The following is a 288358-nucleotide window of genomic DNA, read 5'->3' as shown; positions in this document are numbered from 1 at the left end:
TCCTCTGGCTACTGATCGCGGTGCTTACTCTCTCATTAGAAGTTGTTAGTTCCTCGTGTGCATTTTCGTGCAGCAAGATGTGGGTAGTACCTCAATGTATCAGCTACCGAAAAATATTCATGTCGGTATTTCTCCGATCTATTTCCTAGTGACACACAGATGCATCCGTCAAAGCCGATACTACTACTACTAACGATATGCAAGTGTGATTGGACGTACATACGTTTCCAGGGTAAAAAGACTTATAAAGTCCATTAATTTCCTAAGGGAAAGAACCACAGTCTCAGGACTTCATTCTAGTTGGCTTGTAAGTTCGAGTGGAGGAAGTACACTGATAATGCCATCTTAAGGCACCAGAATAGCATAGAAGAAGTAGTTTTATCATTTTAAAGTTTGTCACCATAGTGATTGGGGAAGAAACCTTGTGGGGTGGTTGTATTTCTGATGTTGGACAAATATATCCTATCGTGCATTAGGGTATTGAGAGTGCTGCCTTCTGCACGACTAATACTGACATTGACATACTGTGACATTAACAATGTAGCATTTTTAGTTTCCTGGTCCTGACTCCAGACAGTGGAATAATGCTTCAATAATGCTAGCACGTTTGATTTACGTGAAATATTTCAAAATCCATCTCTCTGGAACTCCAACATTTATAAACCACGCTTTCTTCTTAACTCTATGCTACATCAGTGCAGCACTCTCATGTCTACTATACACTGATAAGTGCTACCCTCCTCGACATGCCTCCAACTGGAGAGATCTTGTGTTTTGGATGAGTGTCGTAGGTAAGATGGTGTTGCAAGGAGGATTGGTCAAGGATGAGTGGGAGGGATTTGTCAATCTCCGACTTTATCCTACGGATGCGAAAATACTTTGTCACGCTCATCCACACAGGGAAAGACGGCCAGCCGTAATCGTAAATTCTGCACTACAATCAGTGCTCTCAAAATATATAGATAACCTAATTGCATCGATATAGGACGGTTTCTGATATTCTTCGGTGTATATGATTGAATGGATGCACTGCACAGACATCTACCTAATTCGAAATGTAGTATATGGTAATATGCTCGATGTCAGCACATAGATGGTACTGTTTTTTTCGAAGTATTAGAATAGAGAGACCCTGTAAAATCTTACAAGAGGTTCTATTAAAGGGGTGGCAGAACTGATTAAAGTTTGGATGCAGACAGTGCTCTCAAAACTACATTGATTTTGTTCTTAGAACTCATAGAAATGGAATGTATCTATTCTCATGGAATGATAACTGTTTTTAATATTATAGTCACAACTGCTTGTATAAAAAACAGATGTTACCGCAGGTCCTGCGTTATTTCATACTTTGTAACCTCTAATTATAAAGTTGACACCACTTCAATTATACCTCATTGTGGAACCTAGAAATGATAGTGTTACTTTTTCCCATCGTGTGAGTAGATCGTGTGAGACAAGTTGTGGTGACCAAATTGCTTACAAAACTAGAACGTGAGAGTCTGCTGTATGATTAGAAACTTTACAGAACTGTCGGAGAGTGGAGTTATGGAGCAAGAATTTCAAATGTAAGCATGCAAATGGTAATTGGTGTCGATGTATCTGAAGGGAAAGAGGTGTAGTAAAATATTATAGAAGGTTTGGTTACAAGACGGGCTCTCGTGATTTGTTTCATAAACACACGTGTGATACAGCTTCACATTGGTATAACGGGACTTGCCATAGTGTACAAAACAGTAATGTGTTCGTGAATTGTAGCTTGTTGTTTTACGCAGATTGGACATGTATAGGGAGAATTGTGTCCTACAGTCGAAAATAAAAATTATACCGATTTGGCTTATAAAACTAAAAGGAAATGGATTGTCAGGTTACCTTCCATTCAGAAGGCTGTTGCACTCAGCGACTGTTATATTGACTTGTAAATAATAGATTGCAGCTATCAGTCGTCCTTTTTAACTTTTTATTGGCAGATCTAGATTTCAGCTAGAAACTAGCGATTCTCAGTGCATTTTAAGTTTTAATCAATGCATGTAATGCCTGTTGTTCGGACTTCATCCACAGTTCATTGAATCAAAAGATAAAAAATGATAGTGCATTGATAATGGCTAGTTTTTAGCTGAAATCTAGCTCTGCCAATAAAAAAGTTAAAAAGGACGACTGATAGCTGAAATCTGTTATTTACAAAATGGATTGTGTCTGTTTTCGTGGAAAGAGGACATACATAATCGTCGCGATTTTGTTCTCCTTTTCAATAAATGCTCGATTATATGAGATGCATTGACGTTGAATACAACAGTACTCTATCGCAGAACGGCGGTGTGGGGGACGGTCCAGGGTGTGTGGTCTCCCACCACAGATGCGGGGGCAGGGCAGTGCCACTAAATTTCTTTTTTGTCGAACTGCCGTCTCCTCAAGGCAGACTGGGTTCGGCCAACTTCTGCAGGGGTATGGCGGAGGATCGTTTGCGGCCAGCGCCTGTGATGGGTAGCTGTTGGCCACAGAAAAACGGCGAGGCTCTCGACAGTAGCTGACCACTGAAAAAGCCTGTGTCACCCCCATAAGTGGATGGTGGCAGAGAGGCAGGGATGGAGGGAGGGAAGGAATGAGGGGAGGTAAGAGGACCTCGAATTTCGGCAGATTGTGATTGTAAATCGAGGAGAATGTACGTTCAACTACTGCTCCCAGTGGAATCTTTTATCACGACGATTTTCACCAGTAGATGTGCTGCATTATGACCCTTTCATTACGAGTGCTAGTTTTTCACGACAATTACGATTCGTAATTATAACAATGATGCATTTTCCATCTGCTGCAGTAGAGTGTTTTGTCTTCGATTACCTGGGCTGCCAAGGCGATTGTCGAGCAAGCGTCTGTAACGGACTCTGACTTCAAACAGTGGTAAATACAGTCCTCAGCTGTATGCTTACAGGTAATACACTTATTAAATTCATCTCTGTCCAACACTAGCATCTTGTCAGTTGAATATATTTCCCATCCAAAAGAAAAAAAAGGTAGTACTTTAGACCCCAGGCTTTTTCCTTCCAGCTTGTAGGTGTAGGGTAGAGTTTGAGTGCGTATTGTGAAATTTTCTCCCAGCAGCATAATACTAGTTGTATGGTGTCGTCAATTTATGAGCTGTATTGCGATTTTGGGCAGTCCTTGTTTAGCGCTATCCGTATAGTTGTGGTTTTAGGTCCAATCTTTATGACTAATTACATAATTAGTACCGATGCTTACTTCAATTTTGCATCCAAAATAAATAAAGGACATTAACCTCAGAAAGGGTACAACCATTTTTAATTTCCCGCCAATTCCTGGGTGAAGTCATTACCAAGAAATTCCCACAAAATTCGAAATCCCGCCTAAATTCGAAATTCCCGCGAAATTTCGATATTTCCACCAAAATTCGAAATTCCCGCCAGAAGGGTAGGTGGGTGGGGTGTAGAGGGAAGGCTGGGGACAAGGGAGGGGTCTAGGACCTGCATGCAGGCTGAGAAAAGCACGATGTCATCCGGGGGGTGGAGGGTAGGGGGGGGGGGTGGATGTGGTAGGGGTGTATGGTAATTAATTAACTTAATTAATTTGCATATCAATTTGATGTCAACATTGTGCCAACCCCCTCATCTCCCTACTACTGTCGTTGTTGTGTTTTAAGCTGACAATTAAGTGATTTTTAAACCAGGAATCCTAAGCCAATACCTAACCTCAAATATGACGATAGTTGCCACTGTTTTATGTTATTTTGATCTAAAAGTTTAATAAACATTTAAAATTGTCGTTCCTATCTTTCTGAATATCTGTATCAGTGTTTAATTTAATTTCATATTATTTGCTGCAAATGGAGCATGGACAACTCTGTAAAAAGGGTTGCCATGAAACTTCGTTACTTATGTGTCATTTTTTCTGCCATACATAATAGTTGATCGGTACGACGTCTAAACAATTTGTGTGTTGTCAACACTCAACACTGAGCAAGATGGTGAGATTACTGCTCTCGTAGTGTTTCTTACCCTGCGGCAGCCGCCTCCCCCTCCCCCATCTCACCCCACCTCATGGCTCGCTAAAAAGTGAACAAGCGATAGTGGTACACCCAAATTTCTAAAAATGTCAAATGGTACGCAGTGACAAAAAGCCTTGGAACCCTGTTTTGGAGGAATGCGTAAGTGAAAACAAAAATGACAATGATTTTGATGATGACAGTGATAAATTTGTAAACAATTCAACGGAAACGATAATGGAAACAGTCCACGTTGAAGAGATTTGAAAATATCACACAATGAATTGTTTTCTATTATAATGCTTATATAAATATTTCTGAACGGAAGCGCACTTTTTATTTTAATGTATATCCTAATTGTTGGTCAATGGCCTCATTATTTCCAAACTAGAGACTCCCACCAATCTCTGTGGCAAGCACGGGGACGCCCTGTGTCTTCAGTACGGAGTGAAAAGTGTTAGATAAATTTTTAAACCGAACTGACAGTATTTCTGTGAATATACATTGTAATTGGAAAGAAAGTATTGTTACTAAAGTTTCATCAGCTGATAATGCTCACTACTCGTATTTCTATACAAGAAAGAACTAGTGGCTAACGAAACCGTTCCGCTAGTGGTAACAGCTTTGATAGTGTTACTGTGGAAGAAACTGGAATAGGAAGAAAACGTCCTTCAAGTTGTCTATGATGCTATCGATCTCGAAACCTGTCCGGATGTTATAAACAATAATTTTAGGATAATTCTTAGGATTTTTAGTATTTTTTGGATTTTAGGATAGACGATAATTTTAGGATACGAGCAATTTTAGGATAATAGCAATACATTATCGAAAATAATGTAATATTTTCTATGGTTAGCGAGACAAGGCGATTTACTGTTATTCATTGCCTCCGTTACCTTTTAAATGGAGAAGATGTTACGTGAACGTGGCTTGCATATTCTCGCGCAAAAGATCATGCGTATTCCTCTTGTTCCAGATTGTTCAGTTCGAGTGCTGGCTCTCTCACAAGAAATGTTTTAAGAGACTAGCAAAGTCTGATAAAAGTTCTCTCTAACCACGAACTGCTCCGCAACCATATTATTGAAATGTGCAAGTAGCAAAAGCTTTCGCAAAAACTTAAAAAAATCATAATTTATGGATCGGGAAACTCAACATGAAAACTATCAGGACAAAAAAAGAGGCGGAGATCGGTTTTGTGGAGGCTATTTTCCATAGTATGTTTCCTTGCCTAGTATGTTTCCTTCCATTAAGAGTTGACTTTGAATGATTGGAAATACAAGAAATACAAGAAACCTCTTAGGGCAAGCTGCATTAATGGTAAAGTTCGATCCTGTATTAAATGATCATTTTAATTGTGTGGCTAAAGTAAGGGGATACAAAATACAATCATTACCATAACTTCTGATGAGGTCTTTCATGAGTAATACCATACTAAAAAACAAATATTATTAGGTAATACTGGACTGCACAACATATTTAAATCACAAGGGCCAATTATTGGTGTTTTAAGAGTGGTAGATGTGTTTTCCAAACCAGTTGTAATCGACGAACACTTTTTTGGATTTCTTGAAATGAGTAACACTGCTGGGAAAGGTCTCACGAAACTGTTGCTTCAGATACTGCGTAACCTTGGCGTACAGCTAGCGTATCGTCGGGAACAATCTTACGACGACGGTAGCAACATGAAGGGCAAGAGCAGTGGTATTCAAGCTCATATCATCGAAGAGAATCTAAGATCTCATTACATCCCTCGTTGTGTTATTACCCTGAACTTGGTTGTTAGCGATGCAATTGAATCGCCTGTAATTGCCCTACATTTTCTTGGTGTTTTTCAGAGATTGTATACATTTGTTTTCTGTTTCTGCGAAGCGCTGGGAAGCATTCCAGAACCACGTAAACGTGACTCTGAAACCGTGTTCAGGATGTGAGATCTGATGTTAATGACATATGATTTACGTAAGCAGAGTTAAGAATGCTTACGCAAATGATCCAATGTATTTCAGTGAAGTATCTAGTGTCTTTAAAGAAGTCATAAAATTTAAGTTTTTTTGTGTACTTGGTATTGCATAATATCTGTTGCCGTGTGAACAGAGCCAGTTAAGCTGTTCAGCTAGAAGGCGTGGAATTAGACATTACAATTACAATTAAATACTCCTCTGTGATACAGACATGAGGGAGATTGAGTCGCTAATTAAATCACTGAAGACTAAGGATTCTCATGATTATGATGGAGTGTCAAGCAGAATATTAAAGTACTGTGCTGTACATGTTAGCCCTGTATTTAGCAATATTTGTAATTTTTCCTTTAGGAATGGCCAGTTTCCTGAACGATTAAAGTACTCAGTAGTAAAGTCGCCTTATAAAAAGGAAGAAAGGGATGATGTACATAATTTTAGACCTATTTCTATGGCTTCAGTGTTTGCAAAAGTTATTGAAAAGGCTGTGTATGCAAGGATAATTGATCATTTCAGATCACACGATTTTCTATCAAATGTACAGTTCGGCTATAAAATGCTATATTCTCTTTTCTCTTTGGGGTACTGGATGGGCTAAACAATAGGTTTCGAACGCTTGGCATATTTTTTTTATTTAACTAAGGCATTTGATTGTGTTGAGCACAAAATATTGCTCCAGAAGTTGGATCATTACGGAATACGGGGAGTAGCTCACAATTGGTTCAGCTCTCACTTTAGCAACAGGCAGCAAAAGGTCATTATTCAAAATGTTGATAACGTCTGTGATATGGGGTCTGAGTGGGGTACTGGCAAGTGGAGTGTGCCCCAGGGATCAGTGTTGGGGCCACTCCTGTTCCTTATTTACATAAATGATATGCCCTCTAGTATTACGGGTAACTCTAAAATATTTCTGTTTGCTGATGACACTAGCTTGGTAGTAAAAGATGTTGTGTGCAACATTGGCTCGGTTTCAAATAGTGCAGTACATGACCTAAGTACATAGCTTGTAGAAAATAAACTAACGATAAATCACAGTAAGACTCAGTTTTTACAGTTTCTAACACACAATTCAACAAAACCTGAAGTTTTAACTTCACAGAACGGGCATATCATTAGTGAAACTGATCAGTTAAAATTTCTGGGTGTTCAGGTGGCTAGTAACCTGTCGTGGAAAGCCCACGTTTAGGATCTTGTTCAAAGACTTAATACCGCCATTTTTATTATTCAACGGTATCAAAAGTGAGTGATGGTTCGACACGAAAATCAGTCTACTTTGCTTATTTTCATTCGCTTATGTCGTATGGCGTTATATTTTGGAGTAACTCTTCCCATTCTAAAAGGATAATTTTGGCTCAGAAGCGGGCGGTTCGGGCAATAAGTGGTGTAAGTTCACAAACCTCTTGTCGTTCCCTGTTCACGAGTCTGCGTATTTTGACATTGGCCCCTCAATATATATATATATATTCCTTATTGTCATTTCTTGTTAACAATATTAGCTTATTCCCAAGAATAAACAGCTTTCATTCGGTTAATACTCGGCAGAAATCAAACTTGCATTTGGATCGGACTTACTTAATTCTTCTGCAAAAAGGTATGCAGTATACTGCTACATCCATCTTCAATAAGCTACCACTTGAAATCAAAAATCTTAGCAGTAATCCACGTGCTTTCAAATCGAAACTGAAGAGTTTCCTCATGGGTCACTCCTTCTATTCCGTCAAGGAGTTCCTTGAAAAATTAAGCTGATTTTTATTGTATTGTTGATTGACTTTTTTGGGATTCATAAACATTTATTTTTATCTGTTATTATTTTTATGTTGTAATTTAATACACTGAAACGTTCCGTGACCTTGGAGTTTTGCTCCTCAATTTGGTCCTACGCAACTTGACGTGTAAATAAAAATAAAAATAAATAACGAAATCAACACTTAGTGTTAGTGAAAAATATCTAGCCAACGGTTTTGAAAAAGCCAAGAAAGAGGTAGAGAGGTTCGTTGGAGCTTTTTGAAATGTTTCTGAGTTGATAGAATCCAGATCTGCAACTGTTAAAAGCGAGTTGTCTTACAGAAGTAAGGATGAACCTGTTCCAGGGGAAGAGAAACGCTTAAGGGTAAACTACTTCTAACTTGTGGTTGACACACTGTTATGTCTTTAAAGAAAAGGTTTTAGCAGCTATGTAACTGCTGTGCCGCGTTCAATGTTACTTGTGACATTACGAACTGGGCAAAACAGCAATACAAAACCGACAGACGATGCAGAAATCTTGCGGACGCTTCTCAGAGACCCCAAAACGCAGTAAGAGGTCATAAAATCGCAGGATCTTCTAATGAATTGTAACTATTGTCCCCTATGCTTCCACAAACTGCCAACACAAGTTTAGAAGTACTTCAGTGAATCTTCGAAAAGAACTTGAATTTTTTTCCCCAAATATAAGTGCCATCAAAAATATTTTTGTGCATGCCAGTGCCTGTAGCTTCTGTAGAATGTAGGTTTTCCAAGTTAAAGATCTTCAATGAGCAGCGAGCGGCGAAGAGGTTTTACATTATATCAATGGAAAGACAGATTGTGGGTTCGTTCACCATGTCGAAATTGGTGAAGGTCTTCACTACTCAAAAACCAATAGAAGTGAAGATTTAAGTGAGTAATTTTTAAAAATGTTTGTACAATTTAACAGGCTTTTCCCTGTTTCATTTATAGTTAGACAGACAATATTGAACTATGTGCCTAGTTTTGCATGGTTGTAATGGTGCATGTGAAAGTCCTTGCCATGTGGTCAGCCGAGCTTCACTTGGACCATTGTGAAGTTTTACTAACGCATGTTCAACTGGGATAAAGAATCATGAAAACAAAATTTAATACTGTACATAAATCGAATTTATTTCTACGACAGCTCACACTGGCTATTTGTCTTGGTTGTCAAATCAAGTCAACGTATCCTATAATCAGGAAGCCTAGCGCTGGACCAACCACTTCTTGCGTCTTAAAAAGTAAAAATTGTAATGAAACGCTCAATTGTAAGTACATTTTTTAATACATCACGAAATCGGCATATGTGCGCTTGCTGTTGAAATTGCGACTTAAAGAAAAACATTACACCAGGCATTATGATTCCGGGCATACTTCTCGAGGATTATTTTTGGAAGAGACATTGCAACAATGGATTCATAACATAATGTGACACAGAGGGGACATTTCCGAACGTGAGAACTTTTTTGGCAGATCCAAGGAAGACCTTCGTGAAAGATTTAGAAAAATATTTAGTAACTTACTACGAGAGAAACAACTAATATCAGTTCAGAATTGGTTTGGTATTACTATAACGTTAGAAACGTGTAATAAATTGTTAGAATCTTCTTTTTCCAGTTCAGTGGGATTTTGACCACTTGACGCAGGTGGAAGCCGGAGAAGATTTCACTAATTGAAATCACTGCGAGACAATGCATTGGTATCCACATATATAGAGCGTGGTGAGAAACAATCTGAAAACCTGGTAAGGGTGTTACAGGGTAGGCTGAACTGAGAAATAACTGTTAAGAAAAAAATTCGATACGTTCTGCCGTTTCGGAGCTAGTTAGCACTGAAGTTAGCCAATTAGACTGTTGCACGCTCAAATTCAAGTGGTCCAGCAGAGATGGTGTTACGAAGCGTGTTCTCCGTTTGGTTTCCTAAAACTGAACAAGAGAACGATTCAAAAATTGAGCATGGGACGGTAGTAAGGATTGAACCCAAGCCAAAGGCTGAGCAGACTCTTGTGCTATCTTCTTCACTACGACATCTGACACTAATTGTATCTGGCGCACCTCTTAATTGTGCGCGCTACGTCGTGATTGGCTAACTTCGATGCTGATTAAGCGGAAACGGCGCAGCATGTAAAATTAGTTTTTCTTAAGAGTTATTTCTCAGCACAACCTACCCTTCATCACCCTTACAAGATTGCAGACTATTTCTGGCCACCCTTCAACATTATTCTGTAGCACCACATCTCAAATACTGCAATTCTCTTCTGTTCCGGTTTTCCCACAATCCACTGATCACCAACATAGAATGTGCACCGCGCCAGAAGTGCAGCTTATGAGCGTCCACGTAACTAACACTGTTAAAACGTTCAGGTATCATGCCATCCCAGTGCACGAGAAAACCTAGTACAAATAAAATTAAATAAAACTGATAATTACTCGTGGAGAGGTGCAATAGAATTGCATCCAAGACTGTACGAGCAACGCTGTGACCAATAAGTAATCGTATGCTTGATCGAGTTGATAATTCTACCTCCGAGCAGGATAGCACATCTTCAGTTAAATAGACCTTATTTAGTTTAAGTTTATTCACAAACAAACAACATACAATGGAGCGGGTGCGCAAGCGAACCCACTACTAATGAAGCGTCTCCTTGACTGCAAAACTAGTCAATGATATTTGAAAATACTTCGAATTACTCTTCTATTGTAAATAACGTAGTAATAGATGTAAAGTTGTATCACTGAAATTATTCAGTCTCTCGAGTATCTATTTATTTTTTCATGAAGAGTTCGGTCATTATAAGTATAGTATGGATACGTCAGTTAGCACGTAGCAGTATTCCACTAAATAAGAGCATTATCTTTTCTCGCATTAAAATGTATCATGATAGTGAAGACTGTAACATTTACATACCATCAGTTACTTACAAATCCCTGCAGTATTGAAAAGTTTCACAATCAAATTATTTTCGTAATAGATTCTCAGATCCAATTCCAAAGACACATTTTTTCACTAAGGCAACGTAAACAAAGATGGACGTAAGGAAAAGAGAAGATTGCGCTATAGACTTGCGCTGAACATTGTTTTGAAGCCAGAGTGGGCGAGGCCGGCCGCCATCTTAAATAGCCCAAAATAATACTATTTACGATTGCTTCTTGTTTATTATTTCTGTGACGTGTGCTCGCTGCAGCAGTTTTAAATACTAAAAATTAAGGTGCTTATAACGAATAGCATAGTCTCAGGAAGGCAATTTCTGAAGTTTTTCTGTTCTTGAATGCGTATTTGCTCTAGTAAAACGACACTTTTGGCATCGCTAATATAGCTTGTTTTTTTGTTGTTGACATATTTCGAATAATCAAGAAAAGGAGGATGTGCTGCAATTAGGATGTTTTCGTAAGCCATTTAACTTGACATTTGCTGTATTTTTGTCGATAGCAAATGAATTCTGGAACTTCGGAGCCAATGCTTGTTTGCTTATTGGTAGGTCTCTACTGCTTCGTGTTCGTTGCATTTTCAGCTTTCAACTTGCATGCATTTTTAATGTTCACGTGTGCAAAAACCTTAACTACGTGTTGTTTGATAGCCCATAAACGTGAGCAGTGAGAAAAGAAGCAAGACACGCTATCGTATCTTGCGCATTCAGCAAACTGAACAATTCTTAAAATGTGAAAGAAATATAACGTCATAGATGTATAGGCCTATCTCCCCTCAGAACACAGTTTTTGTTTTGTTGTTAGGTTGTCAGTGCATTAGTTTCACTGTAGTTTACACATCTTCTCTTTGAAATCTTACCTGTGATGCGGCATTCACTGTGTGGCCAATAATGGCAACTTAGGGGGTAAAAAAAATGATAAATTTTTTTAAACATCTTTCAGGATTGTAGAATGCTGTAAATGTGGTTAAGGGAACGATCTCAAACTTTTAGACCAGTAAAATGGATATATTGCTTTAACATGTATGTAAGTCATGTTTTTAGTAATGACAGCCTAACCTATGTAATATACAGGTCTATCTTTCCAACAGTAACCTACCGAATTCTTTTTCCGGAATATTTCTTGTCAGTAACTCCGTCAGATTTTGAGGAACAGCCAGACATATCACAACTGTAATGTACGTCTACTTTGATGATCTGATTTATTTTACATTTGAATTCAGTTTTGAGGTTTTTCAAAGTATATAAGCCTATACGATGCTTTGTAATACAGCTGTAGTTAGTTTCATGTTCCATGTGGCATTTGCACTTTAACTCGTAGTGATGTGGAACAAGTCATTTTATATTAACAACAATTTTTTTTAAATATGTCTCCATGTTGATCATTTATTAGTATTTTTTAATTAAAGATAAACAGATGTTAGTCAGTAAATCCATCCCGCCACCATTTACAAATTACAGTAACAGTCTTCTGCAGAATAGGAGGAGTTGTCATACATAACGTTTTCAGTTTATGTAAGTCTGCAGAAGAAACATTACGCGGCCTAATAACCCAGAAGATTTTAACTTCAGTTTTCAGTTTAGTTTCAAATTTTACTTTGCTATCTGTCATTCATTTTATGTCCTTGTGTAAGTGGTCAAAACTTTTGCTTGCAGCATTAGGAACCCTTGTTTATGATACAGATAACCTTGATGTGGCGTAAGGAATGTAATTTTTTTCTTCTGGTATTGTATATAATATACATGGTCCGCCCCCGGTAGCTGAGTGGTCAGCGTGACAGAATGTCAATCCTAAGGGCCAGGGTTCGATTCCCGACTGGGTCGGAGATTTTATCCGCTCGGGGACTGGGTGTTGTGTTGTTCTAATCAACATCATTTCATCCCCATCGACGCGCGAGTCGCCGAAGTGGCGTCAAATCGAAAGACTTGCACCCGGCGAACGGGCTACCCGATGGGAGACCCTAGTCACACACGGCGAAAAAAGTCTTCACGTAAGTTTTCTGCCAAAGCCGACTTCAAAAAGAAAGCGAAGCAGACACATTCGCACAGTCGTAGACACAAAACTGACACACACATGACCTCTGTCTCCGGCTGTTCTAGCCAAAATATTTTTTTAAAAATGGAGGGAATGTGAACAATGAATGATTATGAGAGGGAGGAATTTAGGACATGAGATGCTGCACCAACAACCGGCGCTGCCACGTAGCCGTGTGTTGTGTGGGGACGAGACGGTTAATACAGATGTCGGAGCTTTTGTGTTTTGGAAGGCAATGACAAACACAAAAAAGGAATAAAAATAAACAGTGCAACCATAATTCATGTATACAAAAGAAAGTGATGCTTGAATAGCTGCACTTACGAATGAAATGTGATTCTTTTAAACTTTAGATTACGGCGCTATTTCGGATACGACCACAAAAGTCGACAGATATCCCCAACGGTCGAAACTAGGTACGGACACGTCAGGGCGACATCACGTGAATCGCCGTGTTGGGAGCTATAAATGCGGTGAACCTAAGGTTTTGGGCTCTGTAATATGGTGGACGTCGGCCTCAAGTTTGTGACGTAATGACAAAGCCCGTCTTTTCTTTTTTTACTTCCATGTAGATAAATTTCTTTAGATACCACCTCTGATTATTTGTTCTGATCCCAATAAATACTCGTATTCAGTATAATCTTTAAGTATGTATCAGCTCATTCCTTTGCTAAGCGTTTTAGAAATATTCTCATCCACTCCAGTACTTAATTAATCGTAATAGGTCACCGCCAGCCTCTTAGGAAATTTCTTTAATGTCTTAAGCCACTAGGCGCTAGACTTTTAAAATGACCCTCTTTGGTTTATTCTCAGTTCAATTGCCATTTCACTTTTCTTTTAAATTCTTTCCTTTTCAGAATCAGTGAAAGATCCTTCGACCCGAGTTTCTTGTTCTTGAGTCGATAAGCCGTTACTCCACATACTCAACAACGTTACTATATCATAGTATGGCTCTTTACTAAAAACAAAATAAAAAGACGCTCACGGCTGACAACCGACTAGATTAGTGTGTGACTTCATAAACCTCACCTAAACATTTCCAACATCCAGATCCAATGACGTGTGCGCAAACTACTATCAGGGACAACACTGACCACTTCAGGCAAAATTACTGGAGTCAAAACGTTATATAGTCCTGCTTTAACGACTCGCGTATTCTAATATCAACTACTGACACAGCATACAAGCTACTCTCCACTAAGCCCGAACTTGCTTAAAATCGCTTGACCTTTCGTCAAATGCCACAAAAAATACAAGGAGCCCGACTCTGAGAAAATACGAATAGTTGTTTTGTTGCCACTTCCCACGATGATTTTATAAATTCCGATGGAATGTGATCTATCCCTTCTGCCTTATTTGATCTTAAGACGTCCAAAACTCTTTCAGATTCTGATTCTAATACTGGTTCCCCTATATCTTCCCTGTTGACTCCTGTTTCTTCTTCTATCATGTCTTCAGTTCCCCCCCCCCCCCCCCCATAACAGATATTCTTCAGTGTACTGTTAGCGTCCATCTGCACTCTCCTCTGCATTTGACAGTGGAACACACATTGCTCTCTTAAGGCCGTTACCGCTCGTGCTTTTAATTTCACGGAATATTGTTTTAACTTTTCTGTATACTGAGTCAGTTCTTCCGAAATCATTTCTTTTTCGATTTCTTCTCGTTTTCAATGCAGCCATTTCACCTTAGCTTCCCTGCACTTCTTATTTATTTCACTCCAAAGTCACATGTATTTCTATATTCCTGAATTTGCCTGAACATTTTTGTACTTTCTTCTTGCGTCGAACAGCAGAAATATTTCTTCTCTTGTCCTGATTTCATCGTACTTACTTTCCTTGTACCGATGTTTTTCTATCCAACTTCTGTGACTGCCCTTTCTAGATACGTCCATCCCCCTTCAGCTGAACAACCTATTGAGCTATTCATTATCTCAGTACCTATAACCTCAGAGAACTTTAAGAGTGTCTCTTCATTCATTAGTACTTACGTATTCCACTTTTTTCCGCACTGATTCTTCCTGACTAGTCTATTAAACTTTAACCTGCTCTTCATCTTTACTAAATTGTGATCTGAGTCTATATCTGCTCTTGAATACTCCTTAGAATCCAATGTATTCGGAATCTCTGCCTGACTGTCATGTAATCTAATTGGAATCTTACCATATGTCCTGGCCTTTTCCAAATATACGTACTCTTCTTGTGTTTCTTGATCAGAGAATTCGCTGTTACTAGCTGAAATTGATTGCAGAACGCGATTGGTGTTCCTCCTCTCTCATTCCCACTACCAAGCCGACATTCTCCCGTAACCCTTTATTCTGCTGCTTCCCGCACAATAGCATTTCTATCCAGCGTGAGTATTAGATTTTCATCTCCCTTTACGAACTGAATTACCCATTCAGTATGCTCATATAGTTTCTCTATCTCTCCATCTTCTGCTTGCGACTTCAGGATGTATACCTGTACTATTATTGTCATTGTCGGTTTGCTGACGATTCTGATGAGAAAACCTATTCCTGTTATACCATTTTCTGCTGCTGTTGACTAGAAATTCTTGTCTTCTTTCCATTTCACTTCACTGACACCTACTATATCTATATTGAGCAGTAGCATTTCCTTTTTGAGATTTTCTAGCTTACCTCCGACGTTCAAATTTCTGACAATCCTCAATCTGACTGGTAATACCCTATATTTAGTTTTTCTGTATTTTTCTCGGTGTCACTTCCCCCAGAGATCCAAATCGGGCACTAGTCAGGAACCTTTTGCCAGTGGAGATACCGTCATGACACTTTTTCATATACAGGACACATGTCCTGTGGATACACAGTACGTGTCTTTAATATACTGGTTTCCTTTGCCTTCTGCATCCTCATACAGTTGATCATTGCTGATTCTTCTGCCTTTTAGGGGCAGTTTCCCATCACAAGGACAAGGGAGTGCCCTGTACCTCTGTCTGCTCCTCCGCCCTCTTTCAGATGTTCAAATGTGTGTGAATTCCTAAGGGACCAATCTGCTTAGGTCATCGGTTCCTAGACTTACACACTACTTAAACTAATTTAAACTAATTTATGCTAAGAATAGCACACACACACACACACCCATGCCCGAGGGAGGACTCGAACCTCGGCGGGACCGCCCTCTTTGATAAGGCCAATGGCAGGACGAGAGTGACCCCTTACGCCAGTCTTCGGCCATCATTAATGATGATTTTTATTCAGATTTTAAGCACTGGCGAGGTTCGAACCTGGAAGGTTTTGATAGTAGCCAAACGCGCTATCCCTAGACCACGGTTTCAGTCCTTCACTTAGCGACGCATTGGTTTATATGGGCGCGACGCTTTAACGTTGGGAAACGTAGTTTGCCCGAATACTGTAAGTGTGTTAAGTTATAAAGAGAATTAAGACTCTCAGTGTTGTGGGTTTGTAGCTAGCATCGAAGCAGTGAATTCCTTTGGCAGAGCTGCCCTGGAAACTACGCCATGAGTTGAGGAAGGCACTTATTTAGCCAATATTTCAGTCGGCAGTCAAGTCTTGGATCTCGTTTTAAAAGGAAACTGGGCCGCGATTTTGAAGTACACTGAAGAGCCAAAGAAAATAGTACACCTACCTACTATCGTGTAGGAACCCCGCGAGCACGCAGTCGTGCCGCAACACGACATGGCATGGACTCGACTGATGTCTGAAGTAGTGCTGGAGCGAACTGACATCATGAATCCTGCAGGACTGCCCATACATCCAGAAGAGTACGAGGGGGTCGAGATCTCTTCTGAACATTACGTTGCAAGGCATTCCAGATATGCTCAACAATGTTCATGTCTCGAGAGTTTGTGGCCAGCGGAAGTGTTTAAACTCAGAAGAGCATTCCTGGGGGCACTGTGTAGCAATTCTGGACGTGTGGGGTGTCGCATTGTTATGCTGGAATTGCCCAAGTCCTTCGGTATGCACAATGGACACGAATGGATGTAGGTGATCCGGCAGGATGCATACGTACGTGTCACATGTCGGAGTCGTATTTTGACGTATCAGGGGTCCCGTATCAGTCCAATTGCACAAGCCTCACACCATTACAGAGCCTCCATCAGCTTGAACAGTCCCCTGCTCACATGCAGAGTCCATGGATTCATGAGGTTGTCTCCATAACCGTACACATCCACTCACTCGATATAATTTGAAATGAGAGTCGTCCGACCGGGTAATACGTTTCCAGTCGTCAACAGTCCAGTGTCGGTGTTATTGACGGGCATAGGCGAGGCGTAAGGCTTTGCGTGGTGCAGTCACCAGGGGTACACGAGTTGGCCTTTGCAAACTGACACTTGTTGATGGCCCAGCACTGAAATCAGCAGCAATTTGCAGAAAGGTTGCACTTTTGTTACGTTGAACGATTCTCTTCAGTCGTCATTGGTCCCGTTCTTGCAGGATCTGTTTCCGGCCGCAACGATTTCGGAGATTTGATGTTCTACCGGATTCCTGATATTCACGGTACACTCATGAAATTGTCGTACGGGAAAATCCCCTCTTCATCGGTACCTTTGAGATGCTGTGTCCCATCGCTCGTGCGCCGACTATAACACTCAATTCAAACTCACTTAAATCTTGACAACCTGCCATTTTAGCAACAGTAAGAGACCTATCAACTGCTCCAGACACTTTTTGTCTTATATAGGCGTTGCCGAAAGCAGCCGTATTTGTGCCTGTTTATATATCTCTGTATTTGAATACGCATGCCTATACGGGTTCTTTTGACGCTTCATTGTCTATGAAGGAGAGGTTCTTTCATATACAGCAAAACGATGTTTGTTGGCCACTACGGTGCCAAAATTAGTTCTAGAAGCTTTGTATAGGCACTTGTAAAGGTCTCGTTATACTCAATAAGTAAATGAACCGATGTGTATCAGGCATAATCACAATAGAGCCGTACTCCAACCATCAGGGCTGCTCTCCTGTTGCGGCTACTTAGGGAACATAGAATATTTATTGCGCTCTCGTAGCTTTCAGTGATGCTTTTTATGTGCAGGTTATTGCAACTGCAAATGCTGTTGACAATGAGAAGACGGAGATACTTGAGTAATGCCCGGACATAAAGCTAGTATGGCGCGCGAAGCTCTGGTAGTTAATGTCTGGTAAATATTTGTACTGAAAATTTACTATCAGAGATAGTCAGTTTCTTCGAAGTATGAGAATAAGTTATACACAGATTGGTCAGACTGAAACCCTGTGAAACGCTGTGCGCTTAAATATGTTTGCACGAAAACCGCTGATAACAAGAGCGAATGCGTAGAGTAAAGAAAGGAAGTAATATCGCAGTTATTCCGACTTTTGCGAACGTAATAAAATCTTATGTAGACAAGAAACGTTTCCCTTTCATTTATAGCAGCTTCAGTTGTCCCAGCAGTATACGTGAATTTCCTTACAAATCAGTTTAGTGAAATCAGAAATAGTTCCCATGGACAAAATGAATTACCCACATGTTTTTGGTCCTTACGTTATTCCTGTGCGTTCTTTAACATACAGCTTTCGATTTTTAGCGCACCACATTGAACTGCGCTTTAAATATCATGGTGCACATAATTTAAGGATGTGCCATTGGCAAGTAATATAGCTCGATGGAACTTGGACTGTACATAGGAAGAACTGTTGCAGGGTAATACAGATGTTAACTGAAAGACATAAACAATGAGACGAAGAGAAATGACATTTTTATTCGTAGACATGAGTTGCGTTTAAGTCTCCGCGATTCATGACGGCCCCCTGCACATTATAAAATGCGGAACATGGTTCTAAGTAGGACGGAGACACATGTTCTGCAATGTATTCCAATGTTGGCCACACGTTTGTTAAGAATTCTTGCGATAGAGCATTCCATCGCTCCACCTGACTGTGGTTCATCACTGCTGGATGGTCGTTTTGTTGATGTGGACGTACTGTAATACGTTTACGGAAAGCATCCTACACGGGCACGATGGAAGTGAAGTCCATTAGCCGAATATCCTCTTGTACCAAGAGCTCCTCTTCCTGCCCCATTCGCTGTGGTCGTGCTTTATCAACCATAAAAATGAAGTCAGGGTCGAAAGCATCCCCGAAACAGCGCACATGGTGAGGAATGCAGTGTATTGATAACGTGGAACGGTAAGTGTATGGTATTCAAAGATTTGTAGGTCGGTATGCACATGCAAGATTTTGCCACCCGACACCATTGCATGTGGGTTTACAATTACGTTCGACGACGCTGGACGTAGTCTCATATGGTGAGAGACGGGAACACGAAATGCAACCAGGAACATTGTCGAACTACATAGAGTGTGAGTCATATGGTATGGACCTGGCAGATTGTATCCACGTCAGAGTGGGCCGTGCGGTTAAAGGCGCTGCAGTCTGGAACCGCAAGACCGCTACGGTCGCAGGTTCGAATCCTGCCTCGGGCATGGATGTTTGTGATGTCCTTAGGTTAGTTAGGTTTAACTAGTTCTAAGTTCTAGGGGACTAATGACCTCAGCAGTTGAGTCCCATAGTGCTCAGAGCCAAAACCCAAACCCACATCAGAGTGGTGACGTCACAAGGTAGTTCACAGCAGGTACTGGGCAGCTCTGACGCCGTTTTGTGTTCTCCTATTTTAGACTCGAAAATAATGGAGCTGTCACCTGAGCTCATAGACTGAAACTCGTGTAAACTACACTCATGCTCATAAATTAAGGATAATGCTGATACATGGTGAAACAACGCTCTGGTGGGCGGTTTGCGGGTTTAAATCACCTCGGGGTATGACCATGCGGTGCATTTGACCTGCGGTCGTCGCACGGCGGTGCTGGCAGCAGTCCACGTACGCAGAAGTGTGTTGGTGCATTTCAGAGTACGGTGCAGCGAGTAAGTGTGAAGACGTTTTCAGACGTGCTAAAGGTGACTGTGTTGAAAATGGCTCAAAGAACACATATTGATGACGTTATGAGAGGTAGAATACTAGGCTCCCCCTGCGGGTTCGGGGGTTAGAATAGGCCCGCGGTATTCCTGCCTGTCGTAAGAGGCGACTAAAAGGAGTCTCAAACGTTTCGGCCTTATGTGATGGTCCCCTGTCGGGTTTGACCTCCATATCTCCAAATTTTTCCGAAGAGCGAGCCGATTGGGGAAGGGCGCCTTACTTGGTGCATTGTGTCCGTGTTCGGTTGAGAACTTTCACCATCTTATTCGTCGTTGCATTGCAGTCTTGCCCGCTCTCCATCGCTTGGGCATGGGTGCGCTCCTGCGTGCTCTTTCTGCCAAGCACTGTGCAGGGCCATTTTCTGCACTGACGACGCCCATGGACCACATGTCACCTAACATCCAGCACGGTAGCTAGTCCGTTGTGGTGGGGCCGCCATGTACCCTCTTGGTTGTAGCCCCCTGACAACACAGGGATCGCTCTACTGATGCCTGCGCCGTTCACTCCCCACGTATGCCAAGGGGTAGATGCCCATCTCCCTGGGGCATCAGGACTCCCGGCAATGGCCATCCTGCCAGGTGGCTATTGCTGTGGCTGGGTGGCGCCCGTGGGGAGGGCCCTTGGTCGGAGTAGGTGGCATCAGGGCGGATGACCCGCAATGAAGCCTGGTACATCATCTATCGCTGGTGGGCCTCCACCAGCAGTCTCTAAGCGATCGAGGTCTAACCTCAACGGGAAGAAATTGGATCAGAGATCGTTTCCCTCCCTAGCTACTCCATGGGAGGAACGTCTTGCTAAAGAAGGCAGTGGAGACTATTCACCCCGGTACCTCGTGTGCACGCGGGTTGATGGAGAATCGTTCATGTCGACCAAGCCCCAATTTTTTGTGGAGCATTTAGAGGACAAGTTCGGGGAGGTGGAGAGCTTGTCCAAGATGCGCTCTGGTTCTGTGCTCATCAAAACGGCATCCTCTGCCCAGTCACGGAGGTTGCTCAATTGTGACAAGTTGGGGGATGTTTCCGTTAGCATCACGCCGCATAAGAGTCTGAACATGGTCCAGGGTATTATATTCCACCAGGATCTTCTTCTGCAGTCCGACGATGAATTACGCGCCAACCTCGAACGACGAGGTGTTCACTTCGTCCGGCGCGTCCATCGGGGTTCGAGGGATAATCAGGTCGCCACCGGTGCCTTCATCTTGGCCTTTGAGGGTGATGTCTTACCCGAAAAGGTTAAGGTGATGGTTTACCGTTGTGATGTGAAACCATATATCCCTCCTCCGATGCGGTGTTTTAAATGCTGGAAGTTCGGGCACATGTCATCTCGCTGTACTTCCAGCATCACGTGTCGGGATTGCGGACGTCCTTCGCATCCTGATACTCCATGTGCTCCGCCTCCCATCTGTGTTAACTGTGGAGAGCACCATTCCCCCTGCTCACCGGACTGTCGGATCTTCCAGAAGGAAAGGAAGATAATGGAATATAAGACCCTGGACCACCTAACCTACACCGAGGCCAGGTGGAAATATGAGCGGCTGCATCCCGTGCCCATGACGTCTACCTATGCCGCTGCTGCAACACGAGTTCGCTCTCAGCTCTGCCAGAATTCACCGGCCCCCTTGGTTGCGGGGGGCACTTCACTCCCTGTTGCTCCTGCTCCATCTCTTTCAGGAGCAACACCACCCCAACCACCGGGGACATCTGTTCCCCCTTCACAGCCGGAGAAGCGTGAGCCTTCTTCGGCTCCTCTCGCCCGGAAGGGGTCCCTTGGGGCCCTCCCATCCCAGGCTTTGCCCAGTGCCAAAGCGGACGCCCGCAAGTTTGTCAAACAACCACCAGTCGCTGGTCGTAGGGCGTCACGGTCGTCTTCAGTCCCTGAGACTGACCCAATGAGGCCCTCCCAGCCAGACCCACCTAAGGCACAGCGCGCAAAACAGTCGAAGAAAAAGGCTCCCAAGCATCCTGAAATTGCGGTGGCACCTGTCCCTCCGCAACCTTCTCCCTCTGCATCCGAAGATGAGGTGGAGATTCTGGCGTCCGCTGAGGACATGGATCTCGCCAGTCCCTCGGATGCAATGGATGGCTGTTGTCCAGGTGGTGACTCAGTAGCAGCAGGGGCCCCAGAGGCGTAATCTGCCTCCCCAGTCCCTTCACGCCTTTCCCATCCATGGCTAATACTATCCTCCAGTGGAACTGCAGCGGTTTCTTCCACCATCTAGCTGAGCTCCGCCAACTTATCAGCCGTCATCCTTTCCTTTGCATTGCTCTGCAGGAAACTTGGTTTCCAGCAATGCGAACCCCCGCCCTCCGTGGCTATTGGGGTTATTTTAAGAACCGGGCAGCTTATGAAAGGGTGTCTGGTGGCGTCTGCATATATGTCCTTAACTCTCTTCACAGCGAGTTTGTACCTCTACAAACAGCTTTAGAGGCTGTCGCTGTTCGGGTGTGGACGCCACAGGCTATCACCGTCTGCAGTATTTACCTTCCACCTGATGGTGCTGTCGCACAGCATGTCCTGGCTGCTCTGATAGCCGAACTGCCGCCACCTTTTTTGCTGCTGGGCGATTTCAATGCCCACAACCCTCTATGGGGTGGGACTGTCTCCGATGTTCGCGGTCGGGCCGTGGAGCATGTGTTGGCTCAGCTCGACCTTAGCCTCTTGAACACCGGTGCTCCCACGCATTTCAGTGTGGCCCATGGCTCGTTCTCGGCCATCGATCTCTCTATTTGCAGCCCTGGCCTTGTCCCATCCCTCCACTGGAGAGTGCACCCTGACCTGTGTGGTAGTGACCATTTTCCCATCTATTTGTCACTGCCCCAGTGTCATTCTTCTGGGCGCTTGCCCCGCTGGGCTCTCCACAGGGCTGACTGGCCAGCTTTTACTTCCGCTGCAACCATTGAGTCTCCCCCACAGGGTGACATTGACGAGGTGGTTCGTGTTTTAACCACGTCCATCATTTCAGCGGCCGAGGCTTCCATCCCCCGTTCTTCTGGCCTCCCTCGGAGGAAGGCTGTCCCCTGGTGGTCGCCGGAGATTGCTGAGGCTATTCGCGACCGTAGGCGGGCTCTCCAGCGTCATAGGCGGCACCCGTCTCTGGAGACCCTCATCGCCTTTAAGAGGCTCCGTGCCTTCGCCCGTCGTCTTATTGCACGGCGTAAGCAGGAGTGCTGGGAGCGGTATGTTTCCTCCTTGGGCTCCCGTGTTTCCCCCACGCTCGTGTGGTCCCGGATACGGCGGATTTATGGACACCAGACCCCTACGGGTGTCCCTGGGATCTCTTTGGACGGCGCTGTGTGCACGGACGCTGCCGCCATTGCTGAACACCTTGCTGCGCACTTCGCTACGAGCTCTGCGACTGCAACTTATCCCCCCGCCTTGCGCTCTCTCAAGGAGCGGGCCGAGCAGACGCCATTATCGTTCCACACGCGTCGTTCTGAAACTTACAATGCTCCTTTCAGCGAGAGGGAATTCCTCGCTGCCCTCGCCGATTGCCCTGATACAGCACCAGGACCGGACTGCATCCATGCACAGATGCTGAAGCATCTCTCCAGGGACTGCCAGAGACACATTCTCGCGATATTTAATCGCATTTGGAGCGAAGGCGTGTTCCCGTCGCAATGGCGAGAGGGTGTTATTGTCCCCATCTTGAAGCCCGGTGCGGACCCACTGGCGGTGGACAGCTATCGTCCCATTACCCTCACCAACGTTTTGTGCAAATTGCTCGAACGTATGGTGGGGCGGCGTTTGTGTTGGATCCTTGAGTCGCGCGGTCTCCTCGCTCCATCCCAGGGTGGCTTCCGTCGGGGCCGGTCTGCAGTGGACAATTTGGTGCGGCTGGAATCTGCTGTCCGTACGGCCTTTGCCCGACGTCAGCATCTCGTTGCTGTGTTTTTCGATCTGCGGAAGGCGTATGACACCACATGGAGGCATCACATCCTCGCCACATTGCATGAGTGGGGTCTTCGTGGTCGGCTCCCGGCTTTTCTTCAAAGCTTTTTATTGCGCCGCTCTTTCCGGGTGCAAGTCAGTGCCACCTCTAGTTCCTCTTACGTACAGGAAAATGGGGTCCCGCAGGGCTCGGTGTTGAGTGTCTCCTTATTTTTAGTGGCCATTAATGGTCTGGCTGCAGCAGTGGGGTCGTTGGTGTCTCCTTCTTTGTATGCCGACGACTTCTGCATCTCATTTAGCTCCACGACTACGGGAGTCGCCGAACGCAGGCTGCAAGTCGCCGTTTGCAAAGCAGCATCATGGGCTCTGACTCACGGTTTTCAGTTCTCTGCACCCAAGACTCGAGTTATGCACTTCTGCAGGCGTCGGACGGTCCACCCTCATCCTGAACTTTACCTCGACGGCCACCTGCTTGAAGTGGTGGACACTTGCCGCTTCTTGGGACTCGTGTTTGATGCCCGACTCACATGGGTTCCTCATGTTACTCAGCTGAAGCAAAAATGCTGGCGGCACCTCAACGCCCTCCGCTGCCTTAGCCACACGTCTTGGGGTGCAGATCGCTGCACGCTGCTGCGGTTGTACAGGGCCCTTGTGCAGTCCCGGCTTGATTATTGGAGCCTGGCCTATGGGTCTGCGTCCCCCTCAGTGTTGAAGTTGTTAGACCCCATACACCACTGTGGGGTTCGGCTTGCAACTGGCGCTTTTCGCACCAGCCCCGTGGATAGTCTACTGGTGGAGGCCGGGGTTCCCCCACTGCAGATTTGCCGCCATCGTCTGCTCGCCGACTATGCTGTCCACGTACATTGCTCGCCAGGCCATCCCAATCGTCGCCTGCTTTTCCCTGCCATGGTCCTCCATCTGCCCGAACGGCGACCTAGGTCTGGGCTTTCCGTCGCTGTCCGTGTCCAGTCCCTGCTGTCCGAACTGGGGTCATTCCCTCTTCTGCCTCCCTTCCGGGTCCGTACACCTACGCCTCCCTGGTGTTTGTCCCGGCCGTCCGTCCGTCTGGATTTGGCACAGGGACCTAAGGACTCGGTTCCGCCTGTGGCCCTCCGTCGCCGTTTTCTTGCGCTCCTCGAATCATTTCCGGGCTGTGAGCCTGTCTACACTGATGGTTCCCTGGTTGATGGTCGCACTGCCTACGCTTTTGCTCACGCTGCCCATGTTGAGCAACGCTCCTTGCCGGTTGGCTGCAGTATTTTTACTGCAGAGCTGGTGGCCATCTTGCGCGCTCTTGAGCATATGCGTTTCTGCTCAGGTGCGTCCGTCGTCATCTGCAGTGACTCCCTGAGCAGCCTCCAGGCCATCGACCGCTGCTATCCCTCTTCTCCTCTGGTGTCCTCTATTCGGGAGTCTGTTTCCACCATTACCCACTCTGGTCGTTCGGTGGTTTTTGTTTGGACGCCAGGTCACGTTGGCATCCCGGGGAACGAACGTGTTGACAGGCTGGCCAAAGGGGCGATAGACGCCCCAGCTTTGGAGATCGGCCTTACGGCTCGCGACCAGCAGCTGGTGTTGCGCCGTAAGGTGCTTGGGATGTGGGCTGCTGAGTGGCGTGGCATGACAGCCCCGAATAAACTGCGGGCTGTCAAGAAGACGACCGCTGTGTGGCGTTCCTCCCTGCGGGCTTCTCGCAGGGACTCGGTGGTCCTGTGTCGGCTGCGCATCGGCCATACGTACCTGACGCATGGCCATCTCTTGCGTCAGGGGGATCCCCCCCTGTGTCAGTGTGGGTCCCGGCTGACGGTCGGCCACATTTTGCTGGAGTGTCCTCGACTGCGCACACTCCGGCAATCTTTTAATCTCCCGGGCACTTTGGCTTTGGTTTTATCCGACGATGCCTCCATGGCTGATGACGTTTTAAATTTTATCCGTGGTAGTCCGTTTTATGGTTCGATTTAGGGAGGTCCTGCACCTTTCCCTTTCTGTGTCTTTTGTCCTTGTGTCTGTTGCTGTTCTGGTGTGCCGTGAGATGGTTGACTCTTTCCCTTTTTTTTTGTTCTCGTGGTCAGTCAACCAGTCTCCGGCCGTCTTCCTTTCTTCTGTTTCTTTCTGTCTGGTGTTCCTCTGCCCTGTTCTTGTCTGTAATGTTTGTTGCTCCATTTGTGTTCTTTTAGCGCCTGGGGGGACGTCTCCTCCCCCTTTGGTTTTTACCTGCTCCGTAGATTTTCGGCTCGCCTGATTTTGGAATGGGGGACTGATGACCTTCGCTGTTTAGTCCCCCTTAAACATCCCAACAACCACCACCACTAGGGAGACTGGAGGTTGGTCAAACACAGCAGGTGGTAGCACGGGCCCTCCGTGTGCCACAAAGCGTGATCTCAAGATTAAGGCAACGATTCCAGCAGACAGGAAATGTCTCCAGGCGCTACAGTACGGGACGTCCACAGTATGGGGACAAGGGGGGTGTCACCCCACACTCCATTGTTGCCAAATTTATTCAAGATGGCGGCGAAGATGTCATCCAAGCTGGCGGCATGTAGACTTGGCAACAGCGCATGACGTCATCCAAGATGGCGCATTGTGGCGGGAAAATAGGCCTATTGTGCTACATCCACTAACCTAAACTCAAGAAAAAATGGCGGGAAGTGTGGATTTTCGCGGGAAAATAGGCCAATTGTGCTACGTCCACTAACCCAAGCCTCCATAAGAAAAAATGGCGGGACGTTTGAATTCCAACACGATAATGCATGCAAAAACCGTACTTGTCTTTATTATTATTGATTATCATTTACTAACATTCATTATCATTTATTATTATTTATATCATGCACGTGTGTATGCAATCCAACTGTGTTAGTTCATACCCTTGCCACCAGAGAGCACCACTGTGACGTCATTAAAGATGATTAATTTTGGCGAGAAAATAGCCCAATTGGGCTAAGTCCACTAACCTAAGCTTCCAGAAGAAAAAATGGCCAGACGTTTGAATTCCAACACGATAATGCAAGCAAAAACCGCTCTTTTCTTTATTATTATTGATTATCATTTATTAACATTCATTATTATTTATTATTATTTATTATCATTTATTATTATTTATTATCATTTATTATTATTTATTATTATTGATATGCCTCCACTAGAAAATTCCCTCCAAATTCAAATTCCAACACGATAATGGCTGCAAAACCTTACTTTTGTTTATCATTATTCATTATTATTCATTATCATTTATTAACATTCATTATCATTCATTGTCATGTATTATCATTCATTATCATTTATTATCATTCATTATCATTTATTAGTATTTATTATTATAGGCCTACCTCCACTAGAAAATTGCCTCAAATTCAAATTCCAGCACGATAATGTCTCGAAAACTGTACTTCTATTTATTATTTATTCAAGATGTCCGATTTTCTCGGCGAGAAAGCCATTTTCCTTACACCCATAACAAAAATCTATTGCAAGTTCAAATCCCAACACCATAATTGATCACACGTACGAACTTTCTCTGTCACTTAGCTTTTTTCACTGGTAGGCTATCATAATTGCGTCAAATAATAGACTGCACTTATAGTAACGTAAGTCACGTCCTTTGATTTTGCAGGAGGGAAGGGAGTGAAGACTTTATTTCAAGCAGTACGGTCATCACTTGTACTCCAACACAGGCAGCACACACATCTTTGATATCGCAGTGCAGTCGCCGCTACGTCCGCACTCCAACTGAATTAGTTCAAATCCTCGCCACCCCCTGGCCAGCGCGCGGAGACACTGCCGACGCCTGTCACGTGAGGCAGCCGGCCACTCGCGCTGGACTGGCGGTACGCTGGGAGCGAGCCCAACGATCGCCCCCATGTCGTAAACACGTTTTCGCTGGACACGCTGGAACTTGCCGAGTTTGACGTCACAGCGGTCCCTTGTCCGCTCACCACGTGTATTCGTCACCTCCACACGTTTCCCGCCAAAATTGTTCGCTTCGGAGCTGAATCACACAACGGTCGGCCGTTCCCTGCCACACTTTTGGCGCCAAAGTTGTTTTCCTGGGCACTTTCAAACCTGTCGATGCCGACAGCTCACCGTCCACCACGTGTCCTTGTGCAAGCGAGAAAGCAGTGCTACACTTTTGGTGGCAAAGTTTGCTGGACAGTGGAATCCGCCATGACTATATAACAGCACGTTTGGTCCGCACTAGAATGCTCGCTAATTGACTCTCTCTCGCGCGCGCGTAATAACCGTACAATCGCTGCGCCGCCGCCCCGCTTACGTCACACACCCTCCATACACGCGACGGATATAGTCTTCTGTAAATACCTAAGTACTTAATTCCATTTCGATTTTAATCATATTAAATAATTCAATTTACATTTTCATATACGTATGCAAAGGTGTTCAACTACCTAATTTCAACTACTTTTCGAGGACCAGACAGCCACCTCTCCCTAGGAACCAGCGCCAAGTTTGAAATATGCCAGTAAACAAAGTTCACTTGCGCTTCCGCCACCAACCTAAGAAAATTGTTGCAAACGAAGCTCATCACCGCTAAACTAAGACACCAGCACTCAACCTCTTCCTACACATTTCGGGTAAAAGGACTTGCCCTGCACTAGGCCCATGGATGGAGGAACCAATTTACTTTATTTAGGAATGGAGTATATGTATCATACAGACCTGCAAAACACTCCTACATAACTCATTTATAATGCTCTAGACACACGCTTGCTAATTGTAAACAGTTAAAAATAACGAATAGCACAGCCTACAGACATGCGAACCGCTCATAAATAATGCAAAACATTTATATCCAAATAGCCAAACAACTCCTAATTTTCGCAAATAATTTCAGTGCATAGGCTGATGGAAGGAGTAACGAGTGTACTTTATTTATTTGGACAAATCTTGTTGAAACTTTTGCTTCTCATAGGTATCGATATGTAAGGCTGACCTAAGGCATGTTCTGAACTCCAGTAGTGCACTACACTTCGCAACACAACCACACCCATCAAGATATTCATTCCACTCTAGACCTGTGACTCCTCTACAGATAAATTTGTCCAGTTATTTGTCGACTCACTCACAGTCTGACCATATTGCAATTTTTTGCGCAAAAACCACTCAGACTGCGCTGTGCTGCTCGGGGAAGTAAGGAAGGACTGCACTCTATTTATTTGCATCCCTTTTATTTAGTCGTGGAGTATATTTGTCACAAAACACCGGCACTGATCTGGCTGTGGTCATCTGACACAGGCCACAAACACGTAAAGAACTCCAAATTTCACCACACAATAGCAAACAGCTCTTAAATAATGCAGTACACAATATCAGCAGACGAGCTCTGTACTCTTAAACTCTCCAAATAAAGCACCGCACAGTGCACATACATGCTCGCAAAATAGTGCAATTCGGATTGCATTTCCTTAGGATTCTTCCAATGAATCTCAGTCCGGCATCTGCTTGGTCAATGCTGAGGTGAGGATGGTCTTTTAACATAAGATTACTAGATAGCTCTGTGACCGCCATACGCAGAGAGATTGATCGAGTACTATGCGCGAGGTCTTAGAAATATGTATAGCATTGTCTGGTATAATTTGATCGTCTTAATGTGTTCGAGAATTAATTGTGAATGGACGTGCTGAGCAGTCATCTATGAATGTTCGCAATGATACTTGCAAAGTAGAGGATGTATGGTTTAGCTATGATAATAAAATTAAGAAAACAAGCTGTCACATGATAGGCCGGTGTTGGACTTACTGTAAAAGTTTTCGCGATATCAGCTGTGATGGATAATATTACAGTAGATCGGTGGTGTCTTATCCATCGCATCTGTGCATTGGGTACAACATAATGATTGACTGACAATGTTTGCTTGAGTTGTGGGACAAATTTTGGTTGATGGACTGCAACTTCCAGGGTTGCTAGCACCGAAAACTGTGATCCTGTACTTGTCTGCAAAAATGACCAATCACTACAGATGGAACGCAGAGCTATAAACTATTCGGTCACTGCGACATATGAGTTTAAATGTAGAGGTGGTCAATCACTTTCGAGAGAAGTCGCTACAGCGTCACCAGGCTCTTCTAGTTTCCTTGTCTTGAGGCTGTCCTTTATTTAAAATCATTCAATGTTATGCTATCGACTGTAAGAATATGATTTACAAGGTGCAAGGTATAGTTTCCTGTGAGAGGCCGTGCATCAGTCCGTGTTAATGCTGATGCACGATGGACTTAGCCCAATTGTGCTATTTTCCCGCCAAAATTAATCATCTTTAATGATGTAACAGTGGCGCTCTCTGGTGGCAGGGGTATGAACTAACACAGTTGGATTGCATACGCACGTACATGATATAAATAATAATGAATAATAATAAATGATAATGAATGTTAATAAGTGATAATCAATAATAATAAAGACAAGTACGGTTTTTGCATGCATTATCGTGTTGGAATTCAAACGTCCCGCCATTTTTTCTTCTGGAGGCTTGGGTTAGTGGATGTAGCACAATTGGCCTATTTTCCCGCCAAAATCCAAACTTCCCGCCATTTTTTCTTGAGGTTAGGTTAGTGAATGTAGCACAGTAGGCCTATTTTCCCGACAAAATGCGCCATCTTGGATGACGTCATGCGCTGTTGCCAAGTCTACATGCCACCAGCTTGGATGACATCTTCGGCGCCATCTTGAATAAATTTGGCAACAATGGAGAGTGGGGTGACACCCCCCTTGTCAACCTACTGTCGACAGTGTACAACACTGCAAGAAGACCGATATCTCACCATCAGTGCCCTCAAAGGCCGCGGAGTACTGCAGGTAGCCTTATTCGGGACCTTACCACAGCCACTGTAACAGTTGTCTCCAGACACTCAGTCTAAAGACGACTGAAAAAAACATGGTTTATTCGCTTGGAGACCTGCAAGATGCATTCCAATGACCTCTGGTCGCAGGAGAGCCCGTAAATCCTTGTGTCGAGAATACAGTACATGGTCATTGGAACAGTGGTCCCAGGTTATGTTCACGGACAAGTCCAGGTAGAGTCTGAACAGTGGTTCTCGCCGGGTTTTCATCTGGCATGAACCAGGAACCAGATACGAACCCCTTAATGTCCTTGAAAGGGACCTGTATGGAGGTCGTGGTGTGATGGTGTGAGGTGGGATTAAGACTGATGCACGTACACCAATGCATGTCTTTGACAGAGGAACTGTAACAGGTCAGGTGTATTGGGGCGTCATTTTGCACCAGTATGTCCGCCTTTTTAGGGGTGCAGTGAGTCCCACCTTCCCCCTGATGGATGATAACGCATGGCCCCACCGAGCTGCCACTGTGGAGCAGTACCTTGGAACAGAAGATATCAGGCGAATTGAGTAGCCTGCCTGTTCTCCAGACCTAAACACCATCAAGCACGTCTGGGATGCTCTCGGTCGATGTATCGCTGCACGTCTTCAAACACCTACGGCACTTCAGGAGCTCCGACAGGCACTGGCGCAAGAATGGGAGGCTAAACCCAGCAGCTGCTCGACCACCTGATCCAGAGTATGTCAACCTGTTGTGTGGCCTGTGTAAGTGTGCATGGCGATCGTATCCCATACTGATGTCGGGGTACATGCGCAGGAAACAGTGGCGTTTTGTAGCACATGTGTTAAGGGACGGTTTTCTCAACTTATCACCAATACCGTGGACTTACAGATCTGTGTCGTGGGTGTTCCCTATGTGCCTATGCTATTAGTGCCAGTTTTGTAGTGTCACGTTGTGTGGCACCACATTCTGCAATTATCCATAATTTATGAGCATGAGTGTAGTACAAGCCCTGTTACATGTGCAACAGCAGTGCACTCCACGTTACATGAGTACAAAAGACTACACCAGCTGGCTGTTTGGGAATCTGGTGAATAGACGTGCAGGTTGGGAGGAAGGGCCGAAGAAAACCATAAGACCGCCTGCATTTGCATTGTGTAGAGATGGAGTGCAGTAATCAGAAGTATCAGAAGTAGCGTAGTACTTCTTCTGGTATAGATGAACACGGATTGAAGGTAGGTAAGGATTGTGGAAACATACAAGGATAAGGGGTCACTATCTGTAAAACGGTGGAAGCTGTGTTGGCCATGATGGACAGACTGCAGCCTGCTGCATACCATATGACTCACACCTGTGTAGAACCACAAACTCTATATAGTTCGAGAATGTTCCTGGTTGCATTTCATGTTGCCACCTCTCGCCATATGAGACTACGTCCAGACTTGTCGAGCGTAATCGTTTTGTAGACCCACATGCTGTGGTGTCGGGTGGCAAAATCTTGCTTATGCGTACTGACCTACAGATCTTTGAATAACATGCACTTACCGGTCAGCGTTATTGCAACACTACACTCCTTCCCATGGAATAACAACCTTTAGTGGCGATTCGTTTGCAAAAGTTATAAACTTCATACCGAAATTCCACAGGAATGTTCAGCAGAAGAACTGGCAGCCTACAGCCAGGAAGGCGTGGAGTGTTATAACAACAGAGTTAAACAGGAAATACGAGGAAAAATTAAAATCCCCAAACGCTCTCATCTAGAAGAACTGCGAGAAGGAACAGAACTAATTGTTAAAGCCATGAAAGAAGTAGTTTACAGTAAAAAAATTAGATAGATACTGGGATTCGAGAACATACCTCCCGTGTATTTGTCAAATTACTGGCTTGAGAAAAAAATAGATGATTCGAATGTGGATTTAACCTATAAGTTAAAAATTAAATTGCACATTATTAAAGCTAAACCTAGCAAAAATTTGGAAACAGTTATTTTCTGTATGTAGCTGTATACAGAAATGTTAATAAAGATTGGGTTGTACAATGTTTGATTGTCTTATATGCTAACCTATCAAAAATTCTAACATATTTCCTATAAACCTTGAAACGTAGTTGAAACTAGGTAGCCGAAAAAATTGTTACCCCATTTTCTTGCCTATATGAAAATGCTGGTAGCAATAGCTTCAGTGTTTGCAATATAATGGGAGGTAAGAAATAAACATACATGGTTATATAAATTTTCATTCACTACTCATACATGGGGTGCGCTACATCAACAGGTTCTTTATTTATCTTAACACCAGTACGGAATATATACACATGAAATAAAGTTTTGCATCACCCCGGATCCCAGAACTCCTGAAGATAGACGTTGACTGTGGATATAGTATCACAGACACAGTCCCTTTGACTGTTCAGAGATGTTACTAAACCCGCCCAAAGGTGTAAAGAACCATGCATGAGCAACGCCTATTAGACGGAGGAGGTCAGACAGCCGATCAGTTCCCGTCATTTCACCAGGAAGGAGGTATACGGCTCGTGTTGTCTGTAGTTGAAGCATGCCTAGACGGCCAATACCGTGGTTCGATCGCGTCAGCATTGTTACTTTGTGCCAGGAAGGGGTCTTAACAAGGGAAGAGTCCAGGCGTCTCGGAGTGAACCAAATCGATGTTGTTCGGTCACGGAGGAGATACAGAGAGGCAGGAACTGTCGATGACATGCCTAGCTCAGGCCGCCCAAGGGCTACTACTGGAGTGGATGACCGCTACCTACGGATTATGGCTCGGAGGAACCGTAACAGCAACTCCACCATCTTGAATAATGCTTTTCGTGCAGCCACAGGACGTAGTGTTACGACTCAAACAGTGCGTAATAGGCTGAATGATGCGCAACTTCGCTCCCACCATCCATGGCGAGGTCCATCTTTGCAACCACGACACAAAGCAGCACGCCCAACAACATGCCGAATGGACCGCTCAGGATTGGCATCACGTTCTTTTCACCGATGAGTGTCGCATATGCCTTCAACCACGCAATCATCGAGGACGTGTTTGGTGGCAACCCCATCAGGCTGAACGCCTTAGACACACTGTCCAGCGAGTGCAGCAAGGCGAGGATTCTCTTATGTTTTGAGGTAGCATTATGTGGGGCCGACGTTCGCCGCTGTTGGTCATGGATGGAGCCGTAACGGCTGTACGATACGTGAATACCATCCTCCAACCGATAGTGCAACCATATCGGCAGCATATTGAAACGTCCCCTTTGAACAATTTATACACGACTGACCTTAACCTGACATACAATATTTTTAGCGCAACGCAATCTGACTTTCAAAATTCCCTACAAAAGAATGGCCCTGACTAACATTAAACTATACCTTTCACAAATCACTTACCTCACAAAAATCTTCGCTGCTCAAGCTACTGCAGTACAGCGAGCGCCACTACTGCCAGCTAAATAAAAGATTCAAACTATGGAAGGCACTAACTACTGATAGGGATGGTTAGCAAATGAAAGATATTAATAGAGAACGAACAATGTATTTACCTTGATATCATCACAAGTCATAATATATATATCAGTTCATGACAAATTACAAACCTCCGCCATCTCTCTCCCCACATCCACCACTGCTGGCGGCTCACCTCCAACTGCGCAACGCTACGCGCTGTTCACAGCCAGCTGCCGCTGCCCAACACTACAATGGCAGACAACAATGCAAACTAGCCACAGACTGCACACAGCACAGCCAGTGATTTTCATATTGAGCGCTACGTAACGTTGCCAATAAGAAAACATAAACAGCCTACTTACATAGAGAAAACATAAACAGCCTACTTACATAGCCCCCATGCTCCCCACAAAAATTTTTACAAATTGGTTTGGGCAGTGCCCAATACAGATTTGAAAAAAATTTTTCATAATTACAATAACAAAGATATCAAATGCACACACTTATTGATACAAAAGCTAAAATTTTGTCACAGTCCATAAAGACAGTCCTGATTCATCACAGTAAAATAGCAGTGTTTTTCTCAAAGTCTAAGCAGTAAAAGAAAATGCACACAGAAGTAGTGGATTTCCATGCAATCTTGAAGAAGTAGTGTTGTCCTTCCAACGGAAAGACAGTGCTGGCTCTTGACATGCTGACAGGTAATGGGCCACAATGGAGCAAACCCACAGCAGAGTCATTCGAAGTTTTGAAGAGTATTGGTAGGTAAGTCATCACAGAGCAGACACACTGGAGTCCTGGTAGAGATTGTGGTATTGGTGGGCCACCAGAGGTGCAGACCCACTGCAGTCCTTGTAGAAATAATGGCGTTGGTAGGTCATCATAGATGCAGACCCACTGTAGTCCTTGTAGAGATAATGGTATTGGTGGGCCACCAGAGGTGCAGACCCACTGTAGTCCTGGTAGAGACGGCCAGCAGCCATCCGTTGCGACTGTGCAGGTGCACAATCACCATCGAAGATTCTTGCAGAGAATATAGCAAGTCCATAAACCACCACTTGTGCACTCAGAAAGTTTTTCTTTTAATTGTCCTTAGAACCAGCAATGCTGTTATCCAGTCCCTTGCTGAATTACCAACACACGTGCAAACACTATCAGTCCCTACTTCTCACATATTGTCCACATACTATGACCAACAGAAACGTGTGCAGTGAAATGTAACTAACAAGTTAATAATGTCATGAACTGGTGACAATTACAATTTTATAACATAAGAATACAATTACAAAGGTACAAAATACATCATTAAAAACATAATAATACAGATAACATTTGTAGTACAGGCTTTACAAAAGAATAGAAATAAACATATACATGAGTGTTACAAAAATAGTGACATAAGTACATACATAAAATAATGAGAATAGTTTTCGAAACATTAATTTCACACATGAACATTGAAACAGAACAGAATTGTAAACAACTTTACAAAGAAAATAACATATTATTAATGCAACTTATATTTGAGGATAACAGTATTCCTCCTCATAGTGAATATAGCTTAGTATTAGAAGAGAAAAAAATTCTATGAAACAGTACACAGAGACAGGAAGAAAACAAATACTCAAGGGTACACAAACACATAGTGGGATAACACCAATAGGAAAGGACAGGGTTCGTTTTCAGTGTAACATTTGGTACTGCAGTCCAACCCAAAACTTCATATATCTTTCCTCTTATTTCATCCTTTGTTTCCACCAAAAAAAATTCTATCTAAGCATGCTTTCTGTATTTATATGTTCACACATTTCTTACCTCAACATTTATTTCCAAGAAAATCCTACCTAAACCTGTTTTCTCAATGCATTTCTTCCAATTCATCGCAACTCATTCTCTTAGAGGCTACCCCCTCTTAAGCTAACTTAAATCTACTGAGCTCAGATGCTAAACTAAGGGACGAGGCAATGCAGCATCACATAACAATTAATATGAACAGCAATTACCAAAAAATTGGAAAATTGCAAAGCAAGCTACCGTAAATCTAAATTAACAGATAAAATGCAAAATTACAACTAATATGAGCCAATGTGCAGCAACATGAAAAATCAATGAGTAGTAAAATTGGCTTAGCAGAGTAACACAAATTAAAGTTCCGTAGCACTATGCCTGGCAAACAGCAGCTTATATCTAAACATGACATAGCTCAAGAAGAAAAAATATTACAGTAAAAACAACAATGCAGATAAGGGAAATGTATATTCACATCTTAATGTCTATGTAATTAAAGTGGTGCACCACAAGAAGTTATTCTACCAAAAAGTTACCAATTACTTGAAAAGAAAATTATGAATGCAGTTACTAGTTCCTTCTTATTCTTCTTTCCTTTCCAAGTGCTCCTTTTTTAAAGAATGTGGATCATAAAATAATTATTTAATAGATCTGTTGACAGAAAGTGTTCACATTAGCAAATGCATTTCATTTTATAAAAGCAATGCTGCAACACAGCTGGAAACCAGATGTCAAATGAAATAAGCAACTACGAAAAGCAAAGTATAAAAATATCATTCAGTAGTCATGTGACATTTCATAAGTTAGTAGAAATTCTCTCAACTCTCATAGAAAGACGCTTGTCATAATCAGGTGTGCAGATGTAAAAATATTTCTTGTCAGTTTATTAGGCATTTCAGTAAATATCGTAAATTAAGAGCTAGTGTAATCATATGTTTTCAAGTTCGACCGTGTCGTTTTTGCGATGCTTTCTCTAAAGGAATGACAATGGCCAGGATAATGGCCTTCCCTTTCTTTTTTTTTTTCTTCCTGTGCTCTGAAAGGCACGCGCTAATGACTTTTTCTCCAGGCGTCTGACACAGCTGGGTGCCCGCGACGCATTACGTGCAGGTGGTCACTTAACTTTCGTACGGAAATATTTACGACAGCAATTTTCGCTAAAGTGACAGTCTCACATAAAAATACTTCACAGGTCAAGAATTAGCGTTGCAAATCTGTAGAAACAAAATCCTATGAATATAACTGTCCAAAAAATGTTCAGTGGCATTGTGATACATTCACACATGATTCACACATGTCATAACTCTTAAAGTACGATTCTTGGTTTCCAAGATCCTTTTTCACAAGTCAAGAGTCCCTACCCACTATTCATTACTCCTTACCTTATTACACATATACGTATCCATCGACACTCGTCAATATTTCGTCATTATAAATATGAAGCATAATCAAATAACTCATATAGTAGCCTCAGCCTATTAATCGTAAACATACCTCAGCAGCATAATACACATCGTCGTCGTAAAAATAACATCATAACACCTCAGTCAAATCTCAAAATCGTCGTAGCTTCCTCCAATAATTAAAAAAAATTCTCTGCTCATGTCAAAAGTGTCATCTGCCTCAAACGTACTTTAAAAATCATGAATCCATACCAAATACATCATTCAAAGCTCTCATAGTATCACAATGGTTCCGAAAAAATATGAAGAGTTCACACAGTACAGACAAAATACAATTTCGTAAGTGTGAAGTTATCCAACGGTGTAATTACGTAAACATGTGTCACTGACGTAGTAAAAAACATGTTTATCTCTCAGTTAAATGATCAGATAGCTGTGTAATTATGTGTTGGAGAAATATGGTACCGATGTGTAAAGTTGTATAAGCAAATACCATATTAGCTAGGGTTCCTTGTGGTTGCCACACACATGGTACACAAAGTAAGCGTGTACCCCCCTGAGGATAAATGTAATTATACCCTCAGGTGTTACAAATTACAGCAATGGAATGAAATGTATCACGGAAAACTTTCTTTGTAATTAAAAAATCTTTGAAAATAAGTGTTTTAAGTATAAGATTAATCACTCAAATGCGTGTCCTGTAGCGCTAAATGCGCGTCTTGCTGTAAGATAATTCTGTGGAACTGTCGTAGTTATCGTCCTCTGTAAGCAAAGTTCTGCTAAAGTCAATGTACTTACCTCATGATACACAAAAGTGAAATGCTTTACGTATAGATATCTTAGTTATTACGCTTATTGCCGTGATGAGGAAAGTACTGTACAGTAACGTATTGTTATGCCACGAAAAAGGCTGTCTCATTGTTGCTATACCACAAAAGTTACTACTAAAACATGTTTTTCTTCCTAGAAGAATTCAGAAAACTGTGCAGATATAAAACAGATACACTGCAAAAGCAACATTGTAAATTGTCACTCATTAGTAGCGTCGTGATAAAATCGTGTAGCTGTCACATTAACTAACCTCTGTGTCATCTGGTATCTCTCAGAAAGTACTTTAAATCCGGAATGTATTTTCAAGTAAACCAAAATGTTGCATTAAAATCTCATTAGCAGTACTGGTAAATGTTCTAATCGTACAACTAACAAGCAAGAATGTACACACACAATTACACTGTGTCGTCAGTTCGCAATAACAATGCATTCGTAATTTCTGTTTAAATAATTTCTCTTGGTTCTTGGCTGGATATTGAACTTCAAACATTGTTGCATGGTAACAGTTTCTAAAGCATACTAGTAACGTGAAGTGAAACGTTTTATGGCAAAGACAAAGTTAAAAGGCAGATTATCTGTCAATAAATGGTTTTACATGAGAAATGTGGTGTAAACCTTTACTCTTCCTAGTACGCAGAGTTTCAACTTCAACGCAATTATCATGCGGTATTCGCCCGTAAAGAATACTGGAATCTTGCTCAAGGTTAGCGTCAATGTTATTTTTCTCTGAGCCAGCCGGCGCACGCGGCTGCCTGCGGTGTGAGTCATTGTCTGTTTCTTTGTTGGCGCGCGTCGTTATTGGGATTAGGAGACCTAACTTCTACAAATTCGCCTTGCCGAGAGGGCCCTGCTCTGTTTGAATCCCGCCAGTTCTGATGCAATTGACGTCTGTCGTTATGATCATATCGTCTGTCGTCATTTCGGTAGAATCCGTAGTTTCTTCCTTGTCGGTCACGTGGTGGAGAATTTCTCCCTGAATCGTAACTCCGCGCTGAACTGTTGCGTCTGAAGTTATTCTGTCTCCCCTGGTAATAATTGTTTTGGTTCCCATATTGTCTGTTTCTGTGGTTATCTCTGTTGTGTCGGTAGCTGGGCCGACACCGTGAAGTTGATATGGCTGAAAAGGCAAGCTAGACTAACGCAGACGGGCGTGAAGTACTGGAACAGGATACGTAATTAATGTTAGGAAGAAAAGTACGGAGCAGGTTTAATACTTAACTTTACTCATTCCTTGTGGTACATCGGTCTTGACGATACACAGAAGACTTTAAGTACAATCACTGTATGGCTAATGGCGCCTTGCTAGTTCGTAGCCATTAACTTAGCTGAAGGCTATTCTGTCTCTCGGCTAATGAGAGAAAGGCTTCGTACATCTGGTCGGTAGCTAGGTTCTCGTACAACTGGGGCGAGTGCTAGGTTCTCGTACAACTGGGCGGTAGCTAGGTTCTCGTACAACTGGGGCGAGTGCTCTCTCGTATCACGAGACCTGCCTTGGTGGTGGCGCTAGGTCTGCGAATACTCAGTGGCGACACGCGGGTCCGACATGTACTAAATGGACCGCGGCCGATTTAAGCTACCACCTAGCAAGTGTGGTGTCTGACGGTGACACCACATTCCTCCCCCGCAAATCGGCGAACGGTCGTGTGATAAGGCTTCCGCCCGCCGTGGGGAGGACCACATGTTGACGTATGCGATGAGGTGGGGAGCCTAACAACAGGCGAGGCTGTGCCACCCGCACCCGGCCATCCGGTCCGAGGGGAGCTAGGAAACGCCTGAAAAACTAGTCCAGGGTGCACGTCAACATGCGGTGTATGCGCCCGTAAAGAGACAGGAGGGACCGAAGGATCAACCTCCATTGCGTCGGGGTAGCCGACGCGCGATGACGTCATGTGGTCCGGAGCGGGCGGGAGTTCCATGGCGGAGGACAGCTGGTCACGGGAAGCGATCGGCGGCGCGTGACCCTTGGAGGCGCTTGGCGGCTGCAGCGAAGCGTCTAATGCGGGCGGCGCCGGCGGGAGAACAAGCGGCGGCGGCGGCGGCTGCTGCTGCTGCGGCGGCGCGTCGCCATGGGGCAAAATGGAAGGCATCGTCGGTAACACCTGGGGATGAGGCGAGCCAGTAGATGGGTCCCCAGGGCGCTGACCGGACGGCACCGTCGCTGAAAGCAGACGGGGAGCGGCAGAACCCGTGCGACGACAGAGGCGCAGCTGATTGAGATGCCGACGCACCTCACCAGAGGCCCCCAAAACCAAATACATCGCGCGGCCGAGGCAGCGAAGAATGCGCCCTGCGAGCCAACGCCGTGAACCGCGATAGTTGCGATAAAATACAACGTCGCCTAGAGCAAAAGCAGGAGTCTGCCGCTGCACAGGAACCTGATGCGGCGGATGCAGCAAAGACATCAAGGTGCGATGAGGACGACCGTGGAGCAACTCAGCCGGCGAGCGACCATCTCGGGGCTGAGAGCGATACGAAGACAAAAAGAGCAACAATGCGTCCTCCCGAGAATGCGACTCTTTCAATTTCAACATCTGTGACTTGAAAGTCCGGACCAATCGTTCAGCGGCACCGTTGGACTGAGGCGAAAACGGCGCGGATGTCAGATGTTGAATACCATTGGCCTGGCAGAATGACTGAAATTCTGCGGACATGAATTGTGGGCCATTGTCGGAAACAATAGTCTGCGGAAGACCTTCAATGCAAAAGATAGCAGACAACGCTTGGATGGTGGCGGAGGACGTCGTGGAAGACATCCGGACAACAAAAGGAAAATTACTGAAGGCGTCGACCAGAACCAACCATCGAGCATTCCAGAATGGACCAGCAAAATCAATGTGCAATCGTTGCCAAGGGGAAGTGGCTTTCGGCCATGCAAAGACTTTCCGCGGCGGTGCGGATTGTTGTTCGGCACACGCCGGGCACGAAGAACACATATTCGTAATCGCAGCATCGATTCCGAACCAAGTGCAGTGCTGACGAGCAAGTTGTTTCGTTCGCACTATACCCCAATGTCCTTGGTGAAGAAGCCGTAAAACAGAGGACTGTAACGAACGTGGGACCACGACTCTGGACTGATCATTATCAGAACGCAACAACAAAACACCACGTCGAACAAAAAGTCTCTCCTTGTGAGCAAAAAATCGGCGAACCAACGGATCCTCGATCCGAGACTTTGACAAAGGCCATTGCGTAGCAACAAAACGTAAAACAGTAGCAAGGACAGGGTCAGCAGCTGTGGCTGTAGCGACACGACGAAAATCAATCGGAAACGATTCGACCACTTCATCGGTTTCCGAATCAGTGAACATGCAAGCAAGTTCGGAAGAATCGAATGCTTTATCCTCAGCAACAGGCAAACGGGACAACGCATCGGCGTTTCCGTGCTTAGCAGTGGACCGATACAAGATATCGTAGCGGTACTGCGAGAGGAAAATAGACCAGCGAATGAATTTCTGCGCTGTACGTGGAGGTACAGGCTTGGTCGGATGAAAAAGCGATGTCAAAGGTTTGTGGTCTGTGATGATGGTAAAGTGACGACCATACAAGAAATCATGGAACTTAGTAACACCAAACACGAGAGCCAAAGCTTCTTTCTCTATCTGTGAATAATTTCTTTGCGCAGACGAGAGCAATTTGGACGCAAAGGCAATAGGGCGATCATGGGAGCCAACTTTGTGCGCAAGCACAGCACCGATCCCGAAATCCGATGCATCGACCATCAACAAAAGGGGTTTCTGGGGATCGAATGGCGTAAGGCAAGTATTAGAAAGCAACGCCGATTTCAACTGGCGAAAGGCGCGTTCACATTCCGTCGTCCAGACGAACGGAACACCTTTACGGCGTAAGCGATGAAGCGGAGCTGAAATGGAAGAGGCATTGCGCTCATATTTATTGTAATAATTAATTTTACCCAACACACTCTGTAGCTGTTTCACATTTTGAGGGGAAGGCAATTCTTGTATGGCACGGAGGTGCTCTGGACTCGGATGTATGCCTTGGGCATTAATGACATGTCCCAGGTATGGTAAGTCACGAGCAAAAAACACACATTTGTCCTTCCTCAAGCGAAGACCATTTTGCCGCAAGACCTGAAATAAGGTTCGTAAGTTCGCAAGATGATCTTCTTCTGTCTGTCCGGAGATCACTATATCGTCCAGATAGTTTGCTGCAGTAGGGACCGACGCACAAATAGTTTGTAAATATTGCTTAAACAAGGCAGGGGCGGATGCACACCCGAATGGCAGTCTTTTGAAGCGGTACAATCCAAGATGCGTGTTAACCACCAATACGCGCTGGGATTCGTCGTCCACCGGTATTTGCAAGTACGCATCGGCTAGGTCCAACGTTGAAAAATATTTTCCCGGGCACAGTTTAGCAAAAAGATCTTCCGGGCGGGGCAAAGGAAAAGTAGCAGTCACTAGCTGTGGATTCACTGTGGCCTTGAAGTCCACGCAAAGTCTCAATTTTCCGGAAGGTTTTGGCAAAATTACTAAGGGTGAGGCCCAGAGAGAAGCTTGCACACGTTCAATGACACCCTGTGATTCGAGATCGTGTAACGTTCTTGCGACCTCATCACGCAATGCGTGGGGAACATTGCGCGCCCTGAAAAATTTCGGTTGCGCGTTTACCTTCAGTTCTAAATGTGCTTCATAGTTTTTAGCGCAACCTAAGCCCGGTGCAAAAATGTCTGCAAATTCGTCACACAGCCGAGAAACACTGTCTGTAGGCACAGTCTGATTCACTGATAGGACCTGATTTACAATAGACATGTTAAACAACTGAAATAAATCTAGACCAAACAAGTTCACTGCAGAAGAAGAACGAAGAACGTAAAATGACACAAGTTTTGTTTGTCCCTTGTATGTTGCAAGAAGGCTGCACTGTCCTAACACAGGAATTTTCTGTCCGGAATATGTAGTTAGCTTAACATTTGCGGAACGCAACGGAGGTTTGCCCAGTTGTTTGTACGTGTCGTGATTGAGCAATGAAACTGCAGCTCCGGTATCGAGCTGGAATGGTATCACTTTGCCTTCAAAGTCTAAGTCCACAAAAAGTTTATTGTTCTGCTGACGACAAGAGCGACTGTTTTGTGCAAGTGGAACAGACACTGGTACAGAATCACTGGCTAATTGACGTGATTTCCGGCGACGTCGACGCACAGTTTTTGTGGGACGATCACAGTCACTGTTAGAGAAAGTGTCACTGGACGAAGCGGAATTAACGACATGAATGTCCATAGGCGAAGGTCCACGAGCCTGAGTGTCCTTGGTTCGATTCCGGCGCGAAGCAAAGGGCCTGGAATGATTGTGATTGTCTGATCTGAGCTTTTTCTGGCAAACACTTTGAACATGTCCTTTCTTATTGCAGAAAAAGCAAATAGCTTGGCGTGACGGGCAATGTTCACGCGAATGTCTAGTAGCACACCGCGGGCACGATTTCACTGCATTTGTGTGCTGGCGCGGCACACCTGGCTTAGCACGCGGCGGCCGCTGTGCGGACGTGCGCGAGGCCCGGTTACCGGGCCGCGCAGCGCGTCCAGCGGGCCGGTTAATGTTACACACGGCTGGCGAAGTTTCAAAAGATTCCTGAGCACAGTCAAGTGTGTCCTGTCTATCCAATATGTCTATCACTTGTTGAAGGGAGGGATTAACTAGTTTCAAAATTTGCTCCCGTATGCGAACATCAGAAACGTTCTGTGCAATTGCATCACGCACCATTGTATCTGAATAAGAAAGACCACAGTCACATTCAAAGGCACAGTCCCTAGTAAGTCCTTGCAATGTTGCTACCCACTCCCTATTAGTTTGACCGGCCGTACGTTTTGTACGAAAGAACGTATACCGTTTTGCAACCACATTAACTGTTTCTTTGAAATAGGCATCTAATGCAGACAAAATTTCCTCGTAGGACAGAGTTGCTACGTCGCGTCTGGGAAACAATTTCACTATCACACGGTATGTGGACACACCGACACAAGAAAGCAAAAACGGCTGCCGCTCTTTACCTTGAATTCTGTAGGCTGCTAGATGAAAGTTGAACTGGCGAGACCACTCGTGCCAGGTCTCATCGGCTGCCACGTTTGGTCGAAAGGGAGGTGCAACAGCGTTTAGTGGCAGCGGTAGCGAAGAAGCGGTGGCGGCCGCATCGGTGTGCAGCGCACGTTGACCCTGGACGAGCTGTCCAAGGGCATCCAGTAACGCCTGCGTCTGCTGATTCTGCAAGCGATAAAATTCGGACAGTACATCTGGGGAATGTGGCGAAGCCATGACAATTAAATGTAAGCAATCAGAAAGAACACTTTAAATCGTCGCCAATGTTGTGTCGGTAGCTGGGCCGACACCGTGAAGTTGATATGGCTGAAAAGGCAAGCTAGACTAACGCAGACGGGCGTGAAGTACTGGAACAGGATACGTAATTAATGTTAGGAAGAAAAGTACGGAGCAGGTTTAATACTTAACTTTACTCATTCCTTGTGGTACATCGGTCTTGACGATACACAGAAGACTTTAAGTACAATCACTGTATGGCTAATGGCGCCTTGCTAGTTCGTAGCCATTAACTTAGCTGAAGGCTATTCTGTCTCTCGGCTAATGAGAGAAAGGCTTCGTACATCTGGTCGGTAGCTAGGTTCTCGTACAACTGGGGCGAGTGCTAGGTTCTCGTACAACTGGGCGGTAGCTAGGTTCTCGTACAACTGGGGCGAGTGCTCTCTCGTATCACGAGACCTGCCTTGGTGGTGGCGCTAGGTCTGCGAATACTCAGTGGCGACACGCGGGTCCGACATGTACTAAATGGACCGCGGCCGATTTAAGCTACCACCTAGCAAGTGTGGTGTCTGGCGGTGACACCACAATCTCTGTCATAGTCATTGCTGCGGAGAGGTGATCTTTCCCTGTAATTATTACTACTCTGCCAACGGTTGTCATACGGGTGGTGTCTATTTTGGTCACGATTTGTGTGGTGAGAATAGCCTTGTCGCGTCCAGTTATCGTTTCTGTCGTCACGGAATTGTGACGGATGTGACCTGTAGTGATTGTTTTCCTGTTTTCGCATCCCGCGACTGTCTGTGTCAATTTCTAATTCTTGTAACAGTCCCTGAAAAGCTTCAATGTCGTCTTTGCAACGTCCTGCTAAAATAATATGTCGTAAATGTTCAGGTAATTTGATTAAGCAAATGCGGATGAGTTCTGAGGGGCTGTATGGGTTTGTCAGGTACTGATTCTTGTGCAACATGTCTTCAAAATATTTCATAAGACTGGAAAATTCAGATTGTTCGAAACGTTTCATCATTATGATGCTATGTTTTACACGGTCTTGTGTGGCTTGAGACCAATATGCTGAGAGGAAGGCATGGTAAAACTCTCCTTCACTGTGGCAATCGTGAATTACCGATCGCATTCTTACAGCTGGTTCATTCTCCAAGTAGCCACACATAAATTCTAATCTGTGTTCTAACGACCAGTTGGGAGGAAAACAATGAGAGAATTGATGGAGCCATGCTTGTGGATGAATGTCGTTGGCAGAATTCTTAAACGTTTTGAATTTACGTGTAGTAATGAACAGCTTATAATCAAAATCATCGTGTCGGCGAGTAGCATCTCGGTCATAGTTACGTCGTTTCGGCGGTTCCATCTCAAAATTCGGCGTACCTTGCCAACTTCTTTCACAATTTCCGAAGTGCCCTGTGTTGTTATTTTGTGTCTGTTCCGTATTTGTATGTCCCTCTTCCCGTATTGGGGCGCGAGTGTCCTCTGAAATACGTAATTCTTGTACTACTTGTGCCAACTGATCTTGCACTTCCCGGATTTCTCTTTTGTACTGTGTATTGATTTGATTTTGATTTTGTTTGAATTTTCTAATTTGTTCATACTCTTCTGTGTCAGTGAAGGCTACAGGTGTTGTGTCATTCAGATCATCATCTACCTTTGTAGATAAGTTAGTGAACTGATCTGAAAGTTCGGCTACTTTATCCGATAGTGAAATCATTTCCTCTGTATGTTTTTCTGAACCAAGTTTCAGAGTGTCCATTTGTGTTGCAATCGTCTCTACTGTGACCTTTAAGTTTTCCTGAGTTTTTGCAAGTTGCGTAACCGAATCGGTAGATGCAACTGAGTCAATTTTAGCTTGCAAGGTGTTGTGATTTTCATGAAAAATAGTTTGCAGTTCTTTTATGGCTGCTTCATGATTCTGTAATGCATTTTCATGCCGCGAAAAAATAGGTTGGAAATGCTCACAAATTTGTGATTTTACGTCATTACAGACTTTTTGACATTTCGATTCAATGTTATGTAACTCACTAGTTAAATCTTCACGTGTTTGTTCAAGTGTGGTGTCTAACTTTTGAAGATTTTGTTCCATTGTGTCTAACTTTTTGAGATTTTGTTCCACTGTGTCTAACTGTTGCTGTGTTTGTCTCTGATTTTGTTCCATTTGTTGCATTAATTGCAATAATAATGTATTAGTGTCTGGAATCTGTTTCTCTACGCTTTTCGGCAGTGCATTTGCACCGACAACATTCACATTTTGACAAGCAGAAAATGTGTCTTGACTTATTTGAGAAAACGGTGATGACCCAAAACCTGAATCTACAGTATTTGCGAAATTGTGTCCTGTCATTTCGGATTCCTGAGGCGAGCTGTTGCCGACCGATCGATCGATAATGCTTCCCTCTTCACTAATTGTTTCACTGTCCACACCATTGTTTGCCGCCCGCTCCATTTCCCTAAGCACAATTACCAAATTACTACTTTGAACATCAGTTAATTCATAACTCGGTGGCGCTAACACACTGCTCTCATTTTCACTGTCATTTCTCAGTTTACTTTGGAGCCTAGTATTACGTTTTTCACACGCCATTATTGTCACAGTATTTCACACGACAACACAGAAAAACACAATTTGAAGAGCAAAAATAAGAGAACACATTAACATAACACTGAAAATAATATCTAGTTAATTACAGCTGCGAAATAGTTGGTGCAAATCTATATGCATGCCACAACTGTTTTACTGTACAACAATGAAAGGCTACAACTACAAAGGAGATTCTCTCTACAATTACGCGCTAGCAATAAACAAAAGCTACACTAAATACACAAACTACAAGAAAAATCAGAAGATTCCAGTGAGGTATCCTAGGCTAAGGGTCGACATATGAAACGTCCCCTTTGAACAATTTATACACGACTGACCTTAACCTGACATACAATATTTTTAGCGCAACGCAATCTGACTTTCAAAATTCCCTACAAAAGAATGGCCCTGACTAACATTAAACTATACCTTTCACAAATCACTTACCTCACAAAAATCTTCGCTGCTCAAGCTACTGCAATACAGCGAGCGCCACTACTGCCAGCTAAATAAAAGATTCAAACTATGGAAGGCACTAACTACTGATAGGGATGGTTAGCAAATGAAAGATATTAATAGAGAACGAACAATGTATTTACCTTGATATCATCACAAGTCATAATATATATATCAGTTCATGACAAATTACAAACCTCCGCCATCTCTCTCCCCACATCCACCACTGCTGGCGGCTCACCTCCAACTGCGCAACGCTACGCGCTGTTCACAGCCAGCTGCCGCTGCCCAACACTACAATGGCAGACAACAATGCAAACTAGCCACAGACTGCACACAGCACAGCCAGTGATTTTCATATTGAGCGCTACGTAACGTTGCCAATAAGAAAACATAAACAGCCTACTTACATAGAGAAAACATAAACAGCCTACTTACAATATTAGCTAGGCATTGGTCTTCATGGACGACAATTCGCGCCCGCATCGTGCACATCTTGGGAATGACTTCCTTCAAAATAACGACATCGCTCGAATAGAGTGGCCAGCATGTTCCTCAGACATGAACCCCATTGAACATGTCTGGGATGGATTGAAAAGGGCTGTTTATGGACGGCGTGACCTACCAACCACTCTGAGGAATCTACGCGGAATCGCCGTTGAGGAGTGGGACAATCAGGACCAACAGTGCCTTGATGAACTTGTGGATAGTATGCCACTACGAATACAGGAATGCATCAATGCTGGAGGACGTGCTGCTGGGTATTAGAGGTACCGGAGTGTACAGCAATCTTGACCACCACCTCTGAAGGTCTCGCTGTATGGTGGTACAACGTGTAACGTGTGGTTTTCATGAGCAATAAAAAGGGCGGAAATGATGTTTATGTTGATCCCTATTCCAATATTCTGTAGAGATTCTGGAACTCTTGGGACCGAGGTGATGCAAAACTTTTTTGATATATGTATTTGGCATAATGAATGGCAGCTTGTTATAAGAGTGGAAAAATGTACGTTAACGCAGAAAACCAATCTTCTTACGTTCGGATGTTCGATTTTATTGCACATACATAGAGTAAGAGGTGTATTAATATAGATTTACGTTACCGGTAGTAAGCAACAAGAGAGAAAATCTGAGAAATTGGCGTTACGCGGAACTTCTTGGCTACAATATTTCTTTCATGCAATAGCGAAAACAAAAGATACAAAGATATGATGATGGTTTGCGGGGGATAACACGAGAAACGGTGATCTGTGACATTTTCCCTCCAACTTCGCGATGATACAGTGATAGCAAGAGGCATATCTGTGGCAACGGGGAATCATAAATTAACTTTTTTTCTTCTAATATTCAAGATTTTCTTATTTTAAACACGGCGTGAATTTCGACAGGTCGCTAGTGATTGTGGTGCACATAATCTACTTCGAGTAGAAACCCTCAAAATTTACCTAACGTAGCTTCAGAAGAACTATATTGTGCTGCTTGAATAAATTTGAGAGACCATTTTGACGCGTGTGGGTAGCACACCGGTCTTGCATTCGGGAGGATGGCAGTTCGGATGTACGCCCGACCATTCTGATATTGGCTTACCGTGATACCCCTAAATCTCTCAGGGCAAATGCAGACATGTTTCCTTTGAATGGGTACAGCCGATTTCCTTTCCCATCCTTTAATTATTCTGAGCTTGTACTCTGTCTCTAATGACCACAATGCATTCAGGATGATAAACCCTTACGCTACTTACACCCTTCGATTAAATTTTGTAACTAATCATGTTATGTGGCCGTTGAAACGCACAATAACAAGACATTACGACTTGCAAAACGAAATCAAGAGAAGCGTCTGTAATTATCTGTGTAACTCTGGAGCACCACCGTCGTCGCACTATTGGAGAGTTGTCGGGTTGGCTAGGATCAGGCGGCATGTGATAAGTCTAACACGTCTCTCAGCCACGCCCAAGGCTCTCGCCCTCCTTCTTTGCGATCTAGAGACAGGGGATGGCTGCAGAGCTGTATGCCTCTGTCGGTGTAGTGCCCGTGCCCTGCTGATGTGGCGCTGGGCTCCCCAGGGCACAGCGGCAGTCTACCACGTAGCGGCTCGCTCTGCGTCTCACTGAAGATACTGCTACGTCTCCAGGTGGCAGCTCAGTGTCCTGCCGGCGATCACGAGTCCGGAGGCTCTGGGGGCGTCCACGGAGCAAAAGCAAACTTCTCGGAAAAATCATTAACGTGTACAGTCATAGAGTCATTAATAAAATTATGGTAACTGTCTGCGAACTGCTTTTTGGAGCCATGGGAGTGACACAAATTTAACTGTCGGATGATACTTCCACAACATGTATTTTACGTGAGGCGAGTCTGCAGCTCCGAGTCTGCAGAGGCTCCGAAAGAGAGGGGCAGATCCCCAGTGGACTGGTTACTATTTAGTTGTGTGGATGCTGTGCGGTTGGTAGGGGACACGATGTGAGGTCCCACCAGGCACAGCCTTGTAGAACTGTCAGCGGCTGGCAGTGCAGGTTGTGGCAGTATCCAGAGTGTGCTGACAGCCCGGATATACGTACATGCGTGTCCAACATTTTTCGTAATAAAGTCTTTATATAGTTTCTTTCCCAAAGTTTATACTTCTATTGCATAACTGTACCATAGAACGTTCGTTACACAGTGTAATTGTTAGTGTGACTGTGCTTATAAAACATTCTATTTAGCGTAATTACATCCACATACCACGACCAAAGTGTAAATGTGTATCACCTGACAGAGGCCAAAAACGTTCATTAAACAGTATAATTGTCAGGCACTTGCTTCCCCACAGTGAGTAAACCAACAAAATCACCGTGTCTGACCCACTACTTACTTCATGACATGTTCGAAGATCAGTTTGGACTCCGTAGAAATGTTGGATCACGTGAGGCAATATTGACCTTACGCCTTATCTTAGAAGAAAAATTAAGGAAAGGCAAACCTACGTTTCTAGCATTTGTAGACTTAGAGAAAGCTTTTGACAATGTTGACTGGAATACTCTCTTTCAAATTCTAAAGGTGTCGGGGATTAAGGCTATTTACAATTTGTACAGAAAGCAGATGGCAGTTATAAGAGTCGAGGGGCATGAAAGGGAAGCAGTGGTCGGGAAGGGAGTGAAACAGGGCTGTAGCCTCTCCCCGATGTTATTCAATCTGTATACTGAGCAAGCAGTAAAGGAAACGAAAGAAAAATTTGGACTAGGTATAAAAATCCATGGAGAACAAATAAAAACTTTGAGGTTCGCCGATGACATTGTAATTCTGTCAGAGACAGCAAGGGACTTGGAAGAGTAGTTGAACGGAATGAACAGTGTCTTGAAAGGAGGATATAAGGTGAACATCAACAAAAGCAAAACGAGGATAATGGAATGTAGTCGAATTAAGTCAGGTGATGCTGAGGGAATTAGATTAGGAAATGAGACACTTAAAGTAGTAAAGGAGTTTTGCTATTTAGGGAGCAAAATAACTGATGATGGTCGAAGTAGAGAGGATATAAAATGTAGACTGGCAATGGCAAGGAAAGCGTTTCTGAAGAAGACAAATTTGTTAACATCGAGTATAGATTTAAGTGTCAGGAAGTCGTTTCTGAAAGTATTTGTGTGGAGTGTAACCATGTATGGAAGTGAAACATGGACGATAAATAGTTTGGACAAGAAGAGAACAGAAGCTTTCGAAATGTGGTGCTACAGAAGAATGCTGAAGATTAGATGGGTAGATCACGTAACTAATGAGGAGGTATTCAATAGAATTGGGGAGAAGAGGAGCTTGTGGCACAACTTGACTAGAAGAAGGGATCGGTTGGTAGGACATGTTCTGAGGCATCAAGGGATCACCAATTTAGTACTGGAGGGCAATTTGGAGGGTAAAAATCGTAGAGGGAGACCAAGAGATGAATACACTAAGCAGATTCAGAAGGATGTAGGTTGCAGTAAGTACTAGGAGATGAAGCAGCTTGCACAGGATAGAGTAGCATGGAGAGCTGCATCAAACCAGTCTCAGGACTGAAGACCATAACAACAACATGTTCGATGGTGCAGCTGGTTTATACACATCCACAGCGCAATTTTGTGGCAGTTATCAAATGTGCAGTTAGTGTAATTAGTCAGTTGGGCTTATCCATAATTATTATCTGCAGAAATTTCCTGTGCACGTGGTCCCGGGTTCAATTCCCGGCGGGGTCAGGGCTTTTCTCTGCCTCGTGATGTCTGGGTGTTGTGTGTTCTTCATCATCATTTCATCATCATTGACTCGCAAGGCGCCGAAGTGGCGTCAACTAAAAAGGACTTGCAATATGGCGGCCGAACTTCCCCACATGGGGCCTCCCGGCCAACAATACCATACGATCATTTCATTTCATCGGCAGAAATTGAGTAATAATCACGTTTTTCTTGTTGTTTTGGCAGCCCCTTCCATTACACTGTACAAAGCACAGGTGATGGCTAGCGTGCCTGGGTGAGTAGCGACTGCACCTGTTCTGTCATTTTTAAGTCACCCAGTTGTCTGAAATTGGGGAGGAGCAAGTTGGAGGAAGTGGGAGGGGAGGAAATTTGTCAACCATGCAGGCTGTGCCAGCTTTTCCCAGCATTTATAAGCCACCTAGTTGTGCAGAAGAGTAGTTGGTGATCTTGAACTTTACCGTTTTGGAGATCTGACGACAGTGCAGATTGGGCCAGTAATGGTACACTTTCACTACTCTAGTTCTCCTAAAATTATCCCTGTACATGCATTGCGCTTGGTTTATACTGACTGTGTGATGAAATTAAAGCAGTATATCATAACATGGATAAAGCAATTTCTAATGCAAAAAGAGTTTTCAATAAGTCACTGAGAAGTATTCTCATATTTATGAGTGAAACTCCCAAGATATCACTGCTGCCCATCCCAGTAACGACACAGACGGGAACTTGGTTCGCTGCAGTCCAATACTTTGCAGAAAATTTTTGTTTGTTTTGTTTCAGTAGTTAATGTACTCAACAAAGATGATACAACTTCAATTGAAATCCTTTGGGGAGTATTAAGTGTCACGTAGTTAAAGAAAAAAAGACCTGGAACCTACATCTGTTAACTTGTGTTTCCATAGCAGGAGAATTGGCAAACTTGAGAAGGGAAGGATCTTTCTGTTAGCAACTGTTCAATATATTCATGACATCGGAAGAAAACTCAACAGTCTTAAGCAATCTGCAACACAAATGCTACAAAATAAATTCAGATGTGTGTCTGAAAACAATTGTGTGTTTCAAACTAATGTAAAAGTTTCCATGTGTTAGATTATCATCAATAAGAGGATATTTCTGTGAGTGTGAGCGATATACCCCCCTATACATTTATACATTTGCCAGACTGACTTCTCGTATCGTGTAGCGCCAATTTTCTACAGTATAAGGCAGTGTTTTGAGATAATCGTTAATCCTTTGCGATGGACAGCTCCAGGCTGAATCTCATTCTGTGTTGTAATTCTTCACTTACCAGTGAGGCATCACATACATCATGGAATTTGTGAGAACTGCATAATTTTCGTAGTCACATACATAAATCCAATTATAATGAAATATTTATGCTTTTTGTCGCACATTTCCAGTATTTTTAAAACGTGAAAAACTAATTTCCTGGTTATTAGCGCCTAGAAATCAGAGCCATAGTTACAATGGTTTGACATCTAGATAAGCCTATATCAGCATTATAAGGCCCTTGTCGACGAAGCTGGTGCCACTGTATTGTGGTCTGCAGAAACGCAGTTGAGATTCAGTTAGCATGTGGCTTTATAAACAGTTCCTGTGGTTTTTGTTTAAACCCTGAACAATTTGCTATTCTCTAACTGGTCAAACAACAGAAGGACAGAGAAAGTGTCATCTGCACTCCAGTTGGTAATTAAGATTCACAGTCTAGAACTTCTGACGTTAGTCATGTTTATATGTGTGATGGTACTAATGTTTACAGCGTGGATGTTGCTTTTCCTCGCATGCCCCGCATTTGGAGTTTTAAATCTCCTTGCAAAGCGCTCTCTCGCTGAATCTGTTTCCTAGAAATGACAGGATGTGCCCCCTGCCGAAGACATCACACAGCTGCATTCCTGTAAGTTGTTTGAAAATCGAACATACTTTTGATGAACCAGAGCGTAGGTTACGTCTGAGGTCAAACTGCCTGTGGAGACTCAAAGTCACTCGCTGTGATCCAGAAAATGTACGTTATTCATGTACTCACACTTTCAATAGCTTTCCATAATTATAAAAAGCTTAGCAACCAATAACTTACAATTTAACAGGAGCATAAAGATTTTGTTGGTGGCAACTTGTACTACCTCACTAATGAAAATCTTAACAGAACCAACTGATGAACTTATTCCCAGAATGACTATTTCACTCCGCAATGGATTGTGTGCTGTTTAGAAATTTCTTTTCAGGTTAAAACTGTGTGGAACTCAAAACTGGTTTCAGGTGTCAGTGCGGCATGCAATCTTAATGTACCATATAATTTTCATGTACTTATTATTTACTGTATCTCATCACATGAATGATATATGATGCCTGAGTTCAGTTCAGTAGTGTGTGATGCGTGTAAGTAAACTTCGAAAAGAGTTTTTCTGACGATTTTAGGCTACTTTAGTCATGGAATGAAGAAATTTAGTATATATACATTGAAATGTTTGTGTTAGGCTGTATAATAAATGCATAAACGAAAAAATAAGGAAAATAGATGACTTTTCTGCATTCGTTACTTAGGATATTTGAAGGGAATATTAATGTCAGATTAGATTAAATTCAGGTTTCGTTACATAGACTCGAAAAATGAGATGATTATTATGCATGGAACAGGTCAGAAAGTATAACATAAAAAACACAAAACATTTGAATATAATGCTTACTACCCTGAACATTTGTCAGGAATTTGTCAAAAGAGTTGAATACATTACATTAAACTGGAATGACTAAGATCTGCAGAATTAATACACTGTCAGACGAAAAATTGTTATGCACCATTAATAAATTTACCATACACAAAATAGCTAATCTTGACTGTTGTGACCAAGTGCTGTCAATAGCTAAGTCTAACAGACATTTTTACTTACACTTGTCTAACAGTCACTGTTAGGATATTCTTCTATAGAATAAAAGGAACTGCCTATCGAAAAGTCTTTCAGACTCTGTTTAAACCATGTTTTATCTGAAACCAAGTTTTTAATGGCTACTGGCAAATTATTGAAAATGTGTGTTCCTGAATACTGCTCCCCTTCTTGGACCAAGGTAAGTGATTCTAGATCTTTATGAAGATTGTTCTATTTTCTAGTACTGATACGATACATTGAGCTAATGGTTGGAAACAGAGATATATTACTTGCAACAAATTTCGTTAAGGAATAAATATACTGAGAAGCAGTGCTTAGAATACATACTTCCTTGAACAGGTTTCTACATGACGTTCTTGAATGTACACCACAAATGATTCTGATTACATTTTTTTGCACACGAAAAACTTTTGCTTGGTTTGATGAGTTACCATAGAATATGATCCCATGTGGCATAACAGAATAAAAGTAAGAAAAGTATACAAGTATTTTATATTTATATCTCCTACATCTAACATCGTTCTCCCTGCAAATACAAACTTGTTTAGGCGCTTCAGCAATTCCTTTGGTATGCCCTTTCCAACTGAACTTATTATTGAGTCGTAATACCAGAAATTTAACACTGTCAGCCTCTTCGATCTGCATGTCTTCATATATTACACACATGCTGGAAGGAAATCTCTTACAGGTTCTGAACTACATGTAACGGATCTTTTCAGAGATTAATGACTGTGAACTAGCTTTAAACCATTTATAAATGTCAGTGAAAATTTGAATAGCATCTATTTCTAAATTTGTACTTGACTTGCTACTTATTGCAATGTTTGTACCATCTGCAAGCAAAGCAAACTTAGCATCTGGCAATGTAACAGACGAGAGGTCATTAATGTACACAAGAAAAAGCAATGGAACAAAGATGAAGCCTTTAGGAACACCATGTGTGATTAATTCCCAGTCAGATGAAGACTTACTACTTACTGTACAGGTATTCCGCAATGACATCCTTAGTTTCCTGTTAGTTAGATTCAAACCATTTCGCAGCATTGCCAGTAACACCATGATTTTCTAATTTACTTAAGAGAATTTAGTGGTTCACACAGTCAAAGGCTTTTGACAGGTTACAGAAAATGCCAGAAGCCTCTAATTTGTTATCTAATGAATTAAAGCCGGCCGCTCTGGCCGAATGGTTCTAGACGCTTCAGTCCAGAACCGCGCTGGTGCTATGGTCGCAGGTTCGAATCCTGCCTCAGGTATGAATGTGTGTGATGTCCTTAGGTTAGTCAGGTTTAAGTAGTTCTAAGTCTAGCGGACTGATGACCTCAGATGTTAAATCCCATAGTGCTTACAGCCATTTGAATGAATTAAATAAATTAAGCTAAATAGCTTTGTCTACATCAGAAATCCTAAGAAACCCAAACTGTGGCTTGGACAATATATTATTTGCAGTCAGATCCTTAAGGAGACATTTGAATACAATCTTTTCAAATACTTTTGAAAAATCTGGCAAAAGTGAAATTGGTCGATAGTCTGATGATATCTCTTTATCTCCTCTTCTTGTAAAGAGGCTTAACTTCAGCATATTTTAGCCAACCTGGAAATGTTCCGCTGATAACAGATTGATTACACGAATAACTTAAGCTAGAACTCAACTTGCATGAGTACTCTTTGATTAACTGAAGTTATTTTTAAAGACTGGTCTCAGATACTCCATTGTATGATCAGCGAAGCTGATAGACCCAAGCTGTCAGTAACAGAAATGAAGTACTTGTTTAAGAGGCTTACAACACTACATGCTCTTGTTACCAATGTCTCATTTGTTTTTAGAGCTATCTATTCCTCTTACTTTTTGGCCCCACCTGTCTCTGTCTTCGCTATATCCCATACAGTTTTTATTTTGCTGCCCAATGTAATTATCTTTTTCTCATAATATAGCTGCTTCGATTTCTCGGTTACTTGTTTCAATACTTTGCAGCATTCTTTGTAATCCTTACCATGCTAACATCAGAGCTGTTCCTGGATAGTAATACAGTCTCCTTTTTATCACATGTAAAATCTTTATTCCTTGTTTCATCCATGGTTTAATTTTTGACTTCTGTGTGATTTGCGTTACCTTTAGGGGAAAACAATTTTCAAAAGTGGAAGTAACTTTATTAATGAATGCTTTGTATTTTCTATTTGAGTCAGAAGTATTGTAAACATCTACTCAATCCGTCTCTTTGAGCAAGTTCCTAAATTCCTCAATTTTTAACTGGTTTATTACATGCTGTACTCAGATTTAATGTATATTTTTTTTATTCTGACAAATTTCCAATTTAACACAAGATGCTGCATATCATGATCAGATAGTCGATTTACCGTTGGTTTTGTGATACGACTTTTTCCCTAGATTTGTCTTCAAAGATATTATCATTAGCAGTCTCAGAGCATTTACATGTCCTAGTTGCAAACTTCACAGTATGAACTGAACTGAATGATAGTGTTACAGATCGCACTAATTGTCCACTGACAGGGATCTTCAATAAATTCATATTAAAATCACCAACAACCACTACTTCCTTCTTTTTTGCTGTGAGATGGGACAACAGAACTTCTGGATTTTTTATAAAGAGGTTAAAATTTCCTGAAGGTGATGTGTATGTAGTTTCTGTTATAAAGGACTTATTATGAAATACTGCTTCTGTAGCACAAGCTTCCAAGTGCTCCTCTGAGCAAAACTGATTAATATCAGTATTCTTGAAATCAAAACAGTTTCTAACAAATGTGGTAACTCCTCCTTTCTCCATATTTTCTCTACAGAAGTAAGAGACTAACTTGAATCCTGTAACATTTAACATATCTACACCTGTGGTCACATGATGTTCAGAGAGGCAGAGTACATCAACTGGTTTGCTCAACTCTAATTCTTCAACACAAACAAGCAACTCATTAAGCTTGCGCCTTAATCCTCGGATCTTCTGATTCGAGGATAACTGACTTTGTGCGCTGACTGAATTACAATTGGATTAACCTAATTTTCCTGTCAAATTCTGTCTCTAATTTCAATAAGAGGTTGTCTGCATTAATTGTGTACATTAAAATGTCCTTTCTGGCTGCCTGTTATATCATTGTGAATGTCACTTTCAGCCTGTACCTGAACATCGTTTGTTTCTGCCGTCCCTACCCTATAAAAACTTCTGTTCCGTCACTTGTAACCACTGGTACTTTACCACTTGCAATAGTGCCCCCCTCCCTCTTAAGTTATTTGCTATTAGCCCAGGCAGTTTTGCCTTCCCTTTCCTGTGACAATGTTATAAAATGTATTTGTATTTTTGTTTTTCCGACATTTTCCACATCATCCAGTTAACCTCACTACCTCACAAGGTTTTAAATACTTTCCCAACGATTAAACACTGACGTAGCAGCAAAAATATGTGTTCCACGTCCTAGCTTCCTTGGAACAAGCAGCACTGGATTATCCGAATCTTTTGCTGACATGTTTACCGAAACTATCCTTTATGTTATTCACAGATCATAGGATTGTGTATGTAGATTAACATAAAATATTAGCTTTAGAAAGGCTATGAGAACTATATCACCGGATACATACATTACAACAACTACGTACAGCTACTGAAGAACCTGGTTGATGCTGTTTGTTATCTTAGTGAGCACACAAACATTACCAACTCTGTCTTCCAAGATGACATGTTTCCTCCAGCGGGCTAAGTCTGCGAAGTCACGTAATCAGGAACATTGTGAATCATTCTTAATATCTGTGTCTATTACGTTTCCTGGCTTCAGAAGTGACTTGTATGCTACGAAGCTACGTATGATTAGAACCGTTAGGTTTTAGTCACTTTTTAAAAATCTATAAAACTGTGAAAAAGTTTTGTCTCTTGAAATTACTTTGTTCATTTAAATACTTTTCGGAAACTTTCAATGTGTGCAAAAGTATTTCCAGTAGTTCTAACAGACATGGTTTCTACATGAAACACAGTGAGTCAATCCTTATCGTGATGTAGTATGTTTCTGTTCTGGTGCACACTGGCACGGTTACATAGTGTGGATTTTTAATCAGCATGCTCTTTGTAACGTATGTGGAAAACTCTTCTCGTTTTTGCTATGGAGCGAGCAGGGCTACCGTTCACTCACTGAGTGAAGTGTTCATCTCCTCAGCAATACGTTAGCGAAATAGCTTGCCAAGAGCACTAGAAAATTCTTCTCAGTAAAATCACTATGCGGATCGAAGTCTTCTGCTCAGTTACTCGTAGGCCAGTCTGGTGTGACAATAGAAGGTAGCAAAAGGAAAGAAGGAAGTTTTAAATCTCGCATTTAAAAATCATTCGCGCAGGAGGATCTACAGCCACACCATAGTTTGACCGTCGCATAAACTTCAGTTTGGAGGAAGTAGAAATGGGCACCATTGTTATGGAAAAGCAGCTGAAAGATGGGGAAACAAGTAAGTCGTCAGGATCGGTTGCAATTCCAGTTATGTTTCTTCCGCATTGATCCTTTACTTAACTTGTATTTATCGTATACCTCTCAGCCAGCGCAAAGCCTCAAGTGACTGGAAGAATGGTGACCACCGCTTATAAGAAGTGTAAAAGATTAGACCTGAAAAAGTATTGGCAAATGCGATATTCTTAATGTTGGTTTACAGCAGAATTTCTGATCATACTCTAAGTTCGAATATACTGAACTTCCTCGAGGGAGAAAGGCTTATATCCACAAATCGACACGGATTTAGAAAGAATAGCTCGTGCGAAACCAAATTCTTCCCTATGATTTCCTGTGAATCATGAATGAAGGGGCAGCAGGTAGATTCCATATTCCTAAATTTCCGGAAAGCCTTTGACACTGCAGACTGTTAACGAAGGTCCGGGCATGACACTGCAGACTGTTAACGAAGATCCGAGCATATGGAATACATTCTCAGATATATGATTGTCTCAGAGAAGACTTTTTAACCCTTAGATGAGTAAGAGGGGACTTTTGGAGCCGGCAACTTTCCAATTTATCAATAAACTGCCTTATTTTCTGTACGTTCTGTGTAATCCTTGGAAATACAACTGACTTTCTGTAGGAGAAATTTTATTTGGTGCAAGTAAAGTCAATTATTTTTCATTACTGATTTTGTAATCCTATACCCCCAAAGCATACCAGGGTTGTACTAGACCCCTTAGCGAACAAGCCATATTTCGAATGGTTTCTCTTCAATTTCAGTGACACACTTTCTTGTCTATATTACTGACAATAGTTACCAGCTTGGCACACCTCACTCATTGTTGAAACGTCAGGAGTACTGCAAAAGCTACAACATAGTATTGTTTTGGAGGGCAAGTGTCTTTATTTACACCAAAATAGTTTCAGGTGATCACGGAAACGAAATGAGCGTATGGCATTGTTGGCCGAGAAGCCCCATCCACGGAAGATCGGCCGCCAAGTGTAAGTCTTATTTCAGTCGACGCCACATTGGGCGACTTGCGTGCCAGTGATGAGGATGAAATGATCATGAGGACAACATAACACCCAGTCCACGAGCGGAGAAAGTCTCCAACCCAGCCAAGAATCGAACCCGGGCGCACTGCATGGAAGAAAGCACGTTACCACCTGCTAAGCAGGCGGACTCCAGTGATTATAAATTTAGTTCATTGAACATAATAGTTATGTAATCACTTCTATTCTTCGCTTACGGCATGAGTGCATATTATCTATTAGAAGCAAAAGAACATCGTCTGACGTCAGCAAAAGTGATCAGAATTTTGAATCAACAATTTCTGAACGGTTTGAAGATGATACTCCCAGTAAAATGACAGAGATGTAGACACTATGGTCCATTTTGTAAGGAAATTGCATCTTCGAGTAATACACTTGAAGACAGACTAAAGAAATTCTGATTTCTTAATTGATCATGATGAAACTCAGGGGAGTAAAATACTGCCACCGCTGCAGCAGAATTGATTTCACACCATGCAAATTCCACCTGAACCAGCAACAGGTAGTATAACTGTCACTCTAAGAATACCCTGGACTATTTTATCTCGCAAAGGAAAGGTGATCGAGCATTTAGAAGGTAAGCATATTGTTAGCACCAAGAAAAAAATTTCAGAATGAAATGAATGGATTTTTGGGGCCCTGATATGGCAAAACAAACCGATATTGGTCCTACTATAGTAAATGCACACTAGGAGAAAACTCAACAAATTTTAGAATGGAACATTTTTTCGGAAGTATTCCGGTATTTGAAGAAGAATTGGAGGAAAAAATTGCAGCAATGAGAAACTTGAACCAAAAGCTTAGTATATTCCGCCAGAAATGAAGCCTTGCAAGTTCATAGAAATTTTATCCTCATCATATGGTTATGAAAACAATTTGACAGCTGTAGGTTACATGGCCAAAAAGAGTAAAAGTGTCATACTGCTCAGTTATCTACGCCTTTGCCACAGTATAAGAAGGGCGTAAAAAGAAGCCAAAGATACTTTTATTACTCAATAAAATAAGCTGTCAATTCTCTTGACAACAAGGCACAAATGCAAGATACTTACGGACAGATATAATAGGTGTAGCTACAAAAACTCTGTGCTTATTTTCACAGCAACATGACAACTACCAGACCAAAAGATTTTGTAAAAGCAGAATTTTCCAAGGGAAATTGCGACAAGAATGGTACATTATAAGATGGAAAAGTATGCCAACAACCCATGCCTTAGTTTTCATACAAACCATGGCATGCTGTGGGGCTACTCACCTACAACTGAAGATTTTCTGTGTGCTGACATTGATTAGACAGAAAACTTTATCAAACATATTGCAAACGCAGAAAAAAATGCAAAAACATGGTGCAATTATTAGTAAAGTGAGCAATTTTCGTGAGCAGAACTTCTGGTGTAAGCCTAGTAAAACTGAAAATATGTTGTTCACTCATAGAAGAGCTTTAAAGTATTTTACTGTATTGTGCTTCAGGTACTTAAATGAAGGTCAAATTATCACAATTCATATTTTCTTATTCATACTGTGTCAACAAACTCCACATAATTTGATAATATTACATTAATAAATAGCTTTTTGTATTTTTTCATAGGTAGGGGTTTTACGGATCCCTCTCACGCAGTTTTGCAAGTAGCCAGTCATGCATCCAAGGATTAAGTAATAAAACCCAATGCGTTGTCCTGGACGGAGAGAGCTCATTTGAGACAATGGTTTCGTGAGGAGCGCCCCAGGGAAATGTAATAGGACCTCTCTGGTTTTCCATGTAGATCTACACAAACGATCTGACATATACGATGACCCGTAGTCTGTGAGTATTTGCTGCTGACGCTGCAGTGTATGGGAAAGTGTCCTTGTTAACTGACTTGACTATAGCAGGATGCAAGGTGACATGGATACAACGTTTATTTGGTGTTCTGATGACAGCTTGCTCTAAATGTGGAAGATGCAAGGTAATGAAGATGCGTAGGAAGAAAAATCCTACAGTGATCGAATATAGTATTAAAGGTGTGCTGATTTGCACATTCACGTCTATTAAATACCCTTGTGTAAAGTTGCAAAGCGACATGTAATTGAACAAGCATGTAATTTCGGTTGTAGGGAAGACGAATAATCGACTTCGGTTTATTGAGAAAATTCTAGGAAATTTCAGCTCATCTATAAAGGACATACAGAACACTTTGCGACCCACTTTTCAATACGTGTTGGTATAGAGCTGTAAAACTACCGTTGGCTACCGTAGACTGCCATTAAGTGTAGAATATGGTAGTTTTCCTTGAAGCTTTTGTCAGTTAAGGTCGTACCCGCGTTACCTGTATGTTGGGTGTGTTGCATACTGATCAGGTATTGCTTCATAACGATCGCTTTCTTTACGTATGGAGGAACTCATCCCTTTGGTCATGACGAACAACGTTCTAGTGAGTGTAAAAGTCCGCAGCTCGTGGTCGTGCGGTAGCGTTCTCGCTTCCCGCGCCCGGGTTCCCGGCTTCGATTCCCGGCGGGGTCAGGGTTTTCTCTGCCTCGTGATGACTGGGTGTTGTGTGCTGTCCTTAGGTTAGTTAGGTTGAAGTAGTTCTAAGTTCTAGGGGACTGATGACCATAGATGTCAAGTCCCATAGTGCTCAGAGCCATTTGAACCATTTGAGTATAAAATAACTGCAATTATATATGTTTTTCATGTATGTACACATAAACTTACTTGCATAAAAAAACGGTTTAGGTTACATAAATGCGCAAAGTTATGCAATCAACTAATTTTCATTAGTTTTAAAATGCAGTTTACATTCTTCGAGGATATAAAATACACAATGGACTAACACTGAATGATGATGGGTTCTAATTATGTGCAAAACAAACAACCATACAAACAAAACAAAGACAAGTCGTAGGCTCCCACTTCCTCTCTTACACATTCATTTATGTTTCTTTTCGTACCAGTTCTACCAATACAACTGCCATTTACTACGTAATTTAAGAAGTGTACGAAAACAACGGAACGGTAGTTATGGTAGGGCGCAACTCTATGGCCATAGGAGGCACTTACTGGGTCACGTAACTAGGTACTGGGTGTATCCAGTGCGCGTTGTTACGTCGCAGTGCGAACTTGGAAAGTGAGTGGCAAATGACTACGTGGGCAAGCTTCCAATTAACGTAATTAAATTTTATGACTATGAGAAGGAGAAGACATTCTGCGGAGAAAGCCATGTAAGGTGCAGCCAAATTGTTAAAATAGAGAAAGAACGGAAATAATTTGCAAATTACAGAAAGAGGGACACGAAACCGAGCAGAGTGGAATTCAAGTTTCTACGACAAATAACGAAATGAAAGGTGCTCATAATAAGTATTACATTGACCATAATATTAAAAATATTATCGGGCAGCAATTTTAATAGTATTGCATGGAATTTAACGAAATATCAACTACGCAGCTTTCGTCGCAAAGATCTGAATTTCAAAGCTAGCAAGCAAACTCTCAGAAACATTTTGTTCTCTATAGGCTTCAGTTTCAAAAGGAACCAAAATATACTTTATGCACGAACGAGGGGACTTGTTGGAAAGGTATACTACATTAGGCATCAGGTATTAGCATCAGATTGAAAGTGGCCAGTGGTTTACTTAGATGACACACCACACACATTACACCGTAAATAAATTTGATGGTATTACAGTGACAGTTTGTAGAAGTATTGTCGAACGAAAGAGGCGGCTAGCGTTAATTGTTGTGCATGCCGGCGGTGACATGGGTTTCATCAAGGATTCACTTCCCATATGTGCCTCAGAAACCAAATCGTCGCATTATTACCCAGAAATGGAACATTAAGTCTTTATTTATTTGAGGAGAATCACATTCTATCTTTCTTTGACCGAACAGGATACAAAAGAAGCACTCCGTCTCCAGGCCACAAGTGGCCCATCGGTACCATCCGACCGCCTTGCCAACCTCAGCTGACGATAGGAGGGGCGTGTGGTCAGCACACCGCTCTCCCGGTCGGTACGATGGTTTTCTTTGACAGGAGCCGCTGCTATTCGGTCGAGTAGACCCTCAACTGGCAGCACGAGGCTGAGTGCACCCCAAAAAATGGCAACAGCACAAGGCGGCACATACGGTCACCCACGCAAGTGCCGCCCACGCCCGACGGCTCTTAACTTCGGTGATCTGACGGAAACCGGTGTATCCACCGCGGCAAGGTCGTTGCCGAACAAGATACACAAATGCCGAAATATTTTCTGAATTAATACGACGAAACGAATTGATCATCGTTTTATCCTTTGTAGCAGGCTAAATTGTAAGCTTTTACCCCTGATTTTTCTTACTAACAAACGCTCTCGTCGGCAGTCATTTCCTGACGGCAAAATATTCGGTGACTCACAATTGGAGGCGTGGGATAAACATTTAGGAACCGTCTATAAGATGGTGGGCCAATAAAAAAGTTCATACGATAACTAAAATGACTTGACAAACGATTGAAATTAGAATAAACACGATTAATTGAATAAAACGAATGAATGAAGTAATTTTGATGAAGAATTAAAAGTTAAAATTTCAGGACATCTGTAAGGAGTCGAACCGCCAATTTCTGGCGTGTCACTAATCTATCTATACTCCTTACACTGCATCACCTTTTCTTGGGACGATATTAGCAATATTTTTTTAGTTTTAAACTTTGGTGACAGGGACCCAGCAACATTTTTTAATACTTCGTGAAGCGTTTATTGACGAATCTGTCAACAGTTGCAATACATATTTTTAGCGACTAGTTTCGAACCATCCGGGTTATTTTCAAGCCTGTGCTACTGAGGCTATAAAAAACAGAACATAGGTGTCAGTGGAGAGTTAACAGGAAAGTGGAATTACAATAAACAAACATAACAGAAATTGATTATTTGGATTCAAACTTATACCAGCAATGAAAGTGCCTGATGCAACTAATAAACATCAAAATCGCAACGCACGCTTCATAAAATGTTAGCAGAACGACCAACGCAATCCACACGTGCCTCTTAGCAATACCAAATCAAACTGGAGTTCTACGTAGCCAACAGTAGCAGGTGATTTTCGGTGGTGCGATCGTCACGCCTCACGTACAAGCGCACGCCCGCAGGCAGTGTGCGTGTGGCGCTTTGAATGTGGCTGCGTCAAAACGCCTTTATTAATCTTGACATCAATGTAGCAAATGACAACAGCAAAGGTACAAGTCTTACACAAATACAAACGCAAGTCGTGCGTACACTTTACGTATTTGAACATAAGAGAACTAACTCATGTTTATGTGCGCACCCACGCAAAAAAGGCGCATCGAATTAAATAAAGGGGATAGCAGCGCCTTTATTAACTAGTCACAATTACTGTTACGTACAATAAAAAGAAATAAAACTCACATTAGTTTCTCCATTACAAATTATGCGTCATACATACAGATGATGGTCTTCTAAAAAATTAGATATACATACAAAATCAAAAGTATCCGGACGCCCCCAAAAACGTACGTTTTTCATATTAGGTGATTGTGCTGCCACCTACTGCCAGGTACTCGATATCAGCGATCTCTGTAATTATTACATCATGAGAGAGCAGAATGGGGCGCTCTGCGGAACTCACGGACTTAGAATGTGGTCAGGTGAATGGCGGTCACTTGTGTCATGCGCCTGTACGTGAGATTTTCACTCTCCTAAACTTTCCTAGGTCCACTGTTTCCAATGTGATAGTGGAGTGGAAACGTGAAGGGACACGTATAGCACAAAAGCGCACAGGCCGACCTCGTCTGTTCACTGACAGAGATCGCCGACATACGAAGAGGATCGTAATGTGTAATAGGCAGATATCTATCCAGACCATCACATAGGAATTCCAAACTGCATCAGGATCCACTGCAAGTACTATGGCAGTTAGGCGGGATGTGAGAAAACTTGGATATCATAGTCAAGCGGCTGCTCATAAGCCACGCAAGACACCGGTAAATGTCAAACGACGCCTCGCTTGGTGTAGGGAGCGTAAATATTGGATGACTGAACAGTGCAAAAACGTTGTGTGTAGTGACGAATCACGGTACACAATGTGGCAAGCCGATGGCATGGTGTAGGTATGGCGAATGCCCGGTGAACGTTATCTGTCAGCGTCTGTAGTGCCAACAGTAAATTTCGGAGGCGGTAGTGTTCTGATGTGGTCGTGTTTTTCATGGAGGGGACTTCCACCCCTTGTTGTTTTGCGTGGCACTATCACAGCACAGGCCTATACTGATGTTTTAAGCACCTTCTTGCTTCCCACTGTTGAAGAGAAATTCGGGGATGGCAATTGCATCTTTGGACACGATCGAACACCTGTTCATAATGCACGGCCTGTGGCGGAGTGGTTACACGACAATAACATCCCTGTAATGGACTGGCCTGCACCGAGTCCTGACCTAAATCCTGTAGAACACATTTAGGATGTTTTGGAACGCCGACTTCGTGGTAGGCCTCATCGACCGACATCGATACCTCTCCTCAGTGCAGCACTCAGTGGAGAATGGGCTCCAATTTCCCAACACACTTTCCAGCGCCTGATGGAACGTTATGCCTGCGAGAGTGGAAGCTGTCATCAAGGCTAAGGGTGGGCCAACACCTTACTGAATTCTAACATTACTGATGGAGGGCGCCACGAACTTGTAAGTCATTTTCAATAAGGTGTCCGGATACTTTTGATGAAATAGTATATATATATATATATATATATATATATATATATATATATATTAAGCGTTTAAAGAGCGGTACATATTGTTTGTTTAACCAGTAAGTTTTGGAAAAAAAACCAGTTACATAGTCCTAGTGAATTAGCGTCTCGTGGCACAGTATCATTCAGACATTTCGTTAAACGCGTCCATGCCGTAACCTACTTGTGCAGTAATCATAGGACGTGTCAGTTCGTGCGACTCATATTGTTGCATTTATAGAGGAACGTTGAAATACGGATACTCAAGCAAACTGCATAATTTTAAACAATTTTGCGTTGCTGGTCAAACATGCCGCATGAACATCCTTTTTCGTATAGTTGCTATGAATTACGGCACCTGTCAGATACAATATAACGAACTGACACAATTTACTAATTAAATATGCTTATTCAAATTGCAAATACACTTAAGTGCATTCCTACGATACATTGTTTCAGATTCAAACATCATGATTTGACATATCAGTTTGCTTGACATGCATATCTAGTTACAGATTACATTCAACTGATATAATATCTTACTACAAAGCGTTCTCGTACGAAACATTGTGCTATGTGTCAGACAATGCGCAGTATTTCCTATTTATTCGCTATGAGATCATATTTTAGGTGTCTAATGCAACAATTAAAAAATGAAAAAAGCCTTATGTACACCCTAATGTGGAAACCTAAAATTAAAAAATTAAGGCATAAAATTTAAAAAGTCAGGCCATTGTGTCCGGCCTACGTTTCAGAGCCTTTCTACAAGTCATTTGCACACTTTATTTAAAAACTATTTGATTCTAGAGATCATGCTATTCGCACCCAATCCCTTGTTGATGTCCTGACATTGCCCATCTTGCAATTATCGGGAAACGGCACTGGCGTCCCAGAACGCATGATAAAGAGAATGGTTAGATTAAGCAGACGTTTAGTGAAATGTTCATGTGTAAATGAATGCGTGGGTAGGTGCAGAGTGCTTATTTACCGTGATATTGCCCATGTGCAAGGTATTAAGCAGCTGAAAGAAACACACACACACACACACACACACACACACACACACACACACACACAAAACAGAAGTGAATAAAAATGTTTTACGTGTGCACACTATATATGTATGCAGATTTTTGTAACACAATCTTCTGTATGTATGACGCAAAATTAATGATGGAGAAACAAATGCGATTATTTACTTTTTTGTTGTACTTACACTACTGGCCATTAAAATTGCTACACCAAGAAGAAATGCAGATGATAAAAGGGTATTCATTGGACAAATATATTATACTAGAACTGACATGTGATTACATTTTCACGCAATTTGGGTGCATAGATCCTGAGAAATCAGTAACCAGAACAACCACCTCTGGCCGTAATAACGGCCTTGATACGCCTGGGTATTGAGTCAAACAGAGCTTGGATGGCGTGTACAGGTACAGCTGCCCATGCGGCTTCAACACGGTACCACAGCTCATCAAGAGTAGTGACTGGCATATTGTGACGAGCCAGTTGCTCGGCCACCATTGACCAGACGTTTTCAATTGGTGAGAGATCTGGAGAATGTGCTGGCCAGGACAGCAGTCGAACATTTTCTGTATCCACAAAGGCCGTACAGGACCTGTAACATGCGGTCGTGCATTATCCTGCTGAAATGTAGGGTTTCGCAGGGATCGAATGAAGGGTAGAGCCACGGGTCGTAACACACCTGAAATGTAACGTCCACTGTTCAAAGTGCCGTCACTGCGAACAAGAGGTGACCGAGACGTGTAACCAATGGCACTCCATACCATCACGCCGGGTGATACGCCACCATGGCAATGACGAATACACGCTTCCAATGTGCGTTCACTTCGATGTCGCCAAACACGGATGCGACCATCGTGATGCTGTAAACAGAATCTGGATTCATCCGAAAGCTTTGTCATTCGTGAACCCAGGTTCGTCGTTGAGTACACCATTGCAGGCGCTCCTGTCTGTGATGCAGCGTCAAGGGTAACCGCAGCCACGGTCTTCGAGCTGATAGTCCATGCTGCTGCAAACGTTGTCGAATTGTTCGTGTAGATGTTTGTTGTCTTGCAAACGTCCCCATCTGTTGACTCAGGAATCGAGACGTGGCTGAACGATCCGTTACAGCCATGCGGATAAGATGCCTGTCATCTCGACTGCTAGTGATACGAGGCCGTTGGGATCCAGCACGGCGTTCCGTATTACCCTCCTGAATCCACCGATTCCATATTCTGCTAACAGTCATTGGATCTCGACCAACGCGAGCAGCAATGTCGCGATACGATAAAACGCAATCGCGATAAGCTACAATCCGACCTTTATCAAAGTCGGAAACGTGATGGTACGCGTTTCTCCTCCTTACACGAGGCATCACAACAGCGTTTCACCAGGCAACGCCGGTCAAGTGCTGTTTGTGTATGAGAAATCGGTTGGAAACTTTCCTCATGTCAGCACGTTGTAGGTGTCGCCACCGGTGCCAACCTTGTGTGAATGCTCTGAAAAGCTAATCATTTGCATACCACAGCATCTTCTTCCTGTCGGCTAAATTTCGCGTCTGTAGCACGTCATCTTCGTGGTGTAGCAATTGTAATGGCCAGTAATGTAACATTAATTGTGACTGATTAATAAACGCTCTAAAATGTCCCTTATTTAATTCGATGCACCTACTGGCCGTGGGGGCGCAGCTGAATATGAAACTCTTGTCTTACGTTGAAATATGTATTTAGCACCCACTACACTAGTTTTTATTTTTGTGTAATACTTGTTGATTTGTTATTGTCATTCACTGCACTGATGTCAAGATTAGTAAAAGTGCTTAGAAGTATCCACATTTAAAATGCAACAGGCACATTCGCTGCGCGCGTGCGCTTGTACGTGAGGCGTGACACCAGTGCCATCGAAACTTCCCTTGTGCTGTTGACTGTGTTGACTTCCTATTTGATTTTGGCTTCCTAAGAGGCACAGTATAGATTTAAGTGTCAGGAAGTCGTTTCTGAAAGTATTTGTATCGTGTGTAGTCATGTATGGAAGTGAAACATGGACGATAAATAGCTTAGACAAGAGGAGAATAGAAGCTTTCGAAATGTGGCGCTACAGAAGAATGCTGAAGATTAGATGAGTAGATCACATGAGGAGGTACTGAATAGAACTGGAGAGAAGAGGACTTTGTGGTACAACCTGACTAGAAGAAGGGGTCGGTTGGTAGGGCATGTTCTGAGGCATCAAGGGATCACAAATCAAGTATTGGAGGGCAGCGCGGAGGATAAAAATCGTAGGGGGAGGCCAAGAGATGAATACACCAAAGAGATTCAGAAGAATGTAGCTTGCAGTAGGTACTGGGAGATGAAGCAGCTTGCACAGGATAGAGTAGCATGGAGAGCTGCATCAAACCAGTCTCTGGACTGAAGACCACAACAACAACAACAACAAGAGGCACAGTCATTCTGCGAACGTCTGATAAAGCATGTACTGTCATTTTGATATTTATTACAAAAATCAGTTATTTTCAGTGCAGGTATGTTTGAATTCAGATAATTAAATTGTGTTACATTTGAACTTTTTATTGTAATTACACTTTTCTGTTCACTCTTCACTGTCAACTGTGTTCTGCTTTTTGTAGTCTGAGGAGTCCAGGCTGGAAAGTGAACCACTTGGTCCGAAACTAGCCCCCAAACATATGTACTGAATTGTTGACAGATTCGTTAATAAATGCTTCATGACAAAAAAAAAACTAACATTAATGATCTAGACCATCATGCGAAACACTTTTTGTTGATTATTCGAAATGTCTTTACGTATTCACGATTTTTCTTGCTATAGTAAGTGTTCAAAATCTTCACTTACAATAATGTTGACCCACTGATCACTTCGCAGTTATTATCACTAATGAACGTGATCTGGCGGGAGTAATAAAACAGTCTCGCAAGTATAAGATTTTTAAACATTTCTTAAACAACTTACTCTCTCTGTTAATAATAATTAAAAAATCTACGACGGAGCTGACAATCTCACTTCGCAGAGTTCACTAAATCGGAACACCAGATTTACGTAATGCACTCGTGTTATAAACGTGGCACTCAGAAACATATACTTGATAGGGTTAGCAAAATACTCGATTGGTGCATAAGTTAATAGAGTTTTTCCATAAGTTCCATAAGTTAAATAAACACAAGAGATGCGCATAATAGGAACTTCAGTCGTCAGTGACATATTCTCCTTCACTATTTACACGAGTCTGTCAACGCTGGGGTAACTATTCGATTCCGCGACTGTAGATGCCACATGGTTTAGAGGCGAAGTAATCGTCGAGCCACGTTAGGAGCGCGTTTTCACCCGGAAAGGGATATCCCCTAAGGTTATTCGACAGAGAGCGGGGAAGGTGGAAATACGTGGGCACAAGATCAGGTGAGTAAGGCGTGTGCGGATTGACTTCCCAGCCCAGCTGCTGTGTGTTTTTCGACAGTCTAGCAGAATGCGAGCGGGTGTTATCGTGAAGTAACATCACTTCACGCAGTCATCCTGGTCGTTGTTCTTTGACTGCGTCTGTAAGACGTCTAAATTGTGGACAACAAATGTCGGCAGCGATGGTTACATCTCGAGGAAGCAATTCGCAATACATCACGCTGTCGCTCCTGCACCAGATGTATAACATTATCTTTTATGGATGCTCACACATCTTTGTCCTGGGAGTGGCTGCTTTTTTTTGGGCTCAACCATTCTTTTCCGTACTTTACCCAAAAGACACCATTTCTCGTCACTAATGCCGTTAGAGGATGGAAATGGTCGATGTGAGCAAGCAGAGACGCACATATGACCGCCCGCTGGTTTTTGTGATTTTGGGTTAGAGCATGCAGTACCCATACACCTACTTTTTTAACCTCCCACACTGCATGCAAATGACGCACGATGGTGGAATGATCGCACTTTGTAAGTAGGCTGTTCAGGTTTTTATGTTGGTAACGCTACGTAGTGCTCTGTATGAAAATCGCTGACAGCGTTGTGTGCAGTCTGTGGCTGGTTGCACTCATTGTTGGAATATTCGTTAATGTAGTGTTGGGCTGTTGGATGTGAATAGCGCGTAGCGTTGTGCAGTTGGAAGTGAGCCGCCAGCAGTGGTGGATGTGGGGAGAGAGACGGCAGAATTTTGAGAGAGTACTATAAGCGGAGGATCTGGACGTGCGTCCGTCAGAAAAAAGGAAATTTGTAAGACTGGATATATATTATGACTTTTGAACACAAGTAAGGTAAATACAGTGTTTGTTCTCTATCAAAATATTTCATTTGCTAACTATGCCTATCAGTAGTTAGTGCCTTCATTAGCTAGAATCTTTTATTTAGATGGCAGTATTGGCCTCGCTGTATTGCAGTAGTTCGAGTAGCGAAGATTTTTGTGAGGTAAGTGATTCATGAAAGATATAGCTTACTATTAGTCAGGGTCATTCTTTTGTAGGGATTATTGGAAGTCAGATTGCGTTGCGGCTAAAAAATGTTGTGTGTCAGTTTAATGATGATCAGAGTAAGTAAAGAGAGAATTGTCTGAGTACGTTCAGTTTTGCTCAGCTGTTTGAAAATCAAATAACGTAGAAGTTTACCAGCACAGTCATTCTAAATTTTTGAAGGGGAAGTTTCAACTTCATCAAATTTACCAGTTCTCGAGTAAACTGACATGCATCATTGTGGATTAATACGTTTAAACGATCTTCATCAAAGCCCAAAGGTCTTTCTGAACCTAGACGGCCAACGATGTCAAAACGATCCTCCTTAAAACGAGAAATTCATTTCCTGGTTGTTCTCTGTCCAACGGCATTATCTCCATACACGGCGCAAACGTTTATGGCTGCCTCCGCTACTGGTACCCCGCTACTGAACAGAACAAGTCGGAAATGTCCCAATTTCTCCACTTAGCACTCGACTTTATAGCGACCACTGCTCCGCTCACTATCTCCAAATCACAAAATGTTATTATTGAAACTGAAACAGCAACAGTGAACTACAAATAAAAAACGACAGTCGATAAGTAACCCGTAGGAACCGGAATACCAACGTGCAGAACAAAACCGCTACAAACTTATGCACCAAGCTAATATATTCAGGCCTAACACGCAAAGCCGGTCGTGGTGGCCGTGCGGTTCTAGGCGCTTCAGTCTGGAACTGCGCGACTGCTATGGTCGCAGATTCGAATCCTGCCTCGCGCATGGATGTGGGTGATGTCCTTAGGTTACTTAGGTTTAAGTACTTCTAAGTTCTAGGGGACTGATGACCTCAGCAGTTAAGTCCCATAGTGCTCAGAGCCATTTGAACCATTTTGAACATAACGCGCAAACACAACAGCAAACATCGCATTCGGATTTCGAAATCAGTTTGTTGTCTTCCGCAAACCGTGTCGCTCGTAAACGTGATGCCGGACAGGTGGCATATAACAGCGCTCCACTTGCTAGAATACTGGCGTGCACTGTGTACTACTATACGCCTGCATTGTTCCCCGCTCCCTGTTTCTCCGGTGTAAACACGACGGTGCCGCGACCTTGGCGAGATCAACACTTCGCTTTGTCTAGTGTAAATGTAGGTTTTATTATATTGCTTTATATGGGTTTTTGTGTTTATTGGGATAGGTAACAGATAACCAAATTTTTGTTGAGAAAGGTAGAGTTGCATTAGCATTTCTAAATAAGATGGCAGTTTTTTGAGACTGTACGTAAGTACGGTGTTTTGGTGGTGGTGATATTTGTATAGTGTTTTTGTTAAAAATCATTTATTTCCCTCTGATGAACGACCAGTTAACTGATTCTGCTTGATACTAAATGAACATTTATTTCTTATGTGTGTGCCTTTTGTCATGTTGGAAATGTGCCATAATCCGACTGCAGCATATTTGCGGTTTTCGATGTGTTGTTTGTTATCGTGTCAGGGTGGCTTTATGTAGAAGACAATTTACAATATCCGAGGGAGTGTACGTTGACGTACTGTCAACTATCACCATCTCGCATCACCTATTTGAGCTGTAAATGATCATTGTCGCGTTTATATAGAAGATAATACCGATTAACTGGCAACGCTAAGCAGAATGAACTCAAAGGAGGGTTATTATTCCGTTAAGCGGAAATTGCGTCGCCGTCTTTACTTCCCTGCATACGATAAAAGGCACCCGCGCTTAGAAACAAAAGAAAATGATGCATAAATAATTGAAGAACGTTTGCCTACCGTACTGCGTTGCCCCACATGTAGGTTTTCAAGGCTAATTAACTGTCCACTCGTATATTCATTGGTTTTACCGTGAGAACATCGAGTTTCTAATTGTATCCGATTTTACCGCGCGCACTGTCGTGTCGCAATCGCTCGTAACGACCTGTCTTTCGAAGGCTGTGAAACCAAACAAGTAATTAGCAAATTAGGTCACTTCTATTTCGTTAATTTGTTGCTGATAGGGGAGAGGGGAGAAGACCCTATACGCCTCGTGACTTTGTACTACTGGGGAAGTAAACTGTGTTTTTACCGAGATCCCTACTCTGAAGATGACGAAAGCAGCAGCTGAATTTAAAGTACCGCAGTCAATAGGGCGTCAGCCCACTGACAAAGTTTTGAAACACGGAAGGACGTAGACCAATTTACCCCATGAGTTATCTGGAAACGACATGGAGCGGCGAGTTGCAGCCTGCTGTATTTTGTTTACAGAATTTCTCGTTGAAGCGTGTTCTGAAACATACATGATTAAATTACATTCAAAACAAAACTTACCTCTGAATAATTAGTAACCTCGAAATACTGGCTTGCATTTGAATGGTACCATTTCTGTCTCTTTATATTGTCTTTGGGAAACTTGAACACATGAGCCTTATTTCCTGCTTTGTAATTTCCATTAGTTTTGGTACGTCACGCTGAATAACCATAATGAAGATGAAACTGGATTAATATATGTATTATGTTGAGTAAAACTCGCACAAACACAACGTAGTGACACAGAACATGATTTCTCTGCAATTTCGTAGCGATACACAGCATCATGACTTTTTGTAGCCAACATATTGTTGATACAACACAAGACAACTGTGGACTTTCGTGGCTTCTCACTGTCGTCACAACTTCAAGTTTTCGGAGTTGTTCGGCCTTTCCATATAGGTGGTGTTGCCTATATGCATAGTGCACAAGCCACCGTACGGTGCGTAGCGGAGGGTACGTTGCACCACTACTACACAGTTCCCCTCCTATTGCACTCGCAAATAGAGCGAGAGGAAAACGACTATCTATACGCCTCCGTAAGAGTCCTGATGTCTCTTATCTCTTCTTCGTGGTCCTTGCGCGACATGTACGTTCCAGCGGCAGTTGGATCGTTCTGCAGTCAGCTTCAGATGCCACTCCTCTAAATTTTCTCGGTAGCGTTCCTCGCAAAGAACGTCGTCGTCTTTTTAGAGATTCCCATTTGATTTCTCGAAGTATCTCCGTAATACCTGCGTGTTGCTCGAACCTACCGGTAACAAATCTAGCAGCCAGCCTTTGAATTGCTGTAGTTGTGATGTACATGTACGGACAAACAGATGATTACAAGATTGCATGATTTACTTAACAGAAAATAGCTTCACAAATTAAGCAAGTCAATAACGCGTTGGTCCACCTCTTGCTTCTATGCAAGCAGTTTTTTGGCTTGGTAATGATTGACAGAGTTGCTGGTTGTCCTCCTGATTGATATCGTGCCAAATTCTGTCTAACTGGCGCGTTAGATCGTCTAAATCCCAAGCGGTGGGAGGGTCCTGTCCACAATGTTCCAAACGTTTTCAACGGGGGAGAGATACAGCGACTTTCGTCGTGGGTGGGCGGCCATTATCTTGCTGAAATAGAAACCCAGGTTGGTTCTACCTTGAAGGGCAAGAAAACGGCGTATACATTATCGTCGATGTATCTCTCCTCAACTTACTACGTTTGGCGCATTATGGGCGGGGGCCACCGACGATCTCGGGATTTTGACGACCTGCCCCGCCTACTGGACAGAATTATGCACGATGTCCCTCAGGAGGACATCCAATAATTCTGTCAATCAGCGCGAAGACGAGTAATTGCTTGCACAAGAACCGGAGGTGGAGCAACATGTTATTGACTTGCTGCATTTGTGAAGAATTTTTCTGTCGAATGAATCATCCAAATTTGATCTGAAATTGTGACTATTTGGTTGTCTGTGCATGTGCATCGCATTTGCCCATTTCCATCGCGTTCGGGTAATTCCTTCGTAGTGCGTCATATTTTTGCTTTCCCTTAGAGTGTAGTACGATTCAACATTCTCAATACAATGCATATACAATCCTAAACACGTTTGGTCCACACAACCACACTACAGTATCCACACTAATGTTATATATTGTGATTGCGAGGCTAACTCTATTACTTTTTTTAGGGCTACGACGCTTGAGCCCTGAGGAAGAACATAGGCTGGTTTAGAAAGTAAAAAGAGGATCGCTAATATGAACACATGAGTGGGATGAAGACGACGGTTGCGCTGAGACCGGTGATTCTTGATGTTTATTCCGTGACAATGGGAATCCAATGTTTACTCATAAACGCGGCTTCTGAAATTGTAAAGGAGCTGCTAAACATCCTGGTGAGCCTTGACTTTTTTACGGCGGAATATTGTGGAGGTACAATAATAACATCCGACAGTAAGACCGAGAACCGTATTTGAAACGATTACGGTAAGCCTAGAAAACGTGAGTCTGATTTATCGCGTAGCTCTAAGAGAACTCGAGCTGCAAAAGTTACTCGAACCCAACAAATGTCGGAGCGATCTCAGTCCTCCCGGAGTTTAGATGCAGAGTGTTAGGCGGCCTTAAGAGCTGCAGAGACGTTAGAACTGTCACAAGTACGTCACATTTTAGATGCTGAGCATCAGCGTCTGTTGTATGTAGCCTCTGAGACGCTTTGAGACTCACAGCGACGATATTTTTGAAGGATGTACGACAAACAGAGACAGGTCGCGCGTTTACAAGTGGAACGTGGGAGGCTTTTCGTTCGAATGCATTTCATTAGGATCCATTAACTGACTACGTTAATCATCCATTAATAGTCTTAAGGGAAACTGACCAAACTGTAGGCAATGCAGTGCTTTGAAATGGAAGGAAGAAATGGGTGGTACGTGATGCTCTGCTGGCAAAATCTCACTACCATTACCAGGTGAGCCAGGGAACCCTTAGGACTCGACATCTGTACGAATGTAATGAAACGAGACGCTTTATAAACATAATCAGAAAATATAATGCATGCTTTTAGATTCGACATACAGCAAAATAATACCAACACATTGATTATGTGCCTGTATAGCAGCGTACACATATTTAGGCCTGCACACATACACATCTGCACCAACATATACACAGATATTTACAAATTGCTAACTTGATTACCCACCATAACAAAACTACCGATATAGCGGAGACATGGCTTAGCCACAGCCTGGGGGATGTTTCCAGAATGAACTCCTTTCTTTCAGGAGTGCTAGTTCTGCAAGGTTCGCAGGAGAGCTTCTGTAAAGTTTGGAAGGTAGGAGGCGAGATACTGGCAGAAGTAAAGCTGTGAGTACCGGCTGTGAGCCGTGCTACGGTAGCTCAGTTGGTAGAGCACTTGCCCGTGAAAGGCAAAGGTCCCGAGTTCGAGTCTCGGTCGGGCACACAGTTTTAATCTGCCAGGAAGTTTCAAGAAACAAAATAGATTAGGAAAACATTTAACGCACTTTTGAATGAGTTTGAAAGCATGTATAGGACATAGTGACGACTGAGAACTACATGGAGACACAATAACGGGAATGTTTGAGATGAGTAGGGGCAGCCATGGGCAGGTGGCAGCACTGCGGGTTCGTGACAATTAGCGAGTAAATAGTCCGCCATTTCAGTAATCATGGATCAGTGGAACGGACAACAGCGTGTGTTAGCCATAAAAATGTTTTATAAAAACAATGAAAGTTTGGTATCGACGCAGTGGGAGTTTCAACGTTTTTATACACTCCTGGAAATGGAAAAAAGAACACATTGACACCGGTGTGTCAGACCCACCATACTTGCTCCGGACACTGCGAGAGGGCTGTACAAGCAATGATCACACGCACGGCACAGCGGACACACCAGGAACCGCGGTGTTGGCCGTCGAATGGCGCTAGCTGCGCAGCATTTGTGCACCGCCGCCGTCAGTGTCAGCCAGTTTGCCGTGGCGTACGGAGCTCCATCGCAGTCTTTAACACTGGTAGCATGCCGCGACAGCGTGGACGTGAACCGTATGTGCAGTTGACGGACTTTGAGCGAGGGCGTATAGTGGGCATGCGGGAGGCCGGGTGGACGCACCGCCGAATTGCTCAACACGTGGGGCGTGAGGTCTCCACAGTACATCGATGTTGTCGCCAGTGGTCGGCGGAAGGTGCACTTGCCCGTCGACCTGGGACCGGACCGCAGCGACGCACGGATGCACGCCAAGACCGTAGGATCCTACGCAGTGCCGTAGGGGACCGCACCGCCACTTCCCAGCAAATTAGGGACACTGTTGCTCCTGGGGTATCGGCGAGGACCATTCGCAACCGTCTCCATGAAGCTGGGCTACGGTCCCGCACACCGTTAGGCCGTCTTCCGCTCACGCCCCAACATCGCGCAGCCCGCCTCCAGTGGTGCCGCGACAGGCGTGAATGGAGGGACGAATGGAGACGTGTCGTCTTCAGCGATGAGAATCGCTTCTGCCTTGGTGCCAATGATGGTCGTATGCGTGTTTGGCGGCGTGCAGGTGAGCGCCACAATCAGGACTGCATACGACCGAGGCACACAGGGCCAACACCCGGCATCATGGTGTGGGGAGCGATCTCCTACACTGGCCGTACACCACTGGTGATCGTCGAGGGGACACTGAATAGTGCACGGTACATCCAAACCGTCATCGAACTCATCGTTCTACCATTCCTAGACCGGCAAGGGAACTTGCTGTTCCAACAGGACAATGCACGTCCGCATGTATCCCGTGCCACCCAACGTGCTCTAGAAGGTGTAAGTCAACTACCCTGGCCGGCAAGATCTCCGGATCTGTCCCCCATTGAGCATGTTTGGGACTGGATGAAGCGTCGTCTCATGCGGTCTGCACGTCCAGCACGAACGCTGGTCCAACTGAGGCGCCAGGTGGAAATGGCATGGCAAGCCGTTCCACAGGACTACATCCAGCATCTCTACGATCGTCTCCATGGGGGAATAGCAGCCTGCATTGCTGCGAAAGGTGGATATACACTGTACTAGTGCTGACATTGTGCATGCTCTGTTGCCTGTGTCTATGTGCCTGCGGTTCTGTCAGTGTGATCATGTGATGTATCTGACCCCAGGAATGTGTCAATAAAGTTTCCCCTTCCTGGGACAATGAATTCACGGTGTTCTTATTTCAATTTCCAGGAGTGTAATTTAGGACGTCATGATGCCGTTCAGTCGAAACATACGATAAAATGTTGGATTAATAACTGAGAAAAGACTGGGTCTACCTTCAAGAAGAAACCAACAGGACAACCAAGAAGTGTGCGTTCTCCAGTGAACATTGATGTTGTACGCGAGTCTGTCTTACGGAGCCCACAGTGTTCAATTCATAAGCAAGCAGCAGTAGTTGGAATGTCCCGGGAGAGTGTTCGCAGAATTCTTCATCTTGATTTAAAATTTCGTCCATACAAACTACAGATGGTGCAACAGTTGAAGAACAGTGATTACCAGCTACGATTATGATTGTCAACAAATGATAACAAAAATAAACAGTAACGATGAATTTCTAAAAAAGGTGTGGGTGTCAGATGAGGCACATTTTCGTCTCACAGGTTATATGAATAAACAGAACTACCGTTACTGGACAAACACAAATCCTAATGACGTTCGTGAGCGCCCTTTACACGCTAATAAAGTGACAGTATGGTGTGTGTTTCATCATATGGGATTATCGGACCGTATATACTCGCAAATGAACAGGGCAACACAATAACTGTCAGTGCAGATCGTTACGTGGAGATGTTACTAACTGTCGTTACACCTACATTGAGCAACTTTCCAAACGTCAAGAAGCCTGGTTTCAACAGGACGGAACGACGTTACACATTGCACGGCGATCAATGGCATATGCGCGAGAATTGTTTGGCAACCGTGTGATCTCACGATTCGGTAACATTACCTGGCCCCCTAGATAGCCAGATTTATCCGTTTGTGATTTCTTCTTGTGGGGATGTCGCAAGAGCAAAGTCTGCACGACTCCACCAGGAACCTTGGATGAGTAAAAACAGAGAATTCGGGCTGCAATTCACAGTATTCCAGCTGAGATGTTGCAGCGGTCAATGAGGAATGTCAACAGCAGATTTCACGAATGTATTCGTACAGGAGGACGCCATCTAAACGACGTAATTTTTAGGAAATGATAAATACCATTAATGTTTCGTAAATGGCAAAGTTTTAAGGTTTCAATTACTTCGAATGCATTTTATTTCCTTCATCACTTCTAGTGTTATTGGATTGTGGAAATGTTCCCGGTACGTGTAAAAAATTCACCAATGGACGGTTCTGTAAGCATCTTAACGTCAATGACAGATAAATCGCAAAACGACGGCTATGTTTTGAGTTGCATGTTAAACCATTCGTACCGTTCAATGGGCAAAACCGCTCAAATTCGGTAGTCAAGACCTGTGGCACTGTGGTTGAGGCACAGTTTCCCGCGCCGCCCGTCGCGCGTGCCTCGCTAACACCGTGGGAAATTTGAGGGGGGGAGCGGAAAAGTAGCCCGGCTATATGCTCACACCGGAACGGCGCATATGAGCAGCGGTAGTATTGCACGGGTAGTGTTTCGTTTTTCGTCATTTAAGCGCTCCAGATTTCTTCGTTAGTACTTTATACATTTCTGTTGTTTACATCTGTATAGTAAAATGCATATTTCAGTTACTGGTGAGCCATTGGCCGCTGGAATTGTATCATATGCATCCGCGATGTTTTCAGATCCCAAGAAGGGACAGAGGGTAGTGAATAAGAAAGCAAGGGTTGTTATAAAATCATGTGATTAAGAAGCAAGGCAGGAAAGTAAAACAAGGTTATCTTCTTGCAGCCTAGTGTGCTGGCGGATATTTACGATCTGTTACAAAAATTTAGAAACGGATAATCTCCACAGGTGTGATCCCCTTGTGCTCCTGCTAAAAAGCGTCCAAGATGTGAAGTATAGAAGTCTCACTGTGATTACTTGGATATGGATGTAATAAAGTAATACGACACACTGTACTATGCATGTGAACATCACATTTTCACTGCAAGCTAGAAACAGTTGAAAATCAGTAACAAATAACAATGTTTTAATTGGTTCGCCGTGATGAGAAAAAGCATTTCAATTGTTGGATGCACATTATCAGCGTTAATAAACTAATTATACAACAGGCTACACAAATTAAGAAACTGGTCGGTATTATTGCTTAAGTAGGAATATCCTAAAAGAGTGTCATGATTTGATATATTTAATTTGTTCAGATGTACTGCGGAAAAAGATCTACCTTCATGACAATGTTTTTCGAACTCCAGCTCACAAGGTACACATGGCTAGCTAGTGCATTCCTGCCGCGCTCATTATCCTCCGCTGCTGACAATACACTGACCATTGTGTTGTGCGGCAGACCAATTGTTTATTTTTCTCAGTAACAACTATTTTATTCGCGATCACACATTGTCAGTTTGGCAAGCCGTAGGTGAGTAACCAGTATCTGACTTGTGCCTGTCATTACGCCTGAAAGAACGCTCATCATTATTTTAATACTGCTCAGATCAAGAGAAGGAATAAAATCCTGTGGTAAGTTTCCATTCCAGTCGCTCAGTGTTAAAAATACGATAGGTTACGAGGATTCCACCAAAATTCCAAAAGAATTGTCAATCTGTTTTTGTGTGAGTTGTTAACATATTCTCATTCGAAGAAGCATCACAATTTTTGAGTCAAGGCCACATTTCTCTTGGCGACTGGTTTAATTGTAGTTCCTTTGTCACAATGTAATTTGCCAAACTCATCTCACAGCAGCTATTGAGACAGAATTCCGAAACGGAGGGCCTCATTAAACAAGTAATTGGCAATCACAGATCTCAATAGCTTACGAAAAACCACATAGTATCGGTTTGCAGTAACATAAAAGAAGAAATTTCATGTTTATTTTCATACTAGGAAGCTCTTGTTTCGCTAGCTGTCGATAGCTCTTAAAAAATTACAGTCACTAAAGTGAAATAAATAATGGTTCAAATGGCTCTGAGCACTATGGGACTTAACATCTGAGGTCATCAGTCCCCTAGAACTTAGAACTACTTAAACCTAACTAACCTAAGGACAGCACACACAGCCATGCCCAGGGCAGGATTCGAACCAGCGACGTAGCGGTCGCGTGGTTCCAGACTGAAGCGCCAAGAACCACTCGGCCATGAAATAAATAAAAAAGGAAGTATAAGTAGTGATATATCGCCATAGATAAGAAAGTTCCGTGTGTTTAATAATTGGCAAAACACTCTCCTCCTTGTGTGCTATCATTCGCCAAACTTTCGATGTCTCGATCGGTTTAGGAGATATGAGAGATGTTGCGAGTAATTCATACTCGCGGGTGTGAGATCGGAAGTGAGCGCTCTACATGGGATCCATTTTCTCGTGATCAGAGGCAGATTGAGATCTCCTCCCAAGTCTAAACAAAAATTCAGCATGTTAGCTAAATTTCATACGCAGCAACACATGATTTAATACGCACAAAACGCAAAATCACAGCGACCCCTAATTTATGTTGCAAACTTTTTGAGTTTTGCGGAGTGTCTTACTAAAATGTGTACATCAGAATAAGAATGGTCATTAGCGAGATGATGGGCACTTCGCCACGAAGTTGACATATAATGCTACAAGTAAGGTAAAAATCCTATATTTTCAGAGAATAGTTTCTGTAAAATCGTTTGAGGAAGATAACAGGTTGCACGAGCTTCGGTTCTGTCAGCGCAGAGCGTCGCCAGTCGGCGCGTGCGAAGTATGGTGTACGCGTCGCAATATGCGCTGCACCCGCGCGACTCGTGCGGCACGTGCTTGTCGCGCTGTAGTGTCGTGTCACGTCACACGTGCTATACGCGTCTCAATTTGCACCTAGCCTTATTAAGTTAGGTCAGCCCATCCACCACTTCAAGATCGTGCCACAACGGATGGGAAAAATTGTTGTAATTTTGTCTTGGGGCCAAAAAGTGCATGAAAAGCAAAGAAAAATCGATTTCTCATTGTCGTGAGACTGGCGCAAGACGTGTTCAATATGCTGTCCACCGTTTTCTGCCACAAGTTGAAATCGAGAAACAGTACGTTTCACAACAGATCGGGTGTGTCGGGAGCCACGTTCAGATACGTTGCGCATTGCGTGCCTTCAATTCAGTTACGTTCCTAATCGTAACACTGAACACATCTTTCAGACAACGCCACAGCAAAAGTCACACGGATTATGATCACGTTATGTGGGCGGCCAGGCTGTAGGGAAATGACGGCTGATAATTACAGCATTTCGTAAATGCCTCTGCAGCAGTCCCTTCAATGACTGTGCAATGTGCAGAGGAGCGCCATCGTGCATAGAATTGATCCTACCCACACATCCACGCTTTTGAGGGCTTGGAATGGCGTTGGTGTGCGAAAGACTCTTGTAGCGCTCACCAGTGACGGTACAGGTACTACAAGCATGTCCAGTGTTCGACCCCTCCTGCAATGCTGTGGTCACATCTTCAACAGACGTCAGATCAACTGCTTCCCTCCCTCTGCCACATTAAATTTTCGTTAAATTTATTTTGTTTCATGACGTTTCCTCCTGTGTCAAATATCGGGGATTCAATTGCAGTCCGTGTCTGGTCCCTTCTTACTGAGTTCGAGTCTTTTCCTCTACCACCTCTCCTCTGGGTCCACTGACGTACACCTCCATAGTGTATACCTCAACCACATATTCGTCTGGACCCATCACAAGTCCCAAAAGGCTCAGTTCATTATGCGACTCTTCGGTGTCTATTTCTCTCTAATCTTGACGCGTCTCAGTGTTGAGCAGCAGTTGACAAAGATTGCTCGATGGCTGATAGTCACGTTGGGTTCGCTTATGCTCACGCAGGACATACCGAATTGAGATTTATGCCAGATGGCTGTAGTGTTTTTACTGCAGAGATGGTAGACATCTCTCGCGCTATTGGGCATTTCTGTTCCCCGCCGGGGAGTCATTCCTCATTTGTAGTGACTCCTTGAGTGACTGACGAGCTCTCGAGCAGTGCTATCCTCACCATCCTTTGGTAATGGCCATCCAGGAGCCAGTTTACGTCCTCGAACAACGCGGACGGTCAGTGGTCTTCGTATGGACCTCGGGACACGTCGGAGTCCTGGGAAATGAACTTGTCGATAGGATAGCCAAAGAGGCTATCTGTAAACCGAGTCTGGAGATCGACTTACCGGAATCTGATCTTCGATCGGTATTACACTGCGAAGTCTTTGGGTCCTGGAATACAGAATGGCGGTCCATGGCTTCACCCATTAAGTTACGTATGGTAAAGGAGACGGGGAATGTGTGGAGGTCCTCCGTGTGAGCCTCTCGTAAGGATCGCATTTGTTGGCTCCTCCTCGGCCATACTTGGCTGCTTCACGGTCTCCTCCTACCTGGCGAGGACTCACCCCAGCCTCGCTGTGGTTCACGTTTGCAGTGGCCCACATCTTGCAGGACTGTGTAGATTTGGCCGTCCTCATGCGGACTTTTGATCTCCCAGACGCGCCACTTCGATTTTACGTAGCAATACCTCAACGGTTAACATAGTTATATTTTTTATCCGCAAAGGATGTTTTTATCGTTCTATTTAAGGGTGGGCGCCTTAGTCTCGTCTTCCAGGCCCTCACTCTACCTGCATTTTACTTTTTCCTTGCTCTATCTGCTGCTGTCTGTTCGATTGGGGTTTCTTCACCACAGATGTTTGTCTTGTCTTTTTAGGCAGGAGATTTTAGTGTGTTACAGAGTGGCTTCCTCATACTTTTTTATTCTTACGATCAGCCAGCCGAGGCAGTCTGCTACATTGTTTTAACAACTTCTACCGCTTTTTTCCCTTTTATTTAATGTTTTAAATTTTGGCTCGAAATTTTCGTTTTCTGCTTCAGTGTGGTTACACACACTGTTCTACGCATTTTGCTCCTTCGCAGGATTTGAGGCATTAGGATTATTTTGGAGTATGGTTTTATTCCGAGACCGAGCAAAAAGGGACTGATAACCTTATAGTTTACTTAATGTACAAACCAACCAGCCCCTGCGTCAATAATATGCTGTTCAAATTTGACGTCATTATGAGCAGTGGTTTCCCTTCAGCAGCGTTTGAAACTGGAACTTTAATTATTGACACCCTGTACAATGTTTATCTTATAGTTTCAAAGAGGATGGAGACTATTTGTCTGACGGATTCCATAGACCGTTCAGTCTGATTTCCATCATTTTTCATATGTATTCAGAAGTGTCTCTAGCATTTTTAATATTTCTTTTAGAAAAGTAATTTCAGAAAACATATCATTTTATTCTTCAAATTCTCTTTTCTGATGAATGTGCCATTTAATACATTGGCACATGAGGAATGTAGTTTTCTGGTCTAAAGAAACTCTCCATTATGTGCAAGGACTGGAAAGGAACTCATCTCATATTATAGTATGGTCCAGGATATCATCACGTTACCCATTGGGATAACATCTTTCCGAAGGGTACATGAACGGAAAATATTGTGTTCATATGTTGCACTCCTGGTTATAAACCTCGGCTCGAAGACGAGGGAATCACGGATCATGTGAGGTTACTGCAAGGAGGAGCTCCAGCATACTTTGCTGTTCAGGTGTGTGAATTCTTTGTGAACATCTTAGAGCCCCTAGATTAGCTGTGGTGCAAAAACATCAGCCTCCCAGATGAAACGTTCACCACGAAGACCAGCCGATAGCACGCCAGCAGCCTATCGATGGGAACAATCAGGTCCCATTGAAACGTCCCCTTAGAAATATTATACATGACTGTCCTTAAACTGCCACACAATATTTTTAGCGCAACGGAATCTTACATTCAATAATCCCTACAAAAGAATGGCCCTGACTAACATTAACCTATACCTTTCACAAATCACTTACCTCACAAAAATCTTCGTTACTCGAACTACTGCAATTCAGCGACCGCCACTACTGCCAGCTAAATGAAAGATTCAAACTACGGAAGGCACTAACTACTGATAGGCATAGTTAGCAAATGAAAGATTTTAATAGAGAACAAACAATGAATTTACCTTAATAGTCATAATATACACTCCTGGAAATGGAAAAAAGAACACATTGACACTGGTGTGTCAGACTCACCATACTTGCTCCGGACACTGCGAGAGGGCTGTACAAGCAATGATCACACGCACGGCACAGCGGACACACCAGGAACCGCGGTGTTGGCCGTCGAATGGCGCTAGCTGCGCAGCATTTGTGCACCGCCGCCGTCAGTGTCAGCCAGTTTGCCGTGGCATACGGAGCTCCATCGCAGTCTTTAACACTGGTAGCATGCCGCGACAGCGTGGACGTGAACCGTATGTGCAGTTGACGGACTTTGAGCGAGGGCGTATAGTGGGCATGCGGGAGGCCGGGTGGACGTACCGCCGAATTGCTCAACACGTGGGGCGTGAGGTCTCCACAGTACATCGATGTTGTCGCCAGTGGTCGGCGGAAGGTGCACGTGTCCGTCGACCTGGGACCGGACCGCAGCGACGCACGGATGCACGCCAAGACCGTAGGATCCTACGCAGTGCCGTAGGGGACCGCACCGCCACTTCCCAGCAAATTAGGGACACTGTTGCTCCTGGGGTATCGGCGAGGACCATTCGCAACCGTCTCCATGAAGCTGGGCTACGGTCCCGCACACCGTTAGGCCGTCTTCCGCTCACGCCCCAACATCGTGCAGCCCGCCTTCAGTGGTGTCGCGACAGGCGTGAATGGAGACGTGTCGTCTTCAGCGATGAGAGTCGCTTCTGCCTTGGTGCCAATGATGGTCGTATGCGTGTTTGGCGCCGTGCAGGTGAGCGCCACAATCAGGACTGCATACGACCGAGGCACACAGGGCCAACACCCGGCATCATGGTGTGGGGAGCGATCTCCTACACTGGCCGTACACCACTGGTGATCGTCGAGGGGACACTGAATAGTGCACGGTACATCCAAACCGTCATCGAACCCATCGTTCTACCATTCCTAGACCGGCAAGGGAACTTGCTGTTCCAACAGGACAATGCACGTCCGCATGTATCCCGTGCCACCCAACGTGCTCTAGAAGGTGTAAGTCAACTACCCTGGCCAGCAAGATCTCCGGATCTGTCCCCCATTGAGCATGTTTGGGACTGGATGAAGCGTCGTCTCACGCGGTCTGCACGTCCAGCACGAACGCTGGTCCAACTGAGGCGCCAGGTGGAAATGGCATGGCAAGCCGTTCCACAGGACTACATCCAGCATCTCTACGATCGTCTCCATGGGAGAATAGCAGTCTGCATTGCTGCGAAAGGTGGATATACACTGGACTAGTGCCGACATTGTGCATGCTCTGTTGCCTGTGTCTATGTGCCTGTGTTTCTGTCAGTGTGATCATGTGATGTATCTGACCCCAGGAATGTGTCAATAAAGTTTCCCCTTCCTGGGAAAATGAATTCACGGTGTTCTTATTTCAATTTCCAGGAGTGTATATAGCAGTTCATGACATCCAGTCTTACAAATTTCAAAACTCCGCCATTTCTCTCCCCACATCCACCACTGCTGGCGGCTCACCTCCAACTGCGCAACGCTACGCGCTGTTCACATCCAGCTGCCGCTGCCCAACACTACAATGGCAGACAACAATGCAAACTAGCCACAGACTGCACACAGCACAGCCAGGTATTTCATACAGAGCGCTACGTAACGTTGCCAATAACAAAACATAAACAGCCTACGTACATAGCCCCCATGCACCCCACAAAAAATTTTACAAATTGTTTTGGGCAGTGGCTAATATTGATAATATTGATTTGATAAAATTTTTCATAATTACAATAACAAAGATATCAAATACACACACTTATTGATACAATGTTGGTCAAAAGCTAAAATTTTCTCACAGTCCATCAAAAAGACAGTCCTGATCATTCATCACAGTAAAATTGCAGTGTTTTTCTCAAAGTCTGAGCAGTAAAAGAAAATCCACACGGAAGTAGTGGATTTCCATGCAGTCTTGAAGAAGTAGTGTTGTCCTTCCAACGGAAAGACAGTGCTGACTTTCGATATGGAGACAAGTAATGGGTCACAACAGAGCAAACCCACAGCAGAGTCATTCGAAGTTTTGAAGAACATTGCTAGGCAGGTCATCACAGAGTAGTCCCACTGTAGTCCTGCTAGAGATTACGGTATTGGTGGGCCACCATACGTGCAGACCCACTGTAGTCCTGGTAGAGATTGTGGTATTGGTGGGCCACCAGAGGTGCAGACCCACTGCAGTCCTTGTGGAAATAATGGTATTGGTGGGTCATCAAAGATTCAGACCCTCTGTAGTCCTTGTAGAGATGGCCAGCACCCATCTGTTGTGACTGTGCAGGTGCACAATCACCATTGAAGAGTCTTGCGGATAATATAGCAAGTCCATAACCACCACTTGTGCACTCACAAAGTTTTTGGAATTGTCCTTAGAACCAGCAATGCTGTTATCCAGTCCCTTGCTGAATTATTAACACACGTGCAAACACTAACAGTCCCTACTTCTCACATATTGTCCATATACTATGACCAACAGAAATGTGTGCACTGTAATGAATGCTTACAAGTTACTTAATTTGCTGAACTGGTGTCAATTACAATTTTATAACATAATAATACAAATACAAAGGTACAAAATACATAATTAAAAAACATAACAATACAGATAACATTTTTAGTAAAACAGGCTTTACAAAAGAATAGAAATAAACATGTACATCAGTGTTACAAGAATTATGACATAAGTAAATACATAAAAGATCAGAATAACTTTCCAAACATCAACTTCACACATGAGCATTAAAACAAAACAGAACAAATAATGTTTAAACATCTTTACAAAGTAAATAACATAGTATTAGAAAAATTCTACAACATAACAACATCAGCTAAACACATAAAGACAGGAAAAACACAAATACACAAGGGAACACAAACACATAGTGGGATAACACAAGGAAAGGACAGGGTTTCTTTTATTGCAGTATTTTGCAAACAAATCTTTCTTTACTTCTCGGAGATCTCCGTTCGTTCTTCATTATTTCCAAAAAGTCCTATCTATAACTGCTTTCTGTACTTTTTTCGTATGACTTCTCAATGCATTTCTTCCAATTCATTGCAACTCATTCTCTTATATAGTCTACCCCCTCTTAAGCTAACTTAAATCTACTGAGCTCAGATGCTAAACTAAGGGACGAGGCAATGCAGCAGCACAGAACAATTAACACAAACAGCAATGACAACAACAAAAAAATGGAAATTGGCAAAGCAAGCAGCAGCAAATGCAGTAACTTATATCTAAACATGACAAAGCTCAAGCAGAAAAAATATTACAGTAAAAATGGCTATGTTTAATACCTATGTCACATCTTAACACTAGAGTGATGCATCACGAGAACTTACACTAGGAAATCGTAAAAAAAATTTTTATGCAATTCCTGTGAAGGGAAATGTCTATTTATGTGCCCTCGTTTTCTTGGAAGTAGATCATAAATTTCTTATTGACTGGATCTGTAGGCATAAAATAACTATATTAGTACATCTATTAAATTTTATTTTAACCAATGCTGCAGTGCAGCTAGAAACTAGATATTAAACAAAATGAGTAAATAAATACATAAAGCAAGCCATATGGCATTTCTCTCAACTAGCAAGACAATAGCTGTGAAATGTTTCTCATCGTTTCATTAGGCATTTTAGTAAATATCATAAATTAAGAACTCCACAGCATAATCATATGTTTTCAAGTTTGAGCGTGTCGTATTTGTGATGCTTTCTACAAAGGAATGTCAATAGCGAGGATAATGGCTTCCTTTTTTTTTTCTCCACTTGTGCCTCTGAAAGGCACACACTGATGGCTTTTCCCCAGGTGACTATCGCGCAGCTGGGTGCCCACGACTCATTACGTGAAGGTGGTCACTTAACTTTCCTACCGAAATATTTACGACAGCAGTTTCCGCTACAGTGGCAGTCTCATATAAAAAAATTTCACAGGTCGATAATTTGCGTTACAAATGTGTAGAAACAAAATCCTATATATACAACAGTGTCCAAAAAATTTTCAGTGGCATTGTGATACATTCACACATGTACACACATTTCATAATTCTAAAGTACGATTCTTGGTTTCCAACATCCTTTTCCACAAATCAGAGTCCCTAACCACTACTCATTATTCCTTACCTTATTATACATATGCATATTCGTCGACACTTCTTCAATATTTCATCATAAGAAATATGTAGCATAATCAAATTCCTCATATACGGTATCATCATCTTATTGATCATAAACATACCTCAACAGCATAATACATATCGTCATCGTAATAATATCACAACATCTCAGTCAATTCTCAAAATCGTCGTAGCTTCCTCCAATAATTTCAAAGCCTAAAAAAAATTATCTGCTCATTTCAATAGTGTCATCTACCTCAAACGTACTTTAAAATCATGATCCCATACCAAATACATCATTCAAAGCTCTCATAGTATCACAGTGGTTCTGAAAAAATATGAACAGTTCACAAAGTACAGACAAAATACAATTTCGTAAGTGAGAAGTTATCCAACTGTGTAATTACGTAAACATCTGTCACTGATGTAGCAAAATAAATATTTGTCTCTCTCAGTTAAATGATCAGATAGCTGTGTAATTCTGTGTTAGAGAAATATGGTACCGATGTGTAAAGTTGCAAAAGCAAATACCATATTAGCTAAGGCTCCTTGTGCTTGCCACACACATGGTACACAAAGTAGGCGTTTACCCCCCTGAGGATTAATGTAATTATACCCTCAGGTATTACAGATTACAGCAATGGAATGAAATGTATCACGGAAAACCTTTGTATCATTGTACTTCAAATATCTTTAAAAATAAATGATTTAAGTACAAAATTAATCACTCAAATACGTGTCCTGTAGCGCTAAATGTGCGTCTTGCTGTAAAATAATCTCTGTGAAAGTGTCGTAGTTATTGTCCTCCGAAAGCTAAGTTCTGGAGAAGCCAATGTACTTACCTCATGATAAACAAAAGTGAAATGCTTTGCGTATAGATATCTTAGTTATTACGTTTATTGCCGTGATGAAGAAAGTACTATGCTGTAACGTATTGTTGTGCTACGGAAAAGGCAGTCTCATTGTAGCTATACCGCAGAAATTACTACTAAAACATGTTTTACTTTCCAGAATAATACAGAAAAACTGTGCAGATATAAAACAGATACACCGCAAAAGCAACAATGTAAATCGTGTCACATATTAGTAGCGTCGTGATATAATCGTATTGCTGTCAAAGAAACTAAACACTAAGTCATCGGTAATCTCACATAAAGTACTTTAAATAATGAATGTCTTTTCAAGTAAACCAAAATGTTGCATTAAAATCTCATTAGCAGTACTGGTAAATGTTCTAAGTATGTGAACCTTATAGACGTTACGTAATCGTGCAACTAATAACGATAACACTGTGTCGTCTGTTCACTATAACAATGCACTCGTAATTTCTGTTTAAATAAGTTCTCTTGGTTCTTGACTGGATATTTAACTTCAAACATTGTTGCATGTTAACAGATTCTAAATCTGACAAAGCACACTGGTAATGTAAAGTGAAAAATTTTATAGCAAAGACTAAGTTAAAAAGCAGATTATCTTTCAATAAACGGTTTTACATGTGAAATGTGGTGTAATCCTTTACTCTTACTGCTATGCAGAGCTCCAGCTTCAACGGATTTATCATGTGGTATATGGTACATCGGTAAAGAATGCACAAATTTTTCTCAAGGTTTGCGTCTATGTTATTTTTCTCTGAGCCAGCTGGCGCACGCGGCTGCATGCTGTGTGAGTCATTGTCTGTCTCTTTGTTGGCGCGCGTCGTTATTGGGATTAGGAGACCTAAATTCTACAAATTCGCCTTGTCGAGAGTGCCCTGTTCTGTTTGAATCCCGCCAGCTCTGATAAAATTCAGGTCTGTCGTTATGATTATATCGTCTGTCGTCATGTCGATAGATTCCACAGTTTCTTTCTTGTCGGTCACGTGGTGGAAAATTTCTCCCTGAATCGTAACTGCTCGGAGGACCGTTGTGTCTGAAGTGATTCTGTCTCCCATGATAATAATTGTTTTGGTTCCCATATTGTCTGTGTCTATGGTTATCTCTGCCACATTCATTACTACCGAAGTGCGATCTTTCTCTGTAACTATTATTCTGCCAACGGTTGTCATACGGGTGGTGTCTGTTTTGGTCACGATTTGCGTTGTAAGAATAGCCTTGTCGTGTCCAGTTATTATTTCTTTCACCACGGAATTGTGATGGATGTGACCTGTAATTCTTGTGTTCCTGTTTTCGCGTCCCGCGATTGTCAGTGTCGATTCCTAATTCTTGTAAGAGTCCCTGAAAAGCTTCAATGTCGTCTTTGCAACGTCCTGCCAAAATAATATGTCGTAAATGTTCAGGTAATTTGATTAAGCAAATGCGGATGAGTTCTGAGGGGCTGTATGGGTTTGACAGGTACCGATTCTTGTGCAACATGTCTTCAAAATATTTCACAAGACTGGACGATTCAGATTGTTCGAAATGTTTCATCATTATGATGCTATGTTTTACTCGGTCTTGTGTAGCTTGAGACCAATATGCTGAGAAGAAGGCATGATAAAATTCTCCTTCACTGTGACAATCGTGAATGACCGATCGCATTCTTACAGTTGGTTCATTTTCTAAGTAGCCACACATAAATTCTAATCTGTGCTGCAGTGACCAGTTGGGAGGAAAACAATGAGAGAATTGATGAAGCCATGCTCGTGGATGAATGTCGTTGCCAGAATTCTTAAATGTTTTGAATTTACGTGTAGTAATGAACAGTTTATAGTCAAAATCATCATGTCGGCGAGTCGCACATCGCTCATTGTTACTTCGTTTCGGCGGTTCCATCTCAAAATCCAATGCGCCTTGCCAATTTCTTTCATAATTTCCGAAGTGTCTTGTGTTATTATTTTGTGGTTGTTCCGTATTTCTATGTCCCTCTTCCCGTACTGGAGCGCGAGTGTCCTCTGAAATATGTAATTCTTGTATTACTTCCGCCAACTGATCTTGTACTTCCGTGATTTCTCTTTTGTACTTTTGTTTGAATTTTCTGATTTGTTCATACTCTTCAGTGTCCGTGAAGGCTACAGGTCTTGTGTCATTCAGATCATCATCTACCTTTGTAGATAAGTTAGTGAACTGATCTGAAAGTTCGGCTACTTTATCCGATAGTGAAATTATTTCCTCTGTGTGTTTTTCTGAACCAAGTTTCAGAGTGTCCATTTGTGTTGAAATCGTATCTACTGTGCCCTTTAAGTTTTCCTGAGTTTTTGCAAGTTGCGTAACTGAATCGGTAGATGCAACTGAGTCAATTTTAGCTTGCCAGATGTCGTGATTTTCATGAACAATAGTTTGCAGTTCTTTTATGGCTGCTTTGTGATTCTGTAATGCATTTTCATGATGCGAAAAAATAGGTTGGAAATGCTCACAAATTTGTGTTTTTACGTCATTACAGACTTTTTGACATTTCGTTTCAATGTTATGTAACTCAGTAGTTAAATCTTCACGTGTTTGTTCAAGTGTGGTGTCTAACTTTTGAAGCTTTTGCTGTGTTTGTCTCTGATTTTGTTCCATTGTGTCTAACTGTTGCTGTGTTTGTTTCTGGTGTTGTTCCATTGTGTCTAACTTTTGAAGATTTTGTCCCATTTGTTTCTGATTTTGTTCAAGCGTTGTGTCTAGCTTTTGTAGCCTTTGTCCCATTTCTTGCATTAACTGTAATAACAATGCACTGGTGTCTGAAACATGTTCCTCAGTGCTTTTCGGTAGTGAAGATGCACCGGCAACATTCACATTTTTACAAGCAGAAAATGTGTCTTGACTTATTTGAGAAAACGGTGAGGACCCAAAACCTGAATCTACAGTATTTGCAAGATTGTGTCCTGTCATTTCGGATTCCTGAGGCGAACTGTTGCTGACCGATCGATCGACAATGCTTCCCTGTTCACTAATTGTTTTACTGTCTACACCATTATTTGCCGCCCGCTCCATTTCCCTATGCACAATTACCAAATTACTACTTTGAACATTAGTTAATTCATTACTCGGTGGCGCTAACACACTGCTTTCGTCTTCACTGTCATTTCTCAGTTTACTTTGGAGCCTAGTATTACGTTTTTCACACGCCATTATTGTCACAATAACACAGAAAAGCACAACTGGAAGAGTAAAATAAGAAAACACATTAACATAGCACTGAAAATAATATCTCGTTAATTGCAAGTGCAGCTGCGAAATACTTGGTGCAAATTTACATGTGTGCCACACCTGTTTTACTGTACAACAATGAAAGACTGCAACTACAAAGGAGATTCTCTCTACAATTACGCGCTAGCAATAAACAAAATCTACACTAATTACCCAAACTACAAGAAAAAATCAGAAGATTCCAGTGAGGTATCCTCGGCGAAGGGTCGACATATGAAACGTCCCCTTAGAAATATTATACACGACTGTGCTTAAACTGCCACACAATATTTTTAGCGCAACGGGATCTGACTTTCAATAATCCCTATAAAAGAATGGCCGTGACTAACATTAACCTATACCTTTCACAAATCACTTACCTCACAAAAATCTTCGTTACTCGAACTACTGCAATTCAGCGACCGCCACTACTGCCAGCTAAATAAAAGATTCAAACTACAGAAGGCACTAACTACTGATAGGCATAGTTAGCAAATGAAAGATTTTAATAGAGAACAAACAATGTATTTACCTTAATAGTCATAATATATATAGCAGTTCATGACATCCAGTCTTACAAATTTCAAAACTCCGCCATTTCTCTCCCCACATCCACCACTGCTGGTCGGCTCACCTCCAACTGCGCAACGCTACGCGCTGTTCACATCCAGCTGCCGCTGCCCAACACTACAATGGCAGACAACAATGCAAGCTAGCCACAGACTGCACACAGCACAGCCAGGTATTTCATACAGAGCGCTACGTAACGTTGCCATTAAGAAAACATAAACAGCCTACTTACACCATGTGGCTCAAAATCGTTACAAGGGCAATAAAGGATTGCACAGAGGTGTTGAAGAAGTTTTTCAAAGAACAACTCGTGAATTTCTCCGGAAAATGTAACAGAGACACAGAGGTCCCTGTGGAAAGCACGCGATGGTGCAAATACAGATTTGCCGGACGAATAGTTTTTGTGTATGTAAATACTCCTCCAGCGTCCTGCCCACCCCCATTCCCAACTAACCACGCTCGCTTCATTACCCCCCCCCCCCCCGCCCCACAACACACACATGCACGCACACAAGAACTTACACCCTGAACGTCATTCTCTGAAGTGTGTAAAAAAGCGAAAGAAGTAAGAAGACTTTGATGTCAGTAAGTTTTATTTTTAATTATTAGAAAAACAAAATTTAATCTGAGCAATTTTTTAATGATTCATCATTACAAGAAACAACTACCCTGAACCACATCGTCACACGTAACAGACACTGAACACAACCGAAACTACATTATAATTACGATGGGCGTTCGATAAGTAATGAAACACATTTTTTACTCGGCCAATTTCGGTTGAAAAAATACGGAATTTGTTATGGGACATTGTGGAATATTCTCTCTTCAGCCCCTGCAGTTTCACTAAGTTCTGATCGTTGGCGGCGCTATACATAGCCTTCAAAATGGCGTATGTAGCGAGGGTGTGTTTCAAGCAAAGAGCTGTCATTGAGTTTCTTTTTCTGTAATCATCGCAACGAAGTTGCGCAAACCTGTCCGATACCGCGTATGCCGGCCAGCTTGCACACAACTCTGAGTCTAGCGACGCTGGAACGTGCGGACACTCTCATTTGAGGCGATCGACAGATCACAGTCAAATACCTCGCTGCCCAACTGCACGTCTCTGTCAGCAGTAATTACACACCCGTCCACCAGTTGAGGTATTCAATGATGTGTACCCACTGGGTTGCTTGCTGGCTAACTGAAGACCGCAGAGAGCAACGAAGGACCATCTGAGAGGAGTTGCTCGCGCGTTACGAGACTGATAATGACAATAATTTGTCGAATATCATCATAGGCAACAGATAGATTATTCTGTTTGATGACTTCCCTTACGATGAACGATCAACTCTGATGTGTATTGTGCTACCCCCAGAAAATTGAAGAAACGACTTCAGCGTGTCCGCTGACACAGAAATGCAAACAATTTCTCCTTCCACGTGACAAGTCCGTGCATCTGAGAGGAGTTCACAAAACTTCATTGGACTGTTCTTCCTCATGTAACCTCCAGCCTAGATCTCGCACTCTCCCACTTCCATCTGTTTGGGCCAATGGAGGGTGCACTTCACTAGAAGTAGTATGTGGATGATGGGGAGGCTATTGACGCAGCAAGACGTGGCTCCTAAGTCGACCAGTAGACTTACTTGCTCCCCAAGAAATATTTGCAATTTCGTTTTCGCAATGTGTAACTGGAATCAGCCCAAACAAATACTGCTCATAACCTCTCTCAAGCGATGTCCATTGTCGACGAAAAGCGTCGATTTGTTTCTCGTCACAAACAAAGTGATTTTTAAAGCAGAATTTGACGTACCCATTAAACAGAGCGCTCTCAAATTAGTCTAGTGCGTTATTTGTTTTGTTGATATGTATTAACAGGGACAGTAAAAGACGAGGAATTACGATTACTCCAGCAGCGGATGAGCCTCACTGCGGCATGGCGGTAACAGCGCTGGCCAAGGCGGTTCTGTCGCTGCTGAAATACTGGTAATTCTTTGTATTTTGCTGTCCTTGTTCGTACTTAGCGATAAAACAAATGTCTCGCTAGGCTAATCTGAGACGTAAAATTCAGCTTTAAAAATCACTTTGTTTGTGACGAGAAACAAACCGAAGCACTCCGTCGAAAAATGGGCGTCATCTAGAAGACGTGATGAGCAGTATTTGACTGCGATGACTCCAGCTAAACTATGCAAAAAACTAAATTTCAAATATCTGCCAAAACAACAGAGAAAACGCTCCTGACGCCTGTTACGAGGAACATCCTGCATACACTTCTCGAAATTTTTGCGTATCTATTTACGAGTCTCATGGTGACGTTGCGGACTCACATTGTAAAAGTTTATTCTGTGTTACGTGTTTCCCCTTTATTCTGCCTGCGAGCACTGGCAGGTCTCTCCCCCAGTCGGTGTGCTTGCAGGATGGTACACTGCGGCTACATTGATATGTCCAGTACGGTTCAGGTGTAGGGGTGGAGAATATACACACATCAAAAAAAGTTTTGCATCGCCTCGGTTCCGAGTCTTCCGGAACCTGTACAGAAAAATGGGATGGAGATCAATATAAACAACATTTCCGCCCTTTTTATTGCTCATGAAAACCGCACATTGAATCCTTTTTATTGCTCATGAAAACCGCACGTTGAATGTTGTACCACCATACAGCGAGACCTTCAGAGATGGTGGTCCAGATTGGTGTACACACCGGTACCTCTAATACCCAATAGCACGTCCAATTGCATTGATGCATGCCTGTATTCGTCGTGGCATACTATCCACAAGTTAATCAAGGCACTGTTGGTCCAGATTGTCCCACTCCTCTACGGCGATCCGGCGTAAATCCCTAAGAGTTGTTGGTGGGTCACATCGTCCATAAACAGCCCTTTTCAGTCTATCCCAGGCATGTTCGATATGCTTCATATCTGGAGAACATGCTGGCCACTCTAGTCGAGCGATATCGTTATCCTGAACGAAGTCATTCGCAAAATGTGCACTATAGGGGCGCGTATCGTCGTCCATGAACATTAATGCCTCGCCAATATGCTGCCGATATGGTTGCACTATCGGTTGGAGGATGGCATTCACGTATCGTACAGCCGTTACTGCGCCTTCCATGACCACCAGCGGCGTTCGTCGGCCCCACACAATGCCACCCCAAAACATCACCGAGCGAGGTGGCGCAGTGGTTAGCACACTGGACTCGCATTCGGGAGGACGACGGTTCAATCCCGTCTTCAGCCATCCTGATTTAGGTTTTCCGTGATTTCCCTAAATCGTTTCAGGCAAATGCCGGGATGGTTCCTTTGAAAGGGCACGGCCGATTTCCTTCCCAATCCTTCCCTAACCCGAGCTTGTGTTCCGTCTCTAATGACCTCGTTGTCGACGGGACGTTAAACACTAACCACCACCACCACCAAAACATCAAGGAACCTCCACCTTGCTGCACTCGCTGGACAGTGCGTGTAAGGCGTTTAGCCTGACCGGGTTGCCTCCAGGCAAGTATTGTCTGGTTGAAGGCGCATACGACACTCACCGGTGAAGACAACGTGATGCCACTCCTGAGCGGTCCATTCGGCATGTTGTTGGGCTCATCTGTACCGCGCTGCATGGTGTCGCAAAGATGGACCTCGCCATGGACGTCGGGAGTGAAGTTGCGCATTATGCAGCCTATTGCGCACAGTTTGAGTCGTAACACGACGTCCTGTGGCTGCATGAAAAGCATTATTCAACATGGTGGCGTTGGTGTCAGGGTTCCTCGGAGCCATAATCCGTAGTAGCCTGAGCGACTATTTCTGTCTCTCGGTATCTCCTCCATGTCCGAACAACACCGCTTTGGTTCACTCCGAGACGACTGGACACTTTCCTTGTTGAGAGCCCTTCCTGGCACAAAGTAACAATGCAGACACGATGGAACCGCGGTATTGACCGTCTAGGCATGGTTGAACTACAGACAAGACGAGCCGTTTACCTCCTTCCTTGTGGAATGACTGGAACTGATCGGCTGTCGAACCCCCTCCGTCTAATAGGCGCTGCTCGTGCATGGTTGTTTACATCTATGGGCAGGTTGAGTGATATCTCTGAACAGTCGAAGGGATTGTGTCTGTCATACAATATCCACAGTCAACGTCTATCTTCAGGAGTTCTGGGAACCAGGGTGATGCAAAACTTTTTTTCATGTGTGTAATAGTAGCACTACGTGGTGTTGATGTTTGAAAGAAAATGAAGACTAACCTTATCAATGTCATGGATGAAGATGGAATGACTACTAGAAATTTTTACGTGCCTTCTAGTACTGTCAAACGCTATGTAATAAGAATGCAATAGTTTATATCGTGTTACAAGGAATTTTACTCTGTCTGAGAGCTCTAGCTGTCGAAGACAGATGTAGTCCGCTCACAAGCACTAGATTTGAAAATTTCATTGTGATCCAGAGAGGAAGGTGGAGCAGAGTGCTTGGTGTTTATCTGCAATATAGCACACATGCTTTTCCGACGACATGTTGGGATATGCTGTGGGCAGAATGGATCAGCCGGAGGTGTCTGCTTTCATAACAGCTCCTTTTCCGCCGAGAACGAGGCAGGAGACAATTACGCATATATTGCACAAATTTCTCGGAATTACTGGGTTTGGTGCACCATACTCCAAATATCGATGTTTGCGGTCTCAGCTACACTCTATACGTCAGTGTCACAGGTTTGGATACCCTATGAGCGACATGTTTTCACTGGGATGGTAGTAGAAACTGGTCAGTTCACTCCCTAGGTGCTTATTTTGTAGCGCTCTGTTACTTATTGTATGCACATTATCTTCGGTTGGGAACTATGGCGCCATTATTTCAAACAACCCTTTCGTTTTAACACACAAATTATTAAGTCACACGATCTAGTATTGTAATGGTGGCTTAGTAATAATAAATAATTCTGGCATTTGTTTAAACAATGGAAAAATACGAAACAATGGGTCAAAACATGTAAAACTGGGGGAAATGTGGAACAACGGGAGTACTTACATATCTGCCAAGATCTGGTCTCTGCTAGTGCCTCAAATGACAAAAATCACGTAATATTAAATTTAATTTTATATTAACAAGTAGTCCTGGAGTGACGTGACTTAAGGTAAGTGTAATAATTTGTTATTAGCGAATAGTCGCAGCCTGATCCTCTGTCTATGCTGCTCGGCTCCTGAGTGAAGCCACCGACTCAGATGCCTGAGTTATAAAAAGTGAAGATTGGGAGGGAGTGATTAAATGGCTCTGAGCACTATGCGACTTAACTTCTGAGGTCATCAGTCGCCTAGAACTTGGAACTAATTAAACCTAACTAACCTAAGGACATCACATACATCCATGCCAGAGGCAGGATTGGAACCTGCGACCGTAGCGGTCGCTCGGCTCCAGACTGTAGCGCCTAGAACCGCACGGCCACTCCGGCCGGCGAGTGATTAAATCTCATTGGTCCAGGGAGGAGGGTAGGGAAGATTCCCCTCGACAAATTGACTGTGATTGCCCAGGTGGATGAGAGTGGGTGATTATCCGTGAATATTATTAACACAAGTATGTAACCTGACACCGGAAGTCCTTATCATTGACCTTGAGATAAGAATCTAGGTACAACCGGATCCGCGGTTGAGCCCACCTTGATAACCTACTCGTAATGGCACTGGAATGGAGAACGACTGAGGAAAGGCCGAAATATTAATGATCTTTTTCCAAAACTCTTTCAAAGAGGAAGAGTGTAGTTGATGCTTCCTTGAAATCGTTATTGGTCACCATGGGCTAGAAAAGCAACTGAAATCGCTCAACAGAAAGAAGGCCACTGGACCTGACGGAATTCCAATACGATTCTACACTGAGTGTGTCAAAAAACTTGCCTTTACCTTAGCAGTAGTGTATCTTAAGTATTTAGAGGAGTGAAGTGTTCCTAACGATTGGAAAAAAAGCACAGGTCATTCCCGTTTTGAAGAACGGTCGTGGAACAGACGCACATAACTATAGACCTATATCCCTGACGTCTATAGCTGTAGAGTTTTGGAACACGTTTTATGATCGGGTGTTACGACGTTCCTGGAGATCGAATATCTCCTAAGTTGGAAGCAACATGAGTTCCGAAAACTGGAGCGTGTGAAACTCAGTTCACTCTGTTCGTCCACGAGATCTATAAAATAGGACATTCAGGCGACCACGTATATGCCACGTTCCTTGACTTCCGGAAGGCATTTCATACAGCTCCATACTCCCACCTAATGAACAAAATACTACCTTATGGAGTATCAAACCAACTGCGTGACTGCATTGAAGGGTTTCTACCAAACAGGACACAACGTGTTATACTGAATGGAGAGAAGTTCCAGACGTAAAAGTAACTTCGGGTGGGCCTCAGGGGAGAGTTACAGGACCATAACATTCCACAATAGAAATTAATAATTTCGCGCCAATGGCGTACTGGAGTGAAATGTGGTTGGTATCCCTGCACATAACTGTGTTTATTGCGTGACTGCCGGAAGTTTCATTGTTGTATGTCTGTTGTTCAATGCTGTACTGAGCAGAACATTGTGTCGCAAAGTTTGTGAATTTCGAGATAGCAGAGTCAGAAGAGCAACGCTTCTGCATTCAATTTTGCGTGAAACTCAAGAAAACATTTGTAGAGACATACCAAATGATGCAGGAAGCCTACGGTGATGAGTACTTAAGCCATACTCGGTGTTACGAAAGGTTAACACGGTTTAAAAATGGCCGAACGGAAGTTTAAGATGACACTCGCTCAGGACGCCGTTCGACGTCTACCGACGATGCTCATGTCAGGAAAGTCAACGAAATTGTGTGTGCGAATCGAAGACTGACTGACCGAGAGATGGCAGAAGAATGTACATTTGAGTTGGGTCGTGTCATGAAATCCTGTCTCAGCATCTTGGAATGCATTGTGTTGCCGCCAAGTTCACTCCACGATTCATGAGTCACGACTAGAAACACCTTCACCTCTCAGACTGCGAAAAGCTATTGGATCGCGCAAATGAGAACGAGGTGTTCCTTAAGAGAATCATAACTGGTGGTGAGACTTTGGTCTACGGTTATGACGTTGAGACCTAGGTTCAGTCTTCACAATGAATCAGGGAAGGTTCTCCAAGACTAAAAGAAGCTCGTCAGGTTAGTCAAATGTCAAAGCCATGCTGATAGTTTCCTTTGACTTTGAAGGATTAGTTCATCATGAATTCGTGCCCCAAGAACAAAGTGTTAATCGATGCTACTATCGGGACGTATTGAGACGCCTGCGAGAAAATATGAGAAGGAAACAGCTTGAAAAATGGTTCAAATGGCTCTGAGCACTATGGGACTTAACATCCGAGGTCAACAGTCACCTAGAACTTAGAACTACTTAAACCTAACTAACCTAAGGACAGAACGCACATCCATGCCCGAGGCAGGATTCGAACCTGCGACCGAAGCGGTCGCGCGGTTCCACACTGAAGCGCTTAGAACCGTTCCGCCACACCGGCCGGGCAGCCTGAAAAGTAGGGATACAATTCATGGCTCTTGCATCACGATAACGCATCTGCACATTCATCCCTGTTGATGCATGACCCTTGCTCAAAAAATGAAATCACTGTGCTGCTTGATCTTCTTTACTCTCCAGACCTGGCCGCTGCGGACTTTTTTCATTTCCAAAGTTGAAAACCACATTCAAAGGACGAAGACTTGCAATGATAGACGAGATAAAAGAAGACTCCCATACGGCGCTTCGCGGGATCCAGCAAGAAGCGCACCAAGAGTGCATCCGAAAGTGGAAACAGCCTTGGGAGCGGTGTATCAGTTGTGGAGGAGTTATTCCAAAGGAGACCACGCTTAATAAGTAAAATTTAAGTGGAGAAAAATTTTGTGGACGCAAATCAGGAAGTCTTTGAACAGACCTCATATACAGGGTGGTCCATTGATAGTGACCGGGCCAAATATCTCACGAAATAAGCATCAAACGAAAAAACTACAAACAACGAAACTCTTCTAACTTGAAGGGGGAAACCAGATGGCGCTATGGTTGGCCCGCTAGATGGCGCTGCCACAGGTCAAACGGATATCAACTGCGTTTTTTTTAAATAGGAACCCCCATTTTTATTACATATTCGTGTAGTACGTAAAGAAATATGAATGTTTTAGTTGGAGCACTTTCTTCGCTTTGTGATAGATGGCGCTGTAATAGTCACAAATGTATAGGTACGTAGTATCACGTAACACTCCGCCAGTGTGGACGGTATTTGCTTCATGATACATTAACCGTGTTAAAATGGACCGTTTACCATTTGCGGAAAAGATCGATATCGTGTTGATGTATGGCTATTGTGATCAAAATGCCCAACGGGCGTGTGCTATGTATGCTGCTCGGCATCCTGGACGACATCATCCAAGTGTCCGGACCGTTCCCTGGATAGTTACGTTATTGAAGGAAACAGGAAGTGTTCAGCCACATGTTAAACGTCATCCACGACCTGCAACAAATGATGATGCCCAAGTAGGTGTTTTAGCTGCTGTCACGGCTAATGTGCACATCAGTAGCAGCCAAATTGCGCCAGAATCTTGAATTTCAAAAAAGGCCGGTGTTGAGAATGCTAAATCAACATCGATTGCAACCGTACCATATTACTATGCACCAGGAATTGCATGGCGACGACTTAGAACGTTGTGTACAGTTCTGCCACTGGGCAGAAGAAAAATTGCGGGACAATGACAGATTTTTTGCAACTTATTCTATTTAGCGAGGAAGCGTAATTCACCAACAGCGGTAACGTAAACCGGCATAATATGTACAATTGGGCAACGGAAAATCCACGATGGCTGCGACAAGTGGAACATCAGCGACCTTGGCGGGTTAATGTATGGTGCGGCATTATGGGAGGAAGGATAATTGGCCCCCATTTTATCGATGGCAATCTAAATGGTGCAATGTATGCTGATTTCCTACGTAATGTTCTACCGATGTTACTACAAGATGTTTCACTGCATGACAGAATGACGATGTACTTCTAACATGATGGATGTCCGGCACATAGCTCGCGTGCGGTTCAAGCGGTATTGAATAGCATATTTCATGACAGGTGGATTAGTCGTCGAAGCACTATGCCATGGCCCGCACGTTCACCTGATCTGACGTCCCCGGATTTCTTTCTGTGGGGGAAGTTGAAGGATATTTGCCATCGTGATCCACCGACAACGACTGACAACATGCGTCAGCGCATTGTCAATGCATGTGCAAACATTACGAAAGGCGAAATACTCGCTGTTGAGAGGAATGTCGTTACACGTATTGCCAAATGCACTGAGGTTGACGGACATCATTTTGAGCATTTATTGCATTAATGTGGTATTTACAGTTAATCACGCTGTAACAGCATGCGTTCTCAGAAACGATAAGTTCATAAGGTACATGTATCACATTGGAACAACCGAAATAAAATGTTCAAACGTACCTAAGTTCAGTATTTTAATTTAAGAAACCTACCTGTTACGAACTGTTCGTCGAAAATTGTGAGCCATATGTATGTGACTATTACAGCGTCATCTATCACAAAGCGAAAAAAGTGGTCCAACTAAAACATTCATATTTCTTTACGTACCACACGAATATGTAATAAAAAATGGGGGTTCCTATTTAAAAAAACGCTGCTGATATCCGTTTGACCTATGGCAGCGCCATCTGTTGTGACGTAACAAGACTGTTACGCCACACTGAAGTAGCCGAAAGAAAGGCACGCGTACACACACGCCGACTGGCGTCAAGTCTGGAACAGGATAACTATTGAATGGTAGCAAGAAAAGTACGTAGCTGCTTTATACTTAACTTTAATGACTCCTTGTGATACATCTCTCTTGACTACACAATTGCGACTCGTAAGATACATGCACTGTTACAATTGGCGCCTTGCTAGGTCGTAGCCATGGACTTAGCAGAAGACTATTCTAACTGTCTCTCGGCAAATGAGAGGAAGGCTTCGTCCGTATTGTCGCTAGCAATGTCGTCGTACAACCGGGCGAATGCTCGTCCGTATCTCGAGACCTACCTCGTGGTGGCGCTAGGTCTGCGATCACACAGTGGCGACACGCGGGTCCGACATGTACTAAATGGACCGCGGCCGATTTAAGCTACCACCTAGCAAGTGTGGTGTCTGACGGTGACACCACATTCCTCCCCCGCAAATCGGCGAACGGTCGTGTGATAAGTCTTCCGCCCGCCGTGGGGAGGACCCCATGTTGACGTATGCGATGAGGTGGGGAGCCTAACAACAGGCGAGGCTGTGCCACCCGCACCCGGCCATTCGGTCCGAGGGGAGCTAGGAAACGCCTGAAAACCTAGTCCAGGGTGCACGTCAACATGCGGTGTATGCGCCCGTAAAGAAACAGGAGGGGCCGAAGGGACGACCTCCATTGCGTCGGGGTAGCCGACGCGCGATGACGTCATGTGGTCCGGAGCGGGCGGGAGTTCCATGGCGGAGGACAGCTGGTCACGGGAAGCGATCGGCGGCGCGTGACCCTGGGAGGCGCTTGGCGGCTGCAGCGAAGAGTCGAATGCGGGCGGCGCCGGCGGGAGAACAGGCGGCGGCGGCGGCGGCGGCTGCTGCGGCGGCGCGTCGCCATGGGGCAAAATGGAAGGCATCGTCGGTAACACCTGGGGATGAGGCGAGCCAGTAGATGGGTCCCCAGGGCGCTGACCGGACGGCACCGTCGCTGAAAGCAGACGGGGAGCGGCAGAACCCGTGCGACGACAGAGGCGCAGCTGATTGAGATGCCGACGCACCTCACCAGAGGCCCCCATAACCAAATACATCGCGCGGCCGAGGCAGCGAAGAATGCGCCCTGCGAGCCAACTCCGTGAACCTCGATAGTTGCGATAAAATACAACGTCGCCTGGAGCAAAAGCAGGAGTCTGCCGCTGCACAGGAACCTGATGCGGCGGATGCAGCAAAGACATCAAGGTGCGATGAGGACGACCATGGAGCAACTCAGCCAGCGAGCGACCATCTCGGGGCTGAGAGCGATACGAGGACAAAAAGAGCAACAATGCGTCCTCCCGAGAATGCGACTCTTTCAATTTCAACATCTGTGACTTGAAAGTCCGGACCAATCGTTCAGCGGCACCGTTTGACTGAGGCGAAAACGGCGCGGATGTCAGATGTTGAATACCACTGGCCTGGCAGAATGACCGAAAGTCTGCGGACATGAATTGTGGGCCATTGTCGGAAACAATAGTCTGCGGAAGACCTTCAGTGCAAAAGATAGCAGACAACGCTTGGATGGTGGCGGAGGACGTCGTGGAAGACATCCGGACAACAAAAGGAAAATTACTGAAGGCATCGACCAGAACCAACCATCGAGCATTCCAGAAAGGACCAGCAAAATCAATGTGCAAGCGTTGCCAAGGGGAAGTGGCTGTTGACCATGCAAAGACTTTCCGCGGCGGTGCGGATTGTTGTTCGGCACACGCCATGCAAGAAGAACACATATTCGTAATCGCAGCATCGATTCCGAACCAAGTACAGTGCTGACGAGCAAGTTGTTTCGTTCGCACTATACCCCAATGTCCTTGGTGAAGAAGCCGTAAAACAGAGGACTGTAACGAACGTGGGACCACGACTCTGGACTGATCATTATCAGAACGCAACAACAAAACACCATGTCGAACAAAAAGTCTCTCCTTGTGAGCAAAAAATCGGCGAACCAACGGATCCTCGATCCGAGACTTTGACAAAGGCCATTGCGTAGCAACAAAACGCAAAACGGTAGCAAGGACAGGGTCAGCAGCTGTGGCTGTAGCTACACGACGAAAATCAATCGGAAACGATTCGACCACTTCATTGGTTTCCGAATCAATGAACATGCAAGCAAGTTCGGAAGAATCGAATGCTTTATCCTCAGCAACAGGCAAACGGGACAACGCATCGGCGTTTCCGTGCTTAGCAGTGGACCGAGACAAGATATCGTAGCGGTACTGCGAGAGAAAAATAGACCAGCGAATGAATTTCTGCGCTGTACGCGGAGGTACAGGCTTGTTCGGATGAAAAAGCGATGTCAAAGGTTTGTGGCCTGTGATGATGGTAAAGTGACGACCATACAAGAAATCATGGAACTTAGTAACACCAAACACGAGAGCCAAAGCTTCTTTCTCTACCTGGGAATAATTTCTTTGCGCAGATGAGAGCAATTTGGACGCAAAGGCAATAGGGCGATCATGGGAGCCAACTTTGTGCGCAAGCACAGCACCGATCCCGAAATCCGATGCATCTACCATCAACAAAATGGGTTTCTGGGGATCGAATGGCGTAAGGCAAGTATTAGAAAGCAACGCCGATTTCAACTGGCGAACGGCGCGTTCGCATTCCGTCGTCCAGAGAAACCGAACACCTACACGGCGTAAGCGATGAAGCGGAGCTGAAAGAGAAGAGGCATTGCGCACATTCACTCACACCTTGTGATTCTAAATAGTGGAATGTTCTTGCGACCTCATGACGCAATGCGTGAGGAACATTGCGCGCTCTGAAAAATTTCGGTTGCGCGTTGACCTTCAATTCCAAACGTGCTTCATAGTTTTTAACGCAACCTAAGCCCGGTGCAAAAATGTCTGCAAATTCTTCACATACACTAGAAACACTGTCTGTAGGCACAGTTTGATTCACTGATAGCACCTGATTTACAATAGACATGTTAAACAACTGAAATAAATCTAAACCAAACAAGTTCACTGCAGAAGAAGAACGAAGAACGTAAAATGACACAAGTTTTGTTTGTCCTTTATATGATGCAAAAAGAGTGCACTGTCCTAACACAGGAATTATCTGTCCGGAATAACTTTTTAACTGAACATTTGCGGCACGCAACGGAGGTGCGCCCAGTTGTTTGTACGTGTCGTGATTGAGCAATGAAACTGCAGCTTCGGTATCGAGCTGGAATGGTATCACTTTGCCTTCAAAGTCTAAGTCCACAAAAAGTTTATTGTCCTGCTGACGACAAGAGCGACTGTTTTGTGCAATTTGAACAGACACTGGTACAGAATCACTTGCTAATTGACGTGATTTCCGGCGACGTCGACGTACAGTTTTTGTGGGACGAACACAGGCACTGTTAGAGAAAGTGTCACTGGACGAATCGGAATTAACTACATGAATGTCCATGGGCGAAGGTCCACGATCCTGAGTGTCCTTGGTTCGATTCCGGCGCGAAGCGAAGGGCCTGGAATGATTGTGATTGTGTGATCGGAGCTTTTTCTGGCAAACACTTTGAACATGTCCTTTCCTATTACAGAAAAAGCAAATAGCTTGGCGTGACGGGCAATGTTCACGCGAATGTCTAGTAGCACACCGCGGGCATGATTTCACTGCATTTGTGTGCTGGCGCGGCACACCTGGTTTAGAGCGCGGCGGCAGCTGGGTCGAAGTGCGCGAGGCCCGGTTACCGGGCCGCGCAGCGCGTTCAGCGGGCCGGTTAATGTTACACACGGCTGGCGAAGTTTCAAAAGATTCCTGAGCACAGTCAAGTGTGTCTTGTCTATCCAATATGTCTATCACTTGTTGAAGGGAGGGATTAACTAGTTTCAAAATTTGCTCCCGTATGCGAACATCAGAAACGTTCTGTGCAATTGCATCACGTACCATTGTATCTGAATAAGAAAGGCCACAGTCACATTCAAAGGCACAGTCCCTAGTAAGTCATTGCAATGTTGCTACCCACTCCCTATTAGTTTGACCGGCTGTACGTTTTGTACGAAAAAACGTATACCTTTTTGCAACCACATTAACTGTTTCTTTGAAATAGGCATCTAAAGCCGACAAAATTTCCTCATAGGACAGAGTTGCTACGTCGCGTCGGGGAAACAATTTCACTATCACACGGTAGGTGGACACACCGACACAAGAAAGCAAAAACGGCTGCCGCTCATTACCTTGAATTCTGTAGGCGGCGAGATGGAAGCCGAACTGTCGGGACCATTCTGGCCACGACTCGTGGTTTTGATTAAACGGGCGAAACTGCGGTGCAACGGCATGTTGTGGCTGCGGTAGCGGTGAAGCGGCGGCTGCCGCATCGGTTTGAATGGCACGTTGACCCTGGACGAGCTGTCCAAGGGCATCCAATAACGCCTGCGTCTGCTGATTCTGCAAGTGATAAAATTCGGACAGTACATCTGGAGAATGTGGCGAAGCCATGACACAAATAAATCAGAGCAAAGCAAGGAGAAGAATACGATCCTGTAAGCCTTGTCGCCAATCTGTTGTGACGTAACAAGACTGTTACGCCACACTGAAGTAGCCGAAAGAAAGGCACGCGTACACACACGCCGACTGGCGTCAAGTCTGGAACAGGATAACTATTGAATGGTAGCAAGAAAAGTACGTAGCTGCTTTATACTTAACTTTAATGACTCCTTGTGATACATCTCTCTTGACTATACAATTGCGACTCGTAAGATACATGCACTGTTACAATTGGCGCCTTGCTAGGTCGTAGCCATGGACTTAGCAGAAGGCTATTCTAACTGTCTCTCGGCAAATGAGAGGAAGGCTTCGTCCGTATTGTCGCTAGCAATGTCGTCGTACAACTGGGCGAGTGCTCGTCCGTATCTCGAGACCTACCTTGTGGTGGCGCTAGGTCTGCGATCACACAGTGGCGACACGCGGGTCCGACATGTACTAAATGGACCGCGGCCGATTTAAGCTACCACCTAGCAAGTGTGGTGTCTGACGGTGACACCACACCATCTATCGGGCCAACCGTAGCGCCATCTGCTTTCCCCCTTCAAGCTAGACAAGTTTCGCTCTTTGTAGTTTTTTCGTTTAACGCTTATTTCGTGAGACATTTGGCCCGGTCATGAGCAATGGACCATCCTGTATAAACGACCTAGCAGATAATGTCGGAAGTTCCATGGGGTTCTCGAGCATGAAGCTAGAAAACTTAAGTGAAAATCAAGAAGAGCTGCAGAGGATTGACACATGGCGCAGGAACTTGAAATTTGCCCCCAACATAAAGAAATCCAACGTATTGCGAGTACATATACAGAAACATGCTTCATCGTATGATTATGCAACTGCAAAACAATCGCTGGAAACAGTTACTTGCATAAAATATTTAGGAGTATGCATACAAAATGAAGTTAAATCGAACGACGACACGAAATTAATCAGATGTAAGGCAGATGCCAGACTGAGTCCTTTGTAAGAAGCTTCAGGAAATGAAGTCCATTAGCAAAACAGCCGTTCAATAGGTACTCGAATATATCTTATCATTTTGGGACGATCTCCAGACAGGATTGGTGGAGGTAATACAAAAGACCTAAATAAAAGCGTTCTATTTCATTTTGGGTTCATTTAGCAAGTGCAGAAGCATGGCAGAGATGATCATCAAACTGCAAGAGAGGTATTCTGCATCACGGCGTGGTTTATTGTTGGAGTTCATACGTTCCTAGAAGAGTCAATACACATATATAACTTCGTCCTACATACATCTCGTTAAAAGACCATGAAGATAAAGTCAGAAAGATTCGAACCCACATGGAGGCTTACTGACAACCAGTCTTCCCACAAACTATTCGCGACTGGAACAGCAAGGGTTGAAATGTTGGTAGTACACAAAATAACCTCCGCCACACGCTGCAAGGTAGATTGCGGAGTATAGCCGGAAATGTGGACGTACATAATAGATGCGGTGATATGTGCAATAAAGATAATACAAGGCCAAATGTACAGTGTAGAGCCACAAAACAGACTTGACTTTGTCACTACCTCTGTGCTGATAGACACATTTGCAAAATTTGTGAAATCGTCTCATTAAAAAAACAAATACGAAAGTACTGGTGAACAAACTGTAGAAGATTTATTTTGTTGCGATAGATATACTAAAACCATGTGTGGGGCGGCGAGTGGTAATTTTTCTTCTGTTATATTGTTGCTATTCTCAACACAGGCTCTCTAACTACAATGATGGAGAAATAAAGTTATTGATAATTGAAGTTCATTACTCTGAGGATTTAGGATGTCTGGGAATTATAGAAAATGCATTTTACTATAACAATTTTCACTATATTCTGAAAACGATAAAGTGTAAAGTTTCAAATAAATATTTAACCAAGCAATGCTACTATCGGCTATTGTACTATCAGAGCTGTTCAGAGTCTATTGCGTGGATCCTCTTATCCCTAGATAACGAAACTGTCCAATAACCATTAGCGATGTAAATGTTCAAAGTGAATGCTCGCCAAAATTTTATGTTAATACTCATAAAACGCCACCCTAGTAATGATAGAGAGTCTGTCCTGTGGCGACACGTGAAAATACGACATACGCAAACGAGAATAAATCACTGGAGTCGTCCTTTAATTAACACTTAACAACAATGTGAACTCATTGTTACGTGCATACTGAGTTACATAAGATGGCATCCAAGGCTGTTCCTTGCAACTGCACCGACGTGACGCGGCTTCCGACACGGAGTGCGCGCTGATACGAATCTGTAAGAGAACTGGGGTCTGACTCTAGCTCGCAGCGCTCTTATTTATACAGCCGCGGTGCGGACCGCTGAAGGCGCAGCCGACAACATTTGCCTTCCTCACTAGCCGCTAGGCTAGTAATGCACCACTTCAAGTTACTAAATAATTACTTGCTTCATTCGCTGAAGTCCAATGAAGCTTTCAATTTAATTGTGCTATCAGCATACAGGTAAGTATCTGTAATAACATTCTGATGTGGCTAAGCTAAATACTTTTGGCATTTGAATTATTTTAGTTGCACTGCACCCAATAGATGAGTTCTGAACTTGACCTTTGGAGAGACGCTACAGCTATAGTTATATAGCTACCTTTTGGAAACTTCTCACATCTTAGTTATTATAGCGTATCTCAATTCTACCTAAATCTAAACACCTAGCTCTATCTAATCCCTTCCTATTTACAGAATGAGATTTTCACTCTGGAGCCGAGTGTGCGCTGATATGAAACTTCCTGGCAGATTAAAACTGTGTGCCGGACCGAGACTCGAACTCGGGACCTTTGCCTTTTGTGGGCAAGTGCTCTACCAACTGAGCTAGCCCAGCACGACTCACGCCCCGTCCTCACAGCTCCACTTCTGCCAGTACCTCGTCTCCTACCTTCCAAACTTTACAGAAGCTCTCCTGCGAACCTTGCAGAACTAGCACTCCTTTCTTTCAGGTTTGAGAGGTACAATAAAATTATTCTACAGATTTTAGAAGAAGTAGCAAATGATATCATGAAAAATGCTGTTCAGGAAAGTGTAGACATTAATGACAGCAATACATGTATCTCTGCAGCCCTGGATGCATCCTGGCAACCAAGAGGCCATAGTTTCCTAAATGGTGTAGTGACGGCTACCTCCTTGGACAACTGTACAGTCACTGATGTGGAACATATTACCAAGTACTGTCACGGCTGTATCAGTGCAACTGAAAATCATAAATGGTTAATTTTAGTGGGTATAGTGGAGGGATGGAATCTGAAGGTGTTGTGAAGATATTTCACAGGTCAGTGGAGAAATACGGCATGATGTATACGTATTATCTAGGAGATGGAGACTCAAAAGGGTGCCAAAAAGTTTGCGAATGCAAACCTTATGCTGACAAAAAACTGAAAAAATAGAATGTGTTGGACATGTCGAGAAAATGTTAGGTACAAGACTGAGGAACTTGAAGTGGAATTTGAAGGGAAAGAAATTAGCTAATGGTAAGTTAATTAGCGGAGTTGGTCAGCTTTCAGACCAAGAAATAGACAGGTTGCAATATTATTAAGGACAAGCCATAAGATATAATGAAAATGACCTTGAGGAAATGAAAAAGGCAGTATGGGCTAACTTCTTTCATAAATTCTCCACATACAACAACCCCTGTCATGCATTCTGCCCACCTGGAAATGATTCATGGTGTGGCTACCACGGGGCTGTTATTCGCGGTGAGACCTGCAACCATAAACATTCTTTGCCATTCGCTATAATGGAAGTTACAAAACCTATGCATAGGGATCTTAGTGACACAAGATTATTAGAGCAGCGTTTACATGGTAGGACTCAAAACCCAAATGAAAGTTTCAACAATTGTATATGGGAACAGATTTCAAAAACCGTTCTACTAGGACTAAATAGGTGTGCTAGATGCTCTTCTATGTTTCAGTGACGCTGCAGTGTCAACGCTTAATGTTATGGGACTGATGGGAGTGCCTCGTGGACTAAATGTGCATAGAGCTCTACTAGCCATTGACCGAAGGAGACTCTTTGAAGCACAAAAGCCGGTGTTGGAAGCCACTAAAGAAGCAAGAATAAGAAGAAGTGTGAAACAGACAAGGGAGGAAGAACAACACAGGAAACAAGATGATAACGGACCTGGGATGCATTAGCGCCTTGCAAGTTTAATAGAAAAATCAAGTTTCCCTAAAGTTAAATTATTTCATGTTCTGGTACACTTTTGCTAAAAATTATTAAACATGGAGAGCTGAAATTTTGTATACTGTCTTAAAACATGCTTAGATAAAAAGTAGACTACTCTTGTGACTAACTTTGAAAATAAAATGCTTTTTTGTAGAAAAATCCTGAATTCATTTCCAATATTTTTGATAATCATAAGTTAAATTTTTTTATACCACAATTTATGACAGCACCCTGTTTTCAGCAGCCTGCTTTAAAGATAATAGTGTAAAGAACTTCCGTAAAAAACAAACTTTCTATTTCGTTTGTACGTTGAGAAATGTGTACATATGATGTTCATAAATAATAAGCATGCTTCATTTTACTTGCAACAAAAAATACAAATAAAAGAATGTGAGAGCCAAAGCTGGGTTTCATACACAAAAATGTCTTAAAAGACGGTAACCAATCTATGGGCGTACAAATCTTATTCTCTGAGTTACACTGTTTAGAAAACTAACAATTTTGTCAAGGTTTTCCCTACTATTTACTGACCAGTCCCCTTAAATTTGACATATTATCCGACGGACTGAATGAGCAGTGCCTCATCAAGTTGGAAGAACATGAAAAGAGTTGTAGTCGTTGAAAACTCAACAGCAATGGCAAGACGATTCGATGTACGATATACCCAATTACAGGGAACTGTGTACGATGTTGTGGTATTGAAAACCCCTATAATTTCACGAGTTGTTGAATTTACAAGTGAAAGTAGTTTCATCATTTAAACATTTAAATCTAATTAACTGGTGATCAGCAGTTTCACAAAAATAAAATTTGATACCCTGCTGCCATCTCTGCTGCTGCAGGACAGTGATTCAGCAGTCGTTAGTGCAAGCTGCCTGCCACACTTGCGAGCTCGACACACGAAAGACCAAACTACAGATTATATGCTCGGATAGAATCGAACAGAATCGGGTAAAACAGTTGAATCAATAATTATTCACACTGCTATGTACTAACGCAGCTGAAATTTCATTTTCAGAAATAAATTTAATTAGAGTTATATAATTAAAAATGATTCATATAACTTACAAGGTTAAAAGAAAACGGTATGTTTCTCGTCATGGCACCCGTGTAACAGTGAAACTGAGATTCAATGAGCAAGAATCCACTGACTATATTTTATAAGGGTCGCCTCCTCAGAATGTTGTGGGAGGAAATGATGGAGTGAGGAAGGTTATTTTCAAATATATTGATATATTTGGTCTCAGTCACTATTACTTAAATTCAGTTTATATTGATTCACAACTATTTTCATTACAAACGTAAATTCCATATGCTAACGATTTCTGGGTTTCTCTGGATCACCAACATGATAATATTCAAATTAATAAAAACTTCGTCTGTGCAGAAATCACCTGAATACTCTTTGTAAGACTGTAGATTGATAAGCATATCACTTTCCGAAGTATAGACAACTCACTAAACGCGCAAATGCCAGATAGCATCAGCTCCAGATCATAGTATGATAAAGAAATAACGATAAAATGCAACCAGAAGATGCGAAACATGCTCGCAGATTGTTAGCTGTGCACTGCAAAGACATACGCAAACGCTAAACTCGCCAACTACTCGAAAACCGCTAAAGGTACGCCAAGCTGCAACCGGCCACTGAACAACAACTCTCCAACGAACGAGCCAATTCTGCTCGCCCAGAAATTGACACCTCCACTCACCAAGAAAACCGCTGACTGGATTCCATCTCTCACACTCCTAAAAATTACTGTAGAAGAGGAAATTGCAAGGATTGCCACAGTGACAACTGAAAATCTGCAGAATTTTCTCATCCAGTGTTTATTATATTCTCAGTTATCTAACTAAAGGCTAGCGGAATACCAGCCCTCCCCTTATGATTGGCGGAAAGATATCTTGGCGCAAAAATGCAGCTCGCTTCCCACGCTTTTCACGGAAATTCAGCGGTGGCCCTGCTTTTCCGCTTCCTCCTTCCGCAGGACCTATGGACTATCTTCAAATCTCTCAGGACCTGTCATGGTTCGCACAGCCAGAATGCTTTTCTTTAAGAGGTACTCAAAGTGACTTACTCTCACGACCGCGGCTCCTGAAAGCTTCTTTTGGGAAGCCACTCAGAATTCCGGTTTTCTCAACCCACTGCCGAAGACTTGCAGTTGTCATGCCTCGCCACGCTCCACTAATTGAGGAAAACACGAGCTGATATGCCAGAAATCACAAGTCCTGTGTTTCTATTCAGAGAGTTTTCAAGTATGTTCGCCACTTTTATTATTTATGATACCGATATGTTAGATTTTTCTTATAACACGTTCTACAGAGTAAAGAGTGACTTCTGATTTAGTTGCATTTTATTTATTTCCAAGTGTAGAAGGAATGTGTGCATTGAGAATGGAGTTAGCCTGATGAATGTTATCTAATGCATTCCAGTACTCCATAGCTACAAAGAAATCCACAGAATTCATAATATGTAGCAACAGTGGTTTCATTAAGAAGAAAAACAAAAAACAAAAAACACTCTAAACATGTAGGATGTCAGTATATTTCAGTTGGTGTAAATTCGTGGAACTGCAGTGTCATTACAACACATATTAGAGGTGCGAGTTATAGTTTCTGTTTTAGCAAGATTCACGCCCGCTGACATTGTACGCATCAACATTTAAAAGCAGACTCTCTAAATCCACTGAAAATCTGACGCATATTTATGTGGACTTTTTGTATCTAAATTGTGTTAATCATTGTCTCCGGAAATAATTACGTTTCATCCAGAAACTTCCCACATTTATTAAAGTCTGCATTTGTTTAAACAGATTCTAAGAGGGGCGTTCAATAAGTAATGCAATATATTTTTTCTCGGCCATTTTCGGTTGAAAAAATGCGGGGTTTATTGTGGGACATCAGTCATGGAATGCTCCTGCTTCGCTCCCTATAGACTGCGAAGGACCTAACGGTGTTCAGAAAGGATGGGCTAAATATGTTTGCGGTGGCGTGTTTGTTGCTGTTAGACTAATTTATCTTGTAGCAAAATTGAAGGTGATGGATCCTGTGAGTTAGTATGGATAGAGATCATTCTTAGCAATCTGAATAAAATAATAAATGGATCCTTTTACCGACCTTCAAACTCACATGATACAGTTGATGAAATGTTCAAAGAAAATTTGAGTCTAATTTCAAACACGTACGCGACTCATACAGTTATAGTTGACGGCGACTTCAGTTTACCTTCGATATGTTGGCGAAAATACATGTTTAAATCCGAAGGTACATATAAAATATCATGCGAAATTGTGCTAAACGCATTCTCTGGAAATTATTTCGAGTAGTTAGTTCATGTCCCCAGTCGAATAGTAAACAGCTATGAAAACACAGTTGACCTCTTATAAACAAATAAACCTGAGCCAATAGCGAGCATCAAAACGGATACAGGGTCCACATTCGTTTGTTATAATGAGTGTAAGGGCGCTGACAACCTCTCCGCTGAGCGTCCATAAGCTACAAACACACACACACACACACACACACACACACACACACACACACACACACGCACACTGACACAGGGATTAGTGAACACAGCGTTGGCGTAGTGTGCCTGAATACTGTAACTCCCAAATCCACCAAAAATAAACGAATAATATATCTATTCAAAAAAAGCAGAAAAAAATTCACTTGACGCCTTCCTGAGAGACAATCTTCACTCTTTCATAGTTAACAATGTAAGCGTAAACCACGCGTGGCTTGAATTCAAAGAAATAGTATCGACAGCAATTAAGAGATTTATAGCAAATAAATTAACAAACGACGGAGCTGATCGGCCATGGTACACAAGACAGGTCAGAACACTGTTTCAGAAACAACGAAAAAAGCATAACAAATTTAAATGAATGTAAAATCCCCAAATTGGCTATCTTTTACGGAAGCTCGAAATTTAACGTGGACTTCAGTGCGAGATGCTAATAATAGTTTCCACAACGAAACTTTTGGCCGAGCGGTGAAAGGCGCTACAGTCTGGAACCGAGCGACCGCTACGGTCGCAGGTTCGAATCCTTCCTCGGGCATGGATGTGTGTGATCTCCTTAGGTTAGTTAGGTTTAAGTAGTTCTAAGTTCTAGGGGACTTATGACCACAGCAGTTGAGTCCCATAGTGCTCAGAGCCATTTGAACCATTTGAACAACGAAACTTTGTCTCGAAACCTGGCAGAAAATGCTCAGAGATTCTGGTTGTACGCAAAGTATGCTAGCGCCAAGACACGATCAATGCCTTCTCTGCGCGATAGCTATGGGGGTGTTATTGAAGACAATGCTACTAAAGTAGAGTTACTAAACACAGCCTTTCGAAATTCTTTCACCAGGGAAGACGAAGTAAATTTTCTGGATTATAATAAATAACAGCTACCAACATGGGTAACTCAGAAGTAGATATCCTCGGAGTAGTGAAGCAACTTAAATCACTTAATAAAAGCAAGTCTTCCGGGCCAGCTTGCGTGCCAGTTAGGTTCCTTTGAGAGTATGCTCATGCAATAGCTCCATACTTAACAATCATATACAACCGCTCGCTCGATGAAAGATTCGTACCCGAAAACTGGAAAGTTGCACAAGTCAGATCAATATTCAAGAAAGGCAATAGCAGTAATCCACTAAATTACAGAACCGTATCGATAACGTCGATATGCAACAAGATTTTCGAACACTAGGAATTATCTCGAAGAGGTGCCGCATTGGTTAATACACTGGACTCGCATTCGGGAGGACGACGGTTCAAAAACCCTCGTCCGGTCATCCTGACTTATGTTTTCCGTGATTTCCCCAAATCGTTTCAGGCAAATGCCGGGATGGTTCCTTTGAAAGGGTACCGCCGACTTCTTTCCTCATTCTTCCCCATCCGATGGGACCGATGAACTCGCTGTTTGGTCTCCTCCTCCAAATCAACCAACCGACCAACCTTGAAGAGAACTATCTATTGACATACAGTCAACACGGATTTAGAAAACATCGTTCTTGTGAAACACAACTGGCTGTTTACTCGCACGAAGTGCTGAGTGCTATCGACAAAGAATTTCAAATTGATTCGGCATTTCTGGATATGGTTCAAATGGCTCTGAGCACTATGGGACTTAATATCTGAGGTCATCAGTCCCCTACAACTTAGAACTACTTAAACCTAAGGATAACACACACATCCATGCCCGAGGCAGGATTTGAACCTGCAACCGTAGCAGTCGCGCGGTTCCGGACTGAAGCGCCTAGAACCGCTCGGCCACCGCGGCCGGCTTGTGGATATGCAGAAGGCTTTTGACACCACATTTGCTAAGCGACTTGTAATTAAATTGCGTGCTTATGGGATATCGTCTCAGTTATGCGACTGTCAGAGAGGTCACAATTCGTAGTGAGTGACACAAAGTCATCGAAAAAAACAGAAGTGATTTCTGGCGTTTCCAACGCAGTGTCATAGGCCCTCTGTTATTTCTCATGTATATAAACGATTTACGAGACAATCGGAGCAGTATTGTTTGCGAGTGATGCTGTCGTTTATTATCTAGTATAGTCATCAGCAGATTAAAAGCAATCGTGAAACAATTTAGATAAAATATCTGTATGCTGCGAAAATTGGCAATTGACCCTAAATAATGAAAAGTCGGAGGTCAACCATATGATTGCTAAAATGAATACGTTAAAGTTCTGTAACACGATAAATCAATCGAATCTAAAGACGGTAAGTTCAGCCAAATACATAGGAATTACGATTACTAAAAACTTCAATTTGAAAGAACACACAGAAAATGTTGAGGGGAAGGCGAACCAAAGGCTGCGTTTTATTGGCGAGACACTTAAAAGATGCAACATATCTACCAAAGAAACAGTCTATGCTACGCTTGTCCGTCCGCTTTTAGAATACTGCTGAGCGGAGTGGGATCCTTATCAGATAAGATAACTAAGTACATCGAGAAAGTTCAAAGAAGGGAAGCACGTTTTGTATTATCGAGAAATAGGAGAGAGAGTGTCACGGACGTGATACAGGATTTGGGATGGCACCATTAAAACAAAGACGTTTATCGTTGCGGTGGGATCTTCTCAGTAAATTTTTATCGCAATATTTCTCCTCCGTGGGCCAAAATATTTGTTGCCGCCGATGTAGAGCGAAACGATCACCATAATAAAATAAGGAAAATCAGCGCTTTTACTGGAAGATATAGGTGTTCGTTTATGAAATAACAGAGAATTATTGTGAAGATGGTTCAGTGAAACTTTGCCAGGTATTTGCAGAGTAGCGAGTAGATGTAGATGTAGACAAAGTTCTGATAGGCGTGGTGCTATGCATAGCCTTCAAAATGGCGTCTATGTGGAGGTGCGTTCCAAGTAGAGAGCTGTCATTGAGTTTCTTTTGGTAGAAAAGCAGAGCGTTGGACATATTCATAGGCGCTTGCAGAATGTCTGCAGAGACCTGGTAATGAATTAAGCACGGTGAGTCATTCGGTGAGGAGTCTCTCATCATCGCAACAAGGTCGTGCAAACCTGCCAGATCACCAGTGTGCCTGACGGCCGCACACATCTGTGACTCCAGGACAGTTGGAACGTGCAGACACTCCCATTCGAGGTAATCGATGTATCACAGCCAAACGCCTCGCTGCTCAACGCCTCCCCGTTAGTAGTGCTGACTCACTCGTCCAGCTGGGGCAATCAAAGATGTGTGCCCACGGGTTCCTCGCTGCTAAATAGAAGACGATAGACAGCAACGAAGGACCAACTGTGCAGAATTGATTGCGAGTTACAAGATTGATCGTGACAATTTTTTGTCCAACTCTAATGGTACGAGAATTACGTAACCATTACGGCACCTCACCTCGATACCAGTAATATTCTACTGTGTTTCTGTAGAATAGTTAACATATTTCTGTGACAACATTCAGATTTGATTTCATTAATGTAGAGGTACTGTGATACATCGATATGTTTGTATTGCAATGATATTATTCTTATGTGAATTCTTTCCTTTGTCACTATGATCTTTGACGTACTTGTAACTCTGATTTTTGGGCGCGTAAGCGGTTATTAGAGAGAGTCAAGTCTTGGTCGTCATGTTGAAAAGACGAAAATTGTAGTCAGTTTATAAAATGTGAACTTTAACAGTGAGTAAGATATTTTCAAGTATGTTTTATATTGTGAAGTGATGTTTTGTGTGTTACGTGATATTGCAACAAAAGTAATAAAAAAGAAGTGTAACTTAAATTCGGAATGCTGATTACTTTTTTACATCACCATTGTGCTAACTTGCAAAAGTTTAATCTTTAAGAATGGTTTATGAAACACGTCTATAAAACTTTTGAATATCGCAGAATAACACCTAGGCCTCTTTGCATCCGAGCTTAGAATCATCACTACCTAGATTTTCGACGATTGAGCCATGAGTTCACAACGAGACCAGCGTGGGAAACACGAAAAGATGAGTGCCTAGTTTATTCATTATTTCATCAAAAGACTTTATTAACTGTACTCTAATGGCACCTGCCACATAATATAACGTTGTTATTGCCCGAAAATGCAATATTTAGTAGCGTGAGCAACACTACAATCATAATTAATTTTTGACCTTTGTTGTGGTAGGGTTGTTAGACAACATAGTCACAGGCGATAAAACATCGGAAACAAAAAGAAAATCCATGGAGAGGCATAGCGCTACCTTTCCTTCGAAGAAAACGTTCAAGGCCGCATCTTCAGTCGGAAAAATCATGGCGAGGGTTTTCTGGGACTCTGAACGGGTTGTGCTGTTTGATATCATTCCCCACGGCGCAACAATAAAAGCCTATTGTACTAACCTCAGGAAACTGAAGAAACGACTTCAGGATGTTCGTCGCTACTAAAATACAAACGACCTTATTCTTCTCCATGACAACGCAAGGCCTCACGCAAGTCTGTGCACTTGAGAGGATCTCACAAAACTTCATTGGACCGATCTTCTTCATCCAATCTACAGCCCGAATCTCGCACCTTCCGACATCCACCTGTATGGCCCAATGAAGGACGTCCTGCGCAGGCCGCAATACGGGGATAATTGGCATGTTATTCATGCAGAGAGACGTTGGCTCCGACGTCGACCATTAAAGTGGTACCATGTGGGCATACACACCCTCCCAGTAAGGTGGCGTAAGGCCGTCGCACTGAATGGAGATTATATTGAAAAATATCCAAAAGAGTGGGGAATAATATGATGTATTGGAATCATGAATGAAGCCAACCTGTTTTCAGAAAAATATATGTAGCATTACTTATTAATGGCCGCTCGTATTTGGAATATTGCACCTAGCTTCATGTTGTAGAGTTGATTATCTGATTATCATACTGATGGCCACCAAAAGTTCAACACTGGGAATGAAAGCAATTAACGAAATTGTACTTACTGTGCATATTGTAAGATGTCAAAAACTATGCCCCTTACATGAAGTCATTAAAGATCACCTAACTCACATTGAGCGAACAGTAGGGCTGAACAAATATGACTGAAAAGCACAATGCATCTTGTAGAGGGTATAGTATGGACGTATTGGAATAATTAATGTCAGGTGATGTAAAGTGATTCACACGACATTAAAACTTTGTGGAAACGCATCGATTTACTGGAGGCTAGTTTATCCCATGGAAGAATTCAGAGTTGAACGTGGCCAGCTGGGGAGCGGCGAAGGGAAGCGACAATAAGCAGCTTAGGGTGACTCAAGCTCTGAGAAAGCGGTAACGGGGCGTAGCATCCAGCTGTCTTAAGATGAGTGACAGTTAGTGGGTGGTTGACCCCATGCAGGTGTACTGGGAAGCAGACGGAGTACTTGTACGCCTGTTGATAAATGTCCATCGTCCAGTTTTCAGTGAAACATCCGAGAAAGCCGCGCAAAGCTACGGTGGAGCGGTCAAAAGAGGCCAAAATATGCATGTTCGTGACTATAGCAACTTCACGCTGAATTCATGGTCCACAGAGTCTGAAGTAAATCAGGTGAAGAGCGACAGAATGAAATACGCTGGCCTCCGATGGGAACGTAGGACCAAGGAATTTGAAGTACTCTCCTGGGAGTCAGAACTCCGGAAAAATTTGTGTTTTGTGCAGACGTTAACCTTGATGGGTGGCCTGGGAGGAGCTAAATAGCAGAAGTTGACAGGAAGGGAAATTTTGTGAGAATTTGTTCACTTCCCAGAGCAGGCATTGTTCGGCGCTGGGAAGCGACACATTATTAACGCGACTTGCGCTGCAATTGGCATAAGTGATTTTGCTGGAGGGGAAACCGAGGTGAAGAGCAGACTGGGAGAAGTCTCTGTAGGGGTCTTCCATTCCCAGCTTGCCTAGAGTACGGACGTGGCGTTCTTTACTCAGCTTGCCTGAGAAAGAGCGAGCATCTCTGCAGTTTGCAAATGGAATGATTGAGCTTGGAGATAGAAAGTTTTGGTACAGCTATGTACTGAGCAAGATAGCTAGGAGTGAATAGACGAGTGCAGCCTTTCAGCACCATGAGGCCGGCCGACGTCCTCACAACGATGACGCCCCGCCACGCTAAATTCGGTGATATTGCACCCGCTCCGGCTGGAATTAGGCCACTGATTAATTTGTTGGATCACATCGGCAAAGTTCCCACGAGTTTCATGGACCGTGTGTTGGGGAATTCTTCTCGCACTTCGCATTATGCCTGGGTCAGTTGATAGGAATTAATTTTGATTTATCGTGCTTTACTCCACGTAAACGCAATTTATTACCACTGCCTGATAGGAGAGTCATGTAATGTGATGATTGAAGATCGGGAGTTAAAACAAATTTGTGCTAATGGACTGCATCTGTTTTCAATCAAGTAGTTGAAATCCCAAGTCACTTTCTTAATTAATTTTATGTTCAACATTTGCATCTGGTGTTTAATAGCTAAATATAGCATCAATGTTCACCCCTTTTTAATTAAAAGTGATCAATTCTGAATCAATTAATGTCAACACTGCCACCGCAGTTCAATCAGGAGTCACAGGGCCTTATTACTTTCTTTTCGTTATCTGATATTGTGGAAATTTTGCACTCTCTGTTGATCTGTTAGTCAATTAGCTGGGGTGAACACATGCCAAAACCAGATAAGTGACAGGTGGGGTGTTACAATATACATTATAGTAAGAAAAATAAATGATTAAATGTGTGGTTGATGTGGAGGTGTGCAAGGTGAGAAATTTATAACACAGAGCTGTCACATCTGGCGACAACCATGGCTCTAATCCAGACGAGCATCGACTGGAACTGATGCTGGGACATCATTGAAAGCTGCCTCAACTTTCTTTCAGAGGTCAATAGTCACAATGGCTAGTGACTGGTGGCATACCAGACTCTCAGCAGTACATGACGAGATATTTTCAGTGAGTGAGAGGTACAGAGGATGTGCTGACCAGGGTAATAGTTGAACATCCTCTGTATTGAGGTACGCCAGGACAGTATAGTGGTAAGCAGTCTTGCATTATCTTGTTGAAAGATAATATTACTGAGACCTCAAGGACGGTGTGCACCGCCAGCTACGAAATGTCATATCATGCGAACCAGGGGTGACCCTGTTGTTTACCCTGTGGCACCCCATAGCATCACACCAGGCACTGGGCTCATATGGCGATAAAATATTAATATGCAAAGATCTGTTATCCTTGAAGCCTCTAGACATGGATACAGCCTTTGTGATGCTGAATGCATAACTGGAAAGTCAATTTGATGCCATGGCTGTGACCAGTGTTGTTGATCGAATAAATGTAATGTTTTTTATATAAAATTTATATCTAAGAACTTCTGTTTGTTTTAACCTTTTCCTACTCTCCCTCTGTAATCTACACTGCTGCACAAAGACAAGTCGTTGTTTATCAAAATCTCAAAAAGTTCTTATCCAATTTACTTTGTACACCTTTTCTGTTAAAACTACTGTTAGAAAGAAAATGCTGTGCTATACTAGACTATGACAATGTGAAGTTACGTTCACTTCCTCATGGACTGTTTCAGCTACAACATCAGGGAATTTAAACCGTTAGACAAATTTCATCACCCACATATATTCTTTCTGCCTGTGTATAATTTTAAATAAAAATGGTGTACATGACTGTATTCTATTTTTTCTTCTTCCATGAGGTTTGGGATAAAAAGAGATCTTGCACACTATTGATATCAAATTGATATGGTAATTAACTAAACTGACCAATTAAACCACCCCTGCCTCTCACCTCCATAACCTATTGTTCTGCTAAGTGGTTTACGACCCTCACTGAGGGATGCCGGCCGCTGTCGTCGGGCAGTTCTAGGCGCTTCATTCCGGAACCACGCGGCTGCTATGGTCGCAGGTTCGAATTCTGCCTCGGACGTGGATGTGTGTGATGTCCTTAGGTTGGTTAGGTTTAAGTAGTTCTAAGTCCCATAGTGCTTAGAGCCATTTCTTTTAGGTTTGATATATGACCCCCTGGGGATAATCCACCCCTCTTAGAAAACGCCCACACCTCCCTCTCCCGAATGCGAGTCCAGTGTGGTAACCACTGCACCACCTCGTTCTGTCGTCAATTATCGCAAAGAACCGAGGCTCGTATCAGAACTCAAACCGCATTTGTCGTTTGTGCCAACGATTTGCGCCAAGTTGCATCCAGTATTTCAATAGCCGCAGGCAGAGCTTCCTCCACATCTCGGACGAGACATCCTGTACTTTGTGCAGACTGACAATCTTGCCCAGACTGCCTCCTGTTTCCCCGAGGATTTCTATTACCAATGACTATATCCTTCTACACTTGTCCAGACTGGCCAGGGAAATTAGCCTCTGGTCCAACAGGAGAGGCATTGCATTCAGACGCAACGCTGGGCAGGACCTCGTGCCTGTTGCTAAGGCGGCCACTTCCCAGATTTGCCCTCTGCCCAGAGATATGCGAATGTGTAGTTGCCTCCAAACACCCTCGAATGAAGACAGACGATTCACATGTTGCGTGTTGGAGGACTCAGTGACAACAGGGGATGAAGGAGATTCCAACGATACCACATGTGTCACAGCTTTCTCTACTGGTGTCCCATTGTCGTTGGAACTTATAGCAGTAGTCTGAAATCTGTCGAATATGGCCAACGCAGCTTACAACTGTTTATGTCCGCACACGACATGCACTGCCCTTTTCATTTCGTACTATGTGCAAAAACCGCATAAAATCTCAAAAAACCGAATACAGGTAAAACAGTTAAGACTACCTGAGAAAGAAGAACACTCAGGAAGAATTGAAATTACCCGTCTGTGGCATTGCTGAAGTTGGAATACACACAAAATATAAATTATAAATAAGAAATAAATAGCGCAAAATCTGCTCTGTGAAGTTCTCACTCTACAATAAGGTCACAAAATCCACAAACTCTCATACCAAAAATAAATTACATTGCTGAAAAGAAATAAACCACCAGACAAAAAAAAGTGAAGCACACAGGAGACTTGGTTAGATGTCAATGGGAACGTCTAGCATAGTGCATTAATGTTAGTCATGTTTAGTTTTGTTAACAGGCGTGGTAGGACGTACAAAAGGCGTGAAGAGGCTTAGATGTATAATGATGACAGTGAATGACACGGAGATGCTACATAGCTGTGTGACACAGCGTTATCAGCACCTGAGAGTGTTTGAAAAGGGCTTCATTGTGGGCCTCCATTTGGACTAATAGTCGAATTGCAGTATCCAAATTTGCTGAGCATTAAGAGGTGACATGGTCTGATGATGGACAGAGTGGGATTGTGAGGGCAGAAATACTCCTTGTCATGGTCACGGTCGACTACGTCTGACCAACACAAGGGAGGATCGCCCTATTGTGAACCAAGTACATTATAACCCTTTCACATCTGCGCCTACCTTTCAAGAACAGGTAAAGGACCTCTTGCAACATTCTGTGTCATTCCTCATTCTTGGCCAGAGACTAGGAGCAGCCAGACTTGGGAATTACTGTTCCATGCATGGTTTGCATTTAACATCACAACACTAAAGGTTGCGTCTGGAGCGGTGCCGTGATCGGGAAGCATGAACAATTGCGTCGCAGTGTTTTCAGCGATGAATCGTGATTCTGCAAAATCTTGGATAACCGGAGGCGGTGAGTACGGTGACGGCCTTGGGAGAGGTCCCATTCCTCCACTGGCTTGGAGGGTCATCACGGTGTGGGGAGCTATTGGAATGACCTCAGGTCACAGCTGGTAATGACTGAGGGGACTCTAATGACATCCTGCTTCCTTACGTGTTTTCTCTCGTTATCTATCATGTGACAGTATCGGAGTGCAATTTTTGAACGGGAAATTGCTTCCCTACACATGGTATGTGTCTCCATTAATTGTCTGACTGGTGTGAGGTACTTCTGTGTCAGCAAGATCCCCGGAACTGTCCCCAAAAGAACATGTGTTGGGCCAGCTCAGATGTCAACACGTTTCCAGTGCCAGCATCCAGGATACCAGCGACCAGTTACAACAGTTGTGGACCAGTTTGCCTTAGTAGAGGATACAACGGGCTTATGAAACTCTTTCCAAAAGGATAAGAGCATGAATCGAGGCAAGAGAGGGTACAATTTAGTATTCATGAGTGGGTTCATACCGCCAAGTTTTTTGTAATCACTGGAATAACATCACACATCCTCCCAACCAAGAACTTTCATTTCGTCTTCTTCTTCTCTCCTGATCGCTTCACTTTTTTTGCCAGTCAGTGTGTATAGATAGTTAATTTCTAATCCAGAAACAGTTCACACAAAAAATAATACACGAAAAAAAACGCAAGCATTTAGACAATGTATTTAAACATTAGTCAACGCAGATAAACACACAGATCTTACTTCCTGACAGAAGCTCATGAGAAAACACTAATTTAAGCTATCTGTAGAAGCATAAACAACCGCTGCTGCTGTTTCTTCCTGGGTGGCTGGAACTCTTCTGTACCGTTCTGCTATCTCCTAATCACTGCTTGCACTACGACTGTTTGCTTTCGATAGCCAGTTACAGCAGTAAGCTCACGTTGCCTCCATCTCCATTTTTTTTCCAATTGACAGTATCATACTATTTTGTAGACTGTAAATCGCTGATGAAAAACACAAATTACATATACGAGCGTCCATAGCTTATCCCTATTCTGTACTTAAAGATAGCGTCGAATAGATGTATTTACTGTTACCTATTCTGTTACAGTGTCATACTGACGTTACAAGTGAAGATTTTCGTGTTCTGATACACAATAAGGCAACATCATAAAAGTGGTCTCACACATTCGCCTCCCATGCCAATGAGCTATGGACATACGACGCACATACTAACATTATGACACTTAACTAGGCTGATCAAGTTTACTATATACACAGTGTTCGGATTTTCCAGTTACAGTCTTCTGGGACTTTAAGAGCGGAGTGAGTACATAACCATACTGAATAAAAGGCTATGTCTGGAAACGTTATTCAACGACGCTATAGAGCGTTAAAGTTATGTATGTGTATACACGGCGATTCTGTGACGATGACACAGACTTTCGAGGATGATGGAGAAGTATAAATGTATCAATATAAGCGTCCCTGGACCGGAAACGAACGAGTGGAAAGTCATAAACGAAAACCGTTCTGATACCCCTGATCTGACAGTGGAATACATGTGCCGCTACTGTTGCAGCTCTGACTGTAGGTATGCAACTTTCAGAGGTGGTAATATGGACCAAAACAAAGAAAAAATGTTCAGTAAACATGAGCTCTAAAATGCATACCTGAGGGGCTATGAGCATTTCTTCATCTTCAAAAATGGTTCAAATGGCTCTGAGCACTATGGAACTTAACATCTGTGGTCATCAGTCCCCTAGAACTTAGAACTACTTAAACCTAACTAACCTAAGGACATCACACACATCCATGCCCGAGGCAGGATTCGAACCTGTGACCGTAGCAGTCGCGCGGTTCCGGACTGCGCGCCTAGAACCGCTAGACCACCGCGGCCGGCTTCTTCATCTTCTCTAGTGCACAAGTACTCATGACTCTTAAGGGTCGCACCTTAGATCCCGTGTTCACCAGATATTTTTTCTTGCTAACAACATCACGGAATCACCCTGTCTGTACATACATTTACAGACGCCGGCGCCTATAACATTGACGCTCTGAAGCGTCGCTGGATAACGTTTCCGGCGTGGGATTCTATTCAATATATTACTTACTGACTGCCGCCTACAAGTCCTAGAAGTTTGTAACGAAAATTTTCTATCACACTGTGTATCTCTTTCGAGTTGTACATACATAGTCAAATGATGTACTTTATTTTACCGTACATTTTTCCTCCAAGGATTTAATATAATCGCACCAAAATCGTAAATGTGGTCATTTACAACGAAATGATGAAAGTGTGTGAAATATGCTGCATTTCAAGCAACTTTCTGAGCAAAATATTGGTCGGCAGCCAATGAGAGTAGAGCTGAAAGGTACAGAAGACAAAACGGCATGACGGAAAAGTTCTTAGAAAAAGGATGGGAGTATTTAGATTAGTCATACAAAATATGCTGTGTACGGCACTTTGTTCGCAGCTCGTGGTCGTGCGGTAGCGTTCTCGCTTCCCACGCCCGGGTTGCCGGGTTCGATTCCCGGCGGGGTCATAGATTTTCTCTGCCTCGTGATGACTGGGTGTTGTGTGATGTCCTTAGGTTAGTTAGGTTTAAGTAGTTCTAAGTTCTAGGGGACTGATGACCATAGATGTTTAGTCCCATAGTACTCAGAGCCATTTGAATCATTTTTTTGCACGGCACTTTGATAAAGTTTGGCAACACCCGATCTAGGTTGGCGATACTTCCCTGTTCCGGTGTTGCAGATCAAAAAAATGGTTCAAATGGCTCTAAGCACTATGGGACTTAACATCTGAGGTCATCAGTACCCTAGACTTAAATCTACTTAAACCTACGTAACCTAAAGACATCACACACATCCATGCCAGAGGCAGGATTCAAACCTGCTACCGTAGCAGCAGCGCGATTCCGGACTGAAGCGCCTAGAACCGTTCGACCACAGCGGCCGGCTGTAGCGGATCGTTTCCGCTTCAAGCTGGTTTATTCGGGCGAACGATTCAGCTTTGGAGAAGAAGGAAGTTGGCGGTAGAGTATGTAACAGCTTTGCCGACGGTCACTTGAGGACGGTAAGCCGGTTGTCGTAAGCGGGGCGCAGATTTGGAGATCCGCTGCTTGTTAACTGGCAGCTACGAGGGACGGAGCGGCTAGCGGCTCGTAAGGTGTGTACGGGAGACAACAGTGGCTTGAAGCAGGCGGCCTGCACATACCTCGTCTCTGGAGGACAGATGCGTGAAGTGAAAAGCGACTATTGTGTTGACGGAATATTTGCCGCAGGTCCTGTCCCTCGACAATATTGCTGTCATCATTTTTAACGCCACAGTATTAGATGGTGCATCTGTTTCTTGCACCTGATCTTCGTGATTAAATTCGTGTTATATATTGTGCAGCTTTATTTTAGAAATTAGATAGCTGCTCGAACGTATTTGCTAAATGGTACTGTGTAATGAGAGTGGTACTATATCAGCAAATAGTTCAGGTCCACTTGTTGAAACAGTTATTAAATAATACATTGATATTAGGCCACGGCAGTGGCTAGAATGAGTAAAGTTGAAACAATAAATTTGCTGGTGGGTGCAAGAAGATTACTTATACAGATGTATAATACTGAATTGTTTCGGGTGTAAGGACAGATATTGTATGGTATTTTCATGCATTGACGTAGACTAATGATTGATTCTAATGGACCTGTTAATTATGAAGCAGTGGCCGGGACACGGCCAGCCTTTTACAAAAAAAGGGGGAGCTATGTTCCATCTCAGATTACGTATTACTCAGTGAGCGTTGACATCTAGTGCTATACATTCTTTTCTAAAGTGTTAATTGGTTACTTACTACTAATGGTATCAGTTGCTGGGTTTCTGTGTGTCTTGTAAGTCAGTGTAGGGGAGGCAGTTCTTTACTGTCTGCGCACAGTAAACATGACTCACTGTAAGATGAAGTTTTGCTTCATTTATTAAATGGTGAACGGGTTGATTGGTTTGGGATACAAAGGGACCAAACTACAAGGTCATCAGTCCCTTTTTCCTGATGCAAACAAGGCTTTAGTTAAAGCAACACCCAAATTTAGTTTGGGAAAGTAAAAGAGGCTAAAATAAATGGGGAACCACACCGAAAGAGAAAACGAAACAAACGAACAAGAAAGGGGGAAAATGTACACAACAAGGAACAGTAGAGGAAGGTGTTAAAGCCATAGAGTAGATGGTCTGGGCTGGCTGAACACAAGAATAAAAGAGGATGAGCCAGCCACTTTGCAACACACTAAAATGTCCAGCCCAAAAAGACAAGGCGAGATGAACACACATAGGGAAAGGAAGAGCAACAAAGCAAACAAAATGCGAAGAAAGGATGATAGAGAGCTAAATTGGTGAGCGGGTGGAGGCCTCGGAGAGAAGGCCCTTAGATGGTACGATAAAAAAAACCTCGCTAATAAAACACAAAACTAAATCTGCTGTTGAGCCATTGTCGCCCGAGACCGTAAGTACAGTGCTGGGAAGATTGAAAGTCCACCGCATAACGGATAAAATTGGGCAGTCCAACAAGACGTGGACGACAGTCAGAGGGGAGTCACAGTGAACTGAGGTGGGTCTTCTCGATGGAGGAGGTGACCATGTTTTAGCCACGTATGGTCGATGCGGAGGTGCCAAAGGACAACTGAGTCCGTGCGAGTGTCTCGCATTGATGACCGCCACACATTTGTTGTCTCCTTGATAAAACGGAGTTTATTTGGTGTTCTGAGGAAGACTGATCGCAAATCGGTCTCCGGCAGGACAATCTCCAGGGTTGGTTTACTGGTAGCCTGTATGGCCAGGCGGTCAGCAAGTTCATTGCCCGGTATCCCGACAAGTTCTTCGGTCCAAATGAAGGTCACTGAACGTCCACTGTTCTCGAGAACATAAAGAGACTCATGGGTGGTTATTACCAAAGGATGTCGAGGGAAGCACTGGTCGAGAGCTTGTAGGCTGCTTGAGAAGTCACTACATATGACGAAGGACTCATTGGCGCAGAAGCAGATATACTCAAGGGCGCGGTAAATGGCTACCAACTCTGCAGTGAAAACACTGCAGCCATCCGGCAAGGAGCGTTATTCAGTATGTCCAACGTGAGCGTAAGCGAAGCCAACAAGACTGTCAACCATTGATCAATCGGTGTAGACTACTTGTGAGCACTGGAACTCGCTGAGGAGAGACAGAAAATGCCGGCGGAAGGCCTCAGGTGGAACGGAGCCTTTTGTGCCTTGCAATAGGTCCAGTAGAAGCTGTGGAGGAATTATAGACCGTGGAGGTGTACAGAAGTGGACCCTCAGGAAAGGTGGTATGGGGAAAACGTCGAGTTCATTAAGAAGCGACCAGACACGGACGGCGAGGGGATTGCCACTGCTGGGCCGCTGTTGCCAGAGATGGATCGCTGTGTTAGGAAAAAGGAGACGGTAATTTGGAAGCCGAGACGCTTGGATTTAACAGTCAAACAAATTTGATTCAATGATGAACATTAAGATTTTTTTTACGTAACCAGTTAGAATGAATCCAGATTACGGGGAAGTCTACAGCTTGTAGTGTAGAGGCGAAAGAGATTAACGTGTTACTTTCTGGTTCGCTTCGCTGGATGGTTTAGTACATTTAATAGAACATTAGTTAATTGGAAATAAGTCAACAGAAAATCCAACATTGCTTACATTTTACTGCTCCCTACGTACTGGCAACTTAATACGGTATCTGAGAATCTTTTGATGTTCAGGTGTGCTGCGGCGTATAGTTTTTAGTAAGTTATTTGACAAGTGGACTGTTATGACATATTGTCTTGTTGTATATACTGGCCACACCATTGGCAAATACACACTCGCTCCACAATCAAGATCACTTAGCTAGAGGAGCGTATAGCGACTGTCTCCGATTTTAGAGCACAGTAGTAATATAACAAGAATCGTATATTATTCCGCTACAGTGCAACTGGAGCACCATGGGGATGTACCACCCACAACAGGTGTTGCCTTGTAGACTACACATGACACCACTACGACCAATTAGCAGGGCGCATCACCACGCCTATCCTGCTGACTGCTGTCAGGCGACAGAACCATCAGCGTAAGTGGATGGGATATCGCTCAGGGGTGTGAGGAAGTTTTCTGGAACGCTGAAGGCAGGAAGGCCGTATTTCACGAATGAACAGTCGACATCCACTGAAAGCGGACATTTACTACATTCGAACTGAGATTATGTTCAAGAAATCTGCAACAAACCGATGTTAAGAATATTAGTTGGTAACTATGTGGGTCCGTTCTTTTACTCTTCTTACATACAGGAGTCACCTGCGCCTTTATCCAGTCGCTTGGGACCATGCGGTGGGCGGAAGATTCGCGATAAATGCTAGCTAAATGTGGGGCCAGTACCGCAGAATAGTCTTTGTGAAACCCAACTACGATACTTGTCAAACAGTGACATCTGGTATCCTATGCCCATCCCTGAGCGATATGATTTTGTGACGTCTCTGTTGACCTTGGCGTCAACGGAATGTGAAACCCTATAAACTTCCTTTTTTCTTCGGAAACACTATATTTCTGTATATTTTAACATTACATTGAATAATAATGCAAACATGTTTTTGGTGGTTTGACGACTGCAGCACACAGTTTATGTTTACTTTTATTTAACGTTTATACTTCTCTATGGAAAGAAAAATCATTTATGAAAAAGAAATTTATTATCATGTTTAGAATTTAGGATGTCTTTTCTGAAGGTATTTGTCCTCAATGTAGTCGTGTACAGCAGTGAAACATGAACGGAAAACAGTTCAGACAAGAAAACGATAGATCCTTTAGAAATGTGGTGCTACGGAAGAATGCTGAAGATTATGTGGGTAGATCGGATAACTAATGAGGAGATATTAAACCAAAATCGGGACAAAAAGAAATTTATGGCAGAACTTGACTAAAAAAAGGGATCTGTTAATGGGATACACCGTGGTGGCCGTGCGGTTCTAGGCGCTCCAGTCCGGAGTCGCGCTGCTGCTACGGTCGCAGGTTCGAATCCTGCCTCGGGCATGGGTGAGTGTGATGTCCATAGGTTAGGTTTAAGTAGTTCTAAGTTCTAGGGGACTGATGACCACAGCAGTTGAGTCCCATAGTGCTCAGAGCCATTTGGGATACACCTTTTGGCATCAAGGAATTGTCAGTTTGGTAATGGAGCAAAGTGTGGGTGGTAAAACCCGTAGAGGGAAGCTAAGTCTTGCCTATAGCCATCACATTCAAATAGATGTATGTTGCAGTATTGCAGTACTTATGCAGAGATGAAGAGTCTTGAACGGTATAGACTAACGTGGAGAGTGGCACCAGACCAGTTTTCGGAATGAGGACGACAACTATATAATTTTTTTCTCTTTCCTCTTTATCAAAGAAACATGTCAAATTCTTCAAAACAAATGTTTTTTTAGGCTGTGAAGCTGAAGAACCCAAAAATGTCTGAAACACAAGACAATGAAAGACGATCCAGTAGCAGTGGGTCATTTGATTTTTTGCATGTCTGTACTCATAACTGTTCCTCCACGAGATCCGAATGGAGAACTTGCTCCGGATGCTAATTTCGCCATGAGCATAGCCATGGACATGCCATAATGCCTTTAATGTCGTCCATTCATATGCCGTTCACCGTCTTCGTGGTTTCTCCGCCTTTAGAGCCAGTTTTCCACCTCTAGTGCAAAAAATAGCCCTAACCTCAATCTGCTATTGGCAAGAGAGAGGAGGGACTTCTTATCCCGGATGTCATTCGGTCGCCAGAACCTCGTCAGTCTGAAGAAGGGTGCACCACGTTCAGATGAGGATGGCATTTGAAGGTATCTTCTCCTTACACCCCAGTCTACCCCTTACAGTCTAAGGACAAAAATCAGACTTTTCCACTGCTATGTATATTTTCTTCCCCTATATTGTGTAGAGACATGGACTTTAAATAAAAACGAGGAGAAGACGATGGAGGCCTTTGAATTGTGATTTTATAGACGGATAGTGAGAATACATTGGATCCAGAGAGTGAAAAACGCAGAAGTTTTGAGAAAAAGAACACAACAACTATATTAATCAAGATAGTGCCGAAAGTTGCAATATCTAGGACATATCGTGCATAATACAAACACATATGATTTGCTACAAAAAATACTTCAAGGGAAAATCAGCAGAGAAAGAGGTCCTGGAAGAACACGAATATGTTTGACAACCTTAGATGCTGGTTCATTATGTCTTCAACAGAACTGTTCCATGTTGCTAGCAACAAGAGATGAACAGCCATCATGGTCGCCAACATACGAACCGGATAGGCACCGAAAGAAGAAGAAGAAGAAACTGTGGGACATGGGTGTTCGGAAAACCGGTTTATTCGGATAATGGAATTGTTTACTTTTATTTACCTATAAAAACTACGTTTATTTTCAATAACATTAATATCTTTTATCATTATTACGTAGGCAAGTACAGTAGAAATGTATGCGTACAGACTAACAAACCAAAAACATGTAATATATGTGCATTTTGGATGAACAGTACATATGTGTAGAATTAACGGTTAGCCTAAAAGAAAGTTAATTTTGGTCTGTCCTAGCACGCCTACCCGCTTAGGAGCATGTAAGTCACGCCATTTTTTCGGAACAGGTAATGTGATAACGGTCGCTGTTATCTTGAGCTTCAAACCATCATAGGGCAGTAGCTAAACATGTAAATGCTTCATAAGCACCAGTAGACCCAGAAGAAGGCCGCTGCAACCGTGGCCAAAACGTTGGTCTTCTCCAGCAGTAGTTTTGTACAATATGATGCTGTACCATACCAAGAAAACTTTTATATCGGCTTCAGAAGCAGCCGGTATATTTTCATCTTCATTTTCTGGAGCATTAGTTGATGAGATGCTGGTGGCGTCAGCTTTATCAGTGACGAGGCATAGAGTTTCACATTTGTCGTGTCAGTTCTTTCAGACATGTCTGAAAGAATAGACACCATTTTCATCCTGTAACCACTATGAATCAAGACACAAAGGAACTGGGCACATCAGCTGCCAGTGGCATCGATCTAAATCAATGAGGAAAGCTGAAAATTTGTCCCAGACCGAGATTCGACCCCGTGTCTCCCAGTTACTAAGCAGGTGCGCTGACCACTGCACCGTTTGGACGCAGTGGTCATCGCAAGTGCGCGGACTGCCCTGGTACGCCTCCTGCAGGCCCAAATTCTCAATTTATCCGTACACTACTAATACAGTGCGTCTTGCCCATTACCCTCATTACTCGCGCCATCTCGCCGATTCCCGTAAGAGCTCGAGCTTGATGAACATCCGTCCTGAGGGAATCATTGGCCGTCCTCGACTGACTTACGTATGTGGTATCTGTTCTTTCGGACATGCGAGATGCCACGAGTAATGAGGCTAATGGGCAAGGGGCATTATATTAGTAGTGCTTGGGTAAGGTGAGAATTTGGACCTTATGGGTAGAGCTCTAGTGTATTCCGTGCAATTGTCATGCCCACTGTGTCCGAATGGCGCAGTGGTCAGTGCACCTGCCTAGTAAGTGGCAGACATAGGTTCGAACCCTGGTCTGGCACAAATTTTCAACTTTCCCCATTGATTTAAATCAATGCTCACTGGCATCTAATGTCTTTAATTCCTTTGAGACTAGGTCTACAGTTTCGCTATTCTGCATGACTGGATTCATTTGATCTGCATCGTCGACACTCATACATTCTTTAACGTGTTCTTCATCACATTCAAGGCAATTGAGTTTTTTCTGCATATAGAGCTTTTCGGACATATCACTATGTGAACTTTCCACCATACCCACCATTTTATTCCATGTTTATTTATTTATTTATTCTGTACCTTTACATTATCTCATGCTGCTCCGATTACGTAGGACGCTTCTATTAAATCAATATTTTTTATTTATTAACAGACTTTTGCCACTTCTCTTTTTAACAATAAAGTATATAACAATTCTTTTCTGTAATGCCTTGATCCGTGGGCTGTCATAAGGAGGTTACAGTAGGTGGGAGAGCTCGTAATTTTCTTGTAGGGTATCACATGATAGTTGAGTTGTGCGTTGTCAAGGAACAATAACGTTTTTTTTCCCTTTTGCCATTTTTTAAGCGGTGAGCTTTTATAGAGCTTATGACAACATCCATAAAACATACCGTGAAAAGCGCAGTATCCATTCAGGCGAGCATAGGAAGTTGCTGGCTACCAGTACCATCAACGCAAGCTAAAGCAGTAACACGATCCTTACTTATTTAAGAACCAGGTGCTGCTGATTCACCACTTGAAACGGGAGTTTTTTCGACAAAACTTTTCAACTGAGGCCAGTTTCGTCAGCATTATAAACGTTTTCGAGAGTGTGATCTTCTTCCACGATAAGTACCTTAGTTTTTTTCTCCTGTATTAGAAACTCACGAATGCAGTATTTTGACTTAAAACGCTGTAATCAGCCCGAGACTGCCTTAAAATTCGACGAGCCTCCAAGATTTTCATGAAATTTAACTGCCTTTTCACATAGAATAGGGCAAGTGGTTGTGATCTTCTTTGTGTAGGCAACTTGTAAGCGCCATCACCTAGATCCTTGTTTGTGACAAGCTTCATAGTTTCACGAGTTTTCGAGTGATGCACATCTTTTATATACATCGACTTACTAACGTTGTACTCATTAGATAACTTGCAGATTCACCTCTGGTATTTATCTCTCACAGAGGGTATAGGCTGACCAGATTCCAAAGAGAAAAAACCGGGACACTTCTGTTTACACTTTGTATCTAACTTCATTACTACATTTACGGTTACATTCGTTGTCAGTTATAGTGATATTTTGAAATCGTTAATAGGCCCATGACGATGCAGCAGCTGCAAAACCCATGGCAAGAATGTGTCTTCAATTTGTGTATTGGAATGGAACATGCAGGTACATTACATACAAAAAAATTCTTTTCTTTAGAAATAAAAAAAGACTGATATATACTTTTTATTGTAATAGCGCAGATATATTTTCTGCCATGTTTATTCACTTGTTAGGTATTTAGGCACAATCTATTAATCCTAAAAAGTGTACCACATTATTAATGAGTAATTATATAGGAAATTTCAGATGTAGTTTGATTACCAACCAATTTTCGGTAAGCACTGCTAACACACGCCGCATCACTCACATTCTTCACAATATTAACTTCCATATGGCTGCAGTCCCGTTAGGAGAAATGGCCATTTATATATCCTTGGGTTTTGCTTTTACTTGTCTCGAGACCATGAAGTGGAACGTCGGCAAGTTAGAGGCGGAGGTAGGTAATACCTGCTTTTCTTTTCAACATATCCCTAACTTTTTCTTTAGGCATGACATGAGTTGAACCAAATGTGGTCAGCCTATAGTGGGTATTATGAAAATATATATTTCTATTACGTTTTACTTCTAGGATACTTGTTTTTCGCAAATATTTAATTAAATGTGGAATATTATTGTCCGCATTTTGTTTGTCGATTAAAAACCGGGACAATTATGTGTCCCTAATGATTTTCTCAGGGCACCAGGACATTTGTGTGAAAAACTGGGCCGGCCGGGGTGGCCGAGCGGTTCTAGGCGCTTCTGTCTGGAACCGCGCGACCACTACTGTCGCAGGTTCGATTCCTGCCTCGGACATGGATGTGTGTGATGTCCTTAGGTTAGTTAGGTTTAAGTAGTTCTAAGTTCTAGGGGACTGATGACCGCAGAAGTTAAGTCCCATAGTGCTCAGAGCCATTTGAACCATTTTTTTTAAATCTGGACTGGTCTGGCAACACTGGGACGTCTGGTCAACCTTAGAAAGGACAACACATTTATGTTTATGCACTTTATATCGCAAGTTTACTTTACGCAGAGAAGTAGACACAAGTGATCGTAACAGAGCACAAACCATTACTATTGTCGGCAACTCCGCATTGGTGCGTAGGAGGGGGAGTGGAGAGAGGGGTGAGGGGGAGCAAGACGACAGTTTGGGGAGGACGGTACGCATGAGCGGTTAACAATCGGTTAAACAATCATTCGGTTGACCGACGTTCGGATAATCGACACTGCACTGCACTTTTTTTTTCAATCAGAAAATTGCAACAAAGTGTAGACTCCCGATTCCATCATTAGCGGAATAACGTATCGCCAAATGATATAAGGTCAAACTCTTCTTTCCCACTGGAGTTCACCGGCAGGAAAAACATCTCCATGCAAACCGAGCTATGCATCGTTAGGTAACTCTGCCCCAGCTCTGACCGGAAGCGTTCTTGATGCGGCCGATAAGCGCGAAAGCGACGGCCTATTATTTCTGCTCGCCGCTGCAGAGGTGTCACTGTGGGAAAGAGCTCTCGCTACTTGCTGATAATCGGCGACCCGGGAGTTGCGCCACGGAGCAGACGACCGGCGCATATAAGGGCGAACGAGCACCAGCCGCCGCCATTGGCTGCAGCATCGGCAACGAGGACGGACTTGGAGACACGTGCAGGTGGGTTCGCACAAAACGCGATCTTTCCTTAAGGCTGTGTTGGCCCTCTCACAGGCGCATCGATACGGCGTTGGCCGCTTTTTTTAGCCTGATCTACACGCAATGTTTTGTCGTCAGTTTTGCATTGTCAAGCCAGATTTCTCAAATAGAACGTTACGTGTGGACGGAAGTTTGACAGTCTCTCATGAAATGAATGAAGCTTGACAAAGTCGCAAAACACTCGTGTGCTGGAGCTTTGTGTGTATGCAAGATTGCCAACAAGTCGGTGCATTAAGACGCTCAAACTTCAGCTCAGCTACCAGTCTACTCTCACTGACGCTAGAGTGTCCAAGTGTTATTTTAGTGCGTGTAGTAGCGAAAGAAAATGTCATACTTACGACACTTGAATCATGAAATATTCATTTTCCTTGCCTCTTACATGTAAAATCTGAAGTTTACCATAACCGAGTCAAGAAAAACAAGTCATACGCCGGTTTTGTTAATAACTACGAGGAAGTGGATCCTAAAGAACAAAAGAGGTGGTTAATTAAAAGATCAACTCATCTGGGACATTTTATTGCAAAGAGAGTGCGAAAATAGAAGCGATCCTTCTTTGTAATAATTTTATTTGCTCTCCTACTTGATTGTCGAAGACCAGCATTCGAGAAAATCTTGTTCAAACATAGAACGCCGTTCGTTCTAACGATGAATTTGATGCTTGCGGGAAATATATAGTGCATAAATTAAGTGATCTTATAGGGAACCAACATATATTTGCACGAAAGTTCGTTATTGATGTAATGGTTTTAGCTGAATAACTGGAAGCATTAAGGAAAGGCTTTACAGTTATTAACTGTGCTGGTTCTTTCGGAAGACAGAGTTTAATGCAACAGCTAACAGTCAGAAGCGCCATTACAACACTCGGCATTTCTTTGCATGAACACATCTCATGATTAATGACCATATTCTGATATCCCATCTAAAGCCTATTGCTAACGGCGCATTTTTGAAACTGCTCAGTTTTCTTGTGGCACTAATCTCAGCTATAACATGTACGTTTACTGAAGCTAGAGGATGAACGAGACGCTGACCTCTTGAGATGTATCTTTTTGATTTCTCTGTCAGAATTCCTGTTTGTTCTCTATCTAATGGATCCTGTAGACCATGGGTTGTCACACGGTTGTAAGTGTACCACTGGCGGTACGCAGGGCCATTTCAAGTATTCCGTGTACAAGTAAACAAAACACCATTATAAGTAAAATTGTTCTCTTGTGTTACTGTATTTTTAAAGTAACTTAATAGTGAGAAAACTCATTGATAAAAGTATCATTCGTATATTGTTGTTTACCACAGAATGATTACTTTTTACTCTACAGAGGACATAAGAGGGTCGGATTGTACCAACCCAACCCCTGCCTTCATTAGTCGTCGCTGCAATGGCCGGGAACGATTGATTTCGTTTTGACGATGGCGACATTTTGATCTAGTCTTGTCGTTGGTTACAGTAAAATTTTCGTGCCGCTTTGCAACTGCTGTCAACTTATTTGTTGTTCCAATGAGTGGCGATGCAATAGTCATTATGCAGCGAACAGTTTATTGTTGTTACTGTCACCCTCTTTGGCGTTGCATTAAATGGCGTCGTGAAACGAAGAAAGCTTGCGTCTGGAACCGGAGTGAGCGTATTACAGCAAGCTGATTCTTGACTACAAAAAATGCGACGCGGAGTTTCACTTGATTGCGTGACTTACACGTGATAGTGTTCTAAGTTAACCGTGAAGTGATTTTTAAGCCTCACACTTCCAGGGATGCAGTTAAAAAACCTAACCCAACTCCAAACCGCAAATATGATGAAATCTACTGCAATTTAGCTTTACAGTAAAGACCGGTACAGAAACCAGTGATACCCAGTTCTCCGATGCACTGTATGCTCATAGGCGCCATCAAAGATGTAACCAAACTGAGGTAGTGGCCTTTTTTCATACGAAATCTGCGTTTTGCAACAAATAATCCAAATGAATGGCAAATTTTGTTAACGCTGAAATTAACTTGATAAAAACCTCATACGCGTACATGGCTAGTTTTAGAACTGTAAAGGAACGTCAACTTCACATCCACACCTTGGAGTTCGTTCAGAATTGAACAAACTATAGTGCTACGCCCAACTTTCCAAAAATTTCAAGTGGTACGCAGTAACAGAAAGTCTGGGAACCCCTGCTGTAGACCACTTCATTTTCCTTGCAATATAAATGGCACAGCGAGCAAGGTCATCTCACTCAATTGTTCTTTTAATTAGAGCCAGACATTGTAGCTTCTCTATTTCTAGACGCTGCAAGGTCGTCCGCATATACCTTCTGAAATTATGTAAGATGTGTTGAAACGTTCGGCCATGCTTCATTGTGGAATTCATACCGACGCAGCAGTGATCGTCAAACTACGTAAAACAGAATTCAGTTACCACAACGTGAAAGCATAATTATATTGGGACAATCAGACAAACGTCTGGTTTCATTTGGAATAAAGTGCAACACAGTCCTGAAAAGCTTGCATCTCGTAATTTTGCCGCTGGGCTTAAACAGTGAGTAGTCCGTACTGGACCCAAAACGTCACATTTAAGGGCGTGCGTAGCGTATCATGAACAACACGCCAGACCCATGCGTATTACTCATGAACCAGGGATTAAAAACAATAATTATACTCCTGAACGACAATAACTTCTCTGTGTGTGACATGTCACACCAAAATATTTATCGGTGAAGTTCTCAAACATCCTCGATACACGACGTAGTCAACAGCGTACAAACTCTTTCATGATGTTTGAACTTTACTCAGCTTCTTTTACGAGGCGCTGGAAACGTAACAAAACGTTATTTACTACGGAAAGGCCTGCGCGTGCACACACTCACACACGACGCATTGGCCACGTCACGGGCTATGCAAAGTGCTTTTTACTTCTTGGAAGCAAATGTAGACGTTTGGGAGTCGTAAAGCGTTACGATAGCGGACGGGATGTTTGCCTGTCGGAGCCGGGACAGGCCGCAGTTTGAAATGTGGGAGGAACCGCGAAGCTCTTTCTGAGTCTTCGCGCGTTGGTTGTAGACAACTGGCAGCAGATATTTACAAATTTACAGAACTTTTTGTGTGGTGACGAGCCCTTATTGAAACATGCGTCTCTGGTAAATAGGTTTTAAATAGTGCTCGACCTGGATGGTAGACATCGAGCGAATTGGCCCAGTGGCAAGACAGCGGACTCGCAATATTGAGGACGCTAATACCTTACCAGCCATCCAAATTTAGGTTGTCCGTAATTTCTCTAAACAACGTAATAGCTTAGTCAACGAAGACCAGAGAAGTTCAATTAGGAGAAAGAAGTCGTATAATCGCACATTGATAGAAGGTAGTGCCATGAGTAACAAGCTAAAAGTCCTGACCAGTGGGGAATGAGCGTTAGGGTGCGAAGGGGCCAAAGTGTTTAAAGGTCACATTGTTAGGTTTATCTTGGATAACTCGAAAAGCGCCGTTTCCAGTGAAAATGTTTCCTATAAGAATCTTTAACTACATTAAATACCCTACAGAAACATTCTATTTATTTTTTCTCGAGGAATCATACAGTGAAGCGCCAAAGAAACTGGTACAGACATGCGCATCCAAATACACAGATATGTAAATAGGCAGCATACGGCGCTGCGGTCGGCAACGCCTATATAAGACAACAAGTGTCTGGCGCATTCTTAGGTCCGTTATTGCTGCTACAATTGGAGGTTATCAAGGTTTAAGTGAGTTTGAACGTGGTGTTATAGTCGGCACACGAGCGGTGTGACACAGGATCTCCGAGGCAGCGATGAAGTGGGGATTTTCTCGTACGACCATTTCACGAGTGTACAGTGAATATCAGGAATCCGGTAAAACATCAAATCTCCGACACAGCTGAGGCCGGAAAAATATCCTGCAAGAACGGAACCAACGACGATTGAAGAGAAACGTTCAACGTGATAGAAGTGCAACCTTTCCCCAGATTGCTGCAGATTTCAATGCTTGTCCATCAACAAGTGTCAGTGTGCAAACCATTCAACGAAACATCATCGATATGGGCTTTCGGAGCCGAATGCCCAATCGTGTAGCATTGATGACTGCACGACACAAACCTTTACGCCTCGCCTGGGCCCGACTACACCGACATGGGGCTGTTGGTGACGGGAAACATGTTACCTTGTCAGACGAGTATCGCTCCAAATCCTGTCGAGCAGATGGAAGTGCACGGGTATGGAGACAACCTCATGAATACATGGACCCTGTATGTCAGCAGGGAACTGTTGAAGCTCGTGGAAGCTCTGTAATGGCGTGGGACGCGTGCAATTGGAGTGATATGGGACCACTGATGCATCTACATACGACTCTGACAAGTGACACGTCCGTAAGTATCCTGTCTGTTCATCTGTATCCGTTCATGTCCATCGCATTCCGACGGACTTTGGCAATCCAGCAGGACAATGCGACACTCCACACGTCCAGAGTTGCTACAGAGCGTCTCCAGGAACATTCTTCTGAGTTTAAATACTTCCGCTGGCCGCCAGACTCCCCAAACATGTACATTATTTAGCATATCTGGGATGCCTTGCAACGTGCTGTTCAGAAGAGATCTCTGCTGCACCTCGTACTCTTACGGATTTATGAACAGCCCTGTAGGATTCATGGTGTCAGTTCCCCCCAGGACTATTCAGACATTAGTCGAGTTCATTCCATGTCATGTTGCGGCACGTCTGCGTGGTCGCGGGGGCCCTACGCGTTATTAGGCAGGTGTACTAATTTCTTTGGTTCTTCAGTGTAGTTTCCGCATTGCAGGGGATGCAAAAATCACGGATTGTTGAAAATATTGTTTCAACGTTATTAAATCAATATATGAATGAATCAAGGAGCAATTAGAACAGGAGTTAGGGGAACATCAGGGAGGTTTCTGACCATGGAGAAGCTGTGCAGAGCAGATAATTAGTTTAAAATTGATTATCGCATACTACAAGAAATGGAACAAACCTCTGGCAATAACATTTGTAGATTTTAAGAAGTAATATCACTGTCTTCACAGACCTTCAGTATTAAAAATTTTAAGAAATCTAGGACTCCATCCAAAACTAATTAAAATAATACAACTCACTCTAACCAATACCAAATCAAAACTGAAGTTTATAGGAGAAATTTCGGAACCATTCCTCATAAAAACTGGCTTAAGACAAGGTGACTGCCTATCACCATTACTGTTCAACTGTGCACTGGAATACATAATGAGAGAATGGTACAAGGACAACCCAAAGAGAATAAGAATTGGAAGTGCAAAAGATGATATTAGCTTAAACTGCTTGGGATTCGCTGATGATCTTGCTCTCCTAGCCAACACTGTTCAAGAAGCCAGGCAACAAGTGAAATCACTACAAGAAATAGCAGAGAAAGTAGGCCTTAGAATATCATTTGAAAAAACGGAGATTATGCTAACTGATCCACCACTTGCAAACAAAATTACAATAGGAGAACAGGAAATCAAAACTGTTGATAAATTTAAATATTTAGGCGAAATAATAACATACAATCTAAATGAGAAGCCATCATGGCAGAACAGAATTAAAAAACTGTACTACGCAAATTACATTACCAAAACTACATACAACAAAAAAGCCTATCTATAGAGGCAAAATTAAAACACTATAAAACAGTTACACAACCAGAAATAACGTATGGAGCTGAAACTATCTTCAAAACAACTAATACAGAAGAAATTGACAGAATACTAAAAATAGAAAGAATAATAATTAGGACATGTATAAATAAACAGTATATAATAAATGGACATTGGAGAATAGCATCAAATGAAACAGTATATAAGAAAATAGAACCAGTCATGAGCACAATCAGGAAGAAACGCATCTCATCCTTTGGACATCTGATGAGAACTCCAGAAAACAGAAAACAGAATTAGTAAAAAAATAATACAAAAATTGAGGAATAGCAAGAACGACATTAAATGGATCACAGAAATTAAGGAAGATATAAAAGAACTTCAAATTACAGTAGATGACCTAAAAAACAAGACAGAGAAAACCAGAATACTGCAAGACCCGCAAACCAGACTACAAATGAAAATCAATAAAAGGAGTACAGGAAGAGTGGTCTCAGATGAAGAAAGAAAGAAAATATCTGAAAGAATGAAGAAATATTGGGCAGACAGAAGAGCAAAACACCTTTCGTATAAGAATAGACTCTAATAATTATATTACCTAAATATCATATTAAGTTATTGTTGAACCAAATTGTATCCCTGTGTGACAACTTGTTTAGAACTTTGTATTTTTGACTAGAGTGGTCCAATGAAGCCCATAAAATAAATAATAATAATAATAATAATAATAATAAATCAATATTTATTTTTTAATGAAGTTGATTAAAGAGCCATATTAAAGGCTATGTTGTGTTGTTCCTGTTGTGCAACTGAGTACAGGTTTGGGGGGCGGGGGGCGGGGGGCAGTGGATGATGGAGGAGCGAGGAAATGTAGGTCACAGGATTACGGTCAGCGCTTTTCTCCTCCATACGTGAACTTACACACCCCTTCTGTTAGGAATTTTAATGTGTTGTTCGTGGCATTCCCTCCCACGACCGTCCAAAAATTTGTGAGTACACGATTTCTTCCCCTGATTTTCCTTGACTGGACTAAAAGGTGAACGCCAGGATGCTTCCTTTGAAAGGGCCCGGCTGACTTACATCAGCTGCTACAATGAATTGTAGGCAGCAGGATCTGATACGATAATTGGTGATGTACCTCTGACCACCAGGTGACAGCTATCCAATGGCGCTACGTAAATCTCCTCACAGTGCCTTCTAAGCAAGACAGTCCATTCGTAAGACGGGACAACTGTGCAGCTAGTCCGACGCGTTCGAGTCGAGCCATGATTCATTATCATCATTCGGCAACTCCGGGAGACTGTTACGCCTAGATGGATTGACCCCAACGAGTTAACGGAGATCAGTTCATAATAAAAGAACATCATGCCCAGTGGAAACTGAAATTGTTGGGCACACATAATAACGAGTTCTATCTGGGACAGATATGGGGGTCTCGGTGGCCACTGGAGTACAGGGCTATTACAAATGATTGAAGTAATTTCATAAATTCACTGTAGCTCCATTCATTGACATATGGTCACGACACACTACAGATACGTAGAAAAACTCATAAAATTTTGTTCGGCTGAAGCCGCACTTCAGGTTTCTGCCGCCAGTGCGCTCGAGAGCGCAGTGAGACGAAATGGCGACAGGAGCCGAGAAAGCGTATGTCGTGCTTGAAATGCACTCACATCAGTCATAACAGTGCAAGGACACTTCAGGACGAAGTTCAACAAAGATCCACCAACTGCTAACTCCATTCGGCGATGGTATGCGCAGCGTAAAGCTTCTGGATGCCTCTGTAAGGGGAAATCAGCGGGTCGGCCTGCAGTGAGCGAAGAAACGGTTGAACGCGTGCGGGCAAGTTTCACGCGTAGCCCGCGGAAGTCGACGAATAAAGCAAGCAGGGAGCTAAATGTGCCACAGCAGACGGTTTGGAAAATCTTAAGGAAAAGGCTAAAGCAGAAGCCTTACCGTTTACAATTGCTACAAGCCCTGACACCCGATGACAAAGTCAAACGCTTTGAATTTTCGGCGCGGTTGCAACAGCTCATGAAAGAGGATGCGTTCAGTGCGAAACTTGTTTTCAGTGATGAAGCAACATTTTTTCTTAATGGTGAAGTGAACAGACACAATGTGCGAATCTGGGCGGTAGAGAATCCTCACGCATTCGTGCAGCAAATTCGCAATTCACCAAAAGTTAACGTGTTTTGTGCAATCTAACGGTTTAAAGTTTACGGCCCCTTTTTCTTCTGCGAATAAAACGTTACAGGACACGTGTATCTGGACATGCTGGAAAATTGGCCCATGCCACAACTGGAGACCGACAGCGCCGACTTCATCTTTCAACAGGATGGTGCTCCACCGCACTTCCATCATGATGTTCGGCATTTCTTAAACAGGAGACTGGAAAACCGATGGATCGGTCGTGGTGGAGATCATGATCAGCAATTCATGCCATGGCCTCCACGCTCTCACGACTTAACCCCATGCGATTTCTTTCTGTGGGGTTATGTGAAAGATTCAGTGTTTAAACCTCCTCTACCAAGAAACGTGCCAGAACTGCGAGCTCGCATCAACGATGCTTTCGAACTCATTGATGGGGACATGCTGCACCGAGTGTGGGAGGAACTTGATTATCGGCTTGATGTCTGCCGAGTCACTAAAGGGGCACGTATCAAACATTTGTGAATGCCTAAAAAAACTTTTTGAGTTTTTGTATGTGTGTGCAAAGCATTGTGAAAATATCTCAAATAATAAAGTTATTGTAGAGCTGTGAAATCGCATCAATCATTTGTAATAACCCTGTAATTCATCATCACACAGACAGTTCATAGAGACACGTGCCGTTTGTGGATGAAAGTTCGCTTGTCGAAAAACGGTATTTTCGTATGAAAGGTGTTACAGTATCCATCGCTGTACACAATGTGACGCCATTCATCAGCAGTCAATGCTTCCCGGTCGCGGCACCAGTTCAAAAGAGGCGTTTGAGTTATGATGAACACGGAAACCTACGCGTGGGAAAGTAACTCTTCAGTTCGGCTACTGTTATTCTCCGATAAATGTTGCGGGATGACACAGAATATTGCAGGGAGACCATTACTTGTTGTCAGATGACAGGCGCAGATGTGAATAGTTTACGAAGTGCTTAGTGAAAAATACAACGATCCCCTCTCGTGGTTGTCAGACGTGGACGACAGAAATCTCGACGACATTTATGCCTGCACTTGCCTTCCCATGCAGTAGATCTGAAACATCACGGCACTGTGACATCCGAAAGCCCCACAAATCTGGATATTACAAATATTACACGACTCGACCAGCTGGCCAAATGGAGGCCCACAATGAAGCCCCATTTCAAATTTTCTAAGGTGCTGATAACGCTGTCTCACACGGATGAGTAGTATCTCCACGTCGTTCGTGACGATCAGTCAACATTTCACACTGCTCATGTCCCTTATATACTCTGTCAGGCCTAGTAACACAATAAACATCAACATCATCAATGTCCTCTGGTGGCCGTTCTGTGTGACACAGAGAACTGAAACATTAATCACTTACATAATCGCCGGCCGTTGTGGCCGAGCGGTTCTAGGCGCTTCAGTCTGAAACTGCGCGACTGCTACGGTCGCAGGTTCGAATCCTGCCTCGGGCATGGATGTGTGTGATGTCCTTAGGTTAGTTAGGTTTAAATAGTTCTAAGTTATAGGGGACTGATGACCTCAGATGTTAAGTCCCATAGTGCTCAGGGCCATTTGAACCATTTGAACTTACATAATCGTCGAAATTACGTTGACATCCGAACATGTCTTCTGCATGGGTTACTTTTTTTGTTATGCTGTGTATTTGCCACTTCGTGGCATTTAGGGTAACGAACTATAAAAGCAGAGGTTCTGTGGGTGATATCTTGCCCCTACTGAGAATTTTTCCTCTCAGCATTTGAGCCTCTATGTTAAATTGTAGCTCATGGTCTGAGTGTTGTGTTGTCCTAATCATTATCATTTTCTCCTCATCAATGCGCAAGTCGCCGAAGTGGCGTCAAATCGAAAGACTTGCACCCGGCGAACAGTCTACCTGACGGGAGGCCCTAGTCACATGACATTTACATTAAGGAAAATATTTGGCCCCAAGAGGAACAGCCATAGGAATGGAGAACTTGCAGACTTATTCTTACAAGCTGATATTGGTCAAAGGATGAAGAAGAGAACACTGATGTGGGCAAGACATCTAATTAGTATGGGAGAGGAAAGAACACCGCGAGTAGCACTCTGAGGATCCGTGGATGGCAGAGGGGGCCGACGAAGGCCACGGACAAGATGGAAGAATGATGTCGACAGGAATACGGAGGCTATGGGGCTGAGGACAGGAGGATGGTCCACGAAAGCCAGGAACAGAAAGACTGCAGCAGGAAAGTATAGAACGCATCTTGTATATCAGGCCAAAGTGACAGTTATGAAGAAGAAATGAGTAAATAATGAATGAATAAATAAATGAAAGGCAATTGTTATCATAACTATTCTCGTCGTTGAATACTGCTACTGTTGTATAAAAAAGGGTGGTTTGTTTGTGTTTTATAAATGTAGTTCTATTTTACGCGGCTGCACTTGACAATGGAAGCTCACCGACCTAAGAGCTACATCTTAAAGTCGCGCACTGTATTTATCATTATATGCATGAGATGATGATGGTGAACCCGTATGTATTTTTTCCGACAAAAAATGTACCGACATCTCAAGATCACGATGTGGCGGTGTCATGCCTCTCACGCTACTCGATCTCAAGTCTCTCTCTTTGCTTGATTTTAAGGCACTGTGCGCTGGGAATGAAACCTTGTACACATGTTTTTCCCCTGACATTTCAAACTGACACTGATACAGAGCATTTCCTGTATCCTCCTGGATACCGTGATATGTTAGTAACTAAAATATTAACTCAAACAATGGAAAATCCAGGATGGAATAATGAGAATATTATGAAAAGTATAGATTGCAGTTCCCCATATAGCAGAGTTGTTGAGTCGCAGACAGACACAACAAAATGACTACTAAACACGTAAGCTTTGGGCCAGATACCTTCTTCCGGAACAGACAACGCACACATACACATTCACGCAAAGGCAACTGACAAACACATAACCTCTGTCTCTGGCTTCCGGGATCAGTCTAGCCCCGGCAGCCAGAGACAGTAAAATAACAAATGATGGTCCTGTGCGTAGTTCCGGTAAACCCCACTTAATGTCAGTCCTTGTCACCATCTCCATAATCCCTGCGGCTAACTGTCCCTGGACTACAAAATAATTTCATAATTGCCCATGTTTTGATTAGACATAGTACCTCGCAAGATGGCTGATATGATAATAAACTATTTCAGTAGATTGAAAAGTGATTGGCGATAATTTCCGCGCAAACAAAGCTACAGAAACTGAGGTAACCTAGGAAAAAGGCTACCAATCCAACCGACCGTTGCCAAAACTGTACGTTGAGGCACTCTTTAAAACCGCGTGCAATGTATGTCATCGCTCCGACTCGATGAAACCACGTATCTTCCAGGAATTCAGGGAGGTCATTTTCAAATATCATTTTCTAAATCATCCCCATTTCACATCTCGGGAAACGCAGCCTCTCATTTATGAGTGTGTTCTAAACTAAACAAATGTGCAAGGATATGATGATATATTTCGCCTGAAAAATGTTTGGCATAGCAAATTTTGGAAAGACAACGATTTGTGTGTTTTACAGCAGTACCAAAAAGGATGTATTCGTTGCGAGACCGACAAAGCAGAAATCATTAGATAGATCAATTATTTTCAGGGTGCCTTGAGAGCTATTATGAATGTTCATTTCTGCAGAATTTAATAGTGAATAAATTATGGAGTAGTTAGTGCCAGTTATGACAGTCACGCATATTTTCAGTTTGAAAACGTCTAGCAAGCCCTCATATTTTTTAATCTCTTCTGAGACATTCATAGTGTATATAAGTTCGGAGTTGATGCAAGTACTAAAACCGTTCGAGGCATTATGACTACCTCTGCGTCGAGAAGCAGTAATTATGTAACTGCCTTGACGCACGATGATCCACATTCTATAGTAAGCACTAAAAAGTATTATCTGTACCTATATTCGCATTACTCCATTCCGGCGTCTTCCATGTCAGTTACGCAGCTATTTCATTCGTTAGTAGTGGAGTATACCAGTGCATGTTCTTGCGTGTTCAAGTACAAACCAGTCTCGCTGGATCGACAGTGCCGTCATTTTTGGAACAAGAAGAAGGTAGAGCTCCCAGATAGGTGGCGTACATTAGTCGACCACAGTATTACTGCGCCTGGGAAATGAGGGCACTTCGGTCGGCTTATCGTGAGTTTTTATCGTGAATTTCAAAATGGCACGCTGAAACACTTGATATGCAAAACGGTCTTGAAATCATTCACAGTGCCATGCGTTTTCCTTAGCCACCACTGTACTTTTTTAAGACAGTCAAGTTCGGAGTTGATGCACATACTAAAACCGTACGAAATCGTTGAATAATGTAATCACAATGCATAATGTGGTCAATTCGACAGAAGAATCACTATTTTCAGGTCATTATAGACACTGTGACGGACATAGCTCATCTTTTGTATTTGTGTGTGTGTGTGTGTGTGTGTGTGTGTGTGTGTGTGAGTGTGTGTGTGTGTGTGTGTGTGTAGGGGGGCGGGAGGAGCAGAATGTTCAGAAAATGCAAGCCGCTTTCTCTATTCCCTTTCAGGGCATGGATATATGACCTTCCGGAAATAAAGCCAGATGAGGCGTAAAAAGTCTTCCGATGCCTGAATAAATGAAATATGGCGTGAAATTATGTTGATTCAGCCGGCCGGAGTGGCCGTGCGGTTCTAGGCGCTACAGTCTGGAACCGCGAGACCGCTATGGTCGCAGGTTCGAATCCTGCATCGGGCATGGATGTGTGTGATGTCCTTAGGTTAGTTAGGTTTAAGTAGTTCTAAGTTCTAGGGGACTGATGACCTCAGAAGTTGAGTCCCATAGTGCTCAGAGCCATTTGAACGATTTTATGTTGATTCAATAATAATAATCAAAGTTTGAGGGAAAGTTATAAAGAAGATACTTGCTAAATTGATGTATGGAGGATGTGTAAGGGATTTCCAGCGAAACTTCCGCTCCGTAGTAGAAACATGTCGCTCGGCGCATACGTTACAAGATTGTCTCGACTACGCTGCAGAAGTTTCGCTGGAAAACCCTTACACAGTTCCTACCTTTCCCCAGGCGAATTCTGTATTTTCGGAGTTCTGAAGAAAGGCATTAGAGCAGGCGATTTGCTTCGGACGAAGAGGTGCATGCCTGGGTACAATCGTGGTTCCGTAGACGACCGCAAGCATTCTACCATAGAGGCATCGACCGTTTTGTTTCCTGCCTCGTTTTCATTTGATTTTCCTTACAATAACGTGCAGGAATGTTAAAGGTCACTGCTGGGTACAGATGAACTAGCTATTCGTACCTACTGCCCATCTGTCGTCCTACTAGATGCCTCAAGGAAGTAGTGTCGGTACGGTCCTGTCTGTTACACGCTGTCACGGTGTACAGAATTGTAACAGTTTATCTCTTTTTCTAGCTTAGTTGCGCCAAAACCTTATCGAGCCTGCGCAGTCCAATGGTATGCGGACGGTGGGCTTGGGAGGAGCTATAACTACGAGTACTGTCAGCGAGAATTCTCACCCGACACCAAATCAGGAAATTTGAAAGTAGCTACATCTGGAAGGCTCCACTCCAGCCGGAAACAAGGTCACTCTAGCTTCAAAAAACGATTACGCCTATCGTTTTTGTGCAAAAAGTTTCGAATTTCCTAATTTTGTAATCATCATTGAGACCGACTGCCATAGATTGCGTCTTTGGTGACATTCACGGAATTCATATTCAAGAAGAGCAGAGTTCAAATCCCAATCCGACGAACCTGAGCAGGCCGCTGTGGCCGAGTGGTTCTGGGCGCTTCAGTCGGGAACCACGCTGCTGCTGCGGTCGCATGTTCGAATCCTGCCTCCGGTACGGATGTGTGTGATGTCCTTAGGTTGGTTAGGTTTAAGTAGTTCTAAGTCTAGGGGACTGATGACCTCAGATGTTAAGTCCCATAGTGCTTAGAGCCATTTGAACCATTTTGAACCAGCCTGATTCAATTTGTCTGGATATTTCCTAAGACATTTAAGGCAAATGCCTGGAGATATCTTTCGCTTCCATGTCCATTTAGACAATAGAGAACGCGATAGAGAGAGAGAGAGAGAGAGAGAGAGAGAGAGAGAGAGAGAGAGACGGAACACTTCTGCTTTCCCTGAGTGCGGTGTTGGACTGGGATCCAGTCTCTACTCCCTTGGCAAATTAAATGAGCGCATTAACGACAACGACGGATAGGGGCGAATTCAAATCTCGCCTCGTGTTGGAATAAAACGCAGTGTACGACTCTCCATAAAATATTTGTGAAATAAATTTCCTGTCTCAAGCATAACAGAGATACCATCATGAAGGGCGTTCAATAAGTAATGGAACTCATTCCAGGTTGAAAAAATGGGAAATTTGTTGCGGGACTTTGTGAAATATTCCCGCTTCGGACCCTGTAGTTTCATGAAGTTCAGATTGGTGGTGATACTATAAGTAGCCTTGAACATGGCGTCTGTAACCGAGGTGCGTTACAAGCAGAGAGCTGTCAGTAAGTTTGTTTTAGCGGAAGACCAGAGCACCGCAGACATTCATAGGCGCGCAAACGTGTCCGATCTTCTGCGTGCAGGCCGGCCGTACACAGCTGAGACTCCTGCAATGTTGGAACGAGCGGATTCTGTCATTCGAGGCGATCGACGAATCACAATCAGTAAGACCTCGCTGCTCCGCTGGAAGTATCTGTTGGCAGTGCTGACACACTCATCCACCACGTGGGGTACTCAAAGGGGTGTGCCAAATGGGTTCCTCGCCACCTAAGAGAAGACCATAAAGGGCAACGTAGGACCATCTGTGCGAAATCACTTGTGCGTTACGAGACTGATTGTGACAAGTTTTCGTCGAACGTCTTTACAGTCGACGGAACTCGGTGTTATGCATTTGAACCGGAAACGAAACAGCATTCACTGTGAATTGCGTCACACCACCTATAGTACAAAGAAAAGATCATTGCTGCACTCTCAGCTCGTAAAGTCATGGTAACAGAATTCTGGGACTCTTAAGGGCTTACTCTGTTTGAAATCCTCCCTCATGGTACAATGATCAACTCTGAAATGTATAGTGCTACCCTCAGAAAATTAAAGAAACTACTTCAGCGTGTTCATCGCCACAAAAATGCAAACCAACTTCTCCTTCTCCAGGACAACGCAAGGCCTCACACAATTCTATTCACGAGACAGGAGCTCACAAAACTTCAGTGGACCGTTCTTCCTCGTCCCGGATCTCGCGCCTTCGGATTTTCATCTATTTGGCCCAATGAAGGATACACTTCACAGTAAGCAGTGCATGGATGACAGGGAGGTTACTAATGCATCAAGACGGCGATTCCTACGTCGACCAGTAGGGTGGTACCATGCGGGCATACTGGCCCTTTTAGTGAGGTAGCATTGACAGTCGCATTGAACGGAGATTATGTTGAAAAATAGAGTGAGGAATAATATGGTGCCAGAATGATATTTTCACTCTACAGCGGAGTGTGCGCTGATATGAAACTTCCTGGCAGATTAAAACTGTGTGCCGGACCGAGACTCGAACTCGGGACCTTTGCCTTTCACGGGCAAGTGTTGTACCATCTGAGCTACCCAAGCACGACTCACGCCCACTCCTCACAGCTTCACTTCTGCCAGTACCTAGTCTCCTACCTTCCAAACTTTACAGAAGCACTTGCCCGCGAGAGGCAAAGGCCCCGAGTTCGAGTCTCGGTCCAGCACACAGTTTTAATCTCCCAGGAAGTTTAATAATACGGTGTATTGGAGTCTTGAATAAAACCAACTTGCTCTCAGAAAAAAAAATGTTGCATTTCTTATTGGACACCCCACGTATCTTTGTAAACACAGTATGTAAATTCTGAAGCTATTGTAAATGCAAGGTACACTGGCAGCCTTGTTACCAGCCGCAAATCAACTACGACTTTTCTACGCAAGTAGATGGTTTCTGGAACGCGCAGCTGTGGTGCACAGACTCCCGTTGAAGTATTACTTTGCGCTTTATAGTGGCTATTTTGGCGAAACAAAGACAGTGGAATAAATGGAAAACTTAAAAAATATAATCTGTCTTCGTCTGTTCATAGCACTTCTCTTACGTCAGCGTACATTTCGAAGTCACAGGGTCGTTATGAAATGATTTTTCTTTACTATGTCAGTAGGCAAGAAATGCGTTATTGTGCACACTTAATTGCAATTTACCAAATTGTGGTGGATTATACAAGGAATTACAAAAAATATCTATATATTTTGTTAAATTTCGCGAGAATACTATAAATTATTACAACAGTCCACATATATTCTTCTGCAATTGTGCTTATATTCCACCATAATTGAAATTCCACTTAACTGCCACAGATACTGGTTTCTGGCAGGCTGACATCGCAGTGAAGATCCTTACATAACGGCTGAAGTCCTGATGATGAAACTGTGACTTCAGAGACGCCCTCAGTCATAATAAAAGCGCTATGAAAATACAATAAATGGATTTGTACATAACTGCTACTCTAAGATTTCCAGTTTACCACAACTTACTGTTGCGCAAAACGAATGCTGAAAAAGAACAGAATTCCTATCGGCGAATTACTTTTCGTTCTGGGGACAGAGTGATATGAGGAGCGCTAAGCACGACGACAGCTTCCTCAATGGTGCGGCCTTGAAGTCACGGGGCAGTACAGTAGCACCTCATTTAGCGCTACTCTCTCCACTAATGTAGCAAACAGTGCCTGTAATTCCCGTTGCGAGCTAATGAGTTTTCCCCTGTGACCCTTCCTCTGTCGCCGCTTGAAATTAACAAAGCAATGTTACATGTATGATTTCTGAGGTTTTCCTGGTGTGAATCGTAGACGATATGTTTCCGGTTATCCATTCGCTGGGTGATGTCATTTTTATACGTAGTATTTCGATGAGCTTTCCAGTCTCTCAAGTAAAAGTTTGCAATAACAGAACTAAATGTATTTTTTTCCTTCCACCATACTAAACATTACCCCAACCACTGTATACGACTGTCAAACAACAATTGCACGTTGAGTACATTTGCAAATTTCATCAAAAAAGTTCCAAATTTCACATTTGCCAACACCGTTAATCACATCTGCTCTTTCAAAGAATTATAAATTATTTATCAATAGCATGTCGTCTAGAAGGACAACTGTAAACAGAAATACCGGGAGAATCAGCGTGCTATCTAAATATCAGGATCACCGAGTTACAACTCGTTCTTACTTGTAGGATGCAAGTGTCAATGTTGAGATTGCTCCTCATATTCGTGAAATTCAGACGACCGCATTACATGGAAGAGAAGTTGTGAATTGAAAACTCTCAAAATCACGAAGAATAGATGGACGCAACATAAACTGTAGTGTAGCACTTGACACAGTAGTTTTTATTAGAATAATACTGAGATACGGTGGGTCATCAGTAATTATGTAGGTGACAATGGGGCAAGTGGGTTAATATCTTCATATTTGTGACTGCCATTGAAACGTATGTCGAGGGCTGCACAGCTGTAACTTAGCTAAATCATTGTATAAAATGTTCTCGGGTTTCCAACCACGTCAGTTGCTTAAAACTACACGAGCTTTCGGCCAAGCACTCCTTGGCCATTGTCAAGTGTCATAACACTTGAAAATTTTATTCATTGTTATCACCGAGAGACTCTGCGTTCATACATAGCTAAATCATATTCCGAGTGATCTAACGCTAGTGCATATTTCTTTTGGTTGTAGATTTCTGTGTGTTTCTCGCTTGCTCTACTCAAATATTCTTCCTGCAGGCTCCTGTTGGCTTTTATATATCAGACAGTAGGCATTCACCTGTTGGAAAAACCTTTTCCTCTATGTTCCTTGTCTTCTGCTTCATTCATATTTTTTTAAGAGCTACTGAGGCAACCTAAGAGTATTCGTTATATTAACGTGTTTAGTTCTTTGTCTTTCCTAAGCTAGGTATGCTCAGTTCGTTCCTAATACACTGCTAGCCACCCAAAATGCAACACCCTGAAGGAACTATACAAATCAGACGAAATTTTTAGCATGCATTTTCGGCAACGAGAGATATATATGATTAGCATTTCAGCGCATCACGAGTGCCAGGAGCACCACCTGCAAGCGCTATATAAAGAAGAAACAGTAATCTGGAACCATACAGCAAGCTCCCAAGTGTCGCTCCCGCAGGCACCGTCAAGACAAGGTTACACTAATTACAAAAAAAAAAAAAAAATGGTTCAAATGGCTCTGAGCACTATGAGACTTAACATCTGAGGTCATCAGTCCCCTAGAACTTAGAACTACTTAAACCTACCTAACCTAAAGACATCACACACATCCATGCCCGAGGCAGGATTCGAACCTGCGACCGTAGCGGTCGCGCGGTTCCAGACTGAAGTGCCTAGAACCCTCGGGCACATCAGCCGGCTACACTAATTACAAGCCGCAGGGCACGCACAGAGATATTTAGCTGTCATGACCATACGCAAATGAAAGGAGAAGAAATGTAATAATTAATATGGAAAGTACCTTTTTGTTTGCACTCCCCAGTGAACTTCAGAGTATGAATGAACCTGTAGAAACCAAAGTATCATTGGGTGCGTCTCTAAGAAGTGTATTAGAAGCACTTGCTTATTCAATATACATAAACGACTCATTATATAGGGTCAGGAGCACTATATGCGAGTTTCAAGAATATGTAAGGACCCACAAGAGGGTATCGTAAGTATTTCTCCTTGGTTATTGAGTGGCAATGGTCTTCAATAGTGGTTAAGTGGAAAATAATCTCGGTAACTAGATGTCTGTGCGGATGTGGATATCTGCAAATATATCCGCAGTGATACGGGTAAAAGCCTTCAACGACATAGACATCTGCAGGTATATCTGCGGACTTCAGGGATAATAGCTGTTACTTTGTAACTAAATGTTCAAGGACAGGACAGCATGCGATTTTCGTCCATTTGGGTTACATGTAATCGATAATAATAATAATTACTTCGTTTTAAGTCACTATTATTACACATATGCAGAGTGCACCCTAATGCCATCGACAAATTTTCTGTGGTTGTCCAGGGTATTTTTTACGCGTTTCTGAATAAGGGCCCGTCGTCTTCGGTGGTCGTTTTATAGCCATGATGCGATACTGATAAACTCGTTTGGATACCCCAGTTACCTTTGTTTCGGTGAAAATACTTTCGTAACAAGTGACGTGTTTATAAGAGGTGTCCAGACCAGCTGCTGTGTGATATTAATTTTTATTTCTTTTGCCTTCCCTGCAGACCTATTTCGGCTAAATTACCGTTATCGAATGACGTATATATTGTCTAGATGGATTGATATATATATAACATCGCCGGCGGGAGTGGCCCTGCGGTTCTAGGCGCTACAGTCTGGAACCGAGCGACCGCTACGGTCGCAGGTTTGAATCCTGCTTCAGGCATGGATGTGTGTGATGTCCTTAGGTTAGTTAGGTTTAATTAGTTCTAAGTTCTAGGCGACTGATGACCTCGGAAGTTAAGTCGCATAGTGCTCAGAGCCATTTTGAACATATAACATCGTTGTCACCTGTATTTTGACTGTCTTGCCACATTTATTCAATTAAAGTTGTACCTTGTTTGTTATGACCGTAATCTGACATAGTAGCTCCAAAACTGTCGAATTACTGTCACAACAAATTGAGCAGTTCCGTAACACAACAAACATAGAGCGACAGTCAAAATACAATTAGCAACTATGTTGTACGTATGCCAGTCCATGTAGGAAATATATACATCACTCGATAATGGCAGTTTACCTGAAACAGATCTGTAGTGAAGTGAAAGAAATGGCACAGAATCTGGACGCTCCTTATAAACATGTCACTTGCTGACATCCTACGCTGCAGGCTCTGTGGAGCATAAACTTTCACTGCAAGCCTGTAATATGCTATCACCAAAACGTACAACTCTGTGTTTCACAGAGTTACGCGGAAACCCTCATAGAGATGCAAAAGTACTATAACGCCGCTTGCACCGCTGCGGGAACAGCTCAACATAGCGCTACTGTGCACTCTGCCATCGCATTCAGTGAAATACTCACACGAGGTGCAAATCGGCCAACTCCTCAGACCTCTTCATACTGCTGTGTATCACTACTGCATCGAACAAATATTACTGCCAGCAAAACTATCCCAAGGCAGAATGCAGCAATACTGAATGCAAGCTTGAGGGCGAAGTGTAATGTGAGCAAATTTATTTCCAAACAAGACACAAAGGGTATAACAAAGGCATTTACAGCGATACATTGATAATTTCAGTGCAATTCAGATACAAAGTTGAATGGGGTAAGAAATCAAGTAAAATCCAATGACTCTGTAACGAGACACCAGAGACCATTCTTCCCGTAGACTCAGAAAATGTCCCCGAACTAACTTCGAATTTTTGTCGGTGGTGTTCGGTTTCAGCTTTCATATTGGCTTCAGTGCAGTGTCCTGGAAAAAGTTGATGCGTTCTTGACATAGTAGCTCCAAAACTGTCGTATTACTGTCACAACAAATTGAGCAGTTTCGTAACACAACAAACATAGAGCGACAGTCAAAATACAATTAGCAACTATGTTGTACGTATGCCAGTCCATGTAGGAAATATATACATCACTCGATAATGGCAGTTTACCTGAAACAGATCTGCAATGACTAAATCTGGTACCATGATTTTGTTACTGGTTTGCCGCACTGTACATGAAGATCCTGTTTCCGTTCTACCAGCAGCTGCCTTACGGCTCAGTCATCCCTGTTTCGTTTGCGGTAACAGAGCTCACTTATGAATTAACTGCTACGATCGCAGGTTCGAATCCTGCCTCGGGCATGGATGTGTGTGCTGTCCTTAGGTTAGCTAGGTTTAAGTAGTTCTAAGTTCTAGGGGACTGATGACCTCAGATGTTAGGTCCCATAGTGCTCAGAGCCATTTGAACCATCTTGAATTAACCGCAAGCTTGCACAACAGTACCTGAATGTTTCTCTTGGATACTCCAGTCACTGGAATCTTTGTTTCGTTGTCTGTGCTATTCACAACGCAAATGATGTTCGGTATCCAATCAGTGACGTTCTTCTTAAATAGGCACCGAAGCGCCAAGCGACTGGTATAGGCATGCGTATTCAAATACAGAGATACGTAAACAGGCAGAATACGGCGCAGCAGTCGGCAACGCCTGTGTAAGACAACAAATGTCTGGCGCAGTTGTTAGATCGGTTACTGCTGCTACAATGGCAAGCTATCAACATTTAAGTGAGTTTGAAAGTGGCGTTATAGTTCGTGGACGAGCGATGGGACACAGCATCTCCGAGGTAGCGATGATGTGGGGATTTTCCCGTACGACCATTTCACGAGTGTACCGTAAATATCAGGAACACGGTAAAACATCAAATCTCCTATATCGCTGCGGTCGGAAAAAGATCCTGCACGAACGGGACCAACAACGACTGAAGAGACTCGTTCAACATGACACAAGTGCAACCCTTCCGCAAACAGCTGCAGATTTCAATGCTGGGCCATCAACAAGTGTCAACGTGTGAACCGTTCAACGAAACATCATCGATAAGGACTTTCGGAGCCGAAGGCCACTCGTGTACCCTTGATGACTACACGAAACAAAGCTTTACGGCTCGCCTGGGCTCTTCAACAACGACATTGGACTGTTAATGACTGGAAACATGTTGCCTGGTCGGACGAGTCTCGTTGCAAATTGTATAGAGTGGATGGACGTGTACGGATGTGAATCCAGGGAGCCTGCATGTCAGCAAGGGGCTGTTCAAGCTGGTTTAGGGTCTGTAATGGTGTGGGGGGTGTGCAGTTGAAGTCCATTGTGTATTTCTAAAGACTTGGGCAATTCCAGCAGGACAATGCGACACTCCACACGTCCAGAATTGATACAGAGTGGCTCCAGAAACACTCTTCTGAGTTTAAACACTTCCGCTGTCCACCAAACTCCCTAGACATGAGGATCTTTCAGCATATCTCGGCTGCCTTGCAACGTGCTGTCCAGAAGAGATCTCCACTCCCTCGTATTGTTACGGATTTTTGGACAGCCCTGCAGGATTCATGTTGTCAGTTCCCTCCAGAGCTACATCAGACATTAGTCGAGTCCATGCCACATCGTGTTGCAGCCCTTCTGCGTGCTCGCGGGGGCCCTACACGATATTGGGCAGGTTTACCAGTTTATTTGGCTCTTCAGTGTATTTATAAATGTTTAGTGCAACGCTGAAAATCGTAGCTCATTGACGTGGTTCAACGGCATAGAGAATTAATTTATATTTGAGAAATACGGTACGGTAAGCATTACGCGACGATTACTTGTAGCAATACTTAATTTGATGTTCCAATAGAGCCAACATATTCCACAGCATATTTCACAAACACATTTTATTTTATTACTACAGGAAGGTGTAATGTACGGTACTTATCAAGCATATACAGGTTGTGTAGTATTAAAATATTGTTCTGATTGGCTTCTACGGTTTTAGTTAGTGGAATATAAATCACGATCCCCAACTTCAGTAGACAAAAATTTAGGCCAAGGCCAATGCTATCGCCATAGCTTTCATGCGGTGAATAGGTTGATTCACAAAATTTAAATAGTCACCGATTCCAATGTGAATCAGAGTTTTGCGGATGCCGATGCCGGCAAGGAACTCACGGATTCGGATTTCCTTTATTTTAGCTGCGCAGATTTCTTATAATAGGAAGAAACTCAGGCGTAATAGTGCGAAACGATATGAAATGGCGCTAGTAAATGAAACCAGAAGTAGTCAACGCAAGGCTGCTTCTCTGGTAACCTCATAGAGGCAGCGATTGTGACCATTTGCGGAGTATTGCTCCAAAGGCTGTACTCCTCTTCGTTTTTACTTGATCACAGATATCTGGCTAATTCGGAGAAGTGTTGCCAGGACCACAATAGGTTCGACGCTTCATACGGATGTATAACAGTGAGACTCAAAAAGAAGACTGTGGCCAACGTTGTTCGCATGCTATCCTGATGCGTAAATTTCGAGAAATTAGGAAGAATACAAGACTTTTATTGCCTCTGTCATATCTATGTCGGTAGAAATTACGAAAATAATATGACAGAGTACCAATGTTGTAACTGACTCTTACTCGTAGGAACTGTGTTCTCTTTCATTATAATAAATAAACAAAAACCGTCTGAATCACTTATTTTATTACCGACTACCGATTTCAGTTTGCGCTACAGAACATCTTCAGGACTATTACGAAATTGACTATTCCTTCAGGCTCCAATGTGTGTCCGATCAACCTATCCCTTAATTAATCGAGTAGTGCGATACTTTTATGTTTTCACCGATTCAGTTCAGTACCTCTCCATTAGTTTTCCGATCTGCCCATCTATTCTTCAGTATTCTTCTGGTGCATTAACTTTTTAAAACTTCTGTTCTCCTCTTGATTGTGCTGTTCATCGTTTCACTTCGGCATAAGGTTACATTCTAGACAAATATATCCTGACATTTAAATATATTAGATGTTAACATATGTCCTTTTTGAGTAAAAGTCCTACCGGTCTGTATTTTAAATCCTCTATGCTTCTGGCATCTTCAGTTATTTTGTTTGCATGTAGTTAACGAGCCCGTCCTCTGCTTTTAGTGCCTCACTTCATAATATAATTCCCTACGTATCATCTGGTTTAATTTGAGTACATGGCTCAGAGCACTATGGGACTTAACATCTATGGTCATCAGTCCCCTAGAACTTAGAACAACTCAAACCTAACTAACCTAAGGACATCACACACATCCACGCCCGAAGCAGGATTCGAACCTGCAACCGTAGTGGTCACGCGGTTCCAGACTGAAGGGCCTAGTTGCCGGCCGCGGTGGTCTAGCGGTTCTAGGCGCTCAGTCCGGAGCCGCGCGACTGCTACGGTCGCAGGTTCGAATCCTGCCTCGGGCATGGATGTGTGTGATGTCCTTAGGTTAGTTAGGTTTAAGTAGTTCTAAGTTCTAGGGGACTGATGACCGTAGATGTTAAGTCCCATAGTGCTCAGAGCCATTTGAACCATTTTGAAGCGCCTAGAACCGCACGGCCACACCGGCCGGAAATTTGAGTAGATGCCATTACCCTGATTTTCCTTTCGTTTATGTTCCTCTCCTAATCTCTTTTTAAGAAACTACTGATGCTGCTCAACTGTACTTCGAGGTCCTTCGGCACATCTGGCAGGATTATACTATCACGATAAACCTTTCATATTCTTCAGTCCTTTTCCAGTTTCATTAATCAGTCAAGGTTTGAAAAGTGTAATCTTCTTACTAGAGAAATTTTACTTGCCCAGATCGCAATAGACACATATACACAATTAGTTTCGTCAGTTTAAATTTCTGTCTTTAGATCGTCTACATACGTCAACCATTGTGTCTCTCTAGTAAGAAGATTACGTTTTTCATACTCAGAGACCACTCTACTGCTGACAATATCAGGAAACAATGCCAGGTTTTCTTAAAATTAACAAACATGAACAAGCTGCAGCACCCTCCGACAATGTTTCATCTCTCGATGTTTCTCAAATTGGAAATATGTTCCACTCAAGAGCGCCATTGACTGAAACCTTCTTGAAACTCACCAAGATATTCTTAACTTTTTGTTTCTGAAACTCTTTGAATAAGATCTCGTATGGAATTTGCAGTAGTGATATGACTCTATAGTTATCGATATTTTTATTTTTTGCGTAGTGAAAGGATCAGTGATGGTATCTAACCAGTTCTCCAAATTCATGAAGTATTATTGCTTTGGGATGTTTATTTTTAGTCCTTCATTAGGGGTAGGTAAGCTCACTGAATAATACAGAGTGTTTAAAATTTCATGTTACGCACTTCTAGAGATTGTAGAGGGGACCTAGCAGATCAGGTTTTACATAGGAATTCATGTCTGGAAACGTCATCCAACGACGCTACGGAGCGTCCAAATTACACGCGCCGGCGCCTGTAAATGTATGTATAGACAGAGTTATTCCGTGGTGGTGTTACAAACTTTCTAGGATGATGGAGAAGGATAAATGTATCAATTTGAGGTAAAGGTCTCTGTACCGGAAACGAACGTCTCTAAAGTTGTAAGTGGAAACCGTTTTTGATACCTCTGACAGTGGAATACATGTACCTTTGTTGCTATGACGTAGGGTGGGAAACTTTCACAGGCAGTAGTACGGATCAAAACAAGTAAAAATGTCTAGTAAACATGGGCTCTAAAGTGTATAACTTGAGAGTTACGAGGTCTTGTTTAATAGAGGAGATGTGTTTCACAGTGGCGAAGAAGAAAAAGTGCTCATAGCTCCTCAATATGCATTTTGGAGCCCACGTTTACTCGAAATTTTTTCTTGTTTTGGCCCATACTACCACCTATAAACGTTGGCCACCCTACAGTATTAGCAGCAACAGTACCAGTACATGCATTCCGCTGAGGTACCAGAACGATTATTTTCGCATACAACTTTAGACTTTCTCTATTCCGGTACAAAGTCCTTTACCTCAAGTTGTACATCATCCTTCTCCATCATCGTAGAAAGTTTGTAACGTCATCACGGAATCACCCTGTTTATAAACACATTTACAGGCACCGGCGCCTGTAACTTGGGCGCTCTGTAGCGTTGTTGGATGACGTATCACGACATGGGTTCCTGTGTAAAACTTGATCTATTAATTCCTCTCTACAACATGTGGAAGTGTGTAACATGATTTGTGAAACACCTTCTATGTTAGTCACTCCTTTAAAACAGCAGACTAGTCACTTTGGAGTGCTATAGATGGTTCAGAGCTGGTACCAGGTGATCATGTGACCATGTACCACTGACGTAAGTCATGGCAGTGAAGTGGTGAGTGCCCAGAGATCGAGATGCCATACAAGTCGGCAACGCGAACCGATACCACAGACATTAGCGATCCGCAACAACCAGTTTGAGGCACTCCAGAAGACCACGCCTCCCTCTGAGCACGGCAGTGCCCTCGCATTGAGGTCAATATAGAGTCAAGCATAGAAAATCTCTGCCCAAGTTCGTGACCTCATCTGAAGGAATCAACATCATAGTGTAGGGCCAGCGAGTAAAGTTTCTGATGAACTTGTACTTCAGAACATGTTGAACATTGCTCCTCAAGAGAACAGTTTGTTAATTAGTACATCAAGTGAGGCTTTGCTAGTCCATGGCAGTTTTAAATTATCCAGTACTCATGTGGCAAAGAGGTGTGCCAAAGTTAAGAAAATCTTTTATTCTTTAAAGTAATAAAGTGAACTAATATTTCAAGTGTTCAAGTTTGATGAGCCTTCTTCCTGACCAATCAAAGAATCCACAGTTATGCCCGGATGAAAGTAGTTTCCTCTTGTCACAACAGTGTGTATGGGCCATTCATTTGTTTGAAATCAGCGCAGTGAGACGGGTCGACGTGGAGATACGACGGAATGTTAGAAACAAGCTGTCGTGTAGCAAATGGCACGTAAGGGACATGTGGTATCGGGTACCTGGCAAAGGCTGTCGCTCACAGTCTTCAAGGGGCCAGATGCCACAGTAACTGGACATTAGCTGACTGGTGTAATGTAGTGTGTTAAGCCGTGTCGCAGTTGTGCCTCTTATGAAATGACGCAAGTCGTCGAAAGCGTCGACAGCCCAGTGAGGGTGTAGATCAGGGAAGAGGTTGTTGTGTGATGTTTTAGCGCTGCTTTTCGTACCAAGTATTGGGCCCGCGAACAAGAGTCAGGATGTTTCCTTGAATGTAGTTTCACTCTGCAACAAAGTGTGCGCTAATATGAAATTAGCTGGAAGTTTAAAACTGTGTGCCGGACCGAGACTCGAACTCGAGACCTTGATGGGCAAGTGCTCAATCAGCTGAACTATCCAAGGGCGTCTCGCGATCCGTCGTCATTGCTTTACTTCCGCCAGTGCCTCGTCTCCTACCTTCTAAACTTCACAGAAGTTCTCCAGCGAAACTAGCTGGACTAGCACTCCTAGAAGATCTCTACAATATCCTTTCTTGCAGGAGTGCTAGTCTTACAAGTTTCGCAGGAGAACGTCTGTGAAGTTTGGAAGGTAGGAGACGAGGCACTGGCGGAAGTAAAGCTGTGAGGAGGGGTCGTGCGTTGTGCTTGGGTAGCACCTGCCCACGAAAGGCAAAGACCCCGAGTTCGAGTCTCGGTCTGGCACACAGTTTTAAATTGTCAGGAAGTTTCAAGTGTTTCCTTTCTTCCACATCTTCTTCATATGTATGCTGTGGATACTTCTATCGTTGAAGAAAACAACAGTTGTGTTTGTAGGGTTACAAGCACACATTCTCGGTCTGGCAAACATTCAGGCACCGCGCAGCATCTTGTAAATAGTGTGGGGCTATTAGTAACAGTGGATAAAACGCAGCAATAATCATCTCCCCAGTTGGCATCTCTACAGAGCTGATATTCAGTAAGTGGATTCTGGTGAATATGACACATCCGAAGAAATCTATAAACCTTCTTCCCCGCGGAACTGATACCATTTTTAAGTGTATAGCCGTGTTCGACGGTGTTAGCGTGTTGTCCCTTAGGGCCGATTAGCTTTTGTGGGTTTTGCTTGTGCAGGGTGTTTCTTAAGAGCGTATATAACAGGACATAGAGGCTGCTGCACTGAAAAGTGTGAGGTAGGGAACTTGGGGTCGGAGAAGCCAGCTTACTGAGACATGGAAGTAAACCTGTCTGCCCCTTTGTCTAGCATTCTTGTTTCCCAGCTTATTTACAGCTAACATGCGTAAAACTTTACACTTACTGTGCTACAATTGAAAGAAAATCAGCCCTCGGTCACTATTTTCAACAAATTAACCTGGTTTCGACACTGCTAGGAGTGTCTTCCTCAGAATTTAAAACAAAGAATGGTCTATATTCTATAACATGGTCACAGAATTATGACTAAAAATGTATGATAGAGTGTAAGTACGGAATCGTCGTGAAAGACTGGTAGTACTTATGTCATTTATAAAATAATAAATAAGCCAAAATGGTATTAGTCACAAAGATATTTAAGATAAAGAAAACTGTGATGGCGAGCCACTAAGGGCTGCTCGTTACTTGCGTGGTGCAGGTTGCGAGCAGCTCTTAGTGGCTCGCCATCACTGTTTTCTTTATCTTAAATATCTTTGTGATTAATACCATTTTGGCTTATTTATTATTTTATAAATTACATATAAGTACTGCCAGTCTTTCACGACGATTCCGTACTTACACTCTATCATACATGTTTAGTCATAATTCTGTGACCATGTTATAGAATGTAAACCATTCTTTGTTTTAAATTCTGAGGAAGACACTCCTAGCAGTGTCGAAACCAGGTTAATTTGTTGAAAATAGTGACCGAGGGGTGATTTTCTTTCAGTTGTAACTATTCACGGTCTCTGAACGTGCAGCCATGTACAAGATTTTACTTACTGTGCTGTTTATTTACACGTGCGTTCTTTATTTCATGCAAGGAGGACGAACCTCATTACCAGGAAGTCATGATGCAGCGTTTCTTTACTTTATTTGTCCATAAGGTGGCTCTGTTGTTCCGTATTTACACTGTCTCATGACAGAACGTGCTATAAATCAACGACAGACCCATTCATTACTCAGTGTTATTCAGAGACGTACAGTACAATACGATGGAGCAGTGCCGGTACAGTATTTCCTGGTCGCTGGATTAGAAGGGGAGGTCTTATTCCAAGGCCTGCGAGTTCACCTGACCTTAACCCCTTGATTATTTCCTATGGGGATAATCAAAGCCACTTGTGTACGAGGCCCCAGTAGATACAGAGATGGAATTAGTTTTCAGAATTGTAGCTGCCTGTATTGTACACTACTGGTCATTAAAATTGCTACACCACGAAGATGACGTGCTACAGACGCGAAATTTAACCGACAGGAAGAAGATGCTGTGATATGCAAATGATTAGCTTTTCAGAGCATTCACACAAGGTTGGCGCCGGTGGCGACACCCACAACGTGCTGACATGAGCACCGTTTCCAACCGATTTCGCATACACAAACAGCAGTTGACAGGCGTTGCCTGCTGAAACGTTGTTGTGATGCCTCGTGTAAAGAGGAGGAATGCGTACCATCATGTTTCCGACTTTGATAAAGGTCGGATTTTAGCTTATCGCGATTGCGGTTTATCGTATCGCGACATTGCTGCTAGCATTGGTCTAGATCCAATGACTGTTAGCAGAATATGGAATCGGTGGGTTCAGGAGGGTAATACGGAACGCTGTGCTGGATCCCAACGGCCTCGTATTACTAGCAGTCGAGATGACAGGCATCTTATCCGCATGGCTGTAACCGATCGTGCACCCACGTCTCGATCCCTGAGTCAACAGATGGGGACGTTTGCAAGACAACAACCATCTGCACGAACAGTTTGACGACGTTTGCAGCAGCATGGAGTATCAACTCGGAGACCATGGCTGCGGTTACCCTTGACGCTGCATCACAGACAGGAGCGCCTGCGATGGCGTACTCAGCGACGAACCTGGGTGCACGAATGGCAAAACGTCATATTTTCGGATGAATCTAGGTTCTGTTTACAGCATCATGATGGTCGCATCCGTGTGTGGCGACATCGCGGTGAACGCACATTGGAAGCGTGTATTCGTCATTGCCATACTGGCGTATCACCGCGCGTGATGGTACGGGGTGCCATTGGTTACACGTCTCGGTCACCTCTTGTTCGCATTGACGGCACTTTGAACAGTGGACGTTACATTTCAGATGTGTTACGACCCGTGGCTCTACCCTTAATTCTATCCCTACGAAATCCTACATTTCAGCAGGATAATGCACGACCGCATGTTACAGGTCCTGTACGGGCCTTTGTGGATACAGAAAATGTTCAACTGCTGTCCTGGCCAGCACATTCTCAAGATCTCTCACCAACAGAAAACACCTGGTCAATGGTGGCCGAGCAGCTGGCTCGTCACAATACGCCAGTCACTACTCTTGATGAACTGTGGTATCGTGTTGAAGCTGCATGGGCAGCTGTACCTGTACACGCCATCCAAGCTCTGTCTGACTCAACGCCCAGGCGTATCAAGGCCGTTATTACGGCCAGAGGTGGTTGTTCTGTGTACTGATTTCTCAGGATCTATACACCCAAATGGCGTGAAAATGTAATTACATGTCAGTTCCAGTATAACATGTTTGTCCAATGAATACCCGATTATCATCTGCATTTCTTCTTGGTGGAGCAATTTTAATGGCGAGTAGTGTAATTTGAAACACACCAAGGATTTTTTTCATGGTGCGTCAGAATCTTGTTCGCCGATGTCATGCTTGCATTGAGGTCAGTCTCAGTACATTTTCTAAGAGGCAGTACAAACTGTTCAGTGGAGCAGCCTCTACGCCGTGTTAAATTTTTGCACGCTCTTACGGAAACACCCCGTATGAAGCCGGCGGCTCTCCTCCTCGTGCGAGGATGCAACTGTAGGGGCGGCTTCCTGCGGTCAGCTGTAGCGGCCCTGGCGGGGAGCGGAGGTGGTGGGGGCCGTGACTGCACCTACTGGCGACCCGGCTCGCCGACGGCGCCTGCACTGTCTCTTGCAACTTCCCCGCAAGAGGACGGCTGTCACACCGCAGCTACCCCCGCCAAGGTAAGCAGGACACGCCGAGCCTCGTCTACAGCCACGATTTGGCACCCATTCATTTTTGCTCACCAGTTCTAGAGTTGTACTAGGATGGTTTCGTGGACTTCTGATCAGGCACCCTAAGTAAATTGTTCCTGACTATTCACGTCGACATGTCATTGTTACTACTGGTACTTAGTGTGTGTTATCCGTAGCTTTACGATATACTGCGGTTGGATTAAATAGTTTTCTTAATAACTAATGTCAGTTGGAACTATGACATAGATAATGGGAGGGAAGGGCAAAGGAAAAACTACGTATGATTGAGAGAAGACTTAGACGCAACAGTTCTACTAAAGAGTCTGCCTACACTACGCTTGTTCGTTCTCTGCTAGAATGTTGCTGTGCTGTTAGAGATCCTTACCGGAAATGATTGACGGAAGAAGTCGAAGAAGTTCAAAAAAGGGCAACTCGTTTTGTATTAGTGCGAAATAGGGGAAATAGTGTCACAGATATGATAAGCAAGTTGCGATGCTAATGATTAAAACACAGTCGTTTCTCGATGCGGCGAGATCTTTTCAATAAATTTGAATCACCAACTTTCTTTTCTGAATGTGAAAATGTTTTATCGTTACCAATCTACATAAGGAAAAATGATCATCATAATAAAATAAGAGAAATCAGAGCTCGCACGGAAAGATTTAAGTGCTCATTTTTTCCCACGGGCTATTGTGGAGTGAATAGGTAGAGAAATAGTCTGAAGGTGGTTCGAAGAACCTTCTACCAGGCACTTACGTGTGAATTGCAGAATAGTCATGTAGATGTAGATGCAGATGGATATAAATAATGTGCTTAAATTGCTAACAATCAGTGAAGGATATTTTATTAATTAAGGGACCTTATTGTGGTTCCTGATGTTCAGAAGACTGGTCGATTTCATTTTTATGCACAGTACTTCGAAGACCGACCAGACTTGTTCAGGTGCTTCGAGCTGTCCTTGCACGGACTCAAACCAAATTGTGAGAAATATTGTTGGTGTCGCACCAGTACATACAATACCTCACTGTCTGCCTAGAGTGCACACAGCGAATGCGTACAGTAACCCCGTTCGCAGCGTATGAAGAAGGCGACTGGGTCGGTCATCGAAGAATCGTGCAGAAAAATGCAGTCAACGGCTTTACCGAACAACCGAAATCTCGTATATTTCTGACATGGCCAGATCTGGGGTGATCTGCAATGCATGGTAACTGGAGAAATCTCCACAATCCAAGATCGCTAAAAAGCATTTCATTGGATGAATGGTTTCGACAGCGCTATGTTGTCGCCATCAGATCTTCTGCTTTTGAATGTTTACAACATATTACCCAACAGTTTTACAATTCGCTTCAGATTGCATCTGTGCACTCATTACCATCGAGATCGCTATACGTCTGCATGTCAAATGTAGTTATGTTAATGTTTGCACATGCCGATGTGCAGTGATCTTCATCGTAGTGACGTGTATAGATGCAATGTGAAGTGATTTTAGCACTGATGGATAATATATTATGAAAATTCAAAAACACAAGATCTGATGATGACAGCAGTGGTTTTGTATCGAGCTTGGCTTGTTAAATTTTCTTCAGTTACCCGAAATCTCCTCGTTAACTAATCAAGCTAGGGGAACTTGCCCGATCGTATAAATGATTACATGTTGGGAGCAGTTCGTGGTCATGTGGTAACGCTGTTGACTCTAGGTCACGGGGCCCCGAGATCGATTCCCGGCAGAGCTGGGGATTTTCTCCGCTCGAGACTGAGTGTGTGGGTTGCCCTCATCATTATTTCATTATCATCGACGCGTAAGTCGCCGAAGTGGCGTCAAACAAAAAGACTTGCAGCAAGTGGCCGAATCACACAAGGAGACTCCTGACTAATAATGCCGTACGCGCATTTGAGACCGAGCGAGGTGGCGCAGTGGTTAGCACACTGGACTCGCATTCGGGAGGACAACGGTTCAAACCCGTCTCCGGCCATCCTGATTTAGTTTTTCCGTGATTTCCCTAAATCGCTTCAGGCAAATGCCGCGATGGTTCCTTTGAAATGGCACGGCCGATTTCCTTCTCAATCCTTCCCTAATCCGAGCTTGTGCTCCGTCTCTAATGACCTCGTTGTCGACGGGACGTTAAAGACTAATCTCTTCCTCTCCGCACGTTTCATTTCTGAATTTACATTTCGGGGAAATGTATGAACATATCTGTCTTCTAGCCCCTGTTCCGCAATCTTGTGTTCTACTGCAGGCGAAAATAAGTGTTTTAACAAAATTAGATGGACGATAAATAGCATTAAGAAACTACCTTTCACAAAGACGGTAGAGATCAAAAAGAGCAAGTACCTTTTCTTTATGGTACCTAAACGTGTTGTCGAAAAGTTCTTGTAGAGTGTAAATACTTTACGGTTAAAGGAGACCACTCACCGAAAAATACAAGCGTTGAACTGTTGATAGACAGAGTTATCATTTGACGACCTAGAGTAAAATACACAAACACACGCGGTGTTGGGACATAGGCGTCTGTCTGCGTGTGAGTGAGCGTGTTTGTGTATGTTCGTGTATTTTACTCTAGCTCGTGAAAGGATAACTCCGAAAGCTAGCAAGTTGTCCTTTTGTGTGTGCCTATCGACAGCTCAACACCTCTGCTAAACATCGAAGTCATAGAAATGACAAGGCGATATATTTCGGATGCTTTTTTCCCCTCACACAGTTCACCATCTGTTGACAAGGAAATGTATGACATTCGATCCATAAAATTTTAAATGACAGCATTCCAGGACTTCAGCTGCCTTTAAGACACCTGACAGCCATGAGGCCGACGTGTAGGTCACATGTGTAAGCATGTAATCCTTCTATAAAGAGTGGCGAGGGGATATCTTGAGCAGGGTCCGTTCCAAATATGTACTTCGCGTTAATTCAGACACCAAAGAAGAATTCAAACAATCTGGCGCTCAAACTTAGCACAGGCGTTTGTTGTGTGACTCAACGATTTGTAAACCTGTTTCACCCGGAAGCGCTTGCGTGAAACTTGAAGACAACTTAATAGCCGTTCTCATCCAGCTCTCTGGCATTTGCACTCTGTCCGTAGAATGCTTTGTGATAGCATACCAGAACTTCAGAACATAAATACAGTGCATGTCTGCAGTTCAAGTGTCATGTACTGGATAGAAGAAATAAATAACAGAAAAAAGGGGTGCGAAATTCTGTTTAGCGGTTCAGGCTGTTTAGCATTTGTGACCTAAAGAATGTGTGATAATGAGAGCTACTTCAGGAAACTGTTAATGGAAAGGCGTAGGCGACAAAGCATCAGGTCAGCTGAAACAAGTCATGACAAGAAATCGATCATTGGTTTACTCACGGAATCATTTCATAGTCCATATAAAAAGGTTTATGGAAACAATAGAATATCTAAATCAGTGGGATCAGACGAGAATTGAAGATCGCTCCTCCATGTTAGATGCAGTATGTATAGTCACATAAAATATTTCAGTCTATAGCATTTTTATTTACTGAAAGACCAAAGTCAATTATTGCTTTGGTTTCTTCTTCTTCTTCTTCAGAATGGGTAATCTCAGGTGTTACAACATACAACTTCTTTGGTTAGAATGACTATGAAATTCGCCGAGTAGTTGCTCACTCTATGCCACTGTTGTCCGCTTCCTGTATGCCACTACGCAGAGTTTCGTTATTTACCAGCATACTTATCCCGGATCACTTTTGTTTTACCCCTTATGTCATCCAGTCCAATTGTGAGTTGATGTATTTTTGTTACTTGTTTTAGGCACAGTTTGTAGAGCCTCGTTCTGTCCCAATAAGTGAGAAGTTATATTTTAAATAATGCGGCATTGTCGTTGAAATATATGCATAAGACATGAAAAATCTCGTCCTGATCATGTTTGTTTCATTTGCAAATGTAACTGATGATTTCCTAGCTCCACCATCTCTGAATTTTATTGTATGTAGAAAATTTATTTGGTAAATAACTGCTGGAATTATAAACGCGCAATCAGATGCATGTTCTGCTCGTAGGCGATTTACTGTTGAGGTTAAATTACAGATCATTTCTGCTAGACAGTGTCTGATAGTTTGTTTCGAACCACTTCAGCCTTCAGCTGCACGCCTGCACAAATTTTAACGTTCCAAGATATTTCAGAAATTTTCGCGTAAGTACGATGACAGTGGAAATAATCCGCAAGGAATTTGTGTATGGATTCCGATACATTCAAGGTCATTCGAAAATTTAACGGGCTACTTTCTCGCTGTCTATTAGTGTGAACAAGGAAAACACCATATCTTCCAAGAAACCAGTTCTAAAATGTACATACACAAACAAGCGACGAATGAAAATTTATACCAAGGCCGGGACTCGAACCCGGGTCATTTGCTCACTAGGCAGATGGACTAACCATACGCCATCTTGGTACAGTGGGTTCGTATGACTGCACGGACCACCCTAGCATGACTCCCTTCTCATTCCAAATCTCCGTTCATTTATCAGCTCACTCGAACAGAATTGCAGAGGCTCCCCAACTGTATTGGAATAACACCTCAGCATCGAGCGAAAAGGGGGATCCTGCCTGAAACTTAGGATTAGATGTCTGAGAAATGAGAAGGTCTATGGAACCATATACTTTAACTTGAACAACTCCAGGACTTCATTATCGACAGTTCCAATTTCGTATTTAAAACATTCTTTACTTAATCGTAGATGCAACTAGTATTCTCGAAAGTTACATTCAATAATATTCTTTCAAATGCGAAACGAGTTAAATGTCGGAATCCCCTAATGCGCAGTAATACTTTCAATAGACCCAGGAGCTCGTAAGCTAAGACACCAGTTTCAAGAACTATATCTGTTACTGCAACACGCAATCGGAGTGTAAATAAGAAGACAGAACAACTATCTGACTTCGAAAACACGGTCACATTTCGCTGCTTCGTGCGATATGCAGTATTTCGGTCGAGGCAGTCTTGTGATGTAAGACTAACGTCTGGCCTGTCTGCCGTTAAACACAACAGCTTCAATGGTTTCGGCAGCGGATTCTTATCTTCAGAAAACTAATCGTTAATTATGCAGCAGACAGTGAAACACCTACTGACAATTTTGTCGAAAATGACATTGTGGCTAGAAGAATACAGCAATGAACCTTGTTTAAACAGCATATTTGTTATCCCTCAGTACCAGACGTACAGATTTTTACAACGATTTCTGGTTGCAGTTCAAAAAAAATCTTCATGTCCGCCCTGTGTGGATATAGTGGGCCATTGAATCTTGCTCTATTATCTATTGCTGAGCCATCTAGGTCAGAAAAATAAGAAATACCACATGGGCATTTAAACAAAACGTTTCTCACACTCGACTAATTTATGCGCACAATTGACATGACGTAGTCCTCTCGTTACGCAGAACGAGAAATCGTGTATGCAAATTACTGATTGACCCATGTGTGTGTTGTACATGTATAAAAATAGTTGCTGTTTTAACACTTAAACACCTTAATGTAAATAACTACGTTACACGTGTATGACCTGTAAGCGGGAATGTAGTTTACCCATTTCGTCTATACGTGGTCTTTGGAGCCCTTGTCCAGCTGAGTGCCACAAAACAATTGAAGGAAGAGGCAACAAGTAAGAATTTTTTTCGTTCCGGGGAGTACATACAGTATCCTTTATAGATTACAGAATAAATAGGAAATATTGTAGTCTGTAAAAGCAATGCATTATGCTGGGTACTGTTTAGTAATAATGGAATTTCAAAGTTGTATAATCCAATTTACGAACGCTACATAAATAACATTTTATTTTAAAAAAAACGTATCTCTGAATAACTGTAAAAGAAACAAATCAATTGCAGTCACTCTGTAGCAAAAAATGTGAAAGAAGTGAGGTATGTTCCCATACAACGTCTCGTTGACCTAGAAATCTTGGAGGGTTACACTGATCGATCGTGCTTGGTTTCCCCTCGACTTGGTTGGAGATGACGAAGGAAACGCCCATGGATTTGGTGAAGGAACTATCCCGGTGTTTATAACATACGGAAATCGGGATAATGGATCTAGGATGGATAACTGGATTAGGTCCAGAAGGCTACCATCCCAGAAAACTAATCAAGCGCCATAATAAACTGATGTGTCGGCAGCTGGGCCAACACCTTGTAGATCGAGATGGCTGAAAATGCACGCTAGACTAACGCAGACGGGCGTGAAGTACTGGAACAGGCTACGTAATTAATGCTATGAAGAAAAGTATGTAGCTGGATTAATACTTATCTTTAATCAATCATTGTGGTACATCGCTCTTGACGATACACAGGAGACTTTAATTACAATCACTGTAAGGCTAATGGCGCCTTGCTAGTTGGTAGCCATTAACTTAGCTGAAGGCTATTCTGTCTCTCGGCTAATGAGAGAGAAAGGCTTCGTACATCTAGTCGCTAGCTAGGTCGTCCGTACAACTGGGGCGAGTCTTGTTCGTATCACGAGACCTGCCTTGTGGTGGCGCTAGGTCTGCGATCACACAGTGGCGACACGCGGGTCCGACATGGACTAAATGGACCGCGGCCGATTTAAACTACCACCTAGCAAGTGTGGTGTCTGGCGGTGACACCACATAAACGTTATCATCCTGGATGGCAGTATACACACTAAGACGATTCTGCGTGCTGATAAGAGCAGACTGAATACATTCGCTTGAGATTTGTGGATATTATCTTCAGAGCGCACTTAACAACAACGAAAGCGTTCGTGATCGGACCAAACAAGTGACGAGACGATGACAGTATCACATAACCTCCTCAGTAAAAATATGTCCAGGTATCAACTTTCAGTGCCTTGAGTTCTTTGAATACTTGCCCACTACGTGTGCTGTGTGTTGACATACTGAAGATGTAGAAAGGTTTCTCCTCACTCAAATTACCGCGAAAGTGCAAGGCAAATGTAATTTTTCACAATACAGAGTTCAAATGCTTTCTCGTCCAGCCTCAGATGAAACATAAAAAGAATACTTCGTGGTTCATTTCTAGGCTGTAGTTAATTTTCCTTTCGATTGTTACGTAAGCAATATTCGAGGCGTCGCAACACACTACCAACTCCTGCATGAAAACCAGGTGAAACTACCTCTTGAAATGACGAAGTAGCTGACACAAGGCTCTGCCACTGACGCACGACAGACGTGAGAAACCCGGTGCACGAGAGAAGAGATAAGGGCAATTTTTGTTAACTGTAGAGACGGCTAGCGTTACGGAACGCTGAACGAGCTAGCTAGGAGCACGAGGGAGCATGCGAGACAACTTGTTTTCGTCTTAGACTTCCTTAATTTAGTTTCACTTAATGTTTCAAAATCACTTTGTTAACAGCTGTAAACAAATACAGGGTATAAGAAAACACATGAAATTTTCTCCTTGTAATGGACTGTCAAAGATAAGCACAGAACACGTTACCAGGACGGAGAAGAGCAACAAAATTGAAGGTCGAAGTTTACCTTATTAAAAGTCGACTCTATAGAAAAGAATATCAGTAGAGCCCTTCACGGATAAGGCAGTTTAGACCCGTGTCTGCAAGTCGTTTATTCGAATCCGTATGTCTTTTATCCACATCCTCATCAGAAGGTATCAGAATTGTGTAAACCATTTAAAACTGTTCAAAGCTCCGATGGTAAGTTTGTGTGTGGCCGAAATTGTCGTCTGCTGAAGTCGGACTTTGTAATTTATATCCCATTCACTAAAAACATAAGTGGCAGATCATAACAATATGCTAATACAACGTAGCGTGTTATATGTTTGTTACGCTCCGGTACTTCGCAGTTTTCTGTCGTGATAAATGAAATGAATTTTGGGAAATATTTTGTGGAACACACAGGAAACACAGAACTCAAATGACGGCATGTTACCAGTTGTCGTAACATATTATATGTTTCAAAGTTAGTCATATAGTTAATTTATCAACCGCATGTTATGTTTACGTACGATGCTTCTCAGTGTAATAAGCTTTACAGTGAGTACTTTGTAACTGTATTAAACAAGAACGTTGGGCCAGAATGGAATGCACAGAACAAATGAGAAACCGTCATCGTTGGATTGGAAGGGGAAGGCATATCCCATGGCCAGCGTGATCGCCCGATCACACACCTTGAGACTCTTTCCTCGGGGTTTCGTCAAGACGTTGGTGTGTAAAAGCCTGTAGAAGCGGATGTAGAGCTGCTTGCGAGGCTCCAAGCTGCCAGTCTGCTGGTACAGCAGACACCAGTGATCTTTGAGGGACTGCGGCAGAACATATTGCGCCGTTACCACGCATGCATTGAGACTGGCGGTCGTCACTTCCAACAATTACTATGCGGTGCGTTGTTATGCGATGTGCGCTGAGCATGCCCACAACTCAATAAATATTCCCGTTGGTTCCCTATCTCAATACAATTTGTTGTGAACCCACTATAGCCTGTTTCAATTTGACCCAAAAGGTTTGAAACACCATGTAGAGATGGCTTCTATCTCGCTAACGAACTTGAGTAAGCCGTTGGCAGCAGGCTGGATGACAGCTAGCGTTCTCCATATACATATCCTTTGGCGTTTTCTACGGAGCATTGTAAGCAGATTATGATGTGTCGGCAGCTGGGCCAACACCTTGTAGATCGAGATGGCTGAAAATGCACGCTAGACTAACGCAGACGGGCGTGAAGTACTGGAACAGGCTACGTAATTAATGCTATGAAGAAAAGTATGTAGCTGGATTAATACTTATCTTTAATCAATCATTGTGGTACATCGCTCTTGACTATACACAGGAGACTTTAATTACAATCACTGTAAGGCTAATGGCGCCTTGCTAGTTGGTAGCCATTAACTTAGCTGAAGGCTATTCTGTCTCTCGGCTAATGAGAGAGAAAGGCTTCGTACATCTAGTCGCTAGCTAGGTCGTCCGTACAACTGGGGTGAGTGCACGTTTGTATCACGAGACCTGCCTTGTGGTGGCGCTAGGTCTGCGATCACACAGTGGCGACACGCGGGTCCGACATGTACTAAATGGACCGCGGCCGATTTAAACTACCACCTAGCAAGTGTGGTGTCTGGCGGTGACACCACAGATTACTTATCGAAACGTTTTTTTTTTTTTTTTATTTTCCTGTATTTCCATATTGGAAGGCGCTCATATGTTGTTAACGCGCCAGTTGTCCTCACCAATTTGGAGGTCATGATGCGATATGTTATTTTAATAACGTCTGTATTACTGTTGCCGACCGGAAGACTTGTGTCATATTCAGTAATCGTACTACTTTGTATTTCACATTATTGTAAGTAACTGAAATACAACACTGGATTCATGATAAAATTTCCTTTGCCTGTTTGAATATACGATATTGCATGTAACCAAGCAGTCTTTCGCGACGAATTTATTGCATAATACGTTGTCGGTGCACTTGTCACGTTAACTATCTATGAAAATTCGAGCTTTCGGCATTACCCACTGTTGTCGTCATAAGAAAAGTCTCTGACTGTTTAAGAAGTCATACGGATATTACAGAAGTACCAATGTCCACTACTTTCAGAGATTACATTGGCGCCAAGGATGAAACGTCACTCACAGCCCCTTTATTTGTATAATACAGTACGTAGCATTATTCAGTCACTCCATGTGAGGTTGCAGAGGTGTTTTCCACACTTGTAAAGAGAATACTGGGATCATAATTTCCCCACAAAAATAAATGATGTCAAAATAAAACAACTAAAGCTGTTGCTATGATTCTCCCTCTTTTGTGGAGTGGAAAAAAGGGCTTGATTTTCTAGCATCCAGGCTCTGTACAGTTACTGATAAACATTCAAATACACATGGCCTTCTGATACTTGAGTCGCTGTTGCTTAAAGTGTGGGCCACATCACATCTGCATGATTCATTTACTTCATCGGCAGTTGCGTTCCTGAGGAAGACAATGTGACTGTTGCCGAAAGCTCGCGTTTTCATACAGAATTAACGCGGTAAGTGCACCGAGAACGGTCTGTGGATATAATACCGCATAACTGCTTTCGATAAGGAGATCTGAAGCCACGAATAAATGCCCTCGGATCGCTCTCTGGGCAGTACGGTGCTGAGGCTTTTGTAACAGGTGACGCCGTGGGTTGTGGCTGAGTGTGTTTGCTGACAGTCTGCTTCCAGTGCTCCGTCAGCAACGTGTGACGTACGTTTCAGGGACTCAGAGAGCGGCGCAGTTCCAGCAGGCTTACTCTCCCTCGACGCCCGCCACACACGTCGATAGTGGAAGTATAGCTTCAAGGCAGAAATTGATAATTTTATTGCAACAGTCGTCATTCCAGCTTATCTTCTTATTGCACTTCTCCTATCGCTCCCTTCAAGGATGCATACATGACTTCATGCCAAGGGGCCCGGGTTTGATTCCCGGCTGGGTCGGCAATTTTCTCCGCTCATTTCATCACCAGTGGAAGGCAACGGGAAACCACCACAGGAATCACTTCCCTAGACGCTCATGCGGTGGACCTCTCTGAGGAGGCTTCCCCTATGACAAGACCTGCCGTAAGGCAGAACACGAAGTTTTTTTTTACATGACTTCAGTAGTGACTTCATTCCCCGTAGGAAGAATGGTCTATTAAATACATCGTTTAAAATTTTTCTGTATCTGTTTTCCAAGTGTTTCTTCTCCAGTCAGCTCTGTATATGGGAAATAGTTTTTTTCATTTTTCTTTTTTTTATATACACTGTTTCATTTAATTTCAGTTTTCACTGTGTTATGCGTAACAGTGACTTGTAGACTTATGATGCACTACACTTTATGTTCGCCATAGATGGTCCACCATGTTTTGTGTCCAAATAATACAGGACTAGGCATCTAACACTGAACGCTAAATCCACTTGAAAATCTAACATTTACATGTAGAGTATCGTGATCTGAGCAATTAATATTTGGCATCAACAATAAAACAAAAACATACGTTACCTACGATGTGGTAAAAAAAGCTTCGGACACGCATTGTTCATCGTTCTCAGAACGCTAGAAACGCAAATAACACACCACCTTTTAGTACTATTACGGGTTTAAGTTTTAAAGATGTCTGCAACACCGCATATAGATCATTTTCCCCATATATCGTGACACATGATGGAAAGTAACACAACAAAGGTTGTACGAACTGGTATGCCATGCTAGCAAAGCTTTATCATATCAAGAGACGTTCGACAGGTACAGAGGGGAGCTTTGAAAAGACCAGTCTACCAAATCCACTTTTTATTATAATGATAGCCGAGGAAACCTCTGATTCTGAAGTTTTGAAACTGTATACAAAACAAACTATTGTCTAAATTTTTCGTAAAAATCTGTTTTTTTGCGATAGACTAATACTAATGATCTAAGCAATAGCAGAATAAAACGTCCTGGTCATAACACAACCTCTACCTAAGCTTTTTTCGGCTGAACACAGATATTTACCATTCGAAAGAATTTACCATATCCAAGCACGTTCACTTGAGTGTCACCTCCTTTGTTTCATGTACCAATATCAGACTTATCTGCACTATTCTAGGCGACGTGGTTAGTAACTTGCGGGTTGCAGCACAACCACGAAAACTTCGCTGTCAAGAGATCGTTCTCTCACTGACGTCAGTATCTGATCTCAAACGCAAGTCTTCTACAGCACTTCACAACGGCATCTTTCGACTGTTTCCTATATTGCGCTTTGGGGTTTCGGCACTCTCCAACAGTTCGAAGACTGTCAGAACGATATCTAGGCTTGGTATCTCTTTGACGTTCTTCTTTCACAGTTTCGTTGTGAACATTGCACCAAGGCGCAGTATACTTCTACAAAGTGTCTGTGACGTAATGACCGAACCTACGATCTCTTCAAACGCCCTATTTCAATTCATTCATTTCTCTCCTTTGACTCCTAACAGAAAATATAATTGTGGTGCTAACTCATTGCGTTAGAGCATCAGATACAAAGATTGACAAAAACATGTGTGTGTGCATTCCTAAGGGACCAAACTACTCAGGTCATCGGTGCCTAGACTTAAACACTACTTAAACTAACGTAAACTAACTTATGCTAAGAACAACACACACACACACACACACACACACACACACACACACACATGCCAGATGGAGGTCTCGAACTTCCGGCGAGAGGAGCCACGCAATCCGTAACATGGCGCCTCAAACATCGCGGCCACTCCGTGCGCCCAAGGATTGGCGTCACCCACTGAACGTCTATTGCTTTATCCGGAAAACGTTTTTATACATTTCACCTATCAAATCATATCTTACTTTCTTACTTATGACTGATCGACAGAAACTAATAGAAAAAAGTTACAAACACTGTGATGATTAATGAACCGTTTGACTGAGACCTGAGTTAAACATTTTAAATGTTCAGATAAGTAAGACATTTAACAATATCGTACATTTTCCGTGATGGTGTTGACATATCACCATTGGGTTCATGTCAAAATGTGACTGTTCAGGTTCACCTGATGTCGCAGAAGCGGGCTTGTAGCTATACAGGGTGTTACAAAACGGTACGGCCAAACTTTCAGGAAACATTCCTCACACACAATTAAAGAAAAGATGTTATGTGGACATGTGTCCGGAAACGCTTAATTTCCATGTTAGAGCTCATTTTAGTTTCGTCAGTATGTACTGTACTTCCTCGATTCACCACCATGATTTCATATGGGATACTCTACCTGTGCTGCTAAAACATGTGCCTCTACAAGTGCGACACAACATGTGGTTCATGCACGATGGAGCTCCTGCACATTTCAGTCGAAGTGTTCGTACGCTTCTCAACAACAGATTCGGTGACCGATGGATTGGTAGAGGCGGACCAATTCCATGGCCTCCATGCTCTCCTGACCTCAACTCTCTTGACTTTCATTTGTGGGGGCATTTGAAAGCTCTTGTCTACGCAACCCCGGTACCAAATGTAGAGACTCTTCGTGCTCGTATTGTGGACGGCTGTGATACAATACGCCATTCTCCAGGGCTGCATCAGCGCATCAGGGATTCTATGCGACGGAGTGTGAATGCATGTATCCTCGCTAACGGAGGACATTTTGAACATTTCCTGTAACAAAGTGTTTGAAGTCATGCTGGTACGTTCTGTTGCTGTGTGTTTCCATTCCATGGTTAATGTGATCTGAGAAGTAATAAAATGAGCTCTAACATGGAAAGTAAGCGTTTCCGGATACATGTCCACATAACATATTTTCTTTCTTTGTGTGTGAGGAATGTTTCCTGAAAGTTTGGCCGTACCTTTTTGTAACACCCTGTATATCGCTTGTGAAGTCATGAAAAACCGTAGTCGACGTCGTGTTCTCCTCTGCGTTCAAAATAACAGCACCTGCTTCAGCAGAGGGCTGGGCCAGTAGCTACGGAAGAGTAACACATGCACTCGAAGCATTCTCAGAAGCGCCGCTGGCCGTGAAACAGCGCGAGCTGGAAAACAACCTAAAGGCTGACGCACTCACCACATGTGTCAAGTGTCTCGTAGGTCTAGTAACTTCAGCAAGTGGTAGCGTAGGCAACTATTCCTTCGTAATGTCAGTACTCAATTTTTGGAGCCTGTATTCACGAACGTGCTGTTGCCAGTATCAAATGACAAGATAGCTGTCACTCAAGCATCTGACGACGAAAGTCATGCCAGTATTGGACGATTGAAAAGAAAAAAGATTAGACGTCATGTGAAAATTTTATACATCGACCACGGCCTCTCAGCCCGGATGTTTCAACTGAAGAGAAAGATTAGAGTTTGAAGTTGTTGCATTAGAACAACTGATGATAAACTATAAACCATGTTGGCAGAAATTGGTTGCGCCGATATGACACAGAACAGTTTACAACGGAATGTGAAGTTATTCGAATAATAGAATAAGTAAACACGTATCAGTCACTTGTTACACAGGCTGTACAAAGACGATACAGCACTAGAGAGTGGATAGATATGTGGCACGTCTCTATGGATGAATAGAAGACGCGGAATTGAGAAGAGTTGATAACGGAGTAGTCATACAGTAAGCATCACTTTCAGTTTTAAACAGCTCCCTCAGAAAATGTTTCCCTTTTAAAGCAAACTCTGAAAGTGTGTGCTTCTGTTCGCCCCTTGCGAGGAAAAAATGTGCAGTTGTTTGCTGGGAGAAAGTTTATCACAGGAGCTACATTAAATTCCATTAAACCTTTCGTATTTGTGTATTCTTGATCTCTGGTAAACTTAAAGGAGAATAGGAATGTTTGTCAATTAAGGTGGAAGAAAATGGACACTGGCTTTGTTGTAGGAACTATTCAGAGATTCTCTTCAAATGATAATAGGGAAACCAACCAAAACTTAAATCAGGATTTTCCGTCTGTCGCTTTAATCCCGTCGTGCCCTAGTATGAGCCCAGTGCCTCACTAAGAGCGAAATTTCGCTCGGCAGGTGATTGACGACGCTAGTGAAGAAAGAATCGGAATGATGGGCTGATAGGGAGGTGTGTCATTTGGAGGTTCGTAAAGTTTATACAACAGGGGGATTTTAGAGGTCTTTCTGCTTGAAGCAGTAGGCGACACATATAATGCTGCTGTACTGTACTTCGGGGAAGGTCTTGGAACGTTTTTTAGGTGACAATAAGTGACGTAAGCTAGCTGGATTACGTGCTCCAGAGGATCTGCTTTTAGCAGGCACGCTTAAATTCAGCTGTTACGCGATGTGTGAGGATTGCGAAATTACATATTCGGTCATATAGAAATGTCGGTAACAGTCACGATATCATCAAGCCAGGGTGTGAATATCTTGGCTTAGATAATAGGGATATTGTTAGTCGGTGAGACGAAGCTAGGCTGGAACTGAAAAAAAAGTGATCGATGAAGTTAACAGCCCGAACTTTTCCCCTTTTAGGTGGGTTTCAGTAATCCTCTCAAGCCTCCAACACTCATCTTCCTTCTCCAACTGGAAGAGCCCATGCATTACTGTACACACCGAGTAAAATTCAAAGCACACCTCTTTTTAACTTATGAAAAGGCTTTTGAGAGACCTTTTTATACTTTTGAAAGAGTCACGGCCCATTAACGGTCAGCCTGACTTTAAATCAACTTCTTTCAATTTACATGTGAACAAAAGGAATGTTCTCAGCATGTTACCTGCTAGTTTTAAGTAATGGGGACGAATGTAAAACGTGATGTTGTAGCAGGACTCTGACCATTATTTGATTAGGAGGAGATTTTAATGTGTACCCGAATAACTGGTTGAATCTGTTAAGTTTGTTAACTGCATGCTGCACGGATCATTGCACGACACATCTTAATGATATGGAACGAGTCTCTTTACATTCACATCACAAATTATCCTGTAAATATGGCTATATACCGAAGATTTAAAAGATTTTTAATTATTGTTATTAAATAAGCAGACGTGAGTTGGTAATTCCTGCCCACGACCCTTTTAGACACAACAGTTTTTTCAAATAAACCAGTCACGCATTGTACTCTGATTGATGTAAACATTTGTCCACAGCCTTTCTCTTAAATGTTTGTAAACAATTAGACCGTGATTTCTTTTAGTGCATTGTACATGAGAGAAGAATGTGAGACTTGCTTGGAAGTGCGAATGGAATCCTTTAAGAAAAGTGCTAATACACTGATTGCATATAAGTTATTTTAACTACACTAGTCTCTTTACTTATATAACTTTTGAATATATTACAGGAAAGGCAGTGATCAATGTCTTACAAATATTTACTATTAAAAACAGTCTTGATCATGATTTATTTATCAAGGTGACCGGTTTCAATCACTACTGTGGTCATCTTCAGACCATTGAGTAGGAACCTCTTTCTGTTGGAGAGTAGTGATTCTCCAACAGAAAGAGGTTCCTACTCAATGGTCTGAAGATGACCACAGTAGTGGTTGAAACCGGTCACCTTGATAAAGGTAGTAGGTTCCTACTCAATGGTCTGAAGATGACCACAGTAATGGTTGAAACCGGTCACCTTGATAAATAAACCGCGATCAAGACTGTTTTAATAGTAAATCTTTACTTATATGACTAGGGACCGATGATACCACTGTTGATTATACAGATACGGAACTACTGTCACCATGAGCCAGATATTTATTTCGATAGAGAAAATAATGTCGTGCATGACTGACTCGAAAACTGTGAACAATATGATACAAACGGTCCGCTTTGTCCACTAATTCTAAAAACAAGACAGTTATTCGTTAGCTCTACATAAACATAATGGCGAGTAAGAGTTATTGTTTTTTTTTTCTTTCATTCTCTACTTCAAGGAGTAGAGTGGGCTGTTTGACATAAGGCCCACTTAGGAGAGGTGGTTGTTTTCAGCCGGCACCCCAGTGGGCTCGAAAAGCGGGGCTCAGGGATTCCAATCAGCAATATTTATGAGTTGCGGTTTCGGCATTCGCCTGACAACCAAAGGAAACCTCCGAAAAACCGTTGTCGGGCTGGGGGGGGGGGGGGTGTTATAATATTAGTTGTCTACAAGTATGTGTGTGTGTGTGTGTGTGTGTGTGTGTGTGGGTGGGTGGGTGGCTGGGTGTGAGTGTGAGAGAGAGAGAGAGAGAGAGAGAGAGAGAGAGAGAGAGAGAGAGACTAAGACATATGCAGTCACGCATATTACAGCAATATGAAAACATCGAAGAGCCTGAGAGAATGTGGAGGCTGTGCACCGTGATGTTCTTGTTATTGACACTTTTAGGCATATTAAAACTTGAAAATATCGTGTAAAAGTAAGAAAACAAGAATTTTCAGAGGAGACGTATGTATAACAATGGATTGCGTGATGTACAAAAGAAGTTATTCTTGTGACACATTTGTTGGCTTCGCCAACTCACAACCAAACCATCACATTTTATAAGCTAGTGATCTTGCAACGTTACAGCCCATCACCACAACCACAGTTTTTTAACCTTTAATGTCTAAACACTTTCTTTGTCCTCGGCAACTCACAGCCAAACCGTCAGCTTCCAACTTAACCTCGGTACCATCCGAGCCGTCATTTGTCAAAGCCGAAAGGCAATGTAGCGAACTTCAGTTTACCAGTTGGTCTTGAAAAATATAAGACTTTATTACATTTTTTTAAGGTCAAATGTTATTGAAATGTACGGAAGTTCATAGCCACTACTGCAGAGAGAGGTAGTGCTCGGGTTAACACATTAACTCACATTCAAAATAACAGTGGTTCCAGTCGCATCCAGTTGCCCAGATTTTAGTTTTCCATTCTTTACCAAAATACTTTAAGCCCAGTACCAGGTTGGTTTCTTTAAAGCTGACGACCTATTTTCTCACCCGTCCTTCCCTTATAGCAGTTTGCGTTTCATCTTTAATGACATCAATGTCGACGGGACGTTAACCCTTAGCCTCCCCTTCTTTCTTCCTTTAATACTCATATCTTTCGCGTGTAACGAATTTCTTTTATAGTCTTCACCGACGGTACACTGTCATTTCGTCGAGATCACTGCTGTCGAAAATACCACCGAGATCTCCTTAATACGAACGAACATTATCCCTCTTGCGGCCGGAGAGACGTGGGTGTAAACAACAGCCCGTAAGTGTCGCTGGGGAGCGTCGCGTAATGTGGGGCGCAGCGCGCTCAGCAGTTTGTTCACCGAGGCGGCACGTGACAACTGGCTGTCAGCTGGCGGCGCGGCTGCGCCTGCACGTGGCTGGTTCGGCCTGCCCTTCACGAGTGCTGGCAGTAGCATACGAATAGGAATATCTGTGAAACCAGAATTCGGTTGTGCGAACAGAATTTTCATTATCGTGTACTGCCTAGTAAGTGGCTTTACTAAGGTACGGCGTTTGATTGCCCATAAGCACGTTAGAGATTTTGAATCTCATTACGTCGCTACTACAAACCTACCGTTATCAAAGATATCATGAATTTTATACTCCCGTTTCATGGGTACCGTAATAATCATCATTTGATATCTCAAGTGAATCACGTTTAAGGCTTTGAAGTGAAAATCTAAGGCCACATCGCTTGTTTGGGGAAAGGGTCACGGCTCAGATTTCGCTATTTCTTTGGTTAGATGGGAAAACCGGAACAGAAGAGAATCGAAGCATTTGAGATGTGGTGCTATAGACGAATGTTGAAAATTAGGTGGACTGAAAAGGTAAGGAATGAGGAGGTTCTACGCAGAATCGGAGAGGAAAGGAATATGTGGAAAACACTGATAAGGAGAAGGGACAGGATGATAGGACATCTGCTGAGACATGAGGGAATGACTTGCATGGTAGTAGAGGGAGCTGTAGAGGGCAAAAACTGTAGGGGAAGACAGAGATTGGAATACGTCAAGCAAATAATTGAGGACGTAGGTTGCAAGTGCTACTCTGAGATGAAGAGGTTAGCACAGGAAAGGAATTCGTGGCGGGCCGCATCAAACCAGTCAGTAGACTGATGACAAAAAAAAAAAAAAAAAAAAAAAGTGGTGAAAAGGAGTAGCCACTGCTACGTTTTCAATTTTGTACTTCGTTTGATAGATTTTCCGAGTGCCTGTATTAACCCTAGCAATACCAAGGCAAGGGGGGGGGGGGGGGGGGAGAGGGGGATTCCCACACAAAAAATTAAAAAAAAATAAAATTCGTTAATTGTTGTTACATTTTATTAACAACATACTTTTTAAAGAGATACTGGTATGTGAGCAGAGCCCAGAATATGAAAATACTTTTTAGCACACACTTACCAATATCAACGCACTTTCAATAACGTCCACTACTGACTTTATGAACACCACAAAAAAAAAATTAAAATACGCAAATTTCGTTCATTGTTGTTGACTTTTACTCTCAACATGCTTTTAAAGAGATGCTGATGGGTAAGTAAGGCCCTGACCCTGGAAATTTTGAATACGATCATTGGGAACATTGACGTCTTCTATTGCGACGTAAATTTATGGGTTAAGTTTAGGCGAAAAATTTAAAACGTATGTGAAATGTGTTAGAAAATTCATTAAAACAATAAATATTTTTGAAAAAAGTTTAAAATATGGTTTAGCTAGACAACAATATTTTCAAAACGTAAGCATCAGTTACCCGCTCCCCCTCCCCCTTTCCTTATTATTGCGAGGGTTAATAGATTACGCTGCTGCAGCATTGCAATATGGATTTCTAGAGCGTCCGAGTTATAGCGTTCTGATATACATCGAACTTTGAGCTGTTCATGCAGAAAATTGCCGATTTAACACACTTTGAAGTATTTTAGGGACTACATTCTTTCGTTTTTACTTTCTAGTACCATATATTTAAACGCACATACTCATTCTCAAGGTCATAGGTGCTAGAACCATACTTTCGTATTGTAGCTACTTTAATTTACGCACACCTGTGTAACTCGGAGCTAATGCCCCATATATATACATTTTATCTGCAGGTGAAAATTGCTCGACAGTGTATATACTCAACGGACTAATTTGCAGAATACTCCCACACCACCGAATTAATGTAGCATTCGTCTCTTAAATATTTTCACATGCAGTCAAATAAATTAGCTCTACGATATTAAGTCTTTATTAAACTATGTCCAGATCATTTTCATCATATAAAATAGCTGTTACTACTATGATAACTAAATGATACCTTCGTTTACTTATGAAAACTATACTTTCATCTTTTATTACAATCTGCATCCATAACAGCACCATTGCTGTTACTAGTAACTAAATGTGTTCGAACAGGACAAAAAATTGAACACTAATGTTTGGCTCATGGTGCAAAATGTAAACAAACAGTGTTATACCGAAGTCGTTTGACAATTCTGGTTTGTTGTTGGCGCATGCACAGTACGGTATGCTTACCATAGGGATATTCGTACTCTATGGATAGCTGCACTGTTTTTCGTTACGACAACTGATCTGCTCCATGTCTCATTTCGTCTTCTTTAGGTTTAAGTTTTCTATGTTATTTACCTCTCGTGTTACTAACGATACTCTCTATTATCAGCAGTGCTTTGTTGATGTGCGTCGTATTGTTACTAGTTCTGACACATAGCTGAAACATGCTTCATCACGAGCTGTTCAAAATCATCATTCTGACATCCAAATATGGGCTTTCTCTAATATTGGATTCATTCATCAAGCCTAAGCAATTGAGATGAGAGAGTGCTAAGTTTTTGCTCATCTCAGTGTTGAGGCGGCGTCAAAATCCATTTGCCCCCCAAATTTCCTTTCCACCTGTCATCACCGTTGTCAAAGCTAACGGCAATGAAACATCTTCCAAAGGAAGAGAGCAAAGGAAAGAGCACTTATTGGGCTACAGTAAAATGTGCTCATGAACATGACATTTCAGTCTCTCAGTTTTTGGGCGTAATATAAATCAAGCAACTCTGTACCAATCGTGATGACCACCTTGGACAGCTATTAACTTACTTTAAACCAATGAACAGATATAGAACGGAAAAATATTCACAATCGAAACACGTAAACCCATGCACTGAAAAACAAATATATAGAGTTCCTAATAAGAGATGCATGACAAAATCACTACATGAACATCAACAGATGGTAACTGATCTGAAGTAGTCGGATCGAAGGCTGAAGAAAAATTGAGGACCAGGAGGGTAGTGTTAATGACAAACAAATACGAAAAAAACTTATGCACTTTCCATATCTGCTTCTGTTCCGAAAGTTTATATAGATGTACAAAGAATTTTACTTTTTACAAAATTCACTCTCCGTACGAAGCATGTAACAATTTCTGCCAGGCAGAGCTATTTTTAGGCTAAGCTCTGCACAATCGCGTAATTCATTAAAGTAGTTGTTAGCCATAAAACCGCTCTGTACCATTACCGCAAGACTTTTTCATACACTACGGAACCAAAATCATATCCACACTGAAACTTCCTGCCAGATTAAAACTGTGTGTCGGACCGAGACTCGAACTCGGGACCTTTGCTTTTCGCGGGCAAGTGCTCTACCAACTAAGCTACCCAAGCACAACTCACGCCCCGTCCTCACAGCTTTAATTCCATCAGTACCTCGTCTCTTACCTTCCAAACTTCACAGAAGCTCTCCTGCGAACCTTGGGAACTAGCACTCCTGGAAGAAAGGATATTGCGGAGACATGGCTTAGCCACAGCCTGGGGGATGTTTCTAGAATTCATTCTAGAAATATCCCCCAGGCTGTGGCTAAGCCATTGCAGGTCAATACCGTTAACATCGTTCTGCTGCAGAATACAACAAATTTCATTCGGCCAGAAATTCGTCTATCCACAAATCAACAAGGATCTAGAACGCATCGCTCGTGAAAAACCCAGTCTTCCCTTTTCTCGCAGGACAAATGGCAAACTCCATGTTTGTAGATTTCGGAAAGCGTTTGACACAGTGACCAAATGCAGACTGCTGATGAAGGGTCAAGAATACGGAATAGGCTGGCAGATATGTAAGCAGCTCGAACGCTTCTTAAGTAACGGAATGCAGTGCGTTGACCTGAACGGTGAGTGTTCCTCGGAGACAAGGTCATTGTCAGGAGTGCTCAGGGAAGTATAATAGGACCGCTCTACGAACAATGTATGAAGGGCAACAGCCAGACTACATATTCATAGATTTCCAGAAAGCATTTGACACAGTGTCCCTCTGCAAACTGTTAATGAAGTCCTAAGCATACGAAATAGGTTCTCAGGTGTGTAAGTGGCTCAAAGACATCTAAAATACCGAAGTGCGATAGGACTGCTCTTGTTTTCTATGTACACAAACGATCTAAAGGAAAGGATGAGCAGCAGTCTGTGACTGTTTGCTGATGGCGCTGCAGTCAGCAGTAGTATGTCATCGTTGACTGTGGAACAATGCAGGTTGACTTAGATAGAATATCTATTTGGTGTGATGAATGACAGCATTCTCTAAACGTAAAAAGGTGTAAGTTAATGCCGATGAGTAGGCAAGACACTCCTGTAATGGCTCTGGCTCTGAGCACTATGGGACTTAACTTCTGAGGTCATCAGTCACCTAGAATTTAGAACCACTTAAACCTAACTAACCTAAGGACATCACACACATCCATGCCCGAGGCAGGATTCGAACCTGCGACCGTAGCGGTCGCGCGGTTCCAGACTGAACTGCCTAGAACCGCTCGGCCAACTCCCGTAATGTTCGAATGCAGTATATATTATGTCTTGCTTGAGAGAGTCACGTCGATTAGATATCTAAGCGTGACGTTGGAAAGCGATATGAGATTGAAGGAGCATGTAAGGTCGGTAGTAGGCAAGGCGGATGGTCGTCTTCTATTTATTGGCAGAATTGTAGGAAAGTATAGCTCATATATAAAGGAGACCGCATGTATAACACTAGTGTGACTCATTCAAGAGTCCTGATCGACTGTTTGGGATCCTCGCCAGGTCGGACTGAAGGAAGACATCGATGCAATTCAGAGGCGTCTTGCTACATTTGTTACCGATAGCTTCGACAAAGACACGAATGTTATGGGGATGGCTCGTGTATTCAAAAAGGTCTCCCTGAAGGGACGACGACGTTCTTTTCGCCAAACGTTGTTGAGAAAATTTAGAGAACCGGCATTTTCGGCTAATTGCAGAATGATTCCACTGTCACTGACGTACATTTCGCGTAAGAACCACGACGATAAAATATGAGATATTAGGACTCATACGGGGGCGTATAGAGAGTCTATTCTCCCTCGGTACATTTGCGAGTGAATCACGAAAGGTAACGACAGCTGGTGGCTTGTGGAGTATGAACGTAAATCTAGCAGTAGATAGGTATTTGTCGACAGAAGTAGCAAATCGTCGTCATTCGAACTACTGCCAACCTAAGCAGTCAAACAGTGGGTGGCGATCACTGAGTAATCGTTGCGCTACAGCCTTCATTTAATTAATTTCATAATAGCTATTGCAAATAAGTACGACGTTTGAGGGTGAACCGTAGCGGTCGCGTGGTTCCAGACTGAAGCGCCTAGAACCGATCGGCCACACCGGCCGGAGAGGGTGAACGTCTATATAATGCGCTGTCACGAAACTCAGCTGGACAATGCGGCGCGACAGTGCTGACGGAGTGAATGAAGTTATCTCTCAATTTTTCCGAACAATGAGTTGTTGATGATCAATGAAGCATGTATGTAGTTTACCTAGAATATGGTGCACCGTGAAGTGTAAAATCATAGCGAAAAGTGTGGAGAAAATGGCCAATATTCGAATGACGAAAACTGAAAATGAAGCTGAGGGAACAGAGAAACGGCATTTGAAGATGACTACAGAACTATTCTACTGCTGTCAAGGTAGATTTCGCGTAAGGACCACCAAGGTAAGATAAGAGAAATTATGGCTCGTTCGGAGGCACAGGGTCAGTCGCTTTTCCCTCGCTCTGTTTGCGAGTGGAACAGGAAAGGAAGTGACTGGTAGTGGTATAGGGTACCCTCCGTTACGCACTTCATAGTGGCTTGCGGAGTATGAATTAAAATGCGCTACCTTCATCGACATCTACGTAATTACTCTGCTATTCTCAATAAAGTGCCTGTCAGAGGGTTGAATGAACCACCTTCAAGCTGTCTCTCTACCGTTCCACTCTCGAACGGCGCGCGGGAAAAACGAGCACTTAAATTTTTCTGTGCGAGCCCTATTTTCTCTTATTTTATAGTGATGATCATTTTTCCCTATGTAGGTGGGTGTCAACAGAATGTTTTCGCAATTGGAGGAGTAAACTGGTGCTTGAAATTTCATGAGAAGACCCCGTCGCAACGAGAAACTGCTTTGTTTTAATGATTGTCACTCCAATTCACGTATCATGTCTGTGGCACCATCTCCCCTATTTCGCTGCCCTTCTTTGAAGTTTTTCGATATCATGCGTCAGTCCCACCTCATGCGGATCCCACACGGCACAGCAATACTCCAGAATAGGGCGGACAAGCGTGGTGTAAGCAGCTCTTTAGTAGACCTGTTGCACCTTCTAAGTGTTCTGCCAATGAATCGCAGTCTTTGGTTTGATCTTCCCAAAACGTTATCCATGTTATCGTTCCAATTTAGGTTATTTGTAATTGTGATCCCTAAGTATTTAGTTGAATTTACAGCCTACAGATTTGTGTGACTTATCGCGTACCCGAAATTTAGTGGGTATCATTTAGTACTTTTCTTTATTCAGGGTCAATTGTCACTTTTCGCACCATACAGGTATCTTATCTAAATCATTTTGCAATTCGTTTTGATTATCTGATGACTTAACAAGACAGTAAATGACAGTATCATCTGCAAATAATCTAAGATGGCTACTCAGATTGTCTCCTATGTCGTTAATATAGATTAGGAACATTAGCGGGCCTATAACACTTCCTTGGTGAACGCCGCATGTTACTTCTGTTTTACTCGATGACTTTCCGTCTATTTCTTTGAACTGTGACCTTTCTGTCAGGAAATCACAAATCCAGTCGCACAACTGAGGCGATACTCCGTAGGCACGCAGTTTGGTTAGAAGGCGCTTGTGAGGAACGCCGTCGAAAGCCTTCTGGAAATCTGAAAATACGCAATATGCAATGATATATCCAGACTCAAATACCTACATTAAAAATTCCAGTAGTTGTACTGACAGTGAAAATGGATCTAACCAGTAGCTGCAGTGGCTTCAGCTGCGTTGATGAAATGGATCGTAGTCTCCTGGCAATTATTTTCGACGTCGGATATTAAGTTGAAAGAAGTGAGATTGACTATTCCCTAAAGTAATGCATTATATTGAATCCATGGCAACCAGGCGAAAATTAGTTTCAATAGTGACACTGATGGCATAAAGACATATTTTTATTTGATTGGCAGTGGTTGTAACCATGGCTGGTTAATTTTACAGCAGTTAAAGGCGGACATTGTTAGTTCTGTGTGGTTTTCTGGCCACGTATAAAGCACAGCAGGCGTGGCACATTCATGAGCCTCTTATTCATCAGTTTCAAAAAGTCCCGAGATAAAAGGACATGCAAAGTCCCAAGAAAAAGATCATTGTTCACCGTGTCTATAAGTTGTCCCCAATTACAAAATAGTAAAGAGATCTGTTCAATGATCTGAAGATGGTGATTAAATTTCGCTGAAACTAGTAATCATTATGTACTCTTATGCGATCTGGGCGAATAAACTTCTGTTATAAGAAGAATAACCGTGGTAAGAAATTTTTAGCTTCATAGGCTTTTATGAGGGAGAGGGTGGAGTTATACTATGGCATGAGGTAAGAAAACACGTATGTAGTTTAACGAAACGTATGAGCAGCGATGGTGGTAATATGGAAAAGTAACTTTTTATATATTCTAAACATAATTAAAATATTCATGATACAAAAGTATTGTAATTCAGTAACATTTTCTCTGCCTAATATCTTTAGTTTGTGGGCAACTCTGGTGCTGATTTGTGGTAGTATGTAATTACCTTCCCACGGGCTATGCGTTATCTTGTTCTTTTAGATAAAAAGAGACTTAAAATTAATGAGCCATAATAACCTCAGAACGAGTTGGGGTTCCATGCTACACAAATATGGTTGCATGACATCGCCCCACAGCACTTTGTCAAGAGATCGCCCTAGCACTAGCTAGGAAGGGGAAAGCGCACAGAGTTACAGATGATTCATAATTTTGACCCTCAGGCGCAGAGAAGGCGGAAGACAAAAATGTGTGTCGATGGTGCGCAGCAAGCTGATGTCCAACGTGGGAGCTCGAAAATATCTTGAGGCAGTTATTCTCTTTCGGATCAAATGAATCAGGCGATGTAACGTGTAGTAGGATCCATATCCGGGAAACCCGAGGTTACCTAAGGTCCTCTCTCAACAGGTCGTTACAGATGAAGCAACTATTTCAATAGTTTACAAACAACGGGTGATCCAGTGTAGCATCTCCTGGCAACACCAGAGAATCTGGTTTTGCGCAATAAGACACTGTACCACTGAGTATGACAGAAAGATTAAAAATAAAATTTTTTCGCTTACATATGACATCACATTGACATCACACTCATTATCATAGGCAATGGTTTTTCCCGTGCACAGCTGTGGAGAATAATAACACCACCACCTAGAAGACACAAACGGCATACAGCTTGAACAAAAACTGTTTGAATGTCTCAGATATGCAGTAGCTGCCTAAGTGGACAGACAGAATCTGACCTGAAGGGAAAGACTATAATCTTACAACTGCAAGAGAAGTGGAATTTTATTTTGTTCAATATATTCTTCATACTGCACTGTTATTAGACACTAGCCATTCGCAAGTGCCCATCAATTACTTAAAACAACAGGTTTCTTGTAACAATTCTGTGGGAGGTCGGTATTCACAAAGCTTTGCAACAACATAACCGTTGTGTTAAATAATTGGAAGTGGCATAGGGTTCGAAACTAGTGGTGGGATAAATTGCCTTTAATGTAACTCAAGCTTTGTTTTTCTAACGCAGTAAAGGAACTGAGTAATTTTTTTCAGCGTCTCAGGGACGAGATAGAAAAAGTATAAATTACGAGATAAGACCTGAAATGTCTCAACTGGAAAAAAAATTTGCTTCCAAATAGTGACTTTGCTAAATGTTTTACAGTGACTTAAATGCGCCAGTTTCGGCGTCAAGTGACTAGGACGGAAAGAGGTAGGTTACAGTTTGTCTCGTCGTCACTAGGTATGCAGCGATATTTCATAGCAGAAGGATAGGCAATAAATTTTTGTGGTGTTTTGAAGGAAGTACCCAAGTATTCGTGTGATGTGATTTAGGGAACCCGACGAAAACCAAAATCTCAATTGGTTTGCGGCAATTTTAGCTCCTTTCCTCCGAAGTGAGGTGCACTGCCATAATTACACGTTCAGCATTTTCGGTTGTGGTACTGTAAGTTACTTTTAAATTTTGCTGACATTGATGAGACTTGTAATTTAACTGATAAAAAGATACAAAGTTGTTATCAGTGCTCCGCCTTGGTAACAAAATTGGTAACCGACTCCCTAACCGATCATAGGAGTAGGCGTGGCTTCACTAGGGTAAATGACACCAGGGCAATCTTCACCCTATTTTTTGATTAATTTTCTTTGTTGCATAACGTGATTATCCATTATTGAGATCAATATAGCATTATGGAGAAATAAAAGGTAAATATTTCAATAATTTTTATTTGTAGGATAGAATTCAAAACATGGAACGACACAGTCCAAAAGCCGTATTGCTTGCAACAGTTATACTATTTATGATTCGTTTTTCCCTTACCGATCAATGCAAAGGTTTAACAAACAGAAAGAAAAAAGTACAGTGCAATTTACCGTATCATTGCGTTAGCTCGAGTGGTCTCAAGACAAACTAGACGTCGAACTGCAGCTGTCTTATCGTGCCGACCCAAGTGTTTCATTTGTTGACTGACTGCTACATGGCAGTCCCATTCATTAGAAGGCAAAATAAAATATTGTGCTCACCTAAGGACCCTACTTCAAATACTGTTATACTTGATGACATAAGGTTCATAATCAGAAATAAGTATTCAAAGGCCTCCAAAGACGATCAAATAATTTGTCAGACTTTATGTATAAGCTCCAAAGACGATCAAACAATTTGTTAGTCTTAACGTGTAAGAATATTATTTGACGGTGTGGAGCTTATGGGCTGCGCAGACCCCTAAGCAGTCAGTTCTTCAGCGCTGCGTTGGAGGCCGTTGCTCAGAGTTCTACATCCAGGTAGGATAGAGATAACTGGTCAACTCGCTCAGCAGAGCTCCAGAGACTCAATCTAGTAAACGAAAGCAAGAAACAACCGTCTCTGTAGTTAGGTCTTATGGAACTGTTACTCGTCATAGCCCAGTCCGAATGTCCTTATGACTTCCATTCATGCCGCCCGCAGGTGGCCGAGCGGTTCTAGGCGCTTCAGTCTGGAACCGCTCGACCGCTTCAGTCGCAGATTCGAATCCTGCCTCGGGCATGGATGTGTGTGATGTCCTTAGGTTAGTTAGGCTTAAGTAGTTCTACGTTCTAGGGGACTGATGACCTGAGATGTTAAGTCCCATAGTGCTCAGAGCTATTTGAACCATTTTTGAACTTCCATTCATACATCTCCACACGATTCCCATTCCATTTTACTGCCCTTAATTCTGTCCCTTCTCTCCCTCCACCTCCTCCTCCTCCTCCCTGTTCTTCTTCTAATTCCTCCTTCACCCCCCCCCCTTTATAGTTTTTCTATTCATATTCTTTTTTGTTCACTTTTTCTTCATCCTTCCTTTCCCTCCTCCTTATTTGTTCTCCCATGGTGAAACAGCTCCCTCTCGAAAACGGCACCCAGAGCACGCACCCCAGCTGCCGCTGTGTAGTTACGCTATTGGGCTTATGAAACTAATAAATCTGAAGCACAAATTGTAAACGTAATAATATTACACTTTATACGCTAATAACTGCAGTGTTGCGTAGAAAAACACGCAAGTTTTCAAATTAATCATGATATTCTGAGTTATACACAGTAATATAACGAACAGGAGCGTCATCTACTCATCACTTAAAAATAAACAGCTTGCAGGAATACAGTGGCACGCACATTGGATTTGTATTAGAGAGGAAGGATTAAAGTTATTTTTCTGTTATTCTGGGGTTTCATTAGTTTTCTGTAAGTGCACAACTGAACTTTTCGTTAAAGCAAGCTTCGAATATTCGCTTCTTACATTCTTCTCCAGCTGGACTGGTGTTGCGTCTCTTGACGCCTACGAGACGTTAACCATCCTCCATTCAAACGATTCGATATTGCAGTGCCTGTGTTATTCCGAATCACGATGCAATATTCCTTTGGACATGCACACAGGCTGACACCGGGCCTGCGACTTTCAAGCAAAACGCCTCCACTGTACAGGAATATACATAATGCATGTGTAAGTACAGTCTGCCGACGCATGGTTGACAACATATGAAATTTTTGGTCTGGCAATGAGTCATGCTCAGATATCGTAATGGTAAGCCGACCGCTTGCGATACGCGGGAAATCTGAGTTCGAGTCCCGGAGCACTACAAATTTTCATTGTCGTCATTCCGTTATACAGCTGATGGCTGTCCATAGTCGCAACTGCGAATACATTTCACGTATTCCTTCATTCAGTCCAAAACAAAACCCAACAAGGTCAGGTTTATGTGCCACCTTCCGAAACATAACCCACAGTAGGGACCAGTGCAGCACAGTATACGTGACGTCAGTTCAGGCTCCACGTGACATGAGAGTCCAGTGAAGTTACCCGTTAGCGACTGTGGTGCGCGTCATCTGTGTGGACAGCACAGTGGGCTGTTCTTGTCCCGAGGGAAGTGTGCAGCACATTCCTCGCCTGCTGACGCCGCCATAGGCACTGTAGGACTCACGTAGCCCGCTGCCCATGCGTTTCGCAGCCCTTTCGCAACAACACTCCAGGTGTCTCGGCGTGGGCCACTACTGCTGCAACCTTTCCAAGTGTGGCTTTGTTTGGAAAGTACTTATGTCGATGCGTAGCTTAATTTTGTTGCGTCGAACACTCTTTTCAGTACCTGATTTTTCATACAGCAGTTAATAATGTGATTATCTCTAAATGTCTCAAGTAAACTGAGAATGTCAGCCTTGTTCTCACGCAGTTCACAACGAGTACTCTTGTCTTAACGAACCCATAATCGTGTCACATGGCACGCAAGGATAGTGACAAAATACACTTCCTGATAAACGAAGTGGAGCATCCAGCAGACAAGATTATATGTCAATGTAAATGCGTAAACGTACACAACCTCTGGCAGGTACGTAAATGATTAGAGGAACAATTCTCTGCGGCAGGTAGAGCGGCCACCAGACTCCTTTGGTTCAAATGGCTCTGAGCACTATGGGACTTAACATCTGAGGTCATCAGTCCCCTAGACTTAGAACTACTTAAACGTAACTAACCTAAGGACATCACACACACCCATGCCCGAGGCAGGATTCGAACCTGCGACCGTAGCGGTCACATGGTTCCAGACTGAAACGCCTAGAACCACACGGCCACACCGGCCGGCCAACGTCATTATGGCATCCTTCACAACCAAAGCAGTGGATGCATCCAGGGCAGAGGGGGTGCAATGTCCTACCGACAGGTGGACTCGCAGTGCCATGTTCTTTGTAAATTTTACTCAATTTTGTAACCATTGAATTATAATCGCTTATCCTCTAAACCCGTAAAGTTTCACTTCGTTCCTGTTTCCCTCTGGGAGCTTCACTTATTCTCAGACGGTATATTAGTCACCGCTTAAAAGAGCCCAATTGTCGCTTTCGAGTGATGTTGATGGTATACATCTGTTACCAGACGGTCACGCGAATCTCCATCGCTGACCTAACTCATTGCAGTGAAATGGTAAGTATGTGCTAGTCAATTTTACGGAATCAGTGCAGTAAGGTGGATCGTGATTATGTGAGAGAATGGCAGAAAGTATGATATTGCCCGATTCGTAAGTATATCATCGCGAACTTTCCAATGTGTCTGCAAGGAATACTGTACCATTTGAAGCCATGCAACACGGCGTAAGTACAGTGGGTGCAAAAAAATACAAACCGACAGGCGCCTTGTTAGCAACGATCTTTTTCACATCCTACAGCCGGCCAGGGTGGCCGAGCTATTCTAGGCGCTACAGTCTGGAACCGCGCGACCGCTACGTTCGCAGATTCGAATCTTGCGTCGGGTATGGATGTGTGTGATGTCTTTAGGTTAGTTAGGTTTAAGTAGTTCTAAGTTCTAGGGGACTGATGACCTCAGAAGTTAAGTCCCATAGTGCTCAGAGCCATTTGAACCATTTGAACCACATCCTGCAGGAAATGGTTGCTGTCAGTGAATGCAGGTCCATCTGAACCACTTTCTGAGTGAACATCACGAAGCCTACCACACAGAGTGGATATTTAGAGTCGGACACCTCGGGAAAGGGCCTTTCTCACAGAAACGTATAAAGCTGCAAGTCCTCAATGGGTCAAACAACACGGAAGTGTAGTGCGGTCCGATGAGTTGCGATTTTGCCTCTTTTCATATGATTCAAGGCTAGAGTGCATCGAATGCCTACTGGAGCAGACTTCGCAATATGAAGCTGCAATTGCTTTGCTAGGTCGTGATGGAAAGCCTCAAGTTAAAAATCCTGATGATGGAGATTCTGCATCCGGAACACGTATCGGGAACAAAAACCTATGAGACCGAAATACAGACAATGTATTCCTATGCTTCCAGTTGATTTCATCTTTATATTTTTGCCTGTTCTTTCGTTCCTGACAACAATGAGCTTAAAGTTGCACTTTACGAGTTCTACTCTTAGTAGATAAGCGTCTTTAGAGATTTGGTCGAACGGATTTGTTTTTATAAATCCAATGTTTTGTCTGTGTCTGCAGAGGACGTCTTCAGGTCGCGCGTAGTCTCGATCCGCTGCGTACCGTAGTTCGCTGATGATGAAAATCTGTTAGACTATAGCATAACAGCGAGGAAGATTTCAGTAACTGAATCAGCGTGGAACCTCTGTGGGTAGTGAATCGAAGCAACGACCCACCATGAAGATGTCCTCCGCAGACGAGGAGAAAACACAGTGTATCCAGTTGACCCCAACATAAACGTTAGGAAAATATTAATATCCGTTACAGTTCCGCCAGTGAAAGCTTACACATTTTGTGACGTATGTGAAGCACCTTGTTGAACTGCGACGCTTTCAGGTGTATTTCAACAACTCAGACGTTAAACTTAAAATGTAAATGCACCTAAAATGAAAAATTATCCCATTTGTACCAGTTTTCCAGACCAAACGTCTTCGTCTGGAATGTGCAACACCACAGACGGAAACACCAGCTGCACATAATGCCAAGGAGTGGTAGGAATTTTAATTAATTCCCTGTAATGACTTGATTTCTGCAGTCACGACGCTGCCAGCGTATCGTGTAGGTACGGGAAATGCACTCCAGTACTCGGGGTGGCTTTCCCGCGAGGAGAAAGCACAACTATTTTTGGAAACCAGGAGGCGCACTCTTTCCTTAGGCCTGCAGAAAGTGCGATGTTCAGTTCACCTGCTGCTGCCCTCAGCGCGTCATCCACCGCTCGCCTGCCACGAACGTGCCTAATGCTTAATATGCACTTGAGTTTATAGTCGCAAAGGGATACTGGAGGTAACTGCAGGAGGTCATAGATAGCATTTTCTCTGTGTCCGTAGTCTCAGTACTTCGTGAATGAGAACAAAAGATGAAGCTGACGGTGTGGTGGGGGCGACTGAGGGATAATATTGCGCATCGATTTCTTTAAATGGTCTGTTGTTATAATGTTTAGTTGTACGGGAAGTTTCGTTCTTTCGTAGTCATGATGAAATCTCGTCGCTGTTACTGTTCGATATGTAGTCGTCATAATTTTATCGTAGTGCATTTCCAGCGAGTTGGTCAGTACTTGCGCTATTCAGAGAAAATTGCCTCCCGTGCTTTTGACTGTTTATCGGGTTTCACATTACTTGCATTTTTTCTACCTTTATTTCATTATATTGGTATGTCGAAACGTCTGATATGCAATGGGCAGAGTTTCAGTCTGCAGTGCCGTCATGACAAAACAGCACCTCTTCCTTAAACAACTTGCATCAATGTATTTTTTCAAAGATTCAGTGTAACTACTGTAAATGGTGACCTCAAACGGTAAATAAAACCAAGTTTCGAAACTAATTGGTTTCAGAATGTGAGGTGACCTTATCTTTCAATTTAGAAATTATTAGCTTTGTCGCTACTGCCGACCAGTTTTACAAATTTCCATTTACATAGGACAGAACGAAGTGGTGTAGTGGTTATTTGGAAACAGCGAGTTTTAAATCCTCGTTCGTTATATTATGGAGTCCTTATTTTCGTTTATCTTATTCGGAGAAGAGAATTAATTTTGTGCGACAGGCTGTTTTGAACTTTGTGCATTATAAGCTCGCTGGATGTATGATATCAGCGTGCAAATTAAATAAGTAAATGAAAAGTAGAATAATTCCAGAACGCCACGACCGATTTACTTCCCTCATTGCTCTCCAGCTGAACTACGGCTAGGTCTCCTGTGATTCAGTGTCCTGTAGATTATGCTGTATCCTCCCTTCTACTTCTCAGAACTTTGCCTCGTAATTTCTTTTCAAATGATGCAACTGGCTCTGAGCACTATGGGACTTAACTTCTGAGGTCATCAGTCCCCTAGAACTTACAACTACTTAAACCTAACTAACCTAAGGACATCACACGCATCCATGCCCGAGGCAGGATTCGAACCTGCGACCGTAGCCGTCGGTCACAACGGCCGGCCAGTTCTTTTCCTCAAAGAAAGTTTGCCCTTGACATTTTGAAGAATCTGCAGTGTTCGTTTGCCCCACTGTCTAAAAGCGCAGACAGATTCGTAACTGTTGGTTTCTCATTTGAAAGGAATAAATCGCTGCACTGGCATCCTAATGTGGCTCCGCCTCACATGAACAGAGCGCCATGTCCATTGCAGGCGATCGAACAATTACCTGGCGTAGGCAGCATTAGTTTCCTGTCGCGATCTTCTTTATATATGTGTCGTAATATTCTGAGGGGGAAACGGGTCAGACAATTTGAACAGACCTGTTGAATGTACGCTTCATGTGCATCTCTACTTTCATCCTTGGATTTAAATTACAGTTCATAAATATGGTTTCAATTGCCAGCTGTTTGCGTTATCTGGAATAAATTTTATAATTAACTTACTCTGTTGAGGTAATAACATGGAAAAAAAGTTACGAAAATCTCACTCACACGAACAACTTCACACTTTGTGGATGTGCAGTGCTTCACGCATTTCTCTGAAATTTAATGTAGGTTCCCCCAAATCGTGGTTTCCATAACTTGGTTAGATAGATGTCGGAATAGTTCCCTTAAAAAGGACTTGGTGGATTTACCTCTCCTTCCTTCCAGAATATGTACTTGCACCCGTGTCTAAAGATCTCGCCGTCGACGAGACCTTATATCCATATTCATATTTCTTTTGTATTAGAGTAAAAGAATTTGTTATTATCGGAGAAGGTAACAACTCTTTGAAGAGGTGTTTCGTATCACCGCAACCTTACTTTCAAGATCGTTTCTGGCCCGGGAACGTGTTCTGATGTTGGCAGTCAGTTTCAGTATTTACAAACATCCAACGAATCGCTGAACAAGCACTGAGGTGGTAAGAGCAAAGGGTTACCTTTTAATATCGTGTCGACATCCTTTTCCCGGCGTAGTGCAGCATCTCGACGTGGCACGGACCGTCCATAACTGAAAAGTGTTGCCTATGTAGGATCTTGTCCACGAACTGACCTCTCGATTGCGTCCCACAAATTCTCGATGGGACACATGTCACGGGATACGGCTGGCCATTGTCCAGAATCTTCATCAAATCAATCGTGGTCCAGTGATACGCTGCATTGTCATTCATAAAAATTCCATCGATGTTTGGGAACATGAAGTCTATGAATGGCTACAAATGGTCTCCAAGTAACCAAACATAACCATTTGCAGTCAATGATAGGTTCAGTTGGACCAGAGGACCCAGTCCATTCCATGTAAACACAGTCCACACCATTATGGAGATACTACCAGCTTGCACAGTGTCTTGTTGACAACATGGATGGCAATCTGCGCCGTACTCGAACCCTGCCCTTGGCTCTTAGCAATTGAAATAGGGACTCACGACGGTCGTACGCTGGCATATACCATTAACGCCGAATTTCACCGCTCTGCCCTAAAGGAAATGTTCGTCGTACGTCCCACATTGATTTCTGCGGTTATTTCACGCAGTACTGCCTGTCTGTCACCACTGACAACTCTACGTTGACGCATCTACTCTCGGTCGTTAAGTGAAGGCTATTGGCTACTGCCTTGTCCGTTGCGAGTGGTAATGCCTGAAATGTGGTATTATAGGCACACCCTTGACACTGTCGATCTCGAAAAATTGAATTCCCAAACGTTTACGAAATGGACTGTCCCATGCTTCTAGTTCCAACTACCATCCCGTATTAGAAGTTTGTTAATTGAATCACTTGAGCGTAAATGAGAGCTCCGCCAAAGTATTGCCCTTTTATACCCTTTGTTCGCGAAACCACCGCCATTTATATTTGTGCGCTATCTCATGACCTCAGTCACCTCATTGTGAAATTTCTGTATCGCCATCTCTATGCTTAGAGGATTCTCCATTCCATGTGTATACTGAAACGCATTATTAATGGATAATTAGCTGGTGATTTGGAAGACATTTCTTTGGGATAGAATCAATGTTAATTCGAATCTGTTATCGCTGTTCTATGTTTTTCCTACAAATTCTCACATCTATTCCCGGTAGTAAATTTCTTTCAATTCAGAATAACACAACTCCTTTTTTTAAAAAAAATAAATATATCAAGTCAGCAATTGTGCTTTTACAACAGTATCATGGAAATCGTGTGATAGGGTCAACGACTCCGCTGTATTTCGTTTATTCCCTGTACGACTAACTTAGTTGTTCACACCTTGCTCAAATCGGTAATGAGCTCAGTCTATACAGAGTGGATCAAAATATCATGGAATAAATATAAAAGTGGCCCAAAATACACATTAGAGGAAAAATATTATTCCATTTATTATAACTTCCAGTACCCATTCGACTCATACATTTGCTTCATTTTTTAGGGCCTGTTGATTAGACAACGATGGCCATTATCATTACTTCTAACAGTCGTTTATAGATACAACTAGCGATCCCAGAAGTGCTTACAATTGGATAAGCGTCCTAATCTCCATTTCCCACCTGTTTTCCGCCACCTCCTCCACCCCCTTGTCTTTATCTACACCTTCTCTTACCCTTCTCTACTTGTTCATCTTGTCCTTACACCTCTCTATGTCTATTTGCTCCCCCACCTCTCCCTCTCTGCCCATCTTCTCTTTTCTTCTCTCTGACCTTGGCCTTTTATGATTTACATAGCAAACAACAGACTGTTTGTGAACTGAAACCGCTTAAAATGTGTAGGTAAAACAGTTGGGCTCATTGGTAGACTGGCTACAAGAGAGACCTCTCCAGCTGCTGGGTCTGTGAAGGCAGTAGCTTCAATCACAGTATTTTGCATAGTTTTAACGGGTAGGATTACAAAGTATCGGACGCTTCAGATTTTGTTGTAGGATTCTAATCATTAGCCGATAAACCATACTTATAACTTCCCTGTGTTCTATTAAAACCACCTGCGACGAAGAAAACAAGTCAGCACATTGTTGTGTATACCATTTATGTTTTACATTATATGTAAGTAGAAAGAATATATATCGAGAAACAATTTATTTGCTGGTTTAAATGTCCTCCTATCGTAGCTCAAACAGACAGCGAGAAACAAAACTTTAACTGCACATACTCACAGCACATCACAGCCCTTTCCTTTTCGCAGTCGGTTTTAACAGAAAAACTATACGTCGTTTTTTCAATATATATACACTCCTGGAAATTGAAATAAGAACACCGTGAATTCATTGTCCCAGGAAGGGGAAACTTTATTGACACATTCCTGGGGTCAGATACATCACATGATCACACTGACAGAACCACAGGCACATAGACACACGCAACAGAGCATGCACAATGTCGGCACTAGTACAGTGTATATCCACCTTTCGCAGCAATGCAGGCTGCTATTCTCCCATGGAGACGATCGTAGCGATGCTGGATGTAGTCCTGTGGAACGGCTTGCCATGCCATTTCCACCTGGCGCCTCAGTTGGACCAGCGTTCGTGCTGGAAGTGCAGACCGCGTGAGACGACGCTTCATCCAGTCCCAAACATGCTCAATGGGGGACAGATCCGGAGATCTTGCTGGCCAGGGTAGTTGACTTACACCTTCTAGAGCACGTTGGGTGGCACGGGATACATGCGGACGTGCATTGTCCTGTTGGAACAGCAAGTTCCCTTGCCGGTCTAGGAATGGTAGAACGATGGGTTCGATGACGGTTTGGATGTACACCAGTGGTGTATGGCCAGTGTAGGAGATCGCTCCCCACACCATGATGCCGGGTGTTGGCCCTGTGTGCCTCGGTCGTATGCAGTCCTGATTGTGGCGCTCACCTGCACGGCGCCAAACACGCATACGACCATCATTGGCACCAAGGCAGAAGCGACTCTCATCGCTGAAGACGACATGTCTCCATTCGTCCCTCCATTCACGCCTGTCGCGACACCACTGGAGGCGGGCCGCACGATGTTGGGGCGTGAGCGGAAGACGGCCTAACGGTGTGCAGGACTGTAGCCCAGCTTCATGGAGACGGTTGCGAATGGTCCTCGCCGATACCCCAGGAGCAACAGTGTCCCTAATTTGCTGGGAAGAGGCGGTGCGGTCCCCTACGGCACTGCGTAGGATCCTACGGTCTTGGCGTGCATCCGTGCGTCGCTGCGGTCCGGTCCCAGGTCGACGGGCACGTGCACCTTCCGCCGACCACTGGCGACAACATCGATGTACTGTGGAGACCTCACGCCCCACGTGTTGAGCAATTCGGCGGTACGTCCACCCGGCCTCCCGCATGCCCACTATACGCCCTCGCTCAAAGTCCGTCAACTGCACATACGGTTCACGTCCACGCTGTCGCGGCATGCTACCAGTGTTAAAGACTGCGATGGAGCTCCGTATGCCACGGCAAACTGGCTGACACTGACGGCGGCGGTGCACAAATGCTGCGCAGCTAGCGCCATTCGACGGCCAACACCGCGGTTCCTGGTGTGTCCGCTGTGCCGTGCGTGTGATCATTGCTTGTACAGCCCTCACTTCAAATACTGACGAATCGATTCCACAGACCGAACGTGAGGAGAGGGGCTAGTGTAACTGGTTAATACAAACCATAAAAAAATGCACGGAAGTGTATTTTTTAACACAAATCTACGTTTTTTTAAATGGAACCCCGTTAGTTTTGTTAGCACATCCGAACATATAAACAAATACGTAACCAGTGCCGTTTGTTGCATTGTAAAATGTTAATTACATCCGAAGATATTGTAACCTAAAGTTGACGCTTGAGTACCACTCCTCCGCTGTTCGATCGTGTGTATCGGAGAGCACCGAATTACGTAGGGATCCAAAGGGAACGGTAAGGACTTTAGGTACAGAAGAGACTGGAACAGCACATTACGTCCACATGCTAACACCTTTTTATTGGTCTTTTTCACTGACGCACATGTACATTACCATGAGGGGTGAGGTACACGTACACACGTGGTTTCCGTTTTCAATTACGGAGTGGAATAGAGTGTGTCCCGACAGGCCAATAGATGTTCAATGTGGTGGCCATCATTTGCTGCACACAATTGCAATCTCTGGCGTAATGAATGTCGTACACGCCGCAGTACATCTGGTGTAATGTCGCCGCAGGCTGCCACAATACGTTTCATATCCTCTGGGGTTGTAGGCACATCACGGTACACATTCTCCTTTAACGTGCCCCACAGAAAGAAGTCCAGAAGTGTAAGATCAGGACAACGGGCTGGCCAATTTATGCGTCCTCCACGTCCTATGAAACCCCCGTCGAACATCCTGTCAAAGGTCAGCCTAGTGTTAATTGCGAAATGTGCAGGTGCACCATCATGCTGATACCACATACGTTGACGCGTTTCCAGTGGGACATTTTCGAGCAACGTTGGCAGAACATTCTGTAGAAACGCGATGTATGTTGCAGCTGTTTGGGCCCCTGCAATGAAGTGAGGACCAATGGGATGGCGTCAACTTTAGGTTACAATATCTCCGGACGTAATTAACATTTTACAATGCAACAAACGGCACTGATTACGTATTTGTTTATATGTTCAGATGTGCTAACAAAGCTAACGTGGTTCCATTTAAAAAAACGTAGGTTTGTGTTAAAAAACATACTTCCGTGCATTTTTGTATGGTTTGTATTAAACAATTACACTAGCCCCTCTCCTCACGTTCGGTCTGTGGAATCGGTTCGTCAGTATTTAATGTGGTTTACGAAATATATCCAGCGGTAACTTTAGGTGACTCACCCTGTATATATATATATATATATATATATATATATATATATATATATATATAGAGAGAGAGAGAGAGAGAGAGCTTATGTCCGTTTGAATGTTTATTAAAGTATTGCGTAAAAATTTGAAGTAAATCGCTATGCAGTTTGTGTCAGTGGGAAGGTTTATTAGAGTATCGTATAAAAATCTGAAGTATATCGAGTAAGAACATTTCCAGACTTTTACTAACAACGTTTCCCCTTTATATATTTTGTATACATTTATTTAACATATATATTCGTATTTAAAATACATATAGCTTGTGTTTACTTGAACATTGGGTAAGGATTTGACGCAAATCAGTCACGATGTTTTTGAGATTTTTGTTAGCGACGCTTCCCCTTTATATGTCTCATATGTATTAATATATCATTAGCACTAAAGAATATGTAGCATATATCCGTCCGAACTCTTACTGGAGTGTCGTGCAAAAATCTGAAATAAATCGGTCAAAAACTTATCGAGATTTTTGCAAACGTTTTCCCTTTATATATACGGTATACATATCTGTATTAAAAGTAGAAAATGTAGTCTATGTCTACGCTAGTGTTTATAGAGCAACGCGTAAAAATTTCGAGTAAATCGATCAAGAACTTTTCGAAATTTTGGTAACAATTGTCTTTGTATAGTAGTACAGTAGTACAGATGAAGCTATTTCCAAAAGCTATATTTGTTACGAAATCCCATGAAACGATGTGTTCTGGTGTTCAGAATGCGTATGGTCAACACAGATAAAAATGAAGGATACTCAGAAATAGTATATTTAAAAAAATATCATGAACAAATACATAAATGTTCATGAGTGAAGAGCAGGTAACCGACCAGTAAATCACCCAATATTTGACCTTCCACATGCTACCGCTCCCGCCATTGCTTGCTCATTAGAGTAGAACATTAATATCCATTCAGAATTCATATTATCGATTTCTAACTTCTAGAGCCGTAACTGTCCAAGGTCATCGTCAATAAGCCCTCTATAATCGAAAAGCCATGAAAGAAGGAAGTCCGATAGGATTAGCATCTCTCAACAATGAGATTCTTTCATAGACCGCTCTGATTAGTCTGTAGCAGTGACTAATGACTTTCTGATGTACCCGGATCTCTTCTCCTACTGAGACGTTTTTGTTGTCAGACCTTGTTTTTATCTCTTCTCAAACATCCTGCTGCTGTACTCTTCCACCGATGTACAACTATCAAACAGGCTTTTCCTTCTACCTAAAGGAAAAACAGCCTGACAAGTGTCGAGATCTTCGTCTTTCAGAATTGTGGCACAGTATGCACGCGTTGCAATATTTGAATAGTTTGAATGGTAAAGGAGTCATAAGTCCGAAACTCGACATTATAAGATAATAAGCAATGGTTACTCTTAGGTCTCAGATAGAGGATTTTGTATGAGAAACGCGTGGGAAAAATATTTTCTAATTATGTAACGCTTAAAATACCTCAGTCAGTGCACTTAGTCAATTAGGATATTAAGAAATTAGACGTCTAATGGATCTAGGGTTCCGCATATAAGTATTACCTCATAAACGCGAAGGTTCATCGTTTAATTCCCGATTCGTTTAAAGACTTTTAATGACTTAAATCGAAATTACTCCTAATATACTTTGAGATTGCAGTTTTCAATACGATTTGGTTTCTTCATTAGACTGTAAGTTACGCTGACTGGTTGGGTGTGTCGATTCTCAACTCGGAATAAGAGATCGATGCATAACTTTCTAGTACCGCCATCAGCAGAGCATCGTCATTTGGGTAGATATATCTTAATACGTTAGGTTACGCTAGTATGTCAACCTTCGTTTACGCTAACCTGTAAGTTTACCTATTAAGTGATGATATTAATCACAGATAAACTGCTTTATTCCTGTGTGTTGGGGTTGGAGCTAGATGCCATAAAATGTTTCGCTATGTTTATTTGTCGTATATGTATCATTCGTATGGAAGAGCCATGTCAGTTCATTCTCAGCCGTAGCATCCTGAATCGACAGTGCAGTCATTACAGAATGAATACATTCGGATGCGTATTGCAATAAGAAAGCGGACACTGCCTCGTTGACGGAAGCACCTCAACAATTCGCCTGAAGCTGTCTAATATTTTCACAATGTACCACTTCTTTCTGTTAACTGACTTCGTCTGTAGTACAGGAAAGCTCGCAAAAATGTTACACATATAGTGGAAATTTCATGGCCTGCACTGTTTTAATTGTGAGATGTATAGTTTTACTCTTTAATGTGTTATTTTTTACGGTCATTCTGCCTTTGAATTCCTGTACTGTTTTAATTGTAAGATGTATAGTTTTATTCTGTAATGTGTTAGTTGTTACAGTCATTCTGCGTCTGAATTAAATAATCAGCAGGAGTTCCTTTCAAGAGGTGTGAACTTCTCAAACCGATTTCCGTGTTATTTCTTAGTTTATTTTAAGTTACCTGCTAAAGAACAGCAAAAATATTCCTTTCACAAAATAGGAAAGAATATGCCATTCACGTCTGTAAGGGAAACAGTAGTGCCCATAAATATTTGTGACCTCAGTTAGCACAAAAAAAGAACATAACATGCGTAAGTGTCGTTAATTCGTAGATAAATATGTTTGTGAGTTTTGTATGTTTTAGACATAACATCATTAAACATGATAGAGTATTAGAGACGCGGTATGAAGAATTTTGTCACAGGATGACGATGTAAAAACATGGAAACCATCGTTAAGTGAAAAATTAAGGCTCAAGACATCAAAACTTTCGCGTCCGCACTGATGAGCATCTACCTTCCGAAATTACAACCTCTGTCCAGAAAGTTCGATGAGTGAGTCTATATTCCAAATGGGTTGTTGACATACCTGAAACAGTGGCTACTGTCCTTAGACGTAATCCCCGTCGATGGTAATACACTGCTGGGAACGACTGTACAAGTCCTTGGAACTCTTGGCGTAGTCTTGTTTGGGGATAGCCTTCATTTGGGTCGTAACATTACGATTGAAGATCAAAATGTCCAAAAACCTCAGTCCTTTCATGGCTGATTTCAACCGGGAGACTAAGAAAAAGTACGGAAGAGACACGCTCCAGGAGTAGGGAGGGAGACTGAGTGGCACAACTCCACTTTTGACCAGGAACTACTGCACCAGAAAGGCAGTGTGTGGCCGGGCATTGTCGTGAAGCAGGGTCCAGTCGCCTTGTTTGGGTTACTGAGGACATACAGAGATGATATGTTGCAAGCGACATTTCAGCATTTCCACGTCCATCGCGGCATTTAACGCGATGTCTTCAGGGAAGAATTCTTTATGGATGACCTCTCAGAGTCGAAGAATGCCACAAGCATTGTCTTGAGGCTGGATCTCTCCCTGGGCAACTATCTTGCTTTTCCCTGACCCTGGACCCCGGATCCCGCCACTCCATACGACGCTTGCTTTCGGGGTCGTACCTCAGGTACCAGGTCGCTCTGCATTTGTTGCGTTTGTCCCGTGTCAAAGTGTGGGGTACGAGTCTGAAGGAAAACCTGCGTTTACGAAAATCCTGGGTCACAATGAGGTGGGCCGTATCACGACCAATTCCCACTTATTCCCCACATTAGACTGTCACATGACGATCCTGGAACAAAGGTTGCTTCTTCTGTAGGTTGTCAGGGGTGCGTGAAGTTGCAGGCGGTCCAGTTTGGAGGTGGGCGTCTTCCATAGTGTCCGTTCCTTCTCGGAAGCGTTTAAGACATTCATGAACAGACATGAAAGTGAGAGCACGTTCTTCGTAAACTGTTGTCAGTATTTCATGAGTCTCTTTCGCAGGTTCTCCAGGTTTAAACAGAACGGCATATTCGTTTGCTGATCCAATTTACGTTTTGCCCGGGCGTACTACACCTTCGCTCTACAGTGCGCTATTTACAATGCGACAAGCACACTCCCAGCACTGCCGCTCGGAGACAGAAAAACTTTTGTCCATAAACCAGCACAGATTTAGGAAACATCTCTTGTGTGAGACTCAGCTTGCTCTTTCGTCATACGATAGCCTACAAACCTTGGGTGTGGGTGGAGGACAAGAGGCACACCCCTTATTCGTAGATTTCCGGAGATTGTTCATGTTACTTCAGTGCAGACTGTTGAAGAAGGTTCGAGCGTACGGATTAGGTTCCCAGGTATGTGAGTGGCTTGATGACCTTTTAAGCAATAGAACCCATTACGTTGTCCTCGACGGCGATTGTTCATCACAGACAAGTTACAGTCGGTAGTGCCCCAGCGAAGTGTGATAAGAACGTTTTTATTCTCTATTCGTGCGCATACATGAGCTGACGGACAGTATGAGCAACAATTTACGGTTGTGCTGATGACGCTGTGGTTACCGACCGAGAAACCGAGAGTGACTTCGAATCTTTTCTAACTTTGTCTCTTACTCAGCAGTTCGGTAAAGGTTAAACGTGCCGTCTGTATCGAAGTCATTACAGATGCACTGATAGCTCTTTTGGATAAAAATAGGAAAGCAGTCTTTTCAAGGAGCCACCCTGACATTCGCTCTATATGATTCACGGAAACTGCGGTAGAAATAAATATCAGGAAGTGTCAGACGGGAAGTAGAGACCTGTTCCTCGATAACAAATCTGCGGCTCACAGCCGCAGTACCACTACTCTGTCAATCGTTAGGTCTTCTTCAGTTTCAGGTAAAAATAAGTATAAGAAGACTGCAGAAAAATAAAAACTTCAAAACTATTGTTCTCTTGGAACAGTACATGTACCCTAAAAGACTCTCAAGCTAATTTCGCTATTGCTTACTTCCTCCTTGCAGTAGCGATTGCAACACCAAGTAGGTCAACCGTGAAAATGGTATTCCAACAACAGTTATTTCTATAGCGTTTAGTTACGCTACCAGTTTTGACTCCTCAGTACAGTCATTTTCAGGCCTTGTGGTAAGGACCACGGGAAGCATACAGTCGTACAAAACAAGGAACTAATATTTGCGCCTGGTTTCCGTAGAAGACTTCAAGAGCAATGTGTGCTCTTCACATACGTAACAACAAGTGTCAAACGAAATGCCCCCAAACCTCCAAACGGTTGTTGTTACGTGTACGAAGAGCATACATTGCTCCTGAAGTCTTCTGCGGAAACAAGACGTAAATATTGGTCCACCGTTATATAGAACGAAATGCCCCCAAACCTCCAAACGGTTGTTGTTACGTGTACGAAGAGCATACATTGCTCTTGAAGTTTTCTGCGGAAACAAGACGTAAATATTGCTCCCCTGTTATATACTTGTACTACTGGATGCTTTCCGTCGTCAGTGCTACAGGACCTAAAAATGACTCTATTGAGGAGACGAAACAGGTAGCTTGAATATAGTAAACAACTATAAAATCAACAGCTCTTGAACACAATTTCTACAATTCATCGATCAGCCGCTGTCTCACACTCCACAATCGAGAGATGGAGCTATGTTTACCAAGTACATAGATACGCTGACAGTGTAGTGTTGCAATAAGAAGACAGAAGAAATGTTTGAGTGAGCTGAGTGGAGGAACAAGAGGGAGGGACGGGGAGAGAGAGAGAGAGAGAGAGAGAGAGAGAGAGAGAGAGAAAGGTTCGATCAGCGAACCGCGATGTTCTAATTAAATCGTTAACGAGCAAACTACCGCAATAATAATACGCAAAACTCTAGACGTCTACATCCACATCTGCGTGATTACTCTGCTGTTGTTGTTGTGGTCTTCAGTCCTGAGACTGGTTTGATACAGCTCTCCATGCTACTCTATCCTGTGCAAGCTTCTTCATCTCCCACAACCTACTGCAACCTACATCCTTCTGAATCTGCTTAGTGTATTCATCCCTTGGTCTCCCTCTACGATTTTTTCCCTCCACGCTGCCCTCCAATGCTAAATTTGTGATCCCTTGATGCCTCAAAACATGTCCTACCAACCGATCACTTCTTCTAGTCAAGTTGTGCCACAAACTTCTCTTCTCCCCAATCCTATTCAATACCTCCTCATTAGTTATGTGATCTACCCATCTAATCTTCAGCATTCTTCTGTAGCACCACATTTCGAAAGCTTCTATTCTCTTCTTGTCCAAACTAGTTATCGTCCATGTTTCACTTCCATACATGGCTACACTCCATACAAATACTTTCAGAAACGACTTCCTGACACTTAAATCTATACTCGATGTTAACAAATTTCTCTTCTTGAGAAACGCTTTCCTTGCCATTGCCAGTCTACATTTTATATCCTCTCTACTTCGACCATCATCAGTTATTTTACTCCCTAAATAGCAAAACTCCTTTACTACTTTAAGTGTCTCATTTCCTAATCTAATTCCCTCAGCATCACCCGACTTAATTCGACTACATTGCATTATCCTCGTTTTGCTTTTGTTGATGTTCATCTTATATCCTCCTTTCAAGACATTATCCATTCAGTTCAACTGCTCTTCCAAGTCCTTTGCTGTCTCTGACAGAATTACAATGTCATCGGCGAACCTCAAAGTTTTTATTTCTTCTCCATGAATTTTAATACCTACTCCGAATTTTTCTTTTGTTTCCTTTACTGCTTGCTCAATATACAGATTGAATAACATCGGGGATAGGCTACAACCCTGTCTCACTCCTTTCCCAACCACTGCTTCCCTTTCATGCCCCTCGACTCTTATAACTGCCATCTGCTTTCTGTACAAATTGTAAATAGCCTTTCGCTCCCTGTATTTTACCCCTGCCACCTTCAGAATTTGAAAGAGAGTATTCCAGTTGATATTGTCAAAAGCTTTCTCTAAGTCTACAAATGCTAGAAACGTAGGTTTGCCTTTTCTTAATCTTTCTTCTAAGATAAGTCGTAAGGTTAGTATTGCCTCACGTGTTCCAACATTTCTCTGCTATTCACAATAAAGTGCCTGTCAGAGGTTTCAATGAACCATCTTCAAGCTGTCTCTCTACCGTTCCACTCTCGAAAGGCGCGCGGAAAAAACGAGCACTTAAATTTTTCTGTGCGAGCCCTGATTTCTCTTACTTTATCGTGATGATCATTTCTCCCTATGTAGGTGGGTGCCAACAGAATCGGAGGAGAAAACTGGTGATTGAAATTTCATGAGAAGATCCCGTCGCAACGAAAAACGCCTTTGTTTTAATGATTGCCACCCCAGCTCATGTATCAAGTCTGCAGCACTATCTCTTCTACTTCGCGTTAGTACAAAACGAGCCGCCCTTACAGTCTTTTATAGACAAATAAATTTAATAAACGTAATAGCACCCTCAGTGATGCACATGCCACGAAGTATCAGTACCATTCCCAGAATTTATTTTCCACTGTCGGATGAGGAAGGAATAAATGGTTGTAAGTCTCCTCATGGATCCTAAACTCCCTATTTACAATACTGTGATACCTACGTGACTTTAAGGCAGCCGAAAGTAGCATATACCTCGTTTTCACCAAGCGTTGACGTCTAGGAAATACTAAATTACTTTCGAATGGAAAGTGCGTCTCCTTTTTTGAATGCTTCCCACCTCTTCGAATGGATACTCTCGTGATACCAGTCTACGGATGCCTCAACCTCTTCCGTTATTCTCATTTTGCAAAGAACCCTTAGATTCAGAAATGTTTGAAACGTGGAATTTTAACGCAATTTGCTCTATCAGCCGAATCCCTTTTCTTTCCATCTAATAGTGCTGTCTACACTCAGCTACGAAGCTGGCAGATAATGTAAGTCAAGATGACAGACGTGGATTCGGAAGACAACGTCTTTATGAAACAAATTTAGCAGAAATGAGCAGGTATCGTTTGCAAATTTATCAGAGTTGCAAGCACTCATATGTGGAGAAAAGCCTAGAACAAAAGATAATGAAGCTGAAAATGGTGATATAATTGAGTGCAGTAGATACTATCGTCTGTAAGAAAGGATCAGACGATGAAATAAGTGATGAAATTATACCCGACGGAAAAAAAATCGCAACATCAAGAATCAGTTATGCGACATAAAAGAAAGTAGGTAGGCGTGTTCCTCTATATGAAAGATGGTATTTATTTAAAATTTCACACTGTTCGCATACGTTTGCCGCTATTAGCGCCATTATAAGGATGCTAATGAAGTTTGCTTTAAATACACGCTGTAAGGGTCGTGAGCGCTAGTTACGTTGGGATTGGACGTGGTGAGTTGATATTAGTCAAGAATGCCTTCAAGGCGACAAAGAAGGCATTATCAATACCTTACTGAGTTTGAACTTGGTCGTTTAATAGGGCTATGAGAAGCTGGATGTTCCTTCTGCGACTCTGCAGAAAGATGTGGCAGGAACGTAGCCATTGTACATTATTGCTGGCAGCGGTGTTCACAAGAATGTACGGTAGCAAGAAGACCGAGCTACAGACGGCCATGTGGCACTACCGAGACGTAAGACAATTGTGTTCGGTGTACGGCTCTGGCATGTCGTACTGCATCTGCAGCAGCTATCTGCTCTGCAGTTGGTATTTCAGTGACACGACGGACTGTTACAAACTGGTTACTTCAAGGACAGTTCTGAGCCAGACGCCTATTAGGGTGCATTCCACTGACCCCAAAACACCGTCATTTGCGACTTCAGCCGTGTCAAGCGAGAGCTCATTGGAGATCGGGGTGGAGGTTTGTTGTATTTTCTGATAAAATCTGGTTCTGTCTCGGTGCCAGTGATGGCCATGTGTTTGTTAGAAGGAGGCATGTGGACGGGCTGCAGCTAACCTCTCTGTTTGCTAAACGCACTGGACATGCATCAGGAGTTATAGACTGGTGTGACTTGGTGTGACAGCAGGAACACTTTCGCGGTTATCCCACGCATGCTGATTCGACCTGTTGTGCTGCCATTCATGAAGAACATTCCAGTGGGCGTTTTCCAACAGGATAACGCTCGCCTTCATACCGCTGTTGTAATCCAACATGCTTTACAGAGGGTTGACTCGTTGCCTTGGCCTGCTGAATCAACAGATCAGTCTCTAGTCGAGCACATGTGTGACATCATCGCACGACAACTCCAGGGCTTCCACAAGTAGAATTAACCGTCACTGTATTGACCGTCCCCGTGTTGTAGGCGTGGAACTGTATCTCACAAATTGACATACGGCACCTGTACAACAGAAAACATTCATTCACGTTTGCATGCCCATATTCAGCATTCTGGCGGTTACGTCCGTTATTAAAGTACTAGCATTTCACATTTGCAATGGCTTATCTCATGTGTATATACTGAAGAACCAAAGAAACTGGTACACTTGCCTAATATCATGTAGGGGCCCTGCGAGCATGCAGAAGTGCCGCAACACGACGTGGCATGGACTCGACTAATGTCTGAAGTAGTTCTGGAGGGAATTGACACCATGAGTCCTGCAGGGCTGTCAATAAACCCTTAAGAGTACGAGGGGTTGGAGACCACTTTTGAACAGCACGTTGCAAGGCATCCCAGATATGCTAAGTACTGTTCACATTTGGAGAGTTTGGTGGGCAGCGGAAGTGTTTACACTCAGAAGAATGTTCCTGGAAACACTCTGTAGCAATTCTGGACGTGTGGAATGTCACATTGTCTTGCTGGAATTGCAGAAGTCCGTCAGAATGCACAATGGACATGAATGGACGCAGGTGATCAGACAGGACGCTTACGTACGTGTCACCTGTCGAGTCGTATCTAGACGTATCAGGGGTCCCATATCACACCAACAACGCATACCTCACACCATTACAGAGACTTCACCAGCTTGAACAGTTTCTTGCTGACATGCAGGATCCATGGATTCATGAGGTTGTCTCCATACCCGTACACGTCCATCCACTCGATACAATCTGAAGCGAGACTCGTCCGACCAGGCAACATGTTTCCAACCATCAAACAATCCAATGTCGGTGTTGACGGGCTCAGGCGAGACTTAAAGTTTTGTGTTGTACAGTCATCAAGGGTACGCCAGTGGGCCTTGTGCTCCAAAAGCCCATATCGATAATTTTTCGTTGAGCGGTTCGCACGTTGACATTTTTTAATGGCCCATCACTGAACTCTTCATCAATTTTCGGAAGGGTTGCAGTAGTGTTACATTGAGCAATTCTCTTCAGTCGTCCTTGGCCCTGTTCTTGCAGAATCTTTTTCCGGCAGCAGCGATGTCGGAGATTTGATGTTTTATCGGATTCCTGATATCCACAGTAAACTCGTAAAATGGTCGTACGGCTTCATAGCTACCTCGGAGATACCGTGTTCCGTCGCTCTTGCGCCGACTATAGCACGACGTTCAGACTCACTTAAACCTTGATAACCTGCTATTGTAGCAGCAGTAACCGATCTAACAACTGCGCCAGACACTTGTGTTGTACCGGCGTTTCAGACCTCAGCGTCGTGTTCTGCCTGTTTACATATCTTTGTATTAGAATATGTATGCCTATACCAGTTTCTTTGGAGCTTCAATGTATTAACCTGTGATCTTGTAATGCTAATCACTAGACAAATGTATTCCCAGTTCCGGTTCCGTCAATGTATTTCGCCTGTTTTGCGTCTATGCACTGTTTTTAAATGCTGAAAAACTGTGTTTATTACTGACCTCCAGCGGTCTTTCATGAGTTTCACCCTAGCGACAAGCACGCCGTCAACCCCTTTCTGAAGGTGCAACTGTTGAGACAGCTAACGGAAGCCTCTAACGGCTTGTCTATACTCGCGGTGGCGAATTTCTCAGTAGTGTACAGCGCGCCGGGTCTTGCTCCTCATTGCAAGGGAGGCATGCACGAAACGGCTCACATATTTTTCTCATCTTTCACAGAATTGTAGCAGATACTTCATGTAACAAACGCAGCTCCAGTATGACGCGCTTCTTAAGCGAAGTCGAGGTTCAACATACCGTACGAGAGCGCTAGTCGAGCGGCAGCGTTTGCGCATTCGGTTAAGATGCTAGAGTGGGAGTGTTCCGCTACAAAGAAGCGTGTTTCTTCAGAAAGGAGCAATAATAATAACGATATTCGTAGTGATACCTATAGGGGAGAGTTGGGGAATTTGGCGCGGCGGCTAAAATGACGCACGTCAGTATGTGAGAGCTGGACTTAAGTGATCGGTGCTGTCATCTGGTTCTCAGTTATGCAAATAAGCATACAGAACGCGGGACCTGTTACTTGCCAGATTCGGCGCAAGAAGCAGGAGTGTGTTTTGTGCCTATTTCTTCTAATAACTGATCTCTAGTCACTGAGAGGTAAGCCATTTCCCGTTGTGTTAAACTACAAGTTTTTGTTGTTATGCCTATCTCTGCACGATTGTATAAGTATTATTTGTATGTAACTATACTTTCGTGTAAGCCATTCGTGTTGGGGTATTTTGACGCACAGGGCCTAGTTCGTCATTTTACCCCACATCAGATTCAGACTAATGAAAGCAGGTAGCTAAATGATATACGATAACGTATATTTAATGAAAGCAGAAATAACATTGTGCATCATTTATGCATGAATGGGCTCGTCTGTTCAGATACCGGAGGACATACACTCGTTAAACAGAGAGAGCTTCTTGGACAGGGTGTGCATTAAAAAAAAAGAAAAGTCGTCAGTGCTTTTCATAATGGAACAGCACGACATAGTAGTGAAACATGCAGCGAAATTTAAATAAACTGAAACATGGACGCCGGTCGGGGTGGCCGAGCGGTTCTAGGCGCTACAGTCTGAAACCACGCGACCGCTAGGTTGCAGGTTCGAATCCTGCCTCAGGCATGGATGTGTGTAATGTCCTTAGGTTAGTTAGGTTTAAGTAGTTCTAAGTTATAGGGGACTGATGATCTCCGATGTTAAGTCCCATAGTGCTCAGAGCCATCTTTTTGTAACATGGACGCGAAAATAACTAATGTACAACTGAGTGAAAAATCTGTCACAACAGCATGATTATAATAAGGATGCTTCATGTTTGTGTAAGTACAGATATATTTTCGGCAAATGCTACCTTGCCACTTACAGTTGTTCCATTTGTATCTGGTTAGTCACAAGCTGATAATTTTCTTTGATCTCCAGCAATATAAACATGTTCAAAAAATGGTTCAATTGGCTCTAAGCACTATGGGACTTAACATCTGAGGTCATCAGTCCGCTAGACTTAGAACTACTAGCCGACCGCGGTGGTCTAGCGGTTCTAGGCGCTCAGTCCGGAACCGCGCGACTGCTACGGTCGTAGGTTCGAATCCTGCCTCGGGCATGGATGTGTGTGATGTCCTTAGGTTAGTTAGGTTTAAGTAGTTCTAAGTTCTAGGGGACTGATGACCTCCGATGTTAAGTCCCATAGCGCTCAGAGCCATTTGAACCATTTAGAACTACTTAAACCTAACCAACCTAAGGACATCACACACATCCATGCCCGAGATAGGATTCGAACCTGCGACCGTAGCAGCAGCGCGGTTCCGGGCTGAAGCGCCTAGAACCGCTCAGCCACAGCTGCCGGCATAAACATGTACATGAATGTATGTGTGACGAATAAATAATCTCCTATTGTGACTTGTAGCGGAAATTTTTCTACACCTGATAAGGAACAGTCACGGAGTTCAACAGCATCCACTATGGATAAAATTCACATAATGGAACTTCTATTAGACAGAGCATCATCCAGCACAACATACCACAGGCAAAGATCTGTGCGTAGCATGTGGTGAATTCGGCAAAGATGGCGAGAATTGGTAGTGGTGTATTTCTGGTACTTTTTGGTGTCTCTCTGAATGCAGTGGTTGGGACAGTCCTGAAAACCATAAGTGTAATTCCTGTCTTAAGATGCGTTAGCTGCCTTACAGATATAAAAGTGAGCAATTACTGAATACGCTTATACTCAAGTATTCTTCTTCATTTTTGTCACTATTTTATAAGATAAACATTATTGCTGTTTCGTATCTATTCCATAGTTGTGATTCTTCAGTTTCTCCCGGCGTATTTCTTTCTCGAACAGTCCATATGGACCGGCAGTATACCCGTGGACTATTCCATAGTTAATTAAGCTGATATTTTGGATATTTTCCTTTTCTAAACGATTTTGTTCAGTGTTTTGTTTAATGAACACAAAATTCAATACATATATTTGTATTATAAGATGTTCATAATGGAATGTACCATTCCTTAAGTTAATTTACCCGAGTTACCCAATGTGACGGTAACGGAGGTAAACGAACTTACGTATAAAAGTTTTAAAAAATTTTATATAAATCTTCTTATTGTCTTTATCGCGTTAATACATTACTTTGCAAGTTATTACTAGTTTCGGTTGCTAAACAGTCATCTTTAGATCTATAATAGTAACAAAAAAACAGAAAATTGCCTTTAGGTTGAAATGACTTCTAAAATTTTCAAGAACAACATTATTTAATAAGAAATGAACGTTAAGCAGCGAAAATGTATCACTCCTGTAAGGTATCCGTGTCTACGAGAACAATGTAGGCTAGAATGCCATCGTCTGATAGTGTATCTTGAAACTGTCTAAATAATTGGAAATTACCTGTCAGATCAATGTAAGCAATTATCAGTTTTTAAGACATATTATTTAAATAGGAGTTAGAACAGAAATAGAACTGATAAAAACATAGCATGCTCGCTAATGAGCCACGTTTTCAATAAACTCTGAGATACCGCAGTGAATTTACAGAGTACAATTCTTATTCTTTATTATTAGGGTTAGTAGTTGAGGCACTCTCTCACACTGTTGTTGCTGAAATTTCGTGCAGAAAGTGCTAACAAGTCCAGAAGGACACCGAGGTAAAGTTTAAATTAGAAACTCAGCGAGAAAATCTCATATCTTATATCAACGTTTTCCGTGGTGGAAATCCGCTGTTCCTGGAAGGCGATGTGAGAAAAAAAAGCTGTATTTCTTTAAGCATTTAGTACATCAGCGCAGATATATTTAAATTCGTGAAGTAAATTAGTTGCCATTGTTCAGGGAAGGTAAGGTCAACAATTTTAGCGGAACTCATTTCAAATTCAGCATCGATGTAGAGCTCACCTGAGGAGACACGTGAGTAATTATGTATAGATCATTTACATATTTCTTTGATAATATCACCAAATTAAAAGCTACATGTTATCGACAGACTGGTTGAAGTCCAAAGAGTATGCAAAGGAGTTTGCTCTCAACATCCGACGAAGACAGCCAGGAAAGATGTCGAAATATCGTGAAATAGGAAATGATATTTTAGATCCAAACCCCAAAAGTATGACAAAAGTGACATGTTTCACTGATACGTGGTAACGATGGCATAACAGTTGGATTGTAATAACCTATAAGTAGGAGAATTGCGTTCGCGCGAGAGTCGATTTGGTAACTTGCGTACCTGCTGTGAACAAAACGAGGAATAAAAGTTTCTGTAATATTGTTTTGTGTCCAGCTTTCTACATCGGGAAACAATGAGAGTTACAGGAGCGTGGGAAACTTCTTCACAATAGACGGAATATTATTCTACGATCATGTGCTTATCTGATGGAAAAGTGCTGTGCCTGCCTGATAATACAGTTTGGGTGCAGCTGTTTATTTCACTGCATACGATTAAAACACAACGCCTTAAAGACTCGATTGTTCTCAACCTTTCAACTTTTTATTCTCTTTCTCCGTAACAGTATTACCAGTAGGCTCTTTCCTGTGACTACAGTGCAGAAGTCATTTGAACATACATGATGTAGAATACTACAAGATCTTAGGTGCACGAATAGACTTCACATAATCCTGGAAATATATAATATGTTAAAGCCAGAAAGGAAGAGTAGAGTCTACCGTCTCGCTCATTATATGAGGGAGAGTCAAATGAAAACGCGACAGATGGAAATAAACTGTATTATTTCAAAAGCAATCTCCGTAATTGTTAATACCTTTATTCCGCTGTAAGAAAAGGTGGTCGATGCCTTCATTGGAAAGTGTTTACAGTTGCCTACAGAACAATGATTGTATCCAGGCATGCATGTTTACCTCCGAAGCAAATCGACAGTCACGAATGTCTTTCTTCAGGACTCAAAAAATATGGAAATCGCATGGGGAGAGATCGAAACTGTATAGATGATATGTAAGAGCGTCCCAGTGAAACTTTTGCGGCGTACTCGAAACAACATTGGCAACTTGTGGGCGGTCTAATTATTTCGGACGAAGGGGTGCGCGCCTGTCTTTTCTTCCAGTGCGATAGATTTATTAAAGTTACAGCGACTACCTTTTAAAAAAAACTTACTTACTTTTTTGCCATCTGTCTAGGTTTCATTTGACTGCCCCTTATAGATGGAGCACAAGTTAGGATTGCGGGATGCCTGGAGCATGGATGTGTGTGATGTCCTTAGGTTAGTTAGGTTTAAGTAGTTCTAAGTTCTAGGGGACTGATGACCTCAGCAGTTAAGTCCCACAGTGCTCAGAGCCGTTTGAACCTATTGTAGGATTGCGGGAGAATGAGGAAGGAAATTGGCCGTATTAGTTTTAAATAAGTGGTCCTCCCACATCCGTTAAGCTACTTGGTGAAAACACTGCAAAGTGAAGTCTGTATGGCAGGACGACGATTTAGACGACAGTCCTCTCCCATGCGAGGCTCGTGTTTCAATCACTGCACCATATTGATCAGTACATACGTCTGAATGTAAGCAAATTATTAATATGAATTTTATGTCAAACTTAACAACAATATCAGCTTTTTTTCTCGGTAGTGAACGCTCGTATGGCATTATTGGCCGCGAGGTCTGATGTTCTTCGTTCTTCGTTCTCCAGGTACAGCTCTATCTATTGGACGCCACCTCGGCGTCTTGCTCGTCCGATGAAAATGAGGTTAATGATTGAGACAGCACAAAAACTCAGCTCCCTAGCGGAGAAAATGTTCGCCCCGGCCGTGAATCGAACTCGGGGCCCCGCTATCTAGAAGCAGCGACGCTAATCACTTTTTCTTTCATTTTTTTGTTAATATTATCAGCATTTTACCGGGGCGGATGTCACATGATTATCCCTTCAAGTCCATATTTCACTCAGTTTTTTGTTACAGAGGGCAGCGAGCTCTCTGAACGAACGCAGTGAGCTACCGTATCAGCACCACTACACCCCGCCTTGCTGACCTTTTTTTTATGCGGAAAGCGGTTTAACGGCAAGTTGCTAGGCTGTACATAAAAATTTTGTGCATAAATTAGCATAAAATTCTTTCTGTCTATTACCTAACGAATATTTATTACTATGGTGCACTACAGGGCAGGCATGAAGATCACTCAATGCCAGTGCTTATACAAAGTAGTAAAAATGTTACATTCGATAATGGACAGTACGCCTAAAACTAGTAGAATTCACTTACTTAGCTTGTCCAACAAACTGTGCGATTTTAAGCATAATTTATAAAATAATAGGAAAATATTCGATCTCTGAGTTCACGCTTCTTGCGTGATACGCCTACTGCCGAATTACATGCTTTCTAATGTTACTTCCAAATTATACGGAATCACAAAGTCAAAACAAAGAAAGGACAACCGCCCCAAAATAGGGCTTCTCTACGCCCTATGTAGCCGATTATAGACTTGAACAGCTGCAGACGTCAGTTACCAGCTTAAAAAGTTTAAAATCGAGCTTGCGGTATTTCTGTGTTTCGAGTTAGGCATGCAACACTCATATCTTTCCTTCTCAAAGCTGATTCTGAACAAGAGCTGTCAGCTATTGTTCGTTTCGAATCAACAAATAGTGTGTCTCTACTGATGAAACGAAAAGTAATTCGAAACACGAGGTGAATGTCGAAAAATTAAGGAAACATTCACTGTTTTGCCTGTTTTAACTTAAGCCTGGTGTCAAATACACCGACAACATTAAAAGTGTACCGAAGCTGCGTAGTAATCGTAATAGCATAACTCTGAACGCCGTCACACGCTATTGCCAGAAAGCGTACCACGTTGCCTTAATTGTAATATATTAAGGCCAGTAGCTGCATCCTTCCATCGAGGTCTCCGAGACGTTTTATTTCAACAAGATAATTCAAGACCAAGTGTTGGTTGTGCTGCCCTGACCTCTCTCGAAACAGAAGGTGTTCGACTGTGGTCCCGGCGGGTACGTCCTCCAGATCTCTCAACCACCATAAACATCTGGTTGGGTACTACTGTTGATGAAATCTGGCAAAGGGTTGAAGTGGCATTGAATGATGGGCCATTATTTGTCATCCAAACGCAATTCGGCCCGATGCCTAGACGGTTGAAAGTTGTTATAGCTGCCAACGTTGACATCTCTCTCTCTCTCTCTCTCTGCTACATATGGGCCCGGTACACCTCCCAAATCACGTACATATCAAGTCATGTTAGGCCATTATACCTGTATTGCACAGCGTTACACTTCCCGAGTACACTTCAGTTAGGTGGTATACCTGGCGTGGTAGAAGGTCAGTGTGTAACATATCATTTCCTAGTCGAACCTGTGCTCGTCAGAACCTACTGTCCTGCCTTAATGGCTAATGACTTTCTCGTGACGATACGTACTTTCCAGCACATGGTAGAGAGAAACGTTAAAAAGCTCTGACAGGAAAAAGCTCGTTGTTATAATGGGCTATAAGCAGGTGCAGGACATGGATAATGGAAAAGCTTGAATTCTATTCATGAGGTTCATTGGCTGCAGGGGAAAAAGTGAGTGATTGGTACCCGTGAAATTATTGAAACAGCCACTAACCTTTGCCTGGCTCAGTCGCAACTAGTAGTCTCTGTGACACGGAGGTTATATTTTAAGAGTTGATTACATCTACTCAGGAGTGACTAATCCCCAGTGAGCAACAAAGTTGTTTCATCTGGTAAGGTAATCTTTGAAATAGTTCACGAGTGCGTATGCCATGAGATGGCTTGCAGTACCGTTTAGTCTGATTTCCTCAGCGAGTGTTGCAGTTTTGTCTATTTATTTATTGCTTATTTAGCCTGACCTCTCTTACATCTAACCAGGAACAACATTTACAAAAAATATTTTATAATAATCACAGTAATTAATAAATATAATAGTTGGTAGTATAATATCAGTTATAATAATAATAATAGTAACAATAATAATTGTGATAAAATAATGGAGGAATTCAGAACAGTACATATTAGATATTATATAACAAACTCGGTAATGATAATTTGTATCATAATAATTGCCAAAAATAATAATAGGAACTATAATAATAATAAAGGCCAAATTCCAGCAGTACAGCACAGTCGTCAGACCTGAATGTTTGTATGCATCTAGGACAATAGACAGGAATGGACTACCAGACTTGAAAAAGAAAGAAAAGAAATTCCTTAGAAAGATTCTTGGGCCCAGAAAAATATCTAATGAACTAAGATCAAATCAAGAACTTTATCAACGATTTGAAAATATCACCACCACAATGGACATATTAAAAGAATGGCATCAGAGAGGTTTGCCAACAAGATTCTTCTCTTTAAGGAGAACAGGAAGACACCAGTTCCATTGGTGAAAGAAGTGCACTGGGATCTAGAAGAATGCGGGATGACGGCAGAAGAAATTGTGAACAGGCAGATCTTTAGGAAAAAGGTTACGGAGGTGAAGGATTTCTTCGAGGAGTAAACGAGGAAGAACAGAGTATTCTCGGCAGAAGAACGTGCACGAGTGAGCCAACGGATGAAGGAGTACTGGCGAAAGAGGAAAGAAGAGTACTTTAGAAAGTGAGGGAAGTTGTGTAAACGTAGCCCATAGATGGTTGTAACGAAAATAAATAAATAATAAAGTAGTGGAGGCATTAAGATTAATTTTGATAAGTTCAGCACTTTTGAAGCCTTTTTTGGTATTAGAAGAAGTGGAAAGGATAATGAAGGAGTAGAAGATTGTAATGAAAGCGACGGTAGCTGCTAGGAAAGAAGAGAATTTCAATATAGAACTCTGTAGACAAGATGAGGAAAAGTGTTGAGGGGCGAAGGAGCAGAAGACCTCTGTCGCTTCGTGTCGGATCTCCTTTGAAGTTTGAAAGGATTTTCTCAAATATTTTGTGGAATATTATTCCACAGTCAGGTTCCTGATACAGAAAATGATTTAGAGAACGTGACACTGTTGTGTGGCGGTACTCAGCTGTATTCGAACAGATGAAACTTCGTTCCCTTCCCTATCCTTCCTGGACTTGCTACTTTAATGGCCAGCAGTTAATTGTTAAGGTTGTCTGGAGAGCCAGGTTCGTGACCGGCTGCACTTTGTTGTTGACAGGAAAGCGCTCGCTTCGCGATGGCGCCGAACGTGACGACTCTGACGCTGCTGGGCATGTCGGAGACGGACAGCCGGCCGGGGCTGCGCGCGCTGGAGAAGCGCTCGCCTCCAGAGCCCGAGCCGGAGAAGCTGCCGCCTCCAGAACCAGAGCCGGAGGAGCTGGAGCTGGATCTTGCACCGAACTACGAGTGGCGCATTGTCTGGCGCAACGTCATCGCCTTCGTCTACCTGCACACCGCATCGCTGTACGGGCTCTACCTTGCCATCACCACAGCCAAGCTGCTCACTGTTTTCTGGGGTAAGTGGCGATGCGAGATGTTACGTTATTTTTGCCCGGCTACCTCGTAAACAACCTAGGCGAATGTATATCGTCGCTGATTGAATGCAAGTCAGTGCGAATATTGTATACCATCACTCGCACAACCTGAAAAAGACTTAAGAAGTTGTGGAAATACGGGTTATCAATAAAACTGGAAACATGGTCCTGTCGGTGCTACGGTCGTACACTGAGATGGTAATAGTCCTTAAATACCTCCTAATATCGTGGCGGATCTCCTCTTGTCCAGCGTAGTGCAGTATCTTGATATGCCATGCACTCAACAAGTCGTTCGAAGTGAGCTGCCGGAATATTAAGCCGTGCTGCCTCTACAGCCTTCCATAATAACAGAAGTGTTGCCAGTGAAGGACTTTGCGCACGAACTGACCTCTTGATTATGTCCCAGAAATGTTCGATGGAATTCATGTCGGGCGATGTGGGTAGCCAAATCATTCGCACCAATTTTCCAGAATGTTCTTCAAATCATCCGCAAACAGTTAAGGTCTGGTGACTTGGCTCATTGGCATCCATCAGAGTTCCATCTTGTTTGGGGACATGGGGGTCATGAACGGCTGCAAATGGTCTCCAAGTAGCGGAACATAACTATTTGCAGTCAATGATAGGTTCAGTTGGACCACAGACTCCAGTACATTCCACATAAACACTGCCCAGACCATTATGGAACACCACCAGCTTGCTCTCTATCTTGTTGAAAACTTCCGTCCACGGCATCGTGCGGTTTGAGTCACACTCGAACCCATCCATCAGCTTTTACCAACTGAAGTCGGGGCTCATCTGACCAGGTCACGGTTTTCCAAGAGTCTATGGTGCAACCGACATGGTCACGAGCCCAGGAGAGGCACAGCAACCGATGTCGTGCTTTTAGCAAACGCACTATCATCGGTCGTCAGCCGCATGAAGGCCAAATTTCGCCGCACTGTACTAGTGGATACGTTCGTCGAATGTCCCGTATTTATTTCTGCGGTCATTTCACTCATCGTTGCTTGTGTGTTAGAACTGACAACTCTACACAAACGCCGCTGCTCTCGGTCGTTAAGAGAAGGCTGTCGGCCGCTGCATTGTCCGTGGTGGGAGGTAATGTGTGAAATTTGATATTCTCGGAACACTCTCGTTACTGTACATCTCGGAATTGAATTCTCGTTGCTTGTGTGTTAGTACTGACAACTCTACACAAACGCCGCTGCTCTCGGTCGTTAAGAGAAGGCTGTCGGCCGCTGCATTCTCCGTGGTGGGAGGTAATGTGTGAAATTTGATATACTCGGAACACTCTCGTTACTGTAGATCTCGGAATTGAATTCTCGTTGCTTGTGTGTTAGTACTGACAACTCTACACAAACGCCGCTGCTCTCGGTCGTTAAGAGAAAGCTGTCGGCCACTGCGTTGTCCATGATGGGAGGTAATGTGTGAAATTTGATATTCTCGGAACACTATCGTTACTGTAGATCTCGGAATTGAATTCAGAAACTATTTACGAAACTGAATATCTCATGGATCTACCTCCAACTGTCATTCCGCGTTCAAAGTCTGTTAATTCCCGTCGCGTGGTGAAAGTCACGTCGAAACCTTTCCACATGAATCACCAGCGTGCAAATGACGGCTCTGCCAATGCATTGCCTTTTATATATTGTGTGCGCGTTACTGCCGCCATCAGTATATGTGCATATTGCTAGCCCAGAACTTTTGTCACCTCAGTGCATAGCGCCATGTCCTAATCGCGTCCGCGACCAGAGTGTACGCACTCTTAGCGCGGCTAGGCAGGCGAGACAGTTAATACGACTTATTGCTCCGCAGATTTACAAGGAAAAAACTGTTGGCAGACACGAATTGATTCTCTGTGCTTGACTTACGCGAACTCGAGCCAGCTTGATCCTTTAAACCAATCAGTCTCCGGAGCAATCATTTCATTGATCAGTTGCTCCTCCAGTCAACATACAGGGATTGGACAGAAATATGGAAGCACTGCGAGAAATGCATGCTTGAAGACAATAGATACAGATACTAGCTTAATTGGAAGGTTGCGCTGTTGTATTTGACTCGAACGGCACCTGTGTCATGTCCTCAGTACGTTGCCAGTGCCAGTCTTGCTCAGAACAGTGTTCTGTGCAGTTTCGACTGAATTTGTCGCAGTAAGTAAAGTCGAACGTGGAGCTCGTATGGTGAGTGCTACCGTAACCGGGGCAGCCGAAGTGATTCGTGTTTTATAAGCCACCGTATCCAAGATTTATGCCACTTGCAGGTAAAACGGCATCCGCTAAGTCACAATGCGAACGGAAATGTAAGTTCCGTGATCGTGGTAGACGGGTGTTGAAGAGGAATTTCACGAAAAATAAGGGGACAATAGCTGCAAAAGTAATTACAGAAATGAATGTCGCACTCGCGAATCCCGTTAGCACCAAAACAAGACGAAGGAAGCTTCATAAGCTGGGAATTGCTGGCTAGGATGGAATTCCTGAACCACTCATCAGTGATCCAAATGCCCGTAACAGGTAAATTTGGTGTTGAAGTCTAAAAACTAGGACTATGGAACAATGGAAGGAAGTCATTTGGTTGAGTATGTTGCTCACGGTCTCGAACTTTAGGCCGAGTTTACGTCCCAGGACTGAGACATGGCGGGTGGTGCCCTATGATATTTTGGGCAGCTTTTCGTGGTTTTCCAACGGTCCCGTGGTTACTTGGCTAGGTTGCATTACTGCTTGGATTATCTCGCCATTTTCGGTGCCCAGATCTATCCCGTGGTAAAATTTTGTTCCACAATGGTGACGCTGTGTTCCAAGACGACAGGCCCCACTTCACACAGCTCGCATCCTCCAGAATTGGTTTTGTGAACACGAGGATGAATTTTCGCATCTTTTCTGGCCATCACAGTCACCAGACCTCAGTATTATTGAGTCTTCGTGGCCTACCTTGGAGAGAAGGGCGCGTCATCGCTATCTGCTTTCATTATCATTATCGGTCTTGCCTTTATTTTGCCGAAAGAATGGTATGAGATTCCCTGGTAAACCATGCAGAACCTGTATTTATCCATTTCTATACACCTGGATGCTGTTTTGAATACCAACGGTTTTCCAACACAGTATTATGTTGGCAGTTGTGAGAGTCGAAGGGCATGAAAGGGAAGCAGTGGTTGGGAAGAGAATGAGACAGGGTTGTAGCCTATCCCCGATGTTATTCAGTCTGTATATTGAGCAAGCAGTAAAGGAAACGAAAGAAAAATCCATGGAAAAGAAATAAAAATTTTGAGGTTCACCGACGGCATTGTAATTCTATCAGAGACAGTAAAGGACCTGAAAGAGCAGTTGAACGGAATGGACAGTGTGTTGAAAGGAGGATATAAGATGAACATCAACAAAAGCAAAATGAGGATAATGGAATGTAGTCGAATTAAATCGGGTGATGCTGAGGGGATTAGATTAGGAAATGAGACACTTAAAGTAGTAGATGAGTTTTGCTATTTGGGGAGCAAAATAACTGATGATGGTCGAAGCAGAGAGGATATAAAATGTGGACTGGGAATGGCAAGGAAAGCGTTTCTGAAGAAAAGAAATTTGTTAACATGGAGTACAGATTTAATTGTCAGGAAGTCGTTTCTGAAAGTATTTGTACGGAGTGTAGCCATGTATGGAAGTGAAACGTGGACGATAAATGGTTTAGACAAGAAGAGAATAGAAGCTTTCGAAATGTGGTGCTACAGAAGAATGCTGACGATTAGATGGGTAGATCACATAACTAATGAGGAGGTATTGAATCGAATTGGGGAGAAGAGACGTTTGTGGCACAAATTGACTAGAAGAAGAGATCGGTTGGTAGGACATGTTCTGAGGCATCAACGGATCAGCAATTTAGTATTGGAGGGCAGCGTGGAGGGTAAAAATCGTAGAGTGAGACCAAGAGATGAATACACTGAGCAGATTCAGAAGGATGTAGGTTGCAGTAGGTACTGTGAGATGAAGAAGCTTGTACAGGATAGAGTAGCATGGAGAGATGCATCTAACCAGTCTTTGAACTGAAGACAACAACAACAACATGTTTTTGGTGTTTCCATGTTTTTATCCACTCCCTGTAACTCTTCAGGAAGATGCTTCTTACAGCTGAGACTTTCCAGAAGCTTGTGCCGAATAGGTACTGGGAAACACCTACTATCATTGGAAAGCCAGTAGTCCTTACGCCACTGTATTAGGTTCCGAGCACAGCTCACTTACAAGGATTACTTGAAGTCTGATTCATCATCTGCAAGCTGGACAAAGCCCCCTTTCACTTAGTACTGGGAACCAGCCCTGATATACACAGTAGTCAAGAGGATGAGACCACGAGCGCGTCGAGGAGTCATATGTTACAACCATGGGCCACCTGAGTTTCGGCAGCAGTGCTATTTCACACGACCCACATTTACGCTTCACGGTACGTTCCATAGATTGAAAATGACGCTTCATCTTCTCCTTTTTGGACAGACTCCTTTGAAGCTACTCTATGATGTACCTGTAGTAGCACCCATGGTAGAAGGAAAATACCAGATGGTGAACTCAGTCGGAGCTACAAGGTTGTATTGAATTCAGATGCCCTGCTTTTCACACAGTAACCACTGCTACGAACATCCCTGTAGAGAACAAGCTCGTAAAGTGTTCAAAGAGGATTAAAATACTAGAACGTTTCCCGCGAAATGTGTGTTCCCATTCTGGAAACCCGGCGTGACAATTGTTTCAACCTGTCTTGTAGTTTTCTTCTCTCAAAGAAGTCAACTAGTGCCTACTGATGAAGTACAAAAATACCCTTGGATGAAAATAGATCGATCTACTGCATGTGTAGATGCTGGGCGGACTTTAAATTGAGAGGTGAGATGGAGGTTTCTGTTTTCGTCTGCTTGCTCAAATTCAGGGCTACGCAGTCCCAGCAAAGAACTTGTGTACTGACTAGTAGCTAGCGACTGTTAATCCCTCGAAACACTTTGCTATTTTCTCTTAAGCAGCTTATTTCTGAGGGAGAATGAACAGGATACAGTTTTTATTATTCGATAATGTTACACCCAACACACAATTAATTGTGATGAGTAGGACTTCATGTAGGTTATGTCGAAATCGGCACGAAGCTAATGAAACAATCTAGTAATGGTTACATACCTAATAGTGCAGTCACATTAAACAACTATACTAGTTAACTACAACCAATTGCAGTAATAGTTCCTACAAGTAATGATTAGGTTCGTACATGTTACGACTTAGGTTCGTACTGGGTTGGATTAGATTGATTTGGTGGAAGAGACCAAACAGCGACGTCATTGGTCTCATCGGATTAGGGAAGGACGGGGAAGTCGGCCGTGCCGTTTCAAAGGAACCATCCCGTAATTTGCCTGAAGCGATTTAGGAAAACCACGGGAAACCTAACCCAGGATGGCCGGACGCGGGATTGAACCGTCGTCCTCCCGAATGCGGTTCGTACCGGCTTGTGAGGTGCAGCAGAGCAACTGTTTTGACTTGTCCCCAACCGTCCGTATCTTAGCCTAAGATAACATTAGCCGTATTCATTCGACAATGCAGTTCTAGTCTGGGCAGTGCGGGTGTGGGAACAGCCTTGCTTTCGCTAGGTCAGAGACATGCAATGAATCTGCATTCAAGATGTAGCTTCTTAGAAGGACAATGGCTGCTGTAATGGCAGCAAGAGGCCTAATTATCCATTGTGGATCTACAGTATTACAACTAGTGGACAAGAAATGATATAGCTAGGAAACTTTTAAGTGCAAAACTGTATACTTGTTTCAGCATGTTCTTGTTCGCCTACTGCGTCAAGATAACTATCACTTATGGTGTGGAACGTGGATGCCTTACAACACGGCAAAATTGCTTCCTTTCTGTCACGACTGTCAGTCTGATATGTAGCTAACCGCAAAGGTTCGGCAGAAAGTCAGTAATCAATGCTTCAGTCATTGTGTTCTAGAAGTAAATTTCAACGAATTATGAACTCTGGCAGGAAAGGTGGGCTACATGCAGATCATTAGTCATCCGTCGCAGAGCCACATTGGATTTTCTACTTGATGAGGTTTTCTCACCCTCAACAGACATAGACTAGGCATCTATACTCTGCAAATAATGAATCGGCTTGATTGAGGCAGATATTTCTTAATCTTCGAAAGTTTTAATACGCTACTTTTCGAAGTCTGCAGTTCGATAAAACGACTCTGTTTAGAAAAATTACAGTTCAGAGGCGATGTTACATCATATGCTTATACCCTGAATGATACTTTATTTATGCTAGTCTGTCATTCGGTTACAGGTCCATGATTCTTTTTTTCACCTTTATCTGCTGTCTGGGCGTCAAATGCTCTGTCGATGACAAAGTCCATAGAAGCGCAGCTTGAGCTCGAGTTGGAGAAGAATGTTTAAGGAAATCGGACGTAAACGTTTCGTTGTAATATTCCTGAACTCGACTTGGTAAGCTCACATAGGCTTGTACAAATACAGTAGTCAAGAATGGGCGTACAAGTGGTTCGTATGCAATCTCTTTTGCAGACAAACTGTAGTTTCGTAGAATGTTACAAATGAATCGAAGTATACCATTTACATTACTTACAACTGAGCGCCTGTGATCGTTACACTTTATATGTCTAGATACTGTTACTACCAAGAAGTTGTGCTACACGACTATGTTGCGGCTCATTAATCCATTAGTCAATGGTACAGCACTTCAAGCTTCCGTGATGAGCACAGCTTTGCTTTGTGTACGTTTGGAGCTAGTTGCTAGTCACTGCACCAGCTCCTATTTTTCGAGATATAACTGGACTTTACTACAGCGGACAAAATTTCCTCATATATAAACGCATCATCTGCAAAAAGTTTGAGAAGGCAACAAACGTTACCTGATAAATCATTAATAAATAACATGAACAGCAATCGTACTACTATATATCCCTGGCGCAGCCCAGACGGTAATTACGTGTTTGTAGATGGCTTTCCACTCACAATAAAGCATATAGTGAATCCTGCCCGAAATCAGATTGTCAATCCGGTCACAAAGCTGATGAGATACTCAATACACGAGAGCGCTGCTGACACTGCTTAACACAGTGTGAACTCGAACTCCACGGACAGTATTTCGGAGGTCGTTCATGGATATTTTCTGAGAGCTTTACTACAAGCGACCCGTGGTCTCCGGTGGCCCGTTGCAGAATAACTGCATTTTGTGCGCCGTGTATATTATTTGGAAAAATACGTGTTGTTGATAACATAATAACCCATTTTGCTCTTCGACCTCAAGACTGCATTCAGTAGTGCGTTCTGGTTCGGGTTTGCTATTCTGGCAGTGTTAGTTGTACTTTAACAATAATACACTCCATTATGGATAGATTTACTGACGAAGAATTAACTGATAGTTACCACGTCTTCATTGAATACAATGGTAGACGTGTACAACGACACTTTGCAGAGCTGCTTACGCAGCGGCGGCAGCTACCAATATTCAAGCGGTCTTTCTTATCATTATACAAAACGCGTGCTTTTGCATCTGAGAATGGTTGCATTACTCTGTGGTTTGTGGTGTACCTTTTGGTGGTTGCATATTTCACGAGTCTCCACTCTTGTGAAGGTAAACACGAAGGACAAAAAATTAGCTCGCAACGATGAGTCGTTAAGTCTTTACGGCTGGCGCAGCAATCCAGTTACGTGCTCAGCCTTGTGCGCACTGCCTCTGCGTGATCATAAGGTAGCAGCGATCAGTCAGTTATTTATGTTTCATGTGAACATTGCACAGATACATGGGTAAACAAAAATGCAAATGTAGTGTGACTAGGGCCTCCCGTCGGGTAGACCGTTCACTTGGTGCAAGTATTTCGATTTGACGACACTTCGTGATTTGCTCGTCGATGGGGGTGAAATGATGATGATTAGTCCCAGAACGGAGAAAATCTCCAACCCAGCCGGGAATCGAACCTGGGCTCTTAGGATTGACATTTTCTCGCGCTGACCACTCAGCTACCGGGGGCGGACACATGGGTAAATGTAAGGACGTAACTGAGTGGCAAAAAAGGGCAATCATGAGTGTCCGTGTCCATGACGTTACGGTGTCTGACGTTGATGGATGTGTTAGCGTTTCGTGGCAGACTGTCCAACATGTCGACAAGTAGTAGTGTAACATACGCGGCCACGAAGCACGTTAGAATTGTGATCGGTAATACAACGACGTGCCAAAAGCCACGGGATAGAGAGATGCACATACATAGATGGCGGTAGTACCGCGAACACAAGGTATAAAGGGGCAGTGCATTGGCCGAGCTGTCATTTGTACTCAGGTGACTCATGTGAAAAAGTTTCCGACTTGGTTATGGCCACACGACGGAAATTAACAGACTTTTAACGTGGAATGGTGGTTGGAGCTAGAGGCATAGGACCTCCCATTTCGGAAACCGTAAGGGAATTCAATATTCCGAGATCCACAGTGTCAAGAGTGCCCCGAGAATACCAAATTTCAGGCATTAGTTCTTACCACGGACAACGCAGCGGCCGACGGCCTTCCTTTAGCGACCGACAGTAGCGACATTTGCGTAGAGCTGTCAGTGCTAAAAGACAGCGAACCCGCGTGAAATAACCGCAGAAATCAATGCGGGACGTACGACGAACATATCCGTGAGGACAGTGCGGTGAAATTTGGCCTTAATAGGCTATGGCGGTGAACGACAGACGCTAGAGCCTTTGCTAACAACACGACGACGGCTGCAGTCCCTCTCCCGGGCTCGTGACCATATCGGTTGGCCCTAGACGACTGGAAAATCGTGGCCTGGTCAGATGGGTTCCGACTTCATTTGGTAAGGGCAGATGGTATTGTTCGAGTGGGTACAGACCCCATAATGGTATGGGCTGTAAAACTGGTCCAACTGAACCTATCATTAACTGCAAAATTGCTATTTTCGGGTACCTGACTACTTGGAGACCATTTCCGGGCATTCATGGACTTCATGTTCCCAAACAACGATTGAATATTAGCGGATGACAATCTCTTGTGTCACAAGACCACAACTGTTCACAAGTGTTTTAAGAACATTCTGGGCAATTCGAGCGAATAATTTGGCTACCCATATCGCCCGAAATGAATCCCGCCGACCATTTACGGTACATAATCGAGATGTCGGTACAAAATCCTGAGCCGGTAACACGTTCGCAATTATGGACGAGCGGTTCTAGGCGCTTCATTCCGGAACCACGCTGCTGCTACAGTCAACGGTTCGAATCCTGCCTCGGGCATGGATGTTAGGTTTAAGTAGTTCTACGTCTAGGGTATTGATGACCTAAGATGTTAAGTCCCATAGTGATTAGAGCCATTTGAACCAATTATGGACGGCTATAGAGGCAGGATGGCTCAATTTTTCTGCAGGGGACTTCCAGCGACTTGTTGAGTCCAAATCACGCCGGGCCAAAGGAGGTCCGACACGATATTAGGAGGAATCCCATGACTTTTATCACCTTAGTGTAGGTCCTGCGTGAGAGGAACCGGAGAGGCGTTTCACGAAATTATGAATCAAAATCGATACTAAATCCGACAGGAATTGCTACAGGCAAGGAATGATAGACCTTCCACGCCTGTTAGCAAGAGAATATTGCGACGGGAACTGCAGGCAGTAAATAATTTTAATCGGTCACCTCGCAATAGACCATTGCTAACACAGGCACATAAATCAATAGCATAGTTTATCGCACTGGAAGAATATATGATTGGTTTTCTGGTCACTCCCCACCTCCTTACATGTTGATTGCCCTGCAAAATCACCTGATTCGCCGGCCGAAGTGGCCGTGCGGTTAAAGGCGCTGCAGTCTGGAACCGCAAGACCGCTACGGTCGCAGGTTCGAATCCTGCCTCGGGCATGGATGTTTGTGATGTCCTTAGGTTAGTTAGGTTTAACTAGTTCTAAGTTCTAGGGGACTAATGACCTCAGCAGTTGAGTCCCATAGTGCTCAGAGCCATTTGAACCAACCATCACCTGATTCGAGCCCCATAGAAAATCTGTGGGACAAGTTGGAACAGTGGGTAAAACGCCGACATTAGCATCCCCGCAATTTGACGGCTTAACCTGAAGACAACTTCCTAGCCTAATCCAGGCGGTTATCAATCCAGAGGCGGGATTATCCGGTATTAAATTATGTCTGTAGTGATTACTCTAGATGGACTAATTTTTTGTCCCGTGAGCTTATTTTCACAGAAAAAAAGGCATTCGAGTATTACTCTATATCGAGCCACAGGAAGCCATATCTATAAAACAAAGCTATAAACTACACCAAAACACAAATTGTCGTTGGATTTCACTCTCTGTATCGTTTGTGTATGTTAATAACATTTTGCTTCATTGGAGCAAATCTGTACGCACATCGTCCGTGTATTATGTTCCAAAACTGATTTTATTCCTGGCATATAAGCGACGTCAGCGTGTAACTTTCCGTGGCATCTTGAATTAACAATTGTAAACAACGGACGTGCATTGAACCAGCCAGTTGTTAACAGGCAGAGGTAAGCAGTGGATGTTCTACCGCAGTGTGTCACATTGCAATGGAGCAACTTCTCTAACTCAAATGATGAAGATAGCCTTTTGAATGTTTTGAAGAAGAGAAAGTGTCTCGCAAACCTTGACTACAGAACAAAACAACGACGCATGGATGCCTGCCGGAACTTGATTGAAATGCAAAACAGAGGCAGCTCTTTTCTGGAAAAATCATCACTGGTGAAGAGAATTGGTGTTATCTATAAGAATCTACCATAAAACGACACAGTGTGTAACACGCCCGAGGGTGCTAATGGGTGGGGTGCCTAAACTGTTTCTCGTTTCGACCGTGCGCCCTGTCCACACCACGTACCTGATAATCCCGCGGCGATCGTACTGTTCTGCTCCACACTGCTGCTGGCTTGCCTGAAATTATGTATCTAAATATGCAAGCGCGTTTAGGGGAGCCACTGCTCGACGTCTGGTATAAACAACTATATTCTGAGAAGATTAAAGAAAATCGGAGGTTGCACTGTTTACATTCTAATTCACAAGTGTTTATCACAATTAATGGATGATTACCAGTCCACAAAATCACTCAGACGAGCGTACGCGTAACCGACACGACGCGGGTGATTGTTGCTGATGCGGAAGCCGAATGATCGCGCGAAAGTTCTTACGCTCGTCACGCATACACAGATTTCTTTTGGTACCCGTCCTCCTTGACACTAGTAACGATATAACACCGATCATAGAGTTAATTATTCAGTTCTCAGTTTTCACTTGTACGAGCGTGCGCGTAACCGTCGCGGCGCGGCTGATTGTTGATAGTGCGGAACGCGATGATCGAACGAACGTCCTCATGCTCGCTGCAAGACACTGGCACTTGACTGCACTCTTTTGTGGTAACTCATTTTTTTCTGATTACATTAGTTGATTCTGGGAGACCGAACGCGGTGCGGATCAATGATACTGTACGGTACGACACGCAACGAGAGGGCACACAAATACGTTATCAGCAGCACTGCTCATTTTTTAAATTACTTCTTGACGCACTTTCCTCTGAATCGTTTGCTTATTTTATCACTTTACTGTAATAGCACTTGTAGCAACACTTCAACTTCCATACTAAGAATGCCTCTCACATACAGAGCTACACACAACACAACATAACAGTTCCGTGTCCCGCGCTCGACTCTGCAGACGCGACTGCCCGCAAAGATACTCCGCAACTAAGCCAGCGATATGACAGTACGCTTACAAGTGCAGAAATTAACATTCCAGCCAGTGTAGAACGCTAGTTGAGCAACATCCACCTCTCTGACATCGTCGTATGAACGTTCTTTGGGTTGTACTCAAGTGGGGAAACAGCTGAGGCGTTAAAGCTACTGTATTAACTTTTCTCTTATGTTTTTATTAATCCAGTGTCCAAACTTTTGGACTCGCGGAGTATGTCTCCTGAATCGTTGAATGTAAACGAGAATAGCCGATTCAATCTTACAGATTTGTTGTGCACTCCATTACACAAACGCTAGTCTTATTTAAGTGCAGTCATCACAGGTGGACAGGCAACAGACGGCTACTTCCGGCAGTGAGTCGCCGGTGGGGCGCCGTCGTAAACACGCACCTTGCACAACGAGCTGGGCTGCATGACACGTCCGCTCACCGTGGTAGCTGGCCGGCCGCTCCTCGCAGGCGATTTCAGCTGCTGCATCTTCACGACCAGCAGGAAACCTCGCCTGCTCTGGTGAACTATTGCAAAGAATATCGTCAAGTGAAAGAAAGGATGAATACATTTACCGTTACTTACAACACTGCTGTCCATTAAAATAGCAACACCAGAAAAGACAGTAACTAATAAAATTTTACTTACAGTGCGTACAAAGGATAACAGAAACAATATTTGACAAAATTATGTAGCTAATGTGCTGGCAGCTGTATGGCGGCAGCAAGGGCTCTAACCTGGCTGGCCATCGAATCGAAACCGACAAGGGGACTTCGCCTACTCGTCATCACCGATTTCGTCCAAATTTATGGTATTCACTGAGGTGACAAAAGTCATGTGATAGAGGCATGTACATATACAGATGGCGGTAGTATCGCGTACAAAAGGTATAAAAGGGCAGTGCAATGGCGGAGCTGTTATTTGAACTCAGGTGATTCAAGTGAAAAGGTTTCCGACGCGATTATGGTATCTCGACAGGAATTAACAGACTTTGAACGCGGAATGGTAGTTGCATATAGACGGCTGGGAAATTCAATTTCTGAAATCGTTAGGGAATTCAATATTCCGAGATTCTCAGCATCAAGCGTGTGTCGAGGATACCAAATTTCAGGCATTACCTATCACCACAGACTAAGCAGTGGCTGACTATGTTCACTTAACGACCGAGAGCAATGGCATCTGCGTGAAGCTTTCAGTGCTAACAGACGAGCAACATTGAAAGATAATCGTAGAAATCAATGTGAAGCGTACGACGAACGTATCCGATAGGAGAGCGTGGCGAGATTTGGCGATAATGGTCTACGGCAGCAGGCGGCCGATACGAGTGCTTTTACTACAGCACGACATCACCTGCAGCGCCTCTTCTGGGCTCCTGACCATATCGCGTGCACCCTAGACGACTGTAAAATCGTACCCTGATCAGATGAGTACCGATTTTAGCAGGTAAGAGCTGCTGGTAGGGTTCGAGTGTGCCGCGGACCCCGCGAAGTCATGGACGCATGTCAACAACAAGGTACAGTGCAAGCTGGTGGTTGCTGTATAATTGTGTCAGCTATGTTTACGTGTAATGGATTCAAAAAAGGTTCAAATGGCTCTGAGCACTATGGGACTTAACTTCTGAGGTCATGAGTCCCCTAGAACTTAGAACTACTTAAACCTAACTAACCTAAGGACATCACACACATCCATGCCCGGGGCAGGATTCGAACCTGCGACCGTAGCGGTAGCGCGGTTCCAGACTGTAGCGCCTAGAACCGCTCGGCCACTCCGGCCGGCCGTGGAATGGACTGGGTCTCTGGCCCACATGAACCGATCACTGACAGGGAAAGGTTATGTTCGGCTACTAGGATATCATTCGCAGCCATTCATGGGCTCAAGTTCCCAAACAACGATATAATTTTTATAGATGACAATTCGCCGTTTCACCGTGCCACAATTGTTCATAATTCTTATGAAGAACATTCTGGACAATTCGAGCGAATGATGTGGCCGAGAGATCGCCCGACATGTATCCCATCGAACATTTATCGGATGTAGTCGAGAGGTCATTTCGTACACAAAATCCTTCACCGTCAACACTTTCGCAATTATGGACGGCTGTAGAGGCTCAGTATTTCTGTAGGGGATTTCCAGCAACTCGTTATGCGTGGTTTACTGCTAATCTGAGCGATGATGATGATGATGATGTTTGGTTTGTGGGGCGCTCAACTGCAAGGTCATCAGCTCACGTACAAAGTCCCCATTGTTACATATTCCAATTTTTTTCAATCTAGCTACTGTCACAATTGATGATGATAATGAAATGATGAGGACAACACAACCATCCAGTCCGCGGACAGGGAAACACGCCAACCCCGCCGGGAATCGAACCCGGAACCCCGTGATCCAGAGGCAGCAACGCAACCCAATAGACCACGAGCTGCGGACAGAACTGCGCGATGAGAGAGAACTTTTTATGTATGTAAACCAAGTTTTATTTGGTATATGAAGTTGAAAACAAGCATGTAATTGTAAAAATATACCATTTATAATCTGTGCGGGATGCAGACGAAACAGTTTCCACTGCTTGTACGATTAAAAGTATCTCATGTAATATACGAAGTTTTCGCTCACAGCTTACAATCCCTTCTTGAAAATTCGCAAATTCACATTTACTTCTGCTTCTCCTTTTTATGCCTTTTATGAAAATACGAGGGTTGTAACTTTAATAGTGGCAACTATTTATTTAAAGCTCGTACAAAATAGATACGTGTTTCAGAGTTTTACTAACCTTCAAAGTAGTCACCAGCCTTATGTATAACCCGTTGCCAGCGATGTGGGAGTCCTAGGATACTCTTAGCAGTGCCAGTTGTGCTGACAATTCAAGCGGCACGGTCTATTGCCCGACGAATTTGTAGCAGTTCTGAAACGAATGCCGCGAAGTGTTTCCTTCAGTTTAGAAATCGAGTTGAACTCACGAGTGGTAACTCAGGAGAGTGCTGTATGTGGTATAGCACTTAACAGCCCCATTAGTCAAACAAATCAATAACAGCTTGCACTGTACGTGCTTGAGCATTGTGCTGCAAAATGATGGTCAGGTCCTGCAGAAAGTGTCATCACTTCTGTCTCTAAGATGGTCGTAGGTTGTGTTCCAAAAATGAATTGAGACGAATCCAATAATGTGTAACAGCAAGATCATTGAAGGTCAACGAATGTCGCAAAGGTGGCATGAACGTCCATTTAAAGAAAGTGTTCGAAATGATGACCATTGGTATCAATGCAGTGCTGCAATCGTCGTATCGTGGATTGAGTGGTATTCCTTATCACTTCAGCACTTATCGTGGCACATGCTCTTACAATTCTCTCTCCTATATCGTGCAAATAGTAAATATTCACCGAATACGTCGTGTCCATCTAACGTGCCATTGACACGTAAACACCATTCGACGGTGTCGCATACAATACTATAGTTCAATTCTTTTATCTTGGCGGCTCGCGCATGCCCGCCCAGACGCTGGAGATTGCTGCGTTGCCAGTTGCACACGACGCACGCGCCAATAGAAGCAGCGCCATAGTATAGCATAGTTTGCAAGCTTACGTGTAGGGGGGAGCGCGCTGTTCATGAAGTAAAGCCACCACGGCCGCATTAACCCTTTCGCTGCTACAAAGACGTGCTCCCTGCATTCCGCGCTGTGGGCGATTTTGTCACTGCACTGCTCGCCTGTACAGACACATTGTGTTCCGACTGCTTTGACACTCTTTATCATTCGATTCCACAAAAACTATATGGCTCAAAAATTAGATTTTTACCTATCTCCTTGACTGATGCCTTCTCCCCATAAATGACTTAATTTTGTTTCGATGTTCAACGCAGTTATTATGCAGCATTAAATATAGTAAACCTTTGCACGAAATTTTGAAGAGTTTGCAGAGGTAAAAGTCCATAGAGTATACTTTCCGTATGGTCGATTTTAGTTGCCACAATGTTGAGAATGAAATGTGGACAAGATACATATATATTTCATTTAATTTAAGTACCACGTAAGTGTCGTATGTAATATTGATAAATATTCCACCTTTTGCGACTGTAACAAAAGTTTTACTTACACTGGGCACGTTTGGCTTTATTTTAAAGCACTTCAATCAATCAAAAGGAAGTAGACAAAATACATTAAACAAAACTGTGGACTTACAAAAACATTAGGACTTGAATATACCGTCTGTCAGTGAAGTGCTCAGAGCTATGTCAAATATAATTTTGTGTGTGGCACACACAAACAGCATTTATTTGCTAAAACACTGATGAGCCAACACAAACGTTGAAATATTGTGCTACCGCAGCACAAAACTACGAAAGGTGACTTGGCAATGGAGGACACAAAATACAGTCCTCTTATGATGCTTCAAAAGAGAGAAACGCGTCTGGTCTAAATAAGTCGCTTATTACAGTTGCAGAAGAGGGATATATTTCAATACCATTGGTAAAACTGCGACTGTGGAACAAAAACGAGAAATAGAACATGAATACCATTGTGTATGTGCCATACCTTTCACCGATGGAAGTGCTTTAAAATAAAGCCAAACGCGCCGTGTGTATATAAAACTTTTATTACAGTCGCGAAAGACGGAATATTTCTCAATATTACATACGACACCTATGTGGTACTTAAATTAAATGAGATATTGTTATACAGTAAATATTATATGAAATTTAGGTGTCTTGTCCACATTTCATTCTCAACAGTGTGGCAACTAAAATCGACCATACGGAAAGTATACGCTATGGACTTTTACCTCTGCAAACTCTTCAAAATTTCGTGCAATGGTTTACTACATTTAATGCTGCACATCAAAACAAAATTAAGTCATTTATGGGGGGAAGGTATCAGGCAAGAAGAAGTGTAAAAATCAAATTTTTTGGCCAAATAGTTTTTGTGAAATCGAATGATAAGTGTGTCAAAGCAGTGGGAACACCATGTGTCTGCACAGGCGAGAAGTGCAGTGATGACAAAATCGCGCACTGCGCGGAATGCGGGGAGCACGTGTCTGCAGCAGCGAAAAAGTTAATGTAGATGCAAAGCACTAGAAATTTAATTCAAACGAATAAAATTCGTAAAGTAAGGCACTCCAATTTTGTTTTTAAATAAAGAAAATATTAAGCATCGCACAAGGTTTAAACTCATAACCTTTCACTTGGCAGCCCAACACCTTGACCGTTCCGCTACTTCGGCTCATCGAACAGTGTAACTCCATAAGGACTCTAACAGCTCACGCAACTACTTATAAACACTGTTGGTATGACTATGAATTACTCACGCTTCGTCGAAGTACAATAGGAAATAAACAATTACCGCTGTTCTTTATTGCGAAAAAGCAGTTCGTGAGATTGAAACAAACACCTTTCCTTGCTATCGCCTGAATTAGGAGTCTTATTGCTTGTTTGGTTTAATTAATTAATAGAATATGAAGCAATTGGTATAAAGAATGCTTTTTCCAAACTTTCTGTAAAAGAAAGTCTGCTATCAAGACATTGCTTTTGTTCTATTACTTTATTTATGACTGAACGTTTCTAAAACTAAAGACACTCGTCCGTGCTCTGCACTGCTGTCGAGATCTGGCAACGTCGTTCTCTGTTCATTGGCTGACTGTGTTTTGTGACGGCAGATGCGCAGAACGAACCTAAACTCGGCCGCCAAGATATATGACGCGCACTTTAATAGGAACGTTAAGACTAGTATCGTCCAATCAAGCGAATGTGAATGACGTATTCCTTCGAAGAACAAGCCGATATGCTTCTCATTTGCGAAGAATGCCACCGAATTTCAGTGAGAGCTAGAGACTTATACGCTGAAAGATATCCTCAACGTACTCACCCTGCACGTCGTACATTTAAATATGTGTAAGATAAATTGAGAACAACTGGATCTTTAACGCATCGGAAACATATCCGACAAAGAAAAGTTACTAACGAAATTGGTTCTCTTGCCACTGTCGTTCGAGATCCTTGTGTTAGTTCGCGTCAAATCGCAATGGAATCTGGCAAGAGCCAGAGTAGTGTTTTTGGTGTTCTGCATCGCCATAAATATCATCCTTCCCATATCAGTACCCACCAAGAATTAATTGGTACGGGTTCTATGCGTCGCATTGAATTCTGCCGATAGGATCAACTTCAGATTCAGAGGGATGAGACATTTATTAATTTGATTTTATTTACTGACGAGGATACATTCACGAGCCATGGAAATGTTAATTTGCATAACATGCATTACTGGGCAACTGAAAATCCGTGTTGGGTGCTGCAAGTTGCACACCAAAAACCGTGGTCGGTGAATGTATGGTGTGGGATTCTGGAGGACAGAATTATAGGCCCCCATTTCATCGAAGGAAATCTTAATGGTAGGAAGTACACCACATTCCTGCAAGAAACATGGTCTTTTCCTTTAGCAACAAGTAACAGAATGTGGTATCAACAGATGTGTGTCCGGCATTGTTTTCGGTGATGGCTAGAAATGAATTGCAGAGACAATTCCCAAATCGTTGGACTGCACGCGGAGGAGACGTGTCGTGGCCGGCTCGTTCGCCAGACTTGACGCCTCTGGATTTTTTGTTGTGGGGATTTGTAAAAGACATTGTTTATAAAGACGTTCCAACCATACCTGAAGATATGCAAGAGAGAATTGTCAGAGCATGTGCTTCGATAAGTGCCGAAGTGATAAGGAATGCCCCTCAATCCGTGACAAGACGTTTGCAGTACTGCACTGATACCGATTGTCATCACTTCTAACACCTTCTGTAAATTGACGTTCATGCCTTCTTTGTAACCTTCGTTGACCTTCAAAGACCTTACTGTTACACATCATTGGATTCGTCTCGACAGCCGCTATCAGAAAATAAGTACCAAACTATAGCATCCCATTAAAAAAAAACAATGTTGGCCTTCATATCTCTGACGCGATCCCACCTAGCAAAAGAAAAACCAACGTCATATTATGACCCCCGTTGTCCCATGCAACAAATCCCACAAAATTTTCAGCTACTGTCATACTTTCGGAGCTATTCTAGGTGGCAATAGTTAGTGACCCTGTATAAAGATTTTTATTTATGTTTTCCTTCTGAAGTACCTTCCCAACATCTCACTTTGGCCACATGGCAAACTTATCTTCAATGGCTATGTCATACTGTGTGTCATATTACACTCAAGCTGTCTGAAGTCTCTGACTTAGTCTAGTAATCCATAATCGACACTTATTGTTGATGTAATGGATTCTTCCCCTCTCAGTGGTAATCTTAAATTTTCACATAAATGTTATGCAATTGCATCACTCAAAAAATTTGTTTAGCAGGTGAGACGATTGCTGCAGGTAGTCTGTCGATAGGAATAAGTGGCTAAAGGGAGTGACGTAATGTGCTTACTGACTTCGCTGTTTTCAGTGTATTTCCTGGGCGGTCTGGGAGGCATGGGCGTGACGGCAGGGGCGCACCGGCTGTGGGCCCACCGTTCCTACAAAGCCAAGTGGCCGCTCCGCCTGCTGCTCGTCATCTGCAACACCATCGCCTTCCAGGTACGTCCCTCCCACAACTCACCTCTTCTCTTACAAATTGGAAATTTGTGGTAAGTTCCTATGGGACCAAACTGCTAAGGTCATCGGTCCCTAATCTTACACACTATTTAATCCAACTTACGCTAACGACACCACACACACCCATGCCCGAGGGAGGACTCGAACCTCCGACGGGGATAGCCGCGCGAGCCGTAGCTAGGCGCCTTAGACCGCACGGCTACCCCGCACGGCTGTTCTCTTACCGTGTGTTCGGAAAGTTGATACGCAGTCACAACATATGTTGGAAATTACGTACACTGACCGCTATACAAGTCTACATGCGCTGAATTTTATTGGAAAACAGCTTCTCAAGATCTTATTGTGATATACTTCTCACGTACATACACTCATGGTCATAAATTAAGGATAATTGCAGAATGTGGTGCCACACAACGTGGCACTATACACAACTGACGCTAGTAGCATAGGCACATAGGGAACACACACGACACAGATCTGTAAGTCCACGGTATTGGTGATAAGTTGAGAAAACCGTCCCGAAGCAAATGTGCTACAAAACGTCACTGTTTCCTGCGAATGTACCCCGACATGGGATATGATGACCACGCACACGTACACAGGCCGCACAACGGGTTGGCATACTCTGTATCAGGTGGTCGAGTAGCTGCCGGAGTATAGCCTCCCATTCTTGCACCAGTGCCTGTCGGAGCTCCTGAAGTGTCGTAGGTGTTTGAAGACGTGCAGCGATACGTCGACCGAGAGCATCTCAGACGTGCTCGGTGGGGTTTAGGTCTGGAGAACAGGCAGGCCACTCCATTCACCAGATATCTTCTGTTTCAAGGTACTCCTCAACGATGGCAACTCGGTGGGGCCGTGCGTTATCATCCATCAGGAGGAAGGTGGGACCCACTGCACCCCTAAAACAGCGGACATACTGGTGCAAAATGACGTCCCGATACACCTGACCTGTCACAGTTCCTCTGTCAAAGACATGCACGGGGGTACGTGCACCAATCATAATCCCACCCCACACCATCAAACCACGATCTCCATACGGGTCCCTTTCAAGGACATTAAGGGGTTTGTTGGTTCCTGGTTCACGCCAGATGAAAAACCGGCGAGAATCACTGTTCTGACTATACCTGCACTCGTCCGTGAACATAACCTGGGACCACTGTTCTCGACACCAGGCTTTACGGGCAGTAGTCAGTGGAATGCACCTTGCAGGTCTCCGGGCGAATAAACCATGTCTATTCAGTCGTCTGTAAACCCACAAACCGCTCACCAGAGCGTTGTTTCACCATGCATCAGCATTATCCTTAATTTACGAGCATGAGTGTATTTATTTCACTTTTTAAGTCATAAAGCGTTCGTAGGGATTACGATACGCTACAGATTTTGCTGCTCCACAAACAAAAGTCTGGTGGCGTAAGATCCAGTGAGAAAGGGGCCATAGTATTTTTGAGATGACACATTCCCTAAAAAGCACTTCCAGAAGACGAATAGTGTTGTTAACTGTGTACGCAGTAGCATTATAGTGTTGAAATCTGGAGTAGTTTCTTCCTTTAGGTAGCAACTGAAAGCATGGATCACTGAAAAATACCGTCCACTGTTCACGGTTTATTCAAAAAATTAAGTTCCAATATTGCGATGTCTTGATATTGCTATCTACGCTCCTATTTTCTGACTATGCAGTGGCGTTTCAAGCACGGCCAGAGGAGTCTTCATTAACCGTAATCGTGTGGTTTGTGTGTTTACATGACCAGAGAGGTGGAAGGAGGCCTCGTCTGTAGACAAGCTGACGTCAAAAATATCAGTGGAATTCCTCTCAATAAAAGATGTAAACCATTTGCAGTATTGCAAAGCGGGGTCTTTTTCCTTGTGCCATCTTGCGCAATGATTTTGCTGGGCTTTGCTGCATTAGAGTGAGAAATATTTAACAGATTCTGTTCGTTTAACTTAGACGGTCTTCCTGTTCATTCGCCATCTAATCACCCAGACTGTCTCTTGAATTTTCTCACTAAGCAGACGAACTGCCCTTTCCGGGAATTTTGCAACAATTGCCTCCTGCACTAAATCCTTGCATTTACCGCCTCCTCAAAACAGTTTGAAAAGAAGCAGTGTAAACAGAATTTGAAACACTGTTTTGTAGGCAATTCCTTCACTCTACAGGTGACTATCTTACTAAGGTCTGTTTGACAAGCTTAAGTAAAATGTCCGTTAGATATCACTCTTGACAGCACTTGGCCACAACTGTCAAGATTGGGTGTTTTGTGTATGATAAATTTATTAAAAGTTCATAATTATGTTTCATTCTGACAGTGTATTAATTCTGTAAATATTAGCAGTTCCAGTTTACTACAATGTATTCACATATCTAGACAAATGACCAGGGAAGTGAATATTATATTCAAATGTTCTATGTTTTTGTGTTATACTTTCTGACAGGTTCCACACCACTAGAATCACCTCATTTTTGGGTCTATGGAACGAGAAACGTGTCTAAAATAAATAATCAAATCAACAAGAAGAATTCAGAGTACCATAAATTAAAAACAACATGAACATCTAAATAGAACACATCGCGTTCAGTAGCTTTCATCAACTGCTCCAAACAGTTAAATGTTACTCAACAGAACAACGAAGTAAAGAACAATCGCATATCTATGAAAAACAGTTCTTCCAACTGCTGTTCTGACAATTTTATTTGTAATCTACATCCGTAGTCCGCAGTGCAGTGCACAGCGGCTTTCCGAACACTCTGTATGCATGTCAACAGCAGTATAGGTTATAATTGTCACACTTTCACCTTGAAGTTAACAGGCTGTCTGATAACTCCAAAACTGGGTGCCCCAGGCCGGCCAACATAAAACTGACCCGCAAAATGTTTACAAATCTAACATGAACAAAATTACCCTAGTTAATGAACAGGGGAAATGCTCATTATAAAACAACCTCGAAATGGCCCCTGTTGATGTCGATAAAGCACTGTACGTGATTTACCATACTACGAGACATTCGTAGCAGCTCTGTCTTAAGGATGGCAACATTTTCGGTATTCTGCTGTGGCTCTTCCAACTAGTAAGGCGTATTGGAATGCGTTTGGACCTTGAGATTACATTGCTCTTGCTGATTGTTTTTCACTCAGCAAACACTTCATGAACTCTTTCCAGGGTTGCTTGCACGCTATGGGCTGATGTTCCATCTTTCCGACAATCCGTACAATAACTGATCTTCTGACACTTGACCTACAAATGAATTAACCACTTTTGGAATAACTTCATTTTGTCCACACTTTACGAAAATAATTGAGATATCGCCAGATCGGGTATTGAACGACAGAAATCAAATAATGTATTAACATATTGGTGGGAGTCCATTTCTAATTCCCAGTTTACCGACTCTCTCTTTCCTAGCTTTTATTCCGTTCTTCTTTGTAAATGTTCAACAGAAGAAAGTCCTATATTGTAAGACTCCCACATATTTAAGTATTATTCTAAGATGGGACGTGTAAGCGATTTGCAAACAGTCTCCTTTGTAGACTGACTGCATTTACCCCTCATCCCCAAAATGACACTAAGTCTGCCGCATATATTACCTGTGACTGAGTTTATGTGATCATTTCATGTCCCCACAAATTATTACACTCAGATTGTTGCATGAGATGACTGATTCATGTTGTAGTCAGAGGATAATACTTTTCTGCCTTTTGTGAAGTAAACAATTTTATATTTCTGTACATTTAAAGCAAGCTGCCAATCTTTGCATTACTTTTTTGTGATCATTGTTTCTGGTTTTGGTCGTTAACATTACATATGACAACCAAACCATTTATGCCATGACTTTAGCACTACTCGGCAAGCTGAAGATGTTCCAAGAACCGGTCATAGCACAGTAAAAGGGTAATAACACAAGTCAGTGTCAGCTGTGGTGTTCGACATGATTAAGATTACTTTGAAGTCTTATCAAGATCTGACTGGATATTTGAGCAGCTTTTTTTTATGGATAGAAACTCATTACAGACAACTGAATCATGCGCAAAAGCGACCACTTACTGACGTACCGTACTACCTTTCGCCATAACGAGTGCCCGGTACTATCAAATACTCAGCCATTCGTGACGGCGAAAGTCTTGAAAATCAATGAGCAAACGTCGGCCGAAGATCCCGAGGTGGAAATCAGCACGAATCTGAATCTAAATGTGAATAGCCAGTCGGGAGGTTGAACCTCGGTGCTTCTAAAAGCGCGTCACAACTGTGCCTGCGCGCTCAGCTGCAAACGGAATGCTTCCTCATTTCTCTAGCGGGTTCCCGTATGCCGCTAAATGACGCATTCATATCGGGGCGCGCGAGTCGCTGGGATGTTACCATCTTGTTGACAGTATCTAAACGTAATAAAAGTAAACATATGCTTACACTTTGTTTATACGTGAAACTCGTTCCAATGCTCCACGGGCTAGCAGGAAACCTGGAGAAGGGAAACTTACACAAAAATACCCGTATGGTTTCGAAACGTGCTATTAGGAAATAAAACATCTGACAGTGAGTGTACTGCCAATGCTTTAGTAGCCATCAACAGTAGCTGCAGTCGCCTGACCTCAGCTATGCTGTCAGAAATATATCAGTAATACTGAATGTGTTTTATTCTAATGTTTGTGAAAGTTCACGTGTTGATAGATTTCGGAAAATCCAGACCATGACAGTACTGTCCTTTACATAACACATTAAGAATCGACTGGAACTGTATATTTCTTTGCCTTTCCGAAACGTTTCCTTCTTGGGCAGGCAAGTGACACTCACAGGCACGTGGCACGTAAATGATAGTGAGCAATAATGAAAACTGCTCGGTCCAGGGTAAGATGCTCAAAATTTTTGAAGCAGATCCTCCACGCTCGTAATATGATAATTTCTAGAATGAAACTATCAATCTGCAGTGAATGTGTGCAGTTAAGAAACCGAGCGGGATAGCTCAGTGGTTAGCACGCTGGACTCGCATTCGGGAGGACGACGGCTCAAACCCGCATCCGGCCACCCTGATTTAGGTTTTCCGTGATTTCCCTAAATGGCTTAAGGAAAATGGCGGGATGAGTCCTTCGAAAGGGAACGGCCGCTTTTCTTCTTCATCCTTCCTAATCCGAGGTTGTGCCCCATCTCTAATGACCTCGTGGTCGACAGTACGCTAAAGATTCATCTCCACATCCTCCTCCTCCTCCTCCAGTTACGAAGATGAGTTTCAGAGAGATGAGAACTGGCTGCCGAACAGGAATCCGAAAAAGAAATTTTATATTTTGCGGAAAATGCTGGTAGGAACGAGTGGGTGAGAGGGACGGGCGGAATTGAACTTGTGATAGAGGATCGTCAGCCGCGCCTGGATAGCTCACCTGCTGAAAGCCTTTCGCCCAAAAGAAGAGGTTTCGGGTTGGAGTCTCGGTCTGTCGCACAGTTTCAATCGGTCAGGATGTTACAAAACAGCCCACACTCCGCTGAATGGTGGTTGATCATTTTTGTAAATAAGCCGCTAGATGGGTGCTAAGCCGTTTCTTTAGGATTTCTTTTCTTCTAGGTCTGCTAGGCCAGTAAATTAAGTGGGAGCGCTTCTGTACAGGTTGAAAAGTAGGAAAGAAGTCTTAGTAGGACTGAGAGCGGGTCATGAGTCATGCCTGGATAGCTCAGCCGGTAAGAGCATTGCCCTTAACTGGCAGAATTCAGGGTCCCAGACCCATTTCGGCACAAAATTGTACTCAGTCCGGAACCGCGCTGCTGCTACGGTCGCAGGTTCGAATCCTGCCTCGGGCATGGATGTGGGTGATGTCCTTAGGTTAGTTAGGTTTAAGTAATTCTAAGTCTAGGGGACTGATGACCGCAGATGTTAACCCCCATAGTGCTTAGAGCCATTTGAACCATTTTTGAACAAAATTTTAAGGTGACACAAAATTTCATGTCGGTTTCTACTTGGTGGTATTATTCATTGAATGAAATTTCACTCTCCAGAGGAGTGTGCGGTTGTATGAAACTTGCAGGCAGGTTAAAAATGTCTGCCAGACCGGGACTAAAAATCTGGGTCCTTCGCCAAAATTCCCAAGTTGGAGTCTGGTCGGGCACACGTTTTAATCTGCCAGGAAGTTTGATATTATTCACTAACTGTTCCTCAAAATCGGTCGAACCACCAACACTGCAGAACTAAAAATTATAGTAGCTAAGATCTCCCTTAATGAAAAAAAGTGATTCACGTTCATTCGAAGGCTCGTAGCATAAAATAGATGGAAATGACTCACATATTACACGAATCACGATTAACGGCGAAGCAAAATATTCACTATGCAGTCTACCTTAATCTCTATTGGCCGAATGCTGTATTTAAACACACTATAAATGTTCCAAACGGATTTTCATAGCAAAAATGAAAGAAAACGAACATTAATTAACATCACACGAAAATTTTCGTCTGTATAAGCTGATCAGATCTGTCTGTGCGTTGTCGTCTGAATGCTGTATCATCCTCTTGCCTACGACTGCACATGGAATGTAACGGTATCAATTATGGTCAGTTTCTCGCTCTCCCGATCGTTAGTGACTAGATTCACACACGAGACTTTCTTCTTCCTCAATCAGCAATTCACAAGTCTTCACGAAGCAATAAGCACCATTGTTCTGTAATCCGATCAAGTAAAATTCGGTGTCAGTAAACAAAATTGAACCCGGAACCTCTACTTTGCGGTCGTACGTGCTGCCTGCCCAGCCACAGAGCACTATAGGAGACTTGTATCTCATGCGTGTCATGTTGAAACATCCCCTTAGAAAAATTAAGAATGACAATGCTGGTAAACCTCTTACGTTATTTGATTTTCAAACAGCTGAGCAAAACTGAACTCTTTACTTATTCTGATCAACAGTAAACTGACACACAATATATTTTTTTTAGCGCAACGCAATCTGTCTTTCAATAATTCCTACAAAAGAATGGCCCTGACTAACAATAACCTATACCTTTCATGAGTCACTTACCTCACAAAAATCTTCGTTACTCAAATTACCGCAATACAGCGTGCGCCAATACTGCCAGCTAAATAAAAGATTTTAACTACTGAAGGCACTAACTACTGACAGGCATAGTTAGCAAATGAAAGATTTACGTTAATAGTATATATATATATATATATATATATATATAAGTTCATGACATCCGGTCTTACAAATTTCGTTTTTCTGCCGGACACACGTCCAGATCGTCCGCTCTGCCATCTCTCTCCCCACATCCAGCACTGCTGGCGGCTCACCTCCAAATAGACAAGGCTACGCGCTGTTCACATCCAATTGCCCAACACTACAATAGCGAATATTCCAACAATGCCAACCAGACACAGATTGCACACAGCACAGTCAGTGATTTTCATACAGAGCGCTACGTGGCGTTACCAACATAAAAACCTAAACAGCCTACTTACAATGTATGTTCTACGTTTTCGAAATTTCAAAATTTATCATATGTAAGTACGTTATTCTTTGCTGTAGGATTAGAAATTATCATTGTACAAACAGTAAAGTTTTGCATTCAGACGTATTGTTTTGAAAATGTCTTAGAAGGTACTTGCTTTTATTTCCTTTGGGACTACGTTTTTGACTGGGCTGTTTAACTTGGCGTCGATCCCAACTATCTGTATTAGAGCAACATAAGACGCAGCTGCCACCTGTTTCTCGTGTTTCAGAACCACATTTACGAGTGGGTGCGTGACCACCGGGTGCACCACAAGTTCACGGACACGGATGCAGACCCGCACAACTCGAGCCGCGGCTTCTTCTTCTCACACATCGGCTGGCTGATGGTCCGCAAGCATCCTGACGTGAGCGAGAAGGGCAAAAAAGTGGACATGTCGGACCTGGAACGGGATCCCCTCGTCATGTGGCAGAAGAGGTGTGTAACCCCTGAAGACTCCTTACCTACAAGACTGGTCGCCAAACTACAGCGTTTTACCGGTGTAGGTGCAGATATTTCTATTGGTGCCCGAGGACAGTGTACTGAGCAACGTTACACCAGTATTTACTTCTTTGCAGTCTAATTATTATAGCTAATACCGATAGTTTGATTTGGGGTTGACGTAAGTACGCAGGGCATATACCAGCCATTAATGTTTATTTTAACCTTGGCAGCAAATCAGCTATTGACGTGTGGGCGTGCGGACGCAAAATGGATAGTCTATACTGAAAGGCATAGTCAACTTCTTTGTGCAGTTACGACTGTGCAGAAAACATCAGGTGGTGAATTATTTGACGTGTTTCCGGCAAGACTGTTCGACGCAGAGAAAAATCAAACAACACACTGAAGTGGGTTCATATTAAGGTACAATCTGCACATATGCTCCTAACACCGTGAATTTCATTAAAAGGAAACACGCATTTAATATAGAAACACCAAACACATTAGCACTATTGATTGCATTCCACTTCTAAGACGTTTTGAACACGGAGTATTGCGCCCTCTGAAGATCGTATCATCAAGCCGTGTGGGTGGATGTGATAACAATGAACGCCCCTATCTCGGTCAAGAGATAGGCCCATGATCAAGGATAGGAAAATATAGCTAATACACGTAGACGACGCCCGAAGGCAGTGTGTGGCAAAAATAATATCGTCAGTCTCCGATTTAGATGTCAAACCGTCTGAGAGGTTCGAAGTGTTTAAGGCGGTTATGATAAGGTTTGTAGTGGCATTAAGGTCACGTGTTTCAAGGGAAACACATCGGACAGAAAAATTATTCATCCTCGGGCGACATCATGCTATTACCAGAAAGAGATTTTCACTCTGTGGTGGAGTGTTCGCTGATAAGAAACTTCCTGGCAGATTAAAACTGTGTGTCGGACCGAGACTCGAACTCGGGACCTTTGCCTTTTGTCGGAAACAGCTCTACCAACTGAGCTACCGAAGCACGACTCACGAGCCCTCCTCACAGCTTCAGTTCAAGGTAGGAGACGAGGTACTGGCAGAGTTGAAGCTGTGAGAAAGGGTCATCAGTCGTGCTTGGGTCGCTCAGTTGGTAGAGCACTTGCCCGCGAAAGGCAAAGGTCCTGAGTTCGAGTCTCGGTCCGGCACACAGTTTTAATCTGCTAGGAAGTTTCAAGTATCATGCTATTATCTTGTAACACAGCTTCTAACTTTAATAATGGCTTCAGCTAGCCGAGGAAGAAAGTCCACTTTCTTTCAGGTATGCCATATACTGCTGAAAACACTCATTGATGATTAGGTCCCGTTATGCTGCCAAATTGCGGTTACGTTTATTCACCTGATTTCCAAATAATCGTAGACATATTCTATGGAGTTAAGATTGGAATTTTAGAGTGACAATCAAGTTACGGTAGAGTGTCAGAATGTAGAATGCCCCTCAAGTACATTAACACAGCTGTTATTCTGGAAGACAGAGTGCCCGAAGGGCACTCATCACGGAGATATAGAGGGAACGGCAACACTTGGTCACAGAGGGTGCTGAAATAAACCCCTTACCCAAATAAGCCAAAGTCATGGTACGAGAAACACATCACACAACTATACTCGGCCTCTAATACACCCACCACACATTGGGTTTTGAACACTTCGTGGGCATCTTTGCACGCAGTGTCTTGCACCCTTTGTAAAGAGGCGAAATCGTGGCTTGTCGGACTAAACTACAAGCCTCCAGTCAGATAAGGTGCAGTTTCTGTGTTGTTTGGCCCATTGAAATCGTACTGCTTTATCTCCCGCCTTAAGGAATGCCGTTTAGCGTGGTACTCGACTCCAGACGTCCACTCCATGCTGTTCACTTCGAAACATTCGTTCGTAAACTGGTTGAGATTAAGCTGAATTCGCTGACAGCAGCAATTCCTGTCGAGTTTGAAACAGAGTGTCGTTGATAAGGAGTGAAAATCTTCTCCAGCTCCTGTCGGTTGGATCTTTTTACCGCGATTGTTGTTACTCATTATTACAAGAAGGTTAATTATTTTATTTTAATTATAACCTTCGTTACTTGAGAAGGCCTCCATGAAAAACGAGTGTTCGTAGGACAAAGAAACTTTGTGAAAACATTTGTAAGAACATGCGGGAGAGAAATAACGAATGAACCATTGAAAGAAATACATTTTAACGCAGCACGTTTCGAACGTTGGGCCACGGAATAGTCAGGTGTCGTGGCACAGCTCGTAGAATAGTCTGCTGTTTCTATACAGCTCGTGCACTGCTTGTAGATTGTACACTGCGTCCAGCATACTCAGCCATGGCAACAGAAACTTCAACAATTTGTGACGCAATTGCCCATCGCCCTCTCCCAGGAACAATTCCCAAATCCCCAGTAAATTCGATATTCCGAATCATATTCTTCAACACCCGTGCGGAAAGAGGACCTCTCTCTGCTCCTTTAACGCGTCGATTCTCTCGAAGAGCAGCAGAACTGTTGCTTTTGTTTTGATAAAACAGCTTTGCAGGTAAAAGTGCAGCTGACCTTGTCTAAGCCCATGTTGACTACTGGCAACTGTGATGCACCCTGACGCCTGTGTTTCAGCTCTACGTCGCCATAGCAGTACTGTCGCCTAAAGGCAAGTCATGACACTAACACTGCTAACAACGCAAATCCTGCAGCGTACGCTCTCGACATCACTACTATAACGTTGGGTACTCATGCAGTATGCAGTTTTCCGTCTGCACTGGCTCAAGTAGCGGAAGTTTAGTTCAAAAATGGTTCAAATGGCTCTGAGCACCATGGGGCTTAACTTCTGAGGTCATCAGTCTCCTAGAACTTAGAACTACTTAAACCTAACTAACCTAAGGAGATCACACACATCCATGCCCGACGCAGGATTCGAACCTGCGACCGAAGCGGTCGCGCGTGTCCAGACTATAGCGCCTAGAACGCTCGGCCACTCCGGCCGGCGAAGTTTAGTTAAAAACACTCTATACATAGTAGCGAGTACCCGTCGATACAGCAACAAATCGAGCAATTTCATTCAATGGATGACCATAGACGCTTCCGAACGCTATTGTCATTTTCTGCCATTCTGTGAAGTCTCCAAGTCGACCTACCTCATTACGCTGATATCATACAATTGCCTGACGCATACACAACACTTCACTACCACTTGTTTCATCAGTGGAAGATCGCTTGATCACTTGTTACCAGTTTTACACCACTTATACCGCTCCATAGCAACCATTGCTGTATTTCAGGGTGGTAACTAATTTCTGTAACTCGAGCTTACGGTGTCTGTCGGGATCTGCACATAGTTGGTCTCTCTATGTTCGTAATATCGTATATCTCCCACTCGCAACGATATGACAGACGCCATTAAATGGACCAGTGGTGACATTCATCCTTTTTTTAGTCCAGTTTACGGACCAATTCAAGGTATGCATCGACGAGGAGAAAATAGAGGCATTTTTTTTATATGTATAATATCATGGAATGGTACCAATGGTATCGGCGTCATGGTGTGAGAGCGTCAGCATAGTCATAGGAAGAATACCGTGCGGTGTAAGACCAGTTTACCCGCGAGCGGGCATCGCGCGCCATACCGATGGTTACCATGTAGAACACGTGTACATATTTACCCGGTTTTGGAAGTTTTGACCTTTCGAATACCTTTCGTGATGCCTAGAACGTTTCGTATCTCAAACTGTTATATTTCACCCATAATTATGAATGTGTAGTCTCCGTTGACAGATCTTCTCGGGTTGACGGAGACGGAAAGAAGGAAGAAACGTTACAGTTTAACCTTCCGTCGGCGACGAGTTCGTTGGAGAAGGAAATTTGACGTGTCTTCTTCAAAGGAACCATCACACCCTTTTTCTTAAACAAGTTAGAAAAAGCACAGTTCAAACCCAGAAACATCGTCGTTCAGAAGATAAATTTCGACAGTTTTTCTCCTTGTGTCGCGCGGAATTAGCCGAGCGGTCTCAGGCGCTTCAGTCGTGGACTGTGCGGCTGGTCCCGGCGGAGGTTCGAGTCCTCCCTCGGGTATGGGTGTATGTGTAAACTTAGGGAGTGATGACCTTAGCAGTTAAGTCCCATAAGATTTCACACACATTTGAACATTTTTTTTCCTCCTTGTCAACTACAGGCAAAATGTACATATGATATTACACAGATCTATCAGGACTAATCTGGAAAGCTTGTAAGAGTGATGCATGGTAGGTTGTGCTACGAAGTAAACGTTAATAAAAAATTCGATACATGGCGCCTTGAAGTTAGCAAATCAGGCCATCACCTGTGCAGATTCAAGCACCCCACCAGAGATGATGTCGCAGAACGTGTTCTTCCTCTGGTTTCCTGTAACAAAATAGGAGAACGATACAAAAATTGGACATGGGACTCTAGTAGGGGCCGAACCCAACCCAAGGACCGAGCAATCTCGAGCGCTGTGATCCACGCTATGGGAACAACTGACACTAATTGAATCTGGCAGCAGAGGAATTTGCGCTTGCAGCGCCCTGATTAGCCAACTTCAGTAACTAACTCGGAAACGGCGCAACGAATCGAATTTTTTTCTTAACAATTATTTCTCAGCACAACTTACCCTACAACACCCTTACAAGCTTTTCAGTTTCTGATCACACTGTATATCACTAAGGGGAAAGTTTTGTTGCCGTCAATTCTTTCGTTTCGCCTCATTAATGTGATTATAGAGATCGTTTCTGTTAAGAACGTGTGTTCCACAGTGCTTTATGCTGATTTTGAAAACTGTTTATGTATTTCATTAAGCCACGAGCGAAATGCGGCTTTCTTTAAAGACATTCTGAAGATATTTTATCCGCACAGAATCAAACCAAGATCTTTTTCTCCTAAACTTAACTGTATACGCAACCTGCCCTTGAAATACTACATATTTTACTGTGTAAGATTTTCCCTAATGAAACTGACTTTTTGTGGTGATGCAATATCTGCAGCCGAAGGCTGTTTTTTATACGACTGTACATATTCGTACTGCAGGTGGTACCTCTTCATCATGCCGTTGTTCTGCTTCGTGCTGCCCGCCTGGATCCCGGTGCGTGTGTGGGGCGAGGACCCCTGGGTGTCGTGGCACGTGGCTGCTATCTTCCGCTACACGCTGTCCCTCAACTGCACGTGGCTCGTCAACAGCGCCGCACACATTTGGGGAGTCAAGCCGTACGACAGGTAAGTCGGAGCAACATTCTGGCTGTTGCGACTGCCTAAATACTTCGCAGTGCCTAGTTCTATACCAGCAGGATATACTGTTGCAATACAAATCTGATGTGGGTACCTTTGTAATGTTGTTTTTGTTGTGGTCTTCAGTCCTGAGACTGGTTTGATGCAGCTCTCCATGCTACTCTATCCTGTGCAAGCTTTTTCATCTCCCAGTACCTACTGCAACCTACATCCTTCTGAACCTGCTTAGTGTATTCATCTCTTGGTCTCCCTCTACGATTTTTACCCTCCACGCTGCACTCCAATACTAAATTGGTGATCCCTTGATGCCTCAGAACATGTCCTACCAACCGATCCCTTCTTCTGGTCAAATTGTGCCACAAACTTCTCTTCTCCCCAATCCTATTCAATACTTTCTCATTAGTTATGTGATCTACCCATCTAGTCTTCAGCATTCTTCTGTAGCACCACATTTCGAAAGCTTCTATTCTCTTCTTGTCCAAACTATTTATCGTCCATGTTTCACTTCCATACATGGCTACACTCCATACAAATACTTTCAGAAAGGACTTCCTGACACTTAAATCTATACTCGATGTTAACAAATTTCTCTTCTTCAGAAACGCTTTCCTTGCCATTGCCAGTCTACATTTTATATCCTCTCTACTTCGACCATCATCAGTTATTTTGCTCCCCAAATAGCAAAACTCATTTACTACTTTAAGTGTCTCATTTCCTAATCTAATTCCCTCAGCATCACCCGACTTAATTAGACTACATTCCATTATTCTTGTTTTGCTTTTGTTGATGTTCATCTTATATCCTCCTTTCAAGACACTGTCCATTCCATTCAACTGCTCTTCCAAGTCCTTTGCTGTCTCTGACAGAATTACAATGTCATCGGCGAACCTCAAAGTTTTTATTTCTTCTCCATGAATTTTAATACCTACTCCGAATTTTTCTTTTGTTTCCTTTACTGCTTGCTCAATATACAGATTGAACAACATCGGGGAGAGGCTACAACCCTGTCTTACTCCCTTCCCAACCACTGCTTCCCTTTCATGTCCCTCGACTCTTATAACTGCCATCTGGTTTCTGTACAAATTGTAAATAGCCTTTCGCTCCCTGTATTTTACCCCTGCCACCTTTAGAGTTTGAAAGAGAGTATTCCAGTCAACATTGTCAAAAGCTTTCTCTAAGTCTACAAATGCTAGAAACGTAGGTTTGCCTTTCCTTAATCTTTCTTCTAAGATTCGTAAGGTCAGTATTGCCTCACGTGTTCCAGTGTTTCTACGGAATCCAAACTGATCTTCCCCGAGGTTGGCTTCTACTAGTTTTTCCATTCGTCTGTAAAGAATTCGTGTTAGTATTTTGCAGCTGTGACTTATTAAACTGATAGTTCGGTAATTTTCACATCTGTCAACACCTGCTTTCTTTGGGATTGGAATTATTATATTCTTCTTGAAGTCTGAGGGTATTTCGCCTGTTTCATACATCTTGCTCACCAGATGGTAGAGTTTTGTCAGGACTGGCTCTCCCACGGCCGTCAGTAGTTCCAATGGAATATTGTCTACTCCGGGGGCCTTGTTTCGACTCAGGTCTTTCAGTGCTCTGTCAAACTCTTCACGCAGTATCATATCTCCCATTTCATCTTCATCTACATCCTCTTCCATTTCCATAATATTGTCCTCAAGTACATCGCCCTTGTATAGACCCTCTATATACTCCTTCCACCTTTCTGCTTTCCCTTCTTTGCTTAGAACCGGGTTTCCATCTGAGCTCTTGATATTCATACAAGTCGTTCTCTTATCTCCAAAGGTCTCTTTAATTTTCCTGTAGGCGGTATCTATCTTACCTCTAGTGAGATAGGCCTCTACATCCTTACATTTGTCCTCTAGCCATCCCTGCTTAGCCATTTTGCACTTCCTGTCGATCTCATTTTTGGGACGTTTGTATTCCTTTTTGCCTGTTTCACTTACTGCATTTTTATATTTTCTCCTTTCATCAATTAAATTCAATATTTCTTCTGTTACCCAAGGATTTCTACTAGCCCTCGTCTTTTTACCTACTTGATCCTCTGCTGCCTTCACTACTTCATCCCTCAAAGCTACCCATTCTTCTTCTACTGTATTTATTTCCCCCATTCCTGTCAATTGTTTCCTTATGCTGTCCCCGAAACTCTGTACAACCTCTGGATTAGTCAGTTTATCCAGGTTCCATCTCCTTATATTCCCACCTTTTTGCAATTTCTTCAGTTTTAATCTACAGTTCATAACCAATAGATTGTGGTCAGAGTCCACATCTGCCCCTGGAAATGTCCAACAATTTAAAACCTGGTTCCTGAATCTGTCATACCATTATATTATCTATCTGATACCTTTTAGTATCTCCAGGGTTCTTCCATGTATACAACCTTCTTTCATGATTCTTAAACCAAGTGTTAGTTATGATTATGTTGTGCTCTGTGCAAAATTCTACCAGGCGGCTTCCTCTTTCATTTCTGTCCCCCAATCCATATTCACCTACTATGTTTCCTTCTCTCCCTTTTCCTACACTCGAATTCCAGTCACCCATGACTATTAAATTTTCGTCTCACTTCACAATCTGAATAATTTCCAAGCTAGATAGGATGAGGAGGGAGAAGGGGGTTGGGGAATGGGAGCTGGCTGTTGGCAAGAGATCTGCTAGGAGAAGGAGATTTTCAGATAGTTTTACTATTGGTGTTTGTAATAGATATGACCAACTGTCAGAGTCTAGTGGAGAGGAATCTCTAGTAGCTGTAGATGTAGGAAGTATGCAGCAGACCTCAGCAGTTACGGTGGCTAGGACAGTTGCAAAGTCTAAGAGAAAGAAGAAGGTTCTGCTGTTAGGTAGTTCTCATGGTAGAGGTGTAGGCCAGCAGTTGCAGGAAGTTTTGGGGAGTGAGTACCAGGTCACCAGCATTGTGAAGCCTAATGCAGGATTGGCTCAGGTGACTTTTAACATAGGGGGGTTATGTAGGGATTTTACTAAAGAGGATCAGGTAGTGATTGTGGGTGGGGCTGGTAATAGTATTGATAGGGATGGGAAGTATGACATAGATGGTGACCTGGAAAAGATAGCCACTCAGACTGGCAACACGAATGTGCATTTCGTGGAACTGTTTCAGCGTCACGATCGGCCTCATCTTAATATAGCCGTCAGGCGTAATAACATGAGACTTGGGGGTGCGCTGATGACAGAAGGCATGAGTCACATTTCAGTGGTGTCGGTGGAGTCTATCAGTAGGACGGGTTTCACTAGACATGGCCTGCACCTCAACAGGTATGGGAAGGGGAGGTTGGCAAAACTTATAGGTGACAGCATAGGTGGGGGTGGTGGGATCACTCATGGGAAAATTCCGGTAGTTGTGGGTGTTAGAGCTGTACCTTTTTTAGATTGAAGTCAGCTGATAGGTATTCCTGCTTAAGGGAAGTCTCTCTAACAAAGAAACCACTTTCTACAAAGCTTGGGTATCCGATTAATGAGGGAATTAGTATATTTCATCAAAATATACAAGGTATTCGAGATAAAGTTAGTGAACTGCTTATAGATGTTGACTCTGAAATTATTGGTATATCTGAACACTTCTTAAATAAGGAGATAATTCAGAGGCTTCCTTTACCAGGATACAGGTTGGCTGGCAGCTTTTCTAGGAGCTCTTTGCGGTGTGGGGGAGTAGCCATGTATGTGAGAAACGGTATCCCATTTGAGTCAATTGATGTTTCAAAGTACTGCACTGAAAAGGTGTTTGAATGTTGTGCAGGTGTGGTTAAATTTAGTGGAGCTAAACTTCTTACTGTTGTTATTTATAGATCCCCAGACTCCGATTTCACAACATTTTTGCTAAAGCTAGAGGAGGTTCTTGGTTCACTTTATAGGAAATACAAAAAGTTAGTTATATGTGGTGACTTCAATATTAATTGTATAAGTGATTGTGCAAGGAAAAGGATGCTGGTAGACCTCCTTAATTCATATAATCTTATGCAAACCGTATTCTTTCCAACGAGAGTGCAAGGGAACAGTAGAACAACCATAGACAATATTTTTGTTCATTCGTCATTATTAGAAGGGCATTCTGTTAGCAAAAAGGTGAATGGCCTTTCAGATCATGATGCACAAATTTTAAGTCTAAAAGATTTTTGTGCTTCAACACATGTTAAATATAGTTACCAACTTTTTAGGAAAGCTGATCCAGTTGCTGTACAGACTTTTGTAAACCTTATCAAGGAACAAGATTGGCAAGATGTTTATAGTGCTGATACAGTAGACGATAAATATAATGCTTTCCTCAAGACTTTTCTCGTGCTCTTTGAAAGTTGCTTTCCGTTAGAACGTTTAAAACAGGGTACTAGCACAAACAGGCAGCCTGGGTGGCTGACTAAAGGGATAAGAATATCTTGTAGAACAAAGTGGCAATTATATCAAAACGTTAGAAACAGTCAAAATCTAAATGCAGCAGCCCATTACAAACAGTATTGTAAGGTGCTTAAAAAAGTTATTAGGAAGGCAAAAAGTATGTGGTATGCAGATAGAATAGCTAAGTCTCAGGATAAAATTAAAACCATATGGTCAGTCGTAAAGGAAGTGGCTGGTCTGCAGAGACAGGTCGAGGATATAGAATCAGTGCGTAGTGGGGATGTCCGTGTTGCTGATAAGTCGCATATATGTACAGTACTTAATAATCACTTTCTGAATATAGCAGGTGAACTAAATAGAAACCTAGTCCCAACAGGGAATCATATAGCGCTCTTAGAAAAAAGTGTTCCGAGACTGTTACCTGAAATGCTCCTCCATGATACTGACAAGAGGGAGATTGAGTTAATAATTAAATCACTAAAGACCAAGAACTCTCATGGATATGACGGGGTATCTAGCAGAATACTGAAGTATTGTTCCACGTATATTAGCTCAGTACTTAGCCATATCTGTAACTTTTCCTTTAGCAGTGGTCGGTTTCCTGACCGATTAAAGTACTCGGTAGTGAAGCCACTTTATAAAAAGGGAGACAGGGATAATGTTGACAATTATAGACCTATTTCTATGCCATCGGTGTTTGCTAAAGTTATCGAGAGGCTTGTATATACAAGGTTACTGCAGCATTTAAATTCACATAATTTGCTGTCAAATGTACAGTTTGGTTTTAGAAATGGCTTAACAACTGAAAATGCTATATTCTCTTTTCTCTGTGAGGTTTTGGACGGATTAAATAAAAGGTTGAGAACGTTAGGTGTTTTCTTTGATTTAACGAAGGCTTTTGACTGTGTTGACCACAAAATATTACTGCAGAAGTTGGAACATTATGGAGTAAGGGGAGTAGCTTACAATTGGTTCGCCTCCTACTTTAAGAACAGAAAGCAGAAGGTAATCCTCCGCAATATTGAGAGTGGTAATGATGTTCAGTCCCAATGGGGCACTGTTAAATGGGGCGTTCCCCAAGGGTCGGTGCTGGGGCCACTGCTGTTCCTTATTTATGTAAATGATATGCCTTCTAGTATTACAGGTGATTCAAAAATATTTCTGTTTGCTGATGACACCACCTTGGTAGTGAAGGATCTTGTGTGTAATATTGAAACATTATCAAATAATGTAGTTCATGAAGTAAGTTCGTGGCTTGTGGAAAATAATTTGATGCTAAATCACAGTAAGACTCAGTTTTTACAGTTTCTAACCCACAATTCAACAAGAACTGACATTTTAATCAGACAGAATGGGCATGTTATAAGCGAGACGGAACAGTTCAAGTTCCTAGGCGTACGGATAGATAGTAAGCTGTTGTGGAAAGCCCATGTTCAGGATCTTGTTCAGAAACTAAATGCCGCTTTATTTACCATTAGAACAGTATCTGAAATAAGTGACATTTCAACACGAAAAGTAGTATACTTCGCATATTTTCATACGCTTATGTCATATGGTATTATTTTTTGGGGTAATTCTTCTGATTCAAAAAGGGTATTTTTGGCTCAAAAACGGGCTGTTCGAGCTATGTATGGTGTAAGTTCGAAAACCTCTTGTCGACCCCTATTCAATAGTCTGGGAATTTTGACATTGCCCTCACAGTATGTATTTTCTTTAATGTCGTTTGTTGTTAGCAATATTAGCTTATTCCCAAGAGTTAGCAGCTTTCACTCAGTTAATACTAGGCAGAAATCAAATCTGCATGTGGAATGCACTTCCTTGACTCTTGTGCAGAAAGGAGTGCAGTATTCTGCTGCATCCATTTTCAATAAGCTACCACAAGAACTCAAAAATCTTAGCAGTAGCCCAAACACTTTTAAGTCTAAACTGAAGAGTTTCCTCATGGCTCACTCCTTCTATTCTGTCGAGGAGCTCCTGGAAGAGATAAAAAATTAAGCAAATTCCAGTGTTACATTCTTGATTTTCTTTATTTAAACTAACGACTTGTTTCATTTTATGTGTTTCTACAATCGTGTTATAATTTCATGTATTGACTCGTTCCATGACCATGGAGACTTCTCCTAAATGTGGTCCCACGGAACAATAAATAAATAAATAAATAAAATAAATAAATTTCATCATACATTTCTTCAATTTCTTCGTCATCTGCAGAGCTAGTTGGCATATAAACTTGTACTACTGTAGTAGGCATGGGCTTTGTGTCTATCTTGGCCACAATAATGCGTTCACTATGCTGTTTGTAGTAGCTTACCCGCATTCCTATTTTCCTATTCATTATTAAACCTACTCCTGCATTACCCCTATTTGATTTTGTGTTTATAACCCTGTATTCACCTGACCAGAAGTCTTGTTCCTCCTGCCACCGAACTTCACTAATTCCCACTATATCTAACTTCAACCTATCCATTTCCCTTTTTAAATTTTCTAACCTACCTGCCCGATTAAGGGATCTGACATTCCACGCTCCGATCCGTAGAACGCCAGTTTTCTTTCTCCTGATAACGACATCCTCTTGAGTAGTCCCCGCCCGGAGATCCGAATGGGGGACTATTTTACCTCCGGAATATTTTACCCAAGAGGACGCCATCATCATGTAATCATACAGTAAAGCTGCATGCCCTCGGGAAAAATTACGGCTGTAGTTTCCCCTTGCTTTCAGCCGTTCGCAGTACCAGCACAGCAAGGCCGTTTTGGTTATTGTTACAAGGCCAGATCAGTCAATCATCCAGACTGTTGCCCTTGCAACTACTGAAAAGGCTGCTGCCCCTCTTCAGGAACCACACGTTTGTCTGGCCTCTCAACAGACACCCCTCCGTTGTGGTTGCACCTACGGTACGGCTATCTGTATCGCTGAGGCACGCAAGCCTCCCCACCAACGGCAAGGTCCATGGTTCATGGGGGGGGACCTTTGTAATGTACATTTCATTTCCATCTAAAATTCTAACTTGGACCTCACATCTTCCTCGCGGTTGCAATACAAATCTGAAGTGGGTACCTTTGTAATCCACATTTCATTTCCACCTAAGATTTTGACTTGGACCTCACATCTTCCTGGCTCACCAGTCACGATCTCCGAATATGTAAAACTTCCAGACTGCTGAAGCTTCCAGATAGATTAAAAATTTGCACCGGAGCTGGAACCTTTCCGCGGGAAATATTCTTATTGAGTGAACTACTGATGCACAACTCTCGACCCATCCTAGCCTTTTTACAGCGAAATAGTGATAGGGCACAAATTGCTGTATGGTGACAGGCTTACCCTACAAATTTAGTACGCCTGCCCACCTTTCTACCGAAAAGTAGCGCTGAAACATATAACCACAACATCATTTGTTCACTTCAGTAAGCCAGGTACTTGTACTTCTACGGCATTTGTTTGTTTATCTGATAGTAATTGCTACATAAAATGCTGTGATCCGTCAGGATATGCTTCTCCAAGCTATTGGGTCTTACTTCAATCAAACGCCTTCTGCAAGTAACGGGAGACGGATAACGGTATGAAATGGCCTCTAGGGTGAAAGCACAGGGGAACTTCGTGTGTTCTGGAACCATCACGGTAGTTATGAAAGCCATATAGGAATCCGGAAAATTACGGCCAAAAGGTATCTGATAAAGCCGTTGTACGGTCAACAGGTTAGGGGTGGATAAAATCTTTCGAAACAAAAAAGAACTAAAACTTTGAACATAGCTGCTAAGGTTCAGTGACCGTGTCAGAATTATATTAGAACAAATAAGTCCTCGGTCACAAATATTAAGTCAAAATTGACCAGGTTTCGACGCTTTGTTGCAACCCGTACTCACTCAGGTACGAGCAGCCCTTAGCGGCTTGCCATCTTATTTTATTTACAACTTTTCATGACGTCGCCTTTCCAGTTTAGATTTGTTTAGAATGTGACTTGTAAGTACAGCATCTCTCTCCAGTCAGTACACACTTTAGTTTATTAATGTTTTGTATACCTATTACGTTTTAGAACAGTTAATTTAATTCTGAAGACGACACTCGTAGTAGCGTCGAAACCTGGTAAATTTTGACTTAATATTTGTGACCGAGGGCTTATTTGTCCTAATACAAAAAAGAACTTCATATCTCGCATTGTAATTGAAAAATAGTTCTGATAAAAATGTAGTCAAAGTGAAAATCAACACTGTAATATTGTAAACAGCTACAGTTTCGCTGAAGAAACTATTTATATCAATGTAGCTAGTTTCTGATCTAAGCAGTGGCATACATTTCTCGTGTATTTGTGACTTTCTCTTTACGAATAAGGTAAGACTGTAGGAAAACAGTATGCTGTTGACTGAAGATCGCCTTAGGTCCCAAACTCAATACGGAAAAATAAATCTCCATTGTGGCAAAACTGTGTCTGCTTACAGTTTTTTTATGAGTGTTTCATTGCTGAACAATGCAGTGTTCAAACCATCATGGATAATGTAACTGTTCCACTGTCTTAGTGTATAAAATTATGAGCATTAGTCATATGGTCATACTGAAAAATGCTCCGCTCTTTGTGTAGCACCCCATTTGTCGAGAGACTCGTTTCGCTATTTTCAACTATCCCAAAAATATTTCGGCTTAATTGCTTGTATGATTCCCTAAAGAATTTAAATAAAAAACTTGGATTGTTGGACAGGGAAATGAGGATAATACCGAAGTGTGTTTCGTGTAAGAGCAGTCTTAGCCATCATCTAAAGTGAAATAGAGAACTTATACACTCACATGTGTCATCTGAGTGTTCCATGGCGGCATAATGGCCCAAATATTCTCGATTTCCATGCCTCATCAACTAAAATGACATTCTCAACATTTCGACAGCTGTCGCAACTAACGTCTTCAGGAGATAAAACTTCCGAGTGCTGGACTAGGTTTTCTTTGTTCCTTTTCATTTTCTATCCCTAAAGATAGAGCGGACTGTTCGAGCAATGACCGACAGAAGAGTCGGCGAATTTTTCAGCCAAATACCTGGCGAGGTAGTAGTGAGGCTGGGGGAATCTGGTTGGGAATAAATAAATGGGAGGGCATTTCTAGTTCTAGCACTTGCCCCTTAGCACCAAGGTAAACCTTGGTCAGAAACAGCGGATGGGAACTATTTTTAATTTAATTCTAGGACGATATGCCCCATACAAAAAATATGAAGCTTCAGTGTTCGTACAGGTATATTTGTCTGTGTGTATACTGAGTAAAGCGGATAATTTGCTCGAAATGTGCAGTGTATCTACGTCGTAGGAGCCCCGTGTGGAACAGGCAGTGTGTCCGCCTTATATACGCGAGGCAGCATCCCACGACAGCTCCGGCTCATCGTGGGTGCAATGACGTCAACAGGCGTGAGAGCCCGGTGCCATATTCAAAACTGCTGCTCAGGCAGCCTTGTAAATATAAGGCGTTTTTCTTTGTTTACGTTCGGTGTCCTAAGCCCTACTCCATGGCTTACTAAATACGCAATTATTGGATCTGAACTGCCTCTTTTATCTTAGAATTAAGGCGCAAAAAGAGCAATAATTTCGGGAACAGGTGTACACTATTAGTATGGCATTGAGGCGAACTTTGGACACGGAGCCGACATTTACATCCGAAATCTGTAGGATAACATCACTCATTACACAAAGAAGTAATGGAGACACTTGGATAAGTATGGTAGAAGTAAGGTATATCTTGGTCCAAAAATGCCATGGTACTCGAGACCTATCCTCACTCGTATTTTTTGCAGTGTGATTCCGTTAGCTAACAGTCGCCCAGAGCTCTGAGAGGGAACTTATATCGATGATGTGGCTGCCGCCTGTCTGGATACTGTTGCTGATACAAACATAGTGAGGGCTGCATAAAAATAATCGTTAGGAGCAGCTCAATCAGCCGTATACACTGAAGAGCCAAAGAAACTGGTACACCTGCCTAATATCGTCTAGGGCCACCGCGAGCACGCAGAAGTGCCGCAACACGACGTGGCATGGACTCGACTAATGTCTAAAGTAGTGCTGGAGGGAACTGACACCATGAATCCTGCATGTCAGTCCATAACTCCGTAAGAGTACGAGGGGGTGAAGATCTCTTCTGAACAGCACATTGCAAGGCATCCCAGATATGCTCGATAATTTTCATGTCTGGCGAGTTTGGTGGCCAGCGGAAGTGTTTAAACCCACAAGAGTGTTCCTCGAGTCACTCTGTAGCAACTCTGGACGTGTGCAGTTACGAATTTTCCTGCTGAAATTGTCCAAGTCCGTCAGAATGTACAATGGATGCAGGTGATCAGACAGGATGCTTACGTACGTATCACCTGTTATAGTCGAATTTAGACACATCAGGCGTCCCATATTACGCCAAGTGAACACGCCCCACATCACTATAGAGCCTCCAAATGGTTCAAATGGGACTTAACGTCTGAGGTCATCAGTCCCCTAGAGTCAGAACTACTTAATAACCTAAGGACATAAAACACATCCATGCCCGAGGCAGGATTCGAACCTGCGCCCGTCGCAGCAGCGCGTTTCCGGACTGAAGTGCCTAGAACCGCTCGACCACAGCGGCCGGCACAGAAAGTCCCCTGCTGGTATGCAGGGTCTATGGATTCACGAGGGCGTCTCCATACCTGTACAGTCCATCCGTTCTATACAATTTGAAACGAGAGCCGTCCGACCAGGCAACGTATTTCCAGTCATAAACAGTCCATTGACGGGCACAGGCTAGGCGTAAAGCTTTGTGTCGTGCAGTCATCGAGGGTTCATGATTGGGCCTTGTGCTCCAAAAGCCCATATCTATGATGTTTCGTTGATCGGTTCGCAAGCTGACATTTGTTGACGGCCCAGCACTGAAATCTGCAGCAATTTGTGGAAAGCTTCACTTAAAGCTTCACTTGTGTCACAGTGAACGATTCTCTTCAGTCATCGTTGGTCCCGTTCTTGCAGGATCTTTCTCCGGCCGCAGCGATGTGGAGATTTGATGTTCTACCGAATTCCTGATGTTCACGGTACACTCGTGAAATGGTCGTACTGGAAAATCGCTACCTTGGAGATACCGTGTCCCATCGCTCGTGCACGGACTACAATACCACGTTCAAACTCACTTACATCTTGATAACCTGCCATTGTAGCAGCAGTAACCGATCTAACAATTGCGCCAGACACTTGTTGTCTTATACAGGCGTTGCCATCCGCAACGCCTTATTCTGCCTGTTTACATATCTCTGTATTTGAATACTTATGGCTATACCAGTTTCTTTGACGCTTCAGTGTATATGGCGAACACGCTGCCTAAACCAAAAATCAGAATTTTTAGCTGCTGAAGACGATAGCAGTGATAGCTGACGAAGGCTTGGGAAGTTTATCTCAGTAGATGTTTTTTAAAACAATATATTTTCTGAAACTTTCCGGCAGCCAGGAAGTTTCATATCAGCGCACACTCCGCTGCAGAGTGAAAATCTCATTGTGGAAACATCCCCCAGGCTGTGGCTAAGCCATGTCTCCGCAATATCCTTTCTTTCAGGAGTGCTAGTTGTGCAAGTTTCGCAGGAGAGCTTCTGTAAAGTTTGGAAGGTAGGAGGCGAGGTACTGGCAGGAGTAAAGCTGTGAGAAAGGGACGTGATTCGTGCTTGGGTAGCTCAATTGGTAGAGCACTTGCCCGCGAAAGGCAAAGTCCCGAGTTCGAGTCTCGGTCTGACACACAGTTTTAATCTGCCAGGAAGTTTCATATCAGCGCACACTCCGCTGCAGAGTGAAAATCACATTCTGGAAATATTTTTTCTGACAGAAAATGGTTCAAATGGCTCTGAGGACTATGGGACTTAACTTCTGAGGTCATCAGTCCCCTAGAACTTAGAACTACTTAAACCTAACAAACCTAAGGACACCACACGCATCCATGCCCGAGGCAGGATTCGAACCTGCGACCGTAGCGGTCCTGTGGTTCCAGACTGTAGCGCCTAGAACCACACGGCCACCTCGGCCGGCTTTCTGCCAGACCGACACTCAGTAATACTGTTTCTATCAATTTCTGTCACTAAGGGAACGGGCCAGTGTTGTGTTTAATTTAGCCACTGTGTGTGTGGAAACGCACAGCAACGTAGGACGGTTCATCGTGGTGCCACAGACGTACTAACAATGGCTGCTCTCCCACAGGAACATGAGTCCAGTAGAGAGCGTTCCGGTGGCAGTGGCGGCGTTCGGAGAGGGCTGGCACAACTACCACCACGTCTTCCCGTGGGACTACAAGGCGGCCGAGCTGGGCAACTACCGGCTCAACTTCACGACGGCGTTCATCGACTTCTTCGCGTGGCTCGGCTGGGCGTACGACCTGAAGACGGTGCCGGAGCGCATGGCACTGAGCCGCGCGGCGCGCTGTGGGGACGGCAGCCACCCGCGGTTGCAGCGCCGGAAGTCGCACGGCGCGCAGCCCGCCATCTGGGGCTGGGGGGACCCCGACATGCCGGCCGACGAAGTGCGCGACGCCAATGTCGCCCGGCAAGCGCTCTGAGCCGCCTCCAGAACGCACCGCGACCGCTGCGCCGACGTCCCTGCATGCGGGGGTCTCGCATCGTGTGGTGGGCAAAGATAGTGTTCAACACGCTTCCCCAGTCTCAAACCAACTCCCAGATTTTATGGTGTTTTGTTTTGGTGTCAGCTGTCATACGAACGAGTTTATTCTGTGATGCCACGCTCACATATTACGCTTCCCCCTTTCTTGCAGCTCCCCTGCTTGAGTAGGAAAACTCGTGATAGATTATTGGGTTTATGTTGACTTGGATTTTAGTGTGACACTGCACGAATTAGGAATAGCATTTCACCTTTCTATGTGATTTTCGCTTCTATTAGCCCTAAGCTGACATTATATTCACTCCGTTTGCGGCCTGCCTTGTAAACGGACAGGACTGGATTTACATACGGTGGCGGCGGCGTCCTAGAAACTTTTTCCGTGTCCCTCATTCGGTTTTCGATTTTAGACGTTTTTAGTTTTTGTAGGCTTTTTTTTCTTTCCAAAATTAGTACTTCACCATACAAAAAGTCAAAAAGTGCAATCAGTAACGGAATCACTTAATTAGCTCGAACGGCATCTCTCTTTTCCCTGTTCAATAGTTCTTTTTTTAATTTGCTTTCGGTTTGTGCCCATTCAGCCATCTCAATAATTGAAAGACAATACAACAGCAAATCGTTGACGAATTTCTTGTCAGTTATGACGGTATGAATGTAAGTACAACACGACGCTGAGCTTTCGAGCGGAGAAATTCTTCAAACCGGCTAGGAATCGAACCCAGTCCCCTTCGGTTAGCAATCTGTCGTGCTGACGGCGCAGCTGCCGACGAGAACTGTTCAAGAGTTCGTTTCGTATTTTGCTCGCGAATTAGCTTCTTCACGGCGCTCATTATCGTGTCAGATAGACTACTTTTTTTAAAAAAAAAGAAAAAGAAAAAGGTTATTATCTAACCTTCGCAACGATGATAACCGACAGCCAGAGCGTTCACCGCTTATACACAAATTGATGGGAAACACAGCTTTACAAACCGCTCACCAAAGCAATGAAAATTAGTCGATACGACGCACAGCTATACAGCAATTGCCGCCAGCGACATTAACAATCACCCTGTAACATAACTATGAAGCTACCGATTAGCCACAGTGGTGTCTACCGATAGTAAAATCATCAGTCGAGATTTTTCAGCGTCCCCTTTCCTGCGACCTAGACTTGGTACTGCCTGACCACAACGTAAATCTGGCCCTGGACGTAGACTTGCTGAGAGCAATCCTACAAATTCAGACTATCGTGGTGCAGTTGGTAAAGACACCGACACGCTGTTTGACAGTATGTCGTACTCCCAAAAATGTTGTTATGAACCAAAATAGGTGGACATTCATAACGTCTGTGTAATACGGTTTCTGTTTTTACTTTGCTGATTGATATTTCTACAAATTTCCAGCATTCTGCACAAAGTATGAAGTATTTCATTGTTGTGTTGCAACATTCGCAGGTCACCTTTTGGTTTGAGTGTGTGTTGCTCTTCTGCACTCTTAATAATCTTTATACAAACTGCAGCCAGTCGCCATTACTCGCTCTGTTTCCTCAAAAAAAGAGTTCCATCAATGATTATCAACAACTCAATTGAATATATCCATTACAATGATGTTTCTTATGTCTCCTTGGTAGGATACTGCTTCAGTTCCTCCCAAAACTCGTATTTATGAGTTAGAAATATTTCAGGGGAATAACAGTGACTGGTGACTTAACGCGAGTAGTATTAAGCTTATAAATCAATTCTCTTCATTCATAAATTAACTTCAAAATTTTCGCCAAGTAGCAGAGAACATCAGTGGTATTAAGTGCAGACAATGTCGCTTACTTCACGTAAACAATAACACATAAAATGTGGTTGCTGAGCCCTTCTCAGTCAGGAGTGACACAGAGTCATTCCAAAATTTCGTTAATGTTAAGGACAATGATTTTTAACAAAAGCTTTAACTAGTGTCAGATTCTTAGAGAATTATGTGTGTTTGTCATGAAATGTAGTCGTTGATATAGAACATTTGTTAATAATCTTAGTTTGTAAGTTAAGACTTTGACTTAAAGTCTTTCATTCATTGTCGCATCGAGCTCTGAAACAACTTGAGTTATTTAGATTCTTAATGCTTAATTTTCTCATCTTCGTATGACAGCTGTTGTACCAAATATCTTCGCCCATCGTGCCAAGTTAACAACTTCTTTTTGAAATTTTCCAGTTGATGTGAAAGAATGTTTAAAATATGATCTGAAGGTACAGTTGTGGATTTAAAAGCAATTTACAACCTGTTCACGAAAAGCAGTGAAACCGAGATCTTACCATAACATTTCGTCCAAACATGTAAACTGAAACCCAGTCACAGAAATAGTACCTTAATTAGTAAATAGTAACTTAAAGTTATTACATATCCATTTCGTTCAATGAATGCTGAATGTTTACCTCCGCAGCCTGTTAATCATTTCAGATGTGAAATGCTTTGTTACTCCGCTGAAAATATGTCATGTAGCTACAGTTCTGCACCCTTCTTCAGCTGATAAACGCTTCACCAGACATATATGTAGTTTGCGACTTCCGATAACTATATCGGAGCCAGATTAGTGAGATATGCACATCGTAGTAAGACGCCGTAGTAGACAGCTTTGTTCCCCAGTGGTGGTGGACACTCTCCTTAACAATGGAGTAACGGCCCCCGAGACGGCCGCACTAATTTTATTTATTGTTAGTTGTAGCGAGCACTAATATTGTACCTAGAGCCGCGAAACGCTGGCTTCAGGCTCAATTCTATGAATATATTTTTGTATATAAAATGTGTTGTGTGTGTATTAACTTTATTGCCAAATAAAGTTTCCATGTTTTAAGATGTTACGTGGTTTGAATGCTCATCTATGCAAATTGCCTTATCTTGTTGAACATTAATTTGAATCTATATATGAGAGGCAGTCAAATGAAAACGAGACAGACGGAAAAATAAGTAAAATATTCATTGTTTCAAAAGTAACTGCTGTAATTGTTAATAAATTTATCCCACTGTGAGCTAAGATGGTCAACGTCTTACTGAAAGAGTGTTTTCGGTTGCTTACGGACACATGTTGACCCCCCCCCCCCCCCCCTCCACAGGTTGCCAAGGGTGTTTCACTGCGCTGCAGGAATTTCGCTAGGTAGCCCTCACACATCCTCCAATACAAATACGATCCATCCCGATGCGATTTCCCTGTTTTTGGAGCCCTGAAAAAGACATTCGTGGCTTTCGATTTGCTTCGGAGGAAGAGGTGAACGCCTTGGTACAACCGAAAACATTTTTCCATGAAGGCATTCAACGTCTTGTCTCACAGTGGGATAAGTGCATTAACAGTTACGGCGATCACTTTTGAAAAAATATGCGGTTTACTTATTTTTTCCCATTTGTTCCGTTTTCATTTGACTCTTATCTTCTCTCATGTGCAAATTTCCACTCTTTTACTGTGTATACTGTCACTGGCAGTACCATCTCACTCAAAAGATTACAATACTGTTAAAGTTCATGTCGAGTGACTTTACGCAAGGAAAATAAAATTTAGTTTACAGACGCAGAATGGACGTAGAGAGAAGGAAATCTTGCAAGTTCCAGTTTCGTATACACAAAATCGATACGCCATTTCTGGTTCGACAAAAGCTTCTTACACAATTCAGCATACCAAATTAAAACTGAAAACGTCGACTGTGCTGAATATGCTCTCAGATATGCTCATGATTTCGATTTATTGCTATTGTAGCCATTATTAGAGTTTCAAATATTATTTGATGAGCAACAAGATAGTATCACAGAACAGAAGTAGGAATCAGCACTTTCGTACTGTGTAACACATCTGCAGGTTTCACTAACTAATTCTTCTAACAAGTAGGCACGAGCATGTGGCAAGCGGACTTCCCGTGGGATGTTACGACAACCTACTTTGCATGCCACGTGTCTTAATCTCACCGAAAAAAACTACAATGATAACGATCTTCAACTGATTTCATGAGGTGACAGCTGGTAACTGATCTGAATATTATCGAAACACCGGTCTGTTAAGCCTTCGTTTCAGAATACCAACATGTATTATTTACAGAAGAATGGACAAATTGGTAAAAGCCGACCTCAACGAATGTTGACCCCACTACTTTTGTTCGTAGATAGACTGAGCAAAAGCAAACCTACATCTGAAGCGTTTATAGACTTAGCAAAAGTTTTTAATAATGTTGACTGGAATACACTCTTTGAAATTTTGAAGATAGCAGGGAAAAAATGACGACGTGTGCAATACCAGACTAAAGTTACAAGAGGCGAAGAATATCAAAACGAAGAAACAGCTGAGAAAGAAGAGAAGCAGGCTGTTAGTGAATCCGCTGTTATTCAGTCCGTACCCTGAGCACGCTGTGAAGGAAACCAAGGAGAAATTTGGAAAGGGGTAATAGTTTAGCGAGGCGAAATAGAAACTATGAGATCTGGCGACGACAATATTATTCTGACAGAGACGGCAAAGGACTTGGAAGAGCAGATGAACGGAACAAATAGTGTCTCGAAAAGAGGTTGTAATATGATCATCAATAACATTAAAGCAAGGGTAATGGCATGCAATCAAATTAAATCAGGTGATACCCAGGGAATTAGATTAGGAAAGTAGTATTGCTACCTATTTAGGCAGCAAATAAGTGATTGTGGCCGAACTAGAGAGCGTATAAAATGCAGACAAGTAACAAAAAGAAATGATCTGTTGTTAAAGAGACAGCTGTTTGCATCTGATTTGCATTTAAATATTAGGAAGTATTTGCTGACGATATTTGTAAGTATACGACAAACTGTCCAGACATGAATGGAATAGTGTTTTGAAATGTGGCGCTATAGAGGAATGGTGAAGATTAAATGGGAAGATCGAATAAATAATTAGAGGTACTGAATAGAATTGCGGAAAAGAAATAAATTTATAACACAATCTTACGGAAAGAAGGGATCAGTTGACTGAACGGAGGCATCAGTGGATTGTCCGTGTGGTAATGGAAGCAAGTGAGGAGGGGGAGAATGTGAAAAATCATAGAGGGAGACCAAGGATTGACTGCATTAACCAGGCTGAAATGGATGTTAGTTGCAGTAAGTATGCAGAGATTTGCACAGGATAGACTAGTCTGGAGAGCTGCATCTAACCAGTATCCAAACTGAAAACTAAACCACACACCTTTAGCTGTTAACATTCTTCCTAACGGTTATAGCACAAGACATACAGAAAATTCACGCAGACAATGGCATCAAGAGACAGTGATAATTACAAGTAAAACAAAAAGTAGAAAACCTCATATATAGCCGTATATATACTATGTTACGTATGAAATTCATAATATCAATATGTTTGTACTCTTAAACAAAGCGAGTGTGCTCAGCCTGGAACTGGTGTATTCCCTGTAAAATTCGTGTATTTCGGAAGTAAGCAATCTGACTGCAAGGTTAGATGACTTTCTGCAACATCGAAAATATTATTGTTTTCAACAGCGACGCCGATCAGCTTTTATTATGACATGTCCTTTTACAAGAGCACATATTTGTGAAACTGTAAAACTAAGCGAAGACTATATAGTTATTAATTTCGCTCGTTATAAGGTACTGATAGGTATCCATTTCTAAGGCGCTGCAAAACATTTTGATAGTAATGCTCGGAGAATATGTTCTTAATATAATGCGTTATCCCGTAAGCAGCAGCTCGCAATTCATTCCGCTGCTCGGACGCAGCATCGCGGTACAGCTTTGACGAAACATTACAGCACGTCTCACCTACAGCTAACAAGACAATGCCAACAAACATGTACTTGGATTATTCTCTGCTTATACCCATTAAGCATTGGTCTCACCGATAAAAGTGAACAGTACAGCACGATCAGAACATAGAAAACAAAGATCAAACGAGAAGTACGTCTCATCCCGACCATTCACACATTACCACACCTTTTGTTGCTACACAGCAACCTCACTGATTACAACTTACCATCATGATCGTAAGTATAGAGTCTCTTATTACAAATTATCTAACAAGGGGAGGCCGCCAATTGTGAAATTCAGATTCGATTCATACTGCGCATAATAAAAGCTCATGGCCAGAGGTGTAATGTGGCAAAGCACCAAGATGCACTTCTCAGCCGTTGCCGAGAAAATCGACAGTTAAAAGAAACAGTTGCGGTGAAATACTCTCTACGATTAATGATTTTCTACAGCGTCATAGCGCAGCGGTAAGCGCTGGGGTTCGTAATCCGAAGGTCGCCGGATCGAATCTCGCGCCATGCAATACTTTTTTATTATTAGTTTTTTGTAATTCAAATATATATATATAAACTATTAATGAATTGCTTATGCATGTTGATGAAGGCAGATCGCTCTCCAATTGTACCGCCTCCATTTTTCCGTTTGTTTAACAGGGTGTACCAAAGCTGCCCCGTCCGCACTGATTTTCGACGATGTTGTAAGTTGCGCTAGGGACCGCATCTACCTTCTTTCGAAGTTAGCAGGCAACTACGCTGTTATGGGGCGGCTCGTTTCGGCCCATTCAACATCTGTCCTTTAAGTGTAACGAGCAAGTAACGGAGTTTATATTTCATACCTGCCACAGCAAGTTTGTGTTCATGGGGTCTCTGTTCTAATTCGAACGTTTGACTTACGCTATACGTATTCGTTTCTACGTCTTCCGTTAACTATACGTGGTTAACATTATGAAGAGCCGGCCGCGGTGGTCTAGCGGTTCTGGCGCTGCAGTCCGGAACCGCGGGACTGCTACGGTCGCAGGTTCGAATCCTGCCTCGGGCATGGGTGTGTGTGAAGTCCTTAGGTTACTTAGGTTTAAGTTCTAGGGGACTTATGACCTAAGATGTTGAGTCCCATAGTGCTCAGAGCCATTTGAACCATTATGAAGACAATTAATAACATTTGTGAAATACAACTTTGTTTGCAGAAAACATAATGATGTTCGAAGTCGCCAGTTTTTCCACGACAAACGACTTTCAACAACTTATTATATGCATAATTGTTGTAACTGATTGCCGGGAATTATATATATATAAATTACAAAAAACAAATACTAAAAAAAAAGTTGCATGGAGCGAGATTCGATCCGGCGACCTTCGGATTACGAACCCGAGCGCTTACCGCTGCACCACCACCCTGTAGAAAATTACTAATCGTAGAGAGTATTTCACCGCAACGGTCGATTTTCTCGACAACGGCTGAGAAGTGCATCTTGGTGCTTTGCCACATTACACCTCTGGCCATGAGCTTTTATTATGCACAGTATGAATCGAATCTGAATTTCACAATTGGCGGCCTCCCCTTGTAAATATCAAAACATGACTTACGTAATAAACACGTCGATACAATTCTGAGAAAATTTTGCACTTATAGATAGTTAACATAGGTACAACTTCTAATTTAAACAATTAATATTTTCGTGGTGTGTCACTAGACTAAATATACAAACTAGTGGTCCGTGTGGCTTCACACAGATAGCACTAACACGGGAACCTCCCCATCGCACCCCCCTCAGATTTAGTTATAAGTTGGCACAGTGGATAGGCCTTGAAAAAGTGAACACAGATCAATCGAGAAAAGTGGAAGAAGTTGTGTGGAGCTACGAAAAAATAAACAAAATATACAAACTGAGTAGTCCATGCACAACATAGGTAATATCAAGGAGAGTGTGATCTCAGTAGCGCCGGGGTTCTGTGGTTCGCGTGAGCAGCTGCGGACTGAGGGGTCTGTAGTTCAAGACTTCCCTCAACTGGGAATTTTAATTTTTTATTTTCAGTTGTAAGTAGGCTGTTTAGGTTTTTTTATTTGTAACGCCACCTCTGTATGAAAAACGACTGGCTGTGCTATGTGCAGTCCGTGGCAAGTTTGCATTGTTGTCTGCCATTGTAGTGCTGGGCAGCGGCAGCTGGATGTTAACAGCGCGTAGCGTTGCACAGTTGGAGGTGAGCCGCCAGCAGTGGTGGATGTGGGGAGAGAGATGGCGGAGTTTTGTAATTTGTCATGAACTGCTATATATATTATGACTTTTGATGATATTAAGGTAAATACATTGTTTGTTCTCTATTAATATCTTTCATTTGCTAACTATCCCTATCAGTAGTTAGTGCCTTCCATAGTTTGAATCTTTTATTTAGCTGACAGTAGTGGCACCAGCCATAATTATTTTGAAAGAAATATGGTTAGAATACAGAAAAGAGGTATAGATAAGACTTTTTGGGAATAATGATGAACGAAGGGAGATCTCCAAGAACAAAGAAAGTTTTGTTTGCAAGATACTGCAGTAAAACAAACCCTGTCCTTTCCCTTTCTGTTTTTCCGCTATGTGTTTGTGTACTCTGGTATATTTGTGTTCTTCCTGTCTTTATGTGTTTAGCTAATGCGATTTATGTTGTGGAATTTTTTTAGTACTAAGGTACATTCACTATGATGATGAATACTGTTATCCTCAAATGTAATTTGCATTAATAATATGTTATTTACTTTGTAAAGATGTTAGACATTATTAATTCTGTTTTGCTTTAATCCTCATGTTGATGTTTCGAAAGTCATTCTGATCTTTTATTTATGTACTTATGTCATTATTTTTGTAACACTGATGTATATGTTTATTTATATTCTTTTGTAAAGCCTGCATTACCACAAATGTTATCTGTATTGTTATGCTCTTTAACGATGTATTTTGTACCTTTGTAATTGTATTTTCATGTTGTAAATTTATAATTGTATAGACACCAATTCTTCAAATTAAGTTACATTTCACTGCACACGTTTCTGTTGGTCATAGTATATGGACAATATGTGAGAAGTAGGGACTGATAGTGTTTGCACGTGTGTTAATAGTTCAGCAATGCTGTTATCCAGTCCCCATCTCTCTCCCCACATCCACCACTGCTGGCGGCTCACCTCCAACAGCGCAACGCTACGCGCTGTTAACATCCAGCTGCCGCTGCCCAGCACTACAATGGCAGACAACAATGCAGACTAGCCACGGACTGCAAATAGCACAGCCAGTCATTTTTCATACAGAGGTGGCGTTACCAATAAAAAAACCTAAACAACCTACTTACATATAAGTTGGCACAGTGGATAGGCCTTGAAAAACTGAACACAGATCTATCGAGAAAACTGGAAGAAGTTGTGTGGAGCTACGAAAAAATAAACAAAATATACAAACTGAGTAGTTCATGTGCAACATAGGTAATATCAAGGAGAGTGTGATCTCAGTAGCGCCGAGGTTCTGTGGTTCGCGTGAGCAGCTGCGGACTGAGGGGTCTGTGGTTCAAGACTTCCCTCAACTGGGAATTTTAATTTTTTATTTTCAGTTTATGTGACAAGCTCTCATGTTTTCATCACTTTTTTTGGGAGTGATAATCACGTCCACGTGAAAACCTAAATCGGGCAAGGTATAAAGAATCTTTTTGCCCATTCGCCAAGTGTACAAGTTAGGTGGATCTACAACATATTCCTATCATGTGACGCACATGCTGCTACCAGTGTCGTATAGAATATATCAGATGTGTTTTCCTTTGGAAGAATTGGTTGATATATGACCTTGCGATCAAATGTTTTCGGTTCCCATTGGAGAGGCACGTCCTTTCGTCTACTAATCGCACGGTTTTGCGGTGCGGTCACAAAACACAGACACTAAACTTATTACAGTGAACAGAGACGTCAATGAACGAACAGACAGATCATAACTTTGCGAAAATAAAGAATATAAAATTTTCACGCGAGGGAAAACTTGAATCAAGCAACTTATGTTCCGCAGCTGCTCACGCTAACTACGGGACCACGGCGCTCCTTGGCTCATATTGTCCTTGATATTGCCTATCTTGCGCATGGACTACTCAGTTTGTATATTTTGCTTTTTTTCCATAGTTCCACACAACTTCTTCCTGTTTTCTCGATTGATGTGTGTTCAGTTTTTCAAGGCCTATCCACTGTGCCAACTTATAACTAAATCTGAGGGGGGTGCGATTGGGAGGTTCCCTTGTAAGTATCTTCGGCTAGATGACTTGTTTGTAATAGATACTTGATATACACAAATGCTCCTTGTAAATCAGTGTATATGTGGTGTCACAGCCAGACACCACACTTGCTAGGTGGTAGCCTTTAAATCGGCCGCGGTCCGTTAGTATACGTCGGACCCGCGTGTCGCCAGTATCAGTGATTGCAGCCGAGCGCCGCCACACGGCAGGTCTAGAGAGACTTCCTAGCACTCGCCCAGCTGTACAACCGACTTTGCTAGCGATGGTTCACTGACAAAATACGCTCTCATTTGCCGAGACGATAGTTAGCATAGCCTTCAGCTACGTCATTTGCTACGACCTAGCAAGGCGCCATTACCAGTTACTATTGATATTATGAGTCATGTACAGTCAAGAGCGACGCTCATTATTAATGGATTAAAGTTAAGTATTCCACCAGCTACGTCCGTTTTTCTAAAGTCTAATTTCCTTGTCCTGTTCCAGACCTCACGCCAGCCTGCGTAAGCTAAAACGCGTGCCTTTCGGCTTCCTCTAATAATACGGTATTGGCTCTCCTGCCAACCCACAACAGTATATATTAGTGAAAATCGTACCAGAATATCAACAGTAGTTCCTAAGATTAACCTTCACGCACATAAAAAAACAACGGGCGACTTTAATTTATAATATGTATAGGGGAAGAAGATATGGATAGACGTATAGATTCTGGTAATAATAATTTCGTGTGGCTCAATAGCCTGGTGTAAATCTTTCTATTGGACGCCCTTTAGGTGGCTTGTGTGTTCCTAACCTACACCAATTATCCAACTGGGCAAAGCGGACCCACAACAGCGTAATGTAGAATCTGTACCATATGCCGTTTCTGAAAAATCTCCACATCATTGAACATGAATGCCAGATTAAAAGGCTGGATGAAAAGTCATTAGTTCCAGTGGGGATTACTTCCAAGACCTTTTTGGTCGCCCTTTAGCGCTAGACCATCAAGACCAACAATTGCAAATCTTTCAGGAAGCCGGTGGTAGCTCTTGACAGCCTCGCGGCAGTGGTTGCTAACGCCGGCCTGGCAGTGCAGTATGGTAGCGTTGCACGATTCAAGTGAGTTTTGCCATTCGCTCTCAGATGGCAACAGCATCGTTTCGCAGCGGCGGAGGGCTTTAATTCACTACAGTTCAGTCAATTAGAACCAAATAATTGTAAACTATATACACAAGTATTCCTCACGAACCAGTCAATGTACTCATACATTGCGCAAACACACTTCGAGAGTCAGTTTTTCGAAACCTCCTAATTGTTTATATTTGCGACATAAAAGTTTGAAATTTGTCTGAAATTTGTCTGCAGCCTTCTTCTGTCACGGCACAAAAGCATGGCGCCCTACGACGTCCCGCTCGAGCTCGTGCACGCTTCAGACAGTAAGGTGTCGGTCGACACATGCGGAAAAAAAGGCCAGAGCTCAGAAGTTCATGTGAGCTGTAAGGTCGGTTAATGATTTCACATCGACAGCAAATTTCCCGACAATTCTGCTCAATGCCACTGTGAATGTGTCACAGGATGGGAAGGTCGTCGCACCCCGTATCGCACATATTTCACACCTACTCTTGACGTCTTCGTGATGGGGATCAGAACCGCGACGCCCGATGTTGAAATAACGCGGTTTTCTTAAAGGTATCCAAGAATCGATACGGAAAGTTCTCAAAGGGTAATATAAAGAGCATCAATGTAACCACACCTTGCCCTGGTGCGCGGATTCCAACACACTGCTCAGTGCGATGAGCGAGGTTCAACCCTTCTTTATTTAAAGACATCAAGAGCCAGCAAGCTCGCTGAACGTGGTCGTACCCCTTTGAAGGGGAGTGAAACCATAATTTTTGCTCTGGTGTACGGAGTGGAACCACTTGGGACCTCTAGAAAGCATTAAACGGAAGTTGAACGTGATCCGAAGAGGCAAAGGGTGCTTCTTCTTTCTCATCCCTCCTTTGAAATGATCATGAAGGGGTGTGACATTGACACATGTGTGAATAAAATGGCAAAGGATCCTTCTAAGACCCCACAGTTTGGCAAAGTTCTCTGAGCCATCTGTCCGCATTTTTTGTCAATTTTAAAAATGTTCCTATACAGTGACAGCCTATGAAGGAGTGCTAGGCACTTGCAGATATGCAGTCCAAACTATCACGTTTTAGGTTGGCAACAATGGAACAATAGAAAGTCGCAATTGTCCACCACTGGCGTTAGAATTCAAAATGGTGGCGTCCGCGATGGGAAAGGCGTGTTATGTCATAGAATACGCAAAAAACATCATCACTAATCATTGTTCAAAGACATTTTCAGGCCAAGCTTGGTAAAGTGGCACTACTCTGTCACAACGTGAGGGCTGCAAAAAGCAACTGGAGGAGATAGGATGCATATGCGAGGGAAAAGAAAACGCAGGGTAGCTATCTATCGAGAATGATATGGTGGAATACATTCGTGCGATCTATGAAAAAACGCCTAGAAAATCCACGCATCGCATCAGCAGAGAAGTAAATGTGTCGCAGTCAACAGTGGGATGCATGTTGCACAATCGTCTGCAGTTGAAAACTTCCAGATTTCAGATGTTGCAGGTGCTGAACCCAGCCGGTAACCGAAATGGAGACAATACTATGCACCGAATTTCAGGGGCGGATGGAGATGGATTGTTTCGCAGACATAGCTGTGTTCTCTGACGAAGACATAGTTAAGTGTCGAACTGAGAAAGCATAATTTGAGAATATGAGGTACACAAAACCTGCATGCCGCTCTGGAACACGAACGATATTCTCCGACTGTTTACTGGGCCATAACCAACCACAGCGTCTTCGGCTCTTTCTTCTTCGTGAGGTTTACCGTTACAGGCGTAACCTCTCTCGATATGCTTCCGTTCTGGCTTTTACCTCAGTTGATCGAAGAGGTACTCAACTTCATTTTGCTGGAGGACAGAGCCCCGCCTCGTAAATAGGCACCTCAACGAACATGTTCCACAGCGCTGGATTTGTTGTCCTGCGTGGAATAATGTGCCGTTCATGGCGTGGTCTCCCCTGACCCCTCCCAGGACGCCTGACTTTACACCAACGGAATTTTTCTTTTGAGAAAGTGTGAAGAAATCGTTTACGTATCCCTATTTCCGAGGGACTTACATGTCTCATATACATACTCTACAAGCGACCGTACGGTGCGTGGCGTAGGGTACTCCGAACCACTATTAGCCGTTTTCTTTCCTGTTTCACTCGCAAACAGAGCGAGGGAAAAATAACTATCTAAATGCCTCCACATGAATCTTAATTTCTCGTACCTTATCCTCGTGGCCCTTACGTCAAATGTATGTTGGCGGCAGTAGGATCGTTCTGCAGTTAGCTTCTAAAATTCTCAATAATGTTCCTCGAAAAGAACGTCGTCTTCCCTTCAGAGTTTCCCATTTGAGTTCCCGAAGCATGTCCATAATACTTGCGAGTTGTTCTAACCTACTGCTAACAAATTTAGCAGCCCACCTCAGGATTGCTTCAGTGTCTTCTTTCAATCCGACCTGGCATGGACCCCTAATACACGTGCAGTACTTAAGAATACGTAGCACCATCGTCCTATATGCGGTTTCTTTTACAGGTGAAGCATCCTTTCCTAAAATTCTTCCAATAAACCGAAGTCGACAATTCGCCTTCCGTACCGCAGTTCTCACATGCTCGTTCCTTTTCATATCGCTTTGGAATGTTACGCCCAGATATTTAAACGATTTGACTGTGTCAAGCAGGACATTAGTAATAATGTATCCGAACATTACACGTTTGTTCTTCCTGCTCACCCACATTAACTTACACTTTTCCACATTTAAAGCTAGCTGCCACAGCGGTTCTATTACATTTTCCTAGGGCACTCCTGGTAACACCCCTGTCTCTAATAAACGCTCGCCGTCAAGGACAACGTACTGGCTTCTATTACTTTAGAAGTCTTCGAGCCACTCACATATCTGGGAACCTATTCCATACACTCGTACCTTCGTTAACAATATTCAGTGGGGCACCGTGTCAAACCCTTTCGGAAATCTTGAAATATGAAATTTGACTGTTTCCGTTCATGCATAGTTTGCAGTGCATAACGTGATAAAGGGCAATCTGAGTTTCGCACGAGCGATTCTTTCTGAAACCGTGCTGATTCTTGGACAGAGGCATTTTGTTCCCAATAAAAATTATTATATTCGAACTGAGAATATGTTCAAGTTATACAACGAAGGCTTTCACGACCAGATGTCATAGTTCCTGATGTATCTTTCGGGTTGTATGGCCGTGGTCGAAGTAACTTTTCGGTTCCTGAGGTTTCGTCCAGAGCTGCGCTAGACATCTTCGGAGGTGCACCTGGCGACGCTGTCTTGTCGAATATGGGAGTGCAACATAAAAACTGTGTAAAGTGGGCGTGGTCGAGTTTGCAAGTGATGAGCAGAGATTATCTTTGTCGGACATAAAACACAGCTACCGATTGTCGCTTGTCAAGGATATAAGCTTATCTATCGATTTGCAGAGCCGCTGTCCATATATCACTAAATTTTGTGGCTAGTTCTTTTCTATTAATCACTATGCTCATATATTTCAATGGCTTCTCTATATAATCGTGGAGCAGTTTGTCATAATAGATAAAATTTCGGTTTCGGAAGACTTCACTTCATGATTTCCTGAACCTAAACCGAAATTGTATCTACCGGACAAACTATTATCCACGACTGTATAGAGAAGTCATCGAAGTACATAAACACAGTGATAATTTTAACAGAAAATAAGAAGCCATCAGATTGACTGACATATGGACAGTGACTTTGCATAATTGATAGATAAGTTTTCATCTTGACAGGAGAAAATCGATAGGTAAGTTCTATCTCTAACAAAAATTATCTCTGCTGATCACTTGTAAACTCGACCACGCCCACTTCACACAGTATCTATGTCACTCTCCGACGTCCGACTCGTCAGTCGACAAGACAGCGTCGCCTGGAGCTCCTCTCAAGATGTTCAGCCCGATGTTAAGGATATTGATCTGTGATTCTGCGGCCCTATTCTTTCACTGGTCTTATATACAGGAGCCACCTGCGCTTTTTTTCAGCCACTTAGGACTTTGCGCTGATCGACAGATTGAAGATAAATGCAAGCTAAATAAAGGACCAGTGCGATAGAATAGTCTTTGTAAAACAGAACTGGAATTTCTTCTGGACCTGGCGACTTACTTGTTTTCAACTGTTTAGTTTTTTCTCCACGCCAGGGCTGCTTATTACTATGTCGTCCATACGGGAGTCTAGCGACGGTTAAAACGACGGCACCTTTGCACGATTCTCCCTCGTGTACAATTTCTTAAACGCAAAATTGAAAACTTCGGCTTTCGTTTTGCTGTCTTCTACTGCCACATCAGGCTGGTCAGCGGATGACTGGATAGGATTTCACACAGAACCAAAATTTTCTCGGGTTGTCGGCCAGATCATTTGCTAACGTTTGACGGTGGTAGTTGTTGTATGCTTCGAACATAGATCTTTTCGCGGATGCAGGAATCTCTACTATCTTTTGCCCGTTTTCATTTGGGACCTCTCGTTTGAACCGAGAGTGCAACATCTTTTGCTTCCTCTGCATTTTCCGAATTTAATTGTTAAACCATGGTAGCCTTTTCCGTTCTTAACCTACTTACAAGGCACACAGCTCCCCAACCACAATTCACATTGTGCTTTAACTCCGCCTCTATATCATAGCGGAACTAAATGACATCAACTCATTGTCCAAGCGACATGCCAACAGCTAATTAATTGCACTCTCCAGAAGAAACACTCTTCTAGCCTTACACCAGCTTAGGCTCTGAATAGTCTTCGCGGTTAACTCCATTGACTGGGCTACATTGTAACAGATGTGGCAGGAAATGCAGCACCAGATACACACCTGCCGTGTCCCAAATGGAGCCCACATCGAACACATGTGATATCCATAAGGAATGTGAGAGTTATGCTTTCAGTCTGTATGAGTATTTCTGAAGTAAAGTTATTGCAGTAGGCACACTTTTTTGTCCAGTTCATTCTGGATCACCCTGCGTAAGGATGAGGAAGAGATAAAGTGAAACATGTAATTTAAGCTGTTAT

The 288358-nt window shown here is 43.0% G+C and overlaps 1 protein-coding gene and 1 pseudogene across 2 annotated transcripts; one reads left to right on the top strand and one right to left on the bottom strand.

Moving 5' to 3' along the window:
* Positions 1-63645: 63645 nt before the first annotated feature.
* Positions 63646-63763, bottom strand: LOC124778457 (annotated as a pseudogene).
* Positions 63764-138183: 74420 nt separating this feature from the next.
* Positions 138184-275094, top strand: LOC124776575 (acyl-CoA Delta-9 desaturase-like). Of its 2 annotated transcripts, none has more exons than XM_047251622.1 (6): positions 138184-138264; positions 226641-226938; positions 246066-246196; positions 253902-254107; positions 259142-259327; positions 271862-275094. In XM_047251622.1, the coding sequence occupies exons 2-6, from the start codon at positions 226659-226661 to the stop codon at positions 272214-272216; spliced, it is 1158 nt and encodes a 385-aa protein (XP_047107578.1). In that variant the 5' UTR covers positions 138184-138264; positions 226641-226658; the 3' UTR covers positions 272217-275094. The 2 variants fall into 2 exon arrangements, with proteins under 2 accessions (XP_047107578.1, XP_047107579.1); XM_047251623.1 differs by lacking the exon at positions 138184-138264 and adding an exon at positions 168636-168662.
* The last annotated feature ends 13264 nt before the right edge of the window (positions 275095-288358 follow it).

This window comes from Schistocerca piceifrons, chromosome 2 (genome assembly GCF_021461385.2).
Source record: "Schistocerca piceifrons isolate TAMUIC-IGC-003096 chromosome 2, iqSchPice1.1, whole genome shotgun sequence".
NCBI classification, from domain to species: Eukaryota; Metazoa; Arthropoda; class Insecta; order Orthoptera; family Acrididae; genus Schistocerca; species Schistocerca piceifrons.
Note: the sequence above shows the minus strand (reverse complement) of the source record. Positions and strands in the feature narration are given on the sequence as shown.

Bases quoted from the DNA above. Each gene is read 5' to 3' on its own strand.
- LOC124776575 (XM_047251622.1), top strand. From the start codon at position 226,659: ATGGCGCCGAACGTGACGACTCTGACGCTGCTGGGCATGTCGGAGACG. The intron at 254,108-259,141 runs GTGTGTAACCCC...TTCGTACTGCAG, and splicing joins CTCGTCATGTGGCAGAAGAG to GTGGTACCTCTTCATCATGC. The intron at 259,328-271,861 runs GTAAGTCGGAGC...GCTCTCCCACAG, and splicing joins GGAGTCAAGCCGTACGACAG to GAACATGAGTCCAGTAGAGA.